Source organism: Netta rufina, assembly GCF_964035555.1.
Source record: "Netta rufina genome assembly, chromosome: 5".
NCBI classification, from domain to species: Eukaryota; Metazoa; Chordata; class Aves; order Anseriformes; family Anatidae; genus Netta; species Netta rufina.
In genome coordinates, this window is record NC_140128.1 from 883,161 (window position 1) to 1,106,184 (window position 223,024).

General features: G+C 41.0%; 1 protein-coding gene across 5 annotated transcripts; it reads right to left on the minus strand.

Annotated features, from left to right (window-relative positions):
* Positions 1-35,481: 35,481 nt before the first annotated feature.
* Positions 35,482-194,990, minus strand: TEAD1 (TEA domain transcription factor 1). 5 transcript variants are annotated; one of them, XM_084287049.1, is made up of 15 exons: positions 194,749-194,990; positions 193,996-194,130; positions 139,149-139,402; positions 82,658-82,722; positions 79,825-79,887; positions 79,674-79,736; positions 71,829-71,840; positions 70,509-70,643; positions 70,271-70,317; positions 69,327-69,388; positions 67,191-67,315; positions 55,071-55,244; positions 42,862-43,002; positions 41,296-41,448; positions 35,482-40,249 (listed from the first exon to the last, which is right to left on the minus strand). In XM_084287049.1, exons 3-15 carry the CDS (start codon positions 139,294-139,296, stop codon positions 40,136-40,138), a joined length of 1,302 nt encoding a protein of 433 aa, XP_084143175.1. In that variant the 5' UTR covers positions 139,297-139,402; positions 193,996-194,130; positions 194,749-194,990; the 3' UTR covers positions 35,482-40,135. The 5 variants fall into 5 exon arrangements, with proteins under 5 accessions (XP_084143175.1, XP_084143177.1, XP_084143178.1 ...); XM_084287051.1 differs by lacking the exon at positions 79,825-79,887; XM_084287052.1 differs by lacking the exon at positions 79,674-79,736.
* Between the last annotated feature and the right edge of the window lie 28,034 nt (positions 194,991-223,024).

A 223,024-nucleotide genomic window follows, 5' to 3' on the forward strand; every position in this document is an offset into this window, starting at 1 on the left:
TGTGTTAAACTAAAATTGGTGTAAGTATTAGACCTGCTTAATAGTCACTTGTCATAATGCTGATTGCTTTAATCTCAACTCTGCTGCACCTGTTTTCCAAATTGAGTATTATAGTACATTATTTTCCGTATTTGCTCTCTGTCATGTTGTTTATCCTCTCCGGGCCCTGGTTTCAGATCATTATGGTACTGAGTGTTGTAGCAATGGCTTATGAGACGATGAGATATCTGGTCATGACTCTAACTTGGTATTTGTACTCAGTAACATCATCGACTCTGTATTTTGGAAACTGTATCTTGGAAACTATTAGCAATTATACCTATTGTTTTTTTCCATTAGGGAGTCAATCTGTGGAGGGGAAAGGGGAAGATATTTTTTCTTACTTGATTACTCTCCCTTTCTCCTTCACCACCCCTGTATCCTCCTGGATCACTATGCCTTCCTCCTTCACCACCCTCTTACCCTCCGAGCTTGCTACAATAGCTCTCCAAGATATTGAATATCCTTGGGATACTCAGACCAGCATAGTCTTGTTGTTCTGCCTCCTGAATGCACTTCAGGTTCTGCTTAAAATTAAACAACTACTTAGGAAGCTCATCCGGAGATCTGCCCGGAGGCAGTATAGTTGTGGGTGGCAGGGAGTATGGGAGGATATGGGCAGGCATCTAGAGCAGTTGGCACCCCCAGTGTTTTGGAAATTCACCCCTGAACAACTGCAAAATCCTCAAAAACTGGCAGAATGCTTGAGAAAAAGGTGTCATGATTCTGGCAGTTCCAAAGTAACACAAATCATTGTAACATGCTGGGGCCTGGCTCATGCCTATCAAGCTGCCATTGATACTGCTATCAACTTAGTGACAGACCCTGCGGCCACTCCAAGCCCTGTGACAGATCCAATGGCCACTGTAACCCCTACGGTGGACTCTGCAGCCACTCCAGTTCCAGCTCCTGCAGCCGCTCCAGTTCCAGCTCCTGCAGCCGCTCCAGTTCCAGCTCCTGCTGCTACTCCAGTCCCAGCTCCTGCAACTGCTCCAACTCCAGTTCCTGCAGCCACTCCAGCTCCGGTTCCTGCAGCTGCTCCAGCTCCTGCAGCCACTCTAGCTCCTATGGCTGGGTCAGAGAAACGAGCTGTAGCAGTGCAAGTTGACCCTGCAGAGGGTATTCCAACCTCTGTGGCAGACCCTGTAACAAGGTCAGAGAAACGAGCAGTAGCAGTGCAAGCTGCCCCTGTAGAGAAGGTGAAAAAATGGTATAGAGATTCAGGTTGAGATAGGGGTTGGAAGGGACCTCAAGAGATCATTGGGTCCAACCCCCTGCCAAAGCAGGTTCCGTAGAGCAGGCTGACAAGGTAGGTGTCCAGACAGGCCTTGAATACCTCCAGAGAAGGAGACTCCACAACCTCCCTGGGCAGCCTGTTCCAGTGCTCTGTCACCCTCACCATGAAGAAGTTCTTTTGCATGTTGGTACAGAACTTCCTGTGATCCATTTTCTGGCTATTGCCCCTTGTCCTGTCCCCACAAACCACTGAAAAGAAGTTGGTCAAATCCCTCTGTCTACCTCACTTCAGGTATTTATAAACATTGATAAGATCTCCTCTCAGTCTTCTTTTCTCCAGGCTGAACAGACCCAGGTCTCTCAGCCATTCACAGAATCACAGAATCACAGAATTTCTAGGTTGGAAGAGACCTCAAGACCATCGAGTCCAACCTCTGACCTAACGCTTAACAGTCCCCACTAAACCATATCCCTAAGCTCTACATCTAAACGTCTTTTAAAGACTTCCAGGGATGGTGACTCCACCACTTCCCTGGGCAGCCTGTTCCAATGTCTAACAACCCTTTCGGTAAAGAAGTTCTTCCTAACATCCAACCTAAAACTCCCCTGGAGCAACTTAAGCCCATTCCCCCTCGTCCTGTCACCAGGCATGTGGGAGAATAGACCAATCCCCACCTCGCTACAGCCTCCTTTAAGGTATCTGTAAAGAGCAATAAGGTCACCCCTGAGCCTCCTTTTCTCCAGGCTGAACAAGCCCAGCTCCCTCAGCCGCTCCTCGTAGGACTTGTTCTCCAGGCCCCTCACCAGCTTCGTCGCCCTTCTCTGGACCCGCTCAAGCACCTCCATGTCCTTCTTGTAGCGAGGGGCCCAAAACTGAACACAGTACTCGAGGTGCGGCCTCACCAGAGCCGAGTACAGGGGGACAATCACCTCCCTAGCCCTGCTGGCCACAATGCTTCTTATACAAGCCAGGATGCTGTTGGCCTTCTTGGCCACCTGAGCACACTGCTGGCTCATATTCAGCCGACTATCCACCATCACTCCCAGGTCCTTCTCTGCCTGGCAGCTCTCCAACCATTCCTCTCCCAGCCTGTAGCTCTGCTTGGGGTTATTGCGCCCCAGGTGCAGGACCCAGCACTTGGCCTTGTTGAACTTCATGCAGTTGACCTCAGCCCATCGGTGCAGCCTATCCAGATCTTCCTGCAGAGCCTTCCTACCCTTGAGCAGATCGACACACACGCATAGCTTGTTGTCATCTGCAAACTTACTGAGGGTGCCCTCAATGCCCTCATCCAGATCATCGATGAAGAAATTTTTTCTTTCATTTCCTCATAGGGAAGATGCTACAGGCCCCGTATCATCTTTGTGGCACTCCGCTGGACTCTTTCCAGGAGATCCCTGTCTCTTCCGTGCCGGGGAGCCCAGAACTGGACACAGTACTCCAGGTGAGGCCTGACCAGGGCAGAGTAGAGGGGGAGGATCACCTCCCTTGACCTGCTGGCCACGCTCCTTTTAGTGCACGCCAGGATCCCACTGGCCCTCTTGGCCACCAGGGCACACTGCTGGCTCATGGTCAACCTATCATCTACCAGGACCCCCAGGTCCTTCTCCTCACGGCTCCTCTCCAGCAAGTTGCCCCCCAGCCTGTACTGATACGTGCGGTTGTTCCTTCCCAGGTGCAGGACTCTACACTTGTTCTCATTAAACCTCATTTGGTTTCCTCCTGCCCATCTCTCCAGCCTGTGCAGGTCTCACTGAATGTCAGCACAGCCTTCTGGCATGCCAGCCACTCAGAATCACAGAATCACAGAATCATCTAGGTTGGAAGAGACCTCCAAGATCATCTAGTCCAACCTCTGACCTAACACTAACCAGCTCTCCACTAAACCATATCCCTAAGCTCTACATCTAAATGTCTTTTAAAGACTTCCAGGGATGCTGACTCCACCACTTCCCTTGGCAGTCTATTCCAATGCCTCACAACCCTTTCTGTAAAGAAGTTCTTCCTAATATCTAATCTAAACCTCCCCTGGTGCAACTTTAGCCCATTCCCCCTCATCCTGTCACCAGGCATGCGGGAGAATAGACCAACCTCCACCTCGCTACAGCCTCCTTTAAGGTACCTGTAGGGTGCGATAAGGTCGCCCCTGAGCCTCCTCTTCTCCAGGCTCCCTCAGCTGCTCCTCGTAAGACTTGTTCTCCAAGCCCCTCACCAGCTTCGTCGCCCTTCTCTGGACTCACTCAAGCACCTCCATGTCCTTCTTGTAGTGAGGGGCCCAAAACTGAACACAGTACTCGAGGTGCGGCCTCACTAGAGCCGAGTACAGGGGGACGATCACCTCCCTAGCCCTGCTGGCCACACTGCTTCTTATACAAGTCAGGATGCTGTTGGCCTTCTTGGCCACCTGAGCACACTGCTGGCTCATATTCAACCGACTATCCACCAATACTCCCAGGTCCTTCTCTGCTAGGCAGCTTTCTCATCACACACCTCCCAGCCTGTAGCTCTGCTTGGGGTTGTTGTCCCCAGGTGCAGGACCCGACACTTGGCCTTGTTGAACTTCATACAGTTGGCCTCTGCCCATCGGTGCAGCCTATCCAGATCTTCCTGCAGAGCCTTCCTACCCTTGAGCAGATTGACGTACGCAGCTAACTTAGTGTCATCTACAGACTTACTGAGGGTGCACTCGATCCCCTCATCTAAATCATTGATAAAGATATTAAAGAGAACTGGGCTTAGGACTGAGCCCTGGGGGACTCCGCTAGTGACCAGCCTGAAACTGGATTTAACTCCATTCACCACAACTCTTTGGGCCTGACTACCCGGCTGGATTCTAACCCAATGAAGCATACGCCAGTCCAAGCCAAGAACAGCCGGTTTCTCGAGGAGAATGCTGTGGGAAATGGTGTCGAAAGCCTTACCGAAGTCAAGGTAGACCACATCCACAGCCTTTCCCTCATCCACCAAGCACATCACTTTGTCACGCCTCCCAGCTTTGTGTCATCGGCGTACTTGCTGAGGGTGGACACTATTCCCTCATCAAGGTTGTCGATGAAGATGTTGAACAGGACCAGATACAGCACCGACCCCTGGGGAACACCACTAGTCACAGGCCTCCAGCCAGACTCTGCTCCTCCGATCACCACCATCTGAGCTTGGCCAGTCAGCCAGTTATCAACCCACCTTACTGTCCACTCATCTATCCCACACTTTCTCAACTTTGCTAGCAGGATGTCATGGAAGACAGTATTGAAAGCCTTGCTGAAGTCAAGGTAGATGACATCCGCTGCTCTCCCCCCATCTACCCAACTGGTGATGCCATCACAGAAGGCAATGAGGTTGGTCAAGCACGATTTCCCCTTGGTGAATCCATGCTGACTACTCCTCATAACCTTATTCTCTTCCAATTGCTTGGAGATGGCATCCAGAACAAGCTGTTCCAACACCTTTCCAGGGACAGAGGTGAGACTGACTGACCTGTAGTTTTCCAAGATCCTCTTTCTTGCCCTTCTTGAAGACTGGAGTCAGCTTTGTGCCCTGAAGCCGGGAGCCTACTGGTCCCCCCACTGCACCTCTGCTAGCTGTGACAAGCTGCTGAGGACCAGCAGATGATGAGGCAGTAACTCCTGCAACTATTCCTTTGGGATTTGTTACCATTTGGTGGCCTATTTCCATGATACTGTAGCATCTTCCATAGCTGATGCACTGCAGTTGTCCAGCAGGCAGCCAGGTGTGGCTGGCTGTGTTTGAACCCTGAGTTTGTTTGATAAGCAGAGGGTGACATGAGCAGGATGTTTAATGGAACTGACTTGAATTATCAGTAGCATTACTTGGCTTCTGCCTCTCTTTTCCTTTCCAATCAGTACAGTAGAAAATTCTTTTGAAGGGAGATTGTTTTACAAAATGCTGAGTTCAGTGATCCAGAGCCTCTGGCATTCAGTAAGAGACTTGCAAGCTTTTAACCTATCTTTTAATCTATCTCCTGTGTTCCTATATTAAAGGAAATGTTTTCAAAGTGATTTGAGCAAGTTACTTGTGTGAAACCTGTTAACAAATAATAGGATATATGCGTATAACAGTTATTTTTCTTTCAAAGTTTGCCTTGGGAGCAGAAAAGGTTTCTCCTTGCTAAAGATATATATATATATTTCTTTAAAAAGGGAAAAGAAAGAATGAAGAAGAAAAGAAAGGCTCTTGTATGTGCCTCCTTTAAGGTACCTATAGAGTGCAATAAGGTCGTCCCTGAGCCTCCTTTTCTCCAGGCTGAACAAGCCCAGCTCCCTCAGCTGCTCCTTGTAAGACTTGTTCTCCAGGTCCCTCACCAGCTTTGTTGCCCTTCTCTGGACTCGCTCGAGCACCTCCATGTCCTTCTTGAATATCTACTGAAAATGGACAAAATTCCAGCTATTACAAATCGTAAAACAAACTGCTACTTTTTTTAAAAGATTCTAGCAGTGATATTTTGGCTCAGGGATGGCTTACCAGCTCTCCTTCCTTTCCCTTCCTCATCCAAACAGGTGTTGAAAACTATAGTGGATAGAGTATATATCTTGTTCCTGCCACATTGGCTAGTAATAGTGGGTTTTCAAGCACACCAGAATAGGCCTTTTTTCTTTCTTTCTTTCTTTTTAGATTTCTATTTTTGTCATCAACTCAGTGCCGTCTGCCGTTGGTATGAATACCCATCATGTGTGCCTTGTTTTCAAATGTATCTCAGGTGTGAGGATAGCATGGTGCTTGTGTACACTTTAAAAACAATATACTCACATCCCTCTGCTTTTAAAGTAGAGGAAGTAAATGGAAGAAATGTGTGTCATGCTTGGAGCAAGAATGGAATACCTTCTTTTGTGATGACTCTGCTGCTTTGCTCTCCAAAGTCTCAAGTCAGTGTCTGTTGAGCTGATATTTGTTGTAAACCAAATAATTCCAGGCTGGTATCTGAAACCCTGGTCTTCTGTGCTCATTTGGTGTGTTTTTAGGGATGAAGTGCCTGAGAACTTTTCAGGTAGTCCTAGCTTTGAGATAAGACTTTACTCATACTCAGTACTTACCAGAACCTCATTTGCTCTGTGCAGGACCACAGTCAATCTTAAATTTGCAAGACCACAGTCAATCTTAAAGCGCTTCAAAGTTTGATTCCCTTTTAGTTTCCTTAAGCTAGTGGAAACCTATCTTGAGATACAACAGCAGGGAGCAATTGTAATCAAGTGCTTGCTATTTAGCCTTACTTTTCTGTTCTGAGAAACTCCCTCTGCTTCCCTTATCTGCCTGTACTTAGCAGCATGCTCTGCTTTGGGCTTGTCTCACAATACAGCAGGGGGAACTGAAGTCAGAAATCTGGCTGTAACACGAGCAATGTGATGGGCCTTAGAAGAGTTGCATGTGGAAGAGCCAGGCAGTAAACAGTTTGCTATCTGCTCAGCCACGCTGTGACCCCGTTTCCGTGATTTTGGTAAGAGAAAAGTGAAGAGCCCACAAAGGAAAAAAAAAAAAAAAAAGGGGTGGGTGGGGAGGAGAAAAAGAGATTGCGAATAGCATTGCTACTTCTTGGGAGTTCAAACTACAGTCTTTTGCTGAGCAGTGTGTATGCACTGTTGTTTAACAAGCTGCCCGCCCTGCAGACGCGCTTTCCTCCGCTGCTCCCCCTCGCGTCGCGCCCCTCCCGCCCGGTCTCTGCCGCCCCCTGGTGGCGCGCGATGCCGACCGCTACGGAGGGCCATTGGCGCGGGCGCCGCGCCGCGCTCTCCTCAGGGTTCGTCCCGGGTGTTCCCGCAGGCAACGAGGCGCAGGTGGCTTTCTTGGCACCCCGCAGACATGCACGGCAAGCACGGGCTGTTCCGCAGCCAGCGGAATAAAACGCTTCCTGACGTGACGTTCTTCCCCCCGCGAACTTTTCCGTTCGCCCGAGTCTGCTTGGGACGCTGGGTCCTGGGCTCGGTTTTCAGCGCCAGAGGAAAGCACAAAGCCAGCTGCCGCGCTTGGGATTGGCGGCCCTGCCGTGTGCCGCGGGGTGGCGGCCGAGCTCGGGGAGCCGGTTAGCAGGCTCCTCATCCCGGCGTCCCCGGAGCCACCGCAGCAGCGTGCCAGGGCCCAGACCCTCCGGAGAGCACTGCGGTAGAGGGAGGCTCCGCTCTGTCTTCAGGGGGTCTCTGCTGGAAAGCACAACCCGCAGCATCTCCCCTCTGCAGGTGGTAGTTCAGTAAGCTAACGCTTAACGATTAACTGAGAAGGCGCAGTCTGCAGTCCGTTTTGATCTGAACTCAAACAGGTAAATGTTGAGAACTGCGTTTCAAGAAGTAACATTAAAAGTGCACTAGAAATAATTAGTGAAAACCTCCCGAGCAGAAGAGCTGTAAGATTGTCTTGCATCCATGTCATGAATACTCCCCAGGTGAAATTCACATATGCAGCATCCAGACACCACTGAAATCTCATTTAAAATGATCATTGAAGACTTAAATAAGACTTGAATAGCACCTTGCCTCCAAGCCTATGCTCCAGAAAAGGGAGAACTTCTTCAACAAGACATAGATAATTTATTTCAGTAGGAATTATAACTAGCTTTTGCTGGTAATAATAGTGTTCTTACAACATTTTGAATCCCATTATAGAGCAAAAGTCTTGTCATGCAAGATAAACTACTAGGTCCATGCAGCATTAGGTGTGATATTTTAATCACAGAAAGATCAAAGCAGGTGCTGCAATACATGAGCCCAGCCCTGCCAGATCTCAGCACTGAGGTCTTCCCACACACAGCAAATCAGCCACAGGTTCTCACAGCACCACAACACACCACACGCTGGCAGTAGATAGACTTGCATAAATTTTACTGGTAATGAAATGAAATTAAATGGAATGTAAAAAGAGGAAAACTAATTAAGTGTGGTAAATATGATTGCAAGGAAGAATTCATTTGTGAAAGTACTAAGAAGTGAATCTAATTCATTTCTCATTCGCAATAATTTACCTTGTGTTTTGCTACGAAGATAAGTTCAGTTGCAGGCTGATGGTAAACTGATTCTCATTTGGCAAGGTGTCACTTTTATATCAAAGTAGTCTCTTGAAAGTAGTGAATTATGTATTTAAAATTAAGGATGTAAACAAATATTTTGACATGAAACTTTTTTTTTTTTTTTTTTTAGTTTTCCATTCAGGATCCATGGGCATTTTCTGTGTGTTGAAACTGAATTCTACACTTCATATAGTTCTTGATAGTGAAAGGAAGTCATTTTACTCTCCTAATCAAATCTATAACTCCTGAAAGTGATTTGTTAGTTTTCCTGTATTAGCCATCAAATCCCTTCTTGCCGGGAGCTGGTCATCTTGCAGTTGACATTCATGTTTTTGCAAAGAATGAGTGCCTAAAAAGGTATTATTTTGGGGTGGGCCCAGGATCCAGAAAGTTTCTTTCACAGTAAAATTTGGACTTGAAGGCTGTTAGTGCAGAAACCACTATCTGTTTGGTTTTCTCCTCTCCACAGCCATCCTTAAACGTTGATCACAATAGCTTATTAATGCCAGAAATGGACTCTGGCTATTGTAGCAATCAGCAGCTCTAGCATCAGAATGTGAAGGAACACTATTATTCATACTTCATAGCCTCTTTGACATCTAGCATGGGGGCAGTTGTTATTGTATAGCTCCAAGTCCAGTGTCTTTAGAGAGTCTTCTATAATGGCATTCAAAAGAACTTTTAAGATTATTTCTCCCTGATACAGTATTTCTGTGTTAAGAGTTGATATAGAAAAATGCTATTAGGATGCCTCTTAGAAGTTTTTAATGGAGAAGAATTAGAAAAATTTTTCTTCTGCAAGAGCAGGTGAGGTTTTCCACCATTCCTTGCTCTTCTTCAAATCAAATGCAACTTTCTAAATTTAGAAGATTTAGAGTCTTAGCTCAAAAAATGACATGTATCCAGACCAGCAATGAGTTATCAACTGACTTCCTGTCTGCAGTCAAAGACTTGTACTCTAGTATCTCTCCTGAATAGTCCCAAATACTTAATTTTTTCTTCCACATTCATTATCTGTGATTTAGGTTACTTCCTTCATGCACATAGACTTCCATCTACCTCCAAATCCATCTGAATTTCTGGCAGCATATAACACTTGCCAGTGGACTCACTCAAAATTTATTCCCTGTATTTCATATGTTGTTGTGGAGAAACACAGAGAACTGAGCAAGTTTTGTGGTGACTATTTACGTGTAGTACTCCGCATGGTTAGGGAGTGCTTTATCCTTTAACTAGCCCATTAGCCCATACTTTTTTTTTTTTTTTTACTTTTCACCCTAGCGACAGCATCAGACCTGGTACTTCTATTAATTTTATTTAGTTTTTCTAAATGAAACATGCACTAGCAGTCCCTGTAGTGCTCCATTAGACTCTCTCACCTCCTCTAACACTTTGCTGGTGATCATTATCCTTCGTTTATGTAACTTCTGCCAATTTTCCATCTAGTGACTACTTACGTCTGAAGCAGTTTGAGCTGAAACATGGGAAGGAGGTGCTGTAGGAAATGCCATAATAAAATCCTCAAAACACAAACCTATCATCCTCCTTGCATCCACTAATTTTGCAATCCTATTAGAAGTGAAGCTTGTACAACAAGATTTCTTCACAGTACATGTTGTTTATTGCTCAGAGCTGCAGTCTTTGCTAGATGATTTGTAAATTTTGGCTCTAGGTTTTTGTTGATATTTTACAAGTGTCTGAAGTAATTGCAATGACTACTGGTGCTATACTTGCTTTATTCCTGTTGCACGTACTGCAGTGCTGGTAATTTCTTTAGTGAATATTCCAATGAGATTCAGAGTGGAGCAGTGTTATTCAGGACTGATGGAGTTTTTAGGAACAGACATTAACATGATGTCAGAATTTCATCCCCTGATGCATGAGTGTTAATTTCCCGTGTATTTTACAGTGTGTTTGACCTGAGGGAGATTTATATTTGTGGCAGAACTCCCGTGCTGTTGTGCTCATGGTCTTAGCAGCAGTTCTGATTCACTGGTTTTGTTGGATGTTTTTTCGTGACTATTTCACAAATGGTCAGATATAAGCAAAACAAGCTTAACAGTCAGACACTCATACAACAAAAGTCCCTGCTGTTAATTCATGATCCCCCCACTCAGTGAGCTTCCATTATTTAATAGTATTTAGGCTCATGTACTGCTTTTCATTTCAAAATGTTTTATAAACATTAACTAATTAATTTCCATTACTGGTAAGCAATCTATTTTTTCCCCGTTTCTAACCCCTTCTCACAGCCCCATTTGCATGTCCAGACCTATCAGTAGACCCTTCATTAGAACTGGGGTGACTAAGCGGTCAAAATATTTTCATCAAAGGTTTACAGAACTGCTCTGCCAAAAACGCCACCCACCCTTTTCTCAGCATTCAAGGAAAAAAAGGTTACAAGACTGAGCATAAATTGCATTGTCTCTGTGTCAGTAGAGAAAAGTGTAATAAGCACAGCCATGAAGGGCAGGTTCTCTCCCTTTCATGATAAAGCAGCAGAGATTTCAGCATGAGTTTTGAAAGTTGCAGCTGCCATTAAGAATATGTGCATTTTAAAATATTGAAAGATGCATCGGTCAAGAAGGTACATGGAGGTATCTTGTAAAAGGCCAGTCTTTTTCTGATAGGTTGATTATTTTGGTTGATTTGTTAGATTGATTATTTTGGTTGGTTTGGGTGTTCGTTTTGGAAAGACTGATATTTTGAATATATTCCATCTTCACAGCAAATACTCCTATATCAAATACACATGCGCCATCTCAGCTGCATGCATTAGGTAGTACAAAAGCAGAACTTCCCCTTTCAAAGCAGTCGCATTTTTGGTTTCAATTCAGACAGCAGCAAATGGCAGGATCATCAGCAGCAGGAGGAGAAGTAACCAAGGGCACAGACTTCAGGTACCAGCCTGGTGTCTCTGGTCTCAGGGCAGTGCCTGTACATGGGTCCTCATTCCATATAAATAGCATACTAGGTAAGAGCAGCAGCAGACAGAATGTAGCAGGGTGTTAAGAGCTGTACAGTGCTACACAGTGCACGTCTATGTCTTCTTACTACGCACCATGTATTTGATCATGCTGAGCAAATTATACAGAGGAAAGTAGAATGAGCTTAAGCTTTATGTTACCTTAAAAGTCTTAATGCAGTGAAATGGTAACTTGAGAACGAAATTCTGCCTTCATGCAGGCAACTATAATTCCTTGCAAGTGAATGGCTCTGGTTCCCTTAAGGAAGCTGCAATTTCCTCACATCTGAATTGATAGCACTACACATCAACATAGATTTTCCTTTACTGCATTTAGTTTTTGTAGTTGTTATTCATTTGTTTTGTTTTTAAGTAGATAGTTGCCATTGCCACATCAAACTTCTCCTTTCTTCCAAAAAGCTATTGTTTTTTTCATAAAAAAAGCTAGCTATCCTAGAAGAAAAATATTTCATACGCATTTGCTCTGGCATTTTACCTTACCAGAGCTGTTTCCTGCCCTCTCTGCTCTTTGTAAGATGACATCATCAGCATTATGTCATAGCGAGAGATGCATGTGATCCAGCTGCTTCCCTGCACTGTGGGCAGGAGAGGGGTGCATTGTGAGCAATGTAAATCATGTGGGCATCACAGGTTAGGGAAGAGGATGGGAGCACAGTTGCTGTAAGATGTGACAGAAATATTCACTACCTGCAGAATTTCAGAATATTTGTGTTTTTTTTTCCCACCAAACCAAAAGATCTAACTTTTTAATTGTGCCAACATTTACTTTAAATAAAACATTTCTTAATCAGTTCTGCCTAAAAACCCTTCTAATATCCCAATTTTCAAGCTCCATAATGCAGCAATATTTTTGCATGTCCCTTCCTGTATGTTAGGAAGCATTTGGGACTTTGAAGAATGAGCAGCCAGCTGCCATAGGTAACTCAGTGTCAAGACTGGAATAAATAGGATCGCCTCCCCTCTCACTCATTCAGCAGTGACAATATGCTAAGTATTTGTTCGACAGCAGGGTGATTTTGTGTCATTTAAACATTCAGGATGGCAGTGACCAGAGTTTAACTAGTTCCCATGTGCTCAGCATTCCCCTAACATACAGAGCAGGGCTGAGGCCAAGAGCTGAGTAGAAAGGATGGGGAAATTTCAGTCGTTCCCTTGCAGTTTCTCACGCGTAGGTGTGAAAAGCAATGAGGGAGGTGATCTTTTTATCCTTTCGTTCAAAACTATCCTGCCAGCAAAAGATGCCAAAGAGGCTGTGTGGATTTCAGCATCCTAAGGACCCTTCAGAAGTGACTTGGGTAGCGAGAGCAGCAGAAGTGGGCAGTTACCAAGCCTGCTCTGGATTTTTGAACCCCTTCTTGTAGTTCCCTTCATAGTATGGATGGGGGCCCTTGAGTGAGGAGGCATCCTTGCCCGTCACACAAGCAGCTTCTGCTGTCCCTCCAGCTTCCTTGCAGCCACTCAGCTTCTGACCAGCTTGCCCTTTCCACCAGCATTTGCAGCTGAGCTCATAGACCTTGCAGATTTTCTGAGCATATCACCAGTTTTCACCCTTCTCTTGAGATACATACAGATCTTATGGTAGTCTTCAATGCTGTCACAGTTCAAGTGAGAAATCAGACTAGTGAGATCAATCCAGTTGGGCAGACTGGAATAACTTAAGTAGGACATCAGCTAGCTGGAAAAATTAACGAGGCTGAAGGAGGGATTAAAGGGATAGTGAATAGTTATTTTTTTGTCAAGAGGTATCACTTCTAATCTCTGTTATTTTGAAATGAAATTTTCTTCCTTAGGAGGTGAATATTGGAAGAAGTTAGTGTTTTTGAGTTTGATTTGGTTTTGAGCAAAAATTTAGTAGTTCCAACTGAAAATTTAGAGACTCATTTTGTGTGCATCTGAAAAATGTATAATTAGGAAAGGAGAATTCAAAACCAGCCAAAAGTGTGAAAAAACTGTGTTCATACATCAGGCCAGAAGGCATCATTTTCTGTAGATTTCAGCTTCCCACTTTAAGCTGATCTTCAAGGTCTACTCTTTTGTGGACCTTTGTGATCTTTTGTGTCCTCTGTAGTTCACTCATTTGAACTAGAGCATCTTTTAGAAAATGCAAACAAATTTGAATTTAAATATTTTAATGAGGCAAAATCCATTTTAAATCTTGGTATGCATTTCCAAACAGTTGCACTTTCTTTTGAAAAATGTGAATATTGTAGGTTTTTGGTTCCAATTGCTGTATCTCTTTCTATTTCTGGTTATCTTCTCCTGAGAGGCATTTTTTTCTCAATTCCTCTAATCCTTCTCACAGCTCTCCACTGTCTTTTCTTCAATATGCTGACTGAGCTGTGTTCACTTCTCAGGACTGGACCTGAGTACCATAGAGTTGCTGTAGTAGTAGCAAATGTAGTAATTATGTACTTCTAGGCAAGGTTCCTCCACCAACATGCATTGCATTCGTTCTTTTGTTCCATTGTGATAGCTTGTATTCAACTAATAGCCTGTCACACTGCAAGTTACCTTCAATTTCACTGCTTGTTAGAATGAAATCTTTTGTATTGGACTCGATCAGTAAAGACTTGGGTGGTGCAACCATGTTCTAACACTTAGTATTAACTCAGATTTAACCCTGAGCCCAAATTTTCTCTGTAATACCTCAGACGTGCTGCCTGTAAAGGAGTTAGAAGCTCTGGGTGCAGTGCCTCTGTGGTACCAGGCAGGCAAATTGCTTATGACCATGTCACCTGTGCAGTGCTGTTCAGATGAGCCCAAAGCCCAGGACAGGCATCATCTGATGTCTGATTTTGGTCTATTCTCCCATGTGCCTGGTGACAGGAGGAGGGGGAATGGGCTAAAATTGCATCAGTGGTATTTTAGGTTAGATATTAGGAAGAACTTCTTTATCGAGAGGGTTGTTAGGCATTGGAATGGGCTTCCCAGGGAAGTGGTTGAGTCACCATCCCTGGAGGTCTTTAAAAGACGTTTAGATATAGTGATATGGTTTAGTGGAGGACTTCCTAGTGTTAGGTCAGAGGTTGGACTTGATGATCTTGAGGTCTCTTACAACCTAGACAGTTCTGTGATTCTGTGACCACAGGAAGACCAGTCTGTCAGTGCACTTTATCCTTGTATACATGTATGTGTGTATGCAGTGGCCACTTTGCCAGATGCCTGGCAAGCCAAGAAACAGAGTATTCAGAGAAGCAGATGGATGCTATGAAAATGAAAGGAAAATAAGTCCTGTTTGATGTTTCAGGTCAGATTTAGGATGTCACATTGTAGTACGAAAATGCAATATTATACAAGATATCTGGCAAACCATACCATGGACCATCCAGTCCTTTTAAACTGATCATCCAGTGTGTAGGAATATGCTTGTCATGCTCACTGCTTTCCGCTATCAACTCTTATTGTTAACACCTCAGAAAATAATAGCACTACATCACACGCATGAAGCAAGAACTCCTTCTGACATGTTTTTTACTATTAAATCTAGGAACAGCACAATGACTAGTTAATGCATTCTTTCAACGCCCCCACTTGACAAACAGGAATAATTTCCATTTTAGAAACAAAGACACTGATGTTAATAGGCTACAGCATGTAACTCAGATTTGGTTCCAATTGCTGTATCTCTTTCTATTTCTGGTTATCTTCTCCTGATGGCACCCATTGAAAATATGCAACATCTCAGGGTTAGAAAACAGGAATGTGCTTTTAACGCTTCTCTTTATATTCTCCCCAGTCAATTTGCAGAAGGGCCAAGGTACTTTACTGTGAGGCTCAAATCTAAGGAGTTAATTGCACCTAAGCAGACATATGAAATTAATGTGCTGAAGTGTGTTGTTGGAAAGATCTGAGTGGATAGTAATGGAGCTGCACAGGGCTGAGTATAGTGTTGCACAGAGCTTTGATAGTATTTTGTTAGGCTTTCTGTTCCCAACTTGATTGACTCCTGCGTGTATAAGCAGTGGAAAGACAGACAGACCTCAAGCATTTGGAGAGTTTAGTAAAGTAAATTCTTAGCTTTTTTGCTTTTTTAGCATTAGGAGTATCTGTACATGGGTATTGGGAGCTTTTCATGACTTCTTTACTCCTCTGCAGTTTTTGCGTCAGTACATTTTGGTCAGCTCAGAGAACTTCCTGTCAGCACAGGAAAAACAGTAGAAAACTTTTCTCAAAAACAAACAAACAAACAAACAAACAAATAAGAACATTAAAATACCATCTTGGGATGGTGCCTCCATCAAGTTCTGAAGTGTCCAAGGGGTTCAGTTGAATTCTCTTCCCCTATACGTCCAAGGTTTTCACAGCCTCCTCTGTATCAGAAATATTGCTGGAGGTGGGAGTGGAGAACTGTCCATTCTAGCACTTTGACTGAAGAACATCCAAAGAGTTTTCAGAGGATGACAGCTAATAAGCCAAACTTTGAACCTAAATGCAAACATTTACCACACAGCTCCTGCTGAGAACAGACAGTGGAATTTGGCATTGCTGCCTTGGGCTCTCCAGGATTTCAGCAGATGTAGTGCATTGATTTAATGTTTAAAAGGGAACCCTGCTGTGGCTTCCACAGCTTGTTTCATCGCTTTAGAAATCAGGCAGTAACATTCAAACAATACAAGCAATTTTGTGTTATAAACAACATCCAATGTTTAGGGAATTGGGATTAAAATAAAAAGTCTTCAAGACTTCTGGCATTCCCCTGCCCTCCATCTGGAGATCACTTTCTTTTTCCAGATTCTTCCCATTTTTGTCTATTTCTGAAATTTCTGCATTTTTCTTGTGTCTTTAAAATATCTACAATTAGCACTTTTTTAACGGCGCATTTACCTTGATGGAGCTTGTGTTGTTTGCCTCAAATGATTCAGAGCTACAAAAAAGGCTAACTTCACGTATGTGACAGTACGTACAGTGTTTGTGCATTGAGCGTTCTACAATGCTCACTGCATTGTACAATACTCATATTCACTAAAACACAGAGCCCAGAAGAAGAACATTTCTGAGTTTCCAACTCAGCTGTTTTGTTTGTTTGTTTCCTATAATTTTATCTCTCTTCATGTTTTCCATCTTTGAAGGTGTGTTTTTTTGCCATATCTACTACATCTGCTATTTTCTGTCTTTTTTTTTTTTTTTTTCATTGTTCTTTAGAGATTAACTTGTTTGTACGCCAGTAGATCTTACATTTTGAAGCCTAGGAAGACCTAGAAAAGAGTTGAGCAGTTTGACACCCATCTACATTTTCTGGAGTTACTAGTGATTTGGGAGTCTAAAAATGACATTCCTCAAAGAACATTGCTGGGATATTTACTCTCTGAAAAAGTAGGACTGTGGAAGGAGACTCATTGTCTCCTGATTGTCAAAGAATTGGAATATGTGAGAATTTGGTTGTTGTTGCTGTTTTATTTGTTCACATGCTTGTTAATTCTTACGCCTTTAGTGGAGGGGTGATTGTTGGGGCTTAACCTGGCAGGCAGCTAAGCACCACAAAGCCATTCACTCCCTCCCATTGCCTCGTGGTGGAAAGGGGAAGACAATCAGAAACAAAAGGTAGAACTCAAGGGTTGCAATAAAGACAGTTTAATTGGACTGAAAAGAAGGAAAAATAATAATAATTCTGATAAAAGAACATACAAAACAAGTGATGCACAATGCAATTGCCCACCACCCACTGACTGATGCCCAGCCAGTCCCTGAGCAGCATCGCCTCCCCACCCCAGTTTACCATTCAGCACAGTGCCATATGGTTTGGGACATCCCTCTGGCCAGCTGGGGTCAGCTGTCCTGGCTCTGTCCCCTCCTGGCTCCTTGTGCACCCCCAGCCTTCTCATGGGCAGGGCAGCACCAGAAGCTGAAACGGCCTTGGCTCTGTGCAAGCTCTGCTCTGTAGCAGCTGAAACACCGGTGTATTATCAGAGTTATTCTCATCCTGAATCCAAAACACAGCACCATCGCAGCTGCTAGGAAGAAAATTAACTCTATCCCAGCCAAAACCAGGACAGTGATTTTTAAAATGTGAGGCATTGTGACTGCAATATTGGGCACAGTGGGGGTCATGAAAAATGCCAGATGGAACAAAATTATTCTGATTTTTGATCCACAAAGAGCCTAACTGTCAGTCATGCTGAGCATCCAGCAGCTCCCATTGAAATCCGTGGCCGCAGGCCAATCCTGCTAGAACTGCTTAGTTTAGTTCACTGGATTGACATTACTGCTAAAGCTGCCTTGCACCACAGATGAGCTTTAAGAAGATAGAAAGAGATGATAGCTTCAGTGAGACAAGGAGATGCAAAGAAGCCCTGGGGAAAGACAAGAGACTGATGCCCTACTGTTCCTTCCTTTTTCTTTTAAAGCTCTTTTACATTTTTCATTCTACTGCTGAATCTTCTTTATGTTTATCATTGCTCTACTGTCACCTCTATTTTGATCTAGTAGGACCTGGCAGGAAATATAAATGATTCAGAAATATAAATTTGTGTTCCAGGTAGCAGTCTGAACTCCTACTTGCTGAAATCTTCAGCTGCTTTGTAGAATATTTTTACGTCACATTATGAGGGGAAAATCCTTGTAATCACTCTTGGTGATTATACACCGGAAGGCATGGCTACAGGCAGCTGAGCACTTCCTTAAAACAAATACAGGATTCACTCATGAAGGTTTATTCAAAAGGTTGTTTAGCCTTCTGTTTTGCTGTAGGGGATTTTTCAGCCAGCAGTTCAGTTCTATTCTGGAGTACATCAAAGCTCCAAATCAAAACACACCTGAAATTGAAATAGCAAACTTCAGACCCAAATGTAAGTTTATTTGGATGCTTCTACCCATGTCTGATTTAGTTCACTCTTGAAAACAGTTAAGCTGTGATACAGAGTGTCCTGGTTTCAGTTAGAACAGAGTTAAAACACAACACAGAGCCAAAGTCCAAATCTAATAGTTTTATCTGAATCTATCTCAGTATTAAAATAGCAAAATAATTACTGATGTTTTTAGGTAAAGAAAGTATTTGTACTCTTTTGAAGGTGTATACCGTTCTATCTGCATGAAGATAAACGTTTTGCACAACAGAAAGATCCTTTCAAAAGGTTCATGAGAAATACTGGATGCATAAACTTCAAAGAATGAGACTGGGACTGTAAAAAGGAAGGAAACAAGGATGATAAAAAAGGACCTGAGAACATTGGTCACTGCTTCTCCTGGATGTAATTTTTCTTCTATTTCATGGATACTCTCCAACACATTGACTGTTTCAGCTTCCTCTTTAACAGAAATGCAATCATACATGTACACTCACCTGCGAACAGGGAGGGCCATAAGCCTATGATACTTTTTTAGCACATCAGGAACAGAATACTTTCTTTGAAAGCTGATCTTTTAGCATAAACTGGTTTAAACTCTGCCATTTGCATGATAAAACCCTTAGCTGAGATCATACCTTAATCCCATGAAAATCCCACAAAAGCATCAAAGTGGTGAGTTACTTTTTCATAGTATTAGGTTGTGCCTTTCCATATTTACATTGCATACAACCATGCTGTTGAAGCTTTTGGCTATACCTTTCAGTCTGGACCATAGTGCATGTAGGTTTATGACATAATAGTCTCCTATTTTGTGTAGAATGATGATTGCAGGGATAAAATCAAAATAGTAGCAGAAGGAAAGCGGGAAGGGAGTGCTAGGAGCATTGCAGGTATTTTCCCATGTGCTGTTTATCCATTGATGGGAGAGGCCTGGACAGTTGGTAGTGGCTACGCACAGTTGTTACTGTCAAATATAGGCAGTATAGCTGCTTAAACCACCCAGTGTGTCAGCCCCATTTATGCACAGCATTTGGAGCTCCAAGTAGCTTGATGGCTGCTTCGCATGCTGTCCACAAATGTCAGTTACACACCTCCTGCCACACAGCAGAGAGCATGGCAGCACACTCTTTAAGAGTTACAAGTGCTCCAGTGCATGTTTTCTGTGTGCTAGAGAAGAGGCAGTCATGGCAGGAGAAGGCTGGCCACCAAAGCTAGCAGATGGGCTTGTCCTTGGAGCAAATCAAGCAATGAAGCCAGGTGGCTGGGAACCCCCAGCTGGCCTCCTGTAGCTAGGGATGGCCAGTCTGAGGAAGCCAAACTTGAAGGTTTATCCCTACGTTTTTGGAGGCTCATATGCAGCTCTGTGAGAGAGAGGAAAAAAAAAAGGGGGGGGGGGGCGGGGGAGGGGGAGAAGGGGGAATTGGCATGATAGGCTAGTATTTTGCCAAACTGTACACTTTTCAATGTCACGTAACATGATGAACAGTTTGTACAGATGGTCAGGCCTCCTTCCAGTTGTCCTTTGAGGGTGGACTACAGGAGAATGGGATATTCTGGCAAGCAGTTGCAAAGTAAGAAGCCTATGTTGGAATCTCCCAAATGTTCATTTGCAGTTTTTAACTGACAGAAGTGGCTAGACTACTTTGAGTTTGCTTGTACCAATTTGCATCTTGGTGGCCAAATTCATCTTGGACTCTAAGCCAATGGTTACCCCAGGGCAACTGTTTGCCTCATACTTTTGTCAGCTTTCCTCTGTTTTTGGTGTGCTTGGAAAACGTAGTCTGTGCAAATTATTGTTGCAGTGTTTTTAATGAGCTTTTCCTCCAGTGGGAGGCATTGAAAAGGTGTTTTCACTTAGTTTTAATGTGTGTGTCTACTGCTGAAATGCATGTTGGAGGAAATCTGAGTGAGAGACTGAGGTGTGTCTGCTTAAGCCAAGTTACATTACTGATTACTGGCAGCGGATAGGAGACAACATGCATTCAGGACTAGTCTTCGTATTTCAGCAAGTTTGTATCTTGTTTTTCTAAAGCACACAAGCAATTTATGCTACCAGGTAATTGTTGCTTTTGTGGAAGATATGATGTAGCTTTTTCAGTAGGTGGACTCTGCTTTGAACATTTGGAACAATTACTCTTTTTTCTTCCCTTTTATTTTTTTCCTTGTTTCTAAGCTAGCTGAAGGTTTCTATATATAATAACTATTCATCCCTCCAGCCTCCAGGAGTGGCTGTTAAAATAGCCAGATACAAATCCTGAAGAGAATAAAGAAAGTAGAAAAAAACAAGCTCTCTGTATTGTATTCATATAGCAGCCCTGAACTTTGCAAGCATTGTGAACTCTTCATGCAGTCAAAGAAATGTGCTATATTTTCTTTTAAAAGCCATTGGCAATGTAGCTGTACTAGTTGCATAGACATACTGTATTTTGACCATGGCTCTGTGCTGCTGCTTGCTCTGGCTCTCAACACTGAGTCTAGAGCACTGGAGAGGCACTCGCCAACAAGCTGGCTGCTGTCCAGTGGAGAAAGGGGGGTTGCTGGTGCCTGCCTGCATGAGGTTGTTTGTTTCTGCAATTGTGCACCCTAGTCAGTGCTGACACTTCCCCCAGTTTTATGATTCAGCTCAGTGTTTAGTATTGGCCTAAGAGCCAGACCTGGAGGACTGCATGTGATGTAGAGACCTTATGATTATAAATATTAAAGGGGATGTTTTCCATTCTCTTGAGTACAGCAGATTGGAAACACCAAAAAGTAAAGCAAAATTCCTTGAAATCATTCTTTTAAAAATTCCTATCATATGATTTTTGGATGCATGGCATAGTTTCTGGCTGGTTGAAGTTGACAATACCGCATTCATCTGTTTTCAGTTCAGCCTTGTTAAAGTCAGTCTGCTTTGGCACTGCCTGCCTCTCTGAGCTCCCTCGTGTGCCGATGCAGCGCAGATGTAGCAGCAAAATGTTACTTCATGGTGCTTTTTGCTCACTGGCTTGGCAAATCGCTTGCACTAACCCAATTGCATATTGGCGATGGGTTGTGTTCAATGCAGACGATGCATCTGGATGTGGTGGCTTTTGGGGAGAAAAGCCCTGGTACAGGGAGATGCCTCCTACCTGTTGACCTGGCTGATGAAGCATGAGCACACTGCTGGAGATTTTGTTAGCTCTCTCTTGCAGCGCTGTGATTTGTACCGGGTACCAGGCAGATGGGAACAGAGAAAGGTGGTCAGTGGGTACAGTGTCTTGCGTAATAAAGATAGCGAGCACTCAGAAGCAGGTCTTTGAGCCATCCAGGGTGGAGAGGTAGAGGAGCTACTGATTCACCATCAGATTCACAGTTGTCAGCCCTGAAGGATACACTGTGATAATCTAATCTGATCTCCTATGTGGTATAAATTGTGGAATTTCCCTGGCTTCTTTTCTGCTCTGCACTCGCCCTGCTGTCCTGGTTTCAGCTAGGATAGAGTTAATTTTTCTCCTAGTAGCTAGGGTGTTATGTTTTGGGTTAGGATGAGAAGAGTGCTGATAACACGCTGATGTTTTAATTGTTGCAGAGCAGTGCTTACACCAAGCCAAGGACGTTTCAGCTTCTTGCTCTGTCCTGCCAGCGGGCGGGCTGGGGGTGCAGCAGGCACTGGGAGGGGACAGACCCAGGACAGCTGACCCAAACTGGCCAAAGGGGTATTCCATACATCTGGGATCATGCTGAACAACAGATAGGGGTGGCTGGCCGGGGTGGGGGGCCAGCTGCTTGGGGTTAGGCTGGGCATCAGTCAGTGGGTGGTGAGCAATTGCATTGTGCATCACTTGTTTCATACACATTATTATTATTAGTACTATTATCAGCATTATTGTTATTGTTATTATTATTATTATTGTTGTTGTTGTTATTATTTTCCTGTCTTAATAAACTGTCTTTATCTCAACTCACAGGCTTCACTTTCCCGCTTCTCTCCCCCAATCCCAGAGAGGGAGGGGGGAGGGTGAGCGAACGGCTGTGTGGTGCTTAGCTGCCGGCTTGTTAAACCACAACACCTGCGCACCAGTGCGATCCCACCGCAGGTCAAAAGCTTTGAGCTGGCAGCCCCAGCGCAGCGCCGGGCCCCGCCGGCGGCCACCAGCCCTCGGACGCGCCGCGTAGGGAGAGCGCCCCGGAGAGTAGCCCCGAGGCCGGGGCCGCTGGGTGTCGCTGCGGGGCTGCGGAAAGCCGGGCCGAGGTGCTCCGCTCCGCCTCTGCCGCCGCGCTGGGGCCGTGCCGGGCAGGACTTGGCCCGCCGGAGGCGAGGGGTGGGAAACGCTGCAGGGCGTTTGCATGGTCCGGGTGTTGGGGCCAGCTTCTGCGCTCGGTTATTCCGGGAAATTCATAAGTTACGTCCTTGTAACCAGCTTTTGATGTCATCTTCCTTCCAGAGGCGTTTTAAATCAAAAGATGGACTGCTTTTCAGTCTGGATCACTGTGGTCATTTTGCATCATCCCTGTGATATTGGAAAACACGAGACAAGTTAATACCCCTCTCCCTCCCCCTGACAAGAAGGGGGAGCACAGGTTTCCCAGACTGATTCCACTCATTCCCAGGTTTATCCAGCTGTGAGTAGCAGTCAAACAAAGGTTTGTCTAAAGACTGGGCATGAGGAACCCCTTTACCGTGAAGGTGGTCAAACACAGGAACAAGCATCCTAGGTTGATGCCCCAGGCCTGCTACTGTTTAGGAGGCACTTGGATAATGCCCTCATTAATGTGCTTGAACTTACATTTAGCCCTGAGGTGGTCAGGCAGTTGGACTTAGTGATCTTTGAAGGGCCCTTCCAACTGAACTCTTCTATTCTGTCCTGTCCTATCCTATCCTATCCTATCCTATCCTATCCTATCCTATCCTATCCTATCCTATCCTATCCTATCCTATCCTATCCTAAAAAAGATGTACAGTGTTCCCATGTTCTGGGTGATGAAAATCAGGCTGCAGAGGGAGCTAGTCTCAAGGTAAAACTCTTCTGCTGTATGCCCTTTTCCCGTCAGTTGATGTGATCTGATCAGGCTCTCAATGCCACAGAGACAGGACTACTGCAAATTCAGTTTTCCCAAATGCACATTGTGTTGTTCCCCACTTCTACAATTTTCCAGGCCAAATTTGAGGGCTGAAGCTGTGTTTCTAGGATTTCGTCACAACAGAGCATGTGAAACAGTGGTTTTGAGTGATGAGGCAGTCAGCCAGAGATATGGTCTGAGCTCTGTAAATGTGTGCATCAACACCACAGTACAGGTCCAGTGGGTCTGATGCAGCCTGGATGTATCAGACAGTTGCTGCGTAGATGGTTGGTGCTTGCAGAGTAAATATGATGCAGTCAGAACTAATCAGACTTACTGCACATGTGTTCTGCATGGAAATACAGAAACTCATGGAAACTCACCACAGTGACAAATTACTTTGAGGATTCTGGAGCCAGCATAGTTCAGCCCTCTGGTGATCTCTGTGCAATCTGAATGCAGCAGAGATTTGTAACTGTAAAGCTAGTTGTACTCAAAGCAGTCTCAGCACTTACAGCTGTCATTTTTCCTCTTGCTCCCACACAGCTTGTCAGTAGCAACTCATGTTAGCCCCTTAACTTATGCTATGGCTACTCCATGGCCCCAGTTTGAAGCAACACATTTCCTTCAGTAGCTCTTAGAAAACAAAAGGAGCATAAAACAAAGAAAACTGCTCTCAGCTGGGCAGTCTCAAGCTGCTTACTTGTGGGACATGGCAGCAGCTGCCAACACCATGTCTTAGCCTGGCTCTACAATCTCACAGTCTGGCCAAGCAGAAATCTGGAGAAGACAGAACGTGTATCAACTTCCATCCCATTGCAGGAGAGGGCACTTAATTATCATCTTGCTTTGATTGCTTGGCCCCCTGTGTGCCTGTAAACAAAGTGCTTTAAATCTATGTAGATTTGGATTCTTCTTCACCACGGAAACAAGTGAGCAAAGATCGATAATGACAGAAATAAGGAATAAGATTTTGACCCCAGAGTCATGGATGAGAGTTGAGGGATGCTGTTACTGGCCCATGAGTTTTCTGTCGTCTCATGGCTCTATGCAGGTGAATGTAGCTACAAAACATACCAGGATCTCAAAATCTTCCTCCATGTTTTTCCAGCGTGAGCAAGCTGATAGAACTCCTTTCCATTTGTTTCTGTCCCATTGCCAGGAAGCCATCATTTTGCATTGCCAATTTTCACTTCCATTTAAATATTTGCTTACTGGAGTTGAAGAAATAATCTATTGGTCACTATAATAATCCAGTTATCTGTTTGTATTGTTAATAGAGAGAAACTATTGGAAACAAAGGTTCTAATGAAAAAGTAAACATGTTTAGAAGTAGTTTGTTTCAGGCCATGGTACTGTAAAATTGTATAGAAACCCAAAGGAGAAGGGGCAAAGGAGCTGAAGAGGGAGTTCACTCAGCCATGTGTTTAAACTAGCTGTATTTCTCAGCGTACCCAGGCTTCAGCTGGTGGCTAGGGTTTTGGAAACAGAAAGCCCACACATTGCAGCGAGAAGCATTCGCAGCACTAGGAATCTGCAGTGCCTGAAAGTGTGGACGAGTGCTGCTGGCACTCGTGCTGTCCCCCGCTGAAGGGGGAAACGATGTGCTGGATCTGCACCACACTGGAGCGAAACAAAGCCTTTCAGCATCTGTGGCAGGAAAGTCACCAATTGCCATATGTCACTCTGCTGCGCATATGTTAAATGGGCCAACCAATTGCTTTTGCACATTCCCTGTGACTTGTTGTTCCACACAATGAGTGCCCTGTTGTCACCAGTGCTAATGCTATGCAATCTGCTTTGCCGTAGTGCAGCAGGCAGCTCTCCTCTTCGTAGTGCAGCATATTTTGCCACATACACGTGGCCCTGGTATTGCCGGATGCTTTGCAATCTGTTGCTCCGCCGAGTGCAAGCCCTTCAGTCACGGCTGCTGCAGCCTGTTGGGCCACAAAGGAGCAGGCGGGCTGCGGGCAGGGACGCGCTCTGCTCAGCTGCTGTCTTGGAGCACGCGGCCCCTGTCCTGTGGCCTGGACTACTCAGCTGGAAGCAATAACAGGACTGACTGGCACTGGTGAGAAGCTTCAGGGCTCTATTGTCTATAATTAACTATTCCCATTCCTGAGTGATTTTTACTTGTGTTTATTTCATGAATAACAACTGTGAGTCAGGCTGACGTGCACAAATGGAAGAAACTAGATTCTTTTTTACATTATGTGAAGAACTTCTCACACAAACAGCTGCTATAAGCAAGGTAGGGTACTGGCCCAGTACTTTGCTAAGAAACTGAGCTCACTGCAAGAGTTTATTCAGAAACTTTTCATATACCACCTTTTCATTCAAGTCTAGGGGACACATAAGGCTTGAGCACTTTCAACCTTACTGAAACAAACTTTTAATGGCGCAGCATTGCTGAGGACTGTATGCCAAGCTTCTGCTCAGAGTAGCCCCAGGAAAATAAAAACATGCTTCTGAAGTATTCCAATACCATAAAGGTCACCTCCAGGCTACATTTAATGATGCTAGAAAACATGTGTTGATGAGTGAAGATGTGACAAAGTATTGAAAAGCTTGCGCATGCAGTGCCTGCTGAGTCAGATGTCCCACCAAACCCACTAACATCAATTTGGATATTGTACACCACAGAATAAGGTGCATATATGAAGAAATTAAATTAGGGCTGGGAGGGCAGTTTTAATTCAGGCATGCCCTAAGAGTAGGTGCTTGATTCTTAGCCTGCAATTTCTTACTGTATCTTTTCTCAATGCAGAACAGTTGGCCCTCCTGCCTGTAGTGTCTTTTGACATACAACTTGTATAAAGCTGGAAAACAGCCCTGATTTAGCAATATAATTTTATAACACTCACACATCTGTTTCTACTGAGGGCTTTGGAGCCCAGTAAAAATTGATAAGATGGAAAAGAAAAAAGAGAGAAAAAGAAGAGAACTGCCTCTAGAAATATGACTAATGCCCAGACCTGTCTGTACTTGTTAAAATGTGCTACAATGAAAATGTTAACAGCTTGGCCAAACATCAGAAAATCACTACTTCGTCTGATGCTATTAGCTGAGTTATTCAGTAAAGGCAGGGCTGAAGAAATACTGATGCCTCCTTGGGCCTCAGGGTGGAGCAGCAGCGATCTTGCAGCCCTGACTAAGAGACTCTAATGAGAGTCTGGCCCCTTACGCAAGCTGTTCCATGCTGCTGCCATGCTGCCCTTGGTGGTGCTACCACTGGACCCAGAAAGCTTTCTGTATCTAAGCAAGCATTTGTTGGGAAGATGTGTAGCCCAAGGGGCCCTTCCCGGATGACACTTCAGAGAGACAAAAATACCATTTTATGTTTTGATTGTAAGACTGGGTTCAGGCATACCTGAAACAGACAGAGTGAGCTTCCAGGCACTCATGAATGAGCACCATGCCTGGTCATCTCCTTTAAAGGTCCCACTTTGCCCTGGATGGGATTTTTGAACAGAGAGAAGGACAAATCCTGCTGTCAGCTACTGCAGTATAACTTGGACAGTTATACGGCAGCATTATTCTACAGCATTGACACCAACAGCAGGATCTGTTTCTTTGGTGTTGATTGTTGCCTGTTTAAAGACACACCTTTGGCAGGTGAAGGAATTGGCCTTTGGATTTGAGCCTTGCACTCCTCCTGAAATGCTGTGTGCTGCCTTCAGGTTACAGGCCCAGTCATGTCTCCCTTCCAGTGAGGCACGACTCTCTCCTGCGTGGCTCAGAGACAGGCAGACTCTGCGCTGTGTTTGCGCTAAATACTGTTTATTCAAGTGTCATATCCTGGGTGAAAAGTGACGCAGAAGAAGGAGTCTGTGATAATTCCAGGGGTGTTTTATTCTGCAGCTTTGCATCTCCTGGAAATTTTTCTAGGAATAAAGGACAGTGCTTTAAACAGCACTTGCCGTAGGCTTGCGTTTCATTATGTTCTTCATGCAAGGACATATTGAAATTCAATTCAAAGAGAGAAGGAAAACCATTTTGCAGTTGCCTGAGATCAGATTATTCAGTAAGCACAAACACTTTTTGAGTAATAACTTTTCCATGGAGAGTCAGATGATTTCTATATGCTTAGTAGTCTCAGTTTCCCTTGAACTGTATAATTCAGTTGAGATGCCCCACTCAGCTTTTAAAGCATCTGATGCCAATGTACCACAGCACAGTTGTATTCCTGTCTTTGGAAGGGAATGGGAAAGTCAGTGTATTACATTTGCTTGTACATTAGTAGTTCCCTAAAAATACGTAGATTAAGGTGATTCATATGAGCTATTCTGTGGTATCAAACTGTGTTTCTAAACCAAACCATAGTGAGAAAAGGGAGGAGGAAGAACAAGTATTTATTTGTAGTAGCTCTTCAGGTGGATCAAATCTTTCCAACTTTGGTGTCTAATTTATGTTGATGGATAAATGTCTACATTATCTATTCAGACAGTGTGCTAGAGAAGACTGTGATAAAAGATAAAATCAAATATCTCACCAAACCAGCTCACCCTGTGCTGAGGGTCCCACTCAGTCTTGAGTTAATTAGGCAGGAAGGGTTTGGCCCATCTCCATAGGAGTTTCAGAAGCAGTTGTTATTCATAGTTATTTACAAAGAATACTGTTGCTGGTCTTTCTGAACACAGGTCCAGAAAATAAAAGGGAGACAGCCTTCAAAATCTATAGCAAATCAAAGGAAGGTCAGTGGCTGGCAGGAATATGGGAGGGGAGAAGATAGGTGAGAAGTTAGCATTAAAAAACAAGTGACCCATTCTGCCTGCAAGTCACCAACACCTTTAAATTGGTAGTTATTTTCTTTAGTGCTAATTAGGAGGGGCTACAGTGGAAGTGTATATGCTGTCAATTTAGATTCAGTAAGTCAAGGAGGTAGACTGTGCCTTTTAGGTATTCTTTTAGGATAAACTCTTCCTAATAGGCACAATGTATTATCTAGCAACCCATCCTTCACTTGAGATGGTGGAAAATTTCCTGCATCCCAGCTGGGATCACAAGTGCACCCAGAAAGATGAAGAACAGAGACCTATTGCTTTTGAGGATATCCCAGCACTGAGTGCACACATAAACAGAGCACACTGGACAGATGCATCATGATTTGTTTGTATTACCTATATGTCCTATATATCTTTATGTTTCTTATTTATCTTTATATATATTTATTAATTCAAAGACCATTTAAACTGATTCCCTTTATTTAAACATCCTCTAGATTCTATCTGCTTGTTTATGCCTCCAGGAAAATCGATCTGGGTAGGGTACTGAGCACAACTATAATAAGGGAGAAAGAAATAAAATAGACAGTGAAATATGATGTGCTCTCTCCAGAAGGGAAAGTAGAAGCCTCAAGCCAAAGTCCAAAGGTCACGTACCGTGGTAATGGGCTTATCTAAACGGATTATACCTAGTACTTGCAGGTAAATAGATTGGGACGTGCTGCAGTCATTTCATGACTGCAGGAAAGCCTGGTGAGACTCATGGTCACCCCACACTCTGCATTAGGCTGTAGCAACTGGCACCAGAATATAGATCTAGCTGTTGTCTTAGGGCTGTATTTTTCTTTTGTGCATCTCCAAAGATTTGATCTGCTTTAGTGGAGGGTCTGAGCTGCAAATTTGGAACGTGTGAGCCTCCTTGGCTTCTGGTTGAGGGACTTTGTCAGATGTTCAGATCACAAAATTATCCTTCATATAAGGACAAAGGCCAACTTCTTTATCACATGGAGGTTTAAATCCAGTTATTGCAGGGATTGATACTCTTGAAATAAAGAGGAGTAAGAATGTGTTTCTTCTGGAAACATTTTGGGTTGTATTTTGGTCAGAATTTCAATTTGTTGTTGTTGTTCATTTTCTGGCAAAGAAGTTTCTGCTGTTTTTCCTCCTACCGTGGCCTCTCTATGTCTGTAGGCATTTCCTATACAATGTGGGACTGAACTGTGGGGCTATGCACACTCAGCACTGAGGCTATTTCCTAGTGTTCAGTCTTCAGCTGATTTGCTAACAGCTGAACAGAGTCTTCTTGCTTAACCTTTCAACAGGAAGCTTAAATATACAGATTTTGCCTTATTCTGGTTGTTAGAGAAACTGACACTCCCCTCTTCCCTCCTCTCAGCCCCATTACAAGGGGTAATTATGTGCTTGTCATTTGGGGACCACGAGGTTAACAATCCATCCACACCAGACAAATTTCTAAATTATGTTGCACAGTTATCAATGCCGATAGATCTCCTTTATAATCATGACTGCTTCTTATGCATCACCACTTGTCTGTCCTGTCAACAGGCAGCCAAAAACAAGCATCAGAGGACATGTTTGTCAATCCATGAGCGTGTTTGTAGGGCTGAGTCTCCCCACTTCCCAGGTCCCACACCCACTACTCACACCACAATGCCTGCTATCACCACACACTCTCCTGGTAAGGAAGAGCTGGTTGCTCAAGCTGACAGACAGCTTCACAGGTCTGTATTGCATAGCTCTTATCTTCAGGGCCTTTATCTCCTTGCTCTCCTGACCTCCCATCTACCTCCCTCACAGTGAAGCTGTGGGGAGCCCTGATCTTGAACTCTCCACTCCTTCCCATATCTGTCTTGTCTGTAAATCTATCTACTGCTGCATCCACAGTTTTCCCATGTGTTTCACAGGCACACCCAAGAAAACAGTAACTTCTGGCATTGGCAGTGGTCACTCCCAGCTTTCTAGCCACCTCTGCAACTGTTTTTTTTCAGTATTTCAGGGACTGTTTGATGGTTCTGTCCCCTTACACCCTTCAGCAGCTCCCTACCAGTTTATTGGCTGTGTTAATGAGCATCATGTATGCTTTCCTCGGGCTGATTCTCTGGGTTCATTTCTCTTTCTTTGATACTTTTCCAGCTGCCTCCAGTTGAGTGCTGACTTTTGTCTGTGTCTTTTTACATGTCTGACCAAAGGTAATGGAAAAAGACTCTACACCTATCTTCTGCTTCATCATCTTCATCTTCAAATGATTGCTAATCCCCACGCCTTCTTTTCCGTTAGTATTCAAGTATCTTCAGACTAACTTTCTTCACCGTGCCTGTACCTATCCCCAGGTGCAGCAGTCTGTAGGCATCAAGAATTCTCTTCCCCCCTTCTCCAAAGCTCAGAAATCAGAGCTTTCCCACCTTTGCCTGCCCTGTTTGTCTCCTGTCTGTTACTCTCAAGTCCTTAGACTTGCTCTCTTGGAGTGGTCATTATCTTTAAACCACTTCGAGCATTGATATTCTTAATGGGAAGACATTTGTTTTGCATGGAAAAAATGATAAGCCAATACCATAGTTGTGTATGTGTGCTCTGCAAGTCCTGCCTCACCCAGCATGAAGAGGAATTGGTGATCCTGTTTTCGTGATCTCTTGTGGCCTTTCAGAGAATGGGGCAGTTGGAGAAAAAAATCTGTAAAAATGAAGTCTCTTGGATCTCAAGCCCCACCCTTCACATGTTTGTTTGCTGAGCACATGTCATCCTGTCCTTTGGCCAACTGGGAGACGAGGTGACAGTAGGCATGGAAGTTGACCTGTCATCCTGTGCTGCAACAGGTAGCTCCCCTCCTGAAGGCTTGGAGCGTGCTTGTCACTGCGCCCTGGCTACCTGCCCCCCTGCACTTATCCAGAGCCTGTTGCGAGAGTCTCGGGGCAGCTCCTGGGTGTTGCTCACCACCACCTCCTGGGTGTTGCTCACCACCACCTCCCAAAAAGCAGAAGATTGTTGGCAGAGATAGGGGAACAGCAGCTCTGCTGCCATGAGTGTTGTGGCTGCCACCTTATTGCTGGAAACTCGGGGGGTGAACGGCACTGTCGAGTTTCCACCCATCGTGGTGTAATGATGATAACGCTTATATTAAAACCTGTTAGAAATATCATATAGTGATAGTAAAACTACTATAAACATTTAACAATTGTCATCATATTCTCTGTGCTGTGGAATACATGTAGTGTGCAACATGTTGATTCTTGTATGTCATTGCCTGAATTTTCCATACGTGAGTTCAATTTAAAAGTAATGGAAAGGCCAAACATGATGGAGGCACAGGTATCCCCACCCCACAGTTGATGTAGAGTTGCATCAGAAAAGATGTGTTCTCATAGTGTAATGAAAGGAATGGCTACAAGTCTGAATAATGTTCTTGCACATTTTGCGAAGTGTAATATTTGATCTGAAGTTCAACATCACAGGTGAGACAATAAGAAAAGACAAGTACCTTAGAAAAAAAAATCTCTTATAATGTGATCTTAGCAGAAAGGAATTTTTAAAAGTCTGGAAAATTTTTTCTTTGGCCTCTGCCAATAAAAAAAAAAAAAAAAAAAAAAAAAAAAAGAGAGAGAGAGAGAGAGAAGGATCTTAAGGATCTTTTTGTATGCCTAATAAACTTAGACTTGGGGCAGGAAAATAAACAGTTTGTAGTTTGTCAACATACTGGCAAAGTCAGCTGCACATACAACTCAGCACTCCATTCAAACAGCAAGTCTCTGAAATCCCCTGCCATAGTCTGCCTTTGCTGGCGGTCTGGCGGTCCGGAAAGCAAAGCATTAAGGTACATGGCAAGGTATGCACAAGTAGTAGACTAATCTGCTCTTTGAACTGTGTGAGAAGAATGACAAGGGACATTTATCATGGCTCCTGCACCATTTGCTCTGATGGTCCCAGCCACTATCTTAACTTGCACATTGACTTTACCAGAGGTAGAGAAGGGGAAAAGCTGTAATGCCTAAGGCTCCAAAACTACTACCTGTGTGTGGATATCTGTAATAGTTGACAAAGACATTTGGAAGCAGACCTCTGAAAACTCTCTTTGTTTGACTTTCTGCTCCAATTTAACAACATCGAGGCTGCTTTTTTATGCTCGTACCTCTCGGACAGGGTGAGGGGCACAGAAAGCAACATTTTCTTAAATTCTTCAACCTAAACAAATAATGTTCTCTGTGCATCATGTGCACATGCATGTGCGTGTGCATACCTCCCAGCCCACTCCATCTCCTCCCAAGCATGCATTTGCGGAAGGAAGGTGATTTGAAAGATCACCACAGCTGGATGAATCGAGATCAGTTACTTGTGCTCAAGTGTCTTTGCTCAGCTGATTGTTTCGGATAATGTTCTGGATATTGCTCTCTCACTGTTTTCCAACTGAAACCAAACTGACAACTCTTCATCTATCAGGGAGGCTATACGGTGCTTTGCTGATGAGATTTTTGGGCTTTCTGTTATGGCCCAGTGAGGCATGCAGCACCTCCAGTATAAAGAGAGGCCTTCAATAGCCCTTCCTTTCCCATTAAGCTTAAAGAGAATCCTTGAAGTGTCCCAATTATGTCCCAATAATGGGAAGTACAAATAAGAAGCAATATAGGAGCAAAAAAATCAATTCTATTCACTGACCTAGAAAGTGAATGTTTGTTGTAGCCTTTTTCTTAGTTTTAGATCTCCCCCTTTCTTCTGATGGAACTTTTATTGTTGTTGGCCTTGAAAGTATCCTTTTCGTCCTTTCGTAGTATTTTCTCCCTTGCCTCCTTTGCTCAGATTTTAATTTTCTTTGGAAAGTAATATTCTGTTCATTTTTCTTCACTTGCACTCTATGTTTCTAGTTTTCATTTTCAATCTTCTCATAGTACATTCTCTATCTGCTCCCTCCTGCCCTTCCCACCTTCACCAAGTCTTGAGTGTCTCCAGCACAGCTCTAGCTCTCACAAAACAGCAGCAATCATAATAACAGCTTATAACCATTAACCAATTGAGTGTCACCTCTCTACAAGGTAGGTAATCATTTACGAACACTGCTAAGCTGCTACTGTTTGGTGCGACAGATTGTTCAGCTGTTTCTGCTATAAGTATCCCAGACAACAATAGTAAGGCTGTGAAAGCTCAGGGTTGGGATAAATAGCTACAGCAGTATGTGGGATCTATAGACATCCGCTAACACACTGCTGAGCTCTGAACTGTCCTCTTACTTCTGTTTTTATGAGCATTAAATGTGTTCAGTATTTGTACTGACAAATAGGCTGCATCTTTAAAAAAAATAAATCCACAGAAAAAAAGTCCATAGACCACCTATAGCTCTTCATGCCACACTTTGTAAAACAGCATGGAGTAATTGGTCTGCCTTCTTCATCCTGTGACCGTGATGCAGTAATAATGTAAACCAGACTGTGCTTAGGTAGGCAGAGGCTGTTGTGTCTGCTGAAGACAGCTGGTTAATGCACGAATGGTGTGATGTTACACTGGGACTGCCAACCTGAAGAAAAATGCATGGCATTTTTCCCAAAGGCAGAAGGTTTATGGTTTTTAACCTAAATTAATAAAGATGCAGAACCTTAATTAAGAAACAGGTTGCTTCTGAAACGGCTAACCCACTTCAAAGTGCTGAAGCCATATACTTAATGATGAACAAAGAGAAAACAGGGCCAAAATGTCTGTGTTGTTCTCAGCCCATTCACCTCACACATGGAGGGGTGCTCTGGTGGCATTTTAAAAATGGTAGTGGAACATCTGCCACCCAAAAGGAGAATTGGAGTGTGTGGGAGGGGACATGTCATTTATTCAAAAGCCACTGCTCTCCCTTTGAAGCAGAAGATGAGCCAGATATACGTTTGTTCTTTTTTCTCTGCCAAGTCCTGGTCATGTTCCCATTGACTCCAATTGATGCAGGATATCCCCTTTGCTCTCTTTTTTTCCTTTCCTTGTTTTTTTTCCTAGGTGGGTGGTTTCACTTCATAAATGCAGCAGGCAAGTTAAGCCTATTTCATCCTCTCATGTAACAGCTGCTAGCTGCAGGGGGAAGTGGTTGTAATAAGAAAAATAAGAAATTAGTCTCTTGAGAAGTGGAACAGCATTTTTAGGACCTCAACTCTCACAAAGCTCAAGTGTCCTTCTGGAAGAAACACCTCAACCCGAGTTAACTACTGTGTTCCTCAGTAAGCTCTAGTTGTCACGTTAGTGATGTATTTGATGCTTTTCATTATGTATGATTTTAAATAGCTCATTCCTGCTTCTAGCATAAAGGGGGATGGGTGGCTTTTCCCATTTAGACAGTATGGTTTAAATGATGCTTAAAAAAAAAAACAACACACCACCATTTCTTTAGGAAGACATACAAGATAGAGGTTTTGTTGATGTAATGCTAGAACACATACAGATTCATTGCTGAACACAGCTTCCAAATGTGCCAGCCACGGGTGCCATCTCTACAAGTTTTTGTGAATCCTGCTAGATGTCATTGGCAGTTTTAGGTAAACACATAGGTATTTCTGCAAATCTGGCCTTGTACTACTTTGGCAAATGCTTTTGAAAGTTGCACCCAACATTAAAAAGAGATCGATGTAGGAGATTAAGATAAATGCACAAAACACTTTCATTTTCTTTATTTTCAATCGATACTGTATGAATACAAAGTTTCTAGAAAGCTACAAAAATTCTACCACTTTATCAAGAAGGCATCAAAATGTGTCACTTTGCAAAGACATGAAAACACCTGCAGTAACCGACACAAAAATAGCATTTTTAGAGTGATGAAATAATTGCACTTAACTGTCATGGATATTAAAGTTATCACACATATGTACCGCGAAAGCTAGAATACATTTTTTTTTTTTACAAAGCACTTTATAAAAAAATTCTCTGCACACAAAACCTATAATTTTCATATTACTATCATACTAAAGATAAATTCACTTTAAAGCCAACACTTAAAACATTTGAAACAAAAAAGGTACCAGTACCTACACACAGACAATAACAAATACAAGAATACTGTACTGCCAAGAGGTTTGACTGAAACTCCTTTTGAAAGCTTCTGCAAATATGTTAAGAAAACATTGGAGAACATTCACTTTTTTCAAAGAGCCTTCCCTCCCTGTCTAACCTAGAGGTACTTTATCATCAAAAGGCAAGTTCTACATCAAAAGTTACCAGCAGCAGTACAATATTAAAGTAACCACTGACCATATATGAATATGCTTAAGTCACAAACCCATTTTATACACATTACACAAATAAACATAAAGTGAGAATTCCATTAAGTCATTTACAAATGTGAACAAATGCACATGGCAAAACAAAACAAAACAAAACAAAACCCCAACCTGTTTTACATAAAATGTACTGAAGAATTAAAGGCTATTCAGGTTTTCAATGTTATAAAATTCTTTTGTCTTTCTTTTTCAGGCACATATTGTATTTTTTTGTCTGCAGTCATGAGCCTGAACCAAAGAGGCCCATAAAACAAAACAAAAACATATATTCTGTAAGGAGGTAACAGGGATCTGTCTCCTTTTTGTCAACTGAGTGCATTTAAGATTTAATTTACACACTAAAACTAATTACATGATCTCAGCAAGAATGACCCAAAAAGTTAAAGATGAAGATCTCCAACATGTTTCTTGTACTTTACATTATCCAGCCTTTTTTTTTTTTTTTTTTTTTTTTTTTTTTTTTTTTTTTAAAGGGGGCTAAGCATCTTGTTATAAGATAGGGAAATGAGATCATCCTGAGAAAGTACAAAACTGGACTCTATTGTCACATCTGCTGTTTAACTGGGTATCTGAATCAGTATGGGTCAAGTAAAGAGTAGACAAAACATTTATCAGTATCAGTATATCCAGGAAAACTGTAAGAGGAACTACTTCAGAAGCTAGTATGCCCTAGGAGTTGCAGTGGAAAAATAAATAGGTATGGATGAGTATGTCAAATGTTGTATCTGCCTTGAACTGGCCAGTTACTTACATTCAACAGTAATGTACACCCTTCATTATTTAAAATAGCCTATGTTGTGGAGGTTTTAACAGAAGAAGCTACTGCCAAACTTAGTGAGCTGTAGCTGCAGTAGAAAGAGAAAGTGAGAAACAGGCATTATATCTGCAATTCCTTCAAAATAGTGGTGCAGTACCTACATAAAATAATTTTGGAATTCAAGTAAGTACAACTACATTTGTTTGTAGCAATTTTCAACAGCCCCAAATGGTACCATTATGCTTGTTTTAATGAGACAGGGGTGTACTTTACCACAAATATGCACTAGTACAGATGAAATGTTTGGTAAAAACTGAAAATATATGCTTTACTTGTGGGGCGAAATTGACTTTGCCCTATCTCAGTCTCAGTGAATTCAACTGGATTACTTGTCTTACAGAGGTAAGTGAGATTTAGACCTTGAAGGAATAAGAAAAATAATATTTTAGAGACAGGGAAATTGAATTATCACAATATTTACCACACAGTGTCACAATATTTCTATATATAAAAAGTTAATCTTAGTTTTCATCAAATACTTTAAAAATCAAGTTAAAATTGTATTCACAACTATATAATCCCTCTGACAGCTTTTGGTTTTGCTGATATTTGTTCTAACATGTTTTTTTTTCTTAAAATCTTGCTCCTCTTCCCATTGATTTTAGTTGTAGTGTATACAGTATGGCCCCCGTTCACAGAAGGTAACAAATACAAACATATATTTTTAGGAGGAGCTACATTTTTCCTAGCATGACATCATGTGGGACAAAAACGAAACAAAACAACCTTGTGTTTTGAACAGTGCTGGCCAGAGTTTCTCTAACAGCACCTTCATCCACAATGCCCACACTTAATTCAGTGTTTAAAAACACACAATTGCATTTACCCTAGCTATTGTCTGTTTTCCATTTTCATCTCATTTTATGCATCTGACCTTCAGTATGCACAATTTTGTAAACAAAATCTTCTGTCTTAAAAAATCTTCACAGATAATGAAGTATTATTAGAGGAGAACAATAGTCTTATTTGTCCACTGTCTGAAATTCTGCAGTGTATGGATCTCATTATGCAGATAGATACATGACTGGATGAAGAGAATATAAATGTGAATCATTTTTATATCATAGGCAAATCAGTTGCTGGTTTGCTATGCTGTCAGAAATGGTAAACAGTACGTTATTCTCCAGCAGGTTGATCATTAGCAAAATTACATTGCTATAAATGGTGCTCTTTTGTGAATGGAGGCCTGTAGTTTCAACTTATTCCAATAAACCAAAGGCATTACGGTGATAACTAAATATTTTTGGTCTTTCTACAAATTGTCATTATTATGGCAGCACTTTTCTAAGCTGGAATTTCAAACCAAAGGCACTTTCATGCTAGAGTGCAGAAGAGTCACAATTAATTATTTGGTCATGAAATTTAGAAAGGCAGCATTATTAGTACAATTCACTTTTCATGGAGAACTATGAATCTGTAACCTTTCCTTTTGGTATAGACACTTAACTGCGTAGCAATGGGATTGACTTGTATTGAAGGTTCATTTAGACCAAGCAGTCAAAGAGCTTTTCTGTGGGAAAAAATATAGATATTTAAAAAAATGGAACCAATTGATAAAACAATATATGAAATTTGTGTTAAGAGGCTAAAGGTACTTCTACTATAATGCTAAGGCACTGCATATTGTAATGCTTTGGCAGCTCTCAATTAAAAGGTTCCTACAAAAAATAACAGTAACAAGATAAGTACTTCCAGCTTACAAAAGAGCTCACAGTTTACAGGCAGCCTGTTGGACTACACACCCCACACTGAACAGTTGAAGGATTAAGGCTTTTAAGAATTAACATATACAGGGTATGGATCATTTACAGAAGTGTAAAGAAAAGACAATGGAAATAGTTTCCCTAATATTACATAAGTGAACACCAATAAACATTGTGATTTTTATACCCTATAGTTATGACATATGTAATGTGCCAGATTCTGTTAAAAAAACTGTACCTGGTTTTGCAAATTGACTTACACACTTTATACGCCTCAAAGAGTTTGCTTGTTATTAAAAAAAAATCACCAAAACCACAATTCAAACCCTAAACAAAAGACAAACTTCAGAACAAAATAAAACAAAAAAGTAGTTTTTGACTTGTAACACCAAGTGCTTAGAATAAAGGGCTACCGTTAGGCTGTTACAATGCAGTGCTTTTCCTGATGTGATTGTTAGTGTAAAAATGAGTGTTAAAAGAGACCTTACCATGGACATATTTCTCTGTTCAGTTCACAGACTATAAACTGAAAGATCATCAGCCCTAATACCCGCAAGCAGATAACAACTAGACATCACAACAATCACCCACCTACTAGCGTTAGATCAGCAGCCAGCTAAGGACTTTAATCAGTCTCTCTTCCCCTCATAGATGTTTGTCTTCCTCTAACGTGAGTCCTCAGCAGTGTTAAATGTGAATATGGTCTGCCGCAGGTGTACGGCAACCTGCTACCATGTCTAGGCTATATTCTAGTCTAGACAATTCAATCATGGGCAATTCTAACAGAGGGCACTAAACAAATGTAAAATAACCCAAAATTAAGTGTTTTTTTTTGAAGACTAGAGCACTGTTGCCTGGGAATAAATTCTAGAGTTAAATTGTGCATGGGCACATATCAGTAAATGGCAGTGAGGAGGAAGCTGTTAAATGTTAACTTCTTTGATTCAGAGCTGCAAAGTACCTTCCCAAGAACACCCTTTGCTGATACTTCATGACTGATCTTTAAGGTTGGCCAGGCGGTCCTGAGCCTTTCTGACAAACGTTTTTCATGAGAAGCCACTGTTGAACCAGCACCTGCTGAAACAACTGCTGCCTGGGCAACTGAAGGGCAGTGCTGGGTGTGCAGCAGAAGAAAAGAAATTGAACAACACTCTGGCTTAGCCAGAAAGAATGAGAATACTTATCTCACATGTGCGTACCTTGGATAATCACTCACATCCACATCTATGTTTTGAATCTTTACAGTATTAAAATATCTCCAGCTGCACTTCACTTCCTGGAGTCTTCCCTGATATATCAGAAGGATGAACACTACCACATCCAGATGCAAAAGGACATCAAACCCCATGTGGTATGTACATGTTTGCTTCATATAAGGTCTTTGCCAGTAGGAACTGGAGAGAGAACTGGGGAGAGGTGTACGAGCATCATGATAAAGAGGAAAAGGAGAAAAAAATCTCCACTTTCCAATCTTCTTTGCCTGATGTTGGTTGTGACTTTCTAGCATCTCATAGATATTAAAGCTGTTGATCCTTTCTGATGTGTATGCATTCTTCTCTTACTTTAGTGTTTTGCTTTCAGTTTATGAATTACTCAATGCTGTTGCAATGTCCGTTGTTTCCATTCATCTGTTTTTTCAGAATTGCAAGATTTCCAATCAACTTATTAGAAAACATACCTGTCCATATAAAATATAACTGCACACACAAGACTACATATAATGCAAGTCTAAATCTTCAGTATTTACCTACTTATTGCAAAATGAGCCATCTTTTTCATTAAATAATCAAATTTTCTTATTAGTACAATACAACTTTATACTCTTAAAATACACTAGATATGTTAGGGATAAGGGATGATGTTTTCTTTCTCTGTGATACCTGTTTGAAAGTTTAATGGATTAGAAGATTAGTTTTAGTATTGAGAAAAAAATACAAAATTTGCCTAATTTTAGGACCTGTCTGTTTATTATCAGGTATTTCTTAAGGCTATGTTTTTTCATTTGGTTTCAAACAGAAAAATGTTTCATTTTAAAAAATAATTTAGTGAATTACATTTGTCCATATCTTCCACCCTAATTAGTTACAAAGATAATTCTATAAAGATTATTAACTTTGTGTACTCATTTACAGTTATAGCTAAAGATTCATTTCAATTTCACTTGAATTGTAAAACAAGTATTTTGTGTTGGAAAAAAAGAATCTTACAAATGCTGTCATTTTTTCCCCATGGCAAATGCTCTGTCATACATTTTTCTATCAGAATTAAAAATAGGCCTCCACAGACAGAGGCATTAGGTTCTTAAATACAGTCTTCCCAAAGAACTGTGGTTTAGAAATTTGAAGAACACTTAAGTTTTAGAAATAATTTTTTACAACTGTACCAGAATTTCACAGCTACAATTATATATGAACACATTAAAAATGACTTCACTAAAACAGGATTTAGAAAAATGTGGGTGAAAGTTGGGCCAGAGGCACTGCCACTTAGTGTTGAGGTTTACAGTCTGTGTTTTGATAAAGAAGTGAAATGAAGTGTATATATAAATAACTGCTCAGTCCTTTACAAGCCTGTAGATATGATGCTGTGCTCCATGTTCACTGTTTGACACTTCAAATACACAAGCCATGCAGAGTAGGGTTTCTTGTGTATCCCTGTTTGTTACGACCTATGAGGGGAAGGAAAAGGTAGACAATATATTAAAAACTTGAAAACATCAGAGCCAAACAAAGGAATGACTGGTTTAATTTAGGCAATGTTTAGATGTTGCTGTTTGAAATGTCCTCTCTCTCTCTTTCTCTCTCTCCCTCCCTCCCTCTCTCTATTTCTCTGGCAATTTAAATTGACCTCCATGACTGCGCTCACGCAGTGTGCTCTGGGGCAGAGCTGTGGGGCAGTTGCTCCTAAAACAGGGGCACTGAGATTCATCCCACCCAGGGTGCCACCCATGAGCCATCAGCTCAGCATTCCTCAACCTACACTAACTTCAGTAAAGGGAAATCAGTGCATCTTTGCCCCCCTGTGTTTGTCTGCCAAAAGGCAGCTGAGCTGAGTGCACCCCTCACTCATCTCCTCCACACTGCATGACTCTGAGCTCACTGCCCTACCTCTTGACTGCTTGTCATGCCATCAACCTTCAGTCCTGCCCAACTCCTACGGTGGCAGCAGCATCACATGGCTCTAAGTGCTTGGCCAGGTGACACTGCAATGCCACAGTGCAATAAGAAGGTAGCTGGATGACAGTGGCTTCGACGCTACTACGCAGACCATTCCTCATGCTTTAGGTCACCTGTTGGGTGCATCCTCACCATTACTTAATGCTTTCCTGGTCCAAGAACTAATTAATTAACACACTGACATTTGCAGTATTGTAACTGGCACGTCAGTAAGAACACATTAGATGAATGGGATGGTTCAAAGTTACTGCCTCAGGCTCTTTACAAACACCAAATAGACTTGCATTAAAAATAAGAGAAGTAAGCTGAATATCTGCGAAGTAACAGAGACGTTTGTTCATGTTCTCAGTCAGCTTTTTCTTCTCATCCTTGGCTTCCATAGTGCATGATTCCAAGACTATTAGTCTGAAGTCAATGGGATGATTTGTTTAGTAAGCAACATGACTAAGGGATTTGGAAACTGGTTCTAAATATTGCACGTTAAGCAAGCCATATAAAGCTGAGAGTATTTTAGACATGAAAAAGAGTGAGTCCATACCAATAAAATTGTAAAATTTTCCAACACGCTGTTCATCATGTATTTCTCTGGTAAATGCTTCAGCTTGTGTATGAAGTTGATCATATATTCACACATTGGAGAGCGATTTATTCTGTACACAAATCGGCCATTCTCAAACCTTGCATATTCAGTCTTAAAAAAAAATAAATATTTAGAACAAGATACTTTAAAAAGACTAAAAGCATTAATGCTGTATCTATTTTTTTCTTTGTGTAGACAGAAGAAAGAGAAAGTGGGTCTCAGCCACACAAACACCCATATTCCTCCTACCTGCTAACTCCCTGCCTGAGCTATACCGTGCCTTGCTAAAAATTCAAAGGCCATTCACTATTAAAAGTTTTACCACAACTTATCCTCTAACCTGTGAATTAAAAACCGAAAAGATAAAGATTACACAAAGTAATCTTTACACAAAGTAAAGTCCAAATCCATTAAAAATGGATTAAGCAGAAAACTTGCGATAAGCTTGATAAGATTTGACAGTACTTTTGGGACAATCAGCTGCAAAGGGAAGAACAGAAATAAATTTATATATTTGTGTATAAATATATATATATGAACATAGCTAAATATTATTGCATGATTTAATATGTAATTTATTAATACAAGAATACAGGCAGAAGAAAACAGACTGATTTATATTGCAGGGGTTCACAAGGGGTTGCAGGAAGGTGCCTGTGATACTTGGACTCCAGCTGTCTAGATACCAGCTGCTCAGATGATCTCCTCAGTGGCTTTGGGGATTTCTTAGCTTTTCCTAAGCTTGGTGTAATAGGAATGATGGAAAACCTTTTATGGTCACTCTGCACTGGAACCATATTTAGTATAAGGAGGACATGAACAGTGACCAAGATATCTACTAAATGCTCAACCTGCAGCTGTAGGCTAAACTGTGCATATAAAAACTATTTTACATGTAACAGATGTGAGTGTGGGGCTTAGAACGCAGAAGACAAGTTAAAAAGCTACAGTATTGTTGTATAGTAAACCAAATACCTACCTGGCCAGTCCATATGTTTTTTCTGCTTAGAAAATAAAAGGTAAACAATAAAGGCCCTTGCATGTTAAAAAACATAGCATACCATCCATGTCTTAACATGAAATTGTTTAACATTAAATGTTTAAAAAAAAAAAAAAGATGACAAAAGGTAGCTTGTCACTGTAGCATGGTTCCAAGGCTACATGGCTGGCCAAGCATTTGGTAATGGGAGCAAAAGCAGTTTTGCTTTAGCACTTTTCTGCTGGGATGGAGGAGGCTGCACTGATGTCAGCTGCAGGTTCCCCACTGAAAGTTGCCACAGGCAGGATGGAGGAGGGGCTCTGAAGCAGTGGTTAACCTAGGATTTTATTTACTCTAGCATCATCGGCCACACAATGATATAAAATAAAAACCTCAAACACTGCTGGGAAGGAAAATACTCTTTCAGGAAGGATTAGAGGAGGGAAGGAAAAGACAGGTAAAGGTAAAGTAAAGACAGGAGAGAGGAAAGCTTAAGTGAAATCAGAAGGAACAGAAGAATCAGCCCAGCCCAGCCCAACACCCACCTCTACTTTTTCTACTACTTGCTTTCCAAAAGAGCAGACTTTGGTGGAACACGTGATTGTCATGTTTTCTGAGCTCTCATACTGACTGGTGACTCCATAAAATGCTCCTGTATCATCTTGAATGTTGCAGTTTAAGTCAGCCTGTTGGGAAAAGCAACAGATGTTGAATATTTTATTTTTCATTTGACAATATCATAGTATAACCTGCAATTACCTCACCATTTTTGATTTCAGAAATCAGGGAGTGAGAAGGATTTGATAGTGACAACAGTAGAAGCGGAAAACCTCAAAGAAAGTACTTGCATAATTGGTGATGTAAAAACCTTAGGAAGGCTACAGTTTCTTCAAACTTTAAACACAAAAGAGAACCCAGTATTTCTCTCAGCTACAGGTGGCCTTGTTGTCTGGCAGAAAGATGAAGTCCTTTTTCCTTTTTTAAAACAATGCAATCATCGCTACAAAGGAAGATGGCTGTGCAACACAGGAATTGAGCTCTAACAAACTCTGTCAGGCCATATGGCCCTGATTCAGCAAACCATTTAACTTCACTGAGCTGTATGACGCAGTTCACAGGCTTCACGTTATCAGGCTTACTGAGCCGTGTCTACTGGACCAATAAAATATTACTGAAGTATATGATTTCTTTCAGTATTTCTCCACAGTCTGAATAATGACCTAGCTGCCTTTGATATCTAGCACCAGAGACTGAGAGTTGTAGGATCAAGTGAGAAACAGCACTACCTTTAATTATTTATATCCAAAATCCAAGTCTTGTGCGCAGCATGATTAATTTGGTTACAAAGAACAGCACAGGTCACATGCTGAATCCTGCCTCCCCAGGCCTCCAGTAGCACTAAAGTCTTTCTGCCACTGTGCTCTTTGTCATCATGAAACCATTTTCACAAGCCCTCAACTTAAAAGAACACTAATATGGATGTAGGCAGAGGCTAGAGATATCTGCAGCTGGATTTGTTGATTCAGGCATTAGCTCTGCTGACATCTTTGGTGCCCAAGGAGAGAGTGGGCAGGGATTTCTTTTTATGTGGAAATAGCCAATCAGCTACTGCAGTGTAACATCTAGGAATCATCTGAGTTTTTAACCTACTCTGAAATGAGCATTTTAACAGGGAAATACACTTTCACAGCTGTTTCACTTGCAGTTCTAGCTTAACTTGTTTTTATTGCTAACATAGAAGTGTAACACAGAAGTGTTGACAAATGCCTTCTTGTCTACATGGAGACTTTATAAAAATGCAGTTTACAGATATGTTTATTTGCTAGTTATTGTGGAACAATTGTAATCCTGCCTTCACTATAGTTTAGGTCATTTGTAACTGCTATTTAATGTTTAACTGGGCAATAAGTCATTAATTCTACTTAGTGTCTACAATCCATATTTGTGGTACAACCTTCTGAGGCAATATGCTGATAATAGCAATACTGAGCTAGTTTGTGGTATGGAGAAGACATAGGTCTAATACTACTTCAGGCTGGCTTTGGTAAATTAATCAGTGGAAAAATCTCAAGAGGTTTACACACAGTAACACAAAAAGTCTTATAGTCACGTATTTTGCATAACAGAAAGAAATCCTATTGCTATTACACCTTGCTTCTTGCACGTTTTGCATGATGTCAGCAGTTAATGTTTAACATACAGCTAAAGCAGTGTGTTCACAGTGATTTGTAAGAAATTGTTCTGAGCTAATATTAAATAAGTAATTTGCCATCACAGCTGGTTTTCAATTACATCTAAATATGAAAAACTGTAGCAGCCATCAGCCATGTCTCAGCTGCTCCACTGGAATTTCTAAAAAATAGTTATTTCTGATAAAACAATTATACCGTTTTGAATGATAACTTTTTTTTTCCTTTCAGATACAGAGAAGATATTTAATAAATTGTAAGTAAAATGCTCCTTGTGATTTCATGTTGTTGAAAGGGTTCAACTGCATAGACCTTGTATCTCAAGCTGCAATAACAACTGCTTATAGATATTAAAAAATAACTTTTTTTTTTTCTCGTTTTGAAGCCCACTGAAAATATATACTTGACATTTAACCTGGAAAAGTATCACATGTGGCCATCTGGCACCCTGTTGCTCACTCCCACAGTGCTTTCAACTCTTGCTGAAATCACCAGGAATCCTGTGTACACAAAAAATACAGGCTGGGGCCCTGATGTTTGAATGAGGAACACTTGAAATTATCACTCAACTGTTATGATTTACTCTTATGCAGTCACAATGCTGTTGCTATAAAGTACCCATGACTGCAAAATAGAAATGAATTACCTGTATTTGCTCTTTGATTTTATTATTATTATTATTATTATTATTATTATTATTATTATTATTATTATTATTATTATTATTATTATTGAGTAGCATGCAATAGAGGTGTTTCAAGGAAAGGAAGAGTTCTCCTTTTAAACAAGAGTTTTAATGTTCAACTAACTACAACATGCTGAGTGCTGAACCTCTAAGACTCCTCCAGAAAGTATGAAAATATGAAATATGAAAATCCTAAGAATTTGCAACAGTAACACTTTTAAATGAAGGCTACAGCAAAGCTTCTTTTAATAATGGAAGAATTTTCTCCAGTCTCACATACTAAAGGATCTTGTCCCTTAACCTGGGTTAAAATCTTTTCACTAGAAGATGAGTACATGAACACTAAGGAAGGACCACGCAAGGAAGTAGTCTTGATCTAGAATTTGATTTTTATTTTTTTTTCATGCTGACTACATTTATAAAAGAAGGAAAGATGATCACTTTGGTAAAATACAAAGCTTTGGTTAAATGATAAGAAATGATGGTGAAGGAGTTGTTAAGTATATTGGTATGGCTTACATAGCAAGGAGTTCATTTAAATGCACACAATATGCAAAAAGATCTCTCTCAAACTGAATAAAGCAAGTCACATTTTAAATTTGGGGGATTTTTTTTTTCCCAAAAGGTAATGATGATACCAAAAAAATAAGTTATTGGAAAAATTGTAATCTGATGTGGCTATGAGGGTTGCAGATGAAATTTTGAGCAGAAGAACAGTGATGTGTTGTTACCTCTGAATTCAGTTTAAGCAGGATCCTTACTACAATATTGACTCCAGTTTTTGTAGTCCGTATTTTAGAAAAGATGTTGGAAAATTGGAAAGGGTTCAGAAAAGAGTTACAGAATGATTTCAGGTCTGGAAAACATCCTTTGTAGTGAATGACTAATGAAACTCCATATACTTAGTTTTTCCAAGGGAAGTTTTTCCACGACTTTGTCATAGTCTACAAGTTGCTACATGGGAAAGAGTCTTTTGATAGATTAAATCTTGAAGGAAAGGACATTAAAAGACAAAAAGCTAACGCTACACAAAAGATAAATGAGAAACAAAGCAGACGTTGATATCCCTGATGGCAATGAAATGCTGGAATAATTCTGAATATGGTGAAGTCACCATTACTTAGGGTCTTTTGTAACCAACCTATTTAGGTTGTAAGTAACAGGGATGCTCACGTAGGCTTATTGCCTGGATGCAAAAATTACTTAGCGAGGCTCACTACCTATATTACAGGAGAGGTAAGACTAAATAAATATAATAATTCCAAAATCGACATCTAAGACTTCATTTTATTAACCTCAGTTAACCTTCATAATGATACCAGTGAAAAATTTGACAAGTAAAGCTTCTGGAGCACTGTGCAAGCAGCCTCTAGCGAGACTCAGCTTTGTCTCTGTTTCCTTGGTGTGCTCAGTCTGTCTCTATCTAGCTGTTCACCTGGATTTTAGACTTCGACTGCAAGGCTTCCTGGACTGTAAACCATCTTTCCCTTCTGTACAGCTTCTGCCGCAGCTATCCGTGATTCCAGGAATTAGGTTTGGTGAACACTACTGTAGCTAAATGAATACCCTTTGGAATGGAAACATGATTACATATAGTGAACAAGAGTCATTTTGAATCATTTTTCAAAGAGTCATTTTCAATACTCATTAAAAGATTCGCATTTGAAGATCAATGTAATTTAGCACAAAAGGAAAACCCAACAACTTAACAAATTTTGTGGGGTTTTGTTGGGGGGTTGATTTCAAACATAAAACTAATCTTGATTCACTTTGAAAAGCTGAACTATGCATTAGCTGAATGCATTTGGAGGGGAGAGAAAGACCCTCAGCTTTCTCGCACCCTTTCTACATGATTGTATAAGAACATGATTAATTCATGACTACAACATAGCTTGTCAAAGGGTAGCACTGAAAATATTACATATTAAGAGTACCAAGTGTTTCACATGCTGCATGGCAAAGCCCCTGCCAGTGTGCCAGAGCAAGGACTAAAACAGAGCTGTCTGCAACCAAAATAAAGAGGAAAAATATTTAAAAACAAACAAACAACAAAACCTTCCATATTCACTTCCCAAGCACGCTCAGGCTCTGTGTTAAAGGCAGGGGGCATAGGGTAGAGCGTTTGTGTAATAATAACAGCTTTGGCTAACAAACAAGCAACTCTAGCAAAAACTACTGAGAAGAATCTGAATTCTTTCTGCTGAGTAGAAGGAAAACAGCACCTATTTGAAATTGTGGGATCTGGGGAGGGCCAAAACAATTTATGTTGGCATTCAGTAGTTAACATTAAGCACATAAGGCCAATGGCATACAGGTTTTAACAACTGCTGACTGCAAGGAGGTGTGTTACTCATGACTGCATCATGCCTCCCCTCCTCCTCTCCAAAGAGTGATCAAAGAGCAGAGATTCCAAATTGTGAAGCAATTTTTTCCAACAGGAGCATCTGGGTTGCTGGCACGTTACACTGCAGCTCAGGAATTGTGTCCAGGTCTGCCACATGGTTGGGCTTGTGATGGACAGGCCAAGCTGCTCTGGCTTCCCAGCTGCTCAGCACCTTCCACTCATTATCCAGGCTGAAGCACTAATGCCCTCGCATCAATTGGTAAAGGGGTCCTCCACGAGCATCACATGAACGCCCTGTGCTGAGAGGGTTGTGATGCAGGAAAGAAAATGGATGGCTGCTTTCTTCCACATCTAATTTGTTTTGCATACATTTGCATGTTGGCCATAGCCCCATTCACATTACAGCTCCCATTTGCGAGCTGCAGATCGCTTGCCAGTCAAAGCTGGCGAGTGTGCATGTGTGTGTCTGTGTGTGTGTGGAGGGAAATCCAAGAGTCGGGATTGTGCAATAGAACTTGCATGTAAGAACAGAAAGAAAACAAAAAGGCAGTAGCCACAATTGTGTGTGTGTAAATGAAGGGCACAAAGAATCTCTGCACCTTTTAAGACTGCTGGAGGCACATGGAGATAAATTCGGGGTGGGGAGGAGGAGACCACAGGCGCAAGCCATTTCTGAACACTGATTACATGGGTAAATTGTTTGTTCTAGTGTATCACAAAGAGAAGGAGCATTATTTTTCATGCTACAGCTGTTTTGAATAAGAATAGGAATAAACTTAACCATCCTCCTCATGTTACTTACCACTAATTATGGCATATATTTACATCTATAAAACAGTGAAATTTTGGGGGACATAATTTAATGCCCCTTTATTGTGTAGATTCCTTTATTTCCAACCCACATTTGAAATTCAAAAATGTTTAGGACTTCAAAGCATCTTTAAAAGCTTTCCCTAATTATAATATGCATTACTTTCTAAAACTCCTAGTTTGCATTGCTGATTCCTGCAAATAGAGGCATTCATTTTAAACATCAATTAATATCATCCATGCATCTTCTCAGATGAGTTTTGGCCTTTATTTTAGAGTTGCACTGGGTTGCACTAAGCATTCCTCAGTTTGGAGACTAGTTCAAGCTCCTGCAAACACACACAAAAAAAAAAAATAAGCCAGCAGCTCAGATCAGTGGAAAACCTGAAAGCCCAATATTAATTTGTATCAACTGCCTTTTTTTTTTTTTTTTTTCCTACCATTTCACTAGTTAGAAAACATCCTTCCTCCTTTTAGATGTATTTGCTGCCCATGTCTCTTTCTGTAGCTACAGAAGTCAGAGTTCAGGTGTGGCACAGAGCATGTGTCAGTGTCAAGATACACAAAATCCACAGCCACACTATGGAAAGGTGTGTCCACACCAGCACTAAGGATGCCAACAGAGGCATGGAGCCTGCTGTGTGGGTACTGAAGCTGACAGAGAAGTCAAGCAGAAACAGAATCTTGCCTCAGAACTTGCAATCAGAGCACAAAGCAAAACATGAGAGAAAAATAATTAGCTAAAACAGAAGATGAATTTAGTCTAGGCTGTATCAGACAGCTACTCATTGCTGAATTAATGTTAAAAGTGCTCTTAGTAGCAAAAAGTAGTCGCCAAGCTACAATAGACAGGGGTAAGTTACGAGGAGTCCTAGAAGTCCTAGAGCAATTCCCTTGCTGGAGTTGACGGAGATGTGTGCCCTAATAACAGCTGAGTCAAATGTCTTTATTGGAGATGTGTACCACAACTTTCATGCAAGAGAAAACAGAGAGCTGGGGGGTAGAGTGCTGGGCAGTTGGCATCTGGGGCCAAGAAGGCAAGGCCAGCAATAATGTTTTATTTTGGGATAAGGCTGGAGGTGTGATCCAGCATTGACTTTTTTACTCTTTCAAGAGTGTAAGTATAATAGTGCTAGATAATTTATGGATAGTAGCAGATAAGCATTAGAAACAGAATAAGCATTAGAAACAGCACTGGTTAACCACTCATACAGTGGTATGAGTGGAAGGTTAACCATTGAAAGAAACCAACAGAGGCAATGTGTTGATTTAGCTTTTAGATAGGCTGATGAGAAAGTCAAAGACCAGAAAACTTTGAGGGCTTTTCACAAGCCACACAAAACAGTTCAGGCACAAACTAACCAACAGGTACGTTGACCTCACTCAGATTAAGATCAGATGGCACAAATTACACCTATTTGTTTTACATAGATTGGGATTATTTTGTTAGTGACAATGTTAATGAAGCAGGATTGTGCATTCAACCTGCACCCAGACAAAGGTTTCATCTCCAGATACTCTGAAACCTTGTCTGAATTCCTTGTCAGTGTTCTAGGAGATAACTTCTACATTTATTTAAGAGCACTTATTTTGATTTTAGTTTTATACCTCTGTAATCTCCAGTTTCATATCATCGTGTCACATAAATTTCCTGTGCCATACTGTAGCTATGTTGTTGCTTGTTTAATCATTGTACTGAGTGCATAAAATGGTAAGTAAAAGCCCGTCTCTCAGGTGACGTCTTTCCCTGCACTGGTTCCTAGTGACTGCCTGGGATAAACAGAAGACGATTTACTGCACTCAAGGTACAAGACAAGGACCTGGAAATTGCTTAGCAGGGCTGTGTGGTTGGTTATGGGATAGTGTAAATAGAGAAGACTCTTCCTTTTATACCTTCTGCACAGGTAGGTAGGAGGAGGTCCCAAGTGTGGGATGAAGCATACCCACTCCCAGCACCCGGCTGTATCTCACAGGAGATACAACTGGAATGAATCATTAAACCTTTGCAAAGCTGAAGAGCTTTGCTCTGTATTCAATACCTGTAATACTTTGCAAAGTCAACTCCACAGTTGCCAAATGTCTTCTTGCAAGATCTCAGACCTTTCACTTTGTAAAAGGTGTGAACCTTTTTACCTTTATCACAAGGAGAACTGAAAGGCACATGTGCTGCTGAGAAGCCTTGAGTAGAATTACATGGGAAAGAGCAAGAAGAATATTCTTTCCAGTTACCAGAGCTAAACTACTTTCTGCCTTGGTCATCCTCAGTGCGAGTGTTCCTTTCTGGTCTTTCTGTTTCCCAGCCTTCTTTTGCACACTAGATTTCATGACAAAACAGAATATCCTTTTTGCCATCTCCAAGGACATGCCAACTTCTCTTTAAATCTGTTTACAGGCTCACCATCCCTTCTGGCATCAAACCCTCACCTTTGCTTTTACATTTCCATATGCAGCAACATCTGACTGCTTCCTGCTGTAACCTTCAACTCCTTTTACTCAGTCCCTGGTTTTCTTCGCTGAGTCCCCTTGCAGTGCTTTCCCACTGTAGTGGGTTTACGTGGCAAGGTTTTGGTAGCAGGGGGCCATAGGGGTGGTTTCTGTGAGAAAGATCTAGAAGCTGCCCCATGTTTGGGAAGGGCCCCGTTGTTTTCCAGAGCTGAGCCAATAAGCGATGTTGTTTTGCGCCTCTGTGAGAGCATATTTAAGATGGAAAAAAACGCTGCACCACACAGCAGCCGGGAGAGTGAAGGGAGTGAGAAACAGCCTTGCAGGTGCCAAGGTCAGTGTAGAAGGAGGGGGAGAGGTGCTCCAGGCGCCGGAGCAGAAGTCCCCTGCGGCCTGTGGTGAGGACCATGGTGAAGCAGGATGTCCCCCTGCAGCCCATGGAGTACCGCGGTGGAGCAGGGTTCCACGCTGCAGCCCGTGGAGGAGACCACGGTGGAGCAGGTGGCCCTGCACCGACAGAGGCTGCCGCCTGTGGAAGACCCCTGCCGGAGCAGATTCTGGGCCGGACCTGTAGCTTGTGGAGAGGAGCCCACGCAGGAGCAGGTGACCCGGCAGGAGCTGCTGCCCGTGGGGGAGCCAGGTTGGAGCAGTTTTCTCCTGAGGGATGGACCCCGTGGTACGGACCCATATCTGGAGCAGTTCTGGAAGAGCTGCTGCCTGTGGGAAGCCCACGCTGGATCAGTTCATCAAGGACTGCATCCCGTGGGTGGGACCCCACAGCACAGGGGATGAGAGTGACCGAGAAGGAGCGGCAGAGAAGAAGTGCTGTAGACTGACCATAACCCCCATTCCCCTGTTCCCCTGCGCCGCTCGGGGGGAGGAGGTGGAAGAGAGTGGATGGGGGGGAGGTGCTTTTGGTTTCTTTCCTTTGTTTCTCACTTCTCTAGCTTGTTAGTAATGAGCAATAAATCTTACTATCTTCTTATGCTGCGTCTGTTTTGCCTGTTACAATAATTATTGCGTGATTTTCTTGTCCTTATCTCATCCCTTGAGCCCTTTTCACATATTTTCTCCCCATTCCTCTTTGAGGAGGGGGAGTGAGAGAGCGGCTGTGGTGGAGCTCGGCTGCCCACTCAAGTGGAACCACGACACCCACCTGTACTTATTTACCCAACACAAATTCCTATTCCTCTTTTACTCACATTACAATCAAATTCCACCAAAACCTGGAGTGTCACTGGACACTGATTGCTAGGGTGCACTCAGTAGCTTACAGTGCTGAGCAAACTACCAATGGTTAAATGGTAATAAAGGGAGGAGACAATAAACATGATGGAAAGGAAGACACAGTTAAATACAGGGTGAGGGAGGATATTGTGAAGAAGTAAAGCAATGAACAGAACCTGGGAGAAGTTGAATGTTCATAGTAAGAGGAGGTAGTGTATGGTACAGAGGGAGTGGATACTGCTTCAGAAGTGGATACTGAATTTAAAAGAAAGGACAAACTCTGTAAGTTTAACCTGTTTTCTCATTAATAAACTGGAAGTTACTAAAAGGATCAAAAAGACTGCCAACAACCTTTGCCAGCTTTACACTGGTAATAGACTGTTTTAGAACAGTTTCTCAAGGCTTCCCAGAAAAATGGCAAGTGTCCTTTTTTTTTTTTTTTTCCTTGAATAAATGTCCCATTGGGATGAAAGAAATTAAGAGAAGGACAGTGAGCTGACAGTTTGGGATCTAATTCTCATGACTAATTAGAGAGCCATTTTCTATTTTTCCTATATATATATATATTTCTAGCTGTGTGGGCAACTGGTGTGAAGTCTATTTCTAGAGAAGCATTCATCATGACTCTTGCTGCTCCCAAACACTGCCTCTGTCACGCTCCCTCTGCTTGTGCATGCTCAAAGAGAAAGAAAATCCACTAGCCTATTTTAAGGCCATGGCTTAGGAAGGCATTCCTACCACATTTCTAATGTGTATGTCAGAAGGATGTTAGCACTGTATGTTTTTTAATCTCTAAGTTAACACAACACAAAATTGTATTAAAAGACCATTAAGTTGGAAGGCACGGTGAGATTAGGAAATGTTAGATTGAAGTTGTCTGCACATCCTGACTGCTGAACTGTATCATGATGTAGTCTTTAGCTACACAACTGCACACTCGCCCACTGAGCAACTATGCACTATTTCGCTTTATTTGCATCATTCAGTGTAGCCCAGTCTCTGTTTCCTGCACACTACTCAAAAATCTGTGCTGAACACAGAATTATTAATTTGATAAAGGTTTTCTTCATGGCGTTATCTTTTTTCTTAAGAAATGTCAGTGAGCTTCATTTTTCAATGACCACCTGAAGTGAAGGGATGGCATCACCCCCAGATTACAGCTGGGGAACTGAGGCAAGAGGGTTAAAGAGGTGCACTGCTTGTAGGATATCAAGTAAAGAAGGCTAGTACTTAAATAAAGTCATAAGCACATCACAGACATTAATGATCCAAAGAAGCTCTCTGCTGGCTTTGGACACATCTCTTTGGGCATTCAGCACAGCTGAAAATCAGTTTCCACACGGCAAAGAAGCAGAACATAAAATACATCAGTGAATGCAACACAGATCTCTGCTGTTTCTGTATCTAATGTAGTCTACAGCTTGTCATTCTCTGTGAGCTGAGAACAGGCAGGCAAGGTGAGGTTCATTTTGCCAGTGGGTTTCACAAGTACTTATTATGCAAAGTGTATTGGTGAGGGTCCTTGGTTCAAGCCCAAGAATTTCAAGGAAAGGTACTATGTGGTTATAGACACTTACCTCCAAGCTCTGTTTCTCTGCAGCCAGATTTCTTGTGCCCTTATGCTTGTCCAATTCCCAGCTCTTGCATACTTGTCTCTGTGCCTTCAGTCCTACATTCTCCCAGAGGCTTCTTATCCCAAATGCTCCCTCTTCCTACTCCCTACCTCTTTTTGACCCTATGTTCTCACCTGCCTTGGCTTCTGGTTTCTGTTGTGCTTGTTTCTAGTTCTCCACTGTGTGCTGTTTCTGGTCTCTTTGTTCAGCCAGCCCTCAAGCACTCATTCTACAGCTCCCATTCCCAATTTTAAGCCCCATGAATTTCTCAGTAGATTTCTTTCACAGTCCAGCACAGCTCCTGCTCAGTGGTTTATCTCTTCTGCATCCAGATTTGAGAAAAGAGAAACTCATTCTCAGTTCCCATATCTGGTGCCACAGAAACTTGGCAAGATGTGAATTCTGGGATATGTACAAGTTGGACCACACAGATAAACTTTCACTGAAAACGATAAACACCAGGAAACCTAATCATAACCAGTGCTTCCAGATCAACCTTTTCTGGTTTCAGCATCAACCTCTCCACTCTGTAATTAGTCCCTACATATTACCCCTCTCACTGAGGCTTTAAAAGTTAAATTTAAAATATTTAGCTGATAACTGCCAGTATGAAAAAGAGTATATCACAAAAAGGTCCCTAGCAAATCCATGAGTAGAAAAAGTTTCAGTGGAAACATAAGGTCCAGCTTGGAGATTTGACAATCCTCTTGGATGAACCTGTAACGTCACCACCGTGTGGTTTTGCAAGTGCAACAAAGGAGATCTGATGTATAGATGAAAATCATCAGAACTGCATCACATATTGTCCAACATCTCAGCCTTCCATTCAATTTTTTTTCTGCTCCTGGTTGCAACTCATATGAATAGATAATAACTTTTGGAGCAGAGTCCCATGGCTCACTAACAAATAGGCAAGGGGAAAACAGATGTGCTCCAGCAACCAAAAAAAAATTGCTAAAAAAAATCGTGGAACCCTCCCAAGCATGTGATCCTACTGCACATTTGGTTCAATTCCTACTTGGTCCTGTCTGTGAAAGTGTGGGCTGATCTCAGGTCTGATACTTGTATTATTTGCATTTGGCAAGAGTTCAACATTTGAAACACTAAAAAGCAGTCTTGCTTCCGCTGCTTCTCTGGTTGGTCTTGGACCACTAGATGGCAGCTCCCCATTTACAAACAAGGGCTCTCTTTACCTGTTTGTTCCTGCCCAGCAGCTGTGTCAAGCACAGTTGAGGCACGCATCTGCCCTTGCATGTTTTCTGCAACACAGATGTCTTGTGGAGCTGCCAACCAGAGTGGCTTTGGGCCAGTGACCTACCAGGATATACAGCTTTGCACTTTTAAATGACAACAGAAGAAATTTTCATGAGCACCCCTACTGGTGCTACATACTAAACCCAGACCTTATTGATAAGAGAGGTTCTCCATGTTACATCTTACTCACCCAGAATTTTACAAGGAAGAAAGCGTTTTGGGGCCCCTTCCCAAACAATTCCTTTAGACCGCCTTTCTTTTCAGGAAATTTGTCATATATCTGACGAATGTCCACCGATTCAAGCAATGGATCACTGTAAGAATGGTTGGCGTGTCCAATGTGTACGAAGAGGTGTTTATTGTACTGCAAGAAAGAAACAGGAAAATCAGTGCTGTACAAAGAGAACAGAGGTTTATTAAGCCACGGGTCTGCGTGTGTTCCTGCAGAAGGTCGCATGCTTTGATGGATTAAATGACTTGCACATTACCTCTGAGATTATGATTTTCTGCAATATGATTTCCACGAACAACTGTAGTGACTGTGGAATAGCCCCTTGTGAGCAAGGGTCAACATCAAAAAACTTGTGTCTCTACTGCAAACCACAGAACATAGGTAACTTCAAGGGAGTAATTTACAATGAGAGACCCAGCGGCAGCAAGGCGATAAAGTGCCCTTTCGCAGAGCGTAGTAAGATGGATATGCTTTAGAGGAAGCCTGTTTCTGCCTCTTCAAGCCATGCCTTTTAATTTCCCGTATCCTGAGCCTAGATTTCTGGTAGTGCCACATATCCTGCACCTATACCTTACCTGTTTGTCTACTAAAAAAAACCAACAAACCTCTATCTATAGCATATGCTAACAGCACTTAACAAAAAAGGGAAGGGAGTTTCTTTTAACCCAAGAATGACAGTAATGAGAAGGCCAGTCAGTCTGTGTTGCTGTTACTATAGAAGTGGACGTTCCTGTATGCCCTCCAGTATTTTCACCCATGTAATATTAAAGAGCCAACCTTTACCACTTCCCTCAGGAGTGAGCTCCACTGACAACTATCTGTGCCAAAATGCATTCTGCTTCCATTTCCCTATTTCTTAGCTTCATCCCACTGCACCTCATTATAATCACAGGAATCACCTCAGCACCTTTTCCTGTTTGGGGGCAAATCCTTGGCCTAGTGGAGTCCAACACGGTTGTAGGGGCTGCCATTTCCCCAAGATGAGAGCACCTTTTAGCACCTAAAATGCAAATGGGAGATGAACCACGAAGCCCCTCCACATGTCAACCAGCAGCTCCCAGCATCACACAAGCAGATTGAAAAAGCTCGAGAGAGCCATGACTAAACATTGGAGCTTTTACCCATGCAGATCACAAAACATTTTGCTAACTCAATTAAAGGAAAACTGATATGCAGTCAATGAACACTAGAAAACCCTGTCATATTGAACAGATGCTATATATAAGGGACAACTCCCAACTGGTAAGCACAAATAAAATATTTAAAACCCCAAAGCAGACCTCATTTAAGCTATTTTGTTTACAATATACCTGCTGAATGAACAAATTGAAATGACAAATCTAAATTAATTGGACATCCACTTAGGGTCTTCCTTTGGTGTAAGCAGAGTCTTCCCTAGCAGATGTCCAAAACTCTGGGGACAACAAATAGACTAGTAAGATTTCTGTACTTAGGAAATTAAATTGAAATCTATTTAAAAATAATCTAGCACAGTGAAAGAATCAGGGAACACTCGACCCTGTTTGTAGCCAATGATGAAATACGGTCTGTGCTTTTTACATGGTTGTATTTATTTTTTCATTTTGTGGAAGGAAAAAAGAAAGTATAACACTGTGTAAAGGTGTTTGCAAAAGCAAGCCTCAAGTTCAATTCATCACATATGTGAACACCAGTTGCACGGACTTTCCTCTTTCAAAATAATGTCATCCAAGCTTCTTCTGTGCACAAGCAGAAAACTAAGCCTGTACTTAGGGCATGTTGAGCCTAAAAGGGACAGAACTAGTCCAAAGAAGCTTCTACCATGAGAAGGAAAGTGTGTATGGCAGAGATATAAATATATGGGCAGGACTGAATATGCCCATGAATGCGGGAACAAGTCTAGCTTGTGAACCGATCATTTATACAGGGATACTGGAAATCAGTGACCTGGTTGCTAACCACGAATGATTATGATAACAGTGACTGTGGTCAGATTTAGCATTTTAGTTTACGCAGTAGTGGCAAAAATGGATTTAGGAGACATTTTAACTTGGGAAAAAAAAAAAAAAGCAAACATATGAAAAGTATCATGGCTACAACTTTTTTTTTTTTTTTTGACACCATTGTCACATATTTAGCTTGCAGTACTGTGACTAAATGATGAAAAGTCATGCTGGACGCTTCTTATGTTTCTTGCTGCCTACTGACAAACTTAGATCTCAGTAAAATGCATTGGTATCCCATATACCTGGGAGCTGCCACGAAACCACAAAACAGACTCCAGGAACCTGCTCGTGTTGTTCGTCTAGGCTAGCCAAGAGCAAAATGCAGGCAAACAGGGCATGCCCTGTGTCACATGACATGGTCATTGATGGAAGCCTTGGTGTGGTCAGGTGAACATCTCTCAGCTTCCCGAGGAGAATGATGAGAATTCTCCTGGTGGGGGTAAGCAATTCAGCCTTCCCTCATAAAAATTAAACCAAAACATTTTCCTTCCCCTGCAAACCTTTAATGTGCCTCAGAGTGCTCCCTCTGGGGATGTGAGATGCTCCAGACCATCTCTGCTCTCCCTTGTTCAGAACAAGGGCTGAAAAAACATCCCCACAACAAACTACCAGGTTATTACTTATTTTGAGATTGTTTTCTCTCAGTCTTCTCTGCTGGAGTTGCTCCAGCTTGTACAAATAAAGCCGCTTTTATTGGAACAGAACTGAGATCTCAGGTTCTCCTGTGCCCAGGCAAGTGTCCTCCCCCGGAAGGTGTCTCTCTCTCTCTCTCAGGCCCGAATGTCGCTGCAGAGTGAATCAGGAAGAGCAAGCAGCATTGGCAAGTATAAATTCCCAAGGTAATTCACATGTTGTACCTTATGCCGTACACCAGGAAAATGTATGATTTTCTCGGTATCCAAACTCCAGTAAAAGCAATCACGTTTATAGGAACACAGAGCATATCAAGAAGTCTTTATGCTGTTTTAATATAAGAGCAGCATAAAAAAAATCAGCTGTAAAGCTACCACAGTTGTCTGCTGAGCTTACCAAAGTACCAGATGCTGCTGCAGCAAAATTTCTGAACAGGTACAGTAGGACAGGGGGTATGACATCACCTGACAACATTCTTAGGATGGAAATGTTTATTTTGATATCGCTATGTGTGATTATTTTCTCCTTACGTTGCTACAATTCCTATACTAAGTACAATCATTACTAACCTAATTAGATATAGCACATCTCTACAAACTAATAAATGATAATATATTAAGAGCAGGGTAAAAGGGTACTGAAATGATCCTTGTAGTTCTCATACAAACTCATTTCATGACAGATATTTATGTGAAAACAGAAGCAAATAAGCTAAGCTGTATGCCTATATTTTTGAGCCCATTTGTGTTTGAAAATCTTAAAAACTCATTATTGTCAGAATTCACTGTTGTTTTAGACTGTGTATTGCCATCACTGAAGTATATTAGGTGCTGAGGAATTTACTCATGCCATAGCATTTCAAGGATTTCTGTTGGGCATTGGGGCAATAATGTGCTTTAGCCGCTGTAAACCACCATAGGTCAAATCCTGTATTTTCTGAAGATAAAAACTACATAAAAATGTACAAAGAACATTTCCAGCTACTTTGTCTTCAGTGTCTGCATTACACAACATGCCCTGGAGATGGCCGCCTCTTACTGAGCTCCCTTCCTTAAAAAATTCTAACTATCCAAAGAATGCAGTAAAGCCATGAAATATGACTGTTTTCAAATAATACCACAAAAAAAGTCCACTTAGGAATTTAAAAGAACCAAGACAAATTGCCAATGGCAGGGGATGCATGCATTTAAGCTGGAGCAGAACAAAGACAAATCACCTACATTTGTTTTATTAGCCCGTGTATATTTCTGTAACAGCTCCTCGCAAATTTTGCACTTATATTCTAAGGCAACAGCCATTCTGGTCTGTGAAATGAAGATTTGCAAATTGCTACAGCTCTCTCCTCTGCTGCATCCTGCACTTCCCTACACACATGGAGCTAATGCCAAACCTGTAGAGGAACAAGTTTTATTAAACTGTGACTGAGGTGCAGACAGCAGTGAAGACAACTCTTCCATGCCCTGGCACAGGTGAGCTGGGCATGCAGAGGTGCTGGGACGCTCACTCCCTTGCTGCTCCTGTCTCTTGGGGCTATGAGGCCCTACAAAACCACCGTGAGCAGCATACATAGGGCAAGTTGCTCCCCAAGCCCCGCTGAGGCTGGGTGCCAGGGATGAGGAGCAGGGTGGAAGGCAGGTGGCCTAAGGTGGACCAAGTCCCTCAGCGAGGACTCCTGCTGGGCTGACCCATTCATGAGCACAGGATGCCTGCTGCACCCAGGGGCACAGCATTACTTACCCACAACGCACAGGCGCGTTCCTGGGACTCATACCTGCAGCAGCTGGCTGCTGTGACCACCCCTTTGCTCACCCTGTTGCAGCATGCACTCGTGGGGTGGTCGAGTGGGATGGGGACATGGCTGCCATGCCCACCCCACGTGGCCTAACAGCACCTTGCTCACTGGGCTATGCTGCAGCTCAGCCCAGATACCCAGGGGAGGGCAGACGGGCAGCTTGAGCTGAGAGAAAATGACACTGCTCAAGTGCCAGGCCCTGGGCAGTGGTTCTGGTCCATTTCTGTAAAAGCATGCTGCTGCCTGTGAAGCAACTGTACTTTTGGAGGAAGAAGGAACCAGGTGGGACAGACTGATTAAAAAACAGTCACCGGTACATCAGCAGTCTATGTGCTACTGTATAACTTATACCCTACCCAGACACAGCACTGCTGTCTGTCTGAATCGTGTAAACTTCCTGCTGATGGAAGAAAATCACAGTTGTTCTGCCAACAATTTTTCTTATTTCTACCAAAACACTAGTAACTGACTATTTCATTGCCATTGCTGTTGTCCTCCACTGAAGCAGACTGGGACTTGCATTTATAATACTCTACTACTGTACCTGAAATCCTTACCAATTCTGTTGTAAAGGTTTCAACATTTCCATGAGAAATGTCAGTTGACCACCCTGTGCTTGTATGTGAAGATACAACTGCACAGTCTCCCTAGTTTTTCAGAGACATCCACCCATTCAGTCGCCTGTCTAGATCTGCTCTGGGATAGATTTAGGAATGTGCTGTGAAAGATCTTGGACAATTTTATAGTTGCAGAAAAGGGGAGGTAGGAGCTAAGTGAGGCAGAAAGCTGCAGAAGAGGCAGGGCACTCCCCAGCCCTAACAGATTAATGTTGCCCAGCAGTTCCCAGCCACTGCCACTGGAGTCCCAGTGTGGAACTGGGACTTGCTGGTTGGGCAAGGTGCTCGTGTTTTCATCAGCTTTTCTGCAGCAGTAGAGATGCATCCTTCAGTTCTGGACTGCTTGATTTGAGACCCCATGGTCCCAATTGCAGAAGTGCTGAGTGCTCAGATGGGAAAATTATGCCTGAATATAGGAAGCTCTCAATAACGCTATTGGAAAAATCAGGCTCATGACAAAGCAAAGTGGACCCTCAAAATCAGTGGCCCATTCATTCTTTTGCACCTGAACTTCTTGGTTTGTCAGATGTAAGCAATAGTACGCCTTCGTCTAAAAATTACTGCACTAATACAGCTGTGAAACGCAAATGGGGGAAATTATTAATTCTGTTTGGAGGAGTTCAGACAGTGCTCAGCAAGCAGGGCACAGGGCCACACATTTCAACAGAAGAAAACAAACTGCTGAATAGATGCATATCAAAGAAGGGCCATTACATCTGCACTGAATGAAGGAGGAAAAAACCAACATGGGAACATGTAATTAAATTCTGCACTGCAGAGCAGCCGCATGAGGACACTTCCCAACTTCTTTTCAATTTTGGGGAACTGCTAGGGAAGGAGCAGGGAGCAGGGTGGACACCAATGCAGCCAGGTGCAATGCCAGGGCAAGTGCAAGGGTGGAGGTGAGGGGCTCAGCGTGCAGGCAGGGCAGCCTGTGGGAATGCTGTGCCCTCCTGCAGGGCACATTCGTGCAACCTTAAAGTTCCCTGGACCAGCCCAGGGCCCAGGCAGCCTCGTGCAGCTAATGTCTCAGCTCCTTTCACCTCCCAGGCTTGGGGCAAGTGTGGTGGGCAGGGCTGGGGAGTGGCCATGGCGTGGGGCCCGGCAGAGAGTGCTCACAGCACTGCTGCCACTGCTCCTCTGCGCTTCTTCCTAACCAGCAATTTTTATTTTGCTGGGAAGTTTTCAGCAGCAGCAGTGGTGGATTTTGAGAAAGGAAGTGAATACAGTCAGGCTCCCACACTCCTTCCACACATCCTCAGTGCTTAATGCGAGCAGACTTCAGTCCCTCCGCCCACTGCATGCATTTTCAACCTAGCGCCCTCCCTTGGAGCACTGGGGTTGGTGAGCTGGCCTGGGCCACCCAGCACTTCTCCGTGAGGTCCTCTGGGAATGGCACCAGCGGGGAGCACTGCTGCAATGCTGCAGTTTCGAGTCTGGAGTCTCTGTCAGTACTGGACCCCCCTAAAGTGGTTTACTGGCACTTCTAAACATACACACCTAAGGATGAACGCTTTCCAGGGTTTGACATTCACTACCCAGGGACACTGTGCAGTTCCCCAGCACTGCAAAAGAAATGACCCTTGCATTTTTTTTTAAATTCTTCAGATTTTAGATTTAAATGACCTACAATCTTGAATCTGCCACTCCAAGTCATTCATGCAAGTGTGGCTTTGCTTCCTCTTCCTTTGCAGCACAAAGATGCTAACCAAGGCTTCCTTATGGCTGAAAAGCTGAATTGCTCATGGGGAATAAAGAAGGGATAAAAAATGCTTTTAACAATTGATACTGTTAAAAAATGGAGGGTTTCTTTTGAAAAGATAGTTTTTGAAAATATCACTTTTGAAAAGATCACTTTTCGTCACTTAGGTGGTTTGATTAACTTTGGTGAATTTTACTGCATTTGGCTAATGATGGCAGGCTGTTTTTATGGCCCTTTCACAATTGCTTTCACTTTCTGGTTCTCAGGCACAATTCTCTCTGGACTCACAAAGCCATTTTACAACAACAATAAAACCTGAATTAAAACATAAAGAATATTTTATTTCTTTACCACTTTTCAAAACACATTTTGAAATTTGGACTTAACACAATGTGAAAGCATGGTTAGGTAGGTTAATACTGAAAAGGCCCATCAGCTGTGTTCTTTACAGGACTAAGATATTTAAGATATAAAGCTGTCTGAAATGCTTGTACTCAAATGCAGCAGTAAGAGTGTGAAACCTCTAAGAGGGAGAGAGAAAAAGGGCTTTTTTTTGTTGTTGGGTGGTGGCAAGGTTGTGTTTGTTTGTTTGTTTGTTTTTTTCCTGATGGAAAAGCAGGATTTAAGGCATTTAGAAGAAATTGGAGTTATTATCTTTTTAGTGTTAGTCTTTGAATGTTGTAGCTACTTGTGTAACAGGTAATTGCCTAGATCCCTTCTAATCTGCTTGCATGCTCAGTTTGTATTTGTTGGGGAACATGGGAATATTTCTTTTAAGCATTTGTCCTGAAATTTCACAGTACTAATACAGTAAAAATGGGAAGCCCCTATTAAATAAAGCCTGCCTTGAAAGTAACAGATTGGTATATAAATTTGTTAATTGATTGAAAATATAGTTATATAGGATTGGCAATAATGAAAGGTAACTAAAAGGAAGGAACACTGGTGCTTGGATGTAGAAGGGCAGCTTCTAAGCACCATTTAAGAACTGTGATTGAGCACTAAATGCCACAAATGGAAAATACAGCTTGACATTTGTAAATTGAATTGATTTTCATGTAAGAGGAGCAGTAATTTTACCCATCCTTTACTGCAGAATCAGTATTCCAAGATTTTGCAACTGTGCCATCTTATGTCTTTCCAGATCCACTGCCATGCAGAGTTACAGTGAGGGGTGCTTATTATTTCCTTTCTGTATTTTTTTCTTTTGTAAATGGAGCAATTTTGTGGCTAGGCAAGGGAAAGAAGTCAACAGCCCTCAAAAAGTGAGAGGACTCTACAGAACACATTTCTGACCCACCAGAATGCCCACTCTAAATTAACATAACTGCCTGACATTGAGGGGCTTTTTGTACTTTTAAACACCAATTGCCATTGGAAGAACCGCAGAAATGTTTAATGTCCCACTCCTACAATGAATTCTCTGTCGGTGGACCTTTATGTCCATGCACAGCCCCATTGAATTTGCAGGGAGTCAGCACGTGCAGACAGACCTCAATTTCTAATCGCTGTACAGGAATCTAAGCTGCAAGGGGCCTCCCAGGGTCATTGAGTCCTGGCCCTAGGTACCATGTCAAAAGTAACCTCTTTCAATGAACTTCCAGGTTACATTTTAAAGTGGAATCGGTCTTTTTGCCCTCACTACTATCAGGCTTTCTGGCCTGACTGTGGGTTAGAGAAAGGAGGAATTGTCTTTTTCTTAATAAAATGTTGGAAATGCATTTGATCAAAATAATACTTTGTGTCACTTCCTGTTTAAAGTCAGAAGTGTAATGAACATATGTCCATCTTTCTTCAGAAGACAAATGAGAATGCTTTTTTCATGTTCATGTCAGCAAAGGCACAAAGGTGTACAGGAGATGCAGTGACCACAGCATGTATAAACAGCTTCGTACACACATTGTGTGAAACATGCTTCTTGCTTGGCTTGCTGATTTTATTATTTAAAAAGTAATGGAAAAAATCCATTCTACGCTGTGCAAAACTTCCATGCAATAAAATGTTTCACTGACACAAAGATGTGTAGAACTACAATCAGAATTCGTATTTTCTGCAACAGTGCTAAACAAGCCTGGGGCTGGCTCTCATAGCTGCGGAGGCTTTTGGTGGCTGCTGGAAAAGTCCCTGGCTGAGGAAGGGGCAGGCTGAAGGGAGGCAGGGCCACCTGGGGCAGTCCTGCAGACAGGAGCAGAGGTGCTCCTGCGCCTCTGCCCAGTGCCTCTCCCGCCAGCACCATTCTATGTTTGCCTGGGAACCATTTGTGTTGCCTTGTTGTGTTTTTCCTATGTCCTTGTTTAGAACCATATCTAAATAATCAAACTTATTCAACTGGAACTAAACAATTAAGCTGAAGAGTGCAGCATGGGGTAACCAGAAGCCAGGGAATATGTCTGCAGTGTTGCAGCATGGTCAGTGGGAAGGTGGCACTGCAGGGACGTCTCTCCTTCCTGGCCCTGGGTGCCCCCGTCCCCACACTGCGCCTCCCCTTCCCCAGGCAGTGACAGTGATGCACTGCCCAAGGGGAGTTCAGTCCTCAGCTCCCCCTGGTGCCTACAGCGCAGGGATAGAAAACGACGTACATGGGGCTTCATACATGATGGGAAATTGAATCTTCTTTGTGCCTTATTTTTGCAGTGTTACAGCATTTAAGACTCTGAGTTTTTAAAAAATGAGTGTGTGTAGTTTCACCCTTCTGCTTCTTTAGTAAACCTCCCACATTTACAAAATGGGTTTTGCAGCAGTTATGTTTGCAAGCTGAGACAAGTGCCGGTGGACCTCCCTGCACCCTCAGGAATTCCAAATAGTATTAGTTTACTCCAAAAATGGCTTTACAGCATTTATGGGGGCATGCTGGGTTTTCTTTTCTGGCCCCCACCCCTCCTTTGCCATGCATGTGGAAGTGCTGCCTTCCCCGCAGTCTGCACCTGCCTGAGAAACGAGAACCTCAACATGTCCCCAGTTGCCAGTCCCATGCACTGCGCACAAGCACCAGCTCAGTGGCACCTCCTGTTTCCCAACAGCATCATCCTCTCACTGCTGGTCAGTCCTGTTGCCAATCTACCTGGGCCATTCAGTTGTTTTCATGTCACAGACACCGGCAGAGCCACTGGTCACCATACATTATCTGGTGGGAGAGTACTTGTTTTGAGGGAGATCCTTCTCAGAGGTAAGATGTAAACATTAATTGTTCACTGAATTCCTTCATTCGCTCTCTTGTGTTATGAAGACACAAAGAGGACCTACACTATGTAAGCCCATACATTTTGTAAACAGCATTACATTACAAAAACCTACAGAAAAAGGATTATTAGGTGGCATACTTAGGCCCTGGCAAAACCTTCAGTCAAAATACAGTGAACTGCTTTTCCATTCACATGCAGTGCAGTAACATGGAGTATTGCATGGCTACATCCTACCTTACCAATACACTGGAGGCACACATGTAGTGTCCTGGCATGTGGCAATGTGGGTATGGCAGCATCCATAAATCAGTGGGCATGTTACATGGGCCACTGAGGCATGGGCTCTGAAAACCGCATTTCAATAAGGCTGCCCGTTGAGAAAACCTGGATGTTATGTTCACAAGAAGCACAAACCACTGTCTGGATGAAACTGGGGCTCAGGTGGAGAAGGTGTTCCAGCTGTGGCTTAGCCTGGAGGACACTAAGCTGAAACTAACAGGACAGAGGGAGGTGGGTGGTGCAGGTCCTGCTTGAACTTCTGCCAAGGCCACCCACAATGCTGTGGCCACGGGTGATGCCACAGGGCTTTGCAGTCAGGGAGTGTGGGGAAGTCTGGCCAATGACACAGTAGGAAGAAGGGATGTGCATAATGTACATGAGAAACACTCGGTGCAGTAAATTTGCACGCTAGAAGAAACAACTGTGATGAGAATAGAGGCCGTGTGGGTGCAGGTCCCTTCACCTCTGGGAAGGCACTTGACCCAGGGGTGACTGCAGCAGCAGTCTGCTTGGAGCGGCCCACAGGAGTCAGGGCTGCTGGGGGAGTGTGTGCATGGGGGCCCCAGGAGCTGCCTGGTGGCAGCAGAGACTCAGGGAAACCATGCAGCACTGAACCTCTGGGCAGGAACTGAGGAAATGGTACCTTCTGCCAAACACCTCCTTCCTCAAAGTTAATTGAACCTGGCAAAATGGGACATTCAGCAACCCAGCACACCACCACATATTTAGTATATGAATAGTGGAGATATGGTGTATTTTTGTTGGGTTGTTTCTCTGCCAGGAGCATTCCCCTGTTGCAAGGTTTCTGGGCTATGTCTCTGGTCTCCATTATGCAGGGTAAACAGTTGCTGGATAACACCTCTGGCCAGAGCCCATAAATGCTATGGTTTCCAGTACTTAATTATAAAGAGCAAGCGATAGCTTCTCTCTGCTCCAAGCTACTGTATTTTACCAGAAATCTGAACAAGAATGGCCTGTCTATATCACCCATTCATGCCATTATTTGCTTTTCAGAAATTATCTCAATAAAAATCCAGGTTCCAGCTGAAAGAAGCTCTTCTTATTTTTTTTGTGACACTGTAGAAACAGTGCTAGGCTACTCTCAAATGTCTATGGTAAACATATCATGATTAATATCAAGGTTCAAGGCTAGCTAGAGTAGAAAAAAAAATTACAGCCAACTTCACAAACTGCCCTTGCAGGTACAGTATGAAGACTGAAAAACAAATCAAAACCAAAACCTTCCTCAAAAAAGCACGAAAGAAAACAAAAAATAAAAACAAACAAACAAAAAAAAAGAAAACAAAATAAAGCAAAAAACAAACAACCAAACTAAACTAAACTTAAACACCAAAACATTGGATTGGGCCTTAAGACACAAGATCAAGACTCAATGACTGGACATTTAGACGGGTAACCTTAAAAAAAAAAAAAGTGATACAGATGAATGGTATATGCTTGGAAGGCTTGAACCAAAAAGGACTGTCCTAAAGATACCCAGAGGATAACCCTAATGTCAGGTTTTTAAAAGGCCATGTATATTTTCTATGCAAGCCCTTAATTTTGTTTGTTAGGAAACAGATTAAGTTGTAACTTATAGTTTAGTTATTGAATTATTACCAAAAACATGATGTAATTTGGTACAACTGCTGAAGTAGATTAACAATAAGGCATAGTGAACCATGTCTGCTTTCAGAGAGGCCTCTTCCTTCAGCAAATGGAGTAAGAGTGAGAAAGGAAAACGTGGTATCACAGTGAAAGGAATATTACACCAAACAATGATGAACACAGAAATACCAGGTGTATTCCATCAGGCTTAGCCCTAGAAAACATAATGGGAAGCAAGTGAGGAAAGCTGAAGCTGAGTGGACGCAAGAGGAACACTTACTGATTCAGGATCCCTCTGCTGTTCAAGGAAGGCTGAAAACTCCACCAGCCTGAGCTTGGTCGTACCAATCGATCGGCCTTGCCATGCAGGGACCGAGGGAGCTGGAGCTGACGTAGGCTCAAATCCTAAAGCAAAGAAACCATTTTCATGAAGAAGTTGGTTGTTCCTCAGTTTAAAATGTCTGAATTAAATATTATCAGGAATCACCCATGTAGCCCATTGGTCATTCATATTAATTTTAACAAGAATTCAGAGACTTAAAATAAGAAAAACAAAAAGCAATGTGTAGAAAACAAGGTCCCAACAGAGTAAGCTAATGTTTGTTTAATTAAAAGATCTGCTGCTTTGTTTGCTTGGGCTTGTAACTAACCATAGAATTTTTGTTTAAATTATATACTAGATTGCAGAGATTTCTAGAAACTTCACACGGACTTACAGCTGACCCTTCCTTGGAAACAGGCAGCAAGACTCAGAGGAGATATTACTGCCTTGGGAGTCAGGAGAACGGGCCTCCATTTCTGGCTCCTAATGTGTCACATTACAAGTAAATCATCTCTTTTTTTTACCTGTTTCTCCTGCCACTCTCAAATCCTCTCTCTGCTATTTAGAGTACAAGCTTCCCAGTGCAGGGACTGTCTCTTACTATGTATTTGCACATTGGGTTCTTGACTTCTTTGGGAGCTTTTAGGCATCATTATATTACAGATAATAATACATAATTACTGTAGAGAGCTGAATCATACTCTAAAAAGAAAAAGAAAATTTTAAATTGATAATAAAGAGGGAATGACATGATCTAGAGAGAGAAGGGATGTTGGCCACCATTTCTAATTCACTTCAAGAGAATAAATAAATGCTATCTCTTGCTTCTCATTGTGGAAAGTTAAATGAGAAGGAAACAAAACAGTAAAGAAAAAAGAGAAAGGCTGTGTCTGAAAGGCAGAAACTGATCTTGGGAGAGACACAGGCACAAGAAAGGTTAGAAAACCAAGATGAACCTTAACTGGTTTGAGAAGCAGGGAGAGGTCACAGATAGCGGATATGCTCATATCTCACAGCAGGAGTTTGGGAGCTGGCTCCAAACCTCATATTTAGGCAATGAAGATTTGAGGCTTGTGTGAAACAGGGAATTACAAAAGTGACTGGTTAGACGTGAACAGGAATTCTGATGAACAAAAAAATATGTATGATTTCTGGCTGATTTTGAAAGACTAACAATCCTATTTTGAAAGAAAACATAGAATAAAAGAAGATGATTCTGAATGTGTGACTTAGAGAACAATTTAATAAATAAGGAATATCAAAAGAAAGGAAATAATCAAGGATGCAGAAAGATAGTTATAACTATTGTACGGTATTATATAGCAGGAAGTTAAAAACTAAACAAAAAGTATGAAAGTGTCAGAAAACTGCAGGTCAGAGTCAGAAGTATGTGTAGTTTTGGCATGGGAGATGTAAAGTTAATTGTCATTTACAAAGAAGTAATACACTTTCCTGAAATTATGCATGAAACAAACATGGGAAAAGGAGTGTGGAAGTAGCCGTAGAAAGGGCTTGATTGGTTTGAGCAAAGGAAGTCACAACAAACACTAAGCACTTATCAAAGCGGTACCAGGCAGATCTGAACCTTTTTGTGGAGGGGTGGGGGGGTGGGAGGGTGGGTGTAAACAGTTATCAACAACCAGATGCATAGATGTGTCTTGTACTTAAGGTTAAACATAAATGGTTCTGGACTACTTTTTAGCCTCAATTTAAAATAATGAAAGCTTATTCTTGTTACAGATGGAAGTGAGATTTAGCTATTAAAATATAAACAAGCATCCTACTATTCTTGCTTTACCGTAGCATTTTCCTACAATATGAAATGCTGACTAGAGATCATATATCACTTACGTACAAGTGCTTCCCATCTAAAATGTAAACACAAAATATCCCAGACCCACTGATTTTCCCTCATATATAGCCAGGTACTAGGACATTGGTATTTGTTTGGGACTCGTCTTTGGCTTGGCTACTGGGGCCATAGATATGGAGTAGTGGCTCTGTCCATGTCAGGAATCACATCAGGACACAACTCGGACACATCCAGGACACAACTCGCATATTTTAAAAGGTGACTATAAATGAATGAATTACCTGAAATGGGAGCTGTGACTGATGGCTGTATAGGATAGGCCTGCTGAACGAATGGCTTTACACTGGAATAAATAGTTACACAAAAATCATACACCATGCCATCTACAGTAAATTCCATTACAGTCACATACAGAGTTAATGAGCTCTACCCACAAACGTATCTCTTCCTTACATAGAATATTTAACGAACAATAAATAGTCAATAGCAAGAGATGGGGCATGAGAATTACACCCAACATGTTGAAGTGAGAAACTTGTCCACACTCGGTCATACAGTGGGAAACCTAACCTGCCGGCTGCAATTATTGCAGCAGACACGGATGGAGACTGCTTTACCTCCCAATAAATCCAGAGGACACTGAAGTACTGGGGCACAAAGACTCCTTCCCACGGACCTCAAGGAAATAAGGTGGGGACAACTTGAAAAACAAGGCTAGGAGTTGTTGCTTCAGAGACTGCTTCAGGGCTAAAAATGTGACACATGATGATCGCCCGAAGGCTTCCCCTGTAAAGTGCTGTTGCTACCAAGGGGCAGTGACCCCATTGACCATTAACAGGTCGTCATCTGCCCTACAGGAAAGTAAGTCCCCCTTCTCTCCAGTACTGCTTAGATATTTAAATGAGGGTGGAGGTATCTGTGCTGGAAACCTATTCACAGGCAAAACCTTATTAGTTGCTTCCCTGGCATCATCATTGCATGTGAAGAGAGAAAAAGGAGTGTGAGCATTAGGGATTTAGCCTCAGTTGTGAGGACTGCGATCCCCTACAACTTTTCAAATGTGAGTTCACATCACTGTAAGGCTCTTCCTTTCCCTACAACTACTTTTCCCTTCTTTTTAGAAAAAAATCATAAATTATTGCCTCATTAATATCCTCTGGCAGCAAAGTGCACAAGCCAGCCCCATGTTGCATACAGAAAAAAATATTTTAATTTCGAGACTTACTCTTGCGAGGATCCAGGCTGCCCCGTTTGAATCATGCCCGGCCAAAACTGGAAGAGGAAAAACAAACAAACAGACTCACAATTGTTTTCTCTGTTGAAAGATTTTTGCTGTTTCTGAACAAGCATGATTCCTTTTGCAAAGGCAAGTGAAAGCATTAATCTATTCATTCAACCTTAGTTTTCTACTGAATAGTGTTAGAGAATATAGGGATTTTTTTGGGACTCAGCTAACAACTTACCCCAGGTGCCCCAGGAAATGTAGGACGGGGAATTCCTGGCAGGCCCAGCTTGTTGTGAATAGCAGTAGCTGAGACTATCTGAGCTGATGACATTGCTGCCATGTGCTGGAGTGCTTTGTCCTTTGCTGTCTGATCCTTTAATATGACAATTACATGGAGTCTTAAAACATTTGGCACAACAAACGATGTTAAATAACTGCAGCTACAAGCACACAACTAAAAACTTAAAAAGCCACACGGAAAATGCAAAAATAACAAACCATGCAGGAAAAAAAAATACAGCACAGAGGCTAACACTCAAACTACCTCAAGGCAAAACCTCCTCTCAGACATGCATGGTAGACCTGAATTCTCACAGTCTGCTCTGCCAACATGCAGGAGGCTCTGGGAGAGCAAACTGCTGCCCACTTATTTTTTTGGGCAAATTCTGCTGATTTTAAATCACACTGGAGTAAACACAGTCTGCTGCTAAGGCTCTGCCTGCAGGACAGGGATCACTGAGATTTGAGCTCTATCATTTAGATCTAAGAGAAGTTTGCCTTTAGTATTACGTGGTAAAATGAGAACACAGAACTGCAACTGACTGTAAACAATGACAGACTTATCTTAATGCTTACAGGTTTAGACACATTTCAGAGTCTGTTTTACAACAAATATTTTAAGCATTAGATCACAAAAATTCAAATTATGTTTTAAATTTCGAATTGTGGTGCTTCACTAATATAAAGTGTTCCCAAAGAAAAACAGCCATAAAATTTCTGCTGTTTTCAAGCATATAGGAACAAGTTTAGGAAAAGATGGGTTGTTATTGATTACTTGTAATAGAGCTGCGCTCGGAGTCCTAGTCACTACCAATCATGTATGATCACAGAATAGAAAAGGAAAGCCTCTTAATGCAACAGGGTTAATTAAGTGGGTATTTTAGGTCAGGTAAAATAAGTAAACAACGGACTGTTACTATCTGGTAAAGTGCAGTTCCTCTTCTGGAAGTACTGGATTAATACGTGCTAATATTTAGGTACGTGACTTAGAATGAAGGAACACAAGCAATATTAAGCAAGGATTTTTTGGTTGTCTTGTTTTATTTTACAAGCAAAGTAGCAAGCATGCTGGCAAAAGATGCATGCTCTTATATACAGTATATGACTTTGAACATATGCTCCCTCTAAAGCTTATATGTAGTAGTACTATAGGTGAGCAGTTTTTCCTTTGAATAGCTCCTTTAGAAACAGCACAGGCTGAAAGTACAAGAAAAGCTAGCCAAAAATTCTGCCAAGCACAGCTAAGGTACGTAATACTTGGTGTAGTTAAAATACTTACCATGCTTGTTACCTGGATACAACAACAAACAGTTTATTAAAATGCTTGTGTAGAAAAGCAAATTTTTAGCAAAATAAGAACAAAATAGTAAAACACAAAGGAAGAGCAGCTTGCTCAACATTAAATACTAGGTTTAAACAAATGCATTGTTTTTACCTAGGGACTGATTCATTAAAAGGAAAAAATAAAAAATCTACAAAACTCTGGGCGTAAATGATGCCACCTCCCCGTATGAAAATTGCAGACAGTGAGTGCGGGGGATCACTGCTGTGCTTGTTTCCCCGAGCTGGGACACAGGGGCCTCCATGGGCTTCAGCCTGGCGCCCGCTCACCCAGGAGAGCAGCAGGTGGAGCAGGGGAGCAGCTGCTGCCAGCAGTGTGCCTCCTGCACGTCACAAGGGGAGAGCCTCAAGCGCGATCTGCTTACAGCAGTAGTAAGATTGGTGGGCCCATGGGAGCTTCCTGCACAGCAGGGCAGGATGCTGCTTTCTGCCCTGTCTAAACCTCGGGAGCACCACGCTTCAGCTGATGATACATCTACAGAGCAACTTCTGTCCTGTTGGTATGTGTGATCAAAACATGGCGGCTTCGCCAACCTGTAGCCTCCCCTTCTATCACCGTCTCACTTGGTAAGGGCTGCATGTCAGCTCTGACCCTGCCTGCTGCTGGCACCCACCCCTGCCTGCCCCAGGATGGGAGGGTGTGCAGCAGAGGTTTGGCACAGGATGCTTTACCGACTGTCTTCAGATGCCTGCAGACCACGGGGCAATTTTTAGGTAGGCGTTAAGAGGTGGCAATGCCCTGAGATCCATGCAGCACTCCAAGGAAGCCAACCTCGCTACCATCCTGCATGGGCAGAAGGACCCTCTGTCATGAACACATGAGAAAGGGATGATAAAGGGCTTAAGGGATGTCGTTAAGCACTAACTGGCACAGACTATGGAGATACTAGCTCCATCAGGCCTTTCTGTATCTTTTCCCCTGTATTTTGTCGTGTGAACTCCACACTTTCTTTTCACAGGAGCTGCAATGCTTAAACTGTCCTGTGAAGCTCTTATCCTCTAACTGCAGTAAGTCTGATGTGCCTTGACTTCAGAAACAGTGACACTGATTTGGGGAGGGAGGAAATATCTGCTGTTTTGTGATGTGAGAAGGGATGTTTCTCTCTTGGCAATTGCTGCTTTTCATCTAAGAATATTCTGCATTTTGTGATGGCCACTCATTCAGTCTTTTGATTACATTTTAGGAGGATGGAGAAAAATCAAAAATAGATAGGTGACTGCTTAGCAACACACCCCTTGCAGGAGGGCTAGTCTTCAGGAGTCTCACAGACTATTTTATAGAACTTCCCAGTGGTGACAAATCTGCCAGCTCTGCTGAACATCAAGATACTCAGTCAACATACATCAAAGGGAAGTTTCACCTTTCGTAGGCTTAGGAACCTATGCATAGTCAGAAGACCATTTTTCTAAAAGTAGTTTTAACTTACACTAAAATGTGGAAGAAATCAGTTCAAAATCAAATGCAAATACTTAAAAGGTACTGACTTCTACTAGCACAAAGCACTTTCAGCTCCAGGAATGTTTTGTAGAGCTGGAAGGCGGTGGCCTGTGCTTGTATAATAAGGCAGACTTCACAGTCTTCAGAAAGAAATGGGAAAACCACATTTTGAAGCTGTTTATTTGAACTGAAATATCAGCTTGTCTGTGACTTAAAAAAACAAATATACCGGGCTTTTTTTTTATGCTCTAGTGGAGAGTACAAGTAACCAGCAGGGAATGACTTTCCACCTATCACTGCAATGTGCCGCTTCTGGAATGAAACTTGGTAACTGATTAATAACACACAATGGTATTACATCACAGTTTAGGCGGCAAGAGAAGTAATATATCCAATTAAAACGGCAGGGGTAATTTAAACAGGCAGATTACAGTAATTACCCAGGTTGGAATTTGGCCAGGACAAATGGGTTAACACCCCTACTCTAGACAGGAACGTTGTGGGATTTTCAATGACCGCAAATAGTTAAGACTTTGATTTCCTATCTTGTCCGAGACAGAAAGGATTTGGTTTTGCTCGCTTGTGCTGCTGTGTGAAGCTGGAATTAATCTTTTCTGGTCAGTGAGTTTTATTCTGCTGTACGTAAAATAAGGTTGGTCCCATGTGCTGCAGAGTACCATGATGATGTTTGGCAGGGGCTGTGACGGGACAATATCTCCCATTGAATTATTAAATCTTGCTGGGGCTTAAGGTATTCCTTGGATAGGTCCCATCTGGCCCTGCCCTGGCTTGACCCTACTTAATTTATGAGCTCTGATGGGATTGCTGCTGCCCAGGAATGACGCTGTAGTAAGTAACAGGCTGCACTCTTCAACTGCTGTCTTCCTCTCTCCTTATAAAAGTCTTCTGTGCTGTGGTACGTAACTGGTGATGTTACTGAGACAGATTTACAGTGCAATCAATGAAAATCTGGAGTAGTTTCACTAAATCCCTAAAAGTCATCACTGTAATGGAGATCAGGATCTGCCTCTTGTTTTAGCCAACTGCTTCTGGCTACAGTTGCAAACGCTTTGTTTTTGGAAGGGGTAAGCGCTAAGAACCTAATGGAAGAAGACTATATAACTTTTAATGAATCAGGCCCTTGAGTTTTACTTTTCACCCATTAGTTTTGGAATGTAAAATACATAGTTAAATTAGGTAGAAATAATACTCCAGTATCATCCAATTATAATTCTTAATATCCATAACAGCCCCATGTGAAACAAGAGTTCTACATGACAAGCACAAAGGGATTTATGCTTGACTTTCCTTTAATCCAACATAAACAGTAGAATAATTCAATCAATCAGTTCAAACTAGTTCCGCAGCAAAAAATAAAAACTGTTAGCCTAGAAGGATAAATAGGGCTTTGAATACCATGTTGTCTATGGCTTTGGAAAAAAAATTAAGACAGTCTGAGGAAAATTATGCACAACAGAACACAATTCAAGCAGGCCTAAAACCTGTATGAATATTTAAAATAAAAAACTTTTGTAAGGAGAAAAATATGACATAAGAGAAGAAAAAACAATTGGCTCACAAAATTGATATTACAGTAACACTAACATAAAATAGTTTCCTAGTAAGCAATTTTGCAGATGTTATTTCTGCTCAGATCTTGTATTGATTCAAATAACCTTTGCAATAATTAGCTGTAGCTCAAAAAAAAAATAAACAAATCATGAAAATATACAATTGTTCTGGACAAAAGATAGAGAGCACTTCAGTGTTTCTAGCCCTGATCTCCAATTTGCTTATTATTAGAGAAGACAGGAGTAAATACAAAAGCTGGCTATTTCAGCCAGGCAATAGCTAATGCCAAGAAGAGAATGCGCATTCAAAGCTGTCCCAACTTGCTGCCTAATGAGTAGCAATTAATCCATCTTATTGTATTTCAAAATGCTGAAGACTCCATTCACATCAAAGGGAATTTTTCAAGGCTTTTATCATTGTTCATTTAAAAAGTATAGAGCTATCTTTAGCATTTTATAATTGACAACAATATTTTCTTTTTATCCCTCAATGTGGAATGTAGAATAATGGATTTTAAAACAGGTAATATGTGTGAACTGCAGGCATTTTAATGTTTCTTTTTGTCTCTGTCTAATTAATCTTGCACTATGAAAAAAAATATCTGAAATGAAAGTCTAAGATAGTTGTATATCCTGCTGTGAAGACCGTTACTCTTTGTTTAGGCACAACTTCCAATACATCTTTTCTCCTGAAGGTAATTTTGGCACCCTGTCAGTGCAGAGGTGGGAAATGCTGCAACCTAACACTACAGACTGGTGTATTTGACATGGAAAAACATTAGAAAGTAAAAATTCTGCCTTGCCTTCTCCAGTCTCCACATGAGAGGAAATGTCATGAAGAGGAGTTGCCTTTCAGGTCTGTCTCTTAAGACTGCTTTATCCCAGCCTCTCTTTCCTTTTTCATGAAGTGAAATTTCTCTAACCTCAGGAAGATTTTAATAACCTCAGAAAATCAAGATAAAATCTTTAAAGCAGGAGTGTTTTGCTGTTGTAAAAGAAATTAAAATGTACAACATCCCTGGAAGGGCTGATGAGACATTCTCAATTGGTGGTCCTGAAATGCAACAACAGCATTTACTTGTAAAACTTCTCTTTCTAGCAGGCTAAGGATCTATCCACCTGGAGCACCTCGAGGCACTTGTCCTCAAAGAAAAGGGACTTCAATGGACCAAGCAAACTTGATAACATACAGGCAAGTTTTCAACTGTTAGTTAAGCTTCAGTCATATTCTACCCAATGACATGGATAGATAAATTCAATGCCACGAAGATAGCTCTGAAATCTTTCCACCCATTTGGATTTTTGCAGAATATAACCACAAGAAAATTTGCCAAGTCTTCTCCTTTCCATGAGCAGGGTTCAGATCAATGCAGGAAAGAAAGATTTCTTGGCCTAAACTAAACCCAGCAGGTATTTGGAAAAAAAGACTTAACTAGTTATATCCTTTGTCAAAGTAAAAGACCAGGGACTGTGGTCAATGAGATGGATTGGCTGTATCCAGAAAGATCAATAAGAAATGGTATTACAAGGAAAACTGCTAGCAAATGACATCAGCTGGGGAACAAGGGACTCTGAGCCATGCCCCTGCAAACCTCAAATCCCTGATCATAATTATTTCAGCAAAAGCAGCACCAGCACCCAGGGAACCTTCTCTGCAGTAACCTTCCCTGTGTACATGTGGGAGGTGTACAGAGGTGGGAGGTCTGGTGGCAAGAGAAAGAAACACAGAAGATAGAGATGTCCTCAGCTCAGAGCTGACTGAACTCATAGTTACAGACTGGCATGAAGAATCTCTAGATTTTGTCCACAGGGTGCTTTCCCCTCATGCTGTAGGTGGGAAATCTGACAATCTGACATCAAGTGCATATGTTATTTTCAGTAGTAGTTGTTTTCCTGGAAGCCACCAATCAAGGGTTTTACAGAGTAATTGTAAGAGATATCTCACTGCTAAAATGGTGAGAGTGGCCCAGGTCAGAAGCAGTTGTTCCCCTTGGCTATCTTCTTCCTGGTTTTCCCTTTGCTAGGAAATGCTGGCAGCACTACTCCAGGAGGATGAGAGCCCATCACCTTCCAGGGGGAGGGGTTGATGGGGCAGTCTGGGCTGCTGTCAAAGTGGTCCCCGATGAAACAGTGAGAATATGCAGATGCCAACATGTATTCACCTTGACTTCATTTCACATCAGTGATGTCCTTCTCAGGCAGTTTTCAAAGGACTTCGGAAAATATGGATAGTTCAATACAGGAATAATGAGAAAACTATAGGCAGTGGTGCTATATAAAATGTTTGGAGTAATGAGGTTCCTTCTCAAGTCCAAAACTAGCAGCTTCTCCCAATTACAGTGAGTACTTGCGGCTCCTAGGAAGAAAAAAGTGAGGGCTATCTTCCTGATAAGGTAGCTCCTTTACAGCACCTTCTTGCATGTAAGTTTCAGCTCTTCCATTTAGGGAAAAAATGGAGGAGGCTGCAACTTCTCTGGAAGTGTCCCATGCAAGAGGGTAGATGCCATGCCATGGCACCTCATTCATTGAGACCAAGAACAGCAAGAAAAAGAGGAAGGAGATGGGGAGAACCTGTCTCCCTTGCCATTTCTGGGCACTTCTCAGGCCAAGGGTCCTAGAGGAGTTGCATGGGCTGTGTTGGGACTCCTGGGGCAGCTAAATTGCGGGGGCAGGATGACTACCTGGAGGCAGCAGGGACAGGATGAACTGCCTAAGACCCACTGGACAGAAGGATGGGCTGAAGGACATGGCAGTGTTTGCCACTGGTGATTCCTGAAGAGCGGCAAGTTCAGGGGCTGGCAAACCTCTCACTAGCATGCTCTCTGTACCCACGGAGCAGCTGTTGAAGCAAACACCTTCTGTAGAGTAGCAGGGACGTGGATATGGGAGACTCTTGATGAATCAATACATTTTTTGCATCAAATCGGCGGCTTCCCTATTCTCTGCTCAGCTTTGGGAGCACTGCAACCCACTGAGGGGTGGGAAGTGGCAGCAGCATTGGAATGTCTTATGAAATACCTTGTTGCCCTAACATATCTTTCCTTCTTCAGGCAACTCCTCAAAATGAAAAATCCCTCTGGATCATTATTTACTCCAAATGCCATCTAGGCTAGATGTCTCAAATATAACCTAACAAGAGGTTAGCTAGCTGCTTTCTCCTTTGGAAAGCTTCAGTAAAAGTCGGATAGCAGGTGCAGCAATTAAGAATTTTGTTTATTTATTTTTTGCTTTAAAAATGTCTTCATATTTTATTTTTGGCATTGAGAAAAGGAAATATTTTAAACGAGCAAATCCAAAAATTTTGTTAGGCTTCTAAGCCTGCATTTTGGTATCTAGGTGGGTTTCCTGATTTTTGTAGCCGTGAGTGCTCAACAGTCCTATAAAACGCCCTGAGAGCTGCTGGTGCTGAGCACGTCTGAAAGTAAGGCAGCTTACTCACGTACTTAATTTTAGGCATCAAGGATTGACAATTTAAGCTTAAAATGCTACATATCTCTGTAGTATTGCACCCTTGGTTAAAAAGCAGTATGTTTAGGTTGTCTTAGTTGTTCTTTACAAACCCCAACTGCTCAGCCAGTGCAGCTAAAAAGCCAGCCACCAACAGCCATACAAGCTTGCCAGCATGCTGCCCACTGCGGACAAAAAACCCAGTGCTTCTGTCAAGAAGGCCTATTACACAGCCAGCCTGTTATTTATACACTGCAGTTTCAGGATTGTGGTAAGCATCTGCAGTGCTCACCACTTAGCATTGTGAAATTACTTTCTGAAACATTTTTCCTTTTCAGCTAGAACAAAAACATGATTTGTTCTCATCTGAGGAAAAAAAATCAAAAAAAGAAAAAAGGAGGGAAGTAAAAGATTTACAAGTTCCTTTGCTTTTTATTAAAAAGAAAAAAAAATCTACAGCAAAAATTGCAAAACACCCTCTTCCACTTTTAAGTAGTATGAAAACAAAATGAGTCCCAGGGTCTCCACTGGAAAACTTGAAAAAACAAGCAATCCAAGAAATCCCCATTAAACATTTCCAAGAGTTTCTTTATAGTCTTAGAATATACTTCATGGAAACCAGGAAAAATGGGGACGTGTACATTTCATTATGTCAGATTAAGTAAACACACTTAGTTTTCCCTGAACAGGGCTCTGACTGAGGCTCTCCAAGGATTAGATGCCAATATTTTACTTTAAAAAAAAAATTAAAAGAAAATCAGAGAATCTTGTAAATAGTATGTAACTTCAGGTAATACTAGATTGTACTCCAGTAACACCTTGTAGCTAGAGCAATCGGGATAAGCTGTGCTCTCTGGTACAGTGTATTTAAGTATTCTTGATAGTATTTCAAAAGCAGAGAAAAAACATTTGGGAATGGAAAAAAATTACCCCAATTATCTCTCAGGAAAAAAAAAAAAAAAAAAAAAAGAAAAAAGGAAAAAGCATCTACACAACTGCTTAAAAACCATGTGTATTTAAATACACCCCTAGCACTCAACTGTTAAAAAACAAAACCAAAAAATAAACTAACAGGTTAAAAATCAGGTTTAGGTGCTGAGGTGTTACAAAGAGTAGCTCACTTTGCATCTGGACAGTGTTAAAACAATGTTTTTAATGTGAATGCTAGTGCAGAAATTGGAGATTAAACACAAAGAGACACAGACAGCTACCACATGCAGGAAAACGAGGTTACAGGCACGGCAGCACCAGGCGCTCGTCCATCACCGCGGGGAGGAGGAAGGGACAGGCATAGCAACCACAAGCCCAAAAGCAGAAAAGCGCATACCTTCAGCTTGGAATGAAAATCACGAGATTTCCTTCTGGCAAGAACCTGAATGTGACTAGACACCTGCAGGGTAGGGGAAGGGAGGAAACAAAGGAAAAGCCTGTAACCATGGAGATGAAAAGCCCCCTACAACTGGGCAAGCCAAACGTACCTTAATGGCGGCTTGAATTTCTCGAACTTTCTTTCTTGCTAAGACCTGTATGTGACTAGACACCTACATTGTTCAGGTTTATAGGGAAAAAAAAAGAAAAAAGAAAAAAGAAAAAACAAAAAGCAAATCAAATTTAAAATATCTATTTTTATCTTAAAAAAAAAAAAAAAAAAAAAAAAAAAAAAAAAAAAAGCTTTTCTGAGGGGATTCAGTTATTTGCATCTTCAGTAAGCTCTGCTGTTAAAGCTACCACATTCCCAGCCAGATACCAAGCTCTTAGTACCGAGGCTTAACAGTACAGGTCATCACTGCAGTGATTTCATTAAGGGAAAAAAAAGTGGAACCCACCAGGTTGTGCACTCAGCTACAAGAGAGAAGACACAGTTTGCAGCTGGCTGCAGCCCACGTGCTTTGGGACTGACCCCATCCACAGCCGGGTCCTGCATTCTGGTGCAGGGAGCCCACAGGGTTTCCCCCCATCTGCCAGGGCTGCAGACACCCACCCTGACCTCCTGACACTAGGCTGGAGACATTAGGGCAGTGAGAAGTCTCATCCGTTAGTTAGGCTGGTGCTCTGCAGTTCCAACAAGGAGCCTCAGGCTGTGTTTTGGCCCCACTGCTATGCCCCAAGTTCTGGACCAAATGGTAAAATATTGACACAATACAGGTCCCAGAATCTGTTCTGCCTTTCTCTGCAATCTCAGCATCAAGTCCACCTGCAAAACACTCACGTAAGCAGAGACCAGTAACTTGGCACCAGTTCAAGCAATGTCCAGGTTTGGCCCACTGTCATTACGTTTTGCGTTTTGATAAGAAATGTGTACAAAGTCAGTCCTGCACAAGATGTTATGGGCCAGAAGTTATTGCCTGTGCAGTGAAGGGTCTGGGCCCTGACTGACATTACTGTTTACTCAGGCACGTGCTGAAATCCATGATATTGATGCTGAGGGTTTAATGATGCTGTCCAGCATTGCTCAATACTGCTCAGCATCCTGCAGACCTGTGTGAAGGTTTAAAAACTGCTAAAGAGAAATCTTTTATTCTTATTTGTCCCAGGGCATACCATACCAGGTGGTGTGCAATTTTCCTAAGTTACAATTCCTGTCTGGGAAAGAACACAAGCAAAAGAAAAGGAGAAACAAAGCTTCATTTCCTCCCTCTGTAAGTCTATTCCATGACAATAGCACACAAACACACACACAAAAAAAGCCTGTATTTTTAGTAGAGAAGCAAATAATAATACATAAATGAGCATGGCTCCTGAAGGACACTTTCAGGGACTTCTTCAGGAAACAGCTCAGGAACCACTCTGCAGTAATTCAGTGTTATACTATTACTTAATCAGCAATTTTGTAGTCAAACACGTAGACCAAGTTTTGACACGTGTTCGCTTGTTTTGCTTTCAGTGGGGTATTAGTGGTGTTAAAGGTTATACAGGAAGCACAATCATAACATTTAATTGCTCAGTTGAAACTCAGATATAATGACAACTGAACTTTTCTAGACAATTGTCAAAAGTGATTTATGAAAAATTACAGAGGGACATATAAGTATGGAGGCAGAACATCACTATATGTAAGCCATCACAACCCTCTTGGCTTCACTGCGGCTCTACCAGCATATACTGGCCAAACATCTAGCCCACATAGTATGTGTTTCTACTTCTGATGCAATTTTAAGATCTCCAGTGTAGCCCCCGACAAGCAGAGTTCACATGGGCTTAACAGGGTAGAACTTGCAACTTTTGTCTTTTGTTTCAGATTTCTTTGCCAATCTTTTGTTTATTCCCTCTCCACGCACTACAGTTTCTCTCTTTTCTCATGGCTTTCTTCATCCCTCGTACATATGTTTTCTTCCCAATTTACAAAGGACACCACCCAGGGCAAAATATCACCCAGCTCAAAATGCTTTGAATACGAGCGTTGGCAGCAGGCCATCCTTATGTGTGCTGACTCAGCGTCACCTTTCTCTGCATTACAAAACACGTGTAGCATGCAAGCATATGAGTCTCTGCCTTCCCCTTCATCACTCACATGGAGGTGGAGGAGGGGAATCTCGCACTTCACATTAGAGAAAGCAAGGGGACTCTGCAATTTGCGAAGCATTTTGAAACAGCGCAAGGGTTTAGTAACCACCACCAGAGCGTGTGCCTTCTGTAAGGCTGCTGATCACCATGGATATTATAAATTAAAGGATTTAGTCATAAGTTAATGGTTATGTGATAATCATCTGAAGAAGACTTAAGACTGGTTAGAGGTTTATTCTGAATTGTTGAATGAAATCTTACCATGGTCACAGACCAGGAGCCTGAAGGCTCTTAGGGTATTTTTTTTAAATTATTATTTCATCCTTCAGCAAGTACTGTCCATGAGCTGAGAGTATGATTAGGATCAGTCCTCCTACTTTTTATTCATTTGCCTTTCATATCCAAGAATCATAAATGTTAAAATATGGGTGAATTGGCTGAACATTTAGAAGCTCCATTATTCACCACCTCACAATAATGATTCCATTGTGTAATTGTCCATATAGAGAAATAAGGCACAATGCTTTATGCTTCTACTTTTACTTTTGATTTTTTTTCCCCAAATACAGGGGATAATATCTTCATGTACACATAGACTAATAAAAAATGCACCTCCAACTGTCAAGGAAATGATGCACAACACAGAAATTTTGAGTTTTAAATATATGTCTTAAAAGCATATATTAAATCAGAACAGTGAAGTCAACACATCATCTCATCAGAGCTGAAGCACAGACAGCCACTGCAGCCAAAATGCCATGTTTTGTCATTCACTGACATGCATACTTCCCCACCGGGTTATTTTACCTGCTTCCTGGTTCGTGTCTTCCCTGTTCTAAGTTTGATGTATCTGGCTATCAATTCATTCCTACCTGAAACAAAGAAAAATGCATGGTAAGAGACAAGCAGCACCACACCATCAAAATATTGGTATTGAAGTCCTGCAGCTGTTCACAGGCAGAGAGGCAACACCTTGGCCAGTGTCCAGGCTGGTCTCAGGCTAGAGACACTCCCATCCTGGGGGCTGACAAGATGTTTGGGCTCCCCTAGTTTAGCTTCTGACTACACCAGGTGTATGATTCTTCAATCATACATTATGCTACTTAATACAAACTAACATTTTCTTTACAAGTAATTTCCTTCCTCAATACTGCTGACATGGAAGATAACAGTTTTATGTGGTGCCCTGTTTATTTTCACTGCATATTATGTTACTTCTCCATATGTTGTAATAACTTAAATATACTTGTTCAACAAGTCCTAAGTTATGAAGCTATTTATGAAGCATTCAGCACAGGGGAGAAGCATCAAAAATGAGAAAACTGATTTAGCAGCAAGCTGAAAATGGGAAGGCTAAGAAAATAACTTGTTACCCACCAAGTTATTTTGAAGTGGATGAGTACATAGCTGGGGACTGCAGAAAGACACTAGACCAGACAGAGGCTCAAACTCGAAAGGGTCTGATGTTGTGAGGGACTAACATGAAGTTTTAATGAAGCATGCCTGCTTCTGAATGGTATATTGTTGACTGGAAGACTGAACACAATTTGTTTAAGTAGACCGTCATTTTCCTCTTTTCTTCCATTTCATTTTGTCTCCCTCTCTGAACTTTATTTTACACCCTTCGTATAACGTCCAATGGCTCTCGTCTCTTCTACATATTCTTTGTAAAATGTGTACTAGAATAAGAAATATCAATGTGTCTCAGATCTGAGCTGTGTTTCCTCCAAGTCCCTTTTTGTTTGCCTGGATCGTGTGTCAGGCTTCTCACAATGTGCCATGGTAATGGTGGTGTGAGGCTGTTCAGCAGGCCTCTTCAGGACAAAATTCAAGAGGTAAATTTTGCACGAGCACACTAATAAACAACCAACATTTCTGCACACAAATGAGGGTTTTCTGCATGCAAAAGGAAAAGGTCTTTTTGTGAAGCTAGGCAACTAGCTTCACAAAAAGTTTCTCAAACTTTGTGAAGCTAGGCAACTAGCTTCACAAAAAGACCTTGTCTTCTGCCTGGACAACAGTCCTGCAGTGTGTGGTGCCAAGAAGGTACCTGTCCCCACATGGAGCCATGGGCTTCATGTTCATGAGGTGAAACTCGCGTAATACTCAGCTTCTGTATCTCAGTATTCTCAAACTTTCATTATCATCATCATCCAAATAGTTCACTTCAAACAAGGAAGAACAAATCTGTAGAGAATTGAAACACTGCTTTACCCTTTACAACAAATCCCTGCAAAAGCGGGAACAGCAGCACTTCTAGGACCAACAACTGAGTACAGACAACTGATAACAACTACACTTATTTCATGGAGGTATTAGGATGAGACCGATTTTGACTCCTGCTGCTTCTGAGGCCTAATGTCCACTGTGAGTGAATTTTCATACATATGGCTGTCCCCCTGTGTTCCTGTGCAATAACAGCAGCTACCCCATAGTGGCACGACTGCATATTCACTTGCAGGTGAGCACATGAACAAATGAAACTGCTTTACCCTTCATCAGTATTAAATGGGAAAGTTCTACTTTCCCATTTAATGGGAAAGTGTCAGACAGTTCGGAAAATGGAACTGAGGGAGACATTGAGAGCCTGAGAACTCAGTACAAGACAGAAGAGGAAACAACAAGCCATGATGACACATAATACTAAACAAGCTTTGGGCAAGAGTTTTACAAAATCTTTTGGCAGAGGCTTGGTATTTTTCATGACTCTATACTGTCCCTTAAGGTCATCCTTATCAGCAGCTGGTGACTTTGAAAGGCCAGTGACTCTAAAAGGTGATGTAAAGAATGTGTTGGCATCTCCATCCCCCAATCTGCACTGACCGTGTTTGGGATACAGTCACAGCACAGGTCACTCCAGCCATCCCTACCCGTTAAGGCAGGCCTGTGCAGCCCTCAGCTGCAGCCAAGGCAGGAAGAGTTAAACCTTCTCATGGCTTCACAGTGTTCTTCCAAGTCAAGAGAGCTAAAAAATCTGTTTTTAAAAGAAGGCTCAGAATCTCAGGCAGCCACTTAACAGGAAAACAGTTTTATAAAAAACACCAAGCACTGAAAGTCTAGACTGTATTATTCAAAATATCAGTCAAGTGCTGTCTCCAGTTGAGCCCCCAGTCCATCCATGAAGTGCTCTCACTTGAATTGAGAGGGGTTTTTACCAGCCACTCTCCAGCCTGGCAGGGGTATGACTAACAAGATTATGGTTTTGCAAAATGATGTCTTCCCTTAAGGTGAGGTCTAGCTGGAGCTCAGCTCAAGAAGAGTCAACATGGCATGGAATAATGTGTCAAGGAGGAGGAGCTCTACAAGAAACCATGCAAAGTGACCAAGGCAACAGCTTTGTTTTCCTTACAGCCATGTTTTCAACACAGAAAAGAAATATGCATCCAGCATAGCCAGAGCAGAAGATATTCAGGCCTCACAAGGCTCAATAAATATCTTCTGCCTAGCCAGAATGATCTGAAAAGACAAAATACCTGTTCTGGACCACCAAAAAGCCATAAACACAAACATAAGACACTAATATAAGCACTGCCTGAGATATACAAGGTAGAGATGTCCCCTGCTAAAAGCTTACAGCCTTTGTCTTATCTACCAAACACTGATGCTCTTCTTTACCAGCTGGGACAGATACTAACAGGAAAGATCTTATCTCCAGACCTACCAAGACATAGAGAGGATTTTAGAGAAAGGAATCATGGAATCACAGAATTGTAGGGGTTGGAAGGAACCTCGAGAGATCATCAGGTCCAACCCCCTGTCAAAGCCGGGTCCGTAGAGCAGGTTGCCCAGGTAGGCGTCCAGACAAGCCTTGATTATCTCCAGAGAAGGAGACCCCACAACCTCCCTGGACAGCCTGTCCCAGTGCTCCGTCACCCTTACCATGAAGAAGTTCTTTTGCACGTTGGTGCAGGAACTTCCTGTGATCCTGTGATTTTGTGGCCATTGCCCCTTGGTCTGTCCCCACAAACCACTTAAAAGAGGTTGGCCAAATCCCTCTGTCTCCCACACCTCAGGTATTTATACACATTGATGAGATCTCCTCTCAGTCTTCTTTTCTCCAGGCTGAACAGACCCAGGTCTCTCAGCCGTTCCTCACAGGGAAGATGCTCCTAGCCGCATATTATCTTTGTGGCAATCCACAGGACTCTTTCCAGTAGATCCCTGTCTTTTTTATACTGGGGAGCCCAGAACTGGACACAGAAAGGAAGGCTGAATAATCCTAAAAACACTCTCCTTTTCTTGGCAATGAGAATTGTCTGAAACAAAAGAGGTACAAGGAACTTCTTTAAATTCTAGAAACATTAGGGTGAAAAATGCCCATTAAAAAACAGATCTGCGTTTTTCTAGGAAGAGCTCAGCTGTGGAAATACTTTCCATACACACCCTTCCTTTCTCTCCCTGTCACAGATATATCTGGGAAATTGCCTGGTAGAAGAGGAGAGGTCAGGCTTATGAACTGTAAATGTTCAGCTCCTTCTTCTTGTCATCTGCTATGACAGTTTCCTACTTTGAACGTTTTGGTTCAGGTATGAAAGAGAGGTGTGGGAAAGGTGCCCAGTCAGATGAAATATCTTCACAGCACAGCAATCTTTTCCAAAGATCTTGAAAGGATCAGGAGAGGACCACAACTAGTATTTTATGTGGGCTTCTCTTAGTTTGTTTTTTCTTTTAAATTCAGGCTTTATCTGTCATACCCTTCTGTACCACAAGTGCAATTGCAAAACACGTTTTTTCTCTGTGCATTGATGGTAGGGAGATCCATTTTAAACAACAGAACATCTTTTTCAGTCACGGCAAAAAGCAAAACTGGGTTTAGCTGCCGAACAGTGCCAGGCTTTGTCCACAAGGCAATGTGGTGCGAATCCCACCTGGGCCCCTCGGGGAAATGGCTGGGCCCACTGGGCTCCCTTTATCTGCCCCAGTGTGTGCCCATCACTCTGAAGGAGGGAGAGGACCGTGATCCCAGACACCTCACAGGCGGCAAGGAGGACTGACATTTCTGCTCTTCTAGTCCTAAATATGGAGAAGCAGCTGCAGAGTGGGGTGGCTGCCGCCCACCCCCCCGGGAGGCAGTTGTTGCTCTAACAGAGGGTCCTTGTGTGGGGAAACCTCCCCCACTAACGCTATTTCCAACAACACTTTAAAGAAGCTCACCATCAGCCCCCACAAAAAAGTCTGCAAGGCTCCTAAGTGCCCCCTTCAGTGCACCGCTAGGCCACCACAGGCAGCTCTGCTGGGACCTGTGTGAGCTGTGGATGTGGCCCCAGCCACGCCAGGACCTCTCCTCTGGGTGCAGGCCCCAGCCAGCAGCTGGACAGACAGGCAGGGGCATCATGGCCCTGCAGGGACAGCAGCTTGTGTGGCAGGCGGATGGCTTTATTTAGAACATTAATAATACAAATTAAACCACTGCCCCCCTCGCCCCAGACTCCCAGTAATAAGCACCATCCAAATGTGATAAAAATAGACAAGGACAGAAAATTAACTTGGTTAGTAAATTGAAAGTGAACAGCTAATTTTAAACAGTTTCCATACTCAACAAAAAAATCTAGTAATGACTAAGCAGAAAAGCCTATTTTTTTCAAATATAGGTGAATTTCTCCAAATTCTGTAAGACTGTGGCTTGAAATGGGTATATTTATTATGCTTCGCACAAAGCCTGGATACAGACCTGTATGCCGAATTTCTTATAAAACATCTTGTAAAACTTCTCCCAGGTCATCTTTGTGATGTTATTTTCACCACGGCAAAGCTTGGCAGCTTTGGTAAACTCCATCTCCAGTCGCCTCTGCCTGAAGCTGGCCACCAAGTGCTGCCCACATTCCTGGATGCCCAACCTGAGAGCTGGTGGAAGTTTGGCTCCTTTAGGAGCCCACTGGCGAGTTTGCCATGCTTGGGGCAAGTGGCTGGGCAGCCCATGTGCACACCACGAGTGGCACCAAGTCCCTCTTGTCTCAGCTGTTCAGCACAGGCTGGACGGACATCCTAGCTAGTCACAGGGTCTGTGTATGGGTGCCATCAGCGGGACGTGGGCTGATTTGGAGTTTTTCCTGCATTGGGAGGTGGCTGCAGGGCCCCCAGTGTGGCCAAGCTGCTCTGCTGCCATCCTTGGCCCTGGTGCTTTCCTGCTCCATTTTGCCAGCAGAATAGCCACCTTGGGAGAGCTCGCCCAAAATTTGCCAGTGCCGCTTTCTGAAGATGCTTGAAAGCTAAATAGGCTAACAAAAAGCCTCTTGTAGATTAAAGAGCTCTGTAAGTCAACAACTGGCTAAGCAGTTTAAACCCCTAAGTAAGGCATCCTCTATTTAAACGTTATAGGCAAATCTAATTTAAGCTTTTAAAAATATTATGGGCAGGTGTTTAAGTCGCCCGCACCCTGGGTTTCACCAGGGCTTCGGAGGGGGCTGGGTGGTGCTTCCCAGGCGGGCAGCATTTTGTTCAGACAAGTTTTCTGCACAAGGCCACGTGACACAGGCCAAATAAACAGCATCTGGGGATTTTCAATTACAGACCTTCACCCAGCATGCCTGCACTGTAATCTCTACCAGATGAGGCTCAGGCCTCACTATTTTCAATAATTCACACACTGTGTACACATAACATGACAATAAGGGCATTCATGCAACCGCCTGATTCGCACATCAAAGCTCCCAAATGGCCAGCTGTAAGCATGCTTACTGCTGAATAATTCATTCTTTTCACAGGCTTGAAAAAACGCTCAGCGGGAGTTGGCAAGCTTGTGTTCTTTCCTGTGTGGTATGCTAAACTCAAATTTTGAAAGAGGTACAGCCCCACTAAAAAGAGTCAGAGATTCAACTATTTAAATGTGCATTTGCGAGTTTTTGGATGGTTCCTTAAAAAAAAAAAAAAAAAAAAAAAAAAAAAAAAAGCCATCAGCTAAATGAGCTACATTTCCAAGTGGGTTGAGGAGATAAGATGAAATAGCCTGCATGTTTTCTGGGGCAGGTGTTTAATAAAAATAAAATGATTACAATGTTTTCCTGATGCTAGCATTTGTTTTACACATATTATTCCTTTATTCCTTGCCAAGTATCTTAGATATAGCAGATGCATAAATAGTCAACAAGTTTGGTGAACTTGAAATTTCCACTTACTTAGCATAAATTTTCTACTAAACGACAAAGGGGGGTTTTAGTTAAGATTAATACGGATGAAAAAGGCAAACAGAAACACCAGAGCTAATTTTCTGTAACTCCTGTTTAGTGTCCTTACAGCTCTGGGTTGAACACTCATTTCTAGATGACATTTCAACAACTCATGTTTGCAGCTGTGTCTCTGAACATTTTAACTTGCAACCTGTGAGCATTCCAGATTTTGAAAATACTTCAGCTTTACACAACAGACACAACATTTATTTAAGGGGAAAAAAAAAAAAAAAAAAAGAAAAAAAAAAAGGAGAAGAAAAGGAGAAGAAAAAAGAAGGGTCTGCTTCATAATATCAAGTTTTCTTTACTGTCAATCAATGCCAGAACCAGCAGGATCAACTAGTCGTGACCTCTCCTTATAGCAAACACATGCTGCTTACCAGCTGTGAACTGTGTTTTTTACACCCTTTTCTCTATCATTCAGAATGGCTTCCTCCTAATCACAATAATCCCAAAAGTGCTAAAACATATCAATCGTCCTCTAAGCCCTGCCTACAAAAGGCCAGCCGTCCTGCCTTTATGGGCTCATCCCACAGCAGCTGATACTTCATTCAACTACAAATCCAATTTAGCAGTTACAAGAGGTTTAGCATCACTGGAAAAATATTGGTGTTGATCCTGCACTCTTAAGTCAGCAAATATTCCTTTGCCATATTGTTTAGCTTTTTCTGCCATATTTACACTTCTGCTGGATTTCCCTGAGTGACTTCAACAACAGTATTTAACCTCTGAACTGGTAATATTTACAGTTAATCAAACAGCAATCTTTAAAATATGTTTACCACAATTACAGAAACATAAGCCTATTTGCATTCCAACTGTTATATTTCTAAAAAAAAAAAAAAAAAAAAAAAGCAACAACCAACAACCCTAAAAACAAACACAGTCATTTCATTCAAAACCATAAAGCACATTTATGTACTAGTTATGCAGGACGTTATTTATTATAGCCCTTTGGGCAAGTTCACAGCAATTCTTTCACTTATGTATTTTTAATTGCCAAATGAGCCAACGCAAACCATTCCTTGATCCCTCTCTGCCTTTTTTTTTTTTTTTTTTTTTTTCTTTCTCTTTAAGCAGCAGTGTAAGTATATGCAATGCCTCAAAGTAAAGATGAGACACCTTTTTAGGGAATTTACCATTCACTAGCCCAAATCTGTGGGACCTCTCAGTTTAGACAGCCTTCGGTAATGGGAATGTAAGGCAGGAGTCAGCTCCTCTGGCCCTGTGGGAGAGAATGGGAGCTGTATCTCTCTTGGTTTGCAGCACAAACCTTTGGCCCCAGACCCGCATCAAACACTGGCTTCTGCCTCTCTGCATGGGCACTTGCTGGAGAGCTGACGACACAGGCAGGTCCCCACAGTCCCCCAGTGCTGCAGGAGTAGGGCTGGGGCCAATGAAAACTGACCAAGTGCCTGTTACCTGCTTGAGCTCATTGCTTAACTCCTGCACTGAGACCTTCCCACTTGAAGGCTCTGGCTCTCCATTTGGATAGGGACCACAAAGGAAAGCAGTCATCTCCAGATTGGACTGGGATGAGACAAAGACCTTAGGTTCCAAAAAGAGGTTACAAGGGCTGCCCGAGTGGTGGGTGTGCATGGAGACACACACGCACCAGATTACAATAAGCTACTTAAGTAGTATTATACACAAATTAACTGCTTGCAAAGTGTACTGTAACCAGGTTGCCCAAGAGGATGGGGAAAAGAAAAGATCCAAGAAGAAAATAACCAAAATAATCCTTTTGGATGCTAATAAGCTAACAATTACAATGACTCATTGAAGTTACATCATAATGATACTCCCAAAGAAAAGAACTTTTTGTGTATTGTAATAAAAACAACAACAACAAAAGGATCCCAGACTGAAGCAATACCACAACTTAAATTACACAGCAAAAGGGAAATGACCTAATGGTAGTATGGAATGATACTCTTATCATGTTGAGTCCTAACCTTTTGGTTTTATCTCAGCCTCAGTTTTAAACAAAACAATAAAAGTGAGCCATATACACATCTGCTTCAAAACTCTTCCCTGACACTAATGCAATGCATTGGATTCTGTTTGGCAGGTCTTCACACTGGGAAATATTCTATAAAAACTATGTTTATTAATTTTCTTCTTCTGAGTTTTTCAAACCACAGGCAAACCATATTTCAAAGAGAAAGAAGAGTGATCCAGAGATCTCTCTGAATATTCATTAATTAATATATTGTCAGTGTCGGTTGTCACAAAAGAAGGTTTTATAATTTACTCTAAGCCTTGTTTAATTAAAATGTTACAAAAATATATGGAAATATTTTGCTCCTTTATAATTATATTATTTTCTACTTGCTGTAAACAGTATTTAACTGCAATCAAAAATGCATTTCAAAACAAACAGCAATTTTAGGCTGCTTCTTTACAAAGAAATCCCCACATGAAAAAAATCTCCAAACTTGACCTTTGCCATCTATCTGGATCAGCTACAGATGTTTAGTAGATTACATAAAAACCTAGATGTCCTTAATCTGACATTCTTTTTTTTTTTTTTTTTCCCCTTGCTATGATAGGAACTCTCAATAACCTATCTGTGAAGACCCTGTACCTTGTTTTCCAAGGTAGCCGCAGTTTTTCAGTGACATAAGTTCAGAAACAAGAAGATTTTTGCCCAGCACTACTGACAAAAAGTCTGATTTGGACAGGAATCCTTCAAACACACAGACAATGAGCTGGCTGACCTGTCATGCATGATGGATGAGTTAAGGGGATTAAAACCACTATTTGCATTAGAATAGATAAAAATTAGCAAAATAGAATTTCTCAGTAGGTGGTTTCATTTCTGTTTGTTCTCATAGGCAAAATTAAGTTCATTTTTAAAGGAATTATGACTGTTTAAGTAATGCTCATTTGCAGAAGAAAAATTCTGGATGACAGTTTGCTTTCTATTGTTTATTTTTTAAGGAAACAGTTTTAACTACGACTATAACAGTATTTTTTTCCCCTCATGTTTAATATTAAAGCATTGCATAACTACAATGTTCAAACCTCTTTAAACTGTACGTGTATTTTGATGCTTACATGTGTCTAACTTGGATATATTGGTAGTCTTTTGAATTCAGAGAGGAATGATCCAAAAGACCACAAAATTACTTTAAATTGTATATTGATATTGTTGTGGTTCTGAGTATGAGCTTGCAACTCAAGAACTGTACAAAGCAGCTGCTTGAAATACAGCATGTTTCTTTTTACTAAACTCATATTGCACACAATGATGGTACTTAAAAGACGGAAAAATGGCTGCACAAAACAACATAATGAAAGACTCACCTTAAAGAATAGCATTATATAACATTATATTGTTTATACAATGCAACTTCGAAAGAAATCTGTATGAACAACCATACAAGATGGAAAATACATATAGAAACTCTGAAAATATCCACGGACTGTCTCCCCTCACTCCTGATAAAGCAATTGAGATTTATCTGTCAAACAAGGATGCAGGCCTGTAACATGAATGGAGGTCCCCCTCTTTTTACGGCACATGCATAAAATCTGTGGAAAGCAAGCAGCCTCTGGAAAATCCAGTACATTTTTAAAAAACATCTCCATGTACTGCCAAATATGTCTTTGAACTCGTCTCCTGTTGTAATGACAGACTACAGTTGCACCGTGGATATATTCCTCTATGCTCCAGCAGAGCATTAGGAGAGAGCAAAGCAAAGGCATTAAGCAGGTAAATTTCTCCTACCGATGACATTACAAATGGGAAAAGCTGTGACATGATTTCTCAACTCAGCATTTACTCTAATGAGATTTTAAGAGAGCAGGTCACTTCCTCGCTCAGCGATTGGGATTCTGGCCAAATCCAGAGGTTGTCTAAAATAGGTCAATGCCGAGGATGGCTCCCGGGGTGGGGGTGTTCATCTGCAGGGGAGGGAGGACCATGCGAGCTGCCTTCATTTGCAGCTCCACAGACTCTGTGCTGGCATTTCCTACAGCTCTTCACAAAAACTGTTTATTTAGCTTATGAATTATTTGGTGTCTGTCCTATGCAGTTAAGATGCTTTATTTTCACAGCAGGTGCAAAAAGGTATTTAAATTTGCATTATATCCAGGGTATTTGCACTCAATTTGTGTTAGATGACAGTTTCTGACAGCAGATGGGCCAAGTGGAGAAACGTTTGACCAGCATATGGAAGCGCCTGGGATACATTCAACACTAACCTTGGTTTCCAAGTTATTTCACAAGCAAAAAGTAACATTTTGTGGAGATTTTATAGCTAACAATGTAGCCCTAGCTACAGAACAAAAAGTATTTTGCTCCAATTGTGAACCTACAGGAGAGACCCATAACATACTTGAGCTAGAGCATAACTCTTGCAAACCTGGCCTCAAAACACGCTTAAAATTGGGAATACTTACACTCTTTTTAGCCTGAAGAAAGAACAGTTGGATCTGTCCATGCTTCCAGGTATGATATGAACCTGTCTCATCAGCTGCCCATTCCTGCCTCCCTCCTGGGCCTGCCTGTGCCACTGACTTTTGAGCTAGTGTGACAGGGAAGTTCAATATCCCCGCGCTCCTGAAGGATCCGTGTGACATCAGCCCAAGGAGATAAAGAAACCTTAATGCCATCATGAACCCAGGTATGAGACTACAACAAGCTGTTACAAAAGACACCACTGCCTCTTTTGAAGCACAGCCATGACAGACCGCAATGAGGAGATAAGTAATCAACTGATACAATAACAATTCATTTTGTTTAAATTTCAAAGTGTTGCTTATAGCCTGCTCATTCATCAGCATGAAAAATGCCTGCTTGGCTTCTCTTGTCCCCCTTCCTCCAGGCTCTGCCACCTCCAGCAAGTTGAGCAGCCCACAGCCTGCTCCAAGCAGTGTAACCACTGCGCTGCTGATTTCATTATCACTGAAAACACCCATTGGTGCCTTTCAAAATCTGCATGGAATATCCTGGAGAGTCAGAAGGAAGTTTTGTATAGTGTATCTGCCAAGTGCATTACAGTCATAACATTTGTAATTTTCTTTTCAAATTATTATACTTAAAGTGGCTACTTCAGATGATAGGGGGGCTTTATTAAAAAATTTTAAGGAGTATAACATGCCAGAGAACTAGAAGAAAATTACAATTATTTATAATCTTTTCACCACTTATTTATTTCTGTAGTAAATCACAATTTTCTTTCACTCCCCAACTCATGCCTTTACATAGCATTTATCCAAAAAGCATGCATTTGGAAACCTTCTCTTTGTTTGTTTTAGATAAATAAGCAACCGACTGTGACATGGCTTCAGTGTAGTTCTTAATCCTGCTTTCTTTTAGGCATGATGTGTTAGGAGCCACTGCTTCAGCCAGGTTGCTTTGTGGCCAAGTGCCACTGACGTGGGGCTGGGAGATGAGACCCAGCTTCTAGCAGCAGCTCTGCCACGTTACTTTGTTGAGCCCCTTATCTCTCTTCACAGTTTTCCCCCTTTTACAGAGGTTAGGTCTCTAAAAAAGGTAGTAGAAAAGCTGCATGAAAGCTGAATCCCCCTTTCTACCTGATGTGCCTCCCCAACAGCACAACTACCATTACCCTCCAGTCCCACCAGCAACAAGGGACATTTCAGGAGGGGCAGCAACACGTTACTCCTCAGCTCCAACTCGCCTTGCTGGCAGCGGTGGGTCCAGGGCCACCACTGGGTCATGGCAGGGGGACAGGTCCCAGAGCAGTCCCCAAAGCTAAGATCACTAGACACACAATGGATGCCCTGGTGGAAGCTGTGAGCATGGCAAACTCATGCAGCAGAGAAGTAAAGCTCAAATACACAGAGAGAGAGAGATGGAATTGTATTCAACATTGTTAATGCCAGTTGCAGATTTCTACTCCACCAAGCTCTCAGTTTTCTCGTGTGACTTTACCATCTGTCTGTGTAGCCTAATCTGATATGGTAACGTGTCGTCTCCAGCACATAACAGGATTTCACTTCTCCTTTGAATAATGGCTCTATATGTACTTTTCTGTCCCCTCTTTCCATATAATCCCTCTCTCTCAAAATCAGATATTTACTCAAGACAGTAAGGAGAAGTAATACTAATCCTTCCCTTTCCTCAGTTCTTTCCAGGATAGCCATGCATCCCATATTGGTTCGGCTCTAAAGATCATGACCCTCCCAGCCAGCCCACAGTGTATGGGCCTACCTAATGAACTCACGGGCTATCATGCACCATGGTAAGGTTATTTTGCAGGCACTGCCAACTAATAGGCAAAGCCCTGAACAAGACTCCTGCATCTTACTTCTGACTTGGCCAGGGGCCAGATGGATGCACCCTGACACGTGGAGAACTGTGCTGTTGAGTCAAGGAGTGGTTGTGTACTTCACTGGTGAGCAGCAAAGACCAATAAATGAAACAAGTTTGTAAAAGTGTTATAGCTGGTTTCATCCTGCTGACACTCATACTAATTCAGACGAATCCTCTTGGTAAAAGGGTACTTCAGATCACTGGCTATGCAATCAGCATCCTCTTCCTAATCCACGTGTTTCTGCCTTGCAAGCACACAAATAACTATCCTGTCCTGTGCTAAAACACAGGCAACACAGAGAGTGCAATACCTAAATTTCTGTCAAGTTCACTTGGCACCAGATCTCTCACTTTTACGAATTTCCGAACACTCTGCTACATTTCAATCTTTTTCAGTACATGTATTGGTCTGGAAAGCTTTTTCACCAAGGCAATTGGCAAGTCCATTTTCAGCCCAGAAATTGCACCAGTATCAACATTTTAGCACACTAGGTTTTTGCAATTCAAAGCCATAAAGAAATGGTCATTGCATTGGCCAAAGAAGGTCCACCTGACACTGGGCAAAGCTATGATAATATATGCAAGAAGAGATTAAAGTAGTACTGCAGAGACTTATCAGGAGCGCTTGCATAGTAACGTCCTTTCATCTTTTGTTAAACACATATGAATATATCAGTACTCACCCCTCCAGACACTAAATTGAACCACAGGCTGATTTTCCATAAGCCCAAGAAGTAAAAATACACTGAGTTACCTCTGAGGCTCACAAACATTTATATGAAGCTATAAAAAAGCTGAGATTTAAAATAACAGATTAATTTAAAAGAAAATGAAAGGTTGTTTCTGGTATGGCCAACGCAGTTACATGTTTTCTGTTGGGGTGAATTTATAGCCACATTATGGCTGTCAAGGAGGGTAGTGAGCCACAAGGATTTCCAGATGCCATGTGTGAAGTTTCTCATTTCCCCAACTATACTAAAGTACATTATCACCCAAACGCAAACAAGCTTTAAAAAGTATCTATCATTAAAACTTGTGTGGCTGCCTTGCCTGGACTTAAAAAGATTTTTTATTTTTTTTTCCCCTTCTTTTTAAGCCATATGAGAGACCATACTGCAGCACTCCCCAGGGGCCTAATGCTGATCTTACTGATGTCAGCAGTAATACCTCAAGCTGCGTCCCTGCAGCATGCTGCACCGTGTCAGTCAGAAAACCTGCCTCTGTCAAGCAGTGATGTCTCACTTTTAGAAAGTTAGTCAAAGTTGGGGGGGAAGAATTGCTGCCACAGCTCTAACGGTAAAAACAGAGATCTGAAAGGAACACATGAACCTGCTTTTCCTTTTATCTTCCATTTCTCCTGTAGCTGTAAATGCAACTTGCTGCACCAGAAGATGGCTGTGAGGGACCTTTCCCACTGTACCAGCATCCACAAACAGCAGAACCAGCTTCTTGCACAGGGACTGACCTAACACCCAGCAGTACATTTGAAAAATGCAAGCCCACGACAAAAGGCACACAAATGCAAAGCCCACCTCACAGATACCTTCTGCAAAGCTGAAGCAGGAGGATCTCTCTTCTGGCTGCTTGGGATTGCTGTGCTCTCAGGCATGAGGCCCTGAGGTGTGCATGGGTGCAGAAAAACACCTTGCAATTAATTAATGACCTATCCAGGTCTTACTAGGACAGTAGGAGAATTAAAGCTAGAAAACCTCATGCAAGGGAGTGATTTTTTGTTCTGAAGTTAATTTGTTGTTAAAAAAGGAAACACAATTTATGCAAAGATCAAACAAAATGGTGATGAAATAAAGAGGGATAAAACCATCATAAAGCTCATGCTGAGTAGTCCCCACTGATTTGTATTCATTTACAGTGAAAGCCATGCTCTCAGAGCAGGTGTTTTGTTAAGTGATGTTAACCTGAATGTTTTGCTGAAGATGAAAACTGAATGGGAGATACTGAGTCCAAAGCAGAACTGTCCCCTTTATCCCATATCTGGAAGAACATCAGCAGCAGGATGTTGGGTGGGAGCAAGGAGAACAGGTTTGCTCAAAATCCAGAACCAACCAGAGTATCTGTTAAGGAATTGGGCGTGACAGTATCTCTCACTCTAGCTAGAGAACTTTTTCCCCAGTTTTATAAAGTAAAACCGCAGGAAGGCCAGATGCACAGCAGTACCACTTCTGAGTTATACTTAGCAAAATCAAAATGAAGGCTGAGCAAAAGCCCTGCGTCAACCACAGCAATGGCAACAGAAATGACTGTATGGCAGTTCTAACATAAAAACTTTTGTCCACTGTCTCAAGAAATGGTTTCTGTGTCTTTATGTCTTCCTTATGGTCCTTCCAAAGGGGGTATATACAACATATGCCTCAGATATTAAAAGGACAGTCTTAGAAACATTCTAGCAAGTCCCAGAAACTGTTTTCTTAATCACATCAGATCAAGTTGGCTTGCAGTTATGCTATAGCAGTTTCTGAAAAAAGCATAAATCTGAGCAATAAAATGGTCCCTCGGAAATTGTCATGCTGTATATTCATATTTCAGAAGAGAGGAATTGAATTGCTGGTACAGCAACAGCTGCAAATAGCTGCAGACTCAAAATGCAGTGCATGCAGTCTTGAAGAAACAGAAAATAGCCAATGCAAATATTTCCAGAAATTTAGGACAAGTCAATATGGACAAACACCTGTAGAAATCTATACAGGGCAAATCATTGCCTTGCTGCAGTATCATGACTGAAACTGAACCGCCTGAGTATTCAACCTCTTCTAGCTAAAGAAACTCATCCAGAGTGCCTGCAGCACCTGTCAGTGCTTGATACTCCAGTCTCATTAAACACCTGAGTTAATACATGGAAAACAAAAGTGACATCACAGTGCTTTGAAAACAATCACTCTGGCTTCTCCTTCATCTTTTCGTTTCCATTGGATTAAAGACATCAACTAAAATGTAAGCCAATTTAGAAAAGTTTTTAAAATTCAGTAAACCAGATCTTTCCATCCCGGTGTTTATTTCCTGTTGCTAACAGCTCCCATTATAGCAGGCATTTATTTGCAACTTTTCCCATTCTTACCTGGACAAAGGGCTCTCTTTCATTCCCCAGATTAAAATACAAAAAAAATGTTAAGATGGCAGATATAAGTATGAATATGAGCTAAACAGCATTAGCAGCTCTCAAAATTTAATTCGCAAACACATACACCTGAATTATTGGCTTATTCTCCAAGCACTGGAAATACTTTGACATGTGTCTGAGAAAGTGGATCTCCACAGAAAACAGGTACCAGTCTGCCTTCTTTCTGTGCCTTCCCTAAAGGCTCCTGCCTGCCTAGGGAGAGGTGTGAATGTTGGGGTGTTAGCACAAGAGAGAAAGCACTGACACACCCACAGCCACCAGGCAGGCACCTGGCAGAGTACATACAGACACAGGAACTGTGCTGTGGCAGGATCCAGGTCTCTTGAAAATGCCTTTGCTTGGTCTCCACCTTTGCCAAAGAGCCGTGGAATGTTATCCTCCATCCACAGTCCACCCTGTCAATGTTCTCTCTTAATTTAAGAGTTATCCTTGCATTGCTGTCAATGTACTTCTGTGAGCAGCAAGCAGGACCAACGAGAGCTGGCTTCCTAAGGCTCTGGGTCCCAGCAACGAGAGCTTTTGCAAGGATCCTGGTTTCTCCTGAGGGCTATGTTCAGCCTTTCTCCAGCAAGATGTTCCTAGGGTTTCTTTCCCATCTAACTACGTCTCTTTTCCAGGAACTTAACATGTGCTAAAGAACATCACTTCACTCCAGTTTGGTTAACACCAAGAAAGGATTGGCAGACGTTAGTGTGGAGAACTGAGACAGAGAGACATATACTTGTGGACCACTCTGGAGCTGTTGACAAAAGAGAAATTCAAGAAGAGTCCTGTTTCAATGTAGTATTCAAATCTGAATTTGAAACCGAGCTGCTTATGACATTTGATTGCAAACTGTGGGTGAAGAAAACTCATCTCTGCTAGGTTTGCCATCTAGATCCTCTATCCTTTTAGTAAGAAGCTGTAAAGATGACAAGAAAAGAACAACAGAGACCAAACGGGATCAAGAACTTTACCTCTTCTAAAAGATGTTCTCCTCTAAACTCAGTTTTACGTGCTTGAGCACAGAAGGTAGCAGAAACCTGACCTTATGATTTTATTTTTTTTTTTTTTAAAGATCTTAATGTTTGATACCTTAGTGGACAAAAATAACAAATTCAGTCCCAGTTCCTTCATCTGCTCTGTTATATAGCTTATGGTTCACATACTTCACATACCCTCTTACTAAAATTGGATCAAAATGTTTTAAGATTGGATAGAAAGAACTAATATTTTAATATGCCAAAATGTTTATGGGTGAAAAGATCGAGACAGTAAAACTGTTGAACTTGAAGTAAATGTTTATCTGGCTTTAGGAATGAATAAATTCTATTAACTAATGTACATTAACTATTATAAAAGCACTCTAATTTGAGAAGCTTAAAACCAGTTCAAATTATATAAATTAGGCATGCTTAATATCCATGCTTAAGGTCAGTCTTGTTCTTTGGAATTTGAAAGGTTACATTCAAGTTGTCGTCAGTGGCATCTTAAGGTGTGTCAATCAAGAGCTTGATTTTAAATACTTTTTTCTTTTAAATTTTGTCATGAAAAACATTTTTTATAATCCTCTTTTTTTCTCATATAAATGTGTATGTGTGTTTTGTTTGTTTGTTTTTCCTGAAATGTGGGAAGCAAAACCATCTAGCATTCAATACTGGGATCAGCAAAAATCATTGGCCTGAAAGTTCAGGCTGCTTTCTACAGCACAAATGCCAATACATCCAATAAGGGATTACATGAAATTTGACCTAACCAGTAGGCACGGTTCTTTATCCAGAAATAATATCCTTTTGCACAAAACCAGTATTTTGAAGGATCATATCTTAAAGTGACATGGAATATAAGACCTCTTGTATTCCCAGGAAGATTACACTAAACCGAGTGATGTTACACACTTATATCCAGTAAGACAAATGCACCGAGTGATGTAGGAACAGACCTCAAGCATTAGCACCCAATACTTTTTTCAGTGACAAAGAAACTCTACCACTTCATCTAGGAAAAAACTCACACAAAAATAGTTTAGCCTGTGGGAAGAACAAAGAAATGAACACATTTCACTGGAAATAGACACATTTCCAGAAGACTTTCTTCAAGATTTTACTTTTTTTTTTTTTTATCACCCCCCAAAAAAAAACAAAAACAAAACAAAAACAAACAAACAAACAAACAAAAAACAGCATGCTGAAGGCATCTGGAAGCGCAGTAAATTACAAGTAGATTGGAAAGATTGATTTGTGAAGAAGTTACAATGAAGAGAAGACACTGCAATCAGCATGTACATGGTATAAAGACCAAGTCTCCCAGCAACCTCTGAATGTCCTCAATTCCCACTGACAAACTGAAGCCAGTGGGAGTTCAGGACATTCAACAATTGATAAAAATTAAACCAGGGCAACTGTATTTATTGTTTGGTCTTGGCAGTACCTTCTACAGCTAGATATTGAAGGAATGTATGATCGATGCTGTGATTAGAAAGACTTAAGCAAAAAGGATAGGGCAGCAAAAAGGGGCATAACAAGTGAATAAAGTGATCAAAGTTGATGATGGCTGGCTTTCTCCATTAATACAGCAATCTCTGTATTGCGAACAGAGACTATTCCCAAAGCAGTTCAACCTACCTGTTATCGACATAATCATTTCCTACAAATCATGGAACAAGTACTTCTCGCTTGCTTCAGAAAGCTGTAATCTAGAGAACTGTGGGCATTGCATGTGGAGAGGTTTGTGGGCCAGCCCTGGCCACACATCACACTTATGGGGGGAATGCGTGGCAGGACGCCTCCACTGCTGGTGGAATGGAAGGGGCTCATAAACAGGTGAGCAGGGCAGGGGGCCAGGGGCTGCACTGTGGCTGCTGGAAAGGGGTCTGAAGTCACAGCATGAAGGAAGACGTGAATTGCATAAAAATAAAAGTTAAGCAGAAGGAGATTTTCTTTATTTTAACTGAACATGTGAAAATACACATGGTGAGATGATCTTAATAAAGAAAAGTTTAGATATTAGGCAAGAAGATACCTTCCAGACTTAAAACAAGCTCCAAGGAATGCCCCCATGTTGAGACACTAAAAATTATATTGGGCAATGTACTGGAAAATACACCGAGATGAATAACCTTCCACCAGTTCTTTCTTTTTTCAAGTTGATGTAATTTACATTTTCTTCCTGTATGACCCAAAAATCTGTACCTACAGCACAGCCTCTGATGACAGGCACACTATACACCTCGGAACAGGCCAGTAACACAAATATCCCTCAAACTGCCCCAACTCAAAAACTCAAAAGTACCAGTTACAGTTCTCTAAAACTGCAAGTCCAATAGCCACACCCACAAGCCCCTCCTTGCTTATCTTTCTGTTTTTCTAAAACAGAACAGAATAAGAAAAAGTAAGAGTTGATAAATCACTGAATGATTCCTTTTCCAGAAAGACTGCGGCAAGCCAGTATTGTATTGACTGAGCATTTCTTGTTTCTCTCTTTTTCTAACAAATTACACTTATTATTAATCCCTAAACTCTGCATTTCTTATGCACACAGAATATGCCATATTCTTCTTTTCTCTGTAGAAAAAATGAAATAAAATAAGGGCCTACTGTAAATGCAGGGAGCTGCCACGCCTTTAACTTCCTTCTAACGCTTAACACCAGACTTAAAACTGTATCATAGAAACACAGAGAAGCTGAAACAGCACTAGCAGCCCTTCCTTCCATCTACTTTGCTTTACACATTAAACCACGATTCAAACAGAGTCCATTAAGGCATCTAAATGTGACTTACCACATGTGTTAATTGGGTGCTGGGGGAAGGGGGGAGGAAGAGAAAGAAGAAAATACAACCCTCAGATGTGGACATTTATGTATTCCCATTATTCAGACCCTCTTGATGCCACAATCTCCCACTTCTATAGTTTATAAATGTTTGATTTAAAATATAGCCATTTTATCATTTGTACCACATTTACCTCATCTTACCACTGTTCTGACTGGATGAGAAGCTAATGTAGCCTACACTGTCTGGTCAATTATTGCATGGACACCAGGGACCAATTAATGCCATCCATAAAAGCCTGAATCATTCTGTCAATTAACTAGAACTAACTATGTCATCAGATATATTACTGGTGAGCAAGTCTATTTGGTTGCAATATGTCTTGAAGGAGAGCAGTATCAAATGAATCACAATTGACTTGGACAACTGCTAGCATAATTTCAGAAGATGAAAAGACAAATGTGGTAGTTATTAGTGGTCCCCTGAGGAATTACGGCCAAGCAATTGTGATGTGCTAAGACTGTACTAGCAGGTGCCCACAGCACAAATCAGGCAGAGGGTTAAATCAATATTTTCAATTTCTTAGGATCAATCCAGTGTTTGAACAAGATGGAAACTTGTTAGCAATTGGCAGAATGTGTAAATGAAAAGTCAAACTTCTTATTATTTGTTAAAAAGGAATCAGTGCTCTGCATCATGCCCTTGGCACAAGGTAATGCTTTCATGATCCAGTTGCTTGGGCATTCACTAAAAATCTAGCAGTTCTTACATTTTAATAGAGTGCAAAAGGTTACTCCAATACACACCAAACATTCAAGATCTTTAAAAATTATTGAAGTGTCAATAGGAAAGTTTTTGAGCTGTGACAACAGCATAGTTATTAATGATTAGTGCAAGAAGCAGAAAAGCCTTGATAGCTTTAGGAAAGTGTCTCACCAGGAATGCAGCTTGACATCTTTGGTACGACTTCACATTAATTCTGTTTCATATGGAAGAACCTTAGGATTATTAAGTGGTTCTTTACCAATTAAACATGAAAGAAAGAAGCGACCTTACAGATCGATTTCATTTAGCACTGCTGGGTTTAAAGATGCCTACAGCAAGACTTCAGAGTTGGCATCAAGTTCTTTAGTTTTAACACAAAGGTATCAAATGCACCTTTAAGTCTTATTATTGTTTTACAAAAGGAAGTCTCCAGCTACTCTGACAATCAGATGAGGTCTGGATAATACATTCAAATTTGAGTTAGGGAGACATACCCTTAAAATGACACCTTAGATGAAGTACAGTCAAAACTCAGATTCAGAAGAAGAAAACTGGCAAATTACATTATCTGGAGAAAAAACAGATGACAAGGAAAGCTCTTTCCAGGATGCACACACTACTCTTAAAATCCATTATTGGAAATGGATCAAAAACATGAACCTTCGTTTATCATGTTATAAAACTGAAACCATTTTTATTAGGATAACAAAAAGAACCCCCTAACGGTTAATTTAAAGATAAGAAATTTAACAAAAAAAACAGTTTTGAAACACATATGCTTAGGAAAAGTACCTATGCTGCCAACACATGAATACGTTTCTCTGTATGTTTGGCTAGTATAGGAATTCTTTATATTGTCTTCAGTATTTTGGACTTTAACTTAAAGGCACAGACAAAGGAGGAGGTTGTTGAGCTCCTCTTTCACAGGTATCAGGAACAGAAATATTGTTTTTGATGTTCTTTGTTGGCTGTTCTTTAACTGTGAAGATAATGATAATTATGATACTGGAAAAATGGTTCATCTGACCGGAGTGCTTTAATCCAAAGGATCTCAGAGCACTCTCAGCACCAGAGCAAGGAAATGATCTCTCTCACTCAGCATATGGCCCGCTCGTGAATCCAGTGTTGCAGAAATTTACTAGCACCACCTCTATGGCTGCTGTTTTTAAATTACAGTTGCAGCCTTCAGTGACACAGGCCGAATTAATAAAGAGCACTTGAACTTCACGAAGCAGAAAAATCTTTAAAGCTTTACATTAGATACTGCAGATGAAGTAGAGGATACTTCTTCCTCAGCCTTTCCATGGGAAAAAAGTATGCTGAATCAAATGAAATAAAAAAATTCAGCAAAATAGATTTCCCTATTTCAGTGTTGGCTCAGCTAATCTATTATCAGTGTCTAACCCACTGCAGCTTTGTCTGATTTGTGTAATACATTTTTCACGACCTTTTTCTCTGTATGCATTTAACACAATACAGGGGGTGCTCCACATTGCAGAGCATTGGGTCCAAAGTACACAGATATGCTATCAGTGTAAGACAAGTATGATAAACCTACGGGAACGTAAAACATGGCAGTATTTCCTACTAAATTGCCCCCTATTAATTACAAAAAAAATAAGAGAAAGAACTCATTATAGTAATGATATAGTTATTCTTTGAAGAATAATGCAGGGAAGATAAGCCCTGTAATCCAAGACATCCCGCCAATAGATTTTTGCTTGCCTAACCCCTCTATCTATGCACCATGTATCATTAACAACGTGTGTTTTTGGCTCCCTGTACACACCCCCAGGTGAAAGCCATTAGCTGGCTTCATGGAGGATGCAGCCAGCGTACATGTACTTCCTTGTGCTGGGCTGGGAGAGCTCGAAGAACCTACACCTTTAAGGAGCACAGCAAATGAGCACAATCATTTAAAACCAAGGTTCAGCAAATAGAAGACAATAAAGTATGGAGTAACTTGAAACCAGCCCACGCACTGCTGAAGAGAAATCTCCAGCTTGTCTCACTCTCAGACACACCCTTGCAGCTCTTCTGGAAAGCTGTGCCCTGCTCACAAGACAAGGAGCTAATTGATTCAATCATCTTCTGTGTGCGCAACTATAAAATAAAGCACATAAAGAACAGTGCGGACATAAAGCTCAGCTGACTGCATTAAAAGACTTGGCTGTCTAACAGTGTGCTGAGCACAGAACAAGCACCGCAATTGTTCCAGCCAGACGCCATGGGACCAAGAATGCATAATTTCACTACTAGTGTGTCCAACAGTCGGATACATTGGCGGTAGAATAGCAAACCAGACTTGAGTTCAGCTATCGTTAACATGTTCCTCTGCCATCCCCAGCACTACCAAGGCAGCACAGATGGGCCGCTCCGTCCCCCTCCACCCGCTTACGCACCTGCAGAGGCCTCCTGCCACTGCGCAGAGCAGCATGTCCTCAGCCTGCAGAGCGGCCTGTTGGTTCTGTCCACAAAGTGAATGCTGTCACTTCCTCCGAGCAGGGGATTACACAGCCAGCAGAGAAAACAAAGTAAATCTTTTCCGACTGAACTGGTAGACTACCCAGTGCCTCAGTCTGACTTGGCTTACTTTACAGCACAATTTATTGCAGAGACTTTCTGGTTCTGACATAGTGAGGCTCACTGGGCTGGGGGGAATGCTGCCATGGCACCTATGTGACAGCTCCAGACACTGCGAGGGGAGGGTCGTCTGTGATACAAACAGCAGAGTACCTCTGCGCACACTGCCCAAGATGAGGGAAGCAAGGGCTGTGCCGGTTCAATTCTTCTGAATTGTATGCTTAGAAGTAAAATGGGATGAGATGCATATCAAAATGAGCAAGAAACATGCTATCTTTGTATTCATACAGCTGTCTTTCTGCTAAGTAAAATTATCAGAATCTATTCTGCAAACTCTGAACTCAAAGGATGCTCTTGGATCTCAAACGTAACAAAGCTAGCTACTAATTAAGTATGACTTATATTAAGCTGAATATTGAAGCAGTCTAAAAACACAAGGCTTAAGGTATTTCCAAAATGTTTTTTTTTTTTTTTTCCAGAAATAACAGGAAAAATACTTAGAATATGTATTTGTACTCTATGCAGAAGCGTGCTGAAAAATTGTAAGATTTAAGAAAAAAACATATGGCAGGAAAATAATTCTAAGCAAGTTTCCATGCCGTCACTGAGTTTCTGACATCAGTTCTTGTGGTCTAGGCACAGAGTAATTTCACCAAACAGGGTGGCAAGTCCCACTGCTGTAAAACTGGTCCATACCTGAGGTGAATCAGCTCAAACATTATTTATCAGATTGCACAGATTTAGACACATTAACTGATAACCCCAATGCATGCAAGTTTTCTATCAGGTACAGAGGAGCTACAATTGTGGTCAAGCTAGAAATTAATTTCTAAGTCTTGGCTAGATAAATTGAGCAAATCAGAAAGATAAAAGACTAGTGAGCCCATGAGACTTATGCCCTCCACTTTCTGACAAAATCAACAAGAAGCCAGATATCTCCACAGACTCCAAGACACGATTTCACCTCATGGCCTCAGTTCTCATTGCTGTACAAAGGAGTGACTTCTGAAGTTGCCAGAAACTGCCATGAGTGGAGTGTGGCACTCAAGCATGACTCAATTCAGAAAATTCTTCCTGGAATAAAGATAGGATTACCTTTGTCTAAGGATTACATTACTCGAGGAAATATTTGCATGTTTCATCTGTTTTCACATTGGTTTAAATCCACAGAATTCAAAGGACTTAGTGACAATTTGCTCACAAGAAACAAGGGACCTGTATTTTTCCTTTTCTTACCTCCTTGCTCAAGTCCTAAGCCTGATGAACGATACAACCCATATGGTTGGCTGTACAGTTGAGACATTAATTTGATCTGGTATTACTACGCAGATCCTTAGCTTGTCTTTAGTGTTCACTAATCTCCAACATGCCTGAGGTCTGACTCTCCACCCATCCCCAATTTTATGACTCTGTAACTTTGTGATGACTCAGAATGCCCATAACAGACTTCTCTTTCCTTTTCAATCAGTTTTACAGACTGACTTCTTTTTAGCTCCTCCGATATCAACATGATCCATCTTGACCTTACTACATCATCCCAGTAGGGTGTTTATAGTATAATGAGTCTACAGGACAGAAAAGGCAGGCAGCAGGATTCCTCTCCAAGGCAGGAGCACAGCACATGTACCACACCTCACCCACGCCTCACGAGGGGATGATGCCAGCACCCCTCACCCCTCAGGGGAGCTGAGAGTGCAACTCCCCTAATCATCAACACCCAAAAGAACATTTGCAAAGAAAATGAGTCTGTTACTACACAACCTGTTAATTCTCATTTATTATTATTGGGGTTTCTATCTCACCAACATTACATTTAAGCCACATAAAAAAAGAAATACTCAAATAAAAAGATTTAAATCTTTTCTTTCCAGAATGTGCCTTGAAAAGCAGACATTCTTTCTTCCACTGGAATTTCTCTCCCAGAGTGCTGTTAAGTAGATAACAGAATGTTATCACAATCTGTTAATGCTTTGCTTGGACGTGATGCTATTAGCCAAAATGACGGGCCATAATAATTTTGACTGATCATCACTCCAGAAAGGACACCAAAACCAGAAAAATCATTTTAGCTAAGTAACAATATGGAAATAATTGAAATCACTTTGTGATGAATTTTATGTCACCTGTTTACTATGATAGGCATAAAAACATACCTGATTATTTACAATCAAACTCTAGTACGCAAGGCTAAAGTAGAACCTAGTACATCCTAAACTCTGCTTAACTTTTGTTTTCTTTTGAAAAGGAGAGTAGGAATAAAGAAATCTGTAGTTTTTAATCCAGTTAAGAAATTACTCACCCTCTTGCACAGCTGATCCTGAACCCTGCATATTTTTGTTCAAGCAGATATACTGAACACATTTGGTACACTTAATGCAGGTTAATACTTATTTTATTCACAAGGCAGTGTCAGATGTAAAAACGTGTTGCAAATTATTCCACGATGCTGATGATGAAGTTGAATTGCTGCATCATGGTGATGATGTTCTGTGTGACAGATGTGTATAGCTTGCCTAATTTAGGCTTAGCATAATAAACAGTACATTTTTGTGTTAGATTGGAGTAAATCAGTGAAATCCATTCTAAATCTTACTAAAGCAACAACATTGTCTCCCTAAATTTACATTCCAGGTTAAATACATATATATACATATATACATATACATATATATATATAAATATATCTGTAATTACAGGTGCAAAATTGTTTGCTGAAGAACAGCTTTTCAAATGTAATTATAAAATCTAAATGTACTTAGCTAATCAGATCAATTGCAAGTCACTAGCAAAACACATTCTGATTTTCAAGGCAGGTGAAATTTTGCCACCTCTCAGCTGCTGCAAGATCCAAAGTCAGGTGAAAAGCAAGATAAACCAGACAAATATAATTTCCAAGCACTGCATTACAGCAATCTTTTGTTATGTTTGCAGAGATGTTCCCTGCAGATCCTTGATTTACTAAGCTTTTATCTTACTATGCCTCTGCAGAGTGGCAACCACCCTTTTGAGGCGGCAACAACCCCTTTTAGACAGGTCCCACAGTCCTCTCTTGACCCAGGAGTGCAGCAGGCCAGGTCTCAAAAGCTCCTTCATGAATTTATGGGAGCAAAACTGAATTTCTGCATATACAAACATAGGTGAAATCTCTAAATATTCTTATTATAATCTCAAAATATTCTAGGAGCTCCTAACAGCTCCTGCTCCAGATCATAATCCCTGAGTTTACTCTAACAGACCTGGAGCAGAGACTGAAGTAAAGTCTCTCCTCAGACACTTGCTCCAGCAAACATGATTTTGCCGCTGTTTTTCTTCCACCACTGAGTTTTTGAGATTGCAGTGACAGTGTAGCACTGCACAATTTCCTCTGAATAAGCAGCCCGTCGCAACTGGAAGGTGGCCAGCCCATTGTGACTCTGGATCACCAAACCCTTCAAGGCTTCCTCTTTTTTCTGTAAGATCTCCACATTCTGTGTTCTGCCACGGTGAAGTCTTTTAGATGGAGAACACCTCCTCCTTATGACTGTGGTTACTGTAATGAAACAGAAAGCTTAGAGCACTGCCTGATGATCAGATTTGCAGTGCTCTAGCAAGGTAACGTAACTGGACTGTGTGGTATAAAGCACTTCTCACAGGCCTCTGGCAATTCTGCCTTGATTACACATACTGCCATTCATGTGAATGGATATGAATTTCAGAAAGGCAAAACTGAGCCTCAAACAAATGCTTTGCAAATCTTAAGATCAATACTACAGTCTGTCTACTGTAAAAAGAAAGCAAAAATTGGCATATACAATAACTGCCCATTTATTTTATGGTTGCGTTTCCTTTTCCTGTAAACATCTTCCTGAAAGCTCCTGATGACAAAGCAGTTGCAAAATGAACTGCTCTCATACCATAATATTTATGCAATATATAATCACAGCACACTCTGAGGTTGACACAAAGGCACTTCTAAAAGGAATTAGTATCACATTATAATTACATAGCTATAGTATTATTTATTAGTCACAATATTTGCAGGTCTCAATTCCATGGTACTTGCTGTTTGAAAACAGTTCCTCAAAGAGCTTGCTTAGCATAGACAATCAGAGACAACAGGTAGATGTAATGGGCAGGTGAAAGGCACAGCAGAGAGGTAAGAATAGCCTGACAGCTGTGCCAGATAAAGTAACCAGTATTTTCCTCTTTTAAAATAAATTTTGGCACACATAGGTGCAAGCAAATCAAAGCAATTCAAATGCTGCCAGAGCCCTGTTGACATCTAAACAGTGTGCTGCTTCTCTATGAAAAAACAAATTTCCTGTAAAACACTCCACAAACTCTACGGACAGGGAACGTGCCCCAGCATCACCCTCTCTAATATCTAGCAAACATAGGATGTCTGGGCTAGGAGGAAAGCACCAGGAGGCACAAGGATCCCAACATACAGCTGGAAGATCAGGAGTGAAATAACAAGGAGACCACAGGCCATACAAGAAAAAAAACTGAAGATCAATATGGCCCCAGATGGCCAGCCAGGCCAGGCCAAAGCCACCCCAGAGCCACCAAGGACAAATGTGGGGACAACTCAAGAGAGTTCTCTCAGAATCATGCAACTTGCAGCTCAAAGTTCTGAGCCAGCAGCAGTGCCTCTGGATGTAACATGGGATTTTTCTCCTGTTTCCTTTCTGACCTTATGTAAGCATATAGCTTCCCCTTTATCTTCCAAGAATTTCATAGCTGAACTAGATCTTGTATGAAGAATTATTTTTTATTTATTTATTTATTTATTCATTTTTCCCCATTTTGACCCTCTGACCTGAAGTTTAAATTACTGCAGAAGAAACAGTGAGCTGCTGCTCCTTACTCACCTTCATTGTGCAACTTGATTTTAAAGACTTTAACCCTATCCATCTTGAGTCACCTCTTCTGGTCTACTGAGTCACTGCATGTGCTGAAGCTGTTTGTAGGGAAGTTCTTTGGTCCTCATTACCCTCTTTGAACCTTTTCCAGGCCTCCTTTTTGAGAGGCACAACAGAAGTATGTGAGTATGGGTATGCAAGGCTGCTTCGACTTACAGGCAGAGCCACCTCCCTCAACCTGGCAGCACCAAGGAAAAGCCAGGCTTCTTGAAAATAATCCAGAAGCTACTTCTGCAGTGCTCGCACAATGTCTCACTTCTATCACCTAATACAGTTTAGGCTAAATATCAAATAATCACCTGTCACTTTTATTTCCTCACATTTTTTGCTTACTTGCAAGTGTGGGAACATTAGCATGGACTGTATTATTTCTGTTTTTGAAACGTGTAATCCTCTCACAGTATCTTGATATTTTATGGACTTCCAGACATCCATAGACCACATGCTGAGAACACTGCTGCTCAGTGCTTAACAAACAGCCCAATGGGAGTTATGGGGACAAACAAGTTTGACTCAAACTGCCCTCTACAGAACAACTAAGCGCTCAGGAATTCTCTGTATATATTCAAAACCACTTAGACATAATCTGATGTGCATTTCCCATGCAATAAATTCACACATGTACACTTGAGTGTGGTTCACTGTTTAGGACCTGAGGCCTGACAAAGATTAATGTTTACTTGTGAGGAGGCATCTTACCATGGAGGTAAGCCCTAGAACCACGGGGAGCAGAACCTCTAAGTACAGCAGGAAGAATATAGCCAAAACCCATGCGAAAGACATCGTGCCTGTATTTTTAGGGCAAATACTACCAAACGCCAACTGCTTTTTTCTCATGATAGAGTACAATTTTTATGACTCACTGAAAGCTTGGAACAGCCGTAAGAAATGGTCAGTATAGTCAATTTAAGCAAGACCAGAGTGATCAGATCGTGGGATCAGCAATTGTACTGAAAAAGAATGCTAACAAACCAGAGCGATAAAGTTCATGAGATGCCCATAATGGAAGGCTTGAGGCTGTTGTTGCAAAGGATCACCTATGAAGACCAATTCATTGGCCAGATCACAAAGCCCATGTTCCTACAGCTTTACTCATTTACTCCTTTTATTGCTTCCAACCAGCCCTGCCTAACTTCATAGATCACATGCTGGATAAATTCTGATTGAAAGAATATGCTATACCAGCTGAAAAAAAAGTCACATTTGCTTGAATTTATTACTAACTGACATCACAATTCCAGCAATTCATATATTTCCACACTGGTCAGCAAGCTATGACCTACAGGGAAAATGTTATGCTGACCTTACTACAATAGCAGTGCTAAAAACTGAAAGACAGAGTTATCGGTACTTTAGCAATGGTGTTTAGATGGATTCAACAAAAAGATAAAGAACTCATTAGGCTCCACAAAAAGGTTGTAAAACTAGTATGATACTCAAAGGTAAATGTTGGGAGTTGTGGAAAAGAATACAACTGACTCCATATATAGTGGAAAAATACATGGAATAACAACAGCTTGGAAGAAAGACTGCAAAGACTAAATATGATACTTAAAATCTACATTATATAAAGATTATAATTATTTACTTTATATGGTTTAGACTTGTCAGTAGATCTAAGGAAGCCATATAAAAAAAAAAAAGTTTATACTGAGAGAAAGTCTAATGAAAGAAAACAAACCAAGCAAAATCCACTCAAACTCTGCAATGAAGTAATATGGTAACATTTTAGCATTTGGTATCAAGTAGTCCCTTGAAAACATACCTACTCTCATTCTGGCTCAGTAAGAAGATCACCTAGTTTAATACCCTGTTTCTGTCAGGTATGAGTTTTAGATGTTCCAAAAAAGGTTCAAAACCATGACAGAATAACTTGCCCCAGCTTATTCCCAGTCTGCAACCTAAAGAATGTAAATTAATATTCCCTATTAAATGTTTATTTCCACTAACATAGTTGCAAGCTCTTCCTATCCACAGAAATATCTAATCTTCCTTTATATCTCACATGCTGCTTTCACTCTACAGAGAAAGAACCTGCATTTCTCAGATTACTCAAAATATTTCTGTGTATATACAACGTTTTCATTAATCACCCAGGTATTTCATTGTGTAGTTCCATTTTGCACACACTGATCCAGTTTTACTAACAAAGTAGCTATCCCAAATGACAATTAATTAAATGCCACCATAAGCATTGCCTTTGGAGACTGGGGGACAGCATCAACCTCCTGAGCTCTTGGACGTACGCTGAGGAAGGAAACATGGCCTAGTTGCTCCTGGGGAGTAAACCCCTGAGGAGCAGCAAGCAGGAGCACCCTGCCCACACCCCGGCAGTGCTGCCCATCTCCATCAGCACAGCTGGCCCCAACACCTGTGGCAGGGCTGACCACCCTACTCTCCTTTCAGGAAGGTCTAATGTGTGTTTAATTATACATGTGCCCAGAGAGCGCTCAGCATTGAGGTTCTCCCTTTCTTACATTGTTATATTTGTAATACTTAAGGTTCCATAATTCATTATATGTAATCTGTACCAGTTGTGGCTACAATATACTGCAGATAGAGTTTGGATGGAGGGGCAGTAAAATTGGAAATGCTCAGGTCACCAGTGCAATTCAGTGAATACTTTTGGCAAGACAAAATCAAGAAATAGTGCACTGAAGACTAACCTTTCAGGAACAAGACAGGTTTACTCTGAGCATTAATTCTGAAAGGAACAGGGTTGTGGTTTCAGTTTGGTCTTCAATAGTCTTGATAATAAAAGCACTACAGATAGTATCCCATAATCAGTGATTTCTGATCAGGAGAGTCCAATAAGCAATTTTCCAGCGCATACTGGAACTAATCTACTGCTGTAATCTGAAAAAAATAAAAAAAACAGTGCTCCAATATACATGTATCAACATAAAACACAGGCAAAACAATTTAAATATCTTGGCTGTCTAGCCATTTGAGGATCTGGCCACATCTCCCATTAAAATTGGCAGCCACATACTCCAGTTCTGTGCTTTGGAGTACTCACATTTGGAGTTTTCTTAGGACGTACAAAACATCATCTTTTATTGTTGCTTAGCAGTGGTGACTCCCTCACTTTCCAGCACTGAAATACTTTTACTTTTCTAGGCCAACTGAATGCAAATTAGCTTTTTTATCTGTTTTGTTGGAAAAACTGATGTGAAAAACAATCTGAATTATAATCAGTTCATCAGGAAAGTTCAATTTTACACCCCCTCTTTAAAATTAGGGTATGTGGTTATGATTAATTGCTGAATCACACATGTGCCCTTTTCTACAATAACTGCTAACTGAAGTCAAAAGCAGTACTGCCATATATTTTAATGGGTTAGGATCACACCACAAGACACAAAATAAAGACACTTCTTGCTTCAAAACGCTTAGTATCAAAACAAGAAAAACACAAGAGACACACTGGGAAACCCAGAGGGATGAATGACTAGGAATTTAATTTCTCATTTATTGCTAATATTATTGTTGACTTGCTTGTTAATGTAATGTAGCACTTACATTAAGGGATCTGTGTCAGAGTGACCCACTAATGATGATTTCTGTCTGCTGCCAGGATAGGCGGACATAGAAGAGACTATTTCGGTGGTGTTCAGGGGCTATTTCCCTGTCATTTAGGGGATTTAAAGCTCTTAAACCATTGCAAGCTTGTTTATTTTTTAATAATTAGAGCTGGCTGAATTGTAACTCAAGATAGGGGCCTCTGCTATCTATAGTGCAATCACAGTACAAGGGAGAAAGCAGGAGCTATGGTGCTGGTTTTGCTCCCCTTCTCACCAGGTGGGGAGGGTGGAAGAACCCGTAATTTCTCCTGTGCAATGCTGCTGCCAGCACAGCTACATCCCCTGCAGGTGAAACAAAGGACAGGATCTCCTAAACCACAGCTCCCCCCTTACAAACACTATCTTTTTTGTGCCGCGCTGACGTATCATCTTAGTTTCCAGGTTAGCCCAGCCAGCCCTGTGAGGCCCTGTGAGGGGAGCAAAGGGAGAAACCTCAACCTTGCCTAACTAAACCAGATCCAAAATTGGATCTAGTTAAGCCATAACTATCCAGCCAAAAAAAAAGCCCTACAGCTAATGCACCTGGTCTAAAGAAGAAGCATAAGGCAGTGGCAAATGCCCTCTTTGTGCCAGAAAAACATACATTCCCCACAGAACGCTACCAGCACAGGTGTATTAGCAAATCTCTCCTCACGCATGCAGGCCTTTGAGTAGCAGGGATACACCTCCAGCCTAAGCTTCTCAAAATGCCTTCCACTGAATTTGTTCTTTATTTGGGGTCACTGATCAGGATTGCATAACGAAAAGCACAAGGGGAATGCATACTTAGAAACTTCAATTTGTAAGACAAGATTTAAAGCAGCTCCTTGTAATGGCAGGCATGGACAGAGACTACTCATGGAAGAGACTGTTTGGTTCTGTTTTGTCAGGTTGTTTTCCAAAATGGTACACTTACTAATCCACCTAGGAGACTAGTATCACTCACCAATGAAATCTGTAACCCTTTACTATAGTGCACAGTCATGGACGCAATTGTCCAAGCAGAATAGGCTGATTCATATAGGCAAAACACAACTAAAAATATTTGAGTGTCAAGTAAACAACTGCTGCTTTGAATTATGGGTGACATTTATATCCATACAAGCGGGTGTAAAATTCCTCTGTTCTTAAGGCATAGCAGTGGGAAACCAAGCCTGTGGCTCACACTGCAGTGGCAATCACATTATCCCACCACTATGACTATAAGAACCAACACCAGCAATAAAAAACTATTCTTCACATCTGTGCGCTCACTTGTTTTAAATCAGGATCATACAGAAGCCCTCACGTATCTACAGCAAACACTGGAAGGTGAACTGGACAACAGAGATTTCCCAGGCCCTTGCAAAGCCGATGCAAACCAACAGTGTTTTCTGCCATCCCCTCTTTAACTGTGCTAGGGTGCTTTATCCCCCAAATCCACGACTATTTAGACTGCAGGCCCTTTGGGCCAGGGACCACCTACTGTTTGCTTCTTTCGACAGTCTCCAGAACAAGGCTTCCATTTTTGCTGGTTCTCCCTAGGCTAGACCATAATAAATATGATTATTTTAACAATAACACACATTAATAGTTGATAATGCATTGCTTGAATTTTCCTTTGAAATGCAATCTGTGCTCTCCTCCCTCTCAGCAGCTTAATTGCTGGCTGAACTTTTCTCAGTTAACCGAAAGTGCCACAGGTAAGATTTCTTCCGTTATCAGCACTTTTAATCTTTGAATAACATAAAGCAAATACATCTTTCACTGTGATTGCAAATGAGCCCAACTGTTGGGTTTTCTGTTTTGTTGTTGTTGTTTTTTGTTTGTTTTTGATTTTTTTTTCTTCCTTCTTTCTTTTGCTGAACTTTTAAGTTATTTTCAAACAGCAACCTGTTCTGGCAGCTGTAGCACAGACTTGACAAAGCTGACTGTGGCTACCTAGCCCTGACTGTCAGCTTTCCCCCTCACTTGGATGAGTAAACCCCCATTTCGATGATGGCTCTCAGGACCTGCTGTGCCCAACAAACTCATTTTATTTGTGGGCTGGGGAGCAACATGGGCCTGTATGTTCCCCATTTAAAGAACAGACAGACTTAATAGGCATCTTCACGTTCCCAGGGCTGTGGGAGGCCACGCCATGATCAGCTCCCGGCAGTGGGTCCGTGCCAGTGCAGATGAGGAGCATGCAGGGGCACTGAGGGGGGGCTGGGGAGCGGCTGCCTTGTGCAGAGCAATTACCTTTCCAGCCATCCGGCCACTGGCCAGAGAAATCTGCCTAAATTCTACATACTTCGCTGGCAGGCAGAGGAAAGGAGAGTCACCCAATGCCATGCTGGCCCTGGAAATAACTGTGGTGCCATGGCTGCCTGCTGGCAGTGCAGCCCCCACGCACTGCGGAAGCACAGCGGTGCTTGGGACTGGCTCCGGCCTGCCCCTGCTTCCCGTAGCGACCACACGTGCACTGCACGAGGTTCTGCCATGCCCCCCACGCAATAAAGAGTACAGAGGGTCTGCTCAAGGAGAAAAAAAAAAAAAAAAAAAAAAAAAAAAGCTCGTTGGTTTAGTTTTAAAGAACATTTTTCCTCGCCTGACAAATTCCTCTTAGCTTACTCTAAATCAAATACAATTATTTATGGGTGGTGTGTATGACAGAGGGACCGGGGGCCCCATCACAGACCAAAACCCCACTGTGCTAAATACTGTACAAAGACACAGCAAAGAGATGATCCTTTCCCCAAAGAGCTTACATCTAAGCATAAAATGGAAAAATCTCATTATTGACAGATTAAAGACATCTGTCGGAGTAACCATTCCTATTGTGTCTTGTGCAGAAAACTAGTACAGAGGCCCTTATAATTAGCTAAGGATAGCTAATCCAATGCAAAAATGTGCAGTTAAAATTAAGGACTCACCTTCATGGCAACATTATATTAAAAACTGTGACTGATTATGGGTACACAGAAACATTTTAAACAGAACATCAGACAGGCAACTCAAAGGTATGATGCCAATGGATGGGTTTCTTTTGTGAACTTCATAAAAACATACAACATTTACATCCTTAGAATTGGCATTTTTAAATAACATCTGTGGATTTTCTTCTTCCAGCCCTGTTTACTGAAATATTTTTAGTACTGCTACAAAAATAAATGAATCACTCGCTAAGGGTTAGATTTTTTTTTTTTTGTGTGTGTGTGTGTGTTCGGTATTTATTTTTTTGCTTCTTATTGCTGCCTCACATATATTTGTGAAATTAAGATTTTCCTCAGATTAGTTCGTCTTTTGCTTGATCATCTATAATTCAGTTATCAAATGCTGGCTAAACACTGCTAAACTTCCTGCGTCACAGAGCTTTTATAATTACAAGAAGCTAGAACAAAAAAGGTTGAGTATTTGTTCTGCATGTACAAATTGCTTCCACACAGAGCCTTCAACAGCCTAAGGATAATTTCACACCACGCTTGTCCAGTCTTCTCAGCTGCCATCTGAGATGGAGAAGCCTTTTGATATTCAATACAGTACTTGACAGTGTCGGCACTTAGATGATATCTAAGTATATGTCAAGAAATACAACTAGAAGGAGCTTGAGGAAAAAGGATCTTACATACTCATGTGGTGTAAATGGGCATGCACACACTCATGCATGCCAGTGAAAATCACACTGATTTATACAATGTGAGCATCTGGCTCTTTTCCATGGGTAAGAACTTTGCGCCCAAGGGCAAGAAACAGCCCATGACATTATTTCACGTGGGCACATGATTTTCCTTGCATTACTACTGTGTAACTCCCACGTGGCTGCTCCCACACTCTGGAAGAAAAGATTCTGATTTCAACTTCTAATAGAATTATTCAGACCAAAATTACTTGGTCATAAAATGCTCAGACTCCTAGATCAGGCCCAAAGAAGAGTTACTGCTGTACCATCAATGTCTAATATGAGTATTAGCACCTCTGAATTTTCACACATTTATTTCAACTGGTATTGATGTTTGCCAGTCAATCAGCAGGATATAAACATAGTGTTTAGAGATAATCCTGCAGCCCTTGTATTAAAAAAAAAAAAAAAAAAAAAAAAAGCCAACCATCCAAAATTCAGTTCCAATACTACATTAAGCCCTTCATTACAGACTTGTCAAAGGTGTCTGAAACCAAGCATCACAGCAACAAGCAAAATCCTTCGTTACTGAAATGCAAGACATACACGTTTTTAGTAGTTTAATAAAAAGAAGGCAAGCATTCCAATGGGTTTGCTGATCAATGGGATGAAATGAGTGTGCTCAATATGAAAAGAAAGAGCTCAGAGTTGCTTGAAAACATATGGCAGAACACAAATGGGGGAGTTCCACTTCTCTAAAAATTAAGATCTATTAAAAATTTGAAACGACAGCTATGGGTACCTAAAGAAATCTATTTATGGCATATGTACAGCTTGTGAAACATACAAAGATGAACAAGAAATTGTTCCAGATTTCACATAGTTAATGTATTATAGCAGAAAATGCCTATTTTTGATGTTTTTCATTGACACATACTGATATACATTATGTCACTTCAACAAATGGCAGCTTTGTCTGTACTTAATAACTACAAGGCGTGGGTAAGAAACAGCTAAAGCATAAAACCCTAAGGACAAGGCTTCATTGTGAGCATTAAATAATTGTTACAATGCAAAATTAGTCAGAGTAATATCTCTGTTTTACTTCAAACAATGTGAGGTCTGATCCAAAGCTGAATTTATTGTCAATTCCAGTTGCAATGGCATTTCACACTGTATTTTTTGCTAATAATTCAAGGGATAAAATCCATTTTATTCTTCAACCAACCAATTTCATTTATTAAACCCAATTTCTGATAATAATTAGATTTATACTCCAAAGTATTTGCCCTAGTTTTATTTGGAAGTGCTTCTGAAGTGTATCTAATTGTGTTTCTTCTCATGACAAAATGTTTTTACCACAAAAAATGGACAATGGCGGGGAAAAGCACTGGGGCTTCTGTGTTCCCCCCAAACTGTCAAGCAAATATTATTAAGAATTTTGAAATTAATAACTCAGAGGAAAATAATGTTCTTTTAACTATCGATATTACACATCGCAAGGTCTTACAGCTGGTAGCATACTTTCCAATAACACTCATTTAAATTCAGTCAGCTTCCATATTTATCAAAAGAAACCTGACACATGAATTCTCCTTGGTAGAGGAGCTATGGAAATGGTCCATAAAAATTGCTGCTTTAAACTGAATGCTAACATTAAGAAATGTGTTCCATACCTATCTAAATATTATTTATATTGAGTAGAAACCTCTCTTTCAAATCCAAGAGCAGAACCTTGCTGTGCAAAATTAAAAAATGAATGGATAAATAAATACACTGCAGTAGATCCAGTTGATAGGGTGAGCAGAGGTATTTTCCTCCTACTTCTGCCATGGCTATATAACAACAACAAAAAGCAAGCAAACAAACCAAGAACAGACCTGCAAACAAACCAAAAAATTCCTGTTGGGGTCTGTCACGTGTGGCCCACCCAAGCCTATACTAGAGGAACTTTCCATCCTGCAGAGCAGGCCTTTTTCCTCGAGAAGAGGAAATGTCTTTTTCCTGGAGTGTATGCAGATCCAAACTGATGACAGCTGAAATATATGTCATTGTAATGGGTTCTGTCATAACTGGGCAAAACATAGCAATGTTAGAAAGCATTTATCAAAGATATGACAGGGCTTTCAAATTATGCTGCCTTTCAACCCACTGCTTAATAAAAATCTGCAAAGTGATAGAACACTTTACCTCGTCAACATCACTAGCAGCAATAGACTTATTTTCTTTGGGAGCAGTTATTCAGAAATATCTTCACTGAACTTCAGTGTCATAATTACAGGAACTGTGGTTGAGGGATTAAAAAAAAAAACAACCTGTGTGACAAAATAATTATATAAACCTATTATCTTTAAGCAAACATTTCAGCTCTCACTTGCTTTCCTTTACCAAGATCAGCAAAAATTCCCTTATTCCTGCCAGCCCTCCTGCAGCTCACCTGAAAGAGGTCTCGCCTGAGCATGGGCTGCAGCACTGAGTCCTCACGCCTCCACTGCGCTACTGGCATTTGAAAAAAATGATTCAGCTGAACAGGTTTGGATGGCAAGCTCTCCTGAGCTTTCTGCTCTACGTAGTATTTCTTACATACTACATTAATACAAATAACAGTAAAAAATCTATTACTATGAGCTTCAATAAGCCCAAGATGGGGACTACACCTTATACTGGAAATCAAGTGGAGCATTGGCATTGTAAGCAGGAGCAGCTGGAGCAGTTCATGTCCCATTGAAGGTACTGATGAGCTTCCACCAACCTCAGCTACAAGAACAAGCCCCCATCCTCCATCACCCTTCAAGCACAAACCAGATCATCACTCAGTTTTTACACATACAGAAGAAACCCCCTATAAAGTCTGCGGACTTCAATGAAACCAGGATGTCACCAAGCATTTAATTTTGATATATTGCAGTTCAGCAAAGTATGCAAGAACATGCCTAGTGTTAGCTGCTCAGAAGTTTTCTGGCTGGCTTTTGGGATGTGGAGTGTCCTCAGTTACAACCTCTTACATGACTTCTAAAGCTCCAGTTACTGCAATGGAACAGCAGCTCACTGTGAACATTTCTGAGAGAAAGCACCCCATTCTTGCCTGGTTTTGGATTTCAGGGTCTAAACTCAAGCAGTCAGCACTGAATATTGTGCCTTTTGGATCTGAATCTGGCTGTTATCACAAATACTTGCTGTGATGTAAGGTGTTGAGAAACGCAGTGCATGAGAAAACTGCTTATAGTGTAGCATTAATACATGAAGGACTCTGCTGCTTACAAATACATTTCATTACCCACTGAACTTTGTAGGTAGTGGACATCTTTCCCACTGCCTGCTTAGTACCTACCTAGAGTTAAGAACCTCAACACCAAATTCCCATTGCTTAACCTGCAAATGTTTTATATTTCTCTGACATTTAACTGTGTTTTCTACATACAGCACAGAAAATAAATGAAAATTCAAATTCCCCTCTGTTTCTGAAATTTCCTCCTCCAGCTTGTCAGGGCTTTATTTTGACATTTTGACACTGATTCTTTTCAATTTGTTCCTGTGATCCACACCTGAGAAAGCAGCTGTTCCTGTCTAGCCTGCCCTGACTGTTTCTGTTCAACCCCTGCCAGCTCCTCACTGGACAGAAGTGAGATGCAGCCTGCCGGTTGCTGCAGGACATTCAGCAGGCACTGTGTCACCTCACTGTGGTTGCTGCAGGTGCCAATACACTCAGCCACCCAGCGTGGACATCCCCCTGTGGACAGTGGTGACCTCCCTGCTACCACAGGTACCTTGGGAGCTAAACAGGACAGCATTGTTTTGAAAGAGCAAAATCTTCCATCTGAACAGTCCTATGAAAAACCCTCAAAAAATCCCAACAACAACCCAGAAGACTGTGAAGCTACCCATACCATGAAGAACTGAACTCAGGTATGTAAATGGATACCAATTTTGCAAGTTTTAACTGGACTAGTCCTAAATGATATACGGTCTTGCTCTGTTTCTGTACAACGGCTTAAATTTCACTCGAAGTGAGGCACCAGTGCGGGAAATCCAGACACAAAAACTGCATCTCTCCTAGGCTTTCATTCCTCCCCTGAGGCACAAGTCCCTCCTGTCCCTGGCTCACCATGTTCACAGAGCTGGGAATTTGCTTTTTGTCTCACTATACCACTGCATTGCAGCCTCCGCCAGAGTCTTTGGTGTCTTAGATCATGAATGAAGAGGGCAATGCTGTAAAATAAACTCACTGGTCACATGCCTCTTCCTTGCCGATTTCTCCCAGATCTCCTAATAAAACCCATTATGTTAAAACACACACAAAGTGGTCAGACGCATACATGCACACACTCCTATTTATCAGACACAGCAGCTTTGTATTTAATGTAGCGTATCAAAGCCCTGAACAGAATTTTTAACTTACATAGTAAGCAGTTGTTTCTTTGGCAAGAAATTAATTTGAGCCTATTTACAAGTTAGCGATCTTGTATGTGTTCTCCAGGGGTATTCAGACTAAACCATGCATGGGCACAGGTGTTCGACCCCAGCTGCCTGCAGGAACCTCTAGCAGAGCAGCAGCTACACAGACAACAGGACCATGGGGTAAATTGTGTAGAGCAGGCTGGTTTTCTCATGCATGCATCACCCTCATACACACAACCCTTATTTGGAGGGAATGCCAGAAAAAATAAACTGTGGCCTCAGTTCAGCCTTCCACGACCACACAGTTCTGCTTGCAAGTGGGCTTCTACTTAGATTCAATAAGTGAAATTAAGGAACCACCCTGCCAAGCTTCAGTACAAAGTGAAATCCTACCTTGCAATGTCCCAAAATGGGACAGAAAGAATATATGCAAAAAATATATCCTTGTCAGCACACTCCCAACTGCAAAGGCTGAGAGCCAGATTTTTCATGATGTAATTTCCCAGAGGAGCTGGTTTTCAGGCCAGAATCTCACCTCATCTGTGCTGAAGAAACTCCAGTGGAGCTGCACTGGTGAATCTGGCCTTTTATGTGTAACCTGCTATCACCTACTATAACATTTTTGTCTATTTTGTTCTGTATTTTAGCATCACTCTTCTTAACAACGTGCAAGACAATTTTCTTCAAAGAAAGCTCTTATTAGGCTTTATATCTATGACCTTAGGTTATCTTTCACAGTTTAATCTACACAAGCTTAGAAATCTAGTTTTGCCTCTGGTTGCCAGCCCATCAATTCATTCGATTGTCCAGTAAAACTTCCAATTCTCACAAGCAATTTGACAATTGTGGAGTATTTTCACACTGCATGTTATAGTCTAGTGCTGTAAAAATAACGAGACCTGGAATTACATACTGTATTGCAAATCTACTCATTTAACCATGAATTTTCAGATAATTTGGGTGTTTCAATAACGGGCATACTATAGGGCAACCTGTCATGTTACTGTTAACACTAAAATGTCACATGCCTGTCTCCAGGCTTGCACACATGTTGACTCCCATCAGCTTGCTCTGGTTCCTTCCTTAATTTACAGGATACGTATTATAAATACATTATTTTTAATGGATGGTTTCCAAAATAGCAGAGCCCTCCAGCTTCTGAAGAGCACTCTGGAGGCATTTACTAAGGTTGGTAATTCATTAGTAGGGGATATATGAATCTTCCTTGATGGGAAAGACAGAAGAAACCTTGCCTGCTAGAGGCACAGCGCTGGACTCTGCTCCCAGTGAGTTGTGTTGCGAGCAGGCACGGAGAGGGGTGTCCTGCATTTCATGTAAAGCTGCCCATGGCCACCCTCAGCGGCTTGTGACAAGCAGACTGGCCACGCCATGGTATTGTGCATGTCTGCTGCTAAAAAAACAACTTTCCAAGAGCAAAGGTGGCAGCAGGGGGCAGCGACTCTGGGAATGGCTGGGGCATTACTCATGGTGCTGGGACCGGGAGCTGGGGAGGAGTCATTGCCTCAGCTGCTGGGACAGTGGTGCCCAGCAAGACCATGGCAAGACTGAGGCTTCCTGAGGCAATGATGCTTGCAGGTAGTGGCTTCACAGATTAAATAAACCATATTAGATCAGAAATCGCATGATTTATCTAATGTAATGGGTTTATGAAACACGTGATTATACAAAATCAAAATAAATCACAGATAAAAAATTAAAAAGGCTTTAAAAATTAAAAAGCACCTGCCTGGTGCTAGCAGACTGGAGTATGGTCTGGTCTCACGCAGCAACTGCTGGCCGCTTCACATCACCAGACAATTTCTCTCTCACTTTCGTTCTCCTACCGGCTAAATCTGCACAGCCCCTGGCAGGTGGGAGCACAGATAGGCTATAGGCTGTCCCTGCATAGCTCAGAGCCTGCTCTAGAAATGTGAAATGTTTGCATGGCACAAGTTTGGCAAACTGTAACAGCATCTCAAATCCTTTTATTGCTCTTAAATAGATATTAGTTTTACTGCTTACTGCTTTGCTTCTGCAGTTGATACACAGATTGTAGCCACTGAACTTTGAAGCCTTACAACATGCTATAGCATGGGGTTAACCTGCAGTATCTTCTTAAATTACATGGATGGTTTAATTCAAAGAAAAATGATCAGGTACAGAAAAGCCAGCCTGAAAACAGATTGTAAACACTGCTTTGCTTTTATCAAGTTCAAGTCACTTCCAATTCTGATCCAATATTTTTATGGATTTAATGAATCTGTCAGGTTGATACCATGTAATGGGATAAGTGAGCAGTCAGCTTTGTTGTTCAGGCTTTGTTTTCATGTTTCCAAATAAAAACAAGCAATTAATGGGAAACATTAAAATGTAAGAAGACAATGACTTTTAAACATATGGGAGCTTTCATCTGAGCAAGAATTTTCCCTGGAAAAGATTTAGGTGAGCTCACAACTTTCAATCAAAGATCTCTCTTTCTTTAAAAAAAAAAAAAAAAAAGTTGAGGTTGGTTAAGGTTATCACTTAGCAGGTGAATTTTCACAACTTTAGAGACTGGCTTTACTGGAATGAATTATTGATGTCTTACTTTCATAACTGAGTGACTTGCAAAAAACACCTTACAGTACATTTCACTGCTGTAAGCTCTTCAGACTTAATGCAGCTCTGGGAAAGCAAGGTGAATTCTTTCTCTGAATTGCATGTCAACAAAAACAAGACTGTAAAGGATACAGTCACTTTGGAAATGGATTGCTCTTAAAAATGTTATTTTCTGTACCTGAACCTCATTCCTAGCTTATGTGGCCTTATAACTCATTTCCTGTTTTCAGAAAGTTTTCCTTTTCCTTGCTAATTGACAGAAGCTGAACATCAATTTCAGTGGAGATCTGCCAGTTAATACAAGCTGAGGATGTGTCCCATATTTTCAAAAAGGGAGGTCCTTTCCACTGTTTTGACATCTGCCAAGCTCTACTTTAAGCTAATTAAATAATATTGAGTTCTGGCAGGCATTTTCAGGCCATTACAGTTTTCCATTTCTGGACCCTAGAGACAACTAGCAGGTCCAGCTTCAGGAGAGCTGAGCCATAGATGCAAAGGTGCTGACAACACTAAACGCCTTTTTAAAAATTGAAAAATACCCTAACATTTTGGACACTCTCTGTGGTTTCCACTCAAAGCGAGTTTGTATAAGACCTGTGAACATAACCAAACAGTCTGACACATTTGGAGTTACTTGGGGATTGCCTTCAAGTATTGTTTTAGCTGTGTCAGTCACTAAGCCAAAGAGCCCAGGAAACAAACTTGTGTGATGCCCTGTGAGGGACTGAAGGGTGCAGACAGCTTGCTCCTGATAAACAGTGCAGCTATTGATCACGTTGAATTGTTCCCCTCTTCAGCAAGCCTCACACTGCCAGTCTTTCCCACCCTTTGCTCCAGGCCTCCATAAGTTGCTCGCCCTGCTGCCTCCTCTGGCCCCAAGCCCCCAGCTCTCCCACAGCACCCCATGGCAATGCCTGCAGGGTACCACTGGCTGCCTGGGCACACCAGAATGAGCAGCAGTGCCTGCCCACTGGGAAAAAGAAAGCATTTTATTTACTTTAGAGAGAAATGTAACAAACGTTGAATATCTGAAAGATACCTAAAAGAACAGTTATTCCATGTAACCATGGATTTCCTATCATTTTTACAATTTTCTCTCCATCTCTGCTATTCATATGATAAACCCACTTAAAACAGACTGTAAACAGCCAGAGCAGAGATTGTCTCATCTTGTGTGCACAAGACCTACTACAATGGAGCCTTTATCCTGCCTGCAGACTTTCAGCACTGCTATAATTCAAATACTACTAATAATGATAGTGAACGTGGAATAGTGTGAACGAGACATTAACGTGAACAAAGAATAACCCTCTCTCAAGCAGATGCTCTATAGGAATAATGGAGAACACCAGCAACACTGGCAGGGTTTGCACACATCCTGCTTTTTTATCCCCAAAGAACCCCAAACACCTTTGTAAATGTTTCTAATACATGATACCAAAAATGAAGCCTTTCGATGAAGATGCAGCAGCCCACACGCTATTTTGGGCTACAAGGGAGAGCAAGGTTTGCCAGCTGAAACTGCCCCTGCAAAATGGAAGGCAGCACAGTGCTTACCGGCATGGCTGGCTGACAAACTGGCTCTTGTTCTGCCTCAGATGAAATGGGAACTACCCTGGGCTAAATCAGCCTCTCGTCCATGACACTGCCCCATTACAAGCAAACAACCAAAAAAAACACAAACAAGCATGAATGAGCAAAACGTCCATCAAACAAGAAAATGGTGGTACTTTTCATGAGATTTCTCATGCCAGGAGCATGGTTTCAGGCCAGACACCAATGTCAGGCCAGAGCACCAGAGAGACTTCACCGTTAGTTCAGTGACATACTCACACCTTCAAGTAAGCCTCTATAGAGGTGTGTGCGTATGTGGACTCCTCTCTGCGTGAACTTTGAACATGATTTTGTATCCCATCCCATACTGACAGTTGTGTTAATACATATTTGTGCCTACTGTTACTATCTCAATATAAAGGTCTGTGCCTGTGAGGCTCACAGGTTTGAGCATGCGATGGACAAGGGAACAGCACAGGGAGCAGTCTGCAGTACAGTAAAGAAGGCACAGAAGTAAAGCTGCATTTCAAAACGCGTGGTGTTTCTGGCAAGTCACATGCTTTAAAACCGGACTTAAATCATTGCAACCTTCAACTTCTGTTTCCACAGAACTTTTAGAATGTTTTTGCTTTCACACACAGGGCCCTGTTCAGCATCTTGCTGCCATGGTGTTTTTCTATCTTGACAATCCACTTCCGTAGCAGGCATACAGCCAACTCAAATGAGACTCAACGCAGTGAAAAGCCCTTCAGGTAAACAGTGTGATAAGCTAAACTGCAAAAACGAGACAATGTTTTTGGACTATGAGGCAGTTGCTATGGAGACGGTTGCTAATTAACTGCATTCAGCCAAGAGAACAAAGGGTTTAAGGGCAGACAGGACTCTGTATCTTAGAGCGAGCAATGCATAACGTCTTATGCAATCTGCACATCTATCATATCTGGAATACCTGAGCCTTTGCTTAGGTTGCAAAATACCTCAAGAAATGACAACAGGGTGGTTTATTCACTTATATTTGAACTAATTTTTAGGTAATTAATGACCTACCAGTATTTAAAAACCAAACAAGATTCATACTTAGGAGTCACACATATCACTAATCACTGCATCAAGCCAGGATTATATTAAACATTGAAATGATTTATGATCATTCAGAGTTACGGCTTTCACAGCTAAAAAAAATGCCATTGAAAAATCACTTTTAAGAAAATATAATGTACCTAATCTATTATTCTCTCTTATTTCTTAAAAATTATTACTTCCAATGCTCAGAAAGCTCAGAAAAATTAATTCTTCGATTCCTTCCTAAAGTAAGGCCTCAGACCTTAATAATGTATTTACATTAGAATCAGCTATTCCGATAAGGTATTGGTCTACATTATTTTAAAAGGCTTATATTTCTGGATAGCTATGTATTATGACTCTTTATTATTTCTATAATTCATTGTAGGCCTCCAGTACTCTGTGGGAAAAAAAATAAAATTATCACAAGTGACATAAAACCCTGACCAGCATCGCTCCAGCCTACAGAGTTGCTGTGTGCCTCTGAGTAAAGTGCCCAGGTGCACAGCAGCCCCAAGCGAACCCAAGGTTCTCGCAGGCATGCTAGGCCTCTCCCTGCCTCGATGCAGGGGAACACAGACACCACCAGCACACTCAGCCCCCACACGAGGTTGAGCCCATCACCTTTGCTGCCTCCCATGAGGTGACACTTGGGTGGAGGAGGCAGCAAGGCAACCCTCTGCCCTGCGGTGGATCCAGGAAGCAGGTGCCCCAAGGAACTGGGGTTTAATGCAGTCCTGACTGATGCATTGATGCCTGACACTCGTGACTTCCAAGTACAGATTTGGTTGTTTTTTTTTTTTCAATACCAACAGACTGTTGGGAAGGGGCAGCCCAGCAGCTGCGGGTCACAGTACAACTGCGATAGCTGCGCAGGCTGTGCTTAGGCTGACCAGGCACCTCCATACAGTGTATATAGACATACCCTAACTCATTTTTCAGAGGCTTCAAATGTTGAACTCTTTTCCTAAGTGAAAGCTGAGAAAACCAATAAAGAGCCAGTTGCTTATTAGAAAGTCCCTTCCATTAAAGTTGAAAAGCCAATGGATAAAATACATCTGTGCTAACACAAGATTTCTTAAGATCTGGCTATATAAGGCAACATTTTTCCTTTTTAAGTTATTAAAGATGTAATTTATATAAAATCAAAAGAGAGATTTTTTAAAAATGATTTAGATACTGTTAGGATTTAAAGGGTCACAATCAATTTTGAAGTTAAGTCCCTACTACGGGGAATGGGATGAGTTCACACCTCATATGAGGCTATTACTTAAGTAAAGCTTGCTGCACACTGAACAAGCAATGTATTAATTTGCTACATGAAGGCCTAAGGTTTTGGGCTTTTTTTGACATATTAAATTATGGGGCATCTGCAAACAGATCCTAAATCAGAATTGCACATGGATTTTCCACACCAGCCAATTCAGCTTGCCCCTAGACATCCCTTCCAGCATTAATCACTCAACCACGCTGCTGTACTTCATATTTCTTTTACAGAAACAGAGGTCTGCAAGATTCTTAAACTCTTGCCTAGAAAACAGAAATTATTACTTATGTGGCTAACTAAGTTTTAAACATAAGGGTCCCAATTCTGCCTTCAGTTACACTGCCTTAAATCTTTAACAACTCCATTAGATTTATAACAGTGTAACTGAGGAGGAAATTGAGCCCAAGATATTTTCTAAATCTGTAATTAAATAGCAGAATTTTAGCTTGGCACAGAGTAAAAACCTCTTAGATTATGTCTCTGGATAAACTACATACTTTTTTATTCCTTGAATAATGATGTTATGAACAAATTAAATCATCTTATTTTCACCAGCTTCTATATCATTCTGTGGATAGGACACATTCCACATTATCTCATGGAGCATCAACATAGAGCTAAATACTGCCTCACGCTCCCCTTCACTTTCTCACTCTTCTCCATATAGATGTGAGACCTTTCATAGATATCTGTTATTTGTATGTCGTATATAGCACCACAAGGATCTTTTTGTGTTTGGTTTCAAGGAGCTACTATATTAAACAAATGCCTAATAATAATAAAATGGCAGTTAGCCAACTCCCTTATTAGAGGTGCAAGGCATCCTGTGGTCAAATTATGCAGAGATTGTACTTTTAAGAAGATGCAGCCTGCTCTCCTAGTGCACAGGATGTGGTGCAGGAAACATGGTTTTGCCACAGTTGTCCTAAGCCCCCCAAGGATCACTGGATAAACTGTGAAAGAGGCCCCTTCAGCATTAAACCATAGATGGCACTGGTGGGGAGAGGGCTCAGTTCCCAGCTCTGCTATAAAGCTCTTGATGACGTTGGACAAGTTATTTAATCTCTCTATACTTCTTTTCTTTACTGGGGTAGAGGCAGCTTGTAAAACTTCCTGTCTCATAATTTTAATATAAGTGGTCTTTTCATTGCATTTTTACCTCACTTTTATCTTTGCTCAGTATTGCCAGTTCTAATGCATCTTTCCTGCTGTTTCCTCGTTTGCTAACCTCGCACACCAGAGCCCCATGCCAGCACTGCACGTTCCAGGCCCGCAGAGGCCAGCAGGAACTCAGCACAGCTGCTACCAAACAGGGGCTGCAACAGATCTACCATCTTTGGGGCAACCAGGCCAAGCCAAAGGGTTTTCTGAGCTGTCCCATCTGCTAATGACACTCCTCTGGCAACCCTGTCACATAGTCCCTGTACTCTTTTGTCACTGCCACGCAAGATGGAAAATTCTGCACGTGGCTCCTCAGTACGCTTTCCCTTAAGGTAACTCTCCTCAGCACTTTCACAGCCTCTGGTGGTTAGACCTCCTCTAGCTAAAATTACATCATACTCTCTAAACATATAACATACAATAAAAGCTTACATACCTCACTTATCTAAACATACACCAACATACATACCTATTTAATAACTACTATGAGTGTGAATTACGGTATTTCTTTGCAGACAGCTCACCCAGTGGGATGCATACAGTAACCAAAGCACAGAAGGAAGGGTGCCAGCCAAGCAGTAGACAGTTTGTTGTGTGTATATCCCCTTGTTGAGGTCTTTTAAATCCATTTTAATTTGCTGAAAGAGGAATAAACTATATACACACACACACACACTTATTCACACATGTGTGTGCATGTACGTATATACCTATCAGTAAGCATTTCTTTCGTAAGTAATCGTGCTAGAAGATTTGACAACAATCTGACTAAGGAAGAACTAAACAATTGAAAATGCAATTCCTGTTTTATGAATTAAAATTTAAAGTCACCAGATCACATGAAGGCATCTGTTAATATAATTCAAAGACTACTTTTCCTACAGATAATTATTTTATTACTTATCTACAGTTGTCAACAATATCCACAAATAACAGTAAGCCTGCTGTCCCCAACCAAATGGAACTGGAACCACTCAGGTTAATATTTCATTTTTCTTGATACCTAAGATGATACAGTTACCTGTTAGTTTAGGGGTAAAACTCTGATGCTGAATGCAAGTGGCTGAAGTTGCTTTTTTCATCTGTGCTCCCTACCCACTGGCATTGCTAATATGACATAAAACACAAATTAAGCTACAATTTCTATTTAAACAATGCTTTCTTTTTTCATGCTAACCAAACACCTCTTAACATTAAGGTAGAAGCAAGCAAAAGTGAAGCAACTTCAGGCAAATAAGTTTGAAATGCAAATGCAGTATAATCTAGATCACTTACTTCCACACAGATTGCTGGAATATGCTTCCTAACACCCTGCTTCCTAATACCCACAGGCATATATTCTGTGCTGCTCTCCCCAAAACTGCCAGGCATCAAGCTCGCAACCTTTGCCTGCAAACAAACCAACGTTAGGCCCAAGCTAATTCCATTTTTGCCCACTTGAGCCCAATCTTATTTCTTCTGAGGAAGACGACCAAACAAAGAATTGGCTTGATATTCTGATCTGTTTTGATGGTTTATACACAGGATAACCTCAAGCAAGCTTAGTGCCCCCTTACAAATGTAGGCCAAATTTTGTGCTAACAAAACTCTGTGGCAAGTTCCTAAATTCTATCAGATTGTATGGGTGCAAGACAGCCTGATCTCTGGATTTCTCTCTCATTTTTGAATGAGCTAGAAAGAATACCTCAATAAAAGCATAAAATCTGCCAATATCCAGGAAAATCCTCAAGAGGCTTGACCTAGTTGGAGATAGCTGTTGTAGGAAGGCTGTAATTAAGCAGTTGCAATAGCACTGACTTCTCACACTAGCAAATGTACATGTTGACCGCAGTTTCTATTAACAGTGCTTATTTGAGGTAACATTGTGCTGGTATTTGACTGACATCCCCAGCAACAAACATGGTGCTCAAGGATCCCTCAGTATTTCGATTTCCTCGTGCATCTGGGATGCACTGTTGTCCCTTGTACAATGGGTTCAAGAAGCCATGATACTTCCCTACATTTAAAAGAGTATTCATGACATGGTATTAGCACATTTATGTTCATCTCTCTCCATCTTCCCCTAATTTGTATTATTTTTGCTTTCAAAAACATGTCCTTAATCATGCAATGTAAAAATTCTAGTCTGCCTAGAACAAAAACAAAAAAGCTTAAGAGAAAGCTTTTTCTTTTAGCTAAATCATTACTTCCACTGAAAGTCTGTAAACTGTTAATCCATTAGTGTCCAGTTCTTTAAACTATATGGTCAGACTGAAATCATCTGGAAGCCCAGATGCTGAGGTTTCTCTCTGATGTTCCAGGCCAAGTGTCCCACATTAAACTGTAGGATAGGAAAATATTCATATAATGGTATGACTACAACTTCTCAAGGGCATCACAAAAAAAATCCTGCGTGCATCTGTGAGGAAATCCCTGTAAGACACAGTTACAATACATATTAATTTTGAATAGCATGGCCCTCTGGGAATTGTGTAAGACTCATGTCATAACCACTGCATTTACTCTCCAACAGTTAGCCTGAGCTCACTCTAGGTGAGGTGTGAGGCAGGATATCAGCCCATTTCTCTGGGAAACTGCACATCTCCAGAAAGCCAAAAATGCTGTAAGTAGTTCTTTGTGCTGCCACTGTCCCTTGTTCCCTGTCCTGTTATTTGTAATCACACCCACATTGTGCAAATCTACTAGGGGAGAAGAGGAATGTTGGGATGAAGTTTCCCTCTCAACATGGTTTGGATGCCTGGCTTTCACCACTCATCTCACTGGCCCCAGATCTGCCTGGCTTGAACAGCTGGCCAGGAGTCTCCAGTTCCAGCAGCTCTTGGATGCTGATGTGAGCCACCATGGTGGTGCTGCTGTGGTGGTTGTGCTGGGGTCAGTTTTTGACCAGTTTTTCTCTGCTTCCTGGCCAAATAAGTTGCACTCTGCATTGTCCAAGTCTCTCCATAAAATAACAATTTATACATTTTCCTCTCCTGTTTCCATAATGATGCCCAGGATAGTGATGCCTAACATAAATATAACTCCCCTTCCACACACCCTCAAGCACGTCACTGGGGATATGGATCAGTGGGATCCTGCTAGGATTGTAAGAGATAATTCAGCTGGTATTTGAAGCTGGTAAGAGCGGAGACACTTCTACAGTAATCTCATACTGGTCTCATGAAAAAGAGCGCAAACCTGACAGACCATCACAACTCCTAAGTGAGAGTGGGTCTTATTTGTCTATGTCAAGTTGTCTCTACGTTGCCTGAACCGAAAGATGTTCACCCTGACATGCTTTAAAGAGGGATCATCGTTCTGCAAGGGAACAGATTGAGTAAATAAGTACATTTTCTTTTATGCTACCTATAACTCTTAAACTCTCAAGTACAGCACAACCAACTAACATACTACAACAGCCTGATCAAGCCTGTTTGAACTAACTCCTAGTGGAAGAGAAGCCTGTTCCTTAGGGCTTAAAAACTGTGCCTCCGCAATTACAGTATCACAAGTTCATCTTGTGAAATCAGAGTTGGAAGAAAAATGAACTAGTATAAATCACACTAGACAATCTCCTAAACATATCCTGGATGTTCTAGGGAGGTTGCATCACTTCTGCGCTCTCATTCTAATATGCATAATTTCTAAACAAGGGATTTACTAAAGAAACAATGTCATAAAGGAAAAACATCCTCTTATTCAATTTAGTACAGATATTTGAGTAGGAATAGCCATTAAATAACTGTTAAGTAGTTAAATACCTGATCTGTACCTACCCTTGTAGATTCCACTTAGTTCCAGGCAAGAACTAATGCTGCTACGAACTCCTCTAAACAAGGGTAACTAACTGTTTACCTGATGTTGTTTCCCATGAGCAGGATATGAACAACTTTCTGCAAGTCCTTCTTTATAAAGATGACTAAAGACAAGATACTTGTTACAGAGGACAAAAGCGCTAAAAAGCACTTCCAAAGGATATTCTGCTCTTTTTAGTACAAAATTTTTCAGCAAAACTTGTTAGTATTACTTACCCTTTCCTTTGGAATATATTATTCTCCTGACCCAACATAGCCAAAGGGAGTACTTATTACATTGCCGTGCTATGGCTAACCTCGAACATCACTCACACTTTCAGACACTGTGCTTTCCACAGGCTGCTCTCTTCTGCCTGCTCCCCAGGTAGGAGTTGATACCCTTATCACGCGCAGCTCTTACAATCCCACTTAAATTTTCTCTTGAGGACAGCAACTTATGGCAGAGGGGAGGGAGAAAAAACAAAAACAAATGAAACAAACCCCACCTCCATCTTGTGAAGACTAACACTTTATCCCAAATTGTTGACAATTTACTCTTGAAAGCCCACATGGAAAGATTAAACCCTGATCTCACACATTCCAGAAATGCTGGACAACAAGTAAGCCCCATACTCTTCATTTCTAATGACAGCAGAGCCTAACGCTCAGCTCACAAAAGCAGACGGCCTTCTTGCAAGCACTGCATCGTGATGTTACAAGGATGTTACAGGATTTCAAAAATGTTGATAGGCAAAAATGTTGATTGATTGTTCATAAGCTGAGCAATTTAAGTAGTAACTTATCAAAAAAACTCTGTATCTTTGAGCCTTCATTTTCTTTACCTTTAACTGACTGCCAAGCGCTCTGCACACGCTTGCAACCACCTTCATGCATGCATTGTGCCCTGACGTAATGCAGTGTGCAATCACAGGACTGCAAGAACGTTTCTAGACAGACTTGTTTACAATCTAAGAAACCCAAACAGTAACTTTCATAATACAAGTCTAATCTCCAGTGCATTTTGTGTATGTTGCTGTGAGACACAAAAAAAAAAAAAAAGAAGAAAAAAAAAGAACATATCTTTGTAAAATGATTGCAATAACAGATGAATAAACATGCAACCTGATACTTCACATCTGGTATTTCATCACTCCAAATACCTTATTCACATTCAAATATATTTAATACTGTGGAAACTTTATAAGGTACTGATGCCTTTATGGAGGCAGTAACTTGCATGGAACTTTTAAAATTAAAAACAATGGTAAAAATAAGTTACAGCAATTTACTGTATCCTGCATAAAGCTAGTTAGCTCACAATTTCCTAACAGAAATCCAGAAAGACACCTAGAGATAGCAGTTACCTACAGAATCACATAAGCCTAGAGAAAGGTGCTTTGGAAATGAAGACTCTTACTACTCACTGTACAAAAATCCTATCATCTGAACAGAAATTTCTATGGAAGTATCATTTTTCCTTTACTATCATTGTAACTCAGGCCAAGAGGTTTTATGCATGACCTAATAAATGTATACAACAGTTCTGAAAGGCTGCTATGCACCTTCTCACATTAAATCGTAGTTAGTCCTCTTTGTAAAGCAACCAAAAACGTCCTTCGTAAGTACTCATTAATGCACTCTTTTGTAGTTTTGATGTACAGATGAATACCTCCAAAGTAAATCACGATGACTAATTTCATTTGCAATTTAAGAGCTGATCACATGTTGCAGAAATTAAGATCAAATTATTTTTAAGTCTTACAGGCAAAAGCCACCTTTGCTACCTTAAGGCTGTGTTAGCAATGCTGGTGGTAACACATCTGTAAGCATTATTACACTTGCAGAAATTTATGTTGCTGTGGTATTGTCCCTGGAGCTGCACTAAAGCTGCATCTCAGTGTAGCTAAATTTCAAAAAAGACAAAAACATACACACAGGGCCAAATCCATTCCCGTGGTAACTCCAGTGACTTCAGTGTTACACCAGGAATAAAAGTAGGGCTGCATTTCACAGGAGCTTTCATTCTTCTAATCTTTTCCAAAACACTCTCCCAGGAGCAAAGACAAGCACAGGCAGATATCCTGCCAATAAGTGAGTTCACAGGAATTGCTAAGAGTAACTAAACTGTCAGCAGTGAAAGACCAACAATCTGAACAAAGTACAAATGCAGGACAGCCAATGCCCTCTAATGGGCTAGTGTTTACTATGTACTGGAGATGCAGGGGCACAGAAATTCATTTGAATTAATCTCTTAAAGGGAAATAAATGATAGGGTGTCCCACCTCAAGCTAGTGGCTGATATTTGCTATTTATCAATTCATCTCTTGATGCTGTACAGATGAAAGAAATTCTTACCAATACCTTGGAAGACAAAGAAAAATGGGTCTAGCCGAGTCTTCCATGGGCTTTGCTCAACTACTTCCACAGAGGGAGAGCTTCAAGTTATGGATGTGTTCCTTTACCCTGCCACTCTGCTCAAAGATTTGATATTTACTCCTCCCTCACCTTCCCCCCTTCCACACTCCCCATTTGCTAGTCAATACCGTAGAAGTTAGTAGCAAAGCCAAAACTGTAAGATCATCTTGAGTGCACAAGCATATGCACACAGCAGGGGGAAGAGAAATGACATTCAGCACTTTCCTGCAGAAACCTTATCACTTGTCCCTTGGCCTTAGTGCGCACTCCCTTTCTCTCAAGAATTTCCAAACTAGGGTTCTTGGAATTTGCCCCCTCTGAACCAAAACAAGTGTCTTTGCTTCTTACCCAGTCATTTCCTATAAACTCAAAAACAAGAGTTTTATTAAGTTTTTATTTTGTTTTCTGTGGCCTTCTTCAAGGAGCCATAATCCAGGACTGCTGGCAGGCTGAAATGCTCACAGCCTCACACAGGTCATGACTGTCCTTACGACCAAGGATGCCCCAGGGCCACAAAGCACCATGGCATCCCCCTCCTTCCTCCCCAGCCATAGGGCCCCAAAACACCCCTCTGTGGGAGCAGGATTTAAAGAAAGTCTTCAGGTTCTCGCCCCATCTGGTGCCGTAAATTACTTTTTAGGGAGGCAAGGGGAGAGGGAAACACCCTCCCCTCCCCTTCCCAGTCCAACATCACAGCTGTAGTGGAACAGCTGAAGCTATCTGGGCTGCCAGGAGAGGTCATGGCAGTCCCTCGGTGCTGCCGGGGTGGCTGTGCCAGCATCGGTCATGCTGCGACAGCCCTGGCAGCATGGCAGGCAGGGGCCCCGCAGTCCCTCTGTGCCCAGTGCACAGCCCCCTTCAGAAAGCTCACTTTCAATGGCCATTTCAGACCACCGCAGAGAACAGTGAAGAAACTCCGGCTTCTGGTTACATGGAAGTTGCGAAGCTCTCATTAAATCAAAGGCAGACTTAGAATGCTTCGTCAAGCAAAATCTCTGCTCATCTCCAAAGAAAAAAACTACAATTGCTTAACTTAATCCACACAGAGTGATCATTATATTTGCCACCACAAAGATCGTATTTGTTCTAGTGCCTATATCTAAAGGTAATTTCAGTCAGAAAATGAAACGGTGCTCTCCTGACCTTTTGTCATACATGGTTCACGAATTACAATATCCCCAACACTATGGAAGCTTAGAGATATTGCAATGTCTCTCTTGTAAGTGAAATAAACTTGGTACGCCACTAAAAGGCATTAAATTATTTTCATTATGCCACACAGAATCTAAAACACTTACACTGTTTTGATTTCAAAATCCTTGGAGAACAATTATGCTCTCAGGGCCATAAGACTCTATGATGAAGGCCTCAGAAACATGGCATGGTTTCAATAAATCCTCAAACACTACAAGGCAGTTACTCAGCTTAAAGAATGAAAACATGAGTTTATCCACTGCAAAGTCAGGATGTAAATTCTACTAATATAGTATCCTGCACTTCCTAACACATTTTTTCTTCCCAATCAGGATAACACTTTCAGTCAAGTTTTCAGCATAATGCACATACATCCTTTTTCTGGTTGAAAGGTTTTTTCAGGATGAACATTAATACATATGACATGCATATATGCTTATGGTATCATTAGCTAGCAGTAATAATCAGCAACTAGATACGCAAATGTGTATGAATGTATACGAATGTTTTCTATGTACATATAACTTAAAAAAAGGTAACATTCAGTATCAAAGCACCATTAAATTAAATCAGCGATTGTCAAAATGAGTGGATAAATATGTTAATTTCTTTAATTTATACTATATCACAAAGAACGCTTTTAAACAGTATAAATCAGATTTCAGGGGTGATTGCTGTGGATTCTGATTTCAAAAAAATGCAGCCACCCTTATTTTGGTTGATGAGGCTATTCCAGCCTAAGTAGAACTTTTAAGCATAAATACACAATACACTTGTTTGGATAGACATGCTCATGTCCTCCTAGAAAGAGCACAACCTTCCAATTAAGCAAATCATCTCCCCCTTTCCAAAGGGTAATAACAACAACAAGATGCAATCAAAACAGGCAGAAAATGGCAAGAAAAAGGGGAAAAGAGAAATTATGTTCCCCTGTATGGGGTGGGGAGGGGTAGAAAAAGAGAGTGAGATAAAAAGAGAGCAAGCAAACACCCGGGCAGGAAACCGGGGCCCAGCAACTTTCAGCCAAGGGCTGCTGAGGTGCTTCACCACAGGTCGGTTTTTCCAGACACCACACTTCGTGTGGCCGCTGGGGTCACCTGGCAGCTGCGAGGGAAGGCGGGGGGGGGGGGGGGGGGGGGGGGGGAGGCCTCCCAAAACGCCAGCAGCAGCAGTGTCCGTTTCCATGACCTCGGGGGGGGGGGGAGGGGGGCCGCGGGGGCACAGCTGGTGGCAGCTGCAGCACCATCTGCTCGGGGCTGTGCTCTGGCCTGGCCACCCCCTCCTCTGCCTGGGGACAGCCCCAGCAGGTAGGGCGGCAGGGCTGCCTTCCCCTGCGTCCCCCAAAGGCATGGCCACTGCTGCCTGCCCACGACCGCCCACAGATCGACGACTGGGAGTAACAGCTCCGTAGGCCGCAAAGCAAAGTTTGCAAAATGGAAACAAAAAAAGCAACCATGCCTTGGGAGCGAGAGAGCTTGGATGAGTGGGACGGATGCAACAGAGGCCCGGACAGTGTGAGCAGATGTCAGCATCCCTCGATGGAGCATGTATTTATGGAATGCTGTCAGCACGTCATCTGATTTATAGCAGTCTGCACTGAGAAAACGAAAAAAAAAAAAAAAAAACACAAAAAAAAAAAAAGAAAAAAAAAAGGCAAAGAAAAAGAAAGGCACAAAAGCACCCCCTAACTTGCATCTTTTGTTGAGAGGATTTTTGAACACAAGAACTTTATAGCTTCCCAATTCAATATTGTATGTTCTGCCATGCGGTCCTGCCACTGCATTTCCCGTTTCTCTTTCTGCACCATGTATTGCAAAAATAAGGAAAATGCTTACATATTTTCTATGCTCAAGGAGTGACACATTTAAAAGCTTCTTTTAAACATTCCCCTTTAGGCAAATTATAGCATTCAGTAAGGACACAATTATGCATCAATATTGCTTCCAACTGCCAGCAGTGAAAAGACCGGTTGGGACCATCCTGAGCAACACATCAGCCCAGCAGAGCTCCCTGAACTTCACAGATTTATTCAAGATTTACTCCATAATTACTAAAATCAGAGCCAGAAATTGTGTAGAAAAACAAGCTGTCCTTTACAGCTCGCACTGGGACAATTATTTCCAAAGGCTAAATGTGCACCACTTACCATACATTTTGCCTTCATCTGATAAGATGATTTTCCTCCTCCCACATGGTGGATAGATAGCTAGAGCCTCCTGAAAGCTCTGTTCAATATCAGGGCTCCAGACACCTTCTGCATCATTGTCAATAGGTTTATCTGCAGAATCGCTCATTCTTTCAATATCTTCGGCAGGGCTCTCGCTGCCGCTCCAGCTGCTGGACTCAATGGTGATGGCTGGGGTCTCCAAGCTTAAGCTTGGAGTCGTAAAGGAAATAAACCTACAAAACAAACAAACAAGCCCACAGGGCATTAAGGACATGGAGCTTCAGGCACACATTTCTGGTTACTTCTGACTCTAAGTTAACAGCAGCTGAGCAGTAATGGGAACAACGCGAGCATTGGAAGCACCCAGGAAAAGTAAAATATTAACAATAACAGTTCTAACCTAAATCAGTAGAGGCAGAACGATAAGGTTGTCAGAAGAGGAACTCTACCACACATTTTCTACATCCAATTACATGAAGGCACATAGCATCAGGTTATATTTCACAGATTGACAAAACAGGTCTTAATACTGGGGAAAACTCTAAAACACATAACGTATTTAATCTGGAATAAGACTGGCATCTGTAAAATAACAAACCAGACCCTCAACCAGGGGTAAATCAGTTTCCTTTCCACTGGCTGGAAAGGAAGTACCACCGTTTACATCACAGTGACCACCTAAAATAACTTAAACCTAAAACCCAAAATAAAAACTATCGTTCACATTCATCTGGATGTTGGATGTCATGGAGTAAATTGAATTACACTAGCAACAACATAGCTCAATGTGATTAACTGGGAAAGGTTCTACTTTTCAGATCTTACCCAAATATATAATACAATCAGAATCTGAGCTACGTACAAATGGAAATTGATCAAATGGTAATATAAAGTTGATAAAATGATAATACCAGAGAAAGGAATTACATGAAGAGATATATATATTACCTGTTTTAAAAGGTCCCTGTCACAGAACCATAGCAGAACAAAAATTATAATCTTCAAGTCACTGAATCTATTTAATAAGAAATAATTTAATATAGCTGCACCTGCTCACACCACCAGAGCTGCAGATCCATCAGTGTTCCTTTTATATTTTTGAGAGAAATACAACTCTGCTATAAAGATTTGCTCCAGGCAAAAAGCTGCTATACCAGACCAAATTAATCTCTGGTGTAATTCTTTGTGAAGTCAGTGAAATAACACCAGGAACAGATTTGGCTCAACATGTCTAGGCATAATGCAGTTTTATTTTGAAAAAAAAAAAAAAAAAAAAAAAAAAAAAAAAAAGAAGTTTGGTGACTCTAACTGATCTAAATGGATAGGAGTGTTCAAACATGCATGCATGTGCTGCACACGCTCTTAAAAATCCAGTTAGCTGCCTAAACATGGAAAAAAAAAAAAAAGTATGTATTAAACACTTAATCAGGGGAGATGAGAGCAGGTCCCTTCTATGTGCAGAAGAAGGGGATGTCCCCACCAGTCCCTCTCCAGCTTAACGCCAACACCTTTCAGCAGACTCTCAGTACATCCTAAACAGGTGAGAAGTGGCACACTGGCAAACAGCTGATGGAAACGAAGGGGACGTAAGTAAGTTGGAGGCTACAGCAGCTCTGGAAAAGCACCTTTTTGAGCTGGAGAACTCCCTGAAAGGAAAAGTATTTACAGCTCTCCTCACCTGAGCTAACCAATGAGACGATCACTAGATCCCAAACCTGACAGTCCAGTCCATCAGAGGCTAGGGAGCCTTGAAAAAAAAACTGAGCTGAAATGGGGAATCTGGGAGTGGTCTTGCAGTCTCACTAACCAAAGTTACTGGTCTGACACCTAAAGTATGAGGTATTTCCTCTACTCTGGGCTTTACAAGGCACTTTGATAGATCAGCACACATGAAATGGACTCTCAAGAACTTTAGTTTCCCTACTTGAATGTCTTTTTCTACAGAGAGGCATCTCTTAACTTAGCATTGGTTTTAGCATTTCAGCACAGCTTAAGTTAGTGCCTACCCACCGGAAATCTCAAGGCTAACAGCATCTCGAATGCCTTTTAATAACTGATAATGAGGCAGGGGATGGATTCCCAGGGAAATACACACAAATGAGGAGCAGGAGCAAAGTCTGCCCAAATACACCACTTATTGTCTGAGAAATGCAAAATGTGCCAAATTTTTTGAAGCCTCATCACAGAGAGGGATATGTAAACATTTGTAAAATAGTGAACACAATCCTTCAAAATTTTCAGAAGGCTGAAGGCTTGATTCAGCTCTCAAGACTAGAATCTTACACTCAAGGTTTAGTGGAACAAACACAGCAATATTGGGAAAGAACTGACAAAAATGATCATTTGCATTTAAGCCTTCAAATAGAGGTGGAATTTTAGGTAAATGAGGTAATTAAACCATGACTGGGATAATTAGGAGGGTTTCAGTTTTACTGCCACAGTGCACAGAAAAATGGCTACAGGAGATTTTACTGGCCTCACGTGATCGAGACCACAGTTCAGCATTTCACCAAAAGACAGCACAGAGCAGGACTGTTTACTAGGTCAGTTCTTCAAATGTGACTTGGGAAGGAAATCCTTCCCCTCCTCGATCACAGGGACCACATCCTGCAACACACAGCACAGCCACCGGCATCTTTCCCTGCAGCCCAACCACACTCTGCTTACAAAAATCTGCCACAGTCATAGCCTCAAGTCTTATTATCGTCCTATAAACCAGTCCTTGTTATTGCATTATGCTGAAATAATAACTGAAATGCACACAAGGAAAACAGAGAGGCTCTAAAGTAATTAATGTTACTTGATATTCATGTTAGATCTTGCATTGTGTTTACAAGTGAATTTTCACTAATGTGCTATCTCCCTTCCCATTCCTTTTTACCTATTTGGCTATAATCTTGAGGCATTAGTAGCTACCATAGAAGCCTCTAAAATATAAGACAAGCAAGTGTTTCTTCTAGAATCTGTATGATGGGGTATGGAGCAACCTCCTGGAAAAAAACCCTCTCATGTACTAAAGGTTGTTATTAGTGATTTCCATTTTGGTGAACGCTGACACTGCAGATCAAGCTAGAAGACCAAGGAGCGAGGAAACCTTGTACTGCAACCACTAAATGGCTCCCTATTATTTCACAAAAATAATGAGCTACTCTCTTAATCAGTTCCAGCCCAGCTCTATGTATCAAAAGGCAATTCTACCTCGTCTTTAACTTGAATTCTAAGGATCCAACTATGATTAAAAAATTCAGACCTATTATGTTTGAGTTGAACATGATTATCAAAAAATAATACAACTTGTCAATAGATGAGCTTTGTTGCACATTTCTAATGAGCAATAAACCTCATGTGAGAAATATGGTCTTCCAGTCCATTTCTGAAAAAAAAAAAAAAAAAAAAAAAAAGCCTTCCATTTATTAATAAACTCGAAATGTCCTAATACAAACTTTTAGTGGAGGAAGCGTTAATTTCCTGGAGGCAATTAACAAAAACAACCAAAAAGGATCCATTTGCACGTGAAGTTAGAGAGCACATCAAGTTGAAAAGTTCTATATTTGCTTTTTATCATGTTAATTTTTACAGAACCGATTTCATGCTTGTATTTTATGCTAACAAATTAAAATACCTCCATGCTTCCCAGAAAAACAACCAAATAAACCTTACCAGATTTTGGCTATCCTTTTTGTACCTTCTAAAATTGCTTAAAACATACTGCTGCAGTTTTGGAGTTCCCTCTTCAGAGTTTTCCTTTTAATACCAGTCTCTCTGACATATACTTCAAGACAGTTTCCCTTGTGCCTAAGGTCCTTTAGTTACCACTCTGAATGGTGAACTCTTGCAGCTGATTTCTATTCCCTCTATTTAAGCCAATTCTAAGTATGACTGGCTTTCTCTGTAGTTTTTGCAGGACATGTAGGCTGTGCATAATGGAGGTATGTTCCCCTCTCAAACAACATGATATTTTCCATTTAGCAATGGAGAAACTAGCAAGGACAATATTAGATTTAAAAAATATGTTTTATAGAAAATACCCATTTATTACAGCTTCATGAGGTGCAAGAAATTACTCATCTTCATGATGTTCACTTGTTTGAAAAGTTACTTTAAAAACTCAGAAGAACAAGGAAAGCAGATCAAACCAATGAATTTAAGCAAAGCCAAATGGCAGTCTGGAACATCTTATCAAGGGAACAGTTTATTTGGTTGCATAAAGCATTCTCTTATGCCTTCACTACATGAGCAATACAAACCTGGACTTGCCCAAGAAAGTTGCTGCTCCCAGACCAACAGCTGAGATCAATAGCTCCTCACGGGAGTGTAGGACAAGTGCAGATTTAAGGCCTTGATATGTTTCATATCCTTCAGTACTTCTACAATGAACTAACATGCAAACATTGTTTTTCAAGAGTCATGTAAGCTGAATCTTTCTTTTTAATGTCCTGCAAAAGCTCAATCATTTTATCTGCTTGTTCCTTAAACTTACTTTCTCGAATTTCAGTGTACAGGTGCTGAAGGGTGCCTGCACTGAGGTATCACTTGCATACATGCATAGCCACTGGAAGAGGTTTAATATTCTGCAGGTACTGGTGCAGGAATATAAGACTGAAAACATGCCTTGGCTCTGAGAGGTGCCGGGGCGGGAGGGGGAGGAATTACATCTCCCTGGTTTTCTAAATCCTGTCTACATGAAAGAGATCAAGTGCAGATATTTTTTAGATATCCTGCAGTGGCATCTGCAAGAACTTCCAGCTATGAATTTCTAAGCTAAGAATTTCTGGCTATGAATTGCTACAGAAGGTTACCAGATAATTTTCACAACTAGCCCAGTATTTCTAAACCAGCTCTTTCATAAAGATCTTAATTATTGATGTAAAAATGTCAAGAGTTGAAGTGATTAATTACACTTTTAAGAATATATTTTTAGATTGTGAACAACTTCATCTTAGCTTTGGTTCTATAAAAACAATGGGATCAGGAATCCAACAAGCTTTTTATAAACACCAAGATGATAATGAGCAGATGAGTAAAAACCAACTAATTCTAAATTTGCAGATGGCAAATTTTCTCTCAAAGCTTGAAAAGTTGCAGGCCCATGGGATTTGCCTTGTGCTTTGTGCTGCAGTGCAAATCCACAGCTGGAGTGCTAAGACTTCAGGAAAGTACTGCTGGAGATAATCCAGAGGAAGAAAGTTATCAGATCTAGAAAGCATGACCTACCAGGAAAGGAATTGGGTTTGTTTAAATTTGGAGAAGACCGATGTGAGAAGATAACCACTTTCAAATAAGGAAAAGGTAACAGCAAAGTAGAGACAAAGCTCTGACATTTCTGCCAGGGAAAGGACAAGAAGCAAAGACTATAAGTTGCAGTAAGAAAAACCTACGTTAGGTGTTTGGAAGACCGTTCTGACTTCACAATCAGCCACACAGCAGAAGTGATCAGTGTAGGACACTGGGAAAGTGTAGGGGAGGACAGGGGTTGTTGAGAACAGGCGACATGAACAGTTCTCGGGAGTTATGCAGCTCTGCTTAACCCTGTCTGAGGAAGATGAACACACTATATGATCCCATGAGACTCAGCAGCCAAAAGAGAACATAAACTGCCCCAACAGAAGGAAAGTTGGAGCAGTGGGAGCGTATCCTTGCTCAGGCAGGGGAAAACCCAGGTGAGACTCAAGAGACTCCCCAGACATGCTGGCAACAAGCCAGCTCAGTCAGCAGCAGAGCAGAAACCCAGGGGAAAGCAGGCTTCTTACTGCTGGTGCCCACAGAGCTATGTGCTGCTCTACTCTGCACAGTTCCCTCACCCAGCTGCTGGGCAGTTTGCTATGTGAACATCACTTGTGAAAGCCTCCCGTGAAGCAGTTCATCAAGACAGGCAAGACAGGGAGAAGGCAAAGCACCAGGCAGAGAAGAGGGCTCCTCCTGTGGTTTCTCTGCATGGGGGCTGTAGGAGGCAAGGCTGCTCCAACCCTCCCTTCATATGACATCTGTCAAAACGCCTGACTCTCCACATCACATCCAGGTTTCTGAAGTTCTTCTGCATCAACTACAATAAATCCAGAATGGGTATAAAGTGTGGATTTCATTAAGATTTGTTTTGCTAGTCCAAAGTCAGCTAACTCACAGCAACAGTATGAACAGTGCTGCTATCACTGCCAGTGCCAAATTCTTCAGCAGGTCTCCATGGCAGGCCAATTTCTTACTGAAGGAGGAACTCAGCAGGGGAAGAATCACAGCATCTCCACGGCATACAGAGAACCACCTCTGACTCTCTAACAAAGCACACCTGAAAAAAAATCCTAGGTAGGAGCCGTCTCCCAATCTAAGGAAGCATATGGCATTTCAAGGTATTAAAAGTGAAGCTTTTGTTAAACTTTATTTTTTCCAACTAAAAACAAGCTGAAATTTCTACCTTGCCAGTAAAAATATATTTGCAGTATTTATGCAAGTCAAGAAATACAATCAACATTTTTTGGAATAAAAAAGATTAATTTTTTTATTCAAAACAAATGCATACTCTGGATTTTGTACATGTGATATTTAAGCATGCATGGATTTTTCTGACTCTTTGAGGTGCAAATGGCATTACTTTCAAGAAAACACAAATATATTTAAGCAATTTTATATTTAATTTACCTTTACGAAGAAAAAACAGTATGAAGAATAAAAATGTAAATCATTTACAGAGCATCCAGTGGTAAAATCATTAGCTTAAAATGTCTTTATTGTATTTTTGTTACAAGGTCTACTTATCATCAATTATTCCCTCTAAGAAGAGAGAGCACCAGGAGAGAAAAGAAGCCCATTTCTAGGACAAAGTATTCCTTTAAAACTCAGCCAGACTAATTCAGCCATTCATTTCTGCCACTGAAATGAAATAAAGAGTTTTAATCTGTCTGCATGAACACTTAAGAAAAAAAATAAAAATCTGATGCTGTGCTTTGTCTGGCCATCAAATAGTTGCAAGCAATGATGCTTCCATACATTTCCTATCTCAAGACTTAATCCTACTAGAGACCAGAACTAGTTTAAGTTACCATTTCTCACTTGGCATTCAACCTGTTTACTAACTGCAAGCTACCAGCTTCAGGTTTGTCTTTGGGACCTGTGGAGGACTAACACATTCAGTTCATCTACAGCTACAAAGCACCTGGGAAAAGCAGCACGACTATTTTTTCTGAAGCGATTGTATTAGTCAGTTAGTGAAATCAGGTGTTACTTTCCTCCCCTCCACTACAGCACTCAGTTACACATAAAAGCAGTGGGAAAACAGACAGTGCCATGCCAGTGCGCAAAATAACAAAACCATGCAACTTAACATCAATAAAGTGATAGTTTCCTTTAGTCTGCAGCCAGCTCATCTGAGAAGATTTACACATGTAGCTTCATGAACTGTGAGGAAACTGTGCTGCTGAACAAAGCATTACTTAGATCTGCAAGAGTAGATACAGACATACAGACATAAACATGAAATTCGGATTATATGAACTACTTCTGAAAAGAAACAATGCATTCTCCTTGAATTGCTCATTTTTCACTTACAGAAACAGATTACTCAGCAAAGAGTGGGCTGATGTTAATACATGGGAATTCTTCCCTTTGCATACAGCTTTCATCTCTCTGCACTCTTTATGCAACTGAAAAGAGTATTTCTTACCACTCTGAAGGCCTTTTTTTTTTTTTTTTTTTCCAAACGATGCTCTTGTTAATGTATAATTATTGCTGTAAGGATGCTGAATCATTGACTCCAGCCCAATTTTCTTTTCCATTATTTTTAATTTCATAGAAATTACTAAAACGATTCACCTTCTATGTGGGGAAACAGCCAGATTCTGACTGTGACTTCAACACACTCACTTGGTTTGTGCTAGCTCACCAGGACCCCTCCTGCAGACAGCTACAGCTTAAAACGGCCCGCAACATCTAGCCAGTGCCCAGCAATCCAACACACACAGTGCTTTGTAAGGGGCTACACATGGCTCATGGCCCATGATGGGCACTGATTACCAAGTTATCACTGAGTAGGTGAATCTTAACATATCAGTTGTGAATCCCTCTCTCATTACGACCACAGCTGTTCAAGAAACAATTCCTTCCCTATGTGATACTGAAGCAGTCGCATTCATCCTAGGTGCTAGTGCTCATTTACACCCAGCTGTTTTCAATTATAAGAGTGTTCCTGGGATTTATCCCAGCTCAAATACTGCATTATGGTAGTAACCAACAAAGATTATTCTAAATATGACTTGGCACTCATAGGAATGAAGAACAGCAAGCACCATGTCTGACTTGCTTTCATTAATTGCCAACATGAAGCAAAGAAAAGGATAAAATATTTACCAGCTCTTAGAAGGAGAAATCATCCTTTCTGCAACTGCAGGAGGCAACTGTGACACACGCCAGCTGCTGCGCTCTGCAGCAGGCACAGATTGGGCACCTACCATCACCGGACAGGGATGGCTTGTGAATGGCAGCGGCAACATCTATTGCCAGCCGAACACCGTGGCATGCCTACCCCAGCTGTATCGCAGCTCAGGATTTTCTATGGTAAAAGCTGTAAGACTGTGAAATGGGGATTATTAATATGTCACCCATTTGCCAATTATCCAGCTTTCAGAAGAATGCTCTGTGACTGAGGGGAGTCTGCCTGCACCTGGCAGGTGGGCTCCAGTCCGAGGGCCGTCCAGGTGAAAGGGCTTGGGCTGGCCCAAGGACAGCTATTCACCACGGAAAACACCAGGCCCCAAACTGCCCTGTAGCAGCTCTGTAAGGAACACTCCCCAGCCCTGAGACCTGTACATAGAGGCCACAGTACAGTCCCTCAGGGCAAGGGCAAAGCCACTGCTTTACTTGGGGTGTGTTTACAGAGCGTATGTTTGGCAGTTCACTATAATTCATCACACTGTCAGTGCATGTAAACAGAAAAAAAGAAAATTAGCATATGTATCTACCAGGACAATAGGTTTTAATATATACAAGGCTAGAAAAAAGGACACAAAAGTAGATGTAATTCTTGCATAAACCTAACAACAGCCTACTCCTCGAATGCCTCGGCTCAGACACCCCAAGGAGGCTCAGGCAGGGATTCAGTCTTCACAGGGGCTCCGTGCCTTCCAAGTGACTCTACAACTTATGAATTACAGTAGAAAAGCCCAAAGAAAACAGACACTGGTCCTCCTTCAGTGTTAAGTGGTGTTCATCTCTCCCTATCCTTCCATACACATAATCTTGGCATCTGGACCTGGATACAGACAAAAATGCCCTGCATACCTTTGGAGCTAGCCATTTTGTACACTTAATGGTGTTTTTGCCACTGCTCCAATCCCATCTACCTGGGAGGAGGCAAATGATGTAAACACAGTCAATGGCTTTCATATGTGCAAACAATCTTTTCTTTGCAGTTTGTTGTAACTGACTTCCCACAGCATCCTTGGGCATGACCAGTTATTTTTTACCCCAAAAGCCAAACTGGATCTATTAATAACACATAACAAGTATTATAAATATTAGACTTAGGTAAATCCTTGATCTCTGGTGTGTTTCTACCTTCCTGCTGGGACCACATATGATCCATTGCTCACACGTATGACAGACCTGGCACTGAGTTGTTCTGTCTAGACCTAGCCCCGAAACCATTCATTCCCCCCAATTCCCCAAGCCTCCCCAGTTTTATTGGTGTTCCCATGTCACACAGACATGTGCAAAATGAGCTCCAACCATTCATGTTCACAGCTCTCTTATTTTACTCCAAACATATGAGTAACTGGTTTCCTGCTCCAATATCAGATTTTTCTTTTTTTTGATTAATTTGTTTTCAGGATGAAAGGTGTGGGGGTTTTTTTGTTTTGTTTTGTTTTTTCCACAATGGCTGCAAAAACATGAATGTTCACTCTAACAGCTCTGAGTGAGGTGGGAAAAGGGACAGAAAGCCACCTGCCTGAACAACTTTATGTATGTTCAGTCAGGAAGGGGAAAGCCAAAGCTATTTGAAGGGTGGTCCAATGTCTGACTGGTTCATATGTAACCTAAAACTTTCATCTACATAAAAAATATTTTATATAATGATTTAAGTATTCTGTTAAAAAGTTACAAAAAAGGCACAGTAAAGTAAAAGGTTCATTCATTTACCCAGGTGCGTTTGTTTAAACAAGAAATAGCCACAAGATTAACCCTTTTTCTATACAAAGCTGAAGAAGGACCCTTCTTTTATGAAGCAGGAGAAAGGCAAGTTTTGCGACTTAGGCCTGCAACGTCTCATTGGCCAAATACACCTCTGGAATCCCGCAGCTGGCACCTTTCATCCCTCAAGTCTACTTATTCTCTGCTTTGCAGATGTTATACAAACACTCCTTTATGTAAGTGCAAACACACGCTTTCTCAAACATACATTGAAAGACCTAACTTTTAGCGAAAATTCATTTTACAAATTAAGAAACTGTCAAACATTATCTGTAAGCTGCAGACTCATTAAAGTAGCTACCTGTATCTGGCCTTTAGAAAACAGGACACTATAGATACCTCATGCTCACCTGAATGTGCCGATATGGTACATGGTAGAACCAAGAGAAAATAGTTTTATTCTGCTTTGGTGTTACTACTTGAATGCAGCCCTGGGCTCTGATCCTGCCAACACAGAGCCATTTTATACATATGAATAATCACTCCAAGTTTAATGAAGCTCTTTGCGTCTCCATTAGCAATTGTTTTGGCTGGAATAAGACACTGCCTATCAGCCCTGGAGGAGCCTGGAAGGAGAGGAGAGATAACACTGGGAGGCTCACTTTGGGAAAGGCTGTGGTTTTCTGGTGATAGAACACAGAATCACAAGACATTAAAAAAAAAAAAAAAAAAGTGAAATCACAGCACCACAGCCTTCAGCAGAGCTAGGATTTAATCCTAGTTTCCTAGCCTTGTTCTAACCAACTCTGAACAGGAAATTTCACAAACCAGCATGTAAGATAGGACTTGGGGTCCTATCTGGGATGCTGGCTAGTCCCAACTTGCCTAGTGGCTTGTCTTCATCACAAGCCAATACTGCAAATCCCACCTTGTGCTTTTGTGTACAGAATAAAATCAAAGTAATAATTTTGTTTGCAAGTGCAGGAGCTGTCAAATAAAAGTATTTTAACTGTTTTTGTTTTCCCACTGCTAGCAGTAGTGTTATGAGCAAATTACCTGCCACATTGAATTTTAATTCTGAGTTGTTTAACTATGTGGTACAAAGGAAGCCTCCCATGTAAGGAAATGAGCAATTCTACATTCCAACTACTTTTTTCCATTTCACACTTGCCTCCAACACCTAGCCTTCACCAGGCAGCAAATGCATTGGAATCAGCTTCACTTCATCAGCATGACTGCCTCCTATGGGTAATGACAGATCTATAGCTTTCATTTTGTCCATTATGGAAAATTTATTTCTGATATTTCAAATCCTCCTGAGAAGTAAGGATGCTTTTATGTGGCAGGACTTGCACCTTCTACAAAGGAGCAGAAAACACTCCCCTTCTGAGATACTGAAACAATCCCAAACTGTGGCAATCTTTAATTGCTAAACATAAGTAAGACCTACAATGACCAGCAATAGCATTTTCAAAATCCAATATAATAGTTATGTAGTTATTCTGCACTTCTCTTACAGTTATCACCTGTTGAGGAAGCAATTTCTATCTTAAGCTCTGACTTATATTTTCAGTCTATTTCAACTCCTTGTTCACTGTAGCTTAATCCTACTTCAGGAAGTGTCAATTTTCCACAAAAATAACTTTGCTGGCAACCATTACAATTGTGATTTCACTGGACGATGGCAGAGTTAAAGGCAAGATGGTGCAGTCCAGGCAGCAGAAAACAAAACATACATATAAAGACATAAACAAAAAGTACAAGCCTGCGAACTAATGCTTATAATTCTACTGGACTTGAAAAATCTTGAATTTAACAGAAATACCAATTTTACATCACACTGGCATTTCTCCCACAGCGCCCCCTCCACTCACTGCTCAGTTTCATGGGCTATCATCACCAGCCTCTTTTTCTGCCTGGCGAATGCCTTGCATGTCCAAAACCTCACTCATTAGTTTTGTCAGTAGACCCAAGTGCCTCTCACAAGCTGTCCTGACAAAAGCATGTGTGCCTTTTGAAGAGGCAGAGCCATGACTCCAGGGTTTCCCTTGGTTGGCTGAGTGTGGAGTTGCAGGCCTGTCTCATGTCAAACCTTAGCAGACCTCTGCCATTTTTCCCAACCTGAGTCACGCTTCGGCCACGTTGCAGCTGGTGCTGCTCTTGAAAAGGGAGCACCGAACTCATATGAACCAGCACAGAAACCTGTGCTGTCGATTTGCACTGCTGTCTGCTTGTCCATGACTGGGCCTGGCATGCTACCACATGTAGAAGACGGGGATAAGAAATAAGCACATGGGATTTTCAGAGGAGACTGTCCAAAGCAATGTGAGAAACACATGGCACATTAGAGAAAAAGAAAACACACAGATGTGTGTTGCCCTGTACTGCTCTTCCATCAGGACCACCATCAGTCCTCCTCCATTTGGCGGGAGGGACACGAAAGGGGAGCATACCCTTGCGAAGCTTGTTCTAGTTCTCTGTGTGGGTTATCATTCCAACAGTTGGTCATGTTTTCTCCTTTTTCCAGTGCCAGAGCTGCTGTTGTGCCCTCAGATGCCTGCATGCTGCAGGCCCAAGGGCTGCCCTGTCACTCACTCATGACAGCCATGTGCCTGTTCAGGCTCCTTCAGCCAAAGCATGCCTCGGCACCTGCTCCTATGTGCAGAGGCAGCAACAAGCTGAGGTGTTCTCTGAGCACATCTAATCTGGAGGCCTAGTGCTGTCACCAGGGTGATGTAAACTGCCTACTGTAGCTGATTTCAGTGTATGTTTTCTTGATAAGACTGATCAGGTTCAAGAAGACCTGAAGCAGTTGCATTGACCATACATTGCCTGTGCTGCTCCTGGAATGGCACCAGCACTACAGCATCCAGTTCAGTCTTCTGACCAGCATGGGCAGAAATACCTTGCCAGGAGCAATGTTGAGTATTGGAGCTGCAAGGTCTCTGAAGGAGACAGAACAAAGTTTCTCAATGTTTTTGATATAGTTTTATCATTCTAATTGGGGTCTTCAGGAGATAGTTTTGTAGCAAATGTGAAAATATATTAAATTCTATAGGTTATCCAGAGAAAGAAGAGACACAATATAATTCCCATAATGTTTTCAATGACAAAGAAGTATCTCTGCACACCATGGTCAAGAATACCTGCTAAAAGTAACTGATTGTTTCACGGTCTGGTATAAATAGCATGCTTCTAACTCTTGCATTTTTTAGTTTCTAAAGGTTAGATAATATCAAAATGTTTATGAAGAGCAGTTAATGTTCATTGCATGCAGTTACTATTTATCGCATGCACTCAATTCTGTATGGAAAAGTTTTGTCAAGCTGAGAAAAATACAAATAGACTCAATTATTCATACTTTTAAATTACAGTAAATTACATTTGCTCTTTAAAATTACCTCTGTTTCTCATAATGTTGTCTAAACACAAAAGTTCCATTAACTCAATAGATGCTTTTGTCATTGGGAAAACCAAACACCTTCAGCATGGCTTCTCCAGTATGTTTCAAATTAGAGGCTAGGGGTGGTTTTGTGTTGATAGCTGAGACTTTAAACTTCACTATTCAATTCTCCACCACAAAACACCATTAAACTCCTTTTTTTTTTTTCTCTCTCCTTTTTGGAAATTCAAGATCACAGGCTTTCCATTTCCAGTCCTTGATGGGTAGACCTATTTAAACCAGAACAATTTCTGGCCTTACACAGTAAGCAAATGTCAAAATGGCAAGTCTCAGAGATGTGGCTGTCAATCCTGAACTGTCTAGTGGTATTTCAAGTGAATCTAAGTATTAGTCTTCTTGATTCTTCTCCTACTTAAGACACTGACTAGCTGCATGATTATTTAAGCCTTTCTGTGCTTTACCATAGCCATTTGCAATATCCCTTGAGATGAGAAGCTCAATCAGGCTGTGATACACTGCCTTCAAAACCAAGCAGGCCTTTTTCTACTTACTGACAGTAAAATCCTTGGAAATCATAGGCAAATGTATTTCATTTGAGTATTTTTATTATTAAATGAGTATGAAGAAGAGGGAAAGAGTGACCCAGGTAAAAAAGAATGACCCAGAAAGGGAATGAGCCAGGAAATGACCCAGAAAAAAAGAAAGTATTTTGGCTTTCTTCAGACAAGTAGTTGGTTTCATCAAATTACATTTTCATTTTATTTTATTTGAAAGTATAACAAAAAAAGAATTGCTGATGAACATTACAATAGAAGTAAGTTTGGCTCTTAGTGGAGAAACATTATGACTTAGAGCCAAGGACATTTATTTTTCCCATTTGAATTACTTTTTGAACAGCACTTCCTGGCTCAATGTCACTGCACCACAGATAGATATGATAGTAGATAAATGTGAGATTTTAGACCAACACGAATGTTGCTTTTATGATGAGTACATTTGTTGTCAGAGCTCAAAGGTGGTTTTATTTCTGATATGCACAGAAGATGTATAAAATACTGTTTTACTAATACATTTTTCTTTTTTAAAATAGAACACAATTTATATTTTTGGGCACTGTAGCTGCAATTTGATAGTTGGATTTACTAACCATGTGGATTTACGGTAAGAAACTCTTCCATTTTCTTTCCCTCTCTAACTCACCTTTCTGCCACCTTGATTTATTTCTGTTCCACAGCTGTGCCCACCAAATGATTCTCACTCTCACTCTGCACTTTTCCACCTCTTCTTGCAGCAGCTGACGCAAACTAAAACAATTTTTCTGGGAATGTGAAATTAATGAATTCTGTGAATTCTCACAGCAAGAATTCAATGTCCAGAATGAAAAGGAACAATTTACTAAGTGGAAAAAAACAAACAAACAAACAAACAAACAAAATCTGAAGGATAGAAATTAAAATTTAGAAAAGTTAAGAAATTCTTAGTTTCTGTTCTACCATTAGTAGTCAAGACAGCACACCAGTAAACTCTCCATGTAGATGTTCTCTCACAGATTCTACCAAGTTTACCCACCTCATGTATTTACAGCACTAGCCACCATGGGTAATAATTGCTTGAGTTACATAAATATAGTAGTCATGAACCCCAAATATCCTGCTTTCAAAATTGGCATTGCTGCTTCTAAAACTGACAACACAAAACCTAAGCACAAATATTATCCAAAATGTGAACCAATCCAAACAAATAATCAAAACCAGATCAAAACAAAACAGAGAACAAGCAAACAGTGAGGACCGATGACATCAAATTAGTAGGTAAAACATGAAGAAAAACCTGCAGGAGCCTGCTGTAGCTCCAGCCCGTGTGAGCACTCCGCAGCAGCACAGTCACCCTGGCACCCTACAGGCTTGTTCAGCCCCATGCCTGTCCAGCAGGGAGCTTCCCCTGCAGAACATTACACGGGGATTCAAAAAGGCAGAGCCCAGGGAGAAACTGTAGCCCCGTGTTTACAAGTTAATTACTGAAAAGTTACTTAACCCCAGGCCATATACTGATGTAATGAGCTTGGGCATCCTTAAGTCTCTCAGAGAGGGAGCTAAAGGCAAACTGCCTGGCTTGCCTTTACTTCTGAGCAGCCTTGTCCCAGTGGTCTTCTGTGTGTATACGCTAGACAACACCCCTCCGAGGCAAGCTCTGATGGACCAGTAGAACGAGCAAATGCCAATTACAGGGACTCTCTGGAAGTGCAAGCCAGCTGCCAGTCACACAGAGATTTCCAGCGATAACAATTATACTTAAAAGCGTCACTACATGTTTGAATGCATTTACACATTCTCCTATTACTCTCTATTTATTATTAATGGCAACTCAACTAACATCAAGGCCCCAGCGTGTTCAGCACTGTAGGTGTACAGAGGGACAGAAAGCTCTTGCTCCGAGGAGTTTATGGTCTAGTTATAAATGACAGCAGATGGAGGGCAAATATTATGAACTGTTCTGCTTTTCATCAGGAAATGTAACTCAAACAGGTAACAATTTTTAACCATATAGAAACAATTGAACATAAATCAAGTATCACAGGTTAGGCTGCAGGAACGTCCTTGTCAATCTTGTATGCCGTGGTGACAGTGGCCACTTCCAAGACAGACAACCAGGCCCCGAATGGTTTAGAGCCATATAGATAGTTTCCTGTACAGAGATTTTGCAGGAAGCAAATGTGAAATTTAATTTAGCTTTCTCAAGTCAGTCACAGTCATGTTTATATGCAAACGTGTATTTGAAATCACGTTGATTCACCAAAGGACTTTACACGTAAGCCCAGCACAAGCACCCAATAGCATTTGGCACTTCCTCGCAAATTTAGATGTCATTCAAAGGCCACCATAAATAAACTGCCTATATAGCCCAATATTAATCTAGCTGGGAGTTGAAAGTCACAGATGACTGTTACAGATACAGATAAAAGGACTTTGAAGCCCAAAGTGATAAAGTTTGCCCACCTGAAGACCATACCAGCCATTCGCCATGAAGCTGTGGCCTTATCTGTTTTTCCTCACACTGAAATGCTGCACCCACCCCTGCCATGGTGGCACAGCTAGCAGACCTGTCTGAGAGGCACCAGCTGCAGACTGTCATTTGAGGACTCCCTCAAGAGCCATCAGGTAGGAAAGCACTGGGAGCTGGGCTAGAGATAACCACAGTACAAAGGCAGCAGCTCCTGTGGAAAGCCCAAAGGTTAGGGCCATAGCCGACTGCCATGCAGAGAGGCCTTTGTGACTGCAGCTTCAGAGTAAGCCCAAGTGAGCAAGGACCATGAGTGCCTTCAAGCTACAACTGTCCCCATGTATCTCCTGGACTGCAACTGAACCTTGCTTCCCAGGTGGCAAGCACACCTCTTATCTCACTGAGATGACTGGATTCAGCCCTCTGGGAGGCCAGAGCTCAGTACTGAAAACCAGAGAGTTACACGCTGTGCTTTAGATACAAGAGATTAATGTCACACTGAGTCTTCATCTGCTGTATTTCCTACTGATTTACAAGAAGACTTGGACCTCGTCTCTGCAGACCATCCTGCAGGACTAGAGGCTTGCTGAGCCCCTCCCGAGGCCCTGGGAGAAACAGAGCCACGTGCTCAGCTTTGTTTCCAACCACAACTGATGGACGAGTGCAGGAGGTGCCAAGTGCCACATGATCCACTGCAGCCAACTGGTATCACAGGAGACTCGGCACCCCTCCAGGACAAGAACTACGTTTGTTGATGTGAGGTATCACAGGCACCACTTCCAGGATTTTATAGAAAATGGGTACGTAAAGTTCTCATTGCCACACGTGTGTGTTGCTGCTTTAGAAAGATGGAAGAACCTAGCAAAATCCTGATTATTAGCCACTGATGTCCATGTGGAAGAAGGGTTGTTTATTGCACCACACTTTGGGAATAACTGCATCTGCTGAGAGTCCTGGGCTTAAGATTTATTCTGTTCCCTCTAGAAATTCACAAACAACTCACAGAACAAGAGTAAAGGTCTTTATGGCTCCCTAATTTCCAAGGCCTGCCCAGGCCACCTTCACCCACTTTTCAGTCAAGACACCTAAGGCTACTCTGACCCTTCCTTATGCAACAAGAGCACTGTATGTCACAAGTTGCCAGGAGATATCTTTTTTTCCTGGAGAATTATAGCCACAACTCACGTACGCTGGCAACAGATACTGCAAGGACAGAACTCTTTCTGGCTCTAACACTCTCAAATATGTGAAAGTTCAGACAGGAAGATCTGCAGAGCACTCCAGAAGGCCCTGTCTGCCTCATCCTGCTTCTGGCACTGCAGATGCAGGCAGGGGGGAGCCCAGTGTCCATGCACACTGATGCACTCCACCCTCCTGTGCTCAACCTACCCAGTGTACGGATGGCCAGTGTTCGTATGCAGGCCCCCGGTCTTGAAGCCCAGACAGGGAAGAGAGCTATTGTTCCAGAGTAACAGGATAAATAGGGAATGGCTTTCACAGCACAAAAGGGTCAGAAAACCATTTTGCTATTAAAAAAAAAAAAAAAAAAAAAAAAACCCTAACTTATGGCAGAGTTGAGCAATTAATCCTACAGGATTCAATCTAGTTGAAAATACCCTCTGTGCCTGAAAGAGGTTCTCCAACCTTCTTTACTCCTCAGCCACAAAAAAATTGTAACTCAGGGGAAAACGCTCTGTACTTCTTTGAGGAAGGCTTCCCCTTCCTCAAAAGCAAAGTCCTTGCCAGGAGGACTGTTGTCCCAGCCAGATTTGTGAGAAGGATTTTCAGGGACTGAAGAAACTTTGATTGTCTCAGTGCCTAAATAAGGCATGATCTTCCCTCAAAGAAAACACTATGGATTAGATAAAGAATAAACTCAAGGATACAGATGAATTTCAAGACTACACACCTTCCTAGGTGTCATGCAGAGACATAAGTTTAAACAGCATAACAACTGGAATCACAGCTCCATCCTCCCAGGTAACATCAGGATTAAACAACTGATGCAGAAGCAGAACTAAGAATGTCTTGAGGATTTACTACAGTAAATTTACAGTAATTAAAAAAAAAAAAATCCTCAAGCCATCCTTGAATCTTTTCCTGCTTTCTTCAAATGACTTTGGACATTTAAACAGGTCAAGGGAGATGGCAGTGTGTGTATGGGCACTGGTGACACCAAAGTTGGCCACAGAGCAAATAAGCACGAGAACCAGAGGGTGAAATCTCAAAGACAAGAAGGGTATTTTTCAGCTCCTACACTGCATTTGCTAACGGGACTTTCTAGGAGGCTCCTGCCTCTGCCACAACACACAAACCAGCTCAAGGCAGCCCAGCTCATCACCAGGACTGATCCAGATGCAGTGCATTACTTCACTTTAGCAACTATGAGCTAAGAGGGATTTCACACCAAAGCCATACAGCAGAGCTGCATACTGGGACCATGTGATGCAGAATAAGGAAGCCACAAGCGGCTTATTGTTGCCCTGCACCCTCCACTACACTGCGTAGGAACTGGCAGAAAATCTTCCCCTCAGGCCTTCTTAGGTTTGTCAGTGTACTCCAAATAGGGGAAGGGCACCTTGGCTTGCAGTATCACATGCCTGGCCTACTCTCTCTTCTCATTCAGGTAACAAAGCCTGCAAATTGGTGGTAACTCAGGGCTAACTGGGCATAAACTCTGTAACAGAACAATTTGGACATCGGATGTCTATTACAAGGCATGGTGGGACAGGAAGAGTCAATCCTGAATAGTTCTTACCAGTTTCAGTGTGAATTCAACAGATTATACAACACTTGAAAAGCAGCCTAAGACACATAATACCTCATACATAGCCTTCATATCAGACATACCACAGCTCTGCTTAGCCCAAGAAATGGCTATCAAGGCACACAGTGTTGGCAACACAAAGATTTTGCTTAATGTGAACTGATTTCACAGAAATATTAAGTAACAAAAGAAAAACAAATACATACACACATTCATACACAAAGGCACAGCTGGAAAATATGTTAAGTTTAATTCCACAAAGTGAAGATGTCAGATCTTGTCAGTGACCTCATACTCACTGCAGAGCACAAATATTTAATTTCTACATCTTATTCCAACAAAGTTACTCTGATTTTCAGGGAGTTTGGCTTTTACAATTGGACGAATGTGATTATGAATTATTTGCATGAGGGACTTTCCCAGGCGTGCTTTATAAGCTCACTAAGACTTCTGAAATTGTATCAGTCTTCTCTGCCTCAAAGTAAAATGTTAAGATTTCTTTCCCAGGGACTTGGAACTGTGTGCGCAATAGTTAGTTAGTAAGTGAAAACCTTTTCTATTAAAAAAAAAAAAAAAATCCAAAATCTGAGCATTTGTAACCCTATATGTTCTCCTGTCTCATCTTTCTGGTGTCTTTCTCTCACAATTTTAAGGTTGTAAGTCCTGCAAACAACCATTCTTAGGGCAAAAATTAGGAAATATTCTTTCCAGGCATTTAGTACTGAATCTTTATCTGTGTCTATGAGCCCACTGAGAGTTTCACATAAATTCCAATTGCTTTTCCACTCTACTCTTTTTTCCATTCTTGAAGACGGCTGTTACATAAAGGACTGTAAGATTCTATTTTATATTTACTTTTTCTGCTACATAAATTATCCGTTCCTATCTGGTACTCTTTTCCCTTTCAATGATTTCTTTCCTGGGAGGGGGGAGGAAAGAAAAAGCAAGCTTTTAATATGCAAGTAAATACACAAATGACTGCAGTAAATGTCCAGTAACTACACACCGAGAGATGGGAATCAGAAGTAAAAAGAACAGTATGCAGATAATAAAACCTGTCTCGTTAGATGCATCAGGAGGCTGCTGTGACCTCAGACCTGTGGCCACAGAAGCCAACATCAGTTAAAACCTGGTGAAAACACTGTAGATCCTATTTGAGATTTGCAGCAAGTTCCCCACATTAGAAACTCTGCTATTATTTTCATTCTTGATTGATGTTTTAATGTTTAACTTAATTTTGTTTTTTGCTTTTTTGAAAAATGAACGCTAACTAATGGTTTCATTACAATCTTGAGGATGCCTTTGTTTCATGTGCAAAGCAAACATTCAATGAAGGGTGTGATTAAAGCACAACAAGTAAATGTTTTACAGAGATAGCTTAGAAGCTCCAGCACAACAAAACTAGTAGTTATTTAAATGCTGCAAATCTAACCTGCATGCATAGATGCCCATCTTGACCTCCCCCCATCTCCATTTTTCTTTTTTTTGTTTTACTCTTTTGGTTGTAATTTTATTCAAACCCACAAATAAGTATTTTGTGAGCAAAGCAATGTTTTCAGTGCCAAAGCAGGTTCTCGTGCCCAGTTTCTCAACAGGATGTTGCTTGTAGTGAGCAGGCTAAACATGGCTCACTCTAACTGCCTTCAGCAAGTATGGCAGAGTGCAAAATCAAGGTGAGGGGAAAAAAAAAAAAGAATCAGTACCTTAGGCTCTCAGCAGTCATTGAAACAGCAGAGCATACATTTACCTCAAGTGTTTACCCAGTAATTCACCAGAAAGTAAATGGAAGTTAAAGAGTAGGTTTAACCTAACGTTTAGACTTCTGCCTAATACGATACTCAGACAGCAAACTACTAGAGAAAGGGAAGATTTCTAATCCACTTTGTAGAGGACTATACACACACCAGCCAAGGTGCAAAGCAATGGAGCCGAAACAGAGAGACAAGCTCAATCCGCACTCCTCTCTGGCCATTTTGGTCTGTGCCAAAGCAGGGGGGCATGCTGCCAGCGCCGCACATCACGCAGCACAGGATGCACCCCTTGAGCCCAGCCCACTGCCCCAGAGAGGGCCCCGGGGATGTCAGGGCTCTGTGCGGGGAATGCTCCCTGCTATGCTAGTGGCAGTGGCTGAGCTCAGGGCCAGGTACCAGCCCCCAGCTGAGCCATCTGTGTGGGGAGGATACGCCCATTGTATGAGGTGCGAGTCAGGCATGATCTTTCTCTGTAGGAAAACTACCCTTGAGATAGAAGGGTGGTTTTCTGCTGAACACTGCAAGTAGTTACTGGGAGCGAAACCTTACAAAGCTATTTACAGAGCTTTCAAATCTAGGGGGTTTCCCTGTCTCCCCAAAAAAGTTTAGGGAAACTCTTCCCCATTCCTATCTGTAAGTGATAGTTTACGGAGAGGACAGCAAACACAAGATTTCCAATAAATCAGCCTATCAACTGATCCAGAGTCCATTATTAACTGTTTTTCATTACAAGTATGGCTTCACTAATTTTTGCAATGCATAATAGGCTATTTCTGGAAGCTTTAAAAATGTACCATGCTTCTGCATTTCAATGCTTCACAGTATAGTTATTTCAGTTTATTAAAAAACAGAAGAGGAATCTGCTTAACTGCAACAGACTTTCATGTCACAAAAGGACTAAGCCAGTGCAAAAGCAGCCAAGCAGGAACCATATTTAAGTCCAGCATGAAGAAAACCTTTCTAACCTCTTATACCAATTAGGATAATCTGTGTCTTTTGATGTTAAAATCCCCAAGAATCATATGGAAATCATAAAAAGCACAGTATTTAAAACAGATTCAGAATGCAGATAAAATCTTTTTTCCTTCATAATATTTCCACCAGAGCTGGGGGCACCATCAGCTAGCAAATCCTTTGTACAGCTTGTATCACTTGTACTGCAGTGTTTGCTTTTGGCTGGCGGAGATGGAGGCAGACGTCTCTAAAAGTTGCCACTCGTAAAACAACAGAGCACCTGGGAGGGGAAGCAGGGACATAGGCTCAAGCTGCACCTGGCGGGCACCAGGGCGTGCGGTGAGGCCAGCCCCAGCCCCTGTACATGAGCTGCTCCCAGCCAGGGGAAAGGAGACCAGACAAGTACTCGACGTGATCCACTGGTCAGCCTCTGGCATCAAAGCCCTGGGATGCTTTGGTGGACCTTGTACAGACTTCCCTATAACTGCATCCTTTATGAACATAAAAACCCCATAAACAGAAGCTACAGACATTAAAATAACATGCTCGAGTCTGTGTAGTGACTCGTCTAAGTGAAAAGCACTTGCGCCTTGCATTTCTTTTTTATATTGGACTATTTCCAAAGCTTCCAAATTTTGAAGTTTTCTGCCTCCAAGGAAAATCAGGGCAAAAATTCTGTTTGCCTTGACCATGGCAAAAGACTGCAGGCAAAAAAAGACCATGGGCAAGAAAGTGAGGGATATTGTGCTGGATGCATAATGGCAAAGCTGAAGGGACAGTTTATTTTCCTTTAATAAAATCCCAATCAACTATATTCTTCTATGAAATCTGACACAGCAATGAACCTCTGCCAGAAAAAAAAGAGACAGACAGAGAAGGAAATTTTACAGTGTTCTTCCAGACCATAACATGGTATTTTGTGTAATGGGAGACATTAAACACACCTTCTTGGGCAATACAAAGCATCAATATAGCCTCCCTATGGAACTAGTTACACACTCCTATTACATATGTGTAAGATGCTGTACAACACGGTTCCTTAGAGGCAAGGGGCTGAAGAGGTGAAATGATGCCAGGGGGTAGGAGCAGGGGGTAAGGGGAGTCAAAGACACAACCCAAGAACCTTACATTTACATTTGAATAAATTGAAAAGTAAGCAAAACTGTTCATGTTTATACAAGCAACTTGACTGTACTCTAACAGAGGACATGGGTATGAAACTATGTCCTTATAAAGTAACACTCATCTTTTACTTATCTAACAGAGAGAAACACAGGAGGGGGTCAGAGGCTGCTGAAAGAAAAACTATCCAAGTGTTAAGGCCTGAGAAATGGAAAACAAAGTTTAACAAAGATACAAGTATTTGCAGGTAAAGCCCAAAGAACATTTAAATGATACTTATTTTCTATAAAAATAAACACTTAGTATTGTTGTTAATGGTATGTACACCTCTGTAAGAACCTGATATTTAAATTGTCAGTTTGACAGCTGATAAAACCGATGTTAAATAAAGATTGGCATCACAGACCTAATACAGTTATACAAAGAAAACTGGTAGTACTGTTACACATGAATGTGAAATCAGTCTTTCCAACTAATTAGCCTGTTTTTCAGTTATGGCTTATGAAATTCTCATACGGATTTTGACTTTCCTTTTATGTTTTACAGTAATACTACAACTATAATTAATATATTAATTACAACTTCCATAAGTTCACACTGCCTGAATTGCTTGCTATTCCTAGCATTTGTATGAAACAAGCTGTGCAGTTCCTGAAACAAATATTATTCCTTATTAGTTTTGCAGCTGAATAATATTCAGCCTGTAACAGAATCCTCTTAGGACTGAAAAGTACTCTTGTGCACACAGATACATGCACAAAAACAACAACTAAAAGCTAAAAGCAAACTCACCCAGAACTTCTGGGTCAGCTTTTGACATCACCCATAGGAATGAAATCAGACACCAACCAATCAGGCACCATGAGACTGGCAGCACAAAATAAACAAAAGCTGGGCCCATGGCTCACAATGAGGGAGGGAAGTGGAAGAGACTATTGTTCCAAAAGCTTTTAAATGATGATGCTTTATTTATTTCTTTTGACAATGCCTGAACTGAATCTCTAAAAAGGGAAAGGACCCTCCCCCCACAGGATCTGTAAAAACAGAGTTGGGGGTTTCTCTTCTCCATTGCTATTTGTTCTCTCTAACAATGTTTTGCAAGCCCTCTAAAGCGAACAGCACTATCCCAGCACGGCATGTGGGAAGGCAGCATTCTTCCCAGCATCGCCAGAGAGGCTCAGTACCGGCACTCGGTGCCAGATTTTCTGAAAAGCGGGGCAGTCTGGGTGCTCAGCTCTTTTCTGAGTCTGACCCCTATTTAGGTGCCTCCCAGGAAGCTGAGGTCTTTAGAAATCTGGCACCCAGCATAGGTACTGGATGCTTCAGTAAGGGGGAGTCAAGAGCCGTGAAAAAGAAACCACGTATCTGTCTGTTCTCTCCAGAAGAAAAGCGTCAGCTCTTTCAGTCCCCTTGCACTGTGCACAGCTGAACCTGCACAAGCCGAAACGCTTGCGTGAGACCGCACTTACTGACACAAGCAGGCCAAGGAGGACAATACCTCGTGCAGCGTCATTGCTGCAGTGAACGTACAACCGATGATTCACTTCTTGGACACTCTAGCCTGTCACCGAACTCAAAAGATTTAGGATTAGGCCCAGAGTTCACTAAAAGCACACATGGTGTGTTTTTTCAAAGTTCAGCTCAGCTGAACAAAGCTCGCTGAATGACTTCAATCCTCTCAGTGCTTCCCCAAGGAAAAAGAAAGGCAGCATATGTCTGCAGTTCAGAGCAGACTTGCTGCCCCTTTCCCATTCCTAACTGTGCTGGCAGATACAAGTGTATAGGGACAAGTAAATGCATTCCAGAAGTAGCAGATATGCACAGGTCCTAGAGTTGTACAGGTAAAGAATATCACTCATTCTCACGTCTTTAATAAAATAGACTTTTTTCTACTCTTGCCAGAAAAATTAGTCCTAAGGTGCAGTGCACACAAATAATTACATCTTGTGGAACAGTGAATTACAACAAATGCCACAGAATTCAAGCAGCTCCAAGTCTGAGCCATATTTTCAAATGTTTTACAGATGTTTATGGTTTGCTGCAAAACTTTTGTCAAGTTACCCACACAACACAGCATTTACTGAATGATTTTGGCACATGGTAATTCATTTTCTTTGTGCAGGTGTTGCATTCCAGAAATAGTTTGTCTTCTTATAGAAGATTGCTGCAATTCTCCTTAAAAAAAAGGATCATGAAAAAAAACAGATCCTCTCATCTGGGAGAGAAAAAAATGTACCCCCTAAACTCAGTTCATTTGCCTTTTCCTTGTTTTCAGGTACAAGAAAAGTCTCTCACGGGTGAAAAAAAATATATATATATATTATTATTATATATATTTTTATTATAATATATATTATAATAAAAATATATATATTATTATAATATATTTTTATATATAAATATATATTATATATTATTATTATATATTTTTATTATAATATATTATAATAAAAATATATATTATTATAATATATATCTTTATTATAATATATTATAATAAAAACATATATATATATTTTTATTTTTTTTTTTTCAAAATGTTTTGCAGGTGTGAGGTATTCCTGCAAAACGCACAAACTGGGAAGCATGGTCCTTCACAGCACAAAGGCCCATGCTGTCTCTGACAAAGATACTGGGGTAGCAAGTCCCAGTGAGTGTTTCAGTACTTAATTTTACTTAATGGAAGTTCATGATTGGTAGGACAGCTAAAACCTAACCTTTGATTGCAGTAGAAAGCCTCAGAAGGAAACTTTGTCCAGCTGCTCCTAGGCAGAGCTGCAGCAGGACCCTTGCAGGCACACAGGCAGAGCTGGCAAAGGCAGCATCCGTGTCCCTGCATGCATCCATCATCGTCCCCCTCAGGCTCAGCACAAAGGCACTGCTTTCACCCGCAATGCTCCCTTTTGTCGCGAGCTTTTATTCCACACTGCGTGGGGCAGGAAGCAAATCACAAAACAGGGGATGTGCAGCACTTCGGACCATTCCCTGACTGGTAACTTTCATGGAGGCAAAGCAGAATGAAACATTTGGGATTTAATAACTACCACGTTCAAGCATATGGAAAATAAACATTAAATTTAAAATTTTCCAGGAGCAGATATGAATCCAGGTATAATATCTTTTTGTAGATATGGAAAAATACAAACAGCTATCTTTGACTTCCTAGACATGCAAGCCACTAACTTTTCCTTCAGGGTAGGAAAGCAAAGATGAAAATGCCAAAGGACTGTTAACCTTTACAGACACATTTTAACAGATACCTCGACTGAACTCAGATAAATCAGAATAAAATGTAATCAGCCTCCCATTCCCCAGCTACAATTACCAGAGGAAAAAAAAAGTTACAATTAGGAAAGAAACAGTAAGAAATTCACACATATTAAACTGAGCAAGCTCCCATCTCTGCTGTTCAACTTTGTTGGTGATACTAAACACTGCATTTTCCAAGTGCCTCATTACAGACTTGCTGTCTTAATAGTCCTTTTATGAGTAATCAGTGGAAAAGAACATTTAAATAATGTTTTGAAGTGTGTGTTATCTAGACTTGGCTGTTGTTTTCTAATTCAGGGCAAAATGAACACATTTACAATTTACATGCTTGAACTGAAATCCTTCAATCGCCCTTCTTATTCTGTGAATGGAGATGCTACCATCTATGTGGTAGCTATGACCCACTCACTATGTGCCCCAATGTAGTGGCTAAGAATATATAACCCTTCAGTCTTTCATTCAGCAACTCCACCTACATCTCCCTGGGGCTACCTTAAGAATACAGACCACAAGGATTTGAATGAACAAAACATAAAATAAAACTGACTGTCACAGTCAGCAATCTGTTGCCAAAACTGATGTGAAAGTTACATAGGTGCAAAGGTGAATACAACAGGAAAACTAATTTTTAAATGACAGATGAGGGGTGTTCCAGCATGAATATAGAAGCTTCTATTAAAAAGAAGTTTAAATACAAATCGTTAAAATACAAACTCTTCTGTTAAGTCTGCCTTCATCTCAACCTAATATTTAAAGAAAAATGTTTATGTGATTTTACCTTACTTGCAAGCTGCATGTGTGTCACCATTTAATCTGTTACTTTTTCTGAGAAAGCTAAACCATTGAAAGGATAGCTGTCACTGCCTACGCATTTAAAACAACTTGTCAATTCCTTACTATTTTTTCCTGTCAGTATTTTTTTCTGTAGATATGGCAAGAGTTTATTTTCAGCTAGTTCAATTATAATTAGTTCATCGAGTTAAGAAAACAGGAATTCAGAAAGCAGGAAGGATTGTTTTCTTCTTTTCATTAAGGAATAAAAACTGAGATGTGCAATAGCAGACTTAAGTACTTCAAAAAAAACCTTGAAGGACATGGTGTCCAGAAACAATCATTACTACACAAAAGATACTAGTTTTGTAAAACTGTTCTTTTTTTGTGTCTGTTTTTGTAAAACTGATCTTTTAAAACAGATCAGTTTTAAAAGCACAACATGCTCCAGTATTTTTTCCCTTGTATGCCAGAACATCAAACATAGTTAAACTGCTTTAGGAGTTTAAAGCAGTTCTGAAATGTTGCTATTGTACATCGCAATTCAATTCAAACTACATAATTTTGCTATGCATGAGTCACAAGATTTAAAAACCTACTATTTTTGTTAAGAAATGTGATTTGTTATTTTCTAGCATAATAAGAATATACAAATGTAGAATATGAATAAATGTGTGGCAAATCGTATACGAGTGTTTAGAGAAACCCAATTTTGTACAACAAACAGATCTGGTTAGCACATTATATTGACCAATAAAATCGAGCTTTTGTTTAGGAAAGTAACTGGAAAGCAAAAATGCAAAACAAGATTACACTTAATTATTTAAATCATAGAGTTCTGCTTGTTGATTTAAATTGTGATTAAAATCAGGGATTTAAATAAATCCACTCTGGATTGCATAAACATCATCTTAATAAAAGGGAGCAGTAGCTTCATCACCCAAGAAGTCATTCAGGAAAAGAATTGTGATAGAGCATAACAACGGGATGCAGGAGTTCATTAATGGATAGCCCTCCACTACCTAAAATCTCCAGTTTCTTTCATGTAGAGAGAGAAGATAAAAGTGTGAGTGGGAGAAAGTCATTACAGGGGTGTGCATGCAAAAAAATACATACAGATACTATGACATATGGTGTAAAATAATTGTGTAATTTTTCACAAAAAGCAGAATTGTACTCCTCAAACCTAAACACAGTAAATTACTCATACATTCCAATTAGCCTTATATATAGTCATTTAGTGACAAATTAAATAACTATAATAGTCCATGCTCTTTCTTTATTTTGCCATTAGCAGGAACTTAGAGCATATTCCCCATTTATCTGATACTGGCATTAACTAATGTGTTATTTAAATGGAAATTGATTCTAAATTTTATATGGAAATGGATTTAACTCTGTACTCAGATACTCACACCTAAACCCCGTTCCAGCCTCCACTAAATCCTGGAATCTGTATTTCTTCCTAGATAGCAAGGAGATGAACAGAACAAACAAAACAGTACAAATTACTGTTGAAGGAGATTGCTCAAACCTCACTAGAAATCCACTGCATTGCCAACAAGGCGATCAAAATACCAGAATAGTGAGAATGGGCCATAAACTAAGGTATCTGACAACACAGCCTACAGTGTATTTACTCCAAAGGTGCTTTAATACCTTGTATGATGACATCCTCTCAAATAATATTATTTATTTTACAGCAGAGGTCCGATTACAAATAAAATAAAAACAGGTAAGCCTTTTTTCTTTCTGTTTCACAGCTTTATTGTGAAGGACACAAACTATTCTGGTTGAGCCCGCTTCTAATAGAAACTACTTTTCTTTTCTGATTTTACAAGAAAGCGTTTTACAATCCAGAGAGGATGAGTCATCAGAAAATCCTTGTCTAGTTGCCAAAAACCTGCCCCTCTTCATTATGAACATAAAGATAAAAGCTCTTACAGTACATTAGCTGGCATACGCCTACACAGATAGTACAAATAAATTAATTGTGTCTAGCCTCAAACATCCAAAGAGGTGTAGTAGGAGCTCAGTCCATCTTGTTTCATTAACAAATTAAACTGTAATAGAGCATCAACAGTTCTCTTATGTACATAAGCTTGACTGTTAAACAGCAAGGTTTAGTAGGTATCACTCTCTTACAAACATATTTTGTAGTTCTTCTAGTATTTACATTACTTTGCATATACCACATAAATTCCAACAAAAATAGTATATGCTGGGAAAAAATAATGAATATTGGAGTAAGTCCATTTGCTGTCCTACAAAACTATTCAGAAATGTCATAGGTCCTTGGAACCCAAGACTGGGGTAGTGATGTTTAGTAAAAAGGGAATTTTTGGTATGACAGTATTTCACAAGGAAAAGTTACAAATTATTTTGCATCTGACGAGAAAGGAAAGTATATTTGGAAGTGTGATCAGACTATGCAAATGGGTATGTTCAGGTTCATTTGAAAACTACAATATTTGCAAACATCAGGGCTCTTTTGTAAAAATATATATATGTGTATTTTACAACTCAGATGATGAGAACGCAGATCAAAAGGAAAGTCACTGCATAAAGAACAGTACATGGATCAGGGGCCAAAATTACTGGAAATAATCAACATTTACCATCAAACTCATGCTACAGACGAAACTGTTTTCCTTCTGGAATGCTCACAATCTTTAGCATGAGAAAGTTATACACAACTAACTTGAAAAACAAGTTTAACTCAGTCACAAGCTAAGATTACACCCTCAAACACACCTTTCTAAGATTTCTTATGAGAGGTTTGTTTGTGCAATCCAGTTAAGGCAATTTGTTAAAATTGCTCTGTGATTTTCTTTATCCTTTAACTGCATAATTTAAGTAACCTGCATTTTATAAGGTTAAAGATTTTTTTTTTTTAATTACATAGTTCTGTCTGTTCTTACCTCCCGAGAAATGAAAACAGTTGTGGAGAAAGAAAACAGAAAAAGAGAATGGAAGAGAGCTACTGAGCTCAACCTATCACAGAAAGCAACTTCTTAATTAATGAGAACAAATAACAAGCTGACATAAAGTATGCCTGTTCAGAATCTGCAGAGACTCTGCATTACTGCTGCTTTACCTTTCTGACCTCTAACCACAGGGCTAGGAGAAGCCAGAACAAAAAACAGTGCCCTAGCTCCTCCAAAAGCTCAGTACCACCAAAAGTCAGCAGTTCCCACCTGCTCAAAGCCTCAGCAGTCCCTCCACAGAGCATTCTACCCTTCACATTTCAGGCAAACATGAGGTCAGGCAGCCAGTAAGACCCCTTCCCAGGTGCCGCAGGGCATTACAATGGCTGGGATGTTCTGGCTAGCTTTCAGCCAGGGCTTCCTTCCAGCTTCATCCCTCCTCAAGTTTCATCTTGTATCTCAAACTGGAGACAGGATTTTTCTTCCCTTTGTGACTCAGGAAGGCATACTGCTGCTATCAGATGCTAGGAACTGTTGTGTGGTATCGCGGAGGTGGACACAGTCTCAGTGGCTCCCAGCCAAGCTCCAAACCATGCTTCCAAGGCCACTGTTTTTCCCTAGGAGCAGAGCAGCGTGACCACAGGATATGGATGTGCACCTTACAGCAGCGTGGAGCTCACTACTCCCACTGCACACCTATTTTTTTTTTTCCCAAGAAATGTATTTGGACAGGCACACAGGCCAGGGCCAACATACTGGCACAGACTTCTGACTTCACCTTATTAACCAGTCCAAGGGAGATTTGGCAGCGTTGGCTACAGGCAGCAGTGGCAGCTCCCCCCTGACAGGGAGGTGACAGGGCACGGTACGCAGCCCCTGCTCCGCAGCCAGATGCACAGAAGCCTTGCTGAGTCCCCTCTGTGGTGCTGGAGCCTGGCCAGGCTTGCAGCCTTCAAGCACGAGGTCGCTATGGGTCCCGTTTTATTTTTCTTCACTTTACAAAACAGTGGCTCATTATTGCAGAATGATGCCAGTGCTTAATTAGCGCTATGGGTTAATCACTCCGCCTGAAGAGTTTCTCTCTCTTTCATGACTAAAGGAAACCAGCCCAGCTTCCCGTTATGCAGCTACCAGCATCGGCTCCAATAAAGCACCGTCTTTGGTGGAAGTCAACCACAGCCATCACACAGATACATAATGGCTGATGTGTAACTGTAGATATCCTTTCTTTTATGGGGTTAATACTTGCCCTTGGGGATAATTGTGCAGGACTTCAGATGAGAGATTTCCATACAAGGCAATAAGAGTCACCTGGCTAAAACCACACATAACTCAAGCTAGTTTACCCCTTTGCATTATTTAAATGTCTTCCTTTAATGTGAATGCATCAATTTAAAGGTACAGTGCAGTCAGTGCTTCAGGCAGGCAGCTCTTCTCTTGCAACCAAATGTGTCTCCTCAAAACTTAAATTTGCATGCATTTCTAAACTGCATCTATCTGTAGGTATCCTGTTGGAAAGCCAAGGTATAAATCTGTATTTCCCGTTGCTATCAGCAAACCTGCAGTGCCAGATTTACTGCACCCCTTTTACTGGCACCAGCCCGGCAGCAGACGTGTGGCAGGCAGGGGATGTTGCCCTCTCTCTGAACCAGATGTGTGTACTGAAATCCAACATACTGGCATTTTGAACCACTGGCAATTCTCCCAACACCCGATGAGCACCTGGCCATCTTGCAAAGAGGACCCAGAGACAGAGGAGAAACAACTGGCCACTCCGCCTCCCCATCCCCAGAGCACAGACGCTGGTTCCTGCCCTCCTTACAAGAACTTCTGCTAGATCAAAGGCTTACCCAGGTACACACAGCTAGACAGAGACCGAGTCACATTACTCAGGTCTTTTCCAAACACCTATAGCTTGGCCTTCCATTTTAAGAGAACAATACAATTTTTCCAGGTTCCTTTCAGTCCCTTCTAGTGTACCAGAAAGAATACCAGCAAGGTTCAAGTTATAGCAATTAATACGTTTAACTACATTTAACTACACACTATTAGGGAGAGAGCCTTTTTTAAAACAACTTTGGTTTTAAACATTTAAAAAATGCAAACAGTAATAAGAGTGAGGTATAAATAGTTTCATTTGATCATATGTGCCGTTTTCCAGCTCCATGTGTGAACTTGTTTCTTGGTTAAGAAGAATTTTTGTAGGTAGGAAAAAGTAATTCCACCATCCATTCAGTCCCTGACTATCTTTTTTAGTAAAGCACATAGGTTTACAGAGCACAGTCAGGTTACCTAGGAGTGAATGTCTCATAATCTGTAATTTTGTTGCCCATTACACACCATCCGGTGACATAGTTGAAGATAATCTGATTTTTGTCTTTTATCTTTTGTTTTTTATAAACATCATATAGCCATATCATACGGTGCATGCAATATGATAAATTACTTATTTAAATAGGTAATTTAAATAGGGTGCTTATTTACTTATTTAAATAGGGTGCTTCTGTGTAGTTTACAAATCCATGGTCACTCTCAGTTAACTTGAAAACAGTTTTAGGCAGGGTGTTTTGTTTGTTAGTTCGTAGTTGAGGTTTCTATCTATTTACGGTTACACCTAAAATAGTACAAGTAAGTGGCTAACATCTAACCTATCCAACTTTTAAAAACTTGTTCTTGGAATTCAAAGCTTGGCACCTAAATTAGAACAAATATGACAATAATGCACTTTCATGTCCCAAAAGCAATGACATCTTTTTGCTCTATCTTTACAAGAAAGGACCTGACATAATTTAGTTATAGGCTATGTGTTCAATGTGATGCAGGATTTCTCAAGTATTTCAAGCAGATTCTGGGAGCCTACCCATAAAGAGCTCCTTGCAAGATAGTGGTCCATCAATATATCTGCAGGTTTGCTGCAGATTTGCTTTTGTCACTTTATTTTCAGTCTCCAAAAGTAATCAAAACAGTTAGTGGGTTGCCAAAAGTTGCAACCTCACAAAATAAATTAAAAAAAAAAAAAAAAGAAAAAAATAAAAAGAAAAAAAAAAGATAATCCATCATGCTGGGCAAAAGAAAGCTCTTACACAATTAACCTGGGGAACGGAAATAGGCCATTTACTGTTGCTCAAGTTCTTTGCCAAACTGTTTCAGTGGCCCTAATGTCCTCCAAGGCCAAAGAATAATTTCACCCCCTTCTGATGCACAAGACACACCCAAAAAATTTTCAAGAGGGGTGGAAAGTAGTAAAAGAAGATGTCTGTGATTTGCAGTCAGGTTATTCTGGGAAGATTACATATTTCTAGGAGACTATAATATACACGTATATCTGTACTTCTGATATAATCACATGATCACATGTTCAAATCTGGATAGCTATTCTTCCATGCAGATTTTTATTGCTTTCTTTTCCTTTAATAATTAACCACTTTCAGGATATATATATATATATATCATATGTATTAAACTTACGAGAAGACTTATCACCTAACTCTTCAAGATCATTTCAAAACAGTTCCATTTTTCTTGTATGCCAGCCTTAAAACAGTCTCATAGATTGCTGTTTACTTTTGCACTGGCAGGTTTCATTCCCACCAGAGCGTCTAGACAAGCTAAAGCACATCCCTACAGTAATTTCATTTATTGATACACCTGCATCACTCAGCAGAAGTTTCAATTATCTCAGGCCTTTTTTGGTGAGGGGAGGCAGTAGTACTCTGAACAAAGACAACTCCCCATGAAGCTTCCAGGTGCTGAATGCCAGACCATGCACCACAGGGAGGCATGGTACATTTCCCAAACCTGATGAGTGCAGGGATGGTGCATGAGCCCAGGGGCAAGGTCACAGGTGTCCCTGCTGCTGCTGCTCTCTCACATGCACTTGTGGAGCCCTAAAGGCAACAGACCTCATCCCCAAAATGAAGAAGGTTTGTCTCGTTTCCTCTGACCTCTACATGTGATTGTCCTACTCTTCTTCATTTCTGACCAGGCTGTCCATCTCCCTGTGTCTATCAGGTACGCTCTGCTACTAGAAGGGATTTGAATAAAGCACTTGATTATCTGGCAAGCATTTTCTTCAATGAAGACATACTATGAACCAGGCAATCATACTTTCAACTATGCTGCCTGCCAGAAAAGCACACAAACTTCCAATAGCAAAGTAGTGAGGTCATTTTGGTCAACTGCCAAAATCAGCACATTTCCTCTTTTGGTTCTGGATGCTGCACCTACACATTCCACGATGTCTGACAAGTTGTGAGAGAGATGCAGTCTCTCAGAAGAGGAAAAAAATTAAACCAATGAAGGTTATTTAAAATAAAGGGTGGGGGGGGGGGGGGGACATGTGAAGGATGGGAAACAAGAAAAAAAATGAAGCATCATGATGTCCAATGACCTCTTCCTGAAGATCTATTTAACTGGAGTCCAGTGTAACATTTCTTAAAAAGCATCAACACTTTCTCTTGATATTGCAGAAACATGAAACCTTGACAAATTTAAAAGACCCACGTGAAGGTTGCAGCTTTTTGTGAGAAGGCTGCACTCAAATCGAGCAGATCAAGTTTGAACTCTGGTCTTCCACAAGTCCCTAGAGTGCTTGAGCAATGCTCTTAAACCTCCCTTGCTTAAGACTCTATCTTCTGTCTGTCTTGTCTATTTAAAAAGTAAGTTTTCCTGAGCTAGGAATATGTCTTTATATCAGAGAAGAGTCTGGAACAGTGGATTTTGGATACTCATTTGTGCCTCTTAATGCTAATGTGGCACAAACAGAAATGACAGTAGTAGTAGTAGTAATAATAATAATAATAGTAATCATCTCCTAGTCTTTATTTTCAAGTTAACATCTGCCAAAAGCGTTAGGAAAAGTTTCTCATTGTGGCAACAACTATATTTATGTGTGCAATTTACAAGCAACTCATCTGAATGATTTTAATTTTTTATTAAGATTATTTTCTCATTTTCTATTGAGAAGCCTTCTTAGATACTGACTCACATTCAGCCTTGGAGGGAAAAGTGCCAAGCATTTCTTTTCTTATGTCTCCAGTAGTAATTTGACTCCTGCATTAAACTCAACAAAGCCAAAACTGAAGAGGAACAAACTTAATTTAATTATTAAACGCATTTCAAACTTCACTGTGATTTAAAAAAAATAAATCATGTGGGATAGTGGAAATGTACCAGGGAAATCTAAAAAACAAAACAAAACAAAACAAAACACTAATCTTTCCACACCCCTTCTTTCCTTCTGCCCTTCTCAAAAGGAGGGTAGGTAAGCTCAAATTTATTGAGACAGTGAGCTAGTTTCACTTCAGGTTTGCTACAGGAAAGCTAACAGGGCATCATGCCAAGCCTCCCACTTTTGAAATAAATATGACTTCCTTCAGGGCAGTTTTATGAGTGGCACAGCACAAGTCTCATATACTATGACAATTCAACTGCAGATTTTACTCCACAGCAGCTGCCACTGCTTCATTATAAACCACAGTTCACCCTGAAGCTCTCTTAAGAAAGTAAGAAATACACCGTATGTATCTGACATCTGCTGCAGTGGTGCAGGCCTCTAACTCTCACCTTCTGCACAATACAGAGCTAAACCTGGTTCTACAGAAAGGGTTTAGCCCTTAAATTTGCCTGTTCTTTTCCTGATGACACGCCCCTTGTCCATTTGACAATCAGAGTTGAAGAGCCAGCTTACTTTCCTTGGGAGGGTCAGATTGGCAGATAAACTATAGTGAGGAAAGGAAACATGTTCATTAAGTATGAAAACTTTCTCATAAGCTCTTACAGGAAGAGGATGTAGCTAACAATAAAAGAGAATACTGCATTTCTCTGCCAAACGTTATCATACAAGATTATGCACTCCCAAAACTTACATTTATACCAGTTAAATATTGGCAATGCTACATCTACAGGAGGTATATTCTGAAATACCCCTCCTCTATTCCCCATGTTGTGTCAGCTCTGAAGGTTTCTTTCTGAGGTTAGCTTAGCTAGATGTGTCACCACCTCACTTGACTCAGGATATTCCAAGTGTGCTGGGACTTACAAGGTGAAGCACTTCACCACTGTCTGACAAGTCTTATGACTGATCCACCAGGGAACATCTCCAAGAGCCACTCAGGCAAGGCTGTAAAACTTCTTGCAAGCAAGCTTGATTCACCAGATCCTCATGCATAATATTGACAGCCTGGCCTCCTGTCAGGCACAAACACAGTTTGCTGCGGAGTTGGAAGACTAATTACTTAAGGTTTCTCCTTCCTCCTCTGAGCTTGTTCCCTTCACTTCTTCAGTTCTGCAAAGCTGGTACAGTAAAGCCAACAAGCTGATAAAGTATGGTGTGGGCCATTCTGGCCAACTTCCCCGGTTTTCTGTACCTTTCCAGGGAGCAATCAGAAGGAGCTTTTTGATAGCCTGCCCCTGGTCCAAACATTCCCAGAAATGCACCAGCCAACAGAGACTGATTGAACTTCCCCACTTGGTACTCCTGCAGACACGTCTGCCAAACTGCTGGCTAGGCAGCACAGGAGATTCTTCCTCTACACAGGCTGCTGGAAGGCATTCATATGCAGCCCTCGGTTTACATTCACCATCTAATCAATGGAGCAAATGCTCAGGTACTTAATTTTATAAATGCACAAGGGGCAAGAATTGCTGCAGGCAGGTCGTTCTCAAAAAGGGATCCAGGGGGCTCTGTTAAAGTGCTTTATTCTCATGGATGGGGACGTACTGCACACAATGAAAGTCTATTAAAAGTTCATCATAAAACATGCTCAGAGATTCTTTGTCCTAAATTATGTACGTTTGTTTTGCTTGTTTGGTGACTGTTAATTTAGTGGGAAACCATCTAAATCACTGTTATCACACATCTAAGTAAGGATTTCTTAACTGTTATTTAAATTAGAAAAAGGAAAAAGACAAGTCCACAGAAGAATATTTCACAAAGCTGTGATCATTCTGTGAACCTTAAATACTGACTTGGTATTTCTTCTGGTCCTGGGATACACCAGTTTCAGCATGTTGCTTCAAAGGACAAACAGCTTTTCTGCAAGGACTGAGACCTATGCATCAGTTTCACTGATTAAAAATGGTTCTTTACATACATTTTCATAATAAAAGCACTTTATAACTATTACCCAATTATTGCTCACAGCATTAAGTAACAAGGTATTATTACTCCAATTTTACAGAAGGGAACAAATCCTGAAATGTGAAATACTTTGTGTTTACGTAGGCTTTCTCATATTAATTAATTATGAGACTTAATTACACTCAATCTCACCACTCTAAGCCAATTACAGAAAATTGTGTAAACCAAAGTAGGGAAATCTCTATCTCAGAGACAATCATTTATACTGACAGTCCTTTCCACGTAGGTATATAAAGAGGACTTCACAAACATTAACTTACACATACAATGCAATGGGATGGATTTTTCTCTGATTTTTCCCCAACTGCTCCAACATTACTAAATCTAAGAAAGGAGTAAATCTCCCAGTTTCTCCTCTCAACTCTGCCCTATAAACCAAATGACAACCTCTGCCCCTTGATTTGTACCTTAATCAGATGATTACCTTTCTTCCAAGAAGCAGTAAAACAAAACAAAAAAACAGGCATGTCAAAAACACCAAATTAGAAGAGCTCTAATCCAATGATTTAAAATATGGGTTGGTAAGAATTAGCATATACATACATACTGCAAAATATTTTTAATGTTTTTATTTGGAATTTACAGTAATTTTATGAACTTCAGTCCACAAGGGGAAGAGTAAACCATCTTTAAAAGTCTTTATTCCACAGAAGCATTTATGAACAATTCCACATCTTATGTTGAAATGTTAATTCATGATTTCCCACAGCATATACCCACAGAGAATCACAACACATTTCAGGGCCTTCAACAGTAATAGCATTCCATGGGGAACTGTTCTTCTTTTTCCAAATCATGGTTCTTACAAGAACGGATTAAGCCAAAGCACACTAGGTTTTTTATATTGACACCAATTCATCCTCTCATAAAATGTGCTCTTTTGAAATCAAGGGAGAAACAAGAAAAATTATCATCTTTGGAATTTTGTCTAAAAACGTCTATGAGTTCAAGTAAACCTACTTGATTAAAATTGGACAGAGTGAACTTACAAACATTAATCTGAATCTTCCTTCATTATTTTAACCAGGTTGCCAGTAAGTGGAGGCTGCTCTAAAAGACTCTTTGTGAATAAAGGTATACATGGACGTAGAAGAGATTCCATTCATTTATAATTTTGACTTCTTCAGTGCCAAGATTTCCACCCAGTCTTTACAGCTGTGACATTCTGTGTTCAATCTGTCCTATTCCAGAAGAATATTTAGTCTGTGCTCCTTGCAGTTATGCCTTGTTTGAATCACACCATAAGAACTGTGCTATGAGAGTTTCACATACCTGAGTCTACCACACAGCTTATTTTAAACTCTCTCCAGTTGTTTAGGTCAGTTATGTTGCACTGCAGCAGAATTAAGCAACAATAGGATCTAACAGGCTGCATGCAGAAGACCACATCGTAAGAAGGGGAAAAATAAACAATATTTTGGCTGTTTCTTCCAATTTTTCTAAATATTCTACATAGAGCAGGAAATACCTCACCAAGCAAAAAAGATTGAAGGTATTGTTAGATCAGATACCTTTTAAATATACATTCTTCCTTATCCAGAGAAGCTTTGCCATCTTCTTTGACAGGTAATAAATAATACTTCTGTCAGGCCATGAAAGGGTAGCTACAGAACACTAGAGGCAGAGATGCCTAGGCATTCAGCAGAGCAACTTAGTCTGATCCATGCCTCAATTTTCATACCTAATGACAGCTTTTCCCCAACCAAAGAAAACTTCTACTTTCTCCTATTCAGACAAAGGAGATGCCACCCACTTATCAGGCAGCGTGTAGATGGCCAAGATCTCCCCCTGGAAGCCTTCACAGGCACACAGCTCTCTCCTCTGTATATTCAGAGAACTAGAAACTTTCTTTGGTGAGACTGGCTTAACAAGCACTAAAAATCTAGAGACAAATTCAGTATCCAGCCCTCCTCATTTGGACCCCTTCCTCCAAGCTTCATAGCAGACACTTCCCTTGAACATACAAATAATAAATAGCAAGCATGAACCTACATCTATTATAGTATTGTTAAACCAAATATCAACACAAATTTGGTGTTAACGACAGAGTCACGTGTCTTCTATTCTTTTAATACTAACCCCCTGAGCTTAATCATTACATTTAGTGTCTAGAGCAGCAACACTTCCTACACAGCACCCATCATCAGTTCAGCAATTAACTGCATACCATTGACCTTCATAGAACACCTTGGAAATTTTATTACTACAACTCAATGGCATTTCATATAAAACTCTGCTCCATAATCACGTTGTACTATTAAAAAAAGAACACGTGCTTACAAAAGGGATAGTTTAGCCAATTGAACTATTTATAATTTGCAAGAATAAAAAACATTTCATAGGGTTTGCAACACGCACAAAAAAAAACTTTGCAGCTTTAATACAAGACAAATGTTACTAAGATTCACATTTTAGACAAATGTGGAATGGAAAATATTCCCTGAAGACATAATGGCAGGGTTATGCAGTATGCTATTTAAAAGCTATTCACCAACAACGTCCTTTCCCTTTTAGCCAGAACCCTATGGTAGAAATTCAACTAAAAAAAAGTCAATTAATTGAAATTGTGATTGTACAACTGAGGAATTGGATGTGTAAGATGAAGCAGCTGCAGGAAAAGACTAGGCACTTCCATTTACTATTTAGTAGCAGAAGAGAGGGCTAGCAGTCACAGCTTAGGCCTTCTGCCTTAGAGTTACCTCTCTACGTGTCTGCTACTTTGAGAGGAGTTATGTCCAGCCTTATTCTCTTCACCCCTTTTCAACACTCAGCATGTTTCTCCTACATTCAAGAGTCTCCCCGCTGCTTTCCAAGTCAAAAGGTGTACAAAATAAATACTTATTGTACGACTATTCTAATTTCAAATTGGCATGCTAATGTAAGTCACGGCACAAAGACTCTCTCCCCAGATTCAAGGGCTGCAACCAGGATGAAATAACTTGTCACACCCAGGATTTCAGTGCTAGCTTCCAAGTTCCCAGACTCCAGTGACCCAGCAACCCCACAGCCACAAGCCTCTGCACTAACGCATCTATTTGCACCACCCGCAGACCCCAGAGCAGGAAAGGGGCTAGTGCAGCAGGTGGCACAGGCATTTAGGAGGTGTATGTGTGCACCGAAGGGCTCTAGTTCTGGTATTTTCTACTGTCCTTATGCACTTCTCAGTTCTCTTCCAAATTTCTTTCTGGAGCCATTATTAGGCAGCAGGTTGGCAACATGCACACAGGCACTGTGAGGTCAATCATCCATTCTCTAAAGTCAAAAACCAGTGAATGTCTAAAGATAACTATAGAGTAAACTGGAGGCCACCACCAAGTACCCTAGCAAGTCAAATGAGTAACATTTTACATGGATTTTAAAATCACATCTTCCAAACACCTTACTCAATTTTCCATAAGCAACGAAAGCTTTCTATCATGCCAAACTCCACATTTCAGGCAATACATTTAATTTTGCCAAAGGTAAATTAAATTGGATTTATTGTGTCAGTCCTGTTTCAAACCTTCTTTGGTTAAAGACTTGTAACCTTTACTGTCAATGATAGATTATCTAATAAATTAAATTCATCAACACTGCTTTGCTTTCAAAAATTACCAACACATTGAATGAATGATGTCTGAGGCAATTCATAGCTATGCAATAGTAAGTTTTCTTGTTTGTGTTGTTGTTTAATGAAGTTAACTAAAAAATTCAGTTAGTATCAATTTATTATTGCCTTTTTTAATTAAAAAAAAAAAGTAGTTTCTTCCATTTCTGCAATACAGCAGAAGAAATCTGAAGTGAAACCCGCTTCAGTGAAAAAAGGTGTCTTGCAACTGATTTCAGTTTGTTCCCTAATCACAAATTTACCAAGAGCATGAGCTAGGAAAGAAATACATAAAGTGATCCTACATTAAAAGCATGCCCAGTTTAAAATCTCCTTTGCTGCAGAAGCCTGGGTTACAAATCAGATTGGAGAATACACGCATTACTGACATTACTGAAAAGTTGTGGGTAAGGCTATGATTTGGAGGTAACGGCCCTGCTATTTGAAACCAGATTCAAAATTTCCACGGATTTTGCTGAGACCTTGGCTTGGGTATTCTTTGAGGCCTGGTCACAGAATATAAATATATGTATAGCAAGCCATTCCAGGCAGCTACGTATCTTGACGTAAAACGAAGCTACAAAGCAAATGCAAAGAGGACAGACAAGCCTCCCATCTCACAGCCAGGAAGGTTTTTATTGCCATCTATTCAGCACTTTCACTTCTGCCAGAGCTCCCCTCTGCCCACACAGCCCCTCCAGCTGTCCAAAGCGTCTCCTCCAACAGTACTGCTGAGCACGCAGAGCATGGATTAAACAGTATTAGACATTCTTCCTGTCATTTTGTTTTCAATAATTTAGAAAATGATTTTTCTTGTTGTGGATTTTTTTTTTAATGTGGTGAGGGAGATGTTAAAGAAAAAACAAAAATCTCAAAGATCGGAATATATCAGAAGCCCAGCAATGTTTAACCCTGTCTATGGTAACTCTCTAACCATGAATATGTACACAAGCACGTGCACATGCATGCACACACACATTAATATTAAAGTCAAGTCTTTTGGAGGAGGCTCACAAAAAAAAATGAAAGAAAAAGAAAATCATGTTCAACAGGAAGAGTCTGTTTAATGCAGGATTTAAGCAAGGCTCTTTCATTTGCATAGATAACTTACAGCAAGAACAATTCATTAAATTATCCCATGAAAATGGTGCTATATTTTTTCTAAAGCAACACATTCCTTGCAGATCTCGGTGCCTTTCTCATGCTGTTAATAAGATAATCAGTTACATAAGGCTTAGAAATCCACTTAAATTGATTTTAATTAATGAATCAATCACTAGCCACTGATGACTTGGTCTACGGACAGCAAGCAATTCTGCTTGCCTCCAGGCCTCTAATTCCAAACCAAAGTCCACATTAGAACAACAGGACATCTCTCTGATCAATAGTAACAGAAAGATATTCAGTTCATACACGTTTTGAGTATATGAACTTGATAAAAATGTATCTCTATATCTTATGCATCACAGTACCCATGTTCAGGACTGCTCAACTAGGAAAAAAAAAATTAAAACATTTACATCTCTTTACAAGTGAAATAAATGAAAGCAAGCATGACTCTAGCCTACTGAACTTTTAGATGCTTATTCCACTTGACTTTTTTTTGTTCTTAAACAATCAGTTAACATTAATAGAAAATTGCACTTTGCACAATCACAAATACAAGCAATGCTTTTTATACGTGCTTTGATCCTGTGAAAATTCACTGCTACTCTGCTACAAGCTACAATACACTGCTACAAGCTACACTGCTTCCAAAAGCAACATGCAGAAGCGGCATGAAGAATGTATTTGTTATTTCAGTAAGTTAATTATTGTAATTATTGTTATTACAGGAAGTTAATTGCAATGCAATAAGTTAAATCTACCATAGGTGGTGTGACGCTGAGCACTGCAATCCCTAAAGCAGCAGCATCTGGCTCCCCACAGCAGAGAAGACACACCTAAGTGAGACTTCTGTGTACATAAACAGCTGGTGCTCTACCACAGCATCTGTGAATAAAGCACCACTTACACTAGCTAGGAGGAAGGAAGAAAAGATGCATGCCTCCCTGGGAGCTTCCTTCCTGAAGGCAAGTGTTGAACCCTCCTTTCAAAGGCCACTCCTTTTTCTTTGAGTGCAACCAAAGGAAGAGAGAGCCAAGTCAGCTTGCCTGCAAAACAGTCTAGCTGTTGATATAGCTACCCTACACTAAGCCCAAGCCACTCTACTCACATAATGCTCTGCAGTGAGCTAGCTTGATGTCACAGATCTCCCACTTGCCTGGGACATGACTCTGTACTGAGTTCCCTCGCCTGATAAAGGCTTGTCTCCATAAACAGACCACCAGGTACTTGGAGTGGTTTAATATCAAAAACTTTCATCTCCACCAACTTCGTGTACCAGAGGAGTTGGTGCTGTGAGAACTGTAGTTTTGGACCAGTTATCCTATTTACACTTTTTTTTTTTTTTTTAATGTTACTTGCACATTGATGGCTCAATAACATCCCATTAAATATCCTCAGAGAAATCCTGATTAACCACACTTAATCAACTAAGCAGTTTGCTTTGATGCTTGTTGCAGCACAGAAGGTCTGGCAACCCAGATCCCTTATGTCAAAACGAGTCCTGTGGCCTGTCCTGGACTTGTGATGGACACTTGTGTCTCTGATGGACACTATGAGCCACTGGGGTCATATGTGCCAGTACTGAGGGGAAAAATGAGCGGTTGGAATTGCCCATTGAAAAAGTACCCATGAACAGCAGACATAAACTTGCCAAAGCAGGGAAGGGTCTCTCCCTCTCCCTTGAGGGCAACTTCACCCCAAACTGAAAACAGTCCCCCTAAGGCTTCAGTGTCATTGTCAGAGCAAGGGATTGACCCTCTCCAGATCTCCCCCATGAGCATGGAGTTGTATAGACAAAGGAAGGTGGTGGGAAGTCTCTTATGGCTATGGGTCTCCTCCTTTTTCCCCCAGCCCAATCCTCCTCAGTACTGCCTAACACACAACTCAAGAAGCACCACAGTGGCCATCAGCACAGGATCTCCAGGATCAGACATTTGGCTCCATCCCTCTGTAAGTGGCCATTAGTTACACTGAGGTCAATCTACCAACTTGCACCAGCTAAGAAAAACTCCAACTGGTAGCTTGCTTTATAAAATCAATTTCACGCATTATCTAATATAAAAAGTGTTGCCTGATGTGCAAAAAACACTGTGCCCATTTAAATGAAGAGCTCTGTATTTGTTTTTAATCAATATACTACTTATACAATTTAAGCAACATTGTCAAAACTTGCTTTCTAACGCATCATCTAACTAGTTCATTGCTCTCAATACTTGTGTTCCCAGTTTGTGAACAGACAATCTTTCGGAGGAACAATGAAAAGAATAGTTAAAGAAGATAAGTTTGACTTTTAGGTACTGCCAGTTAATTAGAGAGTTAAATTTACCAAATAGTAAGTACAAGATACCAAACTATATTTCACAATGTTTAAGAAAAACATAAAGGACTGAATACTTTCCAGATGTAACGCATTAAGATCAACCAAACCTGAATCTGGCCTAGTTAGAACAAGAAGGTAAATAGTACATCCTCTTGAGCAGATGTCGTAGAGCACAGGCACTCCACATTTAAAGAAACAGATTCTGCAGCCAACAATGCTTCACCGACATAGAGACAATCAATGTGTCCTTGATTACGAGGAGGCAAACAGTTTTCACTACAAAAAAGGAGACTGAAAAACAAATCATGTGTTTTTATTTTACAAGTTCCAAGTTTGGGTTGGTTTTTTTTCAAGCCTTTTGGAGCGCTGAAACAGAATAAAAATAGTTTGTTTCACAAGCATAAAACAAAGTAGCTGCTAAATAAACATTTAAAATTTACTCCTATGTGTTCAGTTTTCATTGTCAGTGCTATTCATGAGTTGGATTATATCACTAAAATAACGTCACTTTTTCTGGTAAACTGGTTAGATGGGTATTGTCAAAAAATTGTGTGACAGAGTGTTCCCTCTATTTCATATTCTGAATATCACTGCTGGAAACTGTATTGCAGCGCAGAATGTAGTATATGGCAATATATCCTGACATTCAAATCAAGACCACAAATTATAAACAGTTTCAGCAAATTGACTTGAGTGCCTTTGTTCCTCAGACATACATCTTCCTATTGCTTACAAAAGCAGCATATACTAACCACTAACACTGCTATAGCCAGTACTGGGAAAGGAAGTTATTGAAGCCTGGATTTCCTGCTTTCAGTTGTAGCCAAGAACTGTGAGGCTTGTAGTGGTTTCAGGAACTGACTCATCTAATGATTCATGGAGAAGATAGTGGTTTTAATATGTTTCTGATCATGAGACTCAAACTTCAAAAATGTTGATGCTTAATTTTTATTTTAAAACTTAAAAGTACATAAATCAAGCAAACAAATATTGTCATGAGACACACTGGCTAAAATAAATGCATTTTACTATGCACTTTAAAAAAAAAAAAAAAAAAAGATGTTAAAATTCCTGGAAATTCATTTCAAGAGAATGTTGACAATGAATTCAACCCACCAACAAAACAATAAGTACTCCTGTTACAATCCTGATACATCTAAATTTTAAGTGGGAGACAGGTGAAATATCAATTGCATTTTTAGTTATATCTTTTGGTACATACGTATCTACTGCTATGTACTCATCAAGGAATCCTACAGCTGCTATTGTTAATGCACCTGGTTTCTTTAACTATGTTAAAAAAAAAAAAAAAGTATCATCAGAAGATCAGCTGCTAAGAATACATTTGGATGTTTGAAACAAGAAAGTTTTGTTTCAGTGTGACTGGAGCTGCAGGGGTCAAGCTTAAAGCAATGCCTAAGACACTGGATCTTAAGCAGTCAAACACCAGTGTTATTTTCTCATTCCGAATTCACAACTAGCCATTTTTACACATCTAGTTTTTCCAGAAGGAAGCATGTCCTCCAGTGCATCAAAACACTTTTTGCCCACAACACAAATCTCATCAATGTGCTGTAACTTCAACTGCCAAGCTCTTGTGCCTAAAAACATGGCTTGAGATGGAAGCTTAATTCTGCTAAACTAACGTATGGAAAAGTACTGGTTTACTTTTTAATTTTTGAACTGCAATGTGCAGCTACTCACATGATATGTGCAGTTTGCATGCCGGGGGGAGGGGGGGTGAAACATTAGCACTTCTATATTTCACCATGTGCACAACTAGTAAAAAAAAAAAAAAAAAGGAAAAAAAAGAAAAGAAAGAAGTAAAGAAAGAAAACAAAATGCATGTTGCTTGGAAAAAATAAAAAAAAATAAAAAAGAAGCAAAAAAGCAGTTAAAACAGTTGACAAGAAAAGGCCAAAGTGCGCTCAGTGGCTGGCAGTCATTTTATGGCTATAGTCCTACAGCAGATTTACTTAGATGACGTCAGTGGCTCCAATCCAGCTTTTCTTTGGTAGCATTTACCACTTGCCTCTTGAAGCCTCCACTATGCTACAGAGCAGCAGACCATAATCAAAATTCCCTTTGTGAAATAGAGTTTACCTCAGGGCACAGAGGCATTGCTAGCTGAATTGCAGGCTCTTCACCCTGTACTGCATGCCCAGAAATAAATAACCTACAATACTGTACTTTCCTTAATACAGAAGGACCATTAAAAGCAGCTTGCTACCTAAAAAAGGGTTCTTTAATTTGTTTCCTAAATCTCAGAGGCCAGAATATTAGTTGATTTTCCAAGCAACCAAAAACTATGATAATTCTATTACACTTTGGACTTCTTTGTATTCTTTGTATTGTTTTTGGAGATTTTAGAAGATCAAGGTTTTTATGGGTCATTGTTTCACCAGCAAAAAATATTACAAACATTAAAATCTAAATTGAATTGCTATAGGAAGCTGCTTATTTTAAATTTGTTTTTATAAATATGCCCCTTCAACTGCTTATCTACAAGTGCTCAGTAAGCATACAGTAAATATGCCAAGAAGCAAAGAAAGTACTATGCATAAATAACAGTACATGTAAAGAAAAAAAAAAGCACATTATTTGGAGCTACGGATTTCCAGTCAAAAAATGACAGGAAGCAATGAAAGGCTAGGAAATCAGCAAAAAACTTCACAGGCTCTGGAGTTTAACAAATATATATATATAAATATATAGAAAACCATATGAAAGATGCACTTTACTTTCAAACAGGTATAGATTTGTTATGTTTTAATGGCCCCATCAGTCCAAAGATCTCCATACTCAGTAAGTATAGGTGATAACTAGATAATCTAGTGGGCTGAAAATTGCCTCTTAAGGTTAAAACATTTAGGAATAACTTACATGGAAGATGTGCAAATGCCTCACAGAAAACTGTAAGTCTCAGTACCTCTCCTTTCCCTGCCTCTTTGCTTTCTCCCTCACCACCACCACCCAAACACACTGAAGTGAAAAATCACAGGTCTAATCTGAAATAAGCCAAAAGACAAAAAATGCTATTATCAGCCAACTGCCCCTGTGTATAAGACACACTGTGGACCTGAACTCTAAACCTGAATTTAAGACAGATTTAAAATGAGAGGTGATCCCCAAACCAACTCTGAGTAGACAAATGCTAGCACATCCTGTCCCTGCAGAGAAACTACAAACCTGTTAGCAGCCTGAGATGCCAAGCCACAGGCAGAAAAGCTTTCTTGTTTTCTGCAGGTGAACATGGTGGTCGGGCAGGGACATAACCTCTTGCTTCATCACCCATCAGGTTAGCCTCTGGGTGCTGTGCCAGTTCCTGGCAGCTTCAGTGCAATTCACCTGTAGCTGGATGGACTTCAGTATGGCATTAACAAACAGCCACGTTTCCGGACTGTCAAATTACTTGCTTCCAAAAGGATGGGAGAAAAATTTTCTTCTCTTTGACCTCCTTTCATTACTAAAAAGTGGTGTCAGCAAACAGAGTCAGAAGATGACTGTAAACTTCTTTGAGAGACAGTCTGGCCCTCTTATTGGTCACCAAAGATCCTGGACACGAAAGTCATTATACAAGCACAAGTGGCTTTTTCTTTCTAATAGCCAGGGTGAGAAAGCAGCCTGGAGACTGGTATGGCCAAAGAGATGTGACAGCAAGACCATGTCCATGAGCAACAGCAGGAAGAGGAGCTGGCAAGATGGCTAGCAAAAGGAGGAGAACAAAGCTACCACAACCTGAAAGAAGGCAAGCCTAATCTAGGGATGTACAAAAGCATACTAACTAATATAACTAACTGCATACCCAAGGAAAGAGGAAAGTCCAGGCAACCAAAGACGTATGTGGTGCCCTGTAAGGAACAGCAAGATGGAGCCTGCAGGGCAGACAAAGAAGAATGCGCAGCAAGGTCAGAGAGCAACGCAGACAGACCCAACATCGCTGTGGCATTGAACAGAAGACTGTATTTATGTTTTGAGATTTTTGTTGTAACAAAATAATTATGGCCAAAGGGAGGGGAGAAGAGGAAAGAAAAAAAAAAAAAAAAGAGGAGCGCCCATTCAGTCTTTGAGTTTTAGAAAAGGCTTTCAGTTGATTGCAGAATAAATAGAAAAAAAAATTAGCTGGCAACAGATACAGGTATACAATTCTTCTTAAAGACTAATTTGTTGAAAGAATAAAGTAAAATTTTGGATGTGGAAAATGAAACTGTTTACAGAGTTTTGCCTTTTATCTTAAACTGTAAAGCAGCTCTAGGACAAGAAGTGCATATTCATATTTAATCTACCACCATGCATAAGATTTCCTTTGTCATTAATAAATGTTTGTCTCCAAACACTATATATTTTAATTGAGATACACATAACAGAGGCTTTAATCCATTAAACCTTTATGAATTTACCTTTTCTTCCAAAGCCTGTTCTGACATTTTCTCCCCTCAAAACCAAAATGTCATTCCTGAATTAAAATCTCCCAACAGAAAGACAACCATGTAAAAAAAAACAAAAAACATGCCAGCTAATTGCAGAAATAAGCACTATTGTTCAGAGTACCATGTAGTGAATGAAAGGAAAGAGATTCCACCAAGGGAATAACTGTGATGTCTATAATGTAAAGGAATAATTTGGCACCAAAAATACCCAAGGCCATACTGGTTGGTGATTCAAACACAAAGCATATCAAAATGCTACTGATAAGCTAAATTAACAGATAGCTTATCTGAAGCATATACTAGCCATATGGTGCCACAACTTCTGTTGCCTGTTGCTGGCATAACAATAGGCTACTGCAGTCTTAGACTGGAAGCACTATTTGACAAACTGTCAACAGCATTTTTTTTTTATTTTTTTTTTTGCAGAGCTCTAGGGCAATGGAGCACTCGTCTATTTGCATTTTTTTTAAACAGGTGAACAAAGAGTAAACCAGATGTCAACTTTAGAAATCAAGCTGTCTGGTTTGGGAGATTTAACAGAAGCAGGCATACTACTACAGCTCAAATCTAGACAATGAGCTTTTCTAAAACGCTCTGGCCTAGGGGAGTGGCTATTTAAAACACTTGGCTTCTTTTATTTCAGTACTATGGAAGTGAATTCTGCTCTTAAGTGCCAGCTCAAATGAAGTCATTTTGTTTCACTGGGGCTTTCTTTGCATTTTAGAAATGTAGCGTGTACTGTAGTAAAAGAAAAAACAAGTATGAAAAAAAATCTGATTCTTTTTCAGCTAGAAGCTGGGTAACACAGGAAAGAAAAAAATAACTAACAATTTGAGAATACACCAAAAAAACCGTGAAAGGATAATTCAAGTGGAAGTTATTTTCCCTTCATTTAAAAATAGAAATAAAAACAACTTTCAAAAGCTTTAGAAAGAATGTGTATTCACATCCCCCTCAAGCTCCATGAAGACAAGGTGTGAATACTGACAGATAAGGAAGATTTACATCAGAGCTTTAATACGTTACAGAAACACAATTAACCAATACCAAAGGAATCATGAGAATTTTCTTCTTGTTTTATTTTAGAAAAAATGAAATCTTGGTTACTTACATAGTATTTGTGGAAAAGTCTTTTCATAACAATCCAGTAATCTACTCAATTAATCTTCTCAAAATTTGACAAAATACAAACTTCTGTCAATGGCTATATAGTAGATCTTTCTATGATACTCAATTTTGCAAATGTGTTTTTAGTTGTGTTCTGTAGGAGTGTGAAAGACATAATGAGAAAAAATAGATAGTTCTAATAATCTGTTCTGCTTTGATAGGCAGTTATGGGAACATATTTATTTTCTGACTTATACCCAGCTAAGTATGTAGCATTTTTAGATTATCTTTTCAAATTGTTCTTGAACATTCTCAGTTAAAAAAAAAAAAAAATCCTTTCATGTTAAGTTGAGATTGCACTTGAACTCCTTCCAAAAGCCAGAGCTGTACTGAATTATGATAATTAGAAAGCTGTGCGCATAAAAGGCAGCACAGTCGATGCATTTAAAAAAGTTCATGCCAGAGAATATAAGTTCAATATGTTCTCACATAATTAACATTTCCCATCATTAGCAGCAGTTTTTCAGTTTATGTATCTGTAAAAACAACAGCACTCGTCATTGTTTTAGATTCCCAGTCAATAGCATTTTAATAGTTTTACACATAATCCTAAACTTGCCTTCCTTTCCCCCTCCCAGCACACTGTGATTTCACATTCTACCTTCTGACCTGCTAGCAAGTAAACTTGCATTTTGTGCTCATATGCTTCTGCTGCCACGCAGGCTGATTCAAAAGTTCGGCGTAGAACTAAAACAAGCTAGAAATCTAAGAAGGCCATTTGGAAAGGTACAACAGGATGCAGAGGGAGTAATCATGCTGTTCGAGTAAACAATTACTAGAAGACAAAGAACAAAAAGTTGCAGGTGATACCTTCTACTGGACAGGCGCCAAATTAAAATGGGCTTCCTCTGAGGAACCCAGACACAAGCTGGAGACTGGGAAATGGGAATGCAGCCCTGCACCAACCAGGCGAGCATCTACAAACCCTTTACACACTGCAGTTTTTCATCGTGTTCTTGATGCTTGTACAAAAATTCATCTAACAAATAAGGGCATGTAGCACATAACGGGTTGCTTTCTGAGACATTCATAGACTTCCTGTGCAAAATGCCTCAAACTAGTTGTTCAGAACCAGATTTTGACACTGGCTTGTTACCTCCTTTCTCTCCCCTCCACTCTCTCATTCCCTGTGTTTTAAAATTAATATAATTCATTTGGAATTTTACTAACCAGATTCAGCATAGAAGTTGCTGAATCCGCATTAGCAGAGAGAGGGATTTTGACTGTACCAGCAATACGACAAAACTCACAAGAGCATCAGGATTTCACACACAAAATACAAATAATAATAATAAAAAGATGTTTGGGCTATTAAATTAGAGAAGTCCTAGTTGAATTTTATGCGACAAATCTAAGCAGATTTGGAGTTGGTGCTTCAAAGGATTTAAGTCTGCAACTTTTCACTAGCTTACGTTTTGGAAATGACTGATCTTTAAAACCAAACAAAATTATTCCAGGAAATACTATTCCATCCTTGTTCCACTTGCAAAAATCAAAAGGAGTTTTGTGCAAGAACAGAGAGCAAGATATGGTCATAAAGTGGGAATTTATTGCAGAGATTTTTCTTCTAAAAATGTGTCTTCAGGGTGGCAGCTTAGAGCCGGTTGGCTCTATAATAAATAATGCCATTAATCCGTTCATATATCACAGGATACAATTTAAATTATACCGTGTTTGTATAAACTGCCACAAAACCTCTAACAGCAGTTTCTTTCAGAGAGATGATTTACCTCTTGTATGTTTTAAGATTTTGTTGAGAGCCAATTTTATTTTATTTTTTATTAGTAAATGACTAGTTTAGGAATATAAAGCATTCCTACCTGAGGCAAGCACTAATGGCAAGGTGATTCACAGTGACAAAATGGTAATTAAATCTCAAATCCCAGAAATAAGTAGCTACTATTTCTCTCATGGCTAAAGCAGGTCACTCTGATGAGGGATGAAGTTTTCAAAATCGTATTGAAGGCAGCAATCTGCACACTCATTACAGCCAACTTCATACAGAAAGACTCTATGAAGTCAATGGAATTAACCTGAACCTACAACGCATTTAGAAAAAAGAAGTCAGCAGTCAGAATAAGAGCCCAAAAGTGGAATGAGTGATCAACTTTTAACAGAAATTTGCCTGCAAGTTTTAGACAGATCATAAGCAAAGCAGAAAAAAAGTCCCCTTACAAAAAAAAATTGAAAAAGCATGCATATCAAATATAATATTCTTTATAATCAAAGATGCAGAATAGTACCCACGTACTTCTTTGGACACGAAATGTCGTACTAAACATATACACAAAGCATATGCTGTAAATACCTTTGTATTCAATCCAGCAATGTTTATTCATATGAGTCATCCCAGTCACTTTAAACTGAGTAAGGATTGGATCTAGCAAATCTTTTCTTCTTCAGTGAAATCACTTCAGAAAGACAAGGTGAGGTTTTAAACCATCAGTATATGGGAAGATAAAATAAATTTCAATTTCAAGAAAAAAAAAAATAGATTAAAAATAGTGATATGCACTTGTGCATATGCAGTCAGAAACCATGCATTCAAAATGCAATGTTTGAAGATAATCTCACAGATAAACATCCAGAACTGTACACAAGATCTTCAGTTTTGGAAAGAAGGTTAGGCACTTTCCAATAAAGTCAGATTACTTCTATGAAAATTCTTCAAACAGTGTAACCATCATACTATATGGATTGCAAACTGACAGCTATGTCATGATACACAACGTTTTCACCTTTCACTTTTTATAAAGTAAAATGTGCCAGAATTTCTCTGTAGTTCAAGAAGTCTTTATCACACTAGTGTCTGTACTGTATCTTTAAAGTTTGCTTACAATATTATCTACAAGGTTAGTTTAAAAAGAAAGAAGGAAGAATTCTTTATTCCTCTGCATGTGACTTCACTGAGCTTAACTTTTTCAGGCATGGACAAACAAAGCCTAAAAACCACTTCAGCAATATACAAAACCACTACACCATCCAGCAACAACAACAACAACACGATAGTTACAAATTACACTAAACATGTTACACACATGCTCACAGGTCTCCACACATAACAATACACTATCATTTCTCAGCTGGAAACTCACAGCGGGTCTAGTTCCTAATTAAGTTTCTGTTGTTCTTTTTTATCTGTTTAATTAAACTCCTTTAAGCAGAGTCTGTCTTTACTAAGACTCGTGTCAAATCAAAATTTTTCCTCTGCTTCACTGCTCGCGTACATCCCTCGCTCAGCACTAAGAAACTGTACAGAATATAAAACCGTAATTCAAATCTCAAGAGCTATTGCTACACTCTCCTGGGTGCAGAAGCTAATGATATTTACTTCACCAAAGCAGCCTATGTAAAATTGATGCTCAAAATACACCTAACACATGTTTAGCAATGAAGTATTTTCCAAAGGTATTTTTAGATTACTACTAAGAAAAACAGAAATAAGTCATTCACATCCCAATTTTCTGCTGGGTCAATTGATAAAATCCTGCTTTTCTTTGCAGTAGATTTATGCTATGGGTACAGAAAACACATCATGACCCAAGTAAAAAAATCAGCGTAGCGTGAAAAAAAATGTTTTAGCACCAATATAAAAAATAAATACATCTCAAAGAAGTTTGCTTTTAATCAAAAATATTTCTATAAGTTGATTTTAAAAAATCACGAGTTTAAAATGTGACCCACTTATAAAACCATCAGTTTCATGATTTAAGAACATTCACTGGATTTATCCCTGCCTTTCTTTTCCCAAATAAAGTATGTGCACATATATATATATAGATACACTCACACACAAACATGCAAGCTCCCCTCTACCCCCCGAGAAGTAATTTAATACACAGGTCTATGTCATTTTTGATAGCACCATCTTACCATCTACAATCTAATATCCCTGTAATGGTATTCCCCAACTATTTATAGAGACAGAATACATCATACATTACAGACACACATTCCCACTCTAGGGTCATATGAAGAATCCTATATAATTTTAAATTAAGTCCTAATGTAATTATAATCACTTTTGTTTTCATATTCAATTGCAGGTAGCACTTTGTTATTTATATGAATTTTCCCATAAGAGGCGTTCCCACAGAGATTTCCATATTAGATGTGCTGCATAATAACTGAACATTCGGCTAGAGAAAACAGGATTTTAATCGTATGGCTCCCAACTTTGCCATTATCTAGTTTAGATATCTCTGGAAAACCGCTATCTAGCAATACTGTGTTTCCAAACTTTATCAGCATTGAGGGAAAGCAAACAGGCTTCTGTTAGACAGGAATACAGCTGCATAGCTACTTTTTTTTCCCTGAGGCTCTGCCAATTCGGCTTACGTTTCTTACATATATAACATTTTACGTCAGAAAATGCCAGTACAACCTGACATTTCTTGGCCTTTCTTTCCCAGATAGTGTTCAACAACGAACAGTTAAAAAATATTGGGAGCCATTTACGTTAAGGAAACGCAGACAGAACTGCTCCCTAACTTTCCAGCACTTCTGGAGGTCACTTTTCATATCTCCGTATCAAAGGCAGGCACTCGTTTCGAATAAGTTAACAACTCTCCCGAGAAGCACGGGTGGCTGACATTTCATTGTTTCATAAATATTTTTATACTGTAACACCGTTCAACCTAAAACAGATTTCGAGAGGAGAAAAATCGTGACTAGGATTATGCCTAACTGAGGCAGAAACACAAACTTTTCTACTTGGTGAGAACAGAGGTTTTCTCTCTCTCTTGTTTTATCTCTTTTCGTCGTTTTTTCTCAGCTGTTTGGAGGGGACTGTTTTGTTTAATTTTTGCTACAAAAGCTGCCCTGTCTAACTTTTCCCTCCCCCTTGGAAGTGTACTTCCTTTGAAACCGCTCCTTCTGCGAACAAAGGCTGCCACGGGCCCTCTGCATCAGCACTGTGAACATCTGTAGATTAGATCTCTGTAAAACGCTACGGAAAAAGAAAAAGAAAAAAAAAATAAAAATACAGTTCCTACCGGATGGAAGTTTTCCACGGACAATCTCCTCGGTGGTGGTGTAACTGCGACTTTGTCTTTTTTGGATACAATGTTTCTGCTGACTCCCGAAAATTTTCCACTTGAATGTGCAATTAACCAGCAGCAGCGGCAGCTCTGGAGAAGGAGAAGAAGCAGCGAAAAAGGACATTCCTTCCTTCATCTTTCAGCGGGAAACCCGAGGGGGGAGGCAAGCGGGGCCCGAGGCAGCGCCAGGCGCGGGGCACAGGCAGGCCGGGCCGCTCGGCAGCGCGCACCGCCGGGGGACGGCCCCGCGGGGCTGCGAGCGGCTCCGGCGAGCCCGGGGCTGCTCCCGACTTCGCGCTTCCCCGTGGCAAAAATGCGAAAAACGTCAAGGCTCGGCGCGTGTGCGCGCGGGTGTGTGTGTGCGGGCGGGCGTGAGGAGTGCGCGTGTGAGTGTGTGCGCGCCGGTGTGTGCGCGCCCGGCCGCGGCGCCGTGACTCAGGCAACTAAGTGCGAACGGCGGCGGCCAGAGGCAGCGGAGCGGCGCGGGGCGGGCAGCGGCCGCCTGTTGCGGCTCCGGCCGCGGCCCCGCAGCGGCAGCAACTCCGCCGAGCAACTTCTCCCCCCGCCTCGGCCCCTCGCCGGCCGGCCCCAGCACCTGCGGGGGCGCCGGCCCCTCGGGCCGACCCCTGCCGGGACCGGCCCCCGGCCCCCGGCCCCCCGCCCCGCCGCACAAGGCGCCGCCGTGTGCGCCCGGCGGCCGCCTCTTACCTCCGCGCCGCGGCCCCCACTCCGCGCACCGCCGGCGCGCCGCGCTCCGACGGCAAACTTCGCCCGCCGCCCCCGGGCCGCCTCGGCTATCGGCGGCCCCGCGCCTATTTTTAATCGGCCGCCCAACTATTTATACCGCGCCGCGAGCTCGCCGCGGGCCGGCGGACGGAGCCCTCGGAGGATGAGTTGCTGCCCGGCCGGCGGCGGGGCGGGCCGGGCTCCCGGCCGGGCTGCGCGGCGCCAGCGATGCCAGGAATGCGCGGAATGAGGGGAGGAATGAAATGAACGCGGGAGCGGGGCGGCCGCGGGGCGGAGCGCGGCCCGCCGCCCCCTGCGGCCGCGGGCGGGCGGGCGGGGCGGCGGGCGGGGCCTCCGCGCCGCGCTGACCTCATAGGGGAGCCCGCGGCGGGGGGGGGCCCGCGGCAGCGGCCGGTCTGGAGAGCGCAGGCCTGGCCGGGGGGTGCGCGGCCCCTGCTGGGGGGGCTCCTACGCGCAGCTACGGCCTCGCGCGGCCAAACCCCTGCCGAGCCCTGGCATGGCAGGCCTGTGCCAGGCGGCCACCTGCAGCACCCCCGGGCCCACCAGAGCCCCGAGCAGGGGGAGCACAGGGGAGCTTTGTCCGCATCACAGCCCAAATCGATGTGGACACAGCGTGGCCCAGGAGCCCAAAGGGCTTGACCTTTCTCACAAAACTGGCTCCAGCTTCGGGTTTCATGCTGCAAGTTTTGCACTGCTCAAGTTGTGAGCCTAAGTGCTGTTAGCTTACTTTACCCTTCTTGCATCTGACAAACCATTCCCCAGAAATGCTCCTGAGCATTATTACAGGGCACATCTCCTTCGGCTAACAATTTCTTACCTTATGGAAATAATCACGGTGCAGGCACAGCTGCTGTGCTTGTGAAAACTTGTATTTGCATAAGCAAAAAGGATAACTGGACACCTCGGTACCTGTTTGTCAAATAAATTGCCTATTTTGATGTGGAAACATACATTTCTATCCACCTTTGAAAGTCTGACCAGCAGGACTCCCACTTTTGGAGATGTCAGGAAAATCACATTACAACCTCAGAAGCACCCTATGTTGGTGTTGTCTGATAACATCATACATCATGTGTAACCTCACGACACACTCAGATGGGGGCTGGCAGAATTCACAATAAGTACCCTGTATATTGTTTGTGTGTGACATTACAAAAAGATGTCAAGTTTCTCTTCGAAAATACTTGAAACATGCCCTTCTTCGTGCTTTCCCAGTACGGATCTTGTAGGGTAGCCATGCTGATAACAGTTGCTATTCTAGCCCATGACTGACTCTTGAAAACACGTTGCTTAAAGCTGACGTTGCAGTTCACATAGAGGCTGCAATTGGTTTTTTTTTTTTGTTTGTTTGTTTTGTTTGTTTGTTTGTTTGGTTGGTTGGTTGTTTTTTTTGTCATTGTTTGTTTGTTTGTTTTTGGTTTTTTTTTTTTTTCATCTTTGTGGACCAGGCACTGAGTGTGTGTGATGGGCATCACACTAATGCTATCTAATCTGTTCAAACTCAACCCTACAGAAACAGTGTGAAACAATTAATAATACCAAATTGAGTCAAAATTTGAGAAAGCATTGGCCAAAGGACTGGAAAAATGGGAGAAGGAATATATTTTAGGATATTTTTCCCTCCACCATTCCACACTGGCTGAAAAACTTTCTTTTTGAAAGCAGGCTACAAGGAACCCCCCCACTCACACACACAAATTTGTTTTTTTCTTCCCCTTCTCCTCTTCAAACTGCTCCAATACTATTGTCTAGTAAGTGTCTAAGTGCCTGCATAACTTGTGAAATTCAACCACTGCGCAGATGTCTATAATAATGCCATAATCGTTTTGAGTGCACACAAAGTTTACCAACTCTTTTCCAATACTAGAGCAGAAAAACAGGGAAAAACATTGCCTCCTGAGCCGTATACCATTGATTTTTAACTATGTCAGTAGACTTAAACTAGAGATTAAACTAATTCTACTATGTTCATTGTATGTACAGAAATGTGGAACCCCTTTATGTGAATGGGGCATTTTTTTTTCCATGAGGCTTGTAGAGAAAGTGCCAAGAATACTGACTCTAACTTTTATGCCTGTGCAGGGCCCAAAAAGTATCATAGCTCTGTGCACAGGGAGGAAGAATGGCAACTTTTTGGACAATAAATAAACAGTTTGAAAACTTCTTACCTCTAATAGCTTTCACAAATGACAGATGAAAAAATTGTGGGATTATGCTCACCTAATGGAAAAGAATAATTACATTTACCCGCTGCCTGCACATTTTGTTAACTGCAAGCAGCAGGGAAAGCTCACAAAATTCTGATTATGTCTCAGACTCAAATTCTGTACACTGATATTCTTCACAGTCAGGGAGGTGCTCAGGGAAGACTAGGGATCTTCCATTAACACAATGTTCATCCACCATCCAGTTTTCAACTCAAGGCAGAAATCCTGTCCTGACAGCATTTTGCTCACAGGTAACTAAAGTGATTAAACTACAAAAACTGAGGCCAAGATGGACAGCAAAGTAATATGGTGACTAAATCATGACATTTGTTGAGCCTGGCCTGTAGGCCAGTGAGCCCCAGGGGAAAAAAAAAAAAAAAAAAAAAAAAAACACCTTCTGAAAACTGAGAAAGGGAAACTGACAAGTATTGATCTTTCTTGCAAGAGGCTCATAGGCTCATATATCCTATGGGCTGTGATGTGATACATTATCACATCAGACCGACAAACTTAAAAAAATACATACCTGGAATCACAGTGAATTTCCAACAGAAAGAAATTGTGTACTGGGGAGATGGAGTTCTGCGTATTTTGACAGGTGAGGACTGTGGGAAGACAGCATCAGTATCGTCCAGCCCCTGCCTTTGTGCAAGCATAGGCTTCTTTGGAGGCTCTGTGGATGAAGGAGGAAGGGACACTGGAGGCACGTTCACACATAGTGAGCTTGCTCTGATGAGCTGCCTGCTTGGTGTTTATTGATGAATGGCTTTATCAGACACGCAGGTGCGCTGAGAATTAGAAAAGCTGAAGTAAGCGAAGGGACATGGGGACAAGTCTGGACAGGGGCTTTTCCTAGGGACAAATGCTTATCTCAGCTAGAAAGGAGAATTACAAGTGTGGAATAGGGGAGCATAGAGTAAGACAGAGAAAGCATGAGATTCAAGAGGACACCAATCAAAGAGAGGCTGAATAAAGAGAAGAGACACAGAAAAGATGAGAGAAGGGAGTGGGAGAGAAACATTTGTTATTACTGAAGGAAGGCAGGAAGGATAAAAAGAAAGTAAAAATAAAAAGGATAAAATGGAGAAAGGGAAACCTGCAGAAATAAAGGAATAAATAGGACAGAAAGAACAGCTGAGGGGAAAGCCCTTGGAGAACAGGGGTGACTGTAGTTAGGAGACAAAAAATAAGTATCAGAAATAGGAGATGGCAGTGAGGAAATGGGAGTAGTTTAACAATGAATGGAATAAGGTAAGGAAGGGTAGAATATGCAATTAGAGAACAAAGGTCTGTAATACTACCAAGTTTTGCACTTGTCAGTGAAATACTTGAGAGTGAGCCCTACTGAGAGTTGGGAGGAGACAAGTGTGAACATACATGTACTTAGAGATAAGATGGATGCTGTATTGCGGCATACATATAGGAACTGCTTTTACCTTCATTAATGAGACCACCGATAGTGGAGCCGAACGGAAGAGTTGTAGTTTGCTTCCTCCTTGCCATTAGGTGTGCTGGGTTCAGGACATATAACTTACATTTCTCATCCCAGCCACCCAGATGATGCTTTTAAGTCTCCAAGAGATGAAATAGTATCCAAAGTTACAGGGTTAACAGAATAATTTACTTATTCCTGGAGTAATTAACTAGCAGGTGAAAACAAGATGGACTTTGCAAACATTAGATCCAGAGCCTCTTTTGGACTCGGAATGAATGTCAAATTTCGACAATGCTTGGATACAGCATTTTGGTTATGAGCACTGAAATTATTTTAAAACTTTGTATTTGGATTGCAGTTCAGGTTAGGAAAACTGCTAATCTCAGGAAATGCTTAAAAGCAGCACATAGATTTGGGTTAATCTATAGTGTGCAAGGAATTAAATACCCAAATCAGTGCATTGTTGAACATGCCAACAAAAATGCTATGGGTGAGCTGTAATGTAATGAAAAATAGCTCTCCATATTATAAATCTAGCTGCTGAGCTTTGTAAAGCAGCAGACAGTGCAAAGAATGAAAACAAATAACAGTTTAATAATGAATTACAATAATTGAGTCAAGAGGAAGCCAGGACATTGACTACGGTTTCAGAGCCCAACTGAGTTAAAATAGTACAGAGAGTGGAAATACGTAATTTCAGACAATTCTGGTTGCTTATTTCTAAAGGTGAACTGAGAGCTTTTTAAAATTGCATGACCAGAGTCCAGGGTTGTCTATTTCTTTCACTGATGAAATCACTAACATCAAAATGGTGTGGCTCTTGTCCTGCTTTAGAGCAAACAATATAAGCACAGCAGCCTATTCCTTCTACTGATAGCAATAATTCTTAGCACCACTGATTGAAACAAATTACTGTGAGTACCAGTTGGGTGGCTGGGCTTTTAAAAAATAATTTGCACTACAAATTTTGTAGTGTTACAGGTATTTCCTGGTGGGGAAAAAAAAGGAGAAAAATCCTATTCAAATTCCCATGGAATCTCTTTCTTGATTCATCAAAATTTCAGGTTTCTGAGCACTTCTTAGCCTACTTAATATGTAAATGGCCTATTTTATTCCTTCTCTTCACCTTGCCCCTGGTTTCTAATGGTATTTAGATGCCTAAAGATAGGCATAGGTGGTTTTTATCCTTCACTGTAACTAAGTGTCTAATTCCCTTTGATTTCAATGTTTTTAGGTAGGTAAATAGTCTGGGAAATCTCAATACTTATCCAGACAACCTAAATAATACTAGTAATAGTAATAACATAATAATAATAATAATAATAATAATAATAATAATAATAATAATAATAATAATAATAATAACAATAATAACAATAATAACAATAAGAATAAAAGGCACCTTAATATTTATCCTAACCACCTAAGTGCTTTTATAGGTTTCCTTTGGATGGTGCTCAAAATCTACATCTAAGGAATATTTCAAAATACTTAAAAGCACCACCTGCCGTGAGATCTGTTGCACAAGGCTATTCACAAACATTCATTCATCTCACCAAAACGACTTCACAGGTGATTTCTACAGGGAGAGGAGGGAGCCAGACTTCTTTCATTCAAAAATGAATGATTTCTAGGTAGGACTTCTGCTGTCACCAAGATAGACACACAAACACCATTCATGACATCAGTTTGTCCCAGCACACCCCGTAGCAGCCCAACCAGACCTTCCCTACCTGTGTGTGGCTTGGAAGCTCCTTTCACAGACAGGCCTTGCCCTTGTCCCCTGTGATGTTACTGCTTCCAAATTATCTCGTGGCCATCTTGTCATCAATTCAAAGGGTCACAGAATCACAGAATCACAGAATTTCTAGGTTGGAAGAGACCTCAAGATCATCGAGTCCAACCTCTGACCTAACGCTAACAGTCCCCACTAAACCATATCCCTAAGCTCTACATCTAAACATCTTTTAAAGACTTCCAGGGATGGTGACTCCACCACTTCCCTGGGCAGCCTGTTCCAATGTCTAACAACCCTTTCGGTAAAGAAGTTCTTCCTAACATCCAGCCTAAAACTCCCCTGGCTCAACTTAAGCCCATTCCCCCTCGTCCTGTCACCAGGCACGTGGGAGAACAGGCCAACCCCCACCTCGCTACAGCCTCCCTTGAGGTACCTATAGAGAGCGATAAGGTCACCCCTGAGCCTCCTTTTCTCCAGGCTGAACAAGCCCAGCTCCCTCAGCTGCTCCTCGTAGGACTTGTTCTCCAGGCCCCTCACCAGCTTCGTCGCCCTTCTCTGCACCCGCTCAAGCACCTCCATGTCCTTCTTGTAGCGAGGGGCCCAAAACCGAACACAGTACTCGAGGTGCGGCCTCACCAGAGCCGAGTACAGGGGGACGATCACCTCCCTAGCCCTGCTGGTCACACTGTTTCTGATACAAGCCAGGATGCTGTTGGCCTTCTTGGCCACCTGAGCACACTGCTGGCTCATATTCAGCCGACTATCCACCATCACTCCCAGGTCCTTCTCTGTCTGGCAGCTCTCCAACCATTCCTCTCCCAGCCTGTAGCTCTGCTTGGGGTTATTGCGCCCCAGGTGCAGGACCCGGCACTTGGCCTTGTTGAACTTCATGCAGTTGACCTCAGCCCATCGGTGCAGCCTATCCAGATCCTCCTGCAGAGCCTTCCTACCCTCAAGCAGATCAACACACCACAGCTCTAGCTCCCATAGGCCTGGCCTGGACATCTGTCCACACTATTTGTATGGAAAGAAGCATGTTGTGTGATGGTATAGTTATTAGTTAACCTGACATTTCCTATTATACTCATTTGAGTATAAGGTAATGCATTTCTTCTTGCAACTTATTCTTGAAGGCCAAGCTTACATGGCTTTTCAGTGAAAATTTTACAGAGTAATTCGTAGTTGGTTGGGTAATGAAAAAAAAAATTACCTAAAGCTGCTGGGAAATCATAAACTGTGCATGGGTACATAGTTGGATGAGAACTACTGAATGATGTTTCTGGAATGATCATTACAGAATTTGTAGTAGTAAATATCACCATGTAAATCCCGACCTTTTTTCATCCTTCCCGGGGGAACTACAAATACTTTTTATCTAGCCTGTATTTAGGAAGACAGTTTTGGAAACAGGAGAAGGAAAAGTCATCTGGAGATGAAGAGCCGCTGAGGCTAGTGAGTGCTCTAGTCTGGTCAGAATAGCAACCCCATTGTTAATTTTAACAAAGGACAGTCTTTTCTCTCACTGCTTTTTCTCTACCGTGTTTCAGCAATGGCAAACAGTAACTGAACTGACTGTTAGTTATTTGAAATTAAAACAACTGTTTAACACTCTTAAAATTCAGAGTTCTGCAGCTTTGCAAGGTCCATCAGATGGACTGGCTGCTGTGAAGCTTAATCCTGATTGCAAATGCTCTCTTTGTTCTGGGTTTTCTGCTCATATGCCCATGACGCATTATGCCCCACAGAGAGCCAGTCAGGAAGCATTGCCAGTGTCTGAAGTGCTCTGTGGAAATGACAGACCACCTCACACAGCTGTGCTGCAAGACAAGAAATGCCTTCCAAAGGTGGGGAAAAAGAAATGCACTAGTTTCATTTCATAACTGCACAGACTTAATAAATAGACAGTGACAATGGCAAGTCAGCCTAGTCAGTGAATGCACAGCTCAGGGCTGTGTGCTGTACAACACACAGGACACACACTCTGCCCACGGTGTATGTGACTGGTAAGGAGGACACGCAAGTAAATCTGAAATGCAGGTCCTCTAAATGGCCACTAAATAATTGTGTAGAAGCATGTCAAACAATGAGATGATGTAATAGACAAATGCTTATCATCAATGTAGAGAATCCTAACCTCATTTCACATGTGATTTCATCTTAGGTGACTTCACATATACAATTACTCTACCACCTGCACAGCTTTGTATGTTTTATGTGCCTCTTTTACCCCCCAAATCCTGAAGAAATTAGCTAATTTGTTATTCTTCTTGATCAGTCCCAGATGGATAGTGTCTGTCAGCATTTCCTGATTTAGATAACACTTATCATGTTCAAGTCACTTTATAAACACAAAGCAGTTGATCTTCACACCACCCCTGTGTCCTAAGCATTAGTACTTCCTTTTTACTGACTGGAAATTGTTACAGGAAGTCAAAGCAATACTCACAGTAGCTAAAGTAACACCAGAACTCAGTACCATTCATTATTTTAACTACTCCTTACACCTCTAGCACATCACACTTTCCTGATGCAAACACATCTACCACACTACCCTTCACTATTTCTTTTTTTCTGTCCCAATGCATGAGAAAAGGCATGTACCTGAGATTAAGATTTCACCACAGGAAAATTTGGGATGCGTAGAACTAGACAAAAGTGAGAGTTAGAGGTCTGCCCCATCAGCATGAAGACACTTTGTTTGGCATAGCAGGAGGTATCCTTCTCCTGCAATTCAAGCCCCGGCTACCACCACTGAGGGTACTTCTGCTGCTGCTTTTCAAAGTTGCAGCTGGCCTCCCTGCTTTACAGTGACTAGAGGAGGAAGGTAGCACTGCTGCTCACTGCCCTTCCCTATCATAAAGGTATATAAGCTTTAGTGCTTCTCATCAAGGCTGAAGGAATTTGTGTTTAATGTCCTCCTCTGAGATAAACACACTCCTCCAAGCCCCACAGAGAAAGCACTGCCTAGCAGGAGGTGTCTCTGATGCAGAGAAGGGGGTTCTCCATTCGTTGCATTTTACTGTACTCCTTGCAGAAAAAAGCATTGGGTCAGTTCTAGCTTTTCTGGGCAAGATGCTACTGGAGGTAGCCCCCAGAACTGGGAACTGAAACAGCACACAATCTCTCCTTCCCTCAAGACCAGGAGCATGGACACCAGTACATCTTTTCAAAATGAAAAGAGAAATGAGATTCATCATTTTTGTGGCCTAAGTGTAGCCCAAGCAAAAATTTTTTGTTGGCTTCATCTGAACTAGAATTAGCCATTAAGGCCTCCCTACCTTACACTTCCTGCTCATTCTGCTCCTCTTTGCAATAAAAGAAATGAAAGCTGAAAATGGGCCAGAGAAAAAGGGAAATACCTAAAGCCAGTTGGTAGGGCCACCTGCTCAGGAGTGTTACCTGACTTTACATTTTGTATCAGGCATGCAGGTTCCTTCTGACTATGCATTATAGCAAAAAGTTAGGGAAAATAAACTTGTGTAGAATCAAGTTTTTATTAACATGCAAATATTAACAACCTACATATATTAAATATTGTCCCTACCTTTTCGGTTTTCTCTTTGAGTGACTGTTGACTAACCTGTAGGTGTCTGAAGGAATCAGGTCAGTGGAAAACCACAAGTAAAAATGTTTGAGACATGGGTTTGTTCTGTTACCCACGTTTGAAGGGAATGAGATATTAGCTACATTTCATTCAATAATTAGCTCAGACGCACAAGCCAGATACAGTGGCATAGCAAGGCAATGCATATCAGCAGAGCTATGACTGTTCAGTTACGTCAGAGCTCTTCATAGCATATATGTGAATCCTACATAAAGAAATTAGGCATCTAGGCTGCACTACTGAGAAGGAAGTTTACTCCTGCCTACAAAGTTTTAATCTCCAAAAACATGAAAGGAAACATTATAATGTGACAAAGGAATGACTGGGTGGCACGTGTTGTGCTTCTATGGCACCACCATTAACAACTAATGGCTTAAGTTATTGGTCAGGAGAGTTAAACTATTAAAAGGCTAATTTACATCTCTTTCTTCACTGTGTGACTCAAACCAGTTTTGCAATCTGTTACAGGTTAACTAGCCAGGGTTAGGCAGGGTGGGGCCTGTAGCAGATTGTGAAACTGGTTTATTCAATTTACAGAGTGAGAAAAAAATCCCTAAAATAGGCATTCTAGAAGAAGACTGGATACCTTCCTGTCAATTATGGCACATCATGCAACAAAACAGATTTTCAGGCCCCTCAGCTTTTGCTGCTGCACAGAGTGAGACACCGCATGCAGGTCACATGCAGTCAAAGGCCACCCAGCACTGTGCTGCAGCTGAAGAGCATGCCTTTCTTTTAGCCTGGGGCAACGCTCAGAGGCATACCCTCACCTGCAGCCTCTCTCTTCACCTCCATAATTCTGTGCCAAGTGCAGCTGGTTAATAGATCACAGATCAGGCCAACCAGCTGCTTCAAACATATGGGGTTGTGGAGGAGGGGAGCCTGGAGGGCTGCTCTCCAAATGGGTGATACGCAGGCCTGGAGCTGTCTGGAGATCAACAAGTGATTTCAAGTCGGGAAGCAAAGGAAAAGAGCTGTACTGTTTTCAGCAAGAGAGAAAGGGAATGCTGTCTCCTGCAGAGCTTTGCTCTCTCTGAGATGGTAGGATGAAATGCAGATGATGAGAGTTGCAGGCAATCCTCGTGGGGTAGGGCTTGTACAAATTCACCATGGACATGTCACTACCACACAAGGTGGTGACACGGGTGTATTTGAAAGCTCTCTTTAGATTGTGAGCTGTGGAAGGTGGAATACAGAAAGCACTGGAAAGAACTATTAAATTCTGTCAAAAGACTATTGTATTAAAGTGTTAAAACTTGACAGATGGTTTCAGAATCTTGTACCCTCTCTTGGCATCAGTGCACAATTCTTTTTATTGCAGACAATTCATATTTTGGCACTGTGCAACACAATCAGAGAAGGGATGGAACATATCTACTTTTCTTTATGCAGCCTTTATCATCATTGTCCTTGGGAGTTTTCCTAGACTACAGCCACAGAAAGATCATCAGAAACCAAGTGCCTCACTTTAGCTTACATTAGTGGACCTTTCATATTGCTCTGGCAATATAAAAAGGTCTTAAAATTTACATTAAACCTAATGGGAATCTCACTTTAGAAACCCTTTATGTTGTCATGGCAGTGTAAATTTGTCCCTATATAAATGTAACAGAGCCATGTTCTGAATCTTTATGTTATTTTGCATTATATTGATGAGACCAACTGGGGAGACACAGGAGCTTCCCTTCAGTGGAAGTTTTTGAGAAGCTAAGATAGACATGTCAGGGTGGTCTGGGAGTATTTGATCCTGCCTCAGTGAAGGGTTAGACTGAATGATCTTCTGAAAGCTCTCACAGTTCTGCAGTTCTAAAGGGCTATGTTTCCTAAAACAGACAATTTCTTTGTGTGTCAGTCAGTGTAGTCTAGCCTTATCCCCAGAACATTACTCCAGATTTTTGCAAAAGTTATCAGTTTACCCATCATTGTAGTGAAAATTAAAAAACTACATTCCTGAAATTGGCCTGTTTCCCAACAACATACCAAAGAAAAGCAAACAGAAAAGGTATCACGGATGATTTAGTTAAGTTTGCTTCTTTTGTGTTTGCTACAATGTAAAAATAAATATATTCCCTCCTTGTTCTCCCAAACTAGATTGTTAACTGTGACTCAAAGGACATTCAACTATTATGCTTTTTAAAAACATATCTAAAAATTGCCCCCTTTCATTTTTAAGTTCCCCCAAACTGTTTCATGTCCTGCTCTCTAGAAGGAAGGCTATTTTTCCCCCCTCAAATACATCAATTTTAAAATGAAGCTGCTACCCTGGTAGACCCTACTTGTTTCTCAGCAACAACAGTTGGGAAGGGACCTTCATGATTCCTCTCCCCGAACCTCCAGACTTAAGAGTTATAACATCTAGAACCAAAAGTAATGTTCATGTCAAGTGTTCATCCACAGCCCTCCTGTCCCCTTCTCCATGGAAGTGGCTAGTTTCAACCCCAAATTCTTTGAATTTCTTCATTCTGCTCTACAGAACAGGCATGTGAATACCTCCACGGCAACCTACAGTGCAGCAGAGAGCCAAGAAAGCAATTTGGCTTGGGTAACAAGAGTCACTTCACTGTTGTTCCACAAAGCTGCTGCACTGTAGGATAACTGGCCCATGTGGTATTTTGGATTGCTGTGGCTGGGCTACCTGTGGTACTCAAACAAGCTCTGTCATCCCCTGCAAGCTTGGCTACCTCTACAGTGCCAATGTAACCCTGCTACCAAGTTTGAGTGATGAAAAAGAAACTTCAGTTTGCGTGTGCATTAATGGCACGCTTTTGTAGTGTCACATTCATGACAAGGACAACAGCCCCAAAGGAACTGGACTAGAGCTAGTATTTCCCTTTCCCAGAGTCAATGAAGCAGCTGTTGGTCAGAGCTGCGGTCTGGCTGACTGGTGTAACGAGGGCCTGCAGTCCATAATTTTGCACTGCATTTTTCCTCCCTAAGGAGTCACATGGCTGGTTTATTGAAATCACACACAAAGAGGTCTTAGTGAATTTCTTAGTAGTTTATATCAGAAGAAAACTCAGATAGCCTAATTGTGAAATATACTACTGTGACCTGCAGAAACCTGGGCTTTATTTCTGGCTTTTGATCAGTCTGAGGACTGACGTCAAACAAATCTTTTAACCCCTTTGTGTTTCAATTCCCCTCACCTGTAGAAGAGGGATGCACACCCCTCCTTGCTAACACTATGTGCTGGTGTGGGCTGAGCACATTCTGGGAGCAAGGTTGGGCAAGCCTGTCCTGCTGCTGACCTCCAGCACCTGTTCTCTGGATAACTCCAGAGCTTCAGCTCCTGTGGCAGCCAACTAAGGACCTTTACCAGCACTCTACTCACTAAACAAACATGTCTTTTTATTATGTTGTTATTACTGCAGTTGGTTGACAGAAACCACATAAAACTTGATGTTGTAAAAAATAATAAAAGCATTTAACATTACAGAAAAGTGATTTTGATACTAAGCACCAAGTTGGCCTGACTAACAGCATAGCATCAGACATGACAAAGCTACCAATGCTTCTTCCATTCAACAACAGGCTTAGGCCACTCTGGCCAGACTTCTTGGATCCCAACATCCCCTCACCACACACTGTCCAGGAGAAACCCTCAGCAGACCATTCACCTGCTTTCACTGGAGCTACTTCAGTAGTGGCTCTGGGCTGTGCTGCTCGACTCATGCTCTGGACCATGAGAATACCTAGCGGCAACACGGATGTCCCCAGCCTCTGTCCCCGTAATGGCTCTGTCTGTTTAAACAGTGCAAGCCATTTTGCACGCTGAGCTCCTAACTTTTAAAATGTAGCGCTGCATTTGATCTGCAGTTATTTCTTACCTTGGGAAAATCTGTTATAGCATGTAAAATATTTTGAAAATGAGCAATTTTGTGGGGCAATACAAATTTGCATTTGAGATACTTTAAAGTAAATACTTAAGAAAAATATAAATGTTATGTAAAGTTTAATTTATTTTAACTTTTATGATTCTGGATGTCAGGACAGCTGTGTTAACTGAATAAAATGTATTTTTCAGGGTTAGAAATACATAGCCATCTGTTCAGTTCATAACATGTGTTAATGGGTATCTCAAATTTCAATTCAAGAAATAACCGTTTTAATAAATAACATAACAGCAGGAAACCTGGGTTAACTAATGGAGACTTAGCCATAACGGTACTACATCTGTGTAACTTAGTCATTACAGAAATATCTAAGTACAAAGTACTTGGTTTAAATGGGATCTTTAGCTAAAAAAAAAATAATAATCAGAAAACCGCATTTCCTGGAAGTTTGGGACTACGACTAGGAAGACACCTTAGCCAAAAGATTTCCAGCTTTATGCTGACACTCTCATACATTTTACAGAGATGAGATCTTTACTAACAATGTACACACCCAAGTCTCATAAATTTCTCCTAAGGACTTGGTGTGCCAGAGATGACCCTTACAGGTAACTTCAGACCTGCCTGGATTTGAAGTTCAGACAGCTAGCTCTAGAGAAGGAAAACCACCCATGCAAAATGCCTTAGTTAAGACCACCACTAAATTAATCTCCAGCTGTGCAGCCCTTGTAGAACAGCATCCTACTTAAACAGTCTCACTCTAGACAATGGTCAGCTCTGAATTTAATCTGAAAGGTGAGTTACTACCGGACAATAGTACCTTATATTTGCATGTGTATCCATAAAGAAAGACAAATTACAAAATAAAGTAAAAGTTTAATCTTTTCATTTCCTTTCTGCTCCAAAATAACAGGCAGCATAAAAGGCTGTAACTCTACATCTTTGATTGCCAAGATGATGAAAATGTCACCCTCAAGCAGATGGTACTCCTGATGCAGAAGGTCACAGACTTGGAAATTCATTTATACAGCCCAAAACAAAACCAAGGGAATGATAGGGATAGTCCATTATTATCTTTGAACATTTAAAGGAAGGATGAAGATGCTCAGCAAAGAAAAAAAAAAAAAAAAAAAGAAAGAAAAAGTTTTTCCTTGGGTTATGTATAGAAAACGCGTGGGTTTTTTTGTTTGTTTGTTTGTTTTTTTAAATAAAAGAACTAGAGGGAAACATAAGCCACTACATGAAATCATGGTCAGATCCTTGGAATGGAAGAAGATGAGGATCTTATTTGAGCATGAGAGACCACAGAGGATGAAGCATTGCCATAATCAATGATCCTTCTGTCATTTCTCACTGTAGGGACACATTCCACTCCCCCACCAACTAACTGGATGCTGGAGCATTATAGTTGATGCTGTTACTGGTTCAGTCCTGAATTTAAAGACTGAGAAGCACAGACAACACTTCACGACCTCCTCTCCCATCTCCAGTTATCTTTCAGCTGAAGGCTTTTAGCAGAATATTTAGAATACTGGCTCTTCCAGCTCAGCAGACTAGTGAAATCTGATCCTTTGTGGCTAGAAAGGGGCAGATGTCATATGCAGAAATTATAAGAGAAGGTTTTAGTGTGTGTGTGTGTGTGTGTGTGTGTGAAAAGTTATACTTCTCAGGAGTTGGAGGACTAACACTGCAGAAGTTATAAGAATATGACTGATTTCAAGAACATTCACAGGAACTAACTAGGGGGTAACTTATCAATCAAGAAACCTCCATGTTATGAATGAAATGTCAGTTGCTGTGCCAAGTGACTTGCATCAACAATTATAGTCATAAATGTTCCAGTTAAGAGCACATTTAATAGGACCCTTTCACAGACTGTGCAGTCTCTGTCACAGGAACAATTTAGTGTTTACTTTGTTTGTGCCAGCTACAGAAGGGCCTGGAAGATCTGTGATCTCTATTCAACTGTGACATGAACATGCACACACACAATCTTTGCTATTCATTAATCAATCCCCTCCCCAACATTTTAGCTCTTATGGCTGCGGACAAAATCTAAGTCAAGCATATTTTGAAGCAGCAAGACCTGAGTTTTTGGAGAGCCTAATAAAATGCTTGTGAAGCGCCCTATTCATATTAATCAGTACCTTCATGGGTCTCACAGTCATGGAACTGATAATTTTTCAACAACATATTAAAATTCATTGAATTCTTCATTTGGGCTTTGCCACAGTCAGAAGATATTTTACTTTGTCTCTGTGCTCTGATGGAATCTCTCAGCAGCTATTTCTATCCCAGCACCCTTCCCTACAAGCAGGAAATCTGCGGGATTATGGTACATCACTCCCACTCTTTCCACTCAGTTAGGCAGGTGCGTAACTCATCTTTGGCTCAGCCCATGGTAGTGTGGCCATGCTGAAATTACACCAATAATCTGGATCCCACACCAAAGCTACATCCCCCAGCACCCACATTATGCCTCTGTGTCTTTAAGCTTGCTTATGTATTGGTATTATCACATGATAAATTGACAAACCATTTACCTATGAAAGGAAAAATCAATCCGCATGTTGTATTTTTTCATGAACTCCTTATCACTAGCACAACTCACGAATATCTAAGCAGCTTTAAACAGCTGCACACAAGAGCATGCAAATCTCAAACACTTTCAAAAATGCACAGCCCCAAACACAGACATGATTCCTGCACAAATAGTCTTGCGTAGATCATCAGCAGGATTTGATAATTCTTGCAGACAATAAAAATCATGGAATTGGACCAGAAAGAACAGCTTTCCACCTTAATTTTAAAATACAGTAAAAAGCATTTTTATTTTCCATTCTTGGCTCTCTCTCAAAGACTGCATGGGAAGGGAAGGGAAGGGGGAAGGGAAGGGGGAAGGGAAGGGGGAAGGGAAGGGGGAAGGGAAGGGGGAAGGGAAGGGGGAAGGGAAGGGGGAAGGGAAGGGGGAAGGGAAGGGGGAAGGGAAGGGGGAAGGGAAGGGAAGGGAAGGGAAGGGAAGGGAAGGGAAGGGAAGGGAAGGGAAGGGAAGGGAAGGGAAGGGAAGGGAAGGGAAGGGAAGGGAAGGGAAGGGAAGGGAAGGGAAGGGAAGGGGCATACACTCACCTTACAGCTTCCTAAAAAAATAAACTAGCTATTCGTGTGATATTTCCTACACGGGAATATTCAAGAACATCCAAAATATGATTAAAATATTATGAACTGCTTTTATGAGAGCTGAAGTCATGCAATGAGATTTATACAGGCCATTGCAACCTTCCTATCAGCTGTAACTTTGCTTAAGGCTACTGTTTATCCTTTCAGAAAATACTGGAGATATCTAAGGTCTACGGCACCAGAGAAAAAGCAAAGGGAGACAAGCATCTGTCATGGTACATAGAAAATGAATCCTTCTGGCAACTCCTGCCCAGCCCCAGATTAATATGGATTTACAATTAACATCATCAGTGAATCAAGTAGCATTATAATTGTTTTTGCAGCTATTCCAAAACTTTCTTTTGCACAGACATAACCTAATTCTAACTTTGTAAGACAGAACAGCTTGACACATTTGTTATCTGAAGTCCACTTCAGCCAAAGAACATACTGAAAAAGCATGGGAACTTGACTCAGAAGCAAAGGCTCTTCTTTAATACTTGTTCCAAAAATAAATAATAAAAAAAAAAGCCTCTCCCCACTACATCCCTCATTATTTTTTATTCTTGAAACTCTAATTTTGCCCCAAGGACTGCTTCAAAAATACATTCTCTTTGATAGGATTGCTTAATACTGCCCTGTCAAGTAGGATTAGAGCCTTCTGAAGGAAAGAACATATTTCTTATTCATTTTTATGGCTAATTAGTAAAAATGACTTTTGGAAACCTCCATTGTAGAAGTATCACTCACCTCTTCTTAACAGTGGGGGGGGATTAATAAGCGGCATGCATTCTGCTTGATGCCCAATAGCAGTTCTGCAGACGCCAGCCCAGAGCCTCATGGAGTGGGCAGGGGGGTGGCTATGGCTGCAGTCTTCATGCAGCAGCTCAGGTCCCACACGTGGCAGGAGCAAAGCTGGTAGACTCCTACTCAGTCCAATATGACAGTATCAAAGGCCTACTACAGTGAGTAGCCTGCTACAGGAGAATAACCAAGAGTAACCCTGTTCTGGAGGTTCTTCCAAGTAGTCTTTAGCGAGAGAGATTTGAGTGAATGTTCTGCTTATGTACCACTTGAGGGTAGGGAATAAATCTGTGCCCCGACTTCTGGAAGTAAAATGACAGGAAGATGAGTGGGTACAGAGTAGACATGGCGAAGATTCATGTTACAAAGCAAATCTCATGTTCTTCTTTCTCCATGCTATGGCCAGGCAGAGCCAGTCTTATAAATATTCTGCTAAAAGCCTTTAAGTTTCTTCCCTTAAGCTGAATGAATTTGCAGAGACACACAAAGTAAACAGAATGTCCCTGAATCACAATAAGCACTTGGAAGCTGCTTCCATAGTTTGTTCAGCTATGGAGTTTAAGAAAAAACAACAACTATCACTAAGTGTGGTGCAACATTCTCACCGTGTAGTACACCATCAATACACAATGGTATTGCTGCTTGTAACCATTTCCAGTAAGGGTGACACAAGATTAAAGTATAACCAAGGATCTAAAGAGCTCACTAATCAAAAGCATGATTGTTGTTGACATGCAAACAAAATAATAATTCAGACCTTAAAAATCCCAGATGTTGCTACATTTTATATATATGTGTGTATATATATATATATATATATATATATATATATATATATATATATTTAAACACTATTTAGAATTCTTTACATGGGTCCAAGAGTATGGATGGGACATTGCATTTGCTGCAGTTGATTTGCTTGAGTGTTTTTATGGTCTGGTACCTAAAACTGTCTTCTCTTCTACATGATGTAGAAAAAACTGGCTTTGGGAAAGAGCATAAGATCAAACTGAAATGAACTTCCCAGCAAAGGCACAAGGGGGTTTTCTGCCAGCTGAGCCCTGCTGGAATGGCTGGGCTTCAAACAGCCTCCCAGATGTCTCACTGAGCCAAGAGGCCACAGACCTTCTCCTGACTTCCTCTGAAAACTGTATCTCTAACTTCACAGTAGAGCAGTTAATAAAATCTACTCCTCTATGGCAAAATGGGACCTGATCATATATTTTTATTGTTTATTTCTCTTTTCTGAAGCTCTGTCCTGAAAAACGTCTTCTGAGCTTGATAATAATGTCGGTTCTGCTTGATAATATTTCAGTACTTTTGCAAAAACCCCTCAACTAGTGCTGAGCTGTGAAAATTATAATTTTTCCAAAAACACAGCAGAGTATGATGTATTGCCATGTCCACCAACTGTGAACATGATTTTTCACCAGCTATACGGATTGATTTAATATTGCTGCAACTATGAGACTGAAAAGTACAATGGGACCTTCAGGACTCTGCAAGCCTCCATGATGCTTCAAGAGAAGCACCCTATGTCCAGATTTCTCTCTTAGTACTAAATCAACAGGCCAAAAGGGATCTGTGACAACTTCAGAGCAATTCTGTTCCTGAACCAAAGTGCTGGCTCCAAAAAGGTGAGAGGAACAGGAGTTATTCCCTGATTTCAACGTGCACAGCCATGACCACATCTGCAGAACAAGCATAGGGCAGAGCACCAGGCATAGATGCTACACATACCCCATACCCAACATGTTCAGCAGACAAGTCCCTTAGCCTGTCTGGCTTCACCAATGGTTTGGAACAGCAGTGAGGTGAGAAACACTGAGCTTGGGAGAGAGGTGGCTTTAAGGATATTTCTAGACAGGTCTCTAAAGCCCTTTTCTTAGACATGCCTCCATGGAAGTCAGTGAAGACTACTCTGAACAGTCAGTCATAATCATCCATCCATCCTAGGGGGCTGTTGGCAGGCCCTGGTTCTTCATGTGTGTATTAGACTAACTCAGGTGCATGTGGAGGGTGATGAAAGGGCAAGGATTTTGCAGAACACCTTATGAACATCATGAGGAGTTAAATGTTAGTGTGTGGAAATTCAGAGGGCTTGAAGCCCATAGATGCTAAAGGGACAATCTAGAGGGCTATGAAGGAATGAAGGCTTAGTCCTCCCCAATATTTGGGCACCTACATACTTATTAGCAGGCATTAGGCCTTTGAGGATGTACGACAACAGTTCAGATTCACTTAGTCCAGTGCCCACCACAGTCTTAATGCTTCAAGTTTCTGGTTGACTAAGCCCCAGAACAAGGCAATAAGGAATGCCTTGCACTGGCAATCAGGTGGACGTACCTGACAAGTCCAAGTAAATTAACCATGGTCATTGTAGAAACAGAGTGATAATTTAAAGAAAAAAGTCATCTTATTGCCAGTGACATGGTTCCATGTCTTCACTATCAGCTGTGTTTCATTTCTGAAGTCACAAGTGGTGCTAACTGATGGACATAACCAATGCAATACTTCTCAGAATATTTCACTGATAATAATGTATCTATCTGGTTTGTTGCTGCAGCCAGAAGCAGACCTGTATAAGACTAATAATACGATGAATGGGTGGTACAAAATAAAGTTACAGTGGTAATTAAACACACAGATAGATTTAGCCGTGCAGGTTTGGTTATTAATCTTCCAGGTAAGAGGCAGTTAAACTTCTGTATTTTGAATTTGATCTTGGTTTGCAATGGAATGAATTTGAAAGTTCCATTGGTGGTGTTTATCAAAAAACTTCCAGTCTGAATTACATGATTAGCATAGGGCAAATGTTCTACATTGATATGCATTTGTGATTGCACCAAAGATTTTCTTTAAATCAAGATGCATTTATGCCCACACATTCTCTGTCTAGCCAATGAGAACCAGTCCTGTGGAGTCAGGTAAGCCACTTTGAGCTATCACATAGCAGAACAGTTTAATCTGTATTACAGCAAACTGCCAGGCTTTAGCGAAAAGCGGTTCTACCATGATGCATCCTGCACTACAGGTATGCCTCAAATGATCTCTACAGATGTCAAAGCATGAGTAGCCTGATTCGGATATCCCGTCTGTCCAAAAGTCTACAACATTTCTTCAGATCTTTGTGTCCATTTAAAAACATCTCTTTTGTTGCCTCTTTTCCCCTCCTCATCCTTCTCCTCCAACATATCTTCTTTGGCATGTAATGCCCACAAGTGAGTTCAGGACAGCTTTTACGAAGGAATCCAATACTGAATGCTGTTCTGACTCACCATAGAAATAACATTTCTCTCCCCTCCTTGCATGGTAGTTTGCACTCTTTATTTTGTAATGCAAAAGTCCTGAGCCAAATCCATCCCTAATGTAACTCTGCTGAAATAAATGAAATGATTCCAATGATTGGTTTGTCTCTCAGTTTGAATATCCAAAAAGCTCCTCATCTAGCATAAAGTAGAAACTTGGTACACACTTCAGTGTGTTAGGCAGCCTAGTTATTGCAGCACTGTATTTGCTTTTGAATAGATTTATTAACCATATCTGTGTTACCTCAAATCTGGATATTGTGTTTGCTATGCCAAGAAAATTAATTTTACTACTCGAGACAGTGAGTGCTGAGACAGCTGAGTTTCAGCATATGATAATAGTATGACTGTCCTCATTTAAAGAGATAGTCAAACCTCTAATCATTTTTTTGTTTTTAAAAATTTCCTCTACTAAAATACATGTAACTACCATGTACCATTGCCATCTAGTGGAAAGGTAAGTAAGAACACAGGTTTCCTTCTATGTAATAGTTCAGACTTGCTACCCATGATGATCACTGATGATTATTTTAGGTAACTTGTAAAACCTCTAGAAGGCATACTGTAAAGTCCATACATCTCTCAATTCCCTGCTCTCAGGGAAATCAACAGCTTCCCATCTAATTTATCTCTTGGTATGGTAAAAAGAAGTGTTTGATTTCTGTTAACAATCTTACTGATACAGTATGTTTCTTCAGAAAGAGAGGAAACTTAGTTTGTCTTCTTATCTTTGACTAAATACAACATTCACTAAATTTTAATATAGCATGATATAGCATGTTGGTGGATCGTATAATCATAAACTTGTATTTCAGAGACATTTGCTGTGAAAGGGCAATACAGCAGAAACAGAAATAGTTCTGTATTAATGCATCTTCTCCTTGCCTTGTCTAAAAATATAAAATTAACACAGCTTTTTGCAATTAAAAGCATATGCAAGATTTGGGCAGGCTGACAGATTAAGCATTAAATTGAGGAGCTTCTACACAAAAAACTCTGGTCAGGCTAAAAGACCTATTTCTTGTAGCCATTTGTTTAATGAGCTTACATCTGCTGTAACATCCAAAGAAGTCAGTAGAGCTCAAGTGTTTGACAGCAGCTGCTCTTAAAAAAAAAAAAAAAAAAAAAAAAAAAAAAAGAGGATGCGCTTTGCTCATCTTCCTCACAGATTTTAGATATGAGTGAGAAATGTTGCAGAGATTCCCTGAAAAGCCTCAAAGGCAAAATATATGATACCTAGTTTTACTAGATTCTTGATCATTTACAGTTCACCCTAAAACTCCCACACATTTGTTTCTTAATGTCCCTCATGCTCCGTTAAACCTCACTGCAGCAATGTTCCCATAGGAATGTGGCCACTTGCCAGACTCTCTCATGAACATTTCATTAATCTTCTTGGCTCTCATACAAACTACAAAACATTATTTGTTAGCAATTTAACTGTTTTGCTCCCAAATGTGCCAGAAATGTGATCTTTGCTATGCTTTCATTCAAGAAAACATGTGGATAATTATATAGTAAATGAAATGATTTTATTATTATTAGTAATAATAATAATAATTTATTTATTATATAATAAATAATAATAATAAATTAATAAAAATTAAATTAAATTAATTAAATTAAATTAATAAAAATAAATAATAATAATAAAAATAAATAATTTATTATTTATTATTATTACATTTAGCAAGACACAATACCAAGAAAGGTAAGCAGATTATATCTTGTTCCTGGAATTAATTCTTATGCTATCCTAACCTCCAAATCATTCTCAAATGTTAAGATCTAACTCACGTTTAGTAAAATACATTTTATGTACAGGTTTATTTTAATATATTATACTATGATCTCTGAATTCTTTAATTATCCAGACCACATAATCTGCGTACTTCAGATAATAATTTAAGAGAAAATGCCAAACATTTCTATTTTCTGGAAGTCTGGCCTGATCCAGGTCCAGTGATGTTGAGATAACACTATCACTAGCTTTGCAATAAATATGAAGAGTCAGCATGTAATGCTTTGAAATCACACAAGTTACTAGAGAGGAGGAAAACAATGATTTATAGAAACACAACTTCATCCTCTGCAAAGCAGGGAGGACTTCATTCTAAATATACTGATACACGACTTTCATTTCACAAGAGGAAGCTTCTGAGTGGTGTCAGTGCCTAAAGCCGTCCTCAGGTACATACAGCACTAATAGTAAAGAAGCAGATTTTATCAATCCATTTCATTTGGGCTTCCAAGAAAACAGCAGCATATGGAGAGACATGCAGATGCAACTCAGCTTCATGTGAGAAGTGCAATCTCTTCATTTTCCAATTTTGCAGCATATGCAAATAATAACCATAATTAATATATACCAACTCCATGTTGGTGGGTTTTGGCATCTAATCTTTAAACTCAGTTAATTCCTCAAATCCCATTTTCACATCGCAACAATGCGATTATTTTCAACAATGTGCTTCCATGGCACATGCAAAGTGGTATGCATGTGCAACTCTGGGCTGAAATGAAAAGTAAAGAGTGAATAAAGACTGTAAAAATTTAAAACGAGAGGATCACAGAACTAAAGGGAGAGAAATGAACAATAGCACATTTAGAGGTCTTTCTGTTTTCTCTTCTGACTTCTGTAAACGCACAGAAGAAACGAAAACCCTTGGGATGTATCCAAACTCAGACACTTTTGAGGTTTTCCCAGCACTCTTCTGTCTTAATACTGTTCTGCAATGTAACAGGCAGAGAAATGTTCTCCATACTGTGCAGTCACTAAATTGCAGTCTGGGTGAACAGACACATATTTGACCAGCAATGAATGAAGCAATGGCCACAGGCTGTTTGCTGGGACAAAATTTGTATTTTTTTTTCTTATAACAACCCTTAAAGGAGAAGAAAAGGCTTTGTAAATTTATATTGCAGAATATGCTGGATTATGGCAAAACCTGACTGATAAAACCTCACCAACCGTGGCAAAACCTGACCTGATTCATTCAGTCCTACCTTTTAAAATCATAGCAGAGAAAGAGTGGGTCTGTGTTTCAAGTGTGTTCACAGAACATGAGGTTGAGAACTTGGATGCTGGGTTGATCAAAAACATAACCAGGAAGATGGAGCACCTTAAAGATGAGGTAGGTCATAAGGTACGGTCAGATGACAGAAGGTTTGGGAGCTGGGCATTTCTGGCAGGTTAAAGTAGGTAGGAAAAATTTGGTGGAAAGGCTCATATAAAATTTCATGACAGTCAGTGAAGGAGGAAATAACCAATGGAGGGGGTAAGACACCCAGGAAAGTATCTGTTGTTCTTTGACAGAGATGAGAGCTGATGCAGCTCTTCTAGCATTGGGCTGCACGCACTCAACTACAGTGTTTCAAGAGTTAAAACCAGTTCAGAGACAAGCACATATGTAATTTGCCATTTGGAATGAGCATTCCCAATTTAGCTTTCAACTGGTAGCAAATCCGTGTCATAGAGTGAGATGCCAAATATTAATTTAGGCAAAGCTACACTACTATACAGTCTTGGAAGCTGTATGATTAGATGTCAATAGAGTATAACTGACCTAATTTCTTATTTTCATTTCATAACTAAAAACAACTCAAGGGAACCCTGAACACAGAAACTTGCTCAACCCACACCATAATTGGACTGGTCGACTGAACTAGCTGGTTGGCTAAAATTGAATCCTAGTTAAAATGTAAGACTTCTTTTCCAAATGGCAAAGCTCATCTCCCTGTAATTCTTGAGTCCCGTCCGAGAATTACAGTGTATAGAGAATACCAGACTGTGCACAGTATCAGATAGCCTCTGCTGTTCCCCCCAAGTTATAAATAAATATAGGATACTTACAATGCTCTGTACTAGACAAAGCCAAGATCAAGGCCAAGTGTCACAGTCCTCCCTGAAAAGAATTGCAGCATGCAATGTAATCCTACATACTCTAGCAATATGTAGTCTAAATAGAAACAAACAGGACGGCACTGGATTGCGGGTGGTAGAACTGTACCAGACACTGGGAATTTTATGTTAATTAAGAAACACTGATTAATAGAGAATGGGAAGTTTTAACAAGCCAGCAATAAAAGAGAGATTGTGTTTAAATTATAGGCGTGTCTTGATTCCCTGGAACAAATCTTATGATTTTTAATCAGGGGAATTCACCTAATGGAAAATTTTGCCAGACTTAAGCCAGCATGTTTTCTGTTGGTGTTACTCACTGTGGTTTAATTCCCAATTCCTGAGGTCTGCCTGGGTAGCTGGGCCATTGGGAAAGGGGACTAAAAAGTAGCAGAAGTTACAGTCTCAATGCCAAAACTACTGGGTAAAGTTGAGTCCTACTAGAGGACAGAAGAGAAGATCAGAAGACTTCTGGACCTTAAGTGTCAAGGTATGTGCGAAAGACCTAGCAACACAAGAGAGTCAAGCTTATTTCCTGAAAATGCTCAGAAGGACAGCCAAGGGTCTGCTAGCAAAGGGAATACTACAGGGGCTGGGACTACGGTGCCCAAGTGAGATCCATCCTGTTTCTTGCATCAGGGTACAATTGCATTCAGCTTCTTCCTGCTTCCAGTAGTGCAACTACACATAATTTCCGTAACCACAAAGTGAGAGAGAGTCCTGGATCTTTTCTGTTACTGAGTGCACACAGCAACAAGGATATCCTGAGATTTTCATGCAGGTTCCCTTGTGGGTATATTACCCAAAGGAGGTATATCTGACTGAGAGAAACTTGGCCATTATTATCCTATATTCACATTGTGCTCTGCATCCTGGTTGATCATACAAGACTTTGTCTACAGATTACATAAAGCAGCTCTGTTCAATGGGGGAATGTAATTGTATGCATAAAACAGCTATCCATCCAGTTTTGGTAACCGGACCTCAAACAATATGGGCATAGAGAAACTACCATCTCAAATGAAGAATGAAAAGCAAAGTCTAGCTATCAGCAATGGAATTAAAAAAAAATTAACACTCAAAACTTTCAACTGAGGAATATGTATGTTCTGAAAAGCAGGGTAACTGTTTAAAACATCAGTAGCTAAGTCTGTGCCCTAAATCTGCCTACTACCAACTTGTTAACTTCCCATAGTGATCTGAAAATGTGTACTGTAGCAAATTTACTGCCAGACTGTCTTTCTTGCACAGGGTGATAACATCCTTCCAAGACAGAAAAATCTCTGATCTGGACATAGAGCTCTAGCTAAATGAAACTGAGTCTGATACGTGCCTCAAATTTCTTTGCTTTGATGGAAGTCCTAATGTCACCACTTAGGCAATGAGAAGCCCAGTTAGGGCTTTATCAGGACTAACTGGCGGCAGGCAGAGTTGAAGGCATATTTTGATTAAGTGCTCTAAGCAACTGGAATTAAACTGTGGGACTGCAGAGTCTAGGAAGTAGTGGTCCACATGCAAGTTTTCATTTCAGAGCCACTCGAACTAAGCCCCTTTTAAAAATCTGACCTTTTCCCTCCAGCTCTTTTCTTCATGCTACAAGTAAACCCATGGAACCTGCCAAAGTAGAAAACTAACTTATTAGTCACAGGACAGTTGGTAGCACATGGAGCATACTCCTGATTAATTTATCTGTCTAGGTTATCTAGGTTATTTTATGGTCACCTGGCCCACCCTTACTGTGTTATATGAGGATTCTGCAAACTATAAAGCATTTGTGCAAAGATATTTCTTTCTCTTCCCCTTACCCTCTGCTTTTATTCTGAGTTTATTTCTTTAGAGATAGATAGTGTTCTTGTGGGAAGGCTCCACCAAGTACCTGTGTGCCTGCTTCTCGTTTGCATTAAGAGTTCCTACAATGACACGAAGAAGTTAAGATTTAAGTTAAACAAGATTCAGGCCTTGATTTCTGTGAAGGTCAGACAGGCGTGGGCTGTTGTTAATGTGTGTTTTTTTTTTTTTTTTTTTTTTTTTTTGTTGTTTTTTTTTTTTAATTGTTGCTTTAAAATTGCATAAATGCAGTTTGTACTGCTTCTGTTTTGAAAGGCTGTACTCAGTAATGGCTCAGATTACCCTCTCTGCAATTTACACATGAGAAGTTTATTTGGGTTTGGTATTGCTCTGTTAAGAGAGGGCACAGTGATTCAAATACAAGTACTGATAGGGATCCTGAGCTATTCAACCTTTACATTTGAGAGATAGAGGATAAAAGTTCCCAGATAGCAGAATTATGAAAATCACAAAGGGAAATGCCATCTAATATTGCACTTCTGGGCTCCTCTGCTGAAAATACAACAACTATAAACATCTTTTCCACTCATCAGAATCAAGACTAGGTCTAATTTTTCAATGTGTTAAATTTGTGCATTTCTTTTTTTGTTTGTTTGTTCTCTTATAGTTTACATGGTAAACAAACAAGATTAATTACAATATTTTAACAGTCTGTGAAATAAGGCACTTCTGTTGCTTATTTATTAAGGTAATGCATTCATGGGGATCTCTTTCTGTAGCATTATCTCATAAAAATACACATGTAAGTTTAGTACAAACCATAAAAATGTATCATATACTTCAGCTAATCTGGTATCATTCATTTACAAGGAGGATTTGGGTGGAGGCCAAGTTAATTAGAACCAGAATAGAAATGTGTTCTATTCATGAGTCATATACCTCTGACTCACAATAGAGTCTGTGCAGCTAATGGGTTAATTTGTCCTGATAACACACAAAAAAATAAAACTAAAGGTTATGACACTGTTTGAACTAAGTGCTGGTTTCAGGCAGTAGATGTAAAAGGTTTTTATGCAATTAAGGATACAGATCTGCTCCAATGATATTGTTTCTGTCTATTCAAGTGCCACTGTAAACAGTTCAGAAAGATCTGGAGGTCCGGAAGGCTTAGAAATCCAGGACTGACACCTTCAGTACTCTATTATTGTAACAACATACATGTTAAAGTGTTTGAGCTACTACCGCATACGCAAAAGTCTAACTCACACATATGGACCTTGTAATGCTGTAAATTACCTCCTAGGTGATGGCCCTGCAGTATTTTCACGGGCAAAATTCCTCCCCAAGCAACCTAACAAACGCACATACTTATTTGCTTCAGTGGCTTGATGCTGAGCACCTAGATATCTTTACCACAAGCAGTGTGGTAATCTTTTAAGCCTTTGTAACACCTCTCGTCCCTTTTTTCCTAAGGACTGGCATTCTACACAAGCCTCATTAGTAACTTTCTAGCTCCATTTTACACCACAACATAAAGACACACACTGGGTACTGAAAGAGCAACTCGATTCCTAATCCATACCTATCATAATCTTCTGTGTAAAGTACATTTATAGCTTTCCTCCTCCCACATTCCTGCAAGTCTGTGAGCTTTTCAAGTTGAGGACTGTATCATAACATACATTCACAGAACTGCTAGTGCAACAGACCCTGAAGGCATGGATATGAAACAAACAGCAAGCACACCTGAGTTATGTCTGCCTAAAACTTAGTGCCAAGGTTGAAAGCAGACAGCAGCATTCTGCTACTCTGCAACAGATTTAGTTATCTGATCTCCAAGGGCCTCACAAGACAAGACATAAATTATCCTAGTTTTTCAACCCTCATGCAGGTGAATATCTTAATGAATACAAGAGTGGACAAGAAGCATATATCTTTTATGAGCTAATTTACAAAGCGGCTGTCAGGAGTCCTTTGAGAAAAGCAGGCCTTGAAGGTAATGGTTTTGAAGGGGTAATTACATAGGATAGTGCTTAGATATGAAGACAATATAATGCAGGCCTCGGTGTAAATGAGACTGGGGCCTCCTACGGTGATATGGATATTTACCCATTTCTAGGTAAAACAGACTCCAAGAAACCACAGAGGACTTTTTTCACATATTTGGAGTAAATTCGGTATTTTCCTGAACTGAGGCTACAGCCTTCAGCACTTCCCAAATTTCAGACTGTGAACAGGAATATAACATACTCACCCCTTACCTAGGTACTGTCATCCAATACAAATAGATAAATGTAAATAAAAACAAATAAAAAAGGTTCTGGACACAGTGATTTCACCCTACCCTTACCCCTTGGACATAATTTAATAGTTCTCACCTGTACAACTACTATAACAGTTATAAGTTTGGCATGTGATTCAACTGACTAATCATTCAGAGACATAACTACAGTCAGTACCATT

Coding starts and splice junctions, on each gene's coding strand:
- TEAD1 (XM_084287049.1), bottom strand. CDS start 139,296: ATGAGCGATTCTGCAGATAAACCTATTGACAATGATGCAGAAGGTGTC. Junction 43,003..55,070: donor TCTTCCTTGTAAAATTCTGG/GTGAGTAAGATG, acceptor TTTTCCCAACAG/GCTGACTTAAACTGCAACAT. Junction 40,250..41,295: donor AAAATTTTACAATTTTATTG/GTATGGACTCAC, acceptor TTCCCCTCATAG/GTCGTAACAAACAGGGATAC.